The sequence below is a fragment of the Cyclopterus lumpus genome, chromosome 11, assembly GCF_009769545.1.
Source record: "Cyclopterus lumpus isolate fCycLum1 chromosome 11, fCycLum1.pri, whole genome shotgun sequence".
Taxonomy (NCBI): domain Eukaryota; kingdom Metazoa; phylum Chordata; class Actinopteri; order Perciformes; family Cyclopteridae; genus Cyclopterus; species Cyclopterus lumpus.
In genome coordinates, this window is record NC_046976.1 from 9,808,381 (window position 1) to 10,052,173 (window position 243,793).

The 243,793-nt window shown below is 40.8% G+C and overlaps 23 protein-coding genes across 39 annotated transcripts in view; 15 read left to right on the forward strand and 8 right to left on the reverse strand.

Annotated features, from left to right (window-relative positions):
* The window catches only part of hey1 (hes-related family bHLH transcription factor with YRPW motif 1), a 2,780-nt gene extending 1,038 nt beyond the window's left edge, over positions 1-1,742 (forward strand). The window contains exon 5 of the mRNA XM_034545254.1: positions 61-1,742. Within this exon, the coding sequence (XP_034401145.1) occupies positions 61-719 (659 nt within the window). The 3' untranslated portion in view covers positions 720-1,742. The remainder of the gene's footprint in view (positions 1-60) is intronic.
* Positions 1,743-5,951: 4,209 nt separating this feature from the next.
* On the reverse strand, positions 5,952-22,682 carry stmn2b (stathmin 2b). Of its 4 annotated transcripts, XM_034544565.1 has the most exons (6): positions 22,636-22,682; positions 15,457-15,648; positions 9,721-9,816; positions 9,431-9,603; positions 8,660-8,851; positions 5,952-7,713 (listed from the first exon to the last, which is right to left on the reverse strand). In XM_034544565.1, the coding sequence occupies exons 2-6, from the start codon at positions 15,473-15,475 to the stop codon at positions 7,654-7,656; spliced, it is 540 nt and encodes a 179-aa protein (XP_034400456.1). In that variant the 5' UTR covers positions 15,476-15,648; positions 22,636-22,682; the 3' UTR covers positions 5,952-7,653. The 4 variants fall into 4 exon arrangements, with proteins under 4 accessions (XP_034400456.1, XP_034400457.1, XP_034400458.1 ...); XM_034544566.1 differs by lacking the exons at positions 15,457-15,648; positions 22,636-22,682 and adding an exon at positions 10,162-10,266 and having other exon boundaries at positions 5,977-7,713; XM_034544567.1 differs by lacking the exons at positions 15,457-15,648; positions 22,636-22,682 and adding an exon at positions 10,013-10,071 and having other exon boundaries at positions 5,977-7,713.
* Positions 17,333-37,622, forward strand: si:dkeyp-120h9.1 (uncharacterized protein LOC566469 homolog). Of its 4 annotated transcripts, XM_034544560.1 has the most exons (13): positions 17,333-17,511; positions 19,130-19,504; positions 19,895-20,070; positions 21,503-21,645; positions 26,760-26,885; positions 27,873-27,944; positions 28,289-28,433; positions 28,611-28,734; positions 32,087-32,190; positions 32,314-32,410; positions 32,524-32,673; positions 33,654-33,837; positions 35,299-37,622. In XM_034544560.1, the coding sequence occupies exons 2-13, from the start codon at positions 19,376-19,378 to the stop codon at positions 35,391-35,393; spliced, it is 1,545 nt and encodes a 514-aa protein (XP_034400451.1). In that variant the 5' UTR covers positions 17,333-17,511; positions 19,130-19,375; the 3' UTR covers positions 35,394-37,622. The 4 variants fall into 4 exon arrangements, with proteins under 4 accessions (XP_034400451.1, XP_034400453.1, XP_034400452.1 ...); XM_034544562.1 differs by lacking the exon at positions 33,654-33,837; XM_034544561.1 differs by lacking the exon at positions 27,873-27,944 and having other exon boundaries at positions 17,334-17,511.
* Positions 37,623-52,173: 14,551 nt separating this feature from the next.
* On the forward strand, positions 52,174-101,362 carry ripor2 (RHO family interacting cell polarization regulator 2). Of its 5 annotated transcripts, none has more exons than XM_034544824.1 (22): positions 52,174-52,653; positions 78,860-78,980; positions 82,530-82,685; positions 83,016-83,094; positions 84,222-84,245; positions 84,684-84,737; positions 90,786-90,935; positions 91,602-91,665; positions 91,994-92,037; positions 92,246-92,371; positions 92,546-92,694; positions 93,424-93,553; positions 94,926-95,684; positions 96,231-96,415; positions 96,758-96,920; positions 97,040-97,172; positions 97,346-97,507; positions 97,743-97,916; positions 98,436-98,635; positions 98,759-98,869; positions 99,346-99,436; positions 99,707-101,362. In XM_034544824.1, the coding sequence occupies exons 1-22, from the start codon at positions 52,575-52,577 to the stop codon at positions 99,805-99,807; spliced, it is 3,255 nt and encodes a 1,084-aa protein (XP_034400715.1). In that variant the 5' UTR covers positions 52,174-52,574; the 3' UTR covers positions 99,808-101,362. The 5 variants fall into 5 exon arrangements, with proteins under 5 accessions (XP_034400715.1, XP_034400716.1, XP_034400719.1 ...); XM_034544825.1 differs by having other exon boundaries at positions 52,175-52,653; positions 98,759-98,842; XM_034544828.1 differs by lacking the exon at positions 52,174-52,653 and adding an exon at positions 60,244-60,403.
* Positions 101,363-102,911: 1,549 nt separating this feature from the next.
* On the reverse strand, positions 102,912-106,629 carry gmnn (geminin DNA replication inhibitor). Its single transcript, XM_034544635.1, has 7 exons — positions 106,509-106,629; positions 106,072-106,143; positions 105,101-105,193; positions 104,776-104,929; positions 104,596-104,678; positions 104,107-104,217; positions 102,912-103,831 (listed from the first exon to the last, which is right to left on the reverse strand). Exons 2-7 carry the CDS (start codon positions 106,126-106,128, stop codon positions 103,673-103,675), a joined length of 657 nt encoding a protein of 218 aa, XP_034400526.1. The 5' UTR covers positions 106,129-106,143; positions 106,509-106,629; the 3' UTR covers positions 102,912-103,672.
* A 37-nt stretch (positions 106,630-106,666) lies between these two features.
* Positions 106,667-110,741, forward strand: c11h6orf62 (chromosome 11 C6orf62 homolog). 2 transcript variants are annotated; one of them, XM_034544634.1, is made up of 6 exons: positions 106,667-107,477; positions 108,117-108,272; positions 108,466-108,642; positions 108,725-108,850; positions 109,174-109,308; positions 109,412-110,741. In XM_034544634.1, exons 2-6 carry the CDS (start codon positions 108,144-108,146, stop codon positions 109,535-109,537), a joined length of 693 nt encoding a protein of 230 aa, XP_034400525.1. In that variant the 5' UTR covers positions 106,667-107,477; positions 108,117-108,143; the 3' UTR covers positions 109,538-110,741. The 2 variants fall into 2 exon arrangements, with proteins under 2 accessions (XP_034400525.1, XP_034400524.1); XM_034544633.1 differs by having other exon boundaries at positions 106,668-108,272.
* Position 110,742: 1 nt separating this feature from the next.
* On the reverse strand, positions 110,743-112,137 carry acot13 (acyl-CoA thioesterase 13). Its single transcript, XM_034544636.1, has 3 exons — positions 111,947-112,137; positions 111,635-111,819; positions 110,743-111,177 (listed from the first exon to the last, which is right to left on the reverse strand). The coding sequence occupies exons 1-3, from the start codon at positions 112,028-112,030 to the stop codon at positions 111,018-111,020; spliced, it is 429 nt and encodes a 142-aa protein (XP_034400527.1). The 5' UTR covers positions 112,031-112,137; the 3' UTR covers positions 110,743-111,017.
* On the forward strand, positions 112,132-114,912 carry tdp2b (tyrosyl-DNA phosphodiesterase 2b). The gene is made up of 7 exons (XM_034544632.1): positions 112,132-112,617; positions 112,817-112,938; positions 113,035-113,184; positions 113,330-113,421; positions 113,788-113,906; positions 113,991-114,161; positions 114,283-114,912. Exons 1-7 carry the CDS (start codon positions 112,465-112,467, stop codon positions 114,562-114,564), a joined length of 1,089 nt encoding a protein of 362 aa, XP_034400523.1. The 5' UTR covers positions 112,132-112,464; the 3' UTR covers positions 114,565-114,912.
* A 2,719-nt stretch (positions 114,913-117,631) lies between these two features.
* Positions 117,632-129,187, reverse strand: tmem64 (transmembrane protein 64). The gene is made up of 3 exons (XM_034545047.1): positions 127,646-129,187; positions 122,040-122,195; positions 117,632-120,693 (listed from the first exon to the last, which is right to left on the reverse strand). The coding sequence occupies exons 1-3, from the start codon at positions 128,354-128,356 to the stop codon at positions 120,502-120,504; spliced, it is 1,059 nt and encodes a 352-aa protein (XP_034400938.1). The 5' UTR covers positions 128,357-129,187; the 3' UTR covers positions 117,632-120,501.
* A 2,797-nt stretch (positions 129,188-131,984) lies between these two features.
* On the forward strand, positions 131,985-160,800 carry necab1 (N-terminal EF-hand calcium binding protein 1). Its single transcript, XM_034545785.1, has 13 exons — positions 131,985-132,071; positions 134,066-134,090; positions 137,114-137,222; positions 142,413-142,438; positions 142,718-142,815; positions 148,223-148,359; positions 153,037-153,158; positions 154,777-154,853; positions 155,282-155,329; positions 157,501-157,613; positions 158,759-158,836; positions 160,002-160,093; positions 160,772-160,800. The coding sequence occupies exons 1-13, from the start codon at positions 131,985-131,987 to the stop codon at positions 160,798-160,800; spliced, it is 1,041 nt and encodes a 346-aa protein (XP_034401676.1).
* A 2,318-nt stretch (positions 160,801-163,118) lies between these two features.
* pip4p2 (phosphatidylinositol-4,5-bisphosphate 4-phosphatase 2) lies at positions 163,119-174,661 on the reverse strand. 2 transcript variants are annotated; one of them, XM_034545938.1, is made up of 8 exons: positions 174,388-174,655; positions 170,124-170,272; positions 169,700-169,806; positions 169,443-169,566; positions 168,802-168,876; positions 168,106-168,158; positions 166,427-166,517; positions 163,246-164,953 (listed from the first exon to the last, which is right to left on the reverse strand). In XM_034545938.1, the coding sequence occupies exons 1-8, from the start codon at positions 174,491-174,493 to the stop codon at positions 164,810-164,812; spliced, it is 849 nt and encodes a 282-aa protein (XP_034401829.1). In that variant the 5' UTR covers positions 174,494-174,655; the 3' UTR covers positions 163,246-164,809. The 2 variants fall into 2 exon arrangements, with proteins under 2 accessions (XP_034401830.1, XP_034401829.1); XM_034545939.1 differs by lacking the exon at positions 168,802-168,876 and having other exon boundaries at positions 163,119-164,953; positions 174,388-174,661.
* Positions 174,662-176,310: 1,649 nt separating this feature from the next.
* On the forward strand, positions 176,311-178,586 carry si:ch211-57n23.1. The gene is made up of 3 exons (XM_034545865.1): positions 176,311-176,411; positions 177,171-177,729; positions 178,281-178,586. Exons 2-3 carry the CDS (start codon positions 177,182-177,184, stop codon positions 178,420-178,422), a joined length of 690 nt encoding a protein of 229 aa, XP_034401756.1. The 5' UTR covers positions 176,311-176,411; positions 177,171-177,181; the 3' UTR covers positions 178,423-178,586.
* A 246-nt stretch (positions 178,587-178,832) lies between these two features.
* chrac1 (chromatin accessibility complex subunit 1) lies at positions 178,833-181,166 on the reverse strand. Its single transcript, XM_034545866.1, has 3 exons — positions 180,984-181,166; positions 180,721-180,847; positions 178,833-179,939 (listed from the first exon to the last, which is right to left on the reverse strand). The coding sequence occupies exons 1-3, from the start codon at positions 181,134-181,136 to the stop codon at positions 179,848-179,850; spliced, it is 372 nt and encodes a 123-aa protein (XP_034401757.1). The 5' UTR covers positions 181,137-181,166; the 3' UTR covers positions 178,833-179,847.
* gatad1 (GATA zinc finger domain containing 1) lies at positions 181,071-183,726 on the forward strand. 2 transcript variants are annotated; one of them, XM_034545864.1, is made up of 7 exons: positions 181,071-181,184; positions 181,538-181,814; positions 181,938-182,078; positions 182,464-182,586; positions 182,705-182,764; positions 182,971-183,154; positions 183,235-183,726. In XM_034545864.1, the coding sequence occupies exons 3-7, from the start codon at positions 181,953-181,955 to the stop codon at positions 183,423-183,425; spliced, it is 684 nt and encodes a 227-aa protein (XP_034401755.1). In that variant the 5' UTR covers positions 181,071-181,184; positions 181,538-181,814; positions 181,938-181,952; the 3' UTR covers positions 183,426-183,726. The 2 variants fall into 2 exon arrangements, with proteins under 2 accessions (XP_034401755.1, XP_034401754.1); XM_034545863.1 differs by having other exon boundaries at positions 181,538-182,078.
* Positions 183,727-184,301: 575 nt separating this feature from the next.
* LOC117739069 (protein naked cuticle homolog 2-like) lies at positions 184,302-191,145 on the forward strand. Its single transcript, XM_034545347.1, has 9 exons — positions 184,302-184,788; positions 184,885-184,911; positions 185,000-185,079; positions 188,248-188,302; positions 188,668-188,759; positions 189,009-189,104; positions 189,584-189,719; positions 189,849-189,992; positions 190,102-191,145. The coding sequence occupies exons 1-9, from the start codon at positions 184,764-184,766 to the stop codon at positions 190,530-190,532; spliced, it is 1,086 nt and encodes a 361-aa protein (XP_034401238.1). The 5' UTR covers positions 184,302-184,763; the 3' UTR covers positions 190,533-191,145.
* Positions 191,146-191,731: 586 nt separating this feature from the next.
* lrrc14b (leucine rich repeat containing 14B) lies at positions 191,732-194,507 on the forward strand. The gene is made up of 3 exons (XM_034545506.1): positions 191,732-192,104; positions 192,314-192,942; positions 193,421-194,507. The coding sequence occupies exons 1-3, from the start codon at positions 191,829-191,831 to the stop codon at positions 194,097-194,099; spliced, it is 1,584 nt and encodes a 527-aa protein (XP_034401397.1). The 5' UTR covers positions 191,732-191,828; the 3' UTR covers positions 194,100-194,507.
* A 190-nt stretch (positions 194,508-194,697) lies between these two features.
* On the reverse strand, positions 194,698-196,362 carry LOC117738977 (cytochrome b-c1 complex subunit 7). Its single transcript, XM_034545191.1, has 4 exons — positions 196,295-196,362; positions 195,522-195,590; positions 195,211-195,377; positions 194,698-194,902 (listed from the first exon to the last, which is right to left on the reverse strand). Exons 1-4 carry the CDS (start codon positions 196,311-196,313, stop codon positions 194,825-194,827), a joined length of 333 nt encoding a protein of 110 aa, XP_034401082.1. The 5' UTR covers positions 196,314-196,362; the 3' UTR covers positions 194,698-194,824.
* A 1,265-nt stretch (positions 196,363-197,627) lies between these two features.
* Positions 197,628-200,816, reverse strand: mterf3 (mitochondrial transcription termination factor 3). The gene is made up of 8 exons (XM_034545118.1): positions 200,704-200,816; positions 199,675-200,036; positions 199,398-199,550; positions 199,075-199,264; positions 198,720-198,867; positions 198,501-198,572; positions 198,251-198,412; positions 197,628-198,143 (listed from the first exon to the last, which is right to left on the reverse strand). The coding sequence occupies exons 1-8, from the start codon at positions 200,757-200,759 to the stop codon at positions 197,949-197,951; spliced, it is 1,338 nt and encodes a 445-aa protein (XP_034401009.1). The 5' UTR covers positions 200,760-200,816; the 3' UTR covers positions 197,628-197,948.
* A 230-nt stretch (positions 200,817-201,046) lies between these two features.
* On the forward strand, positions 201,047-208,227 carry ptdss1b (phosphatidylserine synthase 1b). The gene is made up of 13 exons (XM_034545895.1): positions 201,047-201,321; positions 201,514-201,605; positions 202,393-202,437; positions 202,556-202,680; positions 202,979-203,137; positions 203,570-203,721; positions 204,024-204,165; positions 204,371-204,483; positions 204,917-204,982; positions 205,910-206,009; positions 206,374-206,433; positions 206,691-206,769; positions 206,860-208,227. Exons 1-13 carry the CDS (start codon positions 201,116-201,118, stop codon positions 206,952-206,954), a joined length of 1,434 nt encoding a protein of 477 aa, XP_034401786.1. The 5' UTR covers positions 201,047-201,115; the 3' UTR covers positions 206,955-208,227.
* Positions 208,228-208,918: 691 nt separating this feature from the next.
* nup153 (nucleoporin 153) lies at positions 208,919-223,729 on the forward strand. 3 transcript variants are annotated; one of them, XM_034544821.1, is made up of 22 exons: positions 208,919-209,047; positions 212,269-212,488; positions 212,594-212,869; positions 213,276-213,412; positions 214,167-214,295; positions 214,478-214,597; positions 214,747-214,791; positions 214,940-214,993; positions 216,008-216,148; positions 216,235-216,287; positions 216,479-216,614; positions 216,956-217,123; positions 217,250-217,348; positions 217,447-217,531; positions 217,629-217,730; positions 217,830-218,459; positions 218,622-218,795; positions 218,983-219,867; positions 220,608-221,036; positions 221,195-221,413; positions 221,543-221,729; positions 222,110-223,729. In XM_034544821.1, the coding sequence occupies exons 1-22, from the start codon at positions 208,919-208,921 to the stop codon at positions 222,195-222,197; spliced, it is 4,506 nt and encodes a 1,501-aa protein (XP_034400712.1). In that variant the 3' UTR covers positions 222,198-223,729. The 3 variants fall into 3 exon arrangements, with proteins under 3 accessions (XP_034400712.1, XP_034400713.1, XP_034400714.1); XM_034544822.1 differs by having other exon boundaries at positions 219,127-219,867; XM_034544823.1 differs by having other exon boundaries at positions 208,942-209,047; positions 212,275-212,488; positions 219,127-219,867.
* Positions 223,730-224,654: 925 nt separating this feature from the next.
* LOC117739161 (tektin-5-like) lies at positions 224,655-227,144 on the forward strand. The gene is made up of 9 exons (XM_034545459.1): positions 224,655-224,659; positions 224,783-224,951; positions 225,119-225,244; positions 225,382-225,587; positions 225,707-225,959; positions 226,239-226,346; positions 226,443-226,586; positions 226,719-226,798; positions 226,952-227,144. Exons 1-9 carry the CDS (start codon positions 224,655-224,657, stop codon positions 227,142-227,144), a joined length of 1,284 nt encoding a protein of 427 aa, XP_034401350.1.
* A 461-nt stretch (positions 227,145-227,605) lies between these two features.
* Positions 227,606-231,191, forward strand: stmnd1 (stathmin domain containing 1). Of its 2 annotated transcripts, none has more exons than XM_034545385.1 (5): positions 227,606-227,875; positions 228,874-229,057; positions 229,146-229,285; positions 229,927-230,058; positions 230,164-231,191. In XM_034545385.1, the coding sequence occupies exons 1-5, from the start codon at positions 227,810-227,812 to the stop codon at positions 230,620-230,622; spliced, it is 981 nt and encodes a 326-aa protein (XP_034401276.1). In that variant the 5' UTR covers positions 227,606-227,809; the 3' UTR covers positions 230,623-231,191. The 2 variants fall into 2 exon arrangements, with proteins under 2 accessions (XP_034401276.1, XP_034401277.1); XM_034545386.1 differs by lacking the exon at positions 227,606-227,875 and adding an exon at positions 227,900-228,072 and having other exon boundaries at positions 230,164-231,145.
* A 1,884-nt stretch (positions 231,192-233,075) lies between these two features.
* rbm24a (RNA binding motif protein 24a) lies at positions 233,076-242,775 on the forward strand. The gene is made up of 4 exons (XM_034546108.1): positions 233,076-233,504; positions 234,525-234,648; positions 234,944-234,998; positions 240,208-242,775. Exons 1-4 carry the CDS (start codon positions 233,337-233,339, stop codon positions 240,557-240,559), a joined length of 699 nt encoding a protein of 232 aa, XP_034401999.1. The 5' UTR covers positions 233,076-233,336; the 3' UTR covers positions 240,560-242,775.
* Positions 242,776-243,793: the final 1,018 nt, after the last annotated feature.

Below are 243,793 nucleotides of genomic sequence, written 5' to 3' on the forward strand. Positions count from 1 at the left end.
AAACTGGTTTTGTAGCAGCTCCGGTGACTTTTTTTAAAAGTCTTCTTCTTCTTCCCTCAGGTTATTTTGACGCCCATGCCCTGGCTATGGACTACCGTGGTTTGGGTTTCAGGGAGTGCCTGGCTGAGACGGCCCGTTATCTGAGCATAATCGAAGGCTTGGACAGCGCGGACCCTCTGCGGATCCGCCTGGTCTCCCACCTCAACAACTATGCCAGTCAAAGAGAGGCTCACTCCGGCCTGAGTCACCTGGCGTGGGGCTCTGCGTTTGGATCCCCTCCTGCGCACCTGACGCATCCCCTCCTGCTCCAGCACCAGCAGGGGGCACCGTTGGCACCTTTAACCCGCAGCATCACCAGCAGCCCCCAAACTCCTCTATCATCTACATCCACCCCTTCCTCCTCCTCCTCTTCTTCATCATCCTCGTTGGTTGCAGAGACTCATGTCCCAAGCAGGCGCAGCGGCAGCGCCACCCCGCACTCAGACCAAGGCCCGATCCGGGTCCCCCCCACCACTGCGGCTCCCACCAGCGTTCTCCACCCGGCCCTGGTCTCCTCATCAGCGTCTAAGCTGTCCCCTCCTCTCCTCTCCTCCCTCTCGGCGTTCCCCTTCCCCTTCAGTGCCTTCCCACTCATCTCCCCCACCATCGGCACCCCTGTCCCCACATCCAGTGTGGGTAAACCCTACAGACCCTGGGGAATGGAGATAGGAGCTTTCTGACTGAGATGAAAACCTCATCTCAATCTACTCAAAGACTCAAGCTGTGCTGGACTTTCAAGGACGATACTTTTTATTTTCCCAGCTAAAAAAAGTAAACCTTTTCTATGATGTTGACATCCCACAGAGGGTACACCTAGATATAGGATTTTTACTTTATTGCTCATGTATTGTGTTTTGTACAGAAGAGAAAAACAGTGAGGAGGGAGACCACGTCTAAAATCCACAAGAGTGATTTATTGTGATTGATCTCTGTTCCTGTCCACCCCTTTAGAAGTTTCACCCACTGTTGTCAGCCTATCAGGAATGACTTTTCCAGATGGTCAACCAGTCGCTGCCCGTCAAGTTCCTGGCTGAAACTGCCCCCTTTGTTTTTCCTCTGCGCTGAAGCACCCAGTGTTGGTGCCCTGGTTACATACAGAGAGAGAGGGGTGTGAAAGGAGGACTTAAAGTGGTGGAGCATCACCCCCCTTTTTACAGCATTTTATGGGGTGGAATAACAGAAACCAGGTGTTTGTTTGACTAAATACTGGGAACATCATTGAGCTACCAGCTTGGTTCATATGGTGCTCTATTGTTTCGGCTCGCTTCCCTAAGTTATGTTTCCTCTCTACAGTAAATTTAACAACGGAGGCTTCCCATATGTTTTACCAGTTTCAACCAGCTGTCCCACACTTCTTTCTGATTTCTCGTGTAACTGATGCTTGGTTGATTTGTTTTTCCACCTTGTTTATGAGTTATTTTCTTGTACCTGTTCAAAGTAGCAGCATTATTGATCTGTAATTATGAAGAGGGAGCTCATTTGTATCTGCCACAGAATTGGCTGTAAAAAGGCAAAACAATTCAGTTTCCTGTTGTCTGCCTGATATGTTGGTGTCTACTGGTAAACCTCACTGTTTGAGTTTGTATATGTTATGGTTGTACAAAGCACAAGAAAGCACTGACAAATCAGATTTCTCCACTTTTCAGAGTTGCCGCGGGTGGTAGTGACAACTTCCCTGTAATAAAAGAGTTCTTTTAAATCACCTGAGGCCTGTTTGTGTTTGTGTGTGCATGTGTGTGTGTGTGTGTGTGTGTGTGTGGCGACGCCCGCTATCAGATGAGGCTGCTTGTTTCTCTCAGCGGCCCTCTGTGTGTGCACAGGAAACCATTAACAAGGAGGGGATATCCTGGACAATAGCAGCCCGGCTGGCCTCATGTGCTGCGTGGGAACTAGAGAAGGAGGAAAGAAGGAGGGAGGGAAGGTTGGAAGAGATTGAAGAAGGAAAAGAAGGAGGGATGGCGCACAGAGCGGGGAAAAGGGTGAAGAAAGAAACGGGGCAGAGGAATCAAAAGGGAGAGAAGAAGAAAGGGATTGAAAAGCCACGAGAAAGGAAGTGTGCACACAGTTTTGTCCCTCTGCCATCATTTCAGCTTGCACCAGCTGCACCTTCTGTTCTCAGCTCCTGCATGCCGTCACCTCTCCTGCTGCACCAAAGGTTGACTCACTCGTGCAAAACACTCCTCGCTCTTTCATCCATTTCTCCAAAATGTACACTCTGTCTTTTTTCTCTTGATCTCTCTCATCATTCTCCATAACCTTTTTATTACTGGGGATGATGCAGAGCCAGGTGGTGATGTAAGCTCCACTGCAGCCCAAACCACAAGGTCAATGAGACGTTTGGTTGAGAAAACCTGTCCTTTGTCTCCCCCAGCTGGTCATGAATGGTATTTCATCAACTGAGACACTGGAACAGGGAGGGGACAGTGGGCACACTACTCACATTCTCTCTTATGTAAAAGTAGCAATAACACAATGTCACTAAATGTTACAAGTAAAAGTACTGCTTAAAACAATCTCAAATAAATGTACTCGAAGTAACACAAGTGCTGATAATGCAGAATGACAATAATATGACCCTGGAAGTGTTACTATGTATTTGTACAGAAAACACATTGCACCCCTTAGGCCCCCCCATGCCGGGCCTCGGAACAGGTGCCATGGTGCTGGAGATCTGCCTTCTGCCGTTACTTAGGTGGTCTTAGTTATTTTTAGTTACTCTCAGACAAATCTCTGCTGTCATATATTATACTGTGTTCAGCCAACTGTTTCAGTGAAGCAGCCTCGTATTGTGATTCCTCAAATAATAACTCAAGTATTTTTTTTCCCTGTTCTTTTACATTCCCTTAAGTGTCAGTTAACAACTCATTTGAATACTTTGATATTCATATTATTGAATGTTTTCCTGTTAATTTAAAATCGTATAAGATATATAAAATGTTCTAAAATATGTATATTATCTGTATTTAAGTGTTGCTTTAATTTCCTTTGATGACACCCCTTAATCTTAACGACAAGTGGAAAAAAAGAGATTATAATCTGCATTGGACAGTTACCAAAGTATGTCGATTTAATCTTCTCCTCTCTTTTATCACTTATTTTTGCGTCTTTTAGAGTGACGTTTACAACAAATAACTGTACAAAATGTGGATCTATCTTTATAATCAAATACAAATACATATTCCCCCTTTTGCTAAGTTATTTCTGCTGTGAGCTAATTTAGCGTAACAATGGAAGAGAGCACTTAGCAATTGTCTAGTCCATCATTTTTAAACCTGCACCAGATGAAGCCCAACCCTTCACTCTGGGATAGCAAACGTCTGCTATACGTTAACACCATAAGTGAAAGGTATTATCATCTGCAGCACCACCTGTTGAAAGGGATCTGAATCTTTAGTGTGAGCATTACATTTCATAACACAAACAGCTTCAGGGAGCAGTATGGCTTCGAGCAAGTCGGCCACGAGTCGGTGGTGGGTACCAGATGATGTCAATAACCCCTCTGTGTTTCCACAGAGCGCCAACATCCAAACTACACCAAAGGCATAGCAAGAGTCTGTGTAAATGTTAACTGTTTCATCAGCAGCGAGCTTACAGGCTTCTGTAAGTGTGATGCCAACTTACCGCTGCACAGAGTGTCATATGGTGAAACTACAGCAAACCCAACCAACCCTTCTCCTGTGTCCGGCGAGCGAGATGCCAAACCGTCTACATACAGCTCCAAAATCAGCATTTGGAAAGGGTGTGTCTTTGAGATCAGGTCTCGGTGTGCAGACCTGTTCAAGAGAAACAACACAATGATGTGGCTCCCCCCTCTGCTAGAGTGGGAAAAAAGAGTTGTAGGATTAAGGGTAGTGCATCGTTTGACAATAACGTTAGGAAAATCTAGCAAGGTTGTATGATATCTCAACCATCGATGTGCTGAAAGGTGAGAAGTTCTTTGAGTCAGTGTCACGTGGTGCCACTACTGTCTTCTCTGCAGCAGCAACAGCACGCAGACACAGAGGGAGGCCGGCTGCTACAGGATCGTAGAAAAATAAGCAACAGGTCTTAGTTTCCCCTCATGCTCCTGAGTCAAAACTGAAGTCATGTAACCGTCTCTTTGGTCAACGTACTGTGTGAATGGTGTGTCCAGTTTCGGTAGTCCCAGTGTCGGAGCTGACAGTAATGCACTCTTCACATCAATGAAAGCCTCGGTCGAGGAGCCAGTCCAGGCCAGTTTGTCATGCGCAGAAAGATGTTTACCATGACTCATGGAAGAGAGAGGTGCCTCTCTTTCTGAATAATTCGGGATCCACTGTCTACAAAATGATGTCATTCCTATCATCTGCTCCTTAGTTTGTGGTTTAGGCACAGCATGACTTGCCTGTATTCGCTTGGGAGAGAGGGTTTTGCCCTCCGCTGTGATCACATGTCCCAAATATGAAGCTTTAGGGAGAGCGAAAACAACTGTATCTAACTTGCATGCTTCTTCTGTAGGGCTGCAAATCATAAATGTCATCAACATATTGTAGCAAGGCAGAACCATTTGGTAAGTGTAAATCAGCCAAATTGTCTCTCAAAGCACTGTGAAATACACAAGGGCTATCTGAATAACCATGGGGACACCGGGTCCATGCGTAGCCTCCTTGTGCACAGGTACAGAAAAAAAAGCATTAGCTAAGTCAACATTAGAAAAATATGTTGTTCCTGGAGGAATGATTGACAGAATGGTGTGTGGATGAGAAACTTTACTGCTTGTAAATCTTGGACAAATTGCCACTCAGTTGGTTACCCCTTATCTCGAATTTTCTTTACCAGAAAGATTGAGTTGCGCACCGGTGAATCATCACAATTGAGTATCACACCAGCCTTTAATAAAGACAGGTGTAATACCATCGATGTCCATCATACACAACTTTTCTATCTCTTTCTCACTCACTCCAAACCATACATCCTCAAACCCTTCATCCAAACATGACGAGCACTTTGTTTGGTCAAGTTTTCAAAGGTAAGCATATTTATTAGATATATTATAGTTATCAGAAATATGGAATTTGATACAATAAAGTGTTGAATAATTTTTTTTCTAAAAACGTGTGATGATTCTTTGTTAATACGTTAGGCTTACATTTAAAGTCATTCCATTATATCTATGCTAAAATCAGCAGTATGATATTGTTCTTACTGAACTTGTTTGACCCAACGGTTGAATTGTCATTTAGTGATAAAGTAAATGAGGCTATTGTTGTTGAGTATTGTTGTCTAGAATGAATACATGAATATAGAACTATAACTAGTAATCCTACTAACTTGGTAAAACGTTTAAATAAAGTGTTAATCACATAATAACAGCACATGGTTTGTATTTTACTTTTATTATGACGCCCCATCTCAACCATTTGTTTGAAGCCTGTATTAATAAAAATGGTGGCGTCTGTTTAAAAAAACATTGCTTGTTCTCATTATTTCCCCAAGGAAATCTAAAATGCAAAGTCGCTAGCTTTTTTCTTAGTGATGAAACGTTTTTTTAAATTTATTTCAAGTTAATTCAAGTTAAAATTCCTAGAGTTTTATTTTCAGACCACTTAGTTCAACATGCCTTGACGTCTTTTGGATTGCAGCCCAGACCAATGATATTAATTGCCTATTGTGTTTGTGCTGTGAAATGTGAAATTGAAACTTGTGAAAAAACTATTTAAACAATGGAATTGGTCCCAGTAGGCCAATTGTTATGGCCATTTTCTATTGTTTTCAGATTTTATAGACATCCACAGACCAAATTAATAATTGATTACTTGTAATATACAATGAAAATCCACATGGCAATTTGTGTCTCTACACAGTGTTCGATTCTGACATATTGTTCAAGCAGTACTACACTGGATACATGACTTATCACTGTATCAGAAAGAAGTCACTCTCAAAGCCAGTTTCATTCACTGAACCCCAAATCTTTATTAACCACTGCTTGCTCACAAAGATATACGTGGAGAGGAGGGATACACACAAATGGACAGAGGAGAGAAAGAGAGAGGCAGGTAGGATGGTCTGTCTGTGATGCACTTGTTGTTACACACTTCAATAATGGCGTTGATGTTACTTCACCGGGTCAATATCACATGGCACAAACCTTCTGTTATCTACCTGCCATTTCTGGAAAACTCACACACACTCACACACATCTATTGGCCTACCGTGCGTGTGTGACCGACATTCCTTTAATACACTCATGTACACCTTAACAAATGGCAATACTTTGTTTGAATCGTCGTTGCAGCTATACCTGTGAAGGCTTCAATATCTTGCTTGTGCCGACCTTTCGGTGGCGTTGACAGTGTCTTTGAGTGAAGTGTGATGATTACAGAAGTGGCTGATGAGATATTGGGAACTACTCTCGCCTCTATGAAATGGAGAGAGCTGGAGTTTATTTGCATTTTCTCCAATTTAAGATACAGAGTAACACTTCTGGTGAAGGTAATAATTTTTTTGCACCCCAGTGTTCTTGAGATGCCCTTTAATCTCAGTTGTGTTGTATAGTACAGTAACTTGTCGTTGGAAGCTTGTTTCTGAGGAATATAAGAGGGACGCGATTGGTCAAGGATGTTATGTGAGCTTTCCGGTGCCAGATGGACAGAATTCAGCACGCTCCTCCTGAGCTCTGTGCTATGATTGGCTAAATGCCTGCCCATGTGGAGAGCGTGTGAGTGAGTGCTTCTAGAGTATGTACCTATGTGGAGAGATGAAGAGGTTGCAGACGGAGGGAAGGGTCGATTAGGATCGGCTTGTTAAATGCTATAGTGTTCTCCTGTGGTACAATCACCATCTACCTCACAGGAGTGGATGTGCAATGACAACTTGCAGTCCCCAGAGAAAGCAAACTGTCCCTGTTCCTTCTGGCAACTCTCCTGCCGTGTCCCTCGCTAATTGGAACATTGGCATATACCGGATGGAGAGTCCCTCCAACCAAACACAGATCCAATTCTGTTTCCAGATCTGCTGGGTCAAATGAGTGAGTGCCCATTCGCGGGGCCGTGGGAACAGAGCCAGCATGCGGGCCTTGTGAGGACGCAACCAGTCGCAGCAAACATCAGCTAGCTTGCAAACTCACAACAAACACCTAGGCCTAAAATGATTCTCAGGCTGAAATGAACAAAACAAAAGCATAAAATTAACAAATAATTACATCCATATTTAAGCAGGAGAGAGAAAACTTATATAGAAAAAATGGCACACTGCAATCAATACTTTTGCTGCTTGTATCGTACTGTATATAACAAAAAAAGAAGTATTTACAAAAACCAATACCCACTGTCATTTGTCAATTCGATTTTTTTTCTTCTCATTTGAAACGGGGCAAAAACATTCTTTTTTGGGAAGAGTGGGTGGGAGACATTAATTTTTCTTTATTGACCCAAATTATTTTAGCTTTTTTTCTTCCACCCCCACCCCCATTTGAACCTCCCACTGTCTCGGGGGGGGCATCTTAGGCTGTGGTAGTTTCATAGTAGAATGGGGGAGTATGGCGAAGGGGTGGAGAAGGTGGGGACATGTGGGATAAGGTGGGGAGAGGGGTGTTCCTCAGGGTCGGGGTGGTGGTTGGGGTTGGGGGTGGGACGTAGAACCTGTTGGGGCTTCTCACGCTGTCACTTCTTCTCTCAACTCCTTGTTCCGGCGCACCTCCTGAGCATGCTTCTCCTAGAAAAAACACAGAGTGAGCATGTCATGTTTTTTTTTTCCCGCCAGGCCTTTCCTGACATTTACTTCCTGCTCACTTCACCATTCCTCTTCTTTGAACTTTGAAGTGAAAACTTACTTTGTTTCTTTTTTTCTACCACTTGTCCCCCACTCTTTTAATTATTTATCTCCCACCTTCAGAACACAGGACTTGTTTTTATCAAACCTAAATATTCTCTGAAAGGTGCCCCATTACAGACATCAAGCAAGTGTACCAGCAGTCCTCCTCAGCCTTTTCTTCCTCTTGTCTCCATCTGCATGTCTTTTAAAAGAATATGTGTATACATTTTCCTCACTCTTTTATTGCATAGTTGTTATTGAGTTTATACATCCAGTAACTGCCTGGAGTAACTATTACGTAGCTAATGTTAGCCCGCTAACTAATCACTCGTTCATAGTGAAGAGTAAAAGAGGTGGCTAATGGAATAAGGCTGACACAAAATACTCTTTAATATTGATGTAATATAGGAAGATTTGAATAACATTTCACTAGAAACATTATATACCTCTTACAAAACATCAGACTAAATAAGTGCATGTACCATTCAATCTAAATGTTATGAATATTACTAAACCTGTTCTGTTAAAGCTTGTGATGCTACAGTGACTTCCTGTTTACATAATTGGCTGCTTTTTATTGTACGGCGCTAAATAGTGTTTTCTAGTCACCAGTTTTTACATTATTTGAGACATTTCTAAAAGTTTTAATTGTGCAACCTAATTTACTGTAAATCACTCATTTGAAATAAGTAAATACTCACTGTTTATATTATTAAAACCCACTGTACAGACAATATGATTCGACAGTTAAATGAATATACAGAAGATAGAAAATCCAAATGGTCAGAATAACTGAGAGACTGTATATGATTTATGACCTTAGCGTATCTACGTCTCTGCTACTCACCCTCTCCTGCAGGCGCTCCATCATGGCAGACAGGTAAGCCTGCCGGTTCTCCTCGTTCTGCTCCATCTTCACCTGGAGCTTCTCCTCGGCCATGCGGCTGAAGTTGCTGTTCTCCTCCATGGCCTTCAGCAGCACATCCCGCTCGTGGTCCCGCTTCTCAGCCAGGGCCCGGAGGACCTGTGCCTCCTGGGACTGGAAGGAATAGAGACGGTTAGCAGAGGGAATGAGTCCAAGAGCAAGGGGTCGATAGAGAGACAGTGATTCACTGAAAAACAGGCATCGATTTTTCTAGAAATGTAAGCATGAGTTAGCGCTGCTGCAACTGATCAGATTTATTAACGCTCACTATAAAGATGTCTGGAGGTGAGAGAATCTCTCTACTTGACACCTTCATCCTCTCTTGGCATTCACCATGATTTCAATAATATACTGTATGTTTAATGCAGAATTGGACATTTAAGACAATGGGAAACTGTGCTATTGATTTCAATGATTAATTTGATGGTGGGCTGCTGGATTGGCCAGCTGCTTGTATTGACATTCAAATCAATGAGATGCATGAATTAGCCAATGTTGGATTCAGTGTTGGAGTTTTCAGTCGTCAATATGACGCATGACTAACCAAAAATCCAGCCTTTGAATTGGATGGTAGTTATTACAGCATCACAATACCAGCAACATTGTGGTAGAACTTCTCCTCTTTTCTGGGTTATTGAAGCAAAGTGATGCGTGGCAGCTGGGTGCAATGAAAATAATTGGAAACATCCTTACTCTCCTCCGATCCTCAGCTGCCTCCAGTTTCTTCTGGATGTCCTCCAGGGAAACGTCCCTCTTTGGGGGGGTGGTGACACAGTGGGCAGCATCAGACACAGGGGAGGTCGGCTTCAGGATGACCTCAAAGGCCTGGCCTGAGGCTCGCTTGTTAATGGGCTTGATGTCCATGTCTGCATACACGTGCATAGATGTGTAAGAAAGACGGAGAGAAACACTCTTTGTTGACTTTTAGTCAAGCATGTGTTATAAAGAAGATACAAAAACATATCTGTCTGATTACCACGTACCTTCAAAGTGACCCATGATGTTTTTGTGGGTCTCCGGGTACAGACAAGAGCAGATGAATGAGAGAACTGAGATCTCCTTCATCTTCTCTTTGTAAGCTGTGGAGGGAACATGAAACATGACTGTGTTTTAACTGACTGTAAACTGAGTGCACACACACACACACACACAGACACACACGTGTGTGTACACACACACACACATACACATACACACACACACGTGTGTATATAGACAAAATATAATTAGCCTACTAACATACAAACAGATGAAACATCATTAACCCACTTCTACCTCCACAGGAGGTCCTTGATGTAAATAATTATTCATCAACTCGTCCAGCAAAGAAAACCTCATCAAAGCATTCCTCGTGGGTTTTGGAGGCATTATGTGGCCTTTGTTTTCACCGAGCTGCGAGGGTAGCAGGATGGATGTGTCCTTACTTGGCCTAATTTCACAAACAGCCGAGATGCTGCCGTCCCCGCAGGATTCCTCTCACATCATTAGCTATGCATTATTATTTATTAACAAAGTCAGACCAACGCCCCATTGACTGCATGTTCTGGGAATAACACCAAAAAACACTGTATTATTTTGTGTTTTGTGTTTTGTTTCTTATCTTCTGTGTCTGTGGCTTGTGGATAAAGGCTAATAGTTGAGGGTTTAGCTTATCAGCTCAACACAGCAGTATGAATGTCCACCCCTGGTCCAGTTATGGTCCAAAAACTTAATAACACTGAAGAAAGGCTGGCATCAAAACACACTGGTTGTATTTGGTAACCTGCTTTTGCTCAATAGAGAGGGACGAAGGGCTCCAAAGGGCAGACGGTGAAAAAACAGAAAACAAAACACACCCAACCTTGTCTAACCTCGATTTTTATTTTATTGGCATCTCCTACTTTGTGATGTGAGCCCAGAGTTCAGCAGCAGTCCCTGATGGGAGAACGGCAAACATATCTGCAACCCGCAGCAGCTTTTGAAATATTCTGCTTTTGCTCATGGCTGCTGTGTTCTGTCAAGGTACAATGTCTCATGGAGGAGATTTGCATACAGACTGTCATAATATAGCATAATCCATCACCAGGAGCACAGGGCCTGCAGGGCCACGTTGATTCATAATTTGCAGAGAGCTACTGTAGCAAAAGTCAAAAAGGAGATTTGCTGTGAAAGAGCTTCTCCATAGTGGGTACGGTGTACAGTATGATTAAAGCAAATCCTCTTCTTCACTCTGTGTCTCACTTTCTGCCACTGCAGGACTGGCAGACGCCACAGTAATGTGATCAACTCTCAGATGTAGCTCTCACTACTCTCTCATGGCCTTGTTAACCCATTCCCTGAGGAGGTAGTGTAGCATGGGGTGGGAGCAGGGAAGGGTTTGAAAAAAGGAGAGGGGTTGAGTAGGAACGGTTTCTGTCAGATAAAAGGAAAAGAGAGTGGGTGAGGAAGATGGAGAAAATGTGTGGCTGCTTCACCGTCATGGTAACACCTTTCTGATATAAACAGAAATCACAGATGGGAGGTTTAAAATCCTGAAACGGGGGCAGCTCCCAGTGGGACTTGCAGACACCATCAACTGCCCTGAGGACAGCCTAATGGAAGCAGCCACTGCAGGTGGAAAGCGCTTTAATTTGTAATTAGCGGACTGTACCATTTCTGCTGACGAAAGGGAGAGGGGGGGGGGCAGTCAACCCCTCTTGACTGCTGAAGACAGGACTCAAGCAGTGCACCGTTCAGTGAAGCAGGTAATTTGAGTTAAGTGCGTATGGCGCAGATCAACAGAGATTCTTGTTCTGGGTGATCTTTTTTCTGTGTTTCAATAATGTTTTCATTTAGATCTAGTTTTTAGTTTTTGGTGATTATTTTTTTTAACGATTGATGGTTAGTTCCGATCACAATTTCCCAGAACTCATCATAATTTAATTGAGTGTCTTGTTTTGTCCGACTAACAATTCAAAACCAAGAACTATTTATTTTACAAATTATATCAAACAGAAAAAAAGCAGCAAACCCACACTGGAACCACCAAATGTTTCCTTAAAAATGACGAGGAATTAATCAATTAGCAAAATAGTCGCAGATTTATTTTCTGTTGATTGATTGTTTGTCAAAGCATTGCAGCTTTATTCTGCTTTGTTTTGTATTCTTTGAGGTAGTTTTTTAATATAACAATCAGTTTCTTGGAAGATAATCACTCACTGTAAATTTAATCATCTCCTGCAAAAAAAAGAAGTAATTTCCCTAATCAAAAATACATGAGCTTCTTCATTGTGCAAAAATCTGAAATGGCCTCTGTATTTCTCCTGAGAGAAAAGATATTTTACTTCTGTAACCGCTGTAGTAATAAACTCAAATGGCAAATGATCCATAAGGAAGTTCCACAGCAGGTAGTGTCCAAACACCAGTTCAAAGGTATCGGCTGAGTTAGACATGCTGGGTGAGGCAAAATCATTTGAGACAGACATGACACCACACAAATGCTCCCACTCCACTCCAGCAGGCTGGTTTCAACCAGCCAGCTCTGCACCCTCTCAGCGAGCTGCTCCTCCTGCACTACATCTCCCAAAGAGTGTAGATCATCAATACACTGTACCTCCTCCCCCGCAAGCCTCCCTCTTCCCCAGCACCTTCTGCATCCCCAAGCCTCCGATTCATCCGTTGCTGATGCTATCCCTCAATCCCAATGTTCTCTTTCTTAGTCTACCCATCCCTGCATCTCCTGGGAGCTTTCATTCTGCGTTATAACACAAACCACCACACCTTTGTTTGTTATCTTTATTTCTCTCCAGCACACTCTTCTTCTCAGCCTTCTTCCTCCTCTAAATACCCAACCCCCACTATAAAAAATTAAACAGGCAAAAAGACTCACTTTGAGGAAAAAGGCACCAAGTGAGAAACACAAGTAAGATACTGTTGACAAGGCTACGAGCAAACTGTGTCTGTGTGTATCACAGCCTTTACTGCCTTCCTGGGTCCTGTAACCCGGCAGCAATATGGGCTTGGCTTCTGCTTTCGATATATATGGGCCCTTTACAGCTGTGCCACCCAGCAACAATATGATCACAAAATGATGAAGAAATTATCACGGCAAAATTGGCTATAAAACGAAACAATACGGCACCCAGATGATCAAGGGCAAGTAATTTGATGTAGGAGGGATGGGCTGATGGGCCGCACCCTGTTGACACCAGATCAGTGCATTGGCCTGCAACTAAGGATAGTTTTCAATTAATCAATAATCTTTTGTTTTATATAATTTCCAATAATTGCAAAAATACACATCTCAGTTTCCTCAAGCCCATGAGAGATGACTTTAAATGTATTGTGTTGTCTGATAAATCAGACCAAAACCCTGAGATGTTCAGTTTATTATCACACAAAACCAAGAAGCTGTAACAAGTCAATTTGTTTGGATTTTTTGCTGAACAAATGACTTAAATGATAGACAGATTACCATGATAGTTGCCGATATAATTTTTGTCAATCGACTAATTAATTAATCAACCAGTTGTTCCACCTCGAGATCAGGGCATTAAAAGTGCAGACCAAAGAGGGAGCTGTGTGTGATGTCAAGAATCAAACACACCTGAGGACAACATCAAATGGGTCAAACTAGGATGCTAAAATCTCTAAACTGTCTCATCCAAGTGATGAACAAATCATGACTGTATGGCGTACCATCAGCTCTGGATTGATGTCACCTCTTCCTCGCAGCCTCGTTTTAAAGAGCAGCAGTCATCTGAACCAGTAATGGGAGTGTGCTGCGCTGATCGATGAGACTCGGCAATAAATCAGCATGAATTATGAGTCCGGGAGTCTTTTGAGCTTTAAATGGACCATTAAGACAATAGTGATGCAGATGATAAGATGGGAAATGTAGCTGGATTTGGATGTGACTAGTTGCTTCAAATTGATGACGCCTGAGAAGCCTCTGTTTCTGCACACAAAGGAATTGATTTATAGGAGAACCAGCTGAATGGCCACACCTAATTGGATATGACAAGTGTGCGTGATAGGGATCAGGAAAAGGGCTGAAGAGGCCTTAATGCACACAGAGGGGGTTCTTAGCACAAGTTTGTTTGTGGGATAGTTGATACATCCTGTTATTTAGAAGCTTCAAGGTGTCTCTATCCTCAGTTCTCAGCTCCAAGGAAGGAAAACACACATTGACATATACACATGCGTATTCATCCTGCCCGATATAGTCCTACAGTTGTCAATGTTTCTTGACCCATGAAGCCTAAAAGGTGCTTTTGCTCGTCCATCTCAGATGTGTTTCTGTCCTGAACTCAATGACCTGCTGGGTGCTGACTGGCATGATGACTGCTTTTTGTCTGCTCCCTGCCCATCCCCTTGTGCCTATCCACGGCTACATTCAAGGAGGAAAGAAAAGAAGGAGGAGGAAGAGGAAGAGGAGGAGGAGGAGGAGGAGGAGGGGGGAATAAATGTTACAGTCAGGGGTTGATTGCCGGTGTCCCTCAACGCAGGCACCATGCAGGACCCCTTACCATTGTCTGTCTGCATGCCCCTCCATCCATCATGCGCTTAGTCAAGCATAAAACAAACAGACTAGCCCCTCGACTGTCCACACGCACGTTGCAATTTTCAGTCTGTATGCACCCCTTAAAGCAAACACATTATCTTTAAAGTCGGATATGGTTATAGGTTTCTTTCTGACGAAGCCTGCAGGTCACATCCAGTGTTTATAGGCCTCCCAAAGGTATATATATATTCAAATAATTGAATTAACACATTAATACAAAATATATAAAGCCTTTATGTGGAAATTCATAGGACGACACCCATGCAAGGCCTACCACCTGCCATACAATGCAATATAATTGTATTACTACTGTCACATTATGGCTACTAACGCCTCAATAATAATACTGTTATCCAACATAATAGGCCACATTCACAGTCTCCCGTCCTAATAGGATTGGGTTCTGATATTCCTGAGACGACATTCATTTTCAGTCGTAAATTCTTTCCCCGACTGCAAAGCAATTCTGGAAAAGGATGCTCTCTCTCGCCCTCTCTCTTTCTCTCTCTCTCTCTCTCTCTCTCTCTCTCTCTCTCTCTCTCTCTCTCTCTCTCTCTCTCTCTCTCTCTCTCTTATTCATGCCTTTAGCGGTCACCCACAAAATTGGTTGAGCAGGCTTTCCAGTACAGCTCCATACTGTAGGGTGGCCCAGTTTCCATAAGGAGATTCGTCACGGTAAAATATTGCACACCCTGGAGAGAGCGGCTTGCTTTGAAGGGACCAGAGATGTTGGGTGGGGTCGCTGGCGCTGCATTATGCTGCACGGCTCCGAGTCAGGTGCGGCAGGCGGGCATCGACAAAATGCTGCTCTGTGAGGACATAAAATCGCCTTCCTTGTGTTGATTTGGATTAATTATCTTTATTCGCTTGCTTTCAAAGTGAATAAAAAAAATATGCGTCACTGATTTGGCAAACTGAATCTCATACTAGCTTATATTGATCGCCACTAATTTGGATTTTGGATCAAGCAATAAGCACAAAAAATACTCTCAAAACAAAGGTTGAAAAACAGAATAATTCAGCTTCAATTTCGCAACTTAATTGTAAAGGAGTGACTTGCAGTGGAGTTTGGCCGCTCCCTCTAATCAGCCAACCCTCAGCATCCTTTTGTGCCATGGGTGTCGCCACCGCATCCTCAAACCTGCGAAGCTGCTGCTATTTCAAAAAAATGAAATAAAAGTCAATGTGCAAAACTCACCGATTGCGGTCTTAGCCATTTCTGTACGGTGGTGGTGGTGCCGGGGCCGGTTGAGCAGAGAACGGTGCGTCGGTTGCTGGATGCGGTATCTCGGGGTGAAGGGACTGCTGGTAAGGCACTGAGTCAGCAGAGACGGGATTGCTGGTGCGCCTGGTGGTCTGTTAAGAGCTGCGTCAGGTCAGCGGGAGATAACTAGAACAGAACCGGAAGTGCGTTGATTAGGCCTTCAGAATAAACTACCTGGCTGCTTCGCATACACACCGAATAGTGTCAAAGGGGGTTAAAGAGAGTCATGTTCCCTTATGAACATGGATTGGTAATACGATCACAGACTTCGCTAATATGATGTTTAAGAGGCAAATAATTTGTCAACTACAAATTCGTCAACTACAAATTCCCTTCTTCTGTCTTCTATGTGATCGTAACCCGAATCTCGTTGGCTTTAGAAAATATTGTAAAATTAAAAATTAAAAAAAACATTTTATGCTGTGAGAAATAGAAATGGGTACCTTTGTTACTATTATTTGACATATTCTAGCCTAGAACAACCACTTAATCCAGTACATACATTACAGATTAAGTGATGTAGTAATTGGTAAACTATTTGCTTTGGCAACTTCCACCAGAGGAAGAAGGAACATGTTTTGGTAAGGCTAGGTAGGTTGAGTTAAGATTTTCTTTTTCTCATCCAGAGAGAGATTTAGCATTGGCAAAGTGAGACATATTTTTAAAAGCTTTATTTTGAAATTAATGACAGGAAGTCTCAACATATCACAATCTAATGGGTTTTACACCGGGTAACGAATGAGCGTGTGTATGCCTCCTCGAGCTATCATGCTCCCCATGACGAGCCTCCCCTTTCTCAAAGGCCTGATGAACCCCATGTCCCCTCGTGGAGCGTTCAGGTCCTCATCGGGGTGGGTGTTTCCCTCTTTGTTTCTGTGTTGATGAGCAGGAAGAGGAGAGTTAAGCTCGATGTTCATGGTGCAATGAATAGTGACAAGAGAACACTAAGATTTAAGATTTGGAAATAACATTTTCATCAAATGTGGATTTGAGGTGTTGTGAGCCTTAATATGGATGCCGTTCTGAGAATCAGGGTGAAGGAGAATAACAGTTTCGTTATATCTCATATTAAATAATACCCATGGTTTAACGCATCCTATAATAATGCCTACTGCAGCCAAAAGGCCAAATCATACCAGTGATATGTAAACGCAGAAAATACTGATGGCCAAATCATAACCTGCCAAATACGTGGGTGGGATCATTAAAGCAACAATCACTAGGTGGCAGCATATCTCAGTTGAGCTTGAGGAATGTGGTTTGAAAGAAACTATTTTACAAGACACCGCCTCCAACATCATGCAATGTATAGTCTGTAAAGCCAAACTCCATTCACACCTAATTCAATTTTTAGAGCAGTTAATTGGCCAGGCCCACTGTTTATTTAAAACAATACGCATATGTAGAGATAATTATATTAATGGTCAATAATTAACCAGAACAGAGTTTTTAGTAGTTTGATGCTGTATGCCGTGTACAGTTTATGAACATAACATTATTTAAGTTGGGGTTGAAAAATAAGGAACAAAAGATAGAAGCTTTCAAAAATATAAATTGCTTGCATGCAATAATCAGATCCGGGCCGTGCAATAAATATTGGCTATAGATAAACAAAAAAAAAAGATTAAAATAAAGTGCTGTTTCACAAACGTCAAATAAGCACACAGGACATAAGGTGTGGCCGCATGTAACGTCACGTGCGTGTATATATATATATATATACACGTGTATACATACCTTTGTACATATACGTATATAAATGTAAGTGGGTGGAGCCAACGGTCCTTTGGTGGTAAATGATGAAGATGATGAGGAGGAGGGGGAGGAGCTAGCCGCAGATGTTGACGCTTTAGGACTTACAAGCTAAAGTTATTCACACAATTCTGGCGCGCGGCACACGAGCTGCTGCTTGCTCCGTTGAAGAAGAAGAAGAAGAAGAAGAGAGAGAGTGAGACAGACAGACACAGACACAGACACAGCGCCACCAAGGTAACGAGTTCCTCCTTTAGTCGCAGTTATCTCCTCTTTCACATCTAGTGAAAGCATGTCGACATGCGAAGCGGCTCCTCTCACACCGACGTTGACCATTGTTCCCGTCGTGTAACATGAGCTCGGGTTACATCACACACACGCACACGCACGCACACACACACGGCTGTCATCCGCTGCCTTGTCCCAGCTGGGTAAGGCTGCACAGCGGGTTCAAGACGTAGACGAGCTAGAGACCAGAGTAACGTGTGCAACCCGGAATAATGGATCCCTTAGTTCCCTGTGCTCGAGCCGGTGGTTACCAGTCGTTATTAACAGCGAGCGAGGTCTAACATGAGCAGATGTTTTGGGAATGTGATTTTATTAATTTAAGCATGTTACGCCACACGTGTTCAGCTGTGTGAACAGAATGTAGTCCGAATCCACGTTTCACGTCCCCATCCTTTGCGCGCTGAACGTGGGAAGTTCAGTTGTAAACTTGTGGTTGACACGTGAGAGGAAGCCGATTCCTTTATTTCGATAGCTTCCCCAATGACGTTTAATAACTGAGCGACAGTTTAACATGTGCTCTCCTGAACAGGTGGTAAAGTCACAGAACATGGAGATTACAATAATTTGTCCCACAGAGATTTTTTTTTATGACTGCAGCAGCCATATTGCAGACCAGATCCTACCGTAATTGAACTCAAGTACTGAGACACATGGGGCTTGTCCCTCACAGACTCCTTATTACTGGATTTTTCTTATTGTCTGGCAAATATTAAGGGGGGGAGAGCATGTGAATATGCAACCAGGTTTTGTTGAATGAAAGTACATTTTTTTTGTCAGATTATTATGCATGCATCATTGAATGACTGAAAGTTGTACAACTTTTTAAAAATGAAATCATCATCATCCATGCTTTACACTGCGACCCAGTTGGATTATGTGAGATAATCCCACAATTAAAATTGTGATTGTTTCAAGCGTGGAACGACATGTGGGATAGCTGAATGTATGTTTTAACGCACACTTGTAAGGTTGTTTCAACCAAAGTTGATTTGCATACATTTGGCGAGTGAAGTCTCAACACAAGGAGCTCCTTGTGTTTCTCTGGGTTATCAGTTTGGCTCCAAAACTTTAAAGTGGGATCTCAAGATTGATTAACACTTTATTGTGAGTAGTTGATTTAGGCCTAAAGCTTGTACAGCTCATCATCACACCTGTATGTAAGATTTTAAAGCTTCCCATGTTGCACTTGTCTAATCTGTGTTTGTATGGAAATGATCTCTTTGGTTGTAAAAAAGGGGCTTCTGTCTTACAGGAGTTTAGTCAGGCTGGTTTGTTGTAGGTTTGTGGTTTCTGTAGTTGTGTGTCTTACTTACTTATTTCTTATTTGCAAAGCACCTCATTAATCTAGAAAGGCATTAACGCAGTCCATTCAGTCACTCATTTATTCATTTACTCATTTGCAGTTACCCCATTGGCCCCTAAGTGTCCATTAGGCAATATAAGGATATATACCAATGACACACTGGGGTCAGGCTCACTTACTCTCCCTCCGTCTCCTCTCAGCAAAACTACACTCCTGAGATGTGGGAAGCATATCTGTGTCACGGTTTCCTTGTTTTTCTTACAGATTATCGCAGTGGAAAATTACCCCTCGGATTCAACAATGGCTCTTTAAAACGCCCATACGTCTCAGCCTTCCAGTGACACCCTCGCCTCCCTTTCTCTCCTCCTTCATTATATTTCCATTCCAATATATAATTGTTGTGTTCTTTCACCTCGTCTCAGTTTCTGTTGCTTCTAGAAACTAGTCTGTCTTACTCACCTCCCTGTCGCCTCATCTGAGTTTCGGCTGAAGGCTGTTTAACTCCTTACGATGGTTGCTGAGGTAAACTCTGCGTCTCAGGACAGCGGTGTGCGGCTGAAGCAGGAGATTTCCCTCCTCCAAGGGGTTTGTCTGATCGTGGGAAATATGATAGGCTCCGGTATCTTCGTCTCACCTAAGGTAAGAGTCTCTGCTTTGTTAGTCCAATTGATTAATTTATTGGCCCTGATTCAAAATTATTTATCTATTTTAAAAATAACAGTTTCTTGCTCTTTGATTGTAAAATGCATACTAGTTTTAACTAAGTGAATTTAGTCATTCATGTTTAGCTTCTTTTTTTAGTCTTTGTGCCAGTTCAACTGACAGATTTCACTGCACTCTTAAAAACTGAAATCAACAGGGAAATGCACTTGTGTTATTTTGAACCCCACCCACCAAACAATTTAGGCAATAAACCAGAAGTGAGACAACTCTGGTAAGGACCGTGTTCCTTAGAAGGTTCTTTCTTGAAAGTGTCCTTTCTTGTGTTGCTTATGCATATGTTCTGTATTCTTATTTGTTGTCCTGCAGGGGGTTCTCATGTACACAGGCTCATTTGGCCTTTCCCTGGTAGTGTGGGCCGTTGGGGGGATATTTTCCGTGTTTGGAGCGTTGTGCTATGCTGAGCTGGGTACTACCATCCGTAAATCGGGAGCCTCCTATGCCTACATCCTGGAGGCCTTTGGAGGTTTCTTGGCTTTTATACGGTATGTATTTATTTGACCCGTTCTCCTTCCTACATTCCTTTAACATATTGTCCTGAAAACTTCATACAATAGAAACTCAGATCTTGTTCAATCCTATGTTCTTTTTTCAACAATACCAAACATGAAGTATAGTGTGGCTAACATGAGTTTGACTATGGCATAATAAGTACAGGGTTCAGCACACTCGTCCTTTCTACTGTATGTCTGGTCCCTTTTTGACAGCTGTTATTGTTAAGTACAGATGTGATTAAATGAACCCTGACATTATTACCTGCAATGTATTTCAACAATATTTTGCATATATATTCTTAACTTATAAAGCAAACATTCACATATACAGGAATTGGTTAGTCTGATGGAGCCAATATAGAAGCAAAACTATTTTCAAATGTAAGATAAGATAATCCTTTATTAGTCCCGCTGTGGGGAAATTTACAGGATTACAGCAGCAAAGTGGTCAAGTGCACACAAGACATAGTGAGATCAAAGAAATATACAATATAAAGAAAAGCTCAGTAGTGAGCGGGAGCTGCTGTAAAAGGCAGCCACTCGTGCGCTGCCGGAGAGTTGTGTAACTCAATCTGTGTGTGCGTAATCAGATTTCTAAAAAATCTCCAAATCTGTGTTCAGATTTGCAAGTGTATTGAGATTTGTAAATGTGTAGACAAATTGGCAAATTCGTACTGTACACAAATCTGTGAATCGGTAGACAAAACTGTAAATGTGTATGTTATTGTAATATTATTGGCTGAAAAGATTTAAGCATTTTGCTCCAAGAGTTGGAAATACAGACAAGTTATACAGCCTACATACTCATCATCACGCACCTATGCCTGTTTTACACTGTAGCTGGCCATAAATTATGGATTTAACCCATTTGTGCATCGGTTATCGTGGCAGCTGGGCGGCTTTTGGGCACTTCACCCACAGGACCCTGCATGCAAAACTAATCTTGTCGGTTAATGATTATTCAGCAGTTAATAAAGGTCGGCTTGTGGTCAGAAAAAAAATCTAAATCGGCATCCCGATCACACCCGGATTCTAAATAAATATTTGCAGATTCTTGTACATATTCACAAATCTGAATATGCTAACATGGGTTCGGATACAGTTCCACAGCTCTCCACAAACATTTAAAAATAGTTTTGCTACAATAATATCCCCATATACTCTCCCCTCTATGGCTGCCATATCCTAACAGCATCTCATCCTTTCAATGTAGTAACATTGCTCAATGTCCTTTGCTATATCAAGATATTTTCTCTCATCAAAGTGTTAATTACTTTATTTGAGACAGTTCACTAACATCCAAGATACATTTTTTTTTTAAATGCACTTAAAATTGGGAAAACCATTTTCCAAATGGTAGAGATATAAAAAAATGTTTGTTAATGCAGTTTAACAAAAGATATGTTGTATGTTAATTCTGTAGACTGTGGACGTCCTTGTTGATAGTTGAGCCAGCTTCTCAGGCAGTGATCGCTCTGACCTTCTCCAACTACCTGGTCCAGCCCTTCTACCCCAGCTGTCCAGCCCCCTATGTTGCCGTCCGCCTCCTCGCTGCTTTCATCATATGTAAGGCTGTCCTTGTACTAAACACACTTGCATGCTCTATTTAACCTCTTGTATATATGTTAGTATTAGTAGTGAAAGAGGGTGGGTGTGTGCGTGTGTTTGACATCTGTGTCGTATAGTATCCATTGTGCAGGGGTCAGCAACCTTTCCTATCCAAAGAGCTATTTTTGCCCTATTTTCCACCAAAAATCCGGAGCTGCAAAAGCTATTTGATATCACATTTTATAAATAAAATATATATTTATTATGTTAAAAGGTCTCCGCGAGGTATGAATTAATTGCCGCAGTCGTGACTCGTAAAGATGTCTACGGAGGAACATACATACATACATACATAAAAAAACAACAACAGTTTGTTGTATTTCTGAAATTATAGAATCAGAATAAAGACAATGCTTGACATTGTATTGCTATTTTACCGGTTCTAACGATATCAAGTTCTTATGAAAAAAAATATTGAGATCAATTAATCAGACAACTATGCACGTCCTGAACCCTCCCCATATTTGTGGCTCATGGGGTAGAGTGCTCGTCCTGTAATCACAAAGTAGCAAGTTCGATACCGGTCAAGATCACATGTCAAAGTGTCCTTTAGCAAGACCCTGAACCCCCAGTTGCTCCCAGGGCGCTTCACAGCAGCCCACTGCTCCTAGAATGCTAGGGATGGTTTAATTGCAATAACTTACTATTTAAATAAAATAACTCTGAAATAAAGGCAAGGCAAGTTTATTTATAGAGCACAATTCGTACATAAGGCAATTCAAAGTGCTTTACACCTAAATACAATTACAAAAAGGCAAATAAAATCATTCTATAAAAACATTAAAATAATAATATATTAAAAGCGAAGAGTGCAGATAAAATACTTTCAGTTGTCAAATATAACTGTTTTCAGCCTGGATTTAAACATTGTCAGAGTCTAGGCCTGTCTCACATCTTCTGGAAGACTGTTCCAGATTTTAGCAGCATAAAAGTGAAACGCAGCCTCACCGTGTTTAGTCCTGACTCTGGGCACCAGCAGGAGACCACTCCCTGAGCTTCTCAGAGCCCGAGATGGTTCATATGGCTCTAACATGTCACACATGTACTTTGGTGCTAGACCATGAAGAGATTTGTACACAAGCAGAGCTGTTTTGAAATCTATTCTCTGAGCAACAGGAAGCCAGTGCAAAGACCTGAGCACTGGACTAATATGGTCGTATTTCCTGGTTCTAGTCAGGACTCGAGCAGCAGCGTTCTGGATGTACTGCAGCTGTCTTACAGCTCGTTTAGAGAGCCCAGTGAGCAGACCGTTACAGTAGTCTAACCTGCTGGAGACAAACGCATGGATTAGTCTCTCCAAGTCTGGTTTATACACTATTCCTTTGATTTTAGCAATGTTTTTTTAGATGGTAAAAAGCTGTTGATGTTATTGATTTAATGTGGCTATTAAAGTTAATTTCTGAGTCCAATATTACCCCTAGATTTCTAACCTGATTTTTAGGTTTTAGAGAGAGAGTCTCAAGGTGACTGATAACACTTTCTCTTTGTTTCTGTGGGCCACAGACAATGATTTCAGTTTTGTCTGAGTTTAGCTGGAGAAAATTGTTTTGCATCCACACACTGATCTGTTCGATGCAGTGACAAAGTAAATCTACAGGCCCATATTCACCTGCCGTCAGTGACACGTAGACCTGAGTGTCATCTGCATAGTTGTGGTAGGACACGTTATAGCTGCGTATTAGCTGGCCTAATGGAAGCATGTACTGATTGAATAATAGGGGTCCTAGGATTGACCCCTCGGGAACCCCACAGGTCAAAGCCATTTGGTCAGAGACACAGTTACCAATTTCAACAAAATACGTCCTGTCCTCGAGATAGGACTTGAACCAGTTTAGTGCAGTACCAGAGATTCCCACCCAGTTTTCTAACCTCTGTAATAAGATCCCATGGTCAACTGTGTCAAAGGCAGCGCTCAGGTCCAGCAGAACTAAGACTGAGACTGCCTGCGTCTGTGTTCAGGCGGATATCATTTGTCATCTTGATCAGAGCTGTCTCAGTGCTGTGATGGGGCCTAACACCTGATTGGAAAGTATCAAAAGCATTGCTAGACAGGAGAAAGTCAGTAAGCTGTTGGTATACAACCTTCTCTAGGACTTTGCCTAAGAATGGCAGATTTGATATGGGCCGGTAGTTGTTCAGTACTGTGGCATCAAGACTGCTCTTCTTTAGAAGAGGTTTAATGACAGCAGTTTTTAAGGCCTTTGGAAATGTTCCAGTCTGGAGTGAGATGTTGACTAGGTGAGCGAGTTGTGGTAACAAACTGCTCAGCACAGACTTTAGAAATCTAGTGGGTAAGTCATCAAGGCAGCACGTCGATGGACTCAGACTGCAGATGATCTCTTCGACTGTTTTGTCAGTGACAGGTATGAAATGTGTCAGCTCTAGGTGTCTAGCTGGCTGCAGAGTTGATATTTGTGTTGTGGAATTTATGGCATTTTTAATGCCTTGCACTTTGTCATATTGCAAAGTTATTACACTTAGATATAGAATTGAGTTCTAAGGGCAGTGAAACAAGGCTGCACGGTGGTGTAGTGGCTAGCACTGTCGCCTCACAGCAAGAGGGCCGCGGGTTCGATTCCCGGTCGGAGCGGTCTTTCTGTGTGGAGTTTGCATGTTCTCCCCGTGGCAGCGTGGGTTCTCTCCGGGCTCTCCGGCTTCCTCCCACAGTCCAAAGACATGCTGCAGGTTAATTGATCTCTAAATTGCCCATAGGTGTGAGAGTGAGAGTGAATGGTTGTATGTCCCTACATGTGCCCTCGATGGACTGGCGGCCTGTCCAGGGTGTCCCCTGCCTTCGCCCTATGTCAGCTGGGATAGGCTCCAGCGCCCCCGCGACCCTAATGAGGATAAGCGGTATTGAAAATGGATGGATGGATGGGCAGTGAAACAGACTTTGGACAGCCATGTGTTCAACTGAAGCAGGCGGCTGAATTTGTTTATCCTGTTGTCGATGTTTGAGAGAGGTCCACTAATGAATGTGGGTATTGCCACGTCATCAAGACTCTCAAATTGTTTATTAAAGTCTTTTATTAAGATTTCAGACTGATCCTTTCTGGTATCCACAGCACCCACGTGCACAATCAGTTGTCTCACCCCTTGATGTTTTGCCAGTTCCTGAGGAAGTATTTTTGTGATGTCAGAGACAGTGGCACTTGGATAGCTGCAAGTAGCTGTTCTGTTTTATGTTTATATTAGATATGGCTCCGTCTCCAAGCACAAGAGTATCTTTGACCTTGACACTCGTCACAGTTATTCTATCCATCTGCTGCTTTGTACTGGCTTCATGGTTCACAGTGGTTTTATAGTTTACTCTCTGTTTGTTATACTCAGTCACATTTGGCTCTGACGGTGGTAAAAATCTGTTCTGCAACTTTATTCCGGGTGATGTTACATATCCTCCATTGATACCAACATTTTGACTTCGCTTCGGCTTAGCACCAAGTCCATTACAAGTGTCTTTACAGAGTCTTGTAAAAGACACAGTATCATTTAGATTTAAGTTGTAAGTGGCAGTGTTTTCACCCTTTCCTTTGGAAGTAAATGTTGACTTCTTACCACTGGATTCCGCTGGGAGCATTTCCTGAAGTCCTTTTTCGGTTTCTAAGGCAAAAATCCCTGTAGCGCACACATTTCTTGTTGATATATCCGACAGCTTTCACAGCGAGACTTTGTTTGTATTACTCCTTCAGGCATGTTGAGAAGATTGAGTAATCTCCTCATAGATTTTCACAAAAAAGAAAGAGAAATAAAAGCAGAAAGCAGAAAAAAATGCAGGAGCAAGCAGAAAAGCGTCTGGACTGTGTCTGGCAATATCAACTTAAAACGTGATATTGCCATGTCCACACAACTACGTTTCCGATTTTAAAACTCATTTCTTTTGCTACGTTTACATTGAGCGTCCTCACTACACCGGAGTTTTAGACTAGAGCACCGAGGACAGAGGAGTTATGAAACTCTTAGTAATGGACTCCTCGCTGCCACACGAGCTGCCACACGAGCTGCCACAGATCCAGCAGCAGTACTGGAGTTTGTGAAAGTAGATTTACTTTGCTCAGTTTGCTGCAGCAGTGGAGAAATCGCTCTTCTTCGCTCATTCTGCAGCTTGATACTTTTCAGCAAATGCTTTGCGTTTGTTCTGGAAGAGTCTTTCAACATTACATGTTTGCTAATTTCTCACCACAGGTCAGCCAGCATCGTCGGCAGTAAAAGCAAATGAATATGTCTACCCATAATTAATCTATATATTAATCGTTTCTTTTTATCCATTGACGGTTAACGAGGCCGGGGCTTTTGCAAATCATGATGAGCCACCTGCACTTGTGCACTCCTGTGTTTACAGTGATAGTTTAATTTGAGATGTTTGTCGCTGTTGCTCCTGTGACTCCTGTTGAGTCAATGTACTGGTACATGTTAGCATGCATGCTGCATTTAATTGATGTCACACCTTTTTTTTTTTTCTTGCCCCTGTAAAGCACTTTGAGTGGCCTTGTGTCTGAATTGTGCTATATAAATAAACTTGCCTTGCCTTGCCTTTTATGTTATGTGAACCTTTCCACAAAGCTGCTACACTTAGTCTTTGTTACCATTGCACTTAGAGGGATATGTGTGTAACTACACTTCATACTTGTGGATTTCCCCTCAACTCTGCCTTAAATCAACCCTGTATTTCTACAGTTGACGTGTTAAGGTGCTTTCATAGCCATACCTTACACTCGGGCTGCAATGCCAACAATGTTCTCGTCTTCTACACGACTCTCTCCGTTGCTGTTGTAGTTGATGGGGAACCAACAAGCGGGTTGGCCAGCTTCAGCTTTTTTATTCAATCTGACGTAGAGGAAACTATGAGAAAAATGATTCCGCTCATATTACCTGCTTTTTTGCAGTTGTTTTAGGGCTGTAGCCGTTTTATGCAACTCGCAGTGCAACACTGTTCTCCCACGTTGCTGCATGCTTCTGTTTGAAATGCTTGAATACATTCATTGTGCTGCTACTTTTAGTTTGCCACAGATCTCAGACAATCCTGTTTCGACCATTTGTTAACTGCTGTTTTCTTCCTCTTTTTCTCTTATCAGGTCTGCTGACTTATGTGAACTGTATGAAAGTGAAATGGGGTGCTATTCTTCAGGTCATCTCCACCGTAGCGAAGGTTCTAGCTCTCATTGTCATCATCATTACTGGCCTGGTTAAGCTTGGACAAGGTAGGATTTCATCAATAAACTCGCTATGACTCCAACGCTACTGTTCTGACTTGGCTAAAATTTGAAGGGATGAAGCACTACTGTGCCATTTAAGATAAAATCCATCTCATTTAATCAGTTAATTGAATGTTGTAAATGGTTAAAATCAGCCAATATCAGTCTCTTGAAAACAGTGAAGTAAATATTGTACCTCTGCGCCAATGTAAATATTAATTGTACAAATGCTAACCAATAGATACAAATGCTAACCAATATATTACATTGGACCAGCTCAAAGAAAACCATCCACATTAAATGTGTTTTGAGTGAATTGATTAATTTTACCGATTTGTAGTTTTCTTTCTGGTTAATTCTGTGGTACAAGAACTATAATTGTCAAGTTCCTATGTGTTTTGTTCAACTCTTGCCCAACTTGAAATGGCTTGGTACATGAACCCCAAAGGACGCACGAGACAACTCTTTCCAACACAGTTCCATATTTATTTTTTCCTTATTTGTTAGTTGTTAACTGGTTGGTCCATTAGGTTGAAAACCTTCAAAACACAAAAAGCAAAAGTTATACAAAAATGTAAATAAACTTTTTTTACAATTTCAATCCAACAAATTAATGCAAACCGTATGCAGCACTGGCGTTTTCAAGAACGTGCATCAAAATGTCAATACAAATTTCAAACAAAACAGCCAAACTCAAATGCAAACATCAGCAAACCGATATGCATGCTGGCTGTGTGATGCATGGTTACCACTGTACAATTCATCAAATCAATCATCACAACAAAAGTATTGTATCAGTATCAGTATCAGTATCAGTATCAGTCTCTCTCTCTCTCTCTCTCTCTCTCTCTCTCTCTCTCTCTCTCTCTCTCTCTCTCTCTCTCTCTCTCTCTCTCTCTCTCTCTCTCTCTCTCTCTCTCTCTCTCTCTCTCTCTCTCTCTCTCTCTCTCTCTCTCTGCCCCTCTGCTGCTGAGAGAGACTTTCCATTTGCAGGTGTAATGAGCAGCCTGCACAGGCCTGCTGGTGGTGCATTATGGGACTTGCAGTCTTTTAGGCAAAGGTCAAGTGAGCTGAGCTGATGAGTAACTGAAATGAAACTTAAAGAATTTGCTTTTTTTTTTTTGTTTAATGTCTTATTTAGGAGTGTTATGTCTTTACTCACACTGACAAAACTCTACACAGATTCCATTAACTTTATTGACATTTTCATTTCATGATTGTTTTTGATTGTGTTTGGCACTTATTGATGATTGGCATCTATGTTTGTGTCTTTCTTTTTACTAAACTGCTTCGAGCACGTATCCACTTATAGTGTATATAAATTGCAGGGTATTATACTAGTTTTTTAAAAATATTACATTGCATTACTTTATTTACTGGGCTAATATAACAACCCTGTGTTGGTGTAGGTTTTGACCAGAACTTTGAGGACTCCTTCAAAGGCTCCAAACTGAACCCTGGGGACATGGCCCTGGCCTTCTATTCAGCTCTCTATTCCTACTCTGGCTGGGACACACTGAACTTCATCACAGAGGAGATCAAAAACCCAGAGAGGTACGAGGTCTGTTATTTCAGAATGGTTTTCCCACAAGGGTGATTGATTTTCATTCCTGATGGCATTGCTTTGACTTAAACTGATATCTTAACCTTAATCTGACTTAAAACTAAGTAATCTGAATTTCACCCAATTGAGATCTTTGAGTTCATGAAATCCACTTTTCTCTTTTTCAGGAATCTGCCCTTGGCCATCGGCATTTCCATGCCCATTGTCACTGTGATCTACATCTTGACCAACATCGCTTACTATGTCGTCATGGATGCAGACGAAGTGCTCACCAGTGACGCTGTCGCTGTGGTGAGTAACTTAGTGCATTCTCCTTGTGCACTAAAGAAGCTGTATATGAGCAGTAACCATCCAACAGTCTGACCGTGTGCATACTAATGGTTACCTATAAACTCTATTAGTAAATCACAGAACATCTGCTCAGCCTTGTAGGGACTGCCAGGTTTGGTCTTTGCTTCCTGTCTTCTGCTGTCATCTCTTTCAGTCTGGCTGGCAGCCACAAGCACTAGTGTCTGGTTCGGTTCTCCATTTTGGTTATCTGTGGCTGTAGAATCGAGATGGCAGGAACCTCATTTAGCTAAAGAGGTTAGCGCCCCACACAGGAACATGGGGACATGATGATGTGATTAGTGATTACAGGGATTTCACTGTGACCTCACAAATCACATTTTTGGCCACAACTCAAGAATTCATGACCATTTCACTAATGTCTAATAGTTTTTAAATGATATAATGATGACATCTTGGACATGACATGAATATAAATTGCAATGTGACTGGTTGGCGAAGGCAAACAAACGCGAGGCGGTTATTCTAGTTTATTGAAGTATTTATTGTTACTGATGGACCTGTCGATCACTTTTTTGGCTCCACACCTCAGCACTGCACTGAAAGTTCATAATATTTAAACTTAAAAACCTGGTTTGCTTCAAACATTTAAATCCCATCTTAATTAAGAATCCTAATTGTAGACCCATATGCACTAAGCTTTAATAAAGCTTCTTTGAGTTTTCAGAGATATTAGTTGGACTGGAGCAAGAGATGTCATGTGTACAGATGAACAGAGTTACAACACATTTAATGAATGTATCAATAATTAGTAGGCATGATCCAGATTTCCACAATCCATGAAACGGAAGGAGAAAGAGAGGAGAGATGTGGAGGGGGCATCAGCAGGGCCATGGCAGGAGGCCAGGTCCAGGCTAGGGGCTGGATGCAGGAAGCAGGGACAAGAAGTAAGCTCAGTGTATCCTAAAAATCCCCCAGCAGCCTATAAGCCTATAGCAGCATATCTAGGGGCTGGACCAGGGCTAACCTGAGCTAGCCATAACTATAAGCACTATTAAAGAGAACAATCTTAAGTCTACTCTTAAATGAGGTGACTGTCTGTCTCCTGGACTGAAAGTGGAAGCTGGTTCCATAAAAGAGGAGCTTGATAACTGAAGGCTCTTGCTCCCATCCTAATTTTTAGGACTCCAGGAACCACAAGTAGCCCCGCATTTAGTGAGCGCAGCTCTCTAGTGGGGCAATATGGTACTACAAGCTCCGTAAGATATGATGGTGCATCACCAATCAAGGCTTTGTAGGTTTTTAAATGTGATTCTTGATTTTTACAGGGAGCCAGTGCAGAGCAGCTAATACAGGAGTAATGTGATCTCTTTTCTTAGTTGTTGTGAGTCCACGAGCTGCAGCATTTTGGATTAACTGGAGGGACTTATGAGACTTATTAGAGCAGCCTGATAATAAGGAGTTGCAGTAATCCAGTCTAGAAGTGTGAACCAGCTTTTCTGCATCTATTTGAGACAAGATGTGCCTGATTTTTTTAAATGTTACATTGATGAAAAAATGCAGATTTGCTTCACGTGGAAGTTAAAGGACAAGTCCCGATCAAATTCCAGCTACTTTGAAGGAATGTGGTACATGGCCTGTTTGCAAAGACACATTAACAATATCCAACAGAGGAGTGCCATTTGCAGTCTTGTCGGGATGGGGTCCAAGAGACAGGTAGACGGTTTAAAAGTAGAAACTGTTGAAGACACTTGGTCAAGGTTGATGGGAGAAAAGCCATCCAAATGTCAGCCTGGCTACAGTGCTAAAGAGAAACCTGGGGTTGTTCTTATTTTCCTCTATTACTGATGAGTAATAGGCTGCTCTGGCATTACAGAGGGCCTTTTATATGTTTTAAGACCATCTCGCCAAACTGAGCGTGATTCTTCCAGATTGGTGGAACGCCATATGCTTTCGTGAAGTTTGCTTTTAGTTTTCGGGTCTGAGGGTTATACCAGGGAGCAAACCTCCTTTGCCTCACCGTCTTCTTCAGAATATGGACCTGGTGGCCGGCACAGTATAACAAATAGGATTGGCTGTAATGTTTTCCAGGTTGGATGTGAAAGACTAAGAACAAGGCTTTCAAATGAGTTGTAGTTCAATTTAGGTTTAGGATTCATCAATAGGCTTGAGTCAAAGATGGCTGCTACTCCACCTCCTCAGCCTCGAGGAATGTGAGTATTAATATGACTTGGAGGAGTTGATTCATTTAAGCTGACATATTCGTCATGACTCGCCAGGTTTCAGTAAGACAAAATAAATCAATGTGATTGTCTGATATTAAATCATTTACTAATACAGCTTTAGATGGCGGAGATCTAATAGTTAGGAGTCCACATTTAATTATCCTGTTTTGTTGCACTGCTGAAATAGTGGTGTTAACCTGTATGAGGTTGTATGACTCCTCTTCTGGTTACTTATTTAATTAATTGAAGTGGCCGTCGGACAGACACTGTCTCTATAGAGTTAAGTGTGGGTAACTGCTCGAATGGAAGTGCAGAGAAGGGTGTATGACTACAACTCTGCTTCTGCTTCCTGATCTGAACTCTGGGTTGTCATGGAATAAGTATGTTTCAGTGTTGAGTTGTGCTTTTCGTAGTTCCATGATTTTCGACTGAATTTGTTGTTTTTTCATGATGATTACTGGAGCACTAATAACGCATATGACAGAATACATTCATCAATATCGGGGAGGAAAGGGAAGCATGGGGATTGAGTGCAGAGGACATTTTGAGACGGTCACCGCCGTCCCGTGACAGATTAACCATCCAGACCAGTCGGACAAAATGCCACCAAACTGCCCCCAGAGGGAGAGCAGAGATGGAATCTTAGTAAAACCAGTTAAGAGCTGAGGCTACTCCATTACCCAGCCTTCAGCTGGCCATCTGATGCCTAGTTGCAGAAAAATAAGATGGATGAAACAGGACTTCAGGAGGTCGATGACTGTCCACATCCTTACAGAGCCCTGGCTCCATCGTGGCTGCAGGACAGAGCACAGGGCTCCAGTGGGACGAGAGGAGATGGACTCTGTTAAGATGTCGGCTATATTATCTGCCCAGAGAATTGTTTTTGTTGCAGCTGCATTCTTTGATGGTAATGTAGGAAATGCACTACAGCAATTCATCACTGTTTTTGTTTTTTGTTGATCATGTTTCTCTTGTGTTGCAAATGGGCTACAACTGCATTTTATTGTGCGTTCCTGTGTTGCATAATGACAATGAATTCTCCTTTTTTAAATATGTAACATCAGAGTAATCAGCTATTTTTTACTTGTATTTAACATTGAGGGCCACTGATCTTGATGTCGTCTCCTCAGACATTTGCAGACGAGGCGCTGGGCTGGGCTCGATGGCTAATCCCTCTGTCTGTGGCCATATCCTGCTACGGAGGCCTCAACTCTTCCATTATCGCTGCCTCCAGGTTAATACATAAGGGCTATTCGACAAAATCCTACTTCTGCCTGTGATCTTTTGAATTTAAAAGTAGCAGCAAAACTAATAGCAAACATGGTGACATGCTTTCAACATTTTGTTTCTCCTGCAGGTTGTTTTTTGTTGGTTCCAGAGAAGGCCACCTACCCAATGTGCTGTGCATGATCCACATTCAGCGTTTCACCCCAATCCCTGCCCTGCTTTTCAATGTAGGTTTCAAAATGTTTGTGGGTTTTCTTATTGAACTGTGCATATTTGGTTGTTTGGATGCCTGTGTCCCTGATGCTTGCTCGTTACCAAACTCAAACCATCTTCTTTCCAGGGTGGCATGTCTCTGATCTACCTGTCTGTGCCGGACGTTTTCCAGTTAATCAACTACTTTAGTTTCAACTACTGGTTGTTCATCGGCTTGTCAATAGCCAGCCAGATCTACCTGCGCATCAAAGCTCCTGATCTGCACCGGCCTGTTAAGGTAAACAATGTGTGCAGCTTGAATGCTGATATACATGTTTCAGGATCATAATGACTCTGACTTCCAGGAACATATCATTTCCCCTCTGTGTGTGGGGCATGACGTGAATGTGGCATATGCAGGAACGGGAAATTAAAGTCAGACAGGTAGCCACAGTAAATGTGACACATCAGCGATCATGCAGTTTTTTTAATCGCATGTCACTGGGTTGTGATTTAAATGAATGCAGTAGTCCTCCGAACAGTCCCTGCTTGCATGCACATCCTGTGTATTCATAATGTTTGCATGAAATCTGTTCAGAAAATGTGGCAGAAGAGGCTCTAGACACCTAGAAAAGTAGAATACTTTTAAAGTCTGTCCCAATGCCTCCACCCTGTTAGAAAGACTTATGCTGGCTAAACAGGGCAACCGTTGGCCCAAAGTGTGACATCATCACGTCTCTTAAAGGCTTCCTGGTAATTTATCCTTCATTGACAGTCCACAACCTTTATTAGATGCTGCGGCTAAACAGAAAACTAAATAAACAGTAAGTAAGAAAATGCAAAAAGCTGTGATCAGTCCTTTAGACGGACAGAAGGATAACGTGCTACTGTATCTATAACCCTTCAAGCCTTTTAGACCTGTATTTACGTTTGTTTACCCATCAACAGTGCCTCTATTGCAGGCCTGACCACCCCCAGCAATGGCTTTGAGTGATGATGACGATGTTAAAAGCCCATGAAGTATTGAATCTAATCGCATAGTTTATTTGGTTATCCTAGTCAACATAGAAGTGACTGCACTGCATACCGGCTGAGCAATCTAAGGACAATTAAAGCCACAATTAAATAATCAGAGGAATGTGGTTATTATGTTTGTTAATGTCATTTTAAAATATTTTTTAACATTTCTTCTCTCCAACCTTTTGCTCCCCCTTTTCCTCTTTTCTGATTCCACTTCTTTTCTAAACCCTTGTGTATATCCTCCTCCTTCCCCTGCAGCTCTCTTTGTTCTTCCCAATTGTCTACTGCTTGTGCAGCATATTCCTGGTTGTGGTTCCCCTCTACAGCGACACCATCAACTCTTTGGTGGGCATTTCTGTGGCGTTGTCTGGTGTACCAGTCTACTACATGTGCATCCACTTGCCAGCTAGCTCTCGACCAATCTTCTTTGGGAAAATGCTCGGTAAGAGGCTTCAGCTGACGCCGATGTGCATGTCGTTGCAGTGGTGATGTCCTTAGCTGCTTTTCAAAAAGCACCATATTTTGCTAGGATTACTCTTTAATTTATATGCATGTTATATAATTAATGACTATTCAACCATTATACAAATATGCATGGGGACCAACATGCCTAAAAAAACATGGCCGCTTAATCCCAAGCAGCAGACTGGAGGGTGAGTTTGTATTTTGAAAGGAGCAATGCCCTTTGCATCATTAATTGACATGCATTTGTACGTAACATTGAGAGAAAAGCCTGACAGATGAGATGTTGAGACTGATATGGATATTTGGGACCGAAAAAAATCAGAGTACCATATAAATGGGCTGATGGTAATTCATTTTAAATTTAACATATTAAGAATGTTGATACAGATCTTTTAGATTGTTCTTATTTTTTCTTCTTGTGACCAGGATGCATAATCACAGTTGAGAATTCCTTCTGTCAGCTCTGGTGGAAACGCTGTAAGAGTTGCTCTCTTTCCAAATGACCTGAAACCTTATTTTGCATTTCCATACTGTAATTTCTTGTTCGGTTGTATCAGCAGACAGATACACGGCACATCTAGAATAGGCCAATATCGGTCCATATTTTGGCTTGGCTATTTGATAACATTCAAAGTCTGGGTACATAAGCTGTAAAAAATGTCCCTGTGCATGAATGTTGCCGTTTGATGTTATTATGGATAACCTCTGAAAGTAGCTTACTAGTCTTACTGTAAGTTGTGTGTAGACCAGCTACCATTGGCACATGTAAAAACTCCTTGTCTTAGTGTTAAGAGCTGAAGAGTGATTGAGATTACTGTTTCAAAGTTCAGTGTACTATTGAGCCCACATACGGTAAACTGTAGTGCAACTATAAAACCTGCAGTTGAAGAATATCCCCTCCTAATACTATTTATTTAATGAAACAATGTTTTAACTAGTAATCCTTTTAAGAGTCTAAAACACTGTATTGTTTGTTTATGATCATAATCTCTCCTAGGACAATCATGCACATGTCAGTCCGACAGTCAACGGCTGATCTCACATGCTGGAGCAGCAGACTGCATAATGTTCTTTGTCGCGTTATGATTGCGTGCTCCAACACCTCTGTGATTGCGGTTTCTCTAAACCTTACTGTACCTTTTTTTGTTATCTGGCATCAACTTTCCATTTAAACACGGAAACAAAGACCTGGAGGCTAAATAAACACTAAGTTGCAGGTACGCTTGTGCTGAGACGCATGCCTACACAGAGGCGGCACAGACATTTACAGAGATTAAAATTAGAGCGCATCAGTACAGAAGTGGTTGGTGCTGATAGATTTAGTGGCGATCTTCACTCCACTGAATGAACCACTCTCATTGTTAACTGTATTTTCAAAGATAATCTCTTCAGTGCAACCCTTGATTCCTTTAAATATTTTTTTTTTCTTCCACTACAGATCAGATCTCTCTGTACACCCAGAAACTGTTCCTGTGTTGTGGGACATCGCCTGATATCGACCTGGACAATTTAGACCCAGAGAAGATCGAATGATGAAGCAACAAAACCCTTGTGTGAAATGCTGTATGGAGGGATGGAAGAGGAAGAATGTACACAGGAGGTTGAGAGCTGCAGACAATTAGGATTTAGATGAGTATAGGATGAAGAAACTGAAGAGGTGAGCTCAACACACCTCTTCCTTTCTTTCTCTCTCATGCACAATATATATATATATATAAATGCTGAGTTTACTCTGCATGATTATACATTATGCTCAGTATAACCCTCCAAACAGCACTCAGATTAACTCGGTGAAACTTGAGCACATTCTCATGCTGTTACACAATGCAGTGTTGGCTGTGTAATTCTCTCCACTCGTGTGTCTCTACAACTGCAGCTCACACGCACACATTAGCTGACAGAAAGCTTTAGGGTGGCACTGCAATAAATGTAAAGTAACAACCTGATCTACAAGGAATTGTCTCTGCAAACATGCTCCAGGTTAATTTTTCACAAACAAATATAGCAGACACATTTTAAACATGTTTATTCCTTACATGTGTTGCATCACATCTCGTGTTAACGGATTGAGTTGCTGTCGCTCATTTGAATGTGTGAAAGATGAGCATGGATGGTTCAAACCTTGTGACCCTGTTTGAAATGGCACTCATGGCCCCTTATCACAGGTTACAAATGATGGCCAATCCAACCATTTTAGATTCCTTAAGATCATAGAAAGACGCTGGGATTCACAAGCAGAAACCAGTGACTATGAAAAGTAAGACAAAGAAACATTTTCCAAGTCTGCTTACACAGGAGACCCCTCATGATGGGTAATAATAATGATGCATCTTGCAGCCCAATGAGGTGCAAGACTTGAAGACCCTCCAACTGCTTATGTGTACATGTTTTGATTGGCCAATTACCTGTCTGGTGTGGATGCAAACCAGTGTCTAGTACATAAATGTGTTAGTTAATTTTTTTGTTTGAGTTTTAAACATCACCCTAATCGTGTGGCAGCCAGACGATGTCCAAAAACGTTGTTCTTGGGATTTTTGACCGACCTGTTTTTACTACCTTGATTATAGAAACGCTTTATACTAATCTACATCTGTACTGGATGACCAAATGGACAGATCTGTAATAATTAGCTTGGTGAGACAAGATTATTTCCAAAAGTACTGTTATTTTTTTGCTAACTTTTTATGTGTTCATTGACTGATATATCTATATATGATGTATCCGTCTGTGCATCCTATTTCTGTTCCTCTATAAACCTTTGAATGCAGGTCTATATTTGAGTCCTAGTGGGAGCTAATATTTACTTCCAGAGACGAACTATGAGATTTTTCCATGTGTCACTCAGGAGGCCATGTACAATTTCCATGTTTTTGTTTATGCCTTTTTTGTCACCTTGTTCTCTCTTCAAACACAAACCGGTGAAAGTAATGCTACAAAAAGCTAAGGGATATGAACAAAATGTACATTCCTATGTTGTGATGGTTTCCGGCTGAAGCAAACATACCTGCCAGACTCTGGTTAATGTTTGTCTTCAGGATGTGGTCTTCTCAAACAAACGGAAGCCCATGTGCACACATTGTAGCCTTCTCTTTTGACCCACTCTTGTCTGAAGAGTTGGTAACACAAATAGTATATTTAATGTAACGCTGCCTTGTGAATATATTCCCAACTTGGGCCATTTAGTCACCGTGCATAGCCAAAGGTCTTACACATGCTGATTGATAGTTGGACCATTTTTCTGCTCAGTGCTGTGAGCACGTAGCAAAGTGTCTCTGCTTTCTAGTGAGAACATTACAGCTCTAGTCAGTTGAACTACAGGTAGAAATAAGTCAAACTTTGATGTTTTGTGCTGTTGTCCTGATGACATTGATGTGCCTTCTGTGAGTGTGATGTGCCAACGGCCCCGTCTATTTTGATGAGCACTTCAGAACACCAGCCAGATATCGGTTTAATGTTGCTGAGTGTGCGTGTGCGAATTTCTCATACAATCAGAAGTCACAGGACTTGAATGTTGCAGTATTTTTTTTTTTTTATGCGTTTTTAATACTGAATCTGTGTGTTCTGGTTTGGTCGGGTTTGTCAAAGTTGTGATCTGTGTATTTGTAAAATTGTGTCTTAAGTGCTCTCTTTGATTGTTTTTATTTATTATGTGTTGACAAACCAAAAAGCAAGACATGCTTTTCAGTGGAGAAAGTCTTGTTTGCCCAGACTGATGCATAAAGGTGCTGTGTTTTATTTGAATAAAGACGAGTTCAAAATGTGTGTCTCCATTACTTTGTCCTCACCCTGAACTGGAAACATGGCAGCTGACGGCCACTAGAGGTCAGGCTCTTCTCACGCATCATGAAAGCCTTATTATTTTCAAGTTTAACAATGAATATCTTGAGGTGTTTGTATGACAATTAATTTAAATATTTTACTTTAGGCCGGTAAAGTGCTTTTTCTCTTTTTAAAACTGGTTTCTGAAAACGGTACATATATTTATGTATAGCAAATCAGCTTTTTAAGTTTGGGAACTTTTGTGATGAGAAACTGACAGACAGAACTCTTTTAATGTTTTCTTATTATTACATCATAACATTAGATTTATCCCTGGAAAAAAAGTCATACAGGAATGCAACAGTAGAATAATGTGGTCCAAAATCTCATGTTCAGATAGTAATGTAGCAGTTCTCCAGTGAGAGATGAGCGGACTACACAATATTTTACAGTGGGAAGAGTCAGTATGATTCCTGAACAGGATCTTGCATTAAATATATTATCAACATTATTAGTGATTATTTATGTATGTATACATACCTACATACATGTGCTTACCTTCTTGTTTGTGAGCACAATAATGCTTATCAAACGTCAGTGTTCTTCAGAGTTTGTAACCAAAGTCCATATTCAAGGTGGCAGAGAATTAAAGGGCAACATAGTTGTCAGATTAGGTGCAGTAGGCTGCCACAGGTAGACTGATCTTCATGATGCTGTGTATTTCTTTGGGTGCACACTCCGAAACTGTCCCTATGTCTTGGTGTCTCTGACTGACCGTCTTTCTTCCAGCCTCCTCAGGTGGCAGGCCGAGCCCCACCTCTCCTCCCCCGAGGGATCGGGGCAGAGGCATCACATTTCAGCAGGATGCGCACTCCTTGCCTCAGATGCTGCCTGTCGATAGGCGCCCGTTCCTGGGGAGAGTTCTGCCTCTGTCCCTCCCCAGGAGAGGAGGGAGTTGGGTTCCACTGACTCATGCATAAAAGATAAAGCAGTGAAGGGGAAATGCAGCCGAGCACCACAACAGCTACAGTAACAGCTCTCACTCAGAGAGTAAAGTATTAGTTTTAAAAGACCCAGGCTGCTTACGGTGGCGCTGGGCACCACTAATGCTCTAGTGGGAGACTGTCCTCTGGATGGCCAGAAGCACCGGGCTGCTGCTCTTTGGTGGATGAGTGGCGATCGCACACTGGCACCAGCACCTTGGCATCATGGAGCTGCCTCGACGTCTGAACTGGATACGAAACCGACCCTGGAGGCCCCATGTCTGCCGCAGGGAGTTCAACCGTAAGTGTCTGTGAATCGCATTATAGGATTGTCGTCCTGATTTGTAGCAGTTTGTCTTTTCTCTGTATTTTGTAAGTTTCTTTCAAAATGTCTGTCCTCTGTTCTCCCTTAATTGTTTCAAGTGAACCTGTGAAGCTCCCAATGAAGTAATCTCTGTCTTGACAAATGAAGTGTTGACAGTGACTCCTACACAGACGTGTGTGTTGCTGCCCTCCTATCCTTTATGAGCTTCATGCTGTGGATGATAGACGCTGTTATCTTTTGTTTCTGATGCTACTCTGTGATTTTAAGCATGTAAATAATATACTGCACAATCCTCCAGGTTTAATGTTTTGAATTAGTAATGTGACTATAGAGTACTCTCTCTTTCCAACAAGCAGGCGCCATATACACCCCCACAGTGGACTAGGTGTCGGATAAGATCGATGTTGAGCGTCATATTGTGTAGAAAATGTCTGTTTCTGAGTGAAATTATACACCAGGCTATTTCATGGCATAAACTCGCTCACTAGCTTCTCCATTAATCATCATTTGAACCCATTCGACCAATGTCATCACACCTGGTTAGCGGCAGGCCGGGATCAGTGAAGGTTTAATTTAAATGGCGTCTGTGTTGGTTGTGATCCGGTTGATTACAGCACACGTGGCCGTGCCAAGTGGGTCGAGTGGGGTAATATTTAGGTCTGGTGTTGCTTCAAAAAAAGGAAACACTTTTGTGTCTTAAGTTTTTTGCCACACTATAAGCTATGGATACATACGCACAGTGAGAACATGTGGAAAGTGCACGCCTGGCGGCTGCAGTCTAAATGTTGCTGAGCTAGAAAGGTGCAGTTTTGTCCTCATCCCACTTCCTGTCAGTGCTGTTTTATGAGAGTGTTTTTCAAAGCAGAGATGAGGACAGTGAGAGAGGACATTGTGTTTCTCTGCAAACAATTTTCTCATCAATAAAATGTCTTTCTTCATGTCTTTGTCTGCATGCATGATTGTGTGTGATGGACTTGGGTTGTTTTGGCCTGGAGGCAGTGTGGAGGGGGAGGAAGGACAGACTTGCAATGCTGATGCTTTTGTAGAACGCACGTCCTGGTTTTTTAGTTATCTTTTTGTCTGCACAGCATTTGATTGATGTTGTTTTAATGGAGGCACTGAAACACACCCCTCAGGTGTGCTCTGATGACCGCCAGCAGACTGACGCCACATTGAAAGAAGGAAGAAGGCAATCATTTACTAATTAATTTTTTTTTTTTGAGTAAGAAGTCTATTAGAAATGTATACAATTTCTGGATGATTTACTCTCTGTTACCTGTAAAATACCTCAAAATAGAATCACCTCTTACCCAGGCTCAGGCTTTTCCAAGCCACTCTTGCTGTTACACCTGTGTGCGGAGGTGCCATTATAGACTTGACACATGCTACCTAACTACCAAACACTAGGCTCCTAAACCTAAAACATCCCACCACGATGTTCTGGGGCACGATTACAAATGTGGGAAGACTTGAAGATGCAGCATAATTTTACATCAGCACAATGTTGTGTGATAATGTCATGGATTATCTTGTAGGTTTTCTGGTAGTAAACATGTTCCCTCCAGCCTTTTTTAATCTGACTGTCGGCAGTTTAAAGCCAACACTTCAAAGAGGAAGCAGCACTGAGGCTGCAGGTTATTGATTATTTCCTCAGAAGTCGTTGAGTGGCTTAGTCCCTTGCTGATTATCTTGTGATGTATTAATAAGAGAGTAGAGGTTGCAATGTTTTACCAGCGGCCACCACAGACTAGAGGCTTTGAGCGTATAATAATTTGATAGCATGTCTGAACAAAGATACAAAGACTTCAGCTTTTAAAGTAACGGCTGCATTAGATATGATGACTACTGTATATCAAAGTTGTATGATCACCATGAACTATTGATTAAAAAGGCTAAAATAATAACTGACTAAAACAGGAAGTTGACAGTTAGGTGTGTTTTTTATCCATATTTAGTTTTTCATGGTGCCGAGGCCTTTCTTGCAGGATCAGACAATTTGATTACCTCTTGTCTGAGATATTAATTAAACCTGAATGAGTCCCTTTTTATTTTCCACAATGGCCATTTATTTGGCCTGGTTAAAAGGGTTTTGTGGCGTGGGGGGCGTGGTTTCAACTACAGGGGCGTGGTATCATGAGTGACAGCTTAACAAAGAAGGCTGACGACCTGCCTCAACTACGTTGCCTTCAAGAAACGTGGGTACTGCGAAAATAACGACTCACTCCTTTATAAACAGCATATTCACGTGATTGGCAGTAGACACATTTATGTTTAGCAAGCTGTTCTAGACCATACTTGGCTTTAATCGCAGTAAAAGAGCAATACACTTTGCCAGGTTGTGGCGTTCAAAAATCCCGCTATAATATCTGACGTTTCGCACTTCCACACACCACCTTGAACACAGCGTGATTCTGCGATAGCGTCTGCTCCACCCGGTCCGCCTGCTGGCAGCATTTAACGTTTTTTGTATAGATACTAGAAACATTAAAATGACGACTGTAAAATAGGGACACGTTACAAAGCATTAACTAGATTTATTGTGTTTTTTGCCAAAGCGGAAATTAAGTATAGTGCTAGGTAGCATTCAATAAATCTAGTTAATTTTAATGTTTCTAGTATCTATACAAAAAAAACGTTACATGTCTTACCTGCCCGCTGTAGCCAGTGTCACTGGCGTCAATTGTGTCTACTGCCAATCACGTGAATATGCTGTATATAAAGGAGTGAGCCATCATTTTCGCAGTACCCACGTTTCTTGAAGGCAACGTAGTTGAGCTAGGTCGTCAGCCTTCTTTGTTAAGCTGTCACTCATGATACCACGCCCCTGTAGTTGAAACCACGCCCCCCACGCCACATCCCGGCCAAAAGTCTGAACCCGGAAAAAAAAGATTGAAAATATAAAATGTGCTACTGAAAAATGAAAAAATATATTTTATTCGAAAAAAAACACATAACTGAATCTAAATTATATTTAAACCAACAAAACTTTTCATACACTTATTTTTATTTCGAATACATTGTTGAATTTTTCAATGTTCAAGACCAAAACTTGAAATTTCAGGTTCAAATCTTTTTTTCAAACGAACAACACTATTGGCATGGATTTAGCTCCATACACACAAGGCTTCCTAACTTTGCTAAACAGAAATGTGTAGCATTTTTAAAGGCATGGATGAAAATTGAAATGATGTCTGGTTACCACTTGCAAAATATATATGAAAACTGTGGTAAAATAAATCGTATTCATAAAGGTCTGAAAGGTCTCTAACAATTAAGAAAACGTCTTCATTGTTGTATTTGTTTTCATCCTGACTGAAATCTGTGTTTCCAGTAGCCACCAGTAGAGGCCCTTCACGGTTTGATAACATAATAACTGAATGCTGAATACCGTCTTCAATATAGTTCAACACACACACACAGACACAAAATACTGCATCTTCCTCTCCTCAGCTTAGAGGGAAGTGAATCAACACAAAAGATTGCAGTTGCTCTCCACTCAACAATGCCGTAGTGTGTGTAATGTGATGAAAAAGGCTCTCTTCCTCCTCTGAAGATTGCAATTTATTCTTCTTGTTTCTGACATCACGCTAAGGGCAAAGTGCCACTCAAAGCATCATCCGACTGATTTTATGAATAATGTTGGGGCTGAAAGAGAAATACTTGTTTTCTTCTATAGCGATATGCACGAAACCTCATGTGCAGTAAAAAAAAAAATGCTGTTAATTATCTTTTTACTTAAACTGGTCCATAATGAAGGTGGTCAAAACTAAACACTTAACCAGATTGTATTATTCTGTCTCTGACCTGCCTGCACATTTTTCTTCTCTTCTCCAGGAGTTGTCCCCCCCCTCTCCCTCACCTCTGCCCTTGATGCATTTGCTTTATTGCTTCCTTTCTCCGCCAGCTTCTCCTCTCACTTATCGGCCTCGTGGCCTGCGACCTCCCTCTCCTCCGCCCCCTTCTCCCCTTCTCATTCTCATTATCCCCCTGCCTCCCTTCTTCTCTTCTCTCTACAAACTGATTTGTAATGGTGCTCACTCTCTGAAAATCTTCCCACTCCATAGCAACGCGCCTCCTCACTCCTGTAGCCTCCGCTGCCACTGATGCAGGAGGTAGAACTACATCCGAGGAGATTACATATTGCCTCGGCTCATTCTCCGGTTGTCAGCTGTAGCTGGGAAAGGATTCTCCCCGTCTCACTCACTTTCTTCCCCTCTTTTTTTTCTCATTTCCTTTGTTTCTGTCACCCCCCCCCCCCTTTTCTCTGTCTTCTTTCTGTTCTGCTTATCTGCATGTTGCTCCGTCCCCCTCTCACTCTGAACATAATTTAATTCAGAAGCTTTCAGGGCACATGTGAGCGTGGAAATGTGTTGGCCCTTTCTCTGTAATTTCACACAATAAAGTCAACAAGCAGCGCTGCTACGTGGGCTGCTTGTGAACACAGAGAGAAAGACTAATGGAAAAAGAGAGGCAAGGGGAGAGTGAGCGGCAGAGAGAAGAGAGAACAAAATAAAACACTGCCTGCACTTCCTAAAAAAGAAGGGTGCATGTTGTTCATGTATATCATGTTTATTTCTGCTGTAGCTTTGATTTGTGTTTGACATGCATGCGTCTAACTTCACTGATCGTGATGATTATCATTTCATACGTTTAAAATGAACTTCTGTTCTAGTTTACTGTTAAAAAAAGCTGTTGTCTGTTTATCCTATCCAAAAATAACTTTCCTGGCAAAACTAGCAATACAACTATAGTTTTGGTTTATTTGCTCAGGTTTTGAGATATGTCTGTTTATTTCTATCTATCCCAGTAAAGGTGCCTGGAATTTTAGTGCAAACAGCAATTGAAAATTATGGATGGCAAAGAAACCAACTACCTGCATGGCTAGATAACAAACTAAAGCTATATGAGAAAATATGTTTGTAATTTGTAAAGCTAGAATAATAGTTTTTGCCTCTTGGGGGCAGCGAAAACTAGCTGACGTTGACATATCACCCTTTTAGTTGATATGGTCAGCAGGTCAACCCATACTTAACACATCCAGCTGACAGAGCAGCATTATAATGTAGAGTAATGTTTGGATGAACTGATCAATCTTGGTCTCATTTTAGCTCTTTTTGTGGTCCTCATGGAAATATCCAGCTTTTGAATGCTCCACTTTGTTCACCAGCTAGTTGCTAACTTGGCTTGTCTGATATTTGGTGTTGGACTGTGTTAATCAGAGCTTTTTCTTTGAAAACAGCTGCCTGCTGAGTTTTTATTTGTGTGCAAATTGGCATGAACATTCTCTTGATATTGGGAGAGTTCAACACCCACACTGCTGTCGCACCACAGATCAAGACACTGCCTCCAAAGTGCTGCACTGTAGCCAAGTCTGACCTATGACATCTCTGTATAATGGTGAGAGCAAATTCAATCGATGTCAATGTAGCTTGTTGTTGTTGTTTTTGTTACAATCCAGTGGTAAAAGTTCAGGTTGACCAGGTCTTATAGCTGTTGTGTTCAATCAGCCTCGTTCACGATGACTCACAAGATCAAATGTTTGGAAGAAAACACCTTGAACAACACAGATACAATGAAAATGCTGAAAAATATGGTGCGATGAATGCAATCAACCAATGAGGTTGTTGTTGTTGTTGTTGTTGTTGTTTCTTGCAGGTGTTTTTTATCATCCCACTGCAGCAGGACGATATGCTTGGACTGCTATAAATAAAAAATACATGAAGTTGATCTGAGCAGCAAGAGTTAGTTCCATATTGCAAGATTTGTATTACGCAAAAAACTGGATCCAATGTCCCCTTTCCTTTCTCGGTATCTCTGGCTCCTCTTCAATGTCCACATTCGTGTTTTAGAATTGATTGTGTTTTTTGCAAGATCATCACACTGCATAGGCGACCAAAAACGCCTCCCACCACCTCATCGCTTCACTCAATTCATAGACACACAAATAAGTTCTTAGTGAATAGCATAAGGCTGACTGATCAAAAGTTTCAGCGTTTTAAGGCCAAGGCTGGAAGATTTGGCATCCTCTGAGTATACGGCACCACCAGCTCATGAGCTAATGGTTCCCATGTCACTGGGTTTGGACCGGCTTGACACTTTCTTCTTTGTGCTTTTCAGTAGAACTCCTGGGTATTCATGGTGGCCAGGATGTGGCTTTATTGAGTGTTCATTCCCTTCAGAAGGATGCCAGACAAACATGAGTGTGTGTGTGTGTGTGTGTCTGTGTGGGGGGGGGGGGGGGTCTGTGTGCAAGACGCTGGCCTTCGTTAAACTCATGCTGGCTTCACTGATGAGAAGAACATTCAAATGCTGATGAACCGGAAAGACGGATTTGACTTAACTCTCCAGTGCTGTGGGAGAGTCTCGGTCTGTTGCTCAACTAAAATCTATTTCTTGGAGACGACAAATTTCTAAATGAAAGCCTGTTTCACAACGAGGGGGGTGGAGTTTAAAAGATGTTGCCGGTCAGGGAGGGTTTAATTAAAAGAAGCCATTGGTTGCATTATGGGAAATGTAAGATCTAAAACCGCTATTTGACAAAAATGTAGATGTATGTAGGTCATGTACTTTGTAGATACATTGTCATACTCTAGGGAGAAGGACAGATGTGTAGTCATGACAGATGTCATCATTCTGGAGTGATTCCAGACATCAGGAAAACACACACACATACACACACACACACACACATAGCATCTTTAGTTGCTTTGTTAGATGCCCTCATGCGTGATGATGAGCTGTCAGTACAGTTTCCAGCCCTGCTCCCACTGCCCCTCTTCCTCTGACCATCGGGGCAGAAAGGCTTCATGTGTAACACTTTCAGCGACCAGTTCTGTCATCCTCCGACTCTGAATACATCTCCACCCACTTCTTAACTGTGACACCCTGTGCGGCTATTGTGGCTCATGCACACTGCTGTACTCTCGGAGAAATACAGCTGCAATAGGTACGTAATGATATTTTACACACCATTGCCCAACCTTCCTTTCACGTCCCCACCCTACTTCTCAGAAGTCGTGTTGTGATATCCTCCCTTCCTGTTCACATGGAAGAATTTGAATATTGAAATCTTTTAAAGCCCCCGCCCCCACCCCACTCCCACCATCTTTTGAGTCCGGATGTTTGATAGTAAGTGTGCACATATAGCTGTTCATCATGCCACACATTTTGCAGCTCAAACATTATCATTGCAGTTCTTATCGCTGGGCAATGTGGCCCATCTAGGGAGCATTGCATTAGTTGCCTGTGTTTTCTAGTTTTGAAAGTTGACTTCCCCTTGTAGCTGGCAGGTGTTGGCTCCAGGGTAGGGAGGAGGACACGGTGATGTGCTGAGTGGCGTGGGAGAGGAAACTGTGGTTTTCAGAGTTCTTGCCTCACCCTGCTGCAACTCTCAGACCATCGGAAAATGTCTCCCTGTCAAAAAAAGACTGCATTATGTAATATGTAATGAACTGTGGGGAGATATTAACTGTCAGAAATATGTCTGGATTTTATGGCTGTAGCAAGAGTGGACCTCCATAAAGTTGCCGTTGCTATGCACAGCACATACAATCTGAAATACCTTACAAGTTATGTTTAAACGATACATCCTCGATATCAAATGGAGGTAGACGGACAGAGCTTCTCATTTGCAGCCGACAAAGATAATGTTTGCTGTGTGAAATGAGTTGGTTGAGAACACTGTTTGCGGATGACTTTTAAGAACATGTTTACAGCTGCCTTGTAAAATTTGCATTGCAGTAAGATCTAGTTAGTATTAAAAGTATAATAAAGAAAAATCTTTATGCCTTGCTTGGCATCTTAGCTTACTTGTTTGGATGAAAAATAACGCGTTTGGCAAACTTAACAATATCACTGATATTTAATCATGGGTAGGGTTGCTACTGTATAAACCTCCCCAAATCTAATAAAAAAAGCTGGTCAGAGTTTAGTGAACAGCTAATTATACCTCCTTAAACCAATACATCATATCAATTCCTGATCAACACATTCAAAAGCACTTTTTGGAGATCCTCCTCCAGGTTGTCTTGAGTACATCCGTGTTAACACTATTGAACGTCAAAGACAAATGGACCGATATAAGGCTGTGTGTGGTCCGCTGGTTCATTTGGTTGAGTGCTTCAGCTGCCTGTTATCTTTTCCCTCCAGGTGAAGCCCGCAGCAGCGGGCCACCACATGGGCACTGACATCTCGGTGGTGCCAGTCTGCACAGCTGGTGTGCAGCGGCTGTATTGCTGCCATTGTCTCATGCCCTCTGTGCACTCTGGGACGGCGACAGAAAGCCAAAGAGTAAATTGGCGAGAGAGAAAAGGATCCGATTGTGGAACAGAGAAAGACAAAATACAATAGCGACAGGGAGAGACGGGGAGAGGGCAGAGAAATATAAATTGGTGACGGCCCAAAAGGAGTTCTCGGCTTCACACTGTGGCAAGGAGGCGTCTGCTGGGATTCTTCTTAAACATAATGTACCGCAGAGTCAGGACATACAACCCGATAAAGATGAAAAGATATCAATATGCTTACAGTAGGTATATCTGCCAGTTGTTCCTGCTTTTATTAATGTCACTTTGGTTGTTTTCTTTTTACCACGCTTCCCACTGCACACTAAACCAAACAACTACAGGCTGCCGGTTTGTCCAGCTGGTGTTCGAGTTTGAACTAGAGCGGTTTTAAATTCAGGACTTGGTCTGCAAGTTCATACATTCTGTCGCTCTTTTTTTTGCACTAATTTTCTGGTTAAAGACCTTTATGTTTCATGCAGCAGTTCTCAGTTGTATTCATCATGGTCATTCTCGGGTCTAAAATGTGGATAATTTAGGTTTTATCAGCTTGCGCTGTGACTTATTGTAGCAACGTAAGATCCACTTTGTGATCTCCAGTTTGTGGTCGTGGCTTCTTCCAGTCGGAAAACAGTTTGCAGAGATCTAGAAACAATGTGTTTGCCTTTTTAAGTGTGTGTCTCTACATGCACGAGTATGTACAAGATGGGCTGCAGTACTGTATATTGTGGTCATCCTCCATCAGACACATGAAGCCACAGAGTGTTACAAGCAAACAATAACTCACACACATGCACCTCAAATGAGTCAGAGTGCCATGGCAAATTGGATTTACCACGCAATGCCCTCATTATTGTAACCAGGGTAACCAGGCGCCCCTTCACAATCATCCCATGTTGTCATCCTTCTTTAAAGGGAGAGAAAGGGAGGCAGAGGCTCAGGGTGAAAGAAGCGATAGGAGAGGACAGAAGATGTCCGAAGAGGTTGTTTTTTCCACCCATCATCTTCTGTGACTCTCACTCACATTAATCTGTGGGAAATATTAAGTAGAGTTGAGCTGCACCGTCCTCCCACTAGGACATCATATTTCTGTTCTCTCTCTTCTTTTTCCATCACCTTAGATTCATACCTGTCATAATTTGGGATATCATGCTGGCTTTATCCAGTAGTTTTCCCATCTGTCTCCTCCTTAAACTTCCCCATCTGCTCCCCTGTCTTTGTATTTGATATCTGTGGGCAGTCTGAGGTGACATGCTGTTACAACACACTTTTACTCAGGTTCCCTGTACTCGTAAATCCAGTTTCCACAGGATTTATGAATTGGCTTTTTGTGTTGCAACAAAATCCTGTTGTGTGACGGGTTTATTTTTCCACTCTTCATTCACGTTTGTAGTTTGATTGTTTCTTTATATTTCATTGTTTCTTCATATTTGTTCTATTCTGCAGTCTGTATAGAAATGTGCTTTACAAATAATAGATTTAATTAATTATTATTATAACATGGCAAGACCAGAAAAATAAAGTCTGTAATCACCTAACTGCTAAATAATATTGTCCATAAATGTAATTTCCCAACATGAGAAATCTAAGTTGCATGTAAACTGCTAGAAATAAAATCTCCCAAATGTTCAGTCAAAAATCCAGGAGATGAACTCAGCGACCTCAATGGAAGCTACGGCCCTGCAGTGCAACAGAAAGCATCAATAACCTGCTGTGAACAGTGATCATTTCCATGCACGAGTCATGTTAGAAACAAACAAGTACGCCCCACTCTTTTCTAAACTACGTGATCTGACAAACTTATATATAATGGCTTCCAGTGGTCAATCAGGGAGGGATTATTAAAAACAGATTCAGAGTTTTTAAACAGTTTCAACCAAACGTTAATTTTTTTAAGAGTCTTCTAGCCACTCTAGAAAAGTTTTTTTGTATGGCACCTTTATCCTTCTGTGCAAATTAGCTAGCACCGTAGAATTAGCCTGGATACTATTGAGTTGCGGCCTCCGTACTAATAACGGATATTTTAGTCTGCATCAGGGCCGGAGGAGAAAGTGTGTAGGAGGCTGAAGCTGGCTATTCAGCCATGGGATACTCATCATCTGGCTCGATTCAGATGCAAGAGCTCTTTTGTTTGACCCATTCAAACAACACCATTGTACCAAGCGGGTCTGATTGTGCTACTCTTTGCAATGCCGGAGTAACAACAGTGTGTGTGTGTGTTGTTTGTTTGTCTGCAGTGTTTTGCTTACATTGTTGAGAAATATTATACAGACGTGTGTGTGTGTGTGGCATTGTGTGTTTGCATCCCAGCAGCATGCGTTTGCATTTCCCGAAGCAGGGGGTTTTCTCTGCTGGTGACAACAATGTACCCAGTCATTGAAATGCGGCGGGGCACATTTAGCCAAAACGTGACCCCGTTTTCTAGCACTGCTGCCTGTAAAGTAGCTCATAGGCAGACGCTTCTGCTGAGAGGGAAAACTAAAAAAGTTGTTGAAATGTCTGTGACTGCTCGGATATGGAACTTCTCATAACTGCGTGCACCCTTCTTTTTCTTTTGTTGTTGCCATGAATAACTGGGTTTAATCTCAGAAAGGTATACTCCACATAAATCATGATACAGTCACCAGCCATCAACATGTGATGATTAAAGCAGTGAACAGATGGGAGTGGGACGGATCTGCACAAGACAGTGGGCTTTGTTGTGCATGTGTCAGGGTACTGTGTGCCAGTGTGTTTTCTGGTTACTTGTCTGCATGACCAGTGATGCTCTACTGCCTGCATCATGTATAAAGCATCAGAGCACTAAATCTAATGTGAACCACCATATTGGTTAGAGCACATTTAAATATGAATTCAGTGTTTGCAAGTTCATGTTTCTTCTGCGTCCTTGTGCTTCCAGGATTGTTTTGTTATGCAATGTATGTCGACACTTTCTGTAATTTCCTGTTGCTGCTGAGAAAGTTGCTCCTTCATTTCTGTAGATTGCCTCAACAGTTTCTACACTCTTTAAGTTGTCCCTTCACTAATTTTAAGATGCATAACACTTTTTTCAGCCACTTCTCATTTTGTGCGTGTCTGTGTGTGTGTGTGTGTGTGTGTGTTGCAATTCACAATTTAATAATTTAATAATGTAAAACTGAAGAAAACCCAGAAATATCACTTTTTTTACTTGACTTAATGGTTGAATTAATTACAAGTTGGCATGATTCCCCTTCTGTTGTACCCAGAGGTTATTGCTTATAGGGTAGTGTTCAGTGTACAAACTAATCTTCCCTTCATAGCCTTTATACCTGAGTCACTATTGTCACTGACCAAATCCGTAGCTTTTAGCAGTGGAGCTTCTCATTTGTGACGGACAGACTGTTGTCAGCTCAGCAGTAACAGTTGGTGTTACTTCCTCATTAAAAGCGTAGAACTGCAGAATAATATGCAAAAATCATGCACACAAACAGGTCTCTTTAACACGCATAACCAAAATCTATTTCTCACATCCTCCTCCTCAATGACCTTTAGAAAAATAAGAAATCCTCTCAGCCTATACATTTCCAAAAATCCCTGTTAATCCAACAAGTTACACACTGCAGCTTTCAGTCACATGTTGTTTATATGTATCCAGACCCCACATCCCAACTCCTGAAAGATGTGACGTATCTGAAGTGTCTGGACTAGCCTCGGTGAAAATGAGTTGGTCTCCAGGTTCGTTCCCTCGAGCTTCGGCCTTAAAGGCAGGCGGTGGCAGGGGAGAGGAAGTCTGAAGGAAAAGTGATAATGAATTGACTTAAGGCCTAGTTTCTATTTTGGTTGGATATTGGTTTGTGAGAATGAGGTGTGAGTCAGAGAAACTGCACAGTGTACACAGATGGAGGCACAGTGTGAGACTGGCTGCTTCATCTTCAAATAAATGAAAGGTCAAAAGGACTGCATGCTACCACTATTTTATGATGGAACATGAAATGCTTGAGAGGCACTGGTAAGGGGCCTCCTGGAGGTGGTGCAAAACTCTTAAAAAGTCGGCTGGAAAGTTTGACTTTAATCACAAGTGGCACTCAGTGTGCTTCGTGTGAACCAGATGTATGTCCTAGTGACTGAGCCACAATGGATGAAGCTGAGGTCATTATACGTCGACTTTTTCTCAGGTAAAGAATGAACTTTCAATCACAATTATTGTAAAATACAATTACTATACATCACTAAATCAATCTTATACTAACAATTTGCACATCGTATCAACAGCTTAGGATACCTGTTACGGAGCCACTCCATTGTGCAGCGGGTGGAATATTTATCATTCCAGCAGCTGGTTGGAGGATCCTTTGATTCTAGAAAACAGCAGCACGTGTGGCGTCAAACTACCTGCAGAGTTGTTAAAAACGTGGCTCATATTATTGTATTGCACAGATACCGACTGTAGTTCTGTGACTCAAATGTCATTATCAATGCCAAAGTCCCAAATGTACAAACTGTGATTATAAAAGAGGTAGAGACGGAGCCTCCTCCCAGCAGAGGGGTGTGTGTGTGTGTGTGTGTGTGTGTGTGTGTGTGTGTGTGTGTGTGTGTGTGTGTGTGTGTGCGTGTGCGTGTGTGTGTGTGTGTGTGCATGTGTGTGTGTTGCATCCTGAGCTGCACCTTGGAGACTTCCGGCGACAGCAGACGTTATCAGCTCTGCTGAGGCCCCCTCTATGTGGGCCAAGTGAAAAAATAGAGAGCAATCAGTGTGGTCCCATGATTCCTAGTGAGCTGTGAAGGAATGACAAGTAGAGTCACATCTCATACGCCGTGTCACGTACAAACGGACACACACTTTCACACCCTTTTCGTGTCTTTGCTGGCTCAAAATACATCATCTAATTATTCCTGGTAATCACCAGCCTCTCCAACTGACTCACTGTAGAGCGTTGTACTGTGCATATGGACACACACATGCACACGCCACTGACCCTCCCACTCCCACACACACACACACATGCGCACACTCACTCATACAAGTGCTCTCCAAACAGCGCACTCTCACTTCAGTTTTGAACAGGATATTATGAAATCAGCACTGTTGCTGAAACTTAGTGAAGGTCGCTTGGAGTCCTCCACCCACACACACACACAGACACACACACACTTCACCTGACACTTAAACACTCTCTCTCACACACACACACACACACACACAATCGAGCAGAGAGCTGAATCTCCGCTCAGTCCCAGTTCTCTGCTGCCTGAGCGAGAAGCCCACTGGTGATCGGACTGTCGCCTGAAGCGAAGAGGCCGAGCCGGCATTGATTCAATTTTACAGCCCAGTCACTCCTTCTGAAGCTCCGATTAGTCAGCCGAGGGAGACGAGGGGGAGAGGACCAGAAGAAGACGAGGAATAGTGATGGCTATGGCCGACATTGCGGAGGATGACCTGGATGAGGTGATGCGCGATGAAGCGGAGGACGTCTTCTTCCAGGACGGTAAGCTTGCAAAGGGTCAGTTGTAAAGTGTGAAAGCAGGCGTGGGCTTACAGGTGGGCTGCGGGGCTGAAACGGCAGCTTGAGGATCACAGTGAGGTCAGACGGGTTGCTTTGTGTCTCGTGGTTGTGATCAGGTTTAAGACGAGGGCAAAAGTGATGGTTAGAGTGTGGCCCAGAGGGACCTCTTCAGCTGTGCAGGTGGGCTGGTTTTCTGCACGGTTAAGTAGGCTCCGATATGCACTGGTGCTAAAAGGTTAGCACCAAAAATGAAAATTGTGTCAGTATGCCAACCAGTAGTTACATAATTGTTATAATTAATCAATGTAATGAATCTTTGACTTATGAGAGCTTCATGCTTTCTGTTTTTGAGTTCTGTGCAGAGTTTGTTTATTGATTTTTCCCACTTTCACCCTTTTTAGAAAGCCGAGAGCAGCCATGCCCTTTGCAGTGTGGGTGTTCTTGTATAACAGGCAGATGTTTTTAAGCAAGCATTATGCACCACAGTGGGGGGGTTTTCATGTCAAAACCAGCTGTAATGATAACCTACATTCAGTTGTATCATGGGAGAGTGATGAGCAGCAGAGTTACTGCTGGATCTGACTGATGCTCGTTCAGAGGGAGAGAAAAAAGGAGAAAATGCTGTCAAGTTGACGACTGCTCAATGTTTATGAAACAATTAGAAAATGATCTCTGACCAGCGCTGTGGCTAAAGCGTATTGCATAATGATGCTTCATATATCAGTACTCGGCACTTATAATGTCACTCTGTGTATCATAAAGTATAATGCTTTTTGCGTTTAAAAGAGAACCCACTGACACACACACATCGGTTGCTAAATGGCCGATTAAACAAATTTTAAGCCAATTTCTCAACACACAAACATGCTCGGTGAAAATGAACTGAGATGTTTAATTGCTCACCAACTGCTTGTACTGTACACATTGACACTAGTATATTTATAGATTTGAAGAGATATTTAAGCTCTATACAAGCTCAAAGTGCTCTGCTGCAGCTCCACTGATGATGAATGGAGAGTGAGCAGGAGGACATTCAGAAGGATATTCCCACGTATTGCATCATTTGGTGTGTAAAGTATGTTAATGCCCCCACTGACCCACTTCTGACTGAAATACACCGATGGTAATGTGACGTTCCCTTTGAACAACACAGCCAGGAGGTACGCAGCCAGCTGACTCTCTGCAGCCAACCATCCAATCACAACGCACAGATTCATGTAGAGGCTGGCCAGCAGGCATCAGCATGTTTATTCAGACACAGCTGAAGGTTGCAGAATATGGATCACTTATATTTTATGTTCTAATTAGCTCTTTGAGTTAGTAATGGAAATGTCACTGTGTGTTTTGTGTTGAATATTCAAGTTTCATTCTCATTGATGCCGAATGCAAATGTGTTACCCACTGGCCTATTTTCCTTGTAAATCATTAGCAGTGGATTTGCAAATCTTTGAGATTTTTTCCCAACAAAAATAGAATTCAGTGTTGAATGAACTTCGCTTGAAGATTGGGATGTGGGATTTTGCACGTCTTGTGTGACTTTGTTCCCAACATAGGGGTCTGAACTGGGAAATACAGGCAGGAAATTCATAAATGTATGAATATTTTTGTCTCCAATTGTTGCATATCTCTGCAGCCAAAGTGTGTTGCTATTAAGGATCTACAGCATGCAACTTAACCGCTCTGCTTGCTAATATTCTCACGATGACGATGCTACATGTTGGTTTAGCTGGTATAATGTTAACCATGTTGACGGTCTTATTTTATTTAGCTTGTTTGCGTGGTCTAAAGTGCAACTGGGGCTGAAAGGAATGTCATTAGTTTTGCAGGTATTTAGTTATACTTCCAAAGTATTGGACAATACGGTGTATCAATGTAACATGATTGCTAAATGAAATGTAAATGTAAAAATTTAAATGAACAGATGTGTTCTTGAGCAGCCTGTAACAGTAATTTAGGAGAACTTGTTGTGTTCACCAATGTTCTTGTACTTTGACATTTTCTTTTGGGTACAAACACAAAGTGTCCAGACCTGTTGTAGGAGTCATGTGCAATGAGTATGCAGTTATCCAAGCATATGTTTCTCAGTAATGGCTTGTATACTTCATTACTTTTAAGCAATTTTGAGTTTGAAAACCCTTCATAAACTACACTTCATAACTATGTCCAGTAACATTAAAAGGGACTCAGAGTTGACAGATTGTTCAAGACATGTTGACTGGAGAGTACCCTCTAATTAGTGGTGCACATTTTGTACCACAGGAGTCTGAGTCCACTAAGGCAGCCAGTAAATAGTAGGTAGGGGGATTTATGTCTGAATTAAAGGGGCTGTTCACCAAGAATACCAAATAAAAGAAAGATTTTCTGTTGAAAAAGCGGCTAACATGCAAAGGTCTCTTGCTGTATGATGAACTCCCAGCTGCCCCGCAAAATCACCTCTGCACCAACTCCTGGCTTGAAGGACTCCATTCAGATCTCACATAAACTACAGGCAGAGCTATTAAGTGGTTTTACATTCACGTTAGCACAAACACAACTCTGCTTTCTTTCCTTCTAATCACACTTTACTACACAAAATGAAAAAAAATATATCAGTTAAAGTATACAGCAGCTTTATTGAGACCAAAATAAACACAATGGCCTCTTTAACTCCTTCTTCCTCCTTATGAGTTATTCAAAGGGCCTGATTTTGTTCTGCTCCTCCACTGATGTGGCTGGCAGCAGAGTGCCAAACAGCGCAAGCAAAGTGCACAAGAATAGTTTGTCTCGAAGGAAAGGAAAGCCGCAGCAGTACGGCTTTAATGGCAGTAAAAATAAAGTTGAGTATCAGATCGATGGTTGGAATGGTGTTTGTTGTCTATGTAGACTTGTGTCAGAAAGCTTGAAAAAGCACCCTGAATTACATTTACGCTCATGAACCACACAGGACATGCCAGACTTGACTTTACATGTAGCTACTTGGCATGTGTATATGTGTGTTAAACTGAACTAAATCCCTGTCATTTAATACTAGTGTGATTTAGTGAAGAGTTTATCCGCTCTGATACAGGAATGTTGTATTGTTCCTGGTTCCTGGTTCTTGTGCAATAGGATGCGTCTCCACTCCTCCGCTGACTAACTACATGGCAAAACCACTAATTGCTAGGCTTAACAGCTTTTGTTTTTGTTTGTTTTAATCTGGTTTTTTAAACCTTTTCTGGCACAATGACATGTCAATCACTCAGACCTCATGAGAGTTTTACATTCAGCCAATGTCTCTCCACAGATTTTGAGAAAAACTAGCTACCATGATGTAGTTTAGATAATAAATTAAATAAATCCTAAGGGGAGGGGTGTAACCTGAAAGGAGTTAAAGTTTTGATGTTGTGTTTTCACCCGTACTCTTTAAGCCTTTGTTCAGATTTTGCCAATGGGCTTCTCTTTAATGGCTCACCTGAACGACACCTGCGATTTAAAGAGGGAACAAATACTGCAGTAAAGGCATGACACAACATGCAGCTCTATTTTAAAGGGGGAATGTCCAAAACACCAAATTTCTCATTTCCTCAAAAGTTTTAAGGAGCTTTTCTTGGAACAAGTGATAGGTCAGCATTCCTCCGGTAATCCAGGAAAAAGAGAAAAAAAATACAAAGAAAAGGTATAGGCTTAAATTGAGCCACACACATTAACCAAAAAATTCCCAAAGACTGGGTCGGGACCCCCAGGTGGGTCACAGGAGATTTGATTTGTGTCGCCAAATGAATTAGCAGAATTTCTTCCGTAGTCTTTTATTCAACATATATATTTCTGCATTAGCATTAAACTTTGAGCCACATGAGCTTGAATGTTCTTGTTGTTCTGATAATTGTGCACATAAAACAAAGTTGTGATTTATCAAACATATATCTCGTCAAACCAGCTGGTTTACCTATTCAAGATGATAAAAGGCAATCTAGAGTTGGCTGTAAAAATGTCCAGGAATGTTTATTTACACACCACGTAGCTCGTATCACGACTCACAGGCCAGGCCAAGTGTGAATTGGGTTGCGATGGTTTGTTATTTTTAAAAAGAGGGTCCGCAATTTTTGAAAATGTCTTTCATGAAAAATGTATGATACTTGTGGAGCTATTTCTAAATTACTACCGGTACCACATGCTGCTTGGTGACCAACCTGTTTTATTTGAACTGCTGATTAAAGCAAGGGAACTGACATTCTCACTTTTAGTTGAGTTAAATTGATATCAAAGTATCATCAACAGTTAGCCCTCACCGACATTCAACTGACTAACTGACTCTATGCATCTTAAGATAAAATGCTTATTCTAAAGAAATAAGATACAATTACATTGATTGTCTATGAAAGCCAAAAGTGTGTACATTACAGGCACATAATCACATCTGTATTCAATTTAATGGAGGCATATTGTAACTGTATCCTACCTTCAAATATGCTCTTTGAGGAGATATCATTATGTTATCATGCTGATGACATGAAATCAATCTCACTTCTACAGTGCAGGCTTTCTACTCTTGCCCAGAGGGTGAAACAGAGGACACCGCCCCCCCCCCCCCCCCCCCCCCCCCCCCACCACCACCACACACACTCACACGAGACATTAGCATGATATACAGGGCGCATGGAGAAGGCTGCAGGTCAAATTTCACAAATCCATTTCTCCCTGTGTCTTGTCTGTACTTGCCCTGTGAGGCAAACCGGGAAACCGTATCCTCCTCTGAGCCCACATGGTGCCCACCGAGGCTCCGGATCACAGCGAGCAGAGATTTTAGATTTAGAAAACAATGAACAAGCTGGTAGTAAAGTTATTGGTTGCATCTTGAAAGTATTTGATAATGCTGTTTATTAACATAAACTGAGAAGATTTTAAACATTTCACAAAAAAATACACACTAAACTTCAAATGAAATGCTATGCCATTAATATTAGGGGAAATGACTAAATCATGCAGTTTACGTTAGTCATCTGAATTTCTACATACAAATTCTAGATCTGTAAACTTATTCCTTATAGCCTCTCTGATGCCTACGGACACAACTGATACTCGCCCAGTCTCAATATTTGGCTTGCAAATATTTGGCATTTCCAAATAATATGCCAACATCAGTTGATGTCTTGTGCCCAGAGGGGCTGGATAACAGCTCCGCAATGTCTTTCAATGCAAGGACCACAGACCACGTTTTTTCACTCCTTGGAATACGGTGACCAATCAAAATTGTCTGAGGTCTGTTAGTTTTGTCACAAAATTAAAAAGGAAATTATGCTATTCTATCATTAAGGTCATTCCATGTGAAATACTTAAAGTGACTTGCTTGACTTTAAAGTGTTTAATTTAGTTTTTTTGTTTCATCTTTACTCTACTTAACACTTCAAGATCAAATTTGGATTTGTTTTGGATTTAGCAGTATACAATATCTTTCTATCGAAGCTTTTCAGAAGCAAACCCTTACATTTCTGAACAGTTTGATAATATGCAGACTATATTAGCTACAATTTAAAATGCCATGCAGCCGTAATGCACTCTCCAGGTAGCAGAGCAGTGGTTCAGTCCTGGAGATTTGCAGTCTGACGAGGAAATAATTAAATCAATATTCATTGCTTTGTGTGAACATTTTGTCATATTTAATGGGTCATAATTTGATTTGGTCTAAGTGCATATCTGGTCTGCAGAAGAAATGGAGGACAGGAGAGGCTGCGTTAGAGCCCAAGGGGTCACTGCTGGAGGTTGGAGAATGATCTAAAACTGACTTGATCTTGTACATACCCTACTTACTATAAAACACGCATGCACACACACATTGACCGGCCCGCTCCTCTGCAGCCTTGCACACACACACACACACACTCATTATCTTCCATCCTCAACATGCACTGACTGTCCACCCACACATAGACTTCCACTGTCTGGCCATAGATGTCGTGTCTGCCCACAGCAATACAACACACTGAAGAACACAACAGTAGTCCGTGCATCAGTAGCCACTCAGTGTTGGTAATAGCTCTGACCTGAGGGGACCTATACTGGAGCTGGAATATTACCACTCCGCATCGCCCTCTTCCTGCTTCTGACAGTTGGCTCCACTGACCTACTTTTGCCAAGACACTCAAATTATTTTTATTTTCTGCAGTTTTCACTGACAGAGGAGAGAAAGAATAATAAGGACGGCTTAAAGAGTGGAAATGTTCTTTGCATTTTGGGACTGAAGGTGAATTTGCATGGTGCAACAATTCAGTAAACCAGATGATGCAAGAGTCGAAATCTTCCTTTCTTTGTCTCCATAAGTGTAACCTTGTCTTTGTCACAGATGTTTACATGTGGCTTAAATCTAAGATGGCATTTTGACTGTACCGCTAACCTTTCCTTTGCAGATCCCATGTGGTTACTATGACAATCTGTGCTATGGGCAACGCTGGGCGTGCAGGGTTTACACTTGGTTTGGAACCTTTTTCACAATGAGGTAATCCTGTTAAAAACATGAAATGTAACAGACCACCCATGTCTCTTAACAGAGGGGTAACCTGGTGAAAGTGGGGAGATCAAGTTCTGTTCCTTATTGGGCAGCTGATCACAAGTGTATTTTTATTTTTTGTAAATTGTGAAATTTCCTAATTGATGGTTAGACTTGTCTCTCTGCCAGTGTACCTTTTGTTTGACATACACCTCACGGTAAGATGCTTATATAAAAAAGGGATAGACACACATGCAGTATAAGGCACAACTTTAGTATTCATTTATTGTTGCGTTGCTGACCACTTCACTCCTTTTATCTCTCTTATGGTCCCCACCAACTCCTGAGAAAAAAATCCTGCTCTTTCTTCAACTGCTGGTTACTAACTTTGTCTGTCGAGTATATTGTTCGGAAAGTAGCACAATGTGTTTATCAAAGCATTATTGCTGAAATCATTTGCCGGCTAAAAACAGAGGCGATCAGAGAAGTTTGCACCCCTGAAAAACAGAAAAAAAGACTTTAAGGAGACTTAAAAGCTGCATGCAGCTAATAATGAACAACCTTATTTACCTTTTTTACCTATAGACATTTGATCCATGTCTCATTTTTTCTAAGGCACTTCAACTTCAAAATATGTAAGTAGTCAGAGAGAAAGACCTGTTCAGAATGAAATAATTATAAATATTGCATCCCATATTGGATGCATTTGCATTTGCACCCAGACATATCGAAGCTGTAGATTTATAATTTCAGAAGCAATGCAGCAGATACACCTGTGTAACCAGAACTGCACACACACAGACAGGATGCTGCATGTTTCTATATCTCTGCAGTAAACAGAACCCAACGCTGAGTTGACAATGTCACAATTTAGATTCAAGTTTGGCATTTACAAATCGGGAAGTCCAACAATGACTCAACCTACACAGAGCTTGTAACCGGAGAGGAGGCCGCATTTTCCTCAGGCATTTTATGCCACGCACTCTCACTCCGTCAGCTGTGCCTGCACATCCCTTTGCCTTGACCGTCCTGCCCTCCAGTCATGTGGCCTCTCTGACTCATCCTGGTTAAGTGGTTTGAATTTGTCAGACAGAGACAAAGGAAATGTTTAGAGAAAAGGACAAGGAACCGCAGTAAGATCAATATAATATTTAAAGGACAAATGCTTAACTGAATAACACAGCAAAGAATTGGTGTTAGAGCTTGGAGTGTTAGATTGGTTGTTTCCATGCGGTGCTACATGCGGCAGTTGTAGCTGGTATGGAAGGAAAGGAACGTCTCTGCTAGGAGGTCAGTGGGGCTTCATTCAGGGATGTGTACAAATTGTAAAGCTAATTTGTGATATTGGGCTATACAAAATAAACTGAATTGAATTGAATTCATACCTTCTGTGTATGAATGGGTTTATTATGAATGGACACACATACTTGGATACATACTGTTTGTACACAATAATCCATAGTTTTTGTTAACTATATAGCGACAGAGCGTTTCGATAAAGCAAAAATATGTATTCTAGATTTTAAAGTATGTTTTAAGTGCAATGTATTGTTTTATCCACAATGTTTTGGAGAAATGTTTCTTTAACAATAATACAGAACATCAAACACAAATTGTTTAGATTCTATGTGACTTTAAAAATACCTTTACTTTACATCATAATTAAAGCTTGACAATTAAATTAGCTGACATTAAAGTTATAATCTTGAGTTAATAAAAATACACTGTTACTTTGTTGCTGACACTATATTTGAGCATTTCTGCTTGCTGAGAAAATTCTTGAAAGGATTAGAGCCGCTTAGCCCAATGCTAAATTACCTGTTGCTGTGCTTTTGATTGGCAACTACTATAAATATCTGGTTATGTATCTGTGTGCATGTGTGAGTGTGTATGGTTTTCTCTTTGTGCATGCAGGGAGCGTGTTTGTGCACGCTGGCAGTAAATATAGCCGCTAGTCAGGGGCTGTTGATGACAGCCTTAATTACAGGCAGAGCTGTTCAGCAGCTGAGAGTCTTGGAGGAAGAGAGAGGGGTGTGTCTGGGTGTGTGTGCAAATGTATGTGTGCGTGTGCGTGTGTTAGCGCCAGCTGAGGGGCTTATGGAAACCATACAGAGTTCCTTTAATGTGTTCTACACAGCATTTCATAGTAAAGTGTGCAGAGGAATGTAGGATGTTGGTGTGGTTTTACATGTTTTTCATTACATTTAAAGTATGAGTCCCCAAAGAACATTTCACTTTGGACCAATCGGAGTTAGAGAGAAACTGGGACAGAAAAGGACTATATGAGGTCAGTTTGGTGGACTGAATTAATTTGGCCGTGAGGTGGGAAAGCTCACTGAAAGCAGAACTGCTGCATACTTCTTTAGCTTTAGGAACTATGAGGAAGTTAATAGATGTATATATTACTTGCAGCCCATCTTGACAGAAGAGATATTGTATCTCAATGAGACATTCTGGTTAAATTAATTAATTAATTCAAGTGTAAATACAACATATTGTGGTTTTACGAGTGGTTGTATGCAGGATTGTTTGACTTGTGACATCCTGTAGTCTTGTCATCCATATAAGGTTGCCAGGCAACCAGAGGAGCCTCAAGGGAATGATTGTGTCCGAGAAATAGATAAAATAAAATAAGTGGGTTTAAAGGCACGATATTGTAAAAACTGAGATTTTCATGCACTATGTAAATACTGTGAAACTATCTAAACGCTCAATCCATGGAGAAATACACACAGACCGTGTTCAGAAACTGAGCCTTTAAACGAGCCACCAGGAATTTTGTAGTTTTTAAGTCACAACTATACAATATATAGACCGCTTCACAGTTTCAAATATATTCTTAAATACATTCTAGATGTTTCCCAGTTTAATGGTTGTAAGGTCTGTGAATCGGCTAACGGGAAGAAAACATGGATCTAAGCTGTTGCCTATCAACGCAGTTCAGTTGAAACACTGAGTTTCAGACAGGGGGGGGGGGTGAGGATCTTCAGACAGACGAAGAGAAAGAGACAGACCATACTTCAATAAGGTATATTCAAACAGAGACTATGAGAACAAATTAGTTTTTTTTTCACATTAAAGCATATAAATACATTCTAGTAGAAACCCAAAATACAGGTAATGAGCATAATTTGTCTCCTTAAGTCAGCTTTTCTTACTGATCCAAACTAACAACCCTTTGAGGAAAGCTTTCTCGTTGCTGTTTTTTTTAAAAGGTTATCAGTATCCTCCTTTTGGCACTTTGTCAACAAATATAAGTTCCCTCAAAATTTAAACCACAAAGCTTTTCTTGCCAAATCTGTACTCACATTAAAAAGATGGAACAGAGGTGAAAGTTCTGTGAACTTTCCCTTTTAAGATTAATCATAACGAGTCATTATGAAATCCCTTCCTTTACTAATACCAAACTGATGGATTAAAAGGGACAAGCCATTTTCTGCTCCCTCTGCTTCCTGGAAGGGCAAGCTGAATTGGATTTGTATGGACTCAGCGGAACAGCATATCCACTTATGGAGGGCAATTATGCCAGCAGGAGCACCTCAAGACAAGTCACTCTACATATAATCAAGTTGCCCCACAGAAATGTGTTTTCTCGCAGCTCTCAAATAACAGCACCTGTGAGTTTCAAGCTTTTTGCACCTCATAAAGATGGAGACGTTTGTGTTTTTCACGGTTCCCTTTCATGTAATTCAATTTGTCCAGGGACAAGCAATCCTTGTAAACCCACTTGAAACGAACAGATTGGGGAGGTAATTTTTTTTTTGAAGCCCCTGTTGTTAAGCTGTGTAATCACAGATAATCATACCTTCATTTTCACAACCTTTCAATACAGTTACGAGGACAAATATAACTTATTTCATGCACTGGTAAAACGCTGCAGAAAGAGGGAGGTCCTACTGTACCTCTGCAAAAGTCTAGTTTAACGTCCAAGTGAACATGAACGGTCTAAGTTTAAACCCACATTGCTGAGATGGGATCAGCACTCTCCCTCCCAAAATGGCCCTTCTGCTAGGTACAAGGGCAAAGAGAAATGTTTCAGACAGTTCATAAGGTGACAGCTGGTTGAATCTGATCAGGCGTGAATTCATCCTGCAGGCTGGACTAGTGTGCAAAGGGAGAGAGAAAAATACTACACAGACTACAATGCACTGTATGTGTGTGCAGAGCAGAGAGATCATGGCCTTCATATTTTCGAATATGGGGATCTGAGTTCCCGGTCATGCAGTTTAAACTCACTTACAGCTGATTTAAAGGTCCTCAACAGCCTGCAATCTGTGTATTCGCTTGTCACACCAATAACAGTGATTGGCACAAGCATTTATTTCCACCAATTATGAAAAATATATATAATTTATGTTCGAAAAAGGTTTACATCAAATACACTGCACACAGCAGACTGGACGCTCGTCAGTCTGAGGATCTTCAGACAGACAAAGAGAAAGAGACAGACCATACTTCAAATTTGATTCAAGCTTGGCCCCGCCCTCCCTGTGACATCCTCCGCTTCTGATTGGCTCGCCGGTATTCAGGCGGAGCGCCGCAAACAAACTGGAATGTGTGTGAGGGGGTTCAGTGTTTGCTCTGAACGGCGGCTGCACCGAGTCTCACCGGGGAACACACGTCGACCATCCATCGCTCATCCGGGCCGCTGGTTCGTTCTTGTGGGACATTTATTTTTCTCTCATCCTCTTCGCGAACTGCAGCAAAACATCTGCGTTGAAAGAAGCGACGCACTTTCTCTTTTTTATTTACGCATGGATGGAGAGGCGCAGGTAGACGGCCAGAGACGCCACTGAGGAGCCACTCGTGAAGTTTTGCAGAGGTGAGTTGAATCATCGCCCGGGGCAACTTCAAGAAGACTAAAAATGGTCAAAACCCCTGGCTCGTGTGCTGCTCACTCAGAAAATAACAGCTTACTCTCAAATGTGAGGAAACGCGTGTTCTCCGGGGCAGTAGGTTAGTGGATCACAGCGATGCGTGCACGGAGTTCACCATACATGCAGCTTATTGGAGGATACACACGCATAAAACACCGATTTTTAAGTCGAGTTTTCTTTACATGAATATCTGGATAGTGCAAAGGATTGGACAGTAGAGTGTGTGTGTGTGTGTGTGTGTGTGTGTGTGTGTGTATCTATCTATCTATCTATCTATCTATCTATCTATCTATCTATCTACTATTACAATCAATCAATCATGATATTACTGACCAAAAACCATGTTTTAGGGTTGACAAAAAAAAATATTTACACAATGATACTTTTGATAAATAATCATCAGTATTGTGGATGAAATGGCGAAGTGTGTAAAGACAAATAATGAAACTGCTAAAACATTCCGGTAAATTGCATCTTTTTACTGTAATACAGCCTTTTGAACCAGGAAAAGACACACGCTGGTCTCATATCCCAATATCAATATAATATCGATATTTGCCCCAGTTGAAAAAGTTTAATGGTATAAGTTTGTCGCATCTAACTGAAGAAATATGCGAATCACAGAGGTTTGGACTATTTCCAGCCTTCTAAATAGGGTGTGTGTTGTTGTTTTTTTCACGTGATCTGTTGGTCACTCCTTTTGACAGATGTTTTTGAGCTTGATTTGTGTTTCCTGGAGAAACGAGAAACCAGTTTAAATTGTGGCGAGAAATGTTATGAAGCGGGTTCATGTATGTATCTGCGTGCATGTGGATGAGTACTTTCCTGATGAGAGGGAGGCACACACTTGTGATGCACATGGAAACATTAGAATTAGGTCAGTCATTTTAAAAATGCCCTTCCAGGTTTGTTGAGGATGGAGGTCAAAGGGTATCAGTCTTTTGTCATGCGTTGCACACTGATACCACCCACAGTGGACCAGCCTGCTGAACCAGAGCAGCAGTACTGATGAAAATCTGTCTGTTTGCAAAGTAAGCAGCCTTGGCTGTTCTGTCAGGAGATATTTCCAGTTGTTAGAAGATTTCCACCTGCCAGATGGTCTGCAAATAGCTCTTTTTTTCTCCTGTGTTTTCTGGGTTGTGAAAACACCCCATGGACAAGTGTGAATTCCTTGATATTTTAAAATCCCCTCCTTTTGTTAAAGTGTGCCAACTGAGCTGATATCTTTTCAGCTGCATGTCCTCTCCTACAATTTGTCAAGCCATCGCAAGTCCACGATTCTCAGCCGTTTCCAATACACTTGGAAATAAAAACAAAACAACAAGAAAATCTTCCACCCAAATAAGCATGCAGCTTGCAGCGAGGATTTTCCCCGGTTGCTCATGCTGTTTCTTAGAAAAGGCTTCTTTTTTTTCAGGGCTAAATGCTCCTTCAGAGCAGCGCCAGGCTGACTTTGATATGGTTAAGTGCAAGTGCTTTGCTTCCCTGCCAGCCTGTTTGGGCCATGGCTAAGCTGTTTGAAAGGGGCTAGAGACGAGGGGGTAGCATGCTTGTGCCAAGCCAGGACGGGCTGCAGCGATGCAAGAGCAGCGTCTGTTCCCAGACTCCGCTCACCTTCCCTCTACTTTACCCCAGCAGGCTTTTCATTCCCCGCATCTGCGCCCTCAGTCTCAGCCTTCTTTCTTCTCCCTCCTTCTTTTCACTCTCTCTCCGTCTTTCACTTTCTCTGTCTCCACTCATGCAGAGACAAACACATACACACATGCACTCATTTCTTCTGCTTTCTCTATAAAGTCTCATTAAAGAAATTATGACTTTGTGGTTTGGAAAAAATTCAGCGGCTTGGTTGTTTAGTTGGTTCTTTGAATGTGAATCAGTAGCCATCGATACATCTGTCAATTACTTCCTTGATTACATTTTGAAAAATTAGATTCCAAGGTGACATCTTCAAATGTAACCCAAAGATCTGTTTTCTAACATACAAGACAAACTGAAGCAAATCATCTTCACATGTTCTACTCAGGAACCTGAGAGTTTGGCATCATTACTTGAAGCATGATCGAGTATCCCAATTGTTTCAGACACATTTTAACTACCCGGTGAATTAACGAGTCATCGAAGTTCCATTTAGTTCAACATCATGTCGCAGATCGATACAGAATTGGCAATTGCTCAGTTTTTACCTCATGGCAACAATATTGACAAGCATCAGCCCACCACTTTGATCCAGACTGAAATATCTCTACAATTATTGAAATGATTGATTTAAAATGTTTTACAGATATTTGTGGTCTTTAGATGATAAATGCTAATGACTCAGGTAATCCTCAGTTTTTTTCCCTTAACGCCATTGCGCCATAGTTACCTCATTGATCGTCTCACACAGCTAATTCAATAGAAGCAGATTATGAAGGCTATATGTAAACGGAAAACCAAAAGAAGGAGAAGAAATATGACCGGGAGGTGCATAATGCTGGCAGCCATGATGAAGACTTTAGTGCTTTTAACGTCTATTGACGAGACGCACACGGAGCACTTGACCTTTTCCTTTCTGCAGGAACACCCACTTGCACTTCTTGGGAATATTGCTTGCGTGCGTGCGTGTGTGTCTGGCTGCAGCATGTGTTGCATGCACATGCATATGTCTTTCCATCTGTGATTATATGTGTGGTTTTGGGGGGAAACGTAGGCCTTACATTCTTACAGGAGGAGTGCCTCCTTTAAGTTTTCACAGCTGATAGTTATTTCATAAGACGTGTAGGCTGCCGAATGTTTGTTAAATATTTCACTGGATGCACCGGGAGTTAAATTGGTAAAAGTCTCCTGCTGAGTTTCCATGATCCAGACATCCAAATTTAACTCAACCCCTAGTCTGCGCCTGAGACGCTGCTTTGGTATAACTGACAAGGTGTTGATTTTGGTCAAGATCTCTGATGAAACTTTTTAATCTTGCCTTTTGGGAAATTGGGTAGCTATAGAAGACAGTTGTTTTGATATGTCTGTTTCTAAAATAATACCAGTTGGTATGCACTGTGACTGAGTGACTTCTCAACGTTTCCCTCCTCTCAAAGTGATTCATCACATGCTGAGATAACTGTGACAAACCTCCATTTAGATTATGGTTTAGTGACACCAGGATCTGATAAAGAGCCTGTCGCAGCTGCTCCGAGTCAGGTTATCAGGTCTCAAGATGGTGGTCTGGCCTTGCTCGCCTGTCCCGACATGTCATACTCTAATCACACCCTCTTCGTGGGGGTGGGAGGTTTTCTATGTGCGTTGGGAATTTCTGGTGTCAAATAGGTGGGCTGTGGTTGTTCCACTGGGGTTAAGTGGTATGTGGAGGGAGGGGCAGAGGCAGGGAGTGGAGGGTTGACTGGGACAGTGGAGACGACTAGCTTGGTGGAATGAGGAGTGGAGGTGGGAGGCGAGGCAGGAACCGAGTAAGAAGACGATGAATCCCTTTGTTTGTACAGACATTCATGGTCCCCGGAGGAAGAATCCTCACGCTAGTGAACCCCCTCAACTGTTCAAGCGCCAAAACCTGCAAAACCTTATATCTGCTTAACATCAACACCCTGAAGCCTAAAGGCTCATGGAGCTGCGAGTGTGGCGTTAGACTCTTATCTTGCTTTTAAAGTGTGAGATAACATGAAAGAAAACCAAAGTAAATGTCCTCACAGGCCGTTCTCTTCCTCTACAACCAGGACTCTCAGCTGTGTCCAGACACATCCTGTGACTGAGAGTGAGGAAAGAGTATGTGTGTCCCACTGGAAGTTAGTATATGAATATTGTATGAAAGTCAGTGTATCCTGCAACACTCACATACGCATAAATGCATGTTTGTGTATTTTTTTTTCTTCTCTGCTGACCGCATTAGTAAGAGGCAGCAATGTATGAAAAATTATAACGGAACAATTACGTGTTGCTAATGGACTAATGAATGAGAGTGGGGGGGGGGGGCATCCATCAATGTGTATGATTGCTGATCCACCCTTGGGTTTTCTATCTTTTAGTACTTTATTTTTTCCAGCACTTTCCCTCCCTTATCCTCCTCTGATTCTCATCTGTCCCTTCCCATCTGTCCACCCCTCCCTTCTTCTCTCCTCCTGGATACAGACGGAGAACTTATGATTTGAACCCATCCTCACCCTCCTCCCCTGTTGTCTCTGAGCAGATCAGCATGGGGGGGGTCGTCCGCCCGTGTGTGTGTTCCCCATTTAATTCTACAATTAATTGCATATCTACAATTGACGTCATATATATATATATATATATATATATATATATATATATATATATATATTTATTTATTTATTTATTTATTTATTTATTAATTGTTTTTACACACTGGCACTGATTGCCATAAGCGTTTTAGGGTCTTAAGCTGATAATCTGTCTGTTTTGGTATTTGGTGCGCTCCCTTTGCAGCGTCCAGCAGCTGGAAGAGATGCTATTGGTTCATGTTTGTGTGTCATGATGGTTTTATGTCCGCTTCTTTGTTTGCCAGCATCAGAACAACATGCAGATACAATGTTGTTGTTCCAGCAGGCCTGACAGTTTTCTTCATAGTTACTTGTAATAGGATGTGATGGATCTCTCGACAACAATCAATGCTGCACTTTTCTTCCCAGCCTCCTGTCTCCTCTGCTTGTTTGGTGGTATCTCTGTTGTCTCTCACTGTTTGTGCAGATTTTGTTTTTGACACTTCCTCCTAACCCACAATACCGAACGCTGACTTTCAGTGCTGTGATAAGCACAGACACTCTTTGAGAGGAGACTTTCTGCACCTCTAGTAGATTTTTCGGAGGCGCTGTTACCCAGCTGCCTCGGAGTGGCTGTGAGACACAGCTGTGTAATGACTTGGGGAGGCGAGTTGTTGCCAGGATGACGTTCTGTCTTTAAACTGCATCCCCTCCTGCAATGTTTGGATACCATCATAACCCAAAAATGTCACGGCTGTAACTGGAAATGTAGTGGATATGGTCAGTTCTGAATCAATGAGTTTGTCAGAAAATGTGTCCGTCTATGAGTTACTAAATTATTTCTTTTTTCAAAGAGCCACTGAACTACTCGTGTAGATTTTTGGGGGGGTTCTTGAACTCACAAGTCAGTTTCCTAAAGACAATCTTCCTGGTTTTGTTACTAAAATTAAATACATTTTGACAAGGAAGTCATGTGCTTGTAAACACTGCCATAGCAGAACATGCATGCACACAACCGTTGTTGCTAGAGTTGCTCTGCTAGCATGCCGTTCCAGCAACAACTTTGCATATTGTCCTTGTATCATGAGTCATACTAAAAGTCAGGGTATCTTGCCTGTGCTACTTTTGATATGGACCCTTTTTTTTTTTATTATACCCTCACAAGATTCCAAACGTTATGGATGATCAATACTAAATCCTTGGACTACCTTTTTATTGCAAAACATGTCCAAGTGGCAGCGTCTCTAATGTGAGTATTTCCTATGTGATCCTTTCTGAATCTGTTGTTTTTTTAATTCATTAAAACAACAACACATTTAGCTCTGGGAACTTGCGATGGGCAAAATAATCAACTTTCTAATCAATGATGAAAATAGTAATTAGTTGCAGGCAGCCCCAGATGTGGTACGTGATCACTACATGTCCCATCAGACTGGAAGATTGAACTTTTAATGTCTTTCCTTAGCTGTGTTGTAAAGGAAAAGGTCAAACTAAAATTGAGTTGTGCTCTTAAAAAACAGCATGTAAACTTGAGAGCTTGTCAGGTCAAAGACTCTGGATTTTCTTCTAGACTTTTACAATTACTGGCGCTTGCACTGAAAACGCTCGTGTAGATATGAGTCTGTTTGGTTTTCAAAGACTTGGATTATGTTGGACATGATTCACCTGAGCCCTCATTATATTGTGGCTAAGCGGTTTGTCTTTTTGTTGTGATGAATATGATCTGAAATGATAAATTACCCTTCAAGCTGCACGTCGCCTGTAAGCACTTATGCTTACTAAGCTGCAACACACTGGAAACACTGTTTGTGAGTGTCTCTTGACCTTTTCTGCAAGTCCTCTCTGCTCTCCTTTCTCATCTTCCCTGCTCGGTCTCGGTAATACGCTGCAGATTAAAGCTGACACGCCATGAAAAACCGAATAAGAGAAGTTGTAACGCATACAGGAGAACTCAGTGGGACCAGCTGTGTGCTACCAGTGTATGTGAACAGCTGTGGCTGAGGTCAGTGAGAAGGCAGGTGATTGAGTTCACATGATGATCGGCTTTTAAAGAGTTGTAGTGGATGACATGCCTGTATTACTGCTCATCTGCATCATCGTCCACAAATGTACAAACTTGCTTGATCTTTCCGTCATTGTCTGAATCCTCCTCCTTTTCCCTGTTCAAGTGGCCATGATAGCAGAGGAAAATGCCCGGCACCCTGCTGCGTCTTTATCCGAGACGGCGTGATGATCTCCACAGCTATTAAAATATTTAAATGTGAAACCACAGTTTAGTGTCTTACTGTCATCTTTCCTTTCTTGCTTCAGTCATATCATTTTCTTTTTGCCCAGCCGCTCTGTAAATTGTTATTGTTGACATTTTGGTAATAGATTAGTCAAGGCTGCAAGAGGAATGAGTGGGACTAAAATCCACTGTGACTTCTGTTTGTACATCACACCTACGGTGTTTAATGTATTGCTGGTGAGGGAGAGAAACAAAAGACATGAAGCATACGGATCATGTATGTAGACCGTAGTTTGTTTGTTTGGCTGCTGCTATAGACTAATTGTACCGTTGTACAATTGCCAGCACTTAGTTTCCTGAATTTTTAAAGATGGCCGGCAATGCAGTTTTTCCACACATGTTGTGTCCTCTATGTAAGTACAGCTGTTTCCTGAAGCCGAGGAGCTCACCTCACAGTCCTGCCACCTTCCCATTATGAACTGTGACAATAGCTGGCAGTTTTCCCATTGTCGGCTTTTCACACAAAGCTGTACAGCACTTTGAGCTTGTATTATCACAGTAGCAGCTATCAGTGAAAAGAATGTTTTCTTTTCCTGCTAAAAATAACAAATGGACCTGAAGTAACCGTCAAAGTCCTGTGATGGTAAGTGCATTCCAGCGCTGCGGCATAGGTGGTCACTTTCAATCAGACTCGCACATAATGGACAAATCAAAGAAGAGCAGGTGGGAAACTGGTTCACAGGGATGCTGCAGACATTTATCAGACCGACTCTTCTACTTTGTTTAATTTTTTCTTATAAGCAGTTGGAAAAACGTTTGTCAGTTGTACTCGCAATGTTTAAGAAAAAATAAAATAGGGTTTCAGGGTCTCATAAGCTCAGCAGCAAACCCTGTTCTACTTGTTCGATCCGCCTCATCTTCAAATCCCTGACCCCAAAAAACAGTGTTCAGAAGCTGCATGCTGTGTTCTGGTGTCACTGTCTGGAATCAGTTACATGGATCTACATGCAACAAACTGGCTTTCAAATATAAACTGATACCTGGACATCAATGCGATTGATAGGCTGTGTTTGATACCGCTGTTTGATATTATTGCTAATTGGTAATACTTCTTGTAAAGCAGCTTTGATACTGAGCGGATCAAGCTGGTGACATAATGGATGTGCATATACATTATCAGAGTTAGTGGTGATAATGTTGTCATGGGAAATCTACATTTGACTTAACGACACTCAAGCCAGCAACAGACACACCATGCGCTTTAGTCTTAAGCTCCTGTCGCTCTGCTGCTTTCTACCATCCTGTCTAATCATGTATTGAAATTAATTTCTGAGTCCATTAATCTGGATTGTACATTTATTGGTTTACAATTCTCACAAGTGAAGTGATTACACGCTGCTCTCCGCTGCTATGTCAGCATCAGTTGCCTTCATGTAGCTCCGGTCCAGACACGACTCAGTTAATCTGGTCATCTGTACATTTAAATACCACCTAATATCCTGGCTTTAATTGTTCTTGTGTGAATATTAAAGAGCAGAAGGTGCCTTTTGAACACTGGGATAATGTCACAGGTGGACAGAAACAAGCGTTGGTAAAAGAAGGATATTTAGACACTAATTACCTACAGATTGAAGTTTCGACTTTCATGGGATGGAGCTGGCACTAGTCTCCTTTTTTACAGACACACACACACACACTGCACACCGTTCGATTCACACAACAGTCTGCAAAGGATCCAGTTCCAAATCCTTCTGGTAATAAATCACATCAGATGACTGAATCGACTATCAGCTGATTCTGGTTTGTTTTATTTCTAATGTTGACATGGTGATAAAGCTTTGGTGGTTGTTTGTTAATTCCCTTGCCATGGGAGGATGTCCGAGATCAGAAGCGTTGGATTATTTGGGTCAGGGTTTATGGCTGCTTGATTAGTTTGGACACAGGGTGATGCATAAATGAACAAAACAAATGTGTAATTTAGAGTAAAATGTTTATTTTCATTCTGGCTAGAAGTGGAATGAGAATAATAATACCACTCTCGATGGATATGACGCCACGACTAGCAGTAGCTTAGAGTACTGGAAACGGGGCTAAAACAAATAAAATATAAAAAAAGGTTAGCATGTTTTTTTAGTCTTTATGCTAAGCTAACTATACAGACATGACAGTGGCATTGAGAGCTTCATTAGTGAATCATTCCAGTTTCTTTAGAAACAGAAATCCAATCTCTCTTTTTTGCTTCTTCACTAAGGAAGTTATGTTTTTGTTTGTTTGTTTCTCAGCAGGATCAAGTGCTCTCGGAGTGCCTTTCTAGTTACACATTATTATTATTATTATTATTATACAAGCTTACATGTGAATTCTCCACCATTGTGGCCATTCAAAATGTTACAAAGAATCATTGTTCACATCTGTAGGGATGACTATTGACCAAGCTATTGATTCTTTCTGTACCTGAGGTGTCATTGCTGCATACCTGCATCACACAGGAGGTGTTGACATTTCTGTACTGCCTATTGATTTTTGTGTGTGTTTTGTCTGTGAGATAAGATTGCTCGAACCAAAAGCTGGTACCTCTTAGTCTTCAGTCAGATTCTAAACATGTTATTCATCATCCAGGTGACTGCAGCCATAACAGGGTGGAAAACCAAAACAATGAGCTGAAATTTGCTTTGAAAAATGTTTTGTGGCGTTCAACTCGGCTGACTATTCTGAACCATCCTTATCAACCTATAAAGGTGTTTCATCGCCACCTCACAAGGTGATCTTGGCATGTTTCTTGCACTGTCATCTAAAACCTTTTTCTTTTCTTGTCCTTGTATCACCTTTTTTGAGGAGACTTGTAGTGAAGATGAATGAACCCTACTTCCTCAGCTGAAACCTTCCTGAGCACTGATTATGAGGCTCTCTTATCCTGGAGTCAGTTTGCCTTTTCAAGTTGATATAAATGGCCAAATCCTGAAGTCAGTTAAGAGACAATATTATGATCTTTCTGCTGTAGAATCACATTTGCATGAGCACCCCTCTGGTTTCCCCTTTCATAAACATAACTGTGCAGTGATTTTGAGTCGGCAGGCAGATTTGTCAATGTCACACACTTTACCTGCACGTAACTTTTGGATTTGGAAAGTGTTCTTTACAAAATGGTCAACAGGTTAATAGAACACGTGATGAAAGTGAGATTAAAACGGTGCCTTTCATCTCAAAATTAATCTTATGCATGCATGGAATTATGTGGACAGTTTGTAATCTGTAAAGAGTTAGGACGTCAGGTTGTCTTGCTGCAAGTCTTAATAAGTCTTAAATCTTAACTTGTTTTTTTCTAAAGGGAATATTTGAAGAAACTTTTGATTTACATGCGCTGGTTTTGTAGATTAATACGTGATAATATAAGTAGATCAAAATGAAGGTACCGTAGTTTCTTTTTGAGACACTTGAGAGGTCGATGACAAGCACATGTGCTCATGCAAAACAAAACACAGCCCCGTCAGGTTTCCTCACTCTTGTTTTAAGTTTTTAAACAGGATTACAGAAAAAGAAAAGATGGAAAGAAACGGTGTACGATGTTTTGGCTCGGGGGTGGAAGCCTGCAGCCAGTTTGAACTAAGTTTGGATCCACACCAGCAGTGAACCGGTTTACACAGACACACTTTCAGGGACGCAGTTGCACTCTGCAGGCTGTGTTGGAACATGTTATTCCATTTCCAGTCATGTAAACAGTCTATCATCACATAGCATTTGTTCTGTTGTCCTCATTGTTTTGTATCTTGTAACCACTCTGCTGCATATTTTTATTGCACTGTCCTGTTAAATACAAAAACACAATTAGAGAGGAATGAAAGGCAGTTTAAGGACGTTTTGGATTATATTTAAAGCAGCATCTGAAAATAAAAATTAAGGATGGTCCTGTAACATGAGTGTCCTACTTCTTGGCAGTTAGCTCTCATAAGCGTTGTTTTACGTAACACACTTCATCCCATATCTTCGGCTGTTGCCATGGTGAGGCTAATTTATGCAGGCATTAAAGTGTGTGTGTGTGTGTCTGACCTCATCAGTATGCTGCTTCAAGGAAAGAGTTCATGTTTCTACCAGGATTAACAATAACATACCCGTTTATGACAGAGTGAGAAGGAGAGGATGGTAGAACGGAAGAAGCGACAGATCTGTTTATTTGACAGATGTTTGAACATGTGTCTGCTTGAGCTGTGTTACATTGTACGCATGTCTATATGCACGGTCACAGAAAGTAAACATGAAGAAGTGCTTAATATAACTGATTAATTACACAGTTAGTAAAACTATGTACAGCAAAGGGAGAATTGCAGATAAACTTTTTTTTAAATTATTTTTTCACTTCTGTTTGGGAAAAGTATTGTTTAGTTAAATTGTGATTTGAACATTCACATGAAAAGACATGACGTGATAAAGACAAAGTATAAAATGACATCCTTCCCAAATGTGAATTTTAGATAATTAGATTTGGAAAACTGCATTTGAGGATCCCCTCAATGGTATTTTAAATTTGTTTAAAATTATTATTCTGTTATTAACTGAATTCTCCCTTAAAATCCACTAAAGACTTCCTTTGTCTGCTGGAGGAATAACTGATCAAGAGGAAACGGCACAATGTCAGCGTAATAAAAAACAGCAGACAACCTTTTAGTGATGGATTCCTCCTGAACTGTAACCATTAAATAAAAACATAAACCATCTGTCTCTCGCTCACACGCACACGCACACACACGTTAATAAAGGGCAATACTGGCATGAGAGAGCAGGACAACTCATGTAATCTTAATTTGCTTTTAGCTCTCCGAGGCCCATGTGCATTAATACATTAGCTCCCCCCTGTGTATCATGTGTCCACTCTCGCCAAGCTGCAGCTCAGCATACTGATCAATCTAATGTTAACATATTCCACAAAGAAACACGCTCTCGCACCTCGTCGAGGGCATTTAAAGCTGTCGGTGTGTGAGCAGCAGAGAAGAAAGACCAGTGAAGTGTGTGTGTGTGTGTGTGTGTGTGTGTGTGTGTGTGTGTGTGTGTGTGTGTGTGTGTGTGTGTGTGTGTGTGTGTGTGTGTGTGTGTGTGTGTGTGTGTGTGTGTGTGTGTGTGTGTGTGTGTGTGTGTGTGTGTGTGTGTGTGTGTGTGTGTGTGTGTGTGTGTGTGTGTGTGTGTGTGTGTGTGTGTGTGTGTGTGTGTGTGTGTGTGTGTGTGTGTGTGTGTGTGTGTGTGTGTGTGTGTGTGTGTGTGTGTGTGTGTGTGTGTGTGTGTGTGTGTGTGTGTGTGTGTGTGTGTGTGTGTGTGTGTGTGTGTGTGTGTGTGTGTGTGTGTGTGTGTGTGTGTGTGTGTGTGTGTGTGTGTGTGTGTGTGTGTGTGTGTGTGTGTGTGTGTGTGTGTGTGTGTGTGTGTGTGTGTTCAACGCAACAGTAACGGCTGAACCTATTCTGAAAGGCGGTGACACTAAGAGGTGCAGAGGAAAGGTTTTTATGATTCAGTGACTGAACTCTACTCTGTGTGCGTAGTGTGTCTTTATACGTGAGGAGTTTGTTTTGAAGGAGCTTGCTGAGGCTGGGAAAGGTTTTGGGAGAGTCCTGGACTTGACTGTGAATGTTTTGCGTACAACTCGTACCAAAATGTTTTCTACAAAATGCATCGTAAAGGTATATTTTGTATAACTTTGAGTGACCGGCAAATATGTTACAACCAGTTGCAAAATATTTCCCAGGATTCAACATGACGTGCATGACATTTTTGCTTTAAATAACACTTATTTTCTAGAAATGTTAAAGCTCAGGTATTGGCTTTGTTATTGAGGGACAGAAGACGATTATCTTTGTATAAAGTCGCATGTATCAGCTGTGGGTGGGTGCGCCCTGACAAATGAATGTAGGACAAACGCAGACTTCCTTTCATGCAGTCTGCGCCTCACGGTCAGCATTAGATTTGAGTGAGCCCACAGTGTAACTCTAAATATGAAGCTTTCCCCACTGTTTTGAATTGTGTGAGTGTTGTTATTTCACATCTATTCTCTGCTGACCGTAAGTATACTCCTATTCACTCGAGTCCTCATCATTGACAGAACTACCTGTACCATTTGGGATTATCAGGGTACTGCCGGGCCTTGAAACTAAATGGCTTACTCCTTCTGGTCTCATTATGTCCAGTTTTTTTGTTTTCAAGTGTCCACATTCTCAAGTCCTTTGTCTAAATCTACGGGAAATCTTTGAAAAACGTCTGACGTGCAGGGCCCAGCTAGTTCTGTGATTACCCAGAGCATTAGGTAACAAAATGTACCGTGCATCATTTCCCTCCCACTGCTCTTCTTTTAGGAGAGTGAGTCACAAAGTCAGAGAGACAAACAACTGTGCTGTTTGAGCATCAGAGAACAAAATGGGCTAAAAATGCTTCAGAGCATTCGGACAAATTGCTGCTCTCCTTTTTGGTCTTTCGCCTGCTACCGCCTGTGTTTAGGCCAAGCATTAATTGATTGAATGATTATTGCCATCAGACAACATTTATCTGGCAAATTTCTATCTACTTGTCCAAATGAACAATTCTGAGCTAAGTTATGACTAAAATCTGACAATTAGTATAAAGAATATCTATTTCTGCAGCCGTAATTGTGATTTATTTCAACCATATCGCATTGCACAAGTTGTGATTATCCTACAACTTGAAATTAATTCAAAAGAATATTACATAATAATCCAGTCTGTAGAAGATATATTTGTGGTTACATCTAACCAATGAAAACAGGCTAGGCTGTTGTAAGCCAAAGCATTGATCCAGCCGTTGGTCCTGATGTTAACGTACTGAGTCACAGCGGTCAGATTAAAGCTTCTATTAATAGCCTCAACAGTATCGGGCTCACCGTTCTATTGTCCCCCAAAACAAGGCTCTAGTCTTTCCTCGGGCCGGGTCTTTGTCTGTGCTCAATGGCTTGTAGCTCTGAGGTGTGCGTGTGTGTGCGTTCATTTGTAAGACAAAATGAGCTCCACACAGGGATTGTCTGTCCTCTGGAGAAAGAGATAGATGGGTCAGTTGATAAAGAAACATGGCATGTACAAACACAAGGCCCCACAAACAGTCACACACAAATTGACAAAAAAAGTCGCTTAAGTTGTTTAACTGGTAACGCTGCGGGACTGCTTATCTTGTTTGTGCGAGGAAGAGAAGCAGGCTCACGGGAGAGGGAGCTGAACACGGAGACTTCACAGGCTGATTCCGCTGCTCGTCAGTGGAGTTTAATTTGATCTGACAAATATGTCTCTCTCCTCCCGGCATTTGTGTATTCACCCTACTTTTCCTTTTTAGCTCGGTTGTGTAGTAATACTGATTAACACTCGATACAGTCATCACTATTTATGTTGGGGTCAGTATGTTGGTAAATTGAAATACAGTTTTTCATTCAGGATTTCCAGCTCTGAATTTGACACTGACAGCTTGCTGTGACTCAATGAATGTAACTGATAGTGGAAACACTGAATTTAATAATGACATTGACAAATAAACAGTATTTACTGTTGATGGGTCATGTCTGGCTGACACCTGACCTGCTTAATAAGGTCAGTATTGTTCACAAAACTGCAGCAGAATGGTGCATCTCTGCTTTGTCTGATATGAAACCGTTATTCATTGAACTGCCCTTTTGAGATTAAATGCCAACCTGCTGCCATCTGCAACATAATCTGGACAAAACCTCACCATGCTATCTAAAACTGTGATTCAATCATCTCTCTGGGCACTTCATCTCTGCTTCATCATTATCTGACAGCTATACATGGACGTTTGTCTATTTTCAGCCTGTTCACACGAACCAAGCTGCATTCCACATCTTAAAAAAAAGATGAAATCTGACATGCAGCTGCTGCTAAATATAGACGCAGTGATAAAAGATGTTTTAACTATATGAGAAGCTGATTAGCTAACTCAGCCATCTGAATTGTTTTTTTCCTGGAAACGCGTACATTTGATTTTCTAGAAGGCAAAGTGGCTTTTTTAAAACAGATCTGTGGTGCAATGCTCAGTGACTTCTACTTGTGCCACATTTAGAGTCCAACCTCTTAGTTCAGGTAGAAAGTATGGATTTAGGAAAGTGACAAGTTTTGTGACACCTGCTTGAGGAAAACGGTAACAGTTGAAATATGTTTGCACCGATGGGCCCAAGTAGCTGAGACATGTTAGTGCAGGCTCTGAATGCTGCTCGGCCACATCGCACATGGTGAGCTTCACCAACAGCACCTACTTTGTCCTGCATTGCATAATGCTCCCTCCACACTGAATAACCTTCTGTTGACTAAGTGTGGGTGTTAATTGAGTTCAGGGCATGCTTTTGTTGTACCCATGATCTTCTACTGACCCTGAATCCATCACTGGGCGTCCAAATATTGTCAATAGATTTGTTTGTAATGGATTTGTGTGTCTTCCTTTTCTCCAGGAGTGTCGTCCCGCGTCCCAGAGATCATGGCGGCCGGCACCCACTCCCCTGGAGGGCCCAATGGTATAATCCGGAGTCAGTCCTTCGCCGGGTTTAGCACGCTACAGGAACGACGTTCTCGGTGAGTCTTTTAAACGGTTGGTATGCTGATGTCACTCATCTCTGAAATGACAATTGAAGTCAGGGTGTCAGATTGATTCATAAAGGGGTATCGCACTGATTTTAGTATAGTATAACGTTTGGGGAGTTGCAAGAGACGGATTACAATCAAAGCAGAAGACTCATCCTCAAAAGATGTTGGATCCAACTTTGAATTAGACCATCCCTGCACACATGTTTCAAATCTCACACCTCCTTTTTACTGACGCTTTCTGTCAACAAGTGTGAACTTTGAAAACCCAAATCTAGATAACCCTGATCAAATCATTACCAGCATTTTCTGACCGTTTAGGGTTAAGGATAGTGAGACAGTCTTTGGTAAATCTTGCTTTTCTTTTTTTTTCTTTTTTACTTAAGTCTTCTGATTTCAGCCAGTAAACTATAGTAATTTCCCTGGCGTTTATTCATTTACATAATATACTATTATCTGTGATTTGAGATGTTGATCTAAGAAACATGAAAAAGGATGATGTTAAAACCAAAATACAGGACTTTAAAAAAATGGCAGCACCTCATTTCTTGGAAATTTTTAGTTTTTAACCAATATTTTGCCTTTATGTAATCAGTTGAATGTCTGCCTACATAACCATGTAGAACGGACAACGAGAATATCCTCAACATTTTTAGAAAGGCCTACAAAACTTTTATTTGCTCCCCACTTTAGTATAAAATGTGTTATCCTTGTAACCAGACAGATTTAAACTTAGACAAAGAAGGAATTGAATAACTCAATCTGGTGCCAATCTAGGTTCAGCGAGCCACAGCAAGTCTTGTGATTTTAAAGGGGTGATCAGCACTCTGTTGCATAACCACACAGCTAACTCCTGAAGATCGTTTCATTCATAGCCAAAAGCTGGTGATGAGAAGTTGGAGCTCGCTAAAGTTCTATTTCACATTTTATCTGTGTTCCTGCCTCTTTGACTCATCTCTGACGGCTCTCACTCAGTTGTCACATGACAAAGCCCGCAGAAAGAATCCCTTACTCTCTTTAGGCTGTCGATGTCTGGTTCTCTTCATTAGTCACTGGTCCTGCTGAAAGAACCTATTTGAAGATGCTGTTCCCCCTCTTTTCTCGGGGAATGGGGTAATTGGTTGGAATGACTCTGGGGTGTGGGCGACTGATAAGTTTACCATTCTGATAATGAGCGAGGTAGAAAGCTGCAAAGATGTGGCTTCTGAGGCCACTGGAGTGTATTCCTTGTTATGTGTGTGTGTGTGTGTGTGTGTGTGTGTGTGTGTGTGTGTGTGTGTGTGTGTGTGTGTGTGTGTGTGTGTGTGTGTGTGTGTGTGTGTGTGTGTGTGTGTGTGTGTGTGTGTGTGTGTGTGTGTGTGTGTGTGTGTGTGTGTGTGTGTGTGTGTGTGTGTGTGTGTGTGTGTGTGTGTGTGTGTGTGTGTGTGTGTGTGTGTGTGTGTGTGTGTGTGTGTGTGTGTGTGTGTGTGTGTGTGTGTGTGTGTGTGTGTGTGTGAAAATTATCAGTCGGTATGGAATTGTGTTGTCGTCTATGTATATGTGGGTTTCCTGCCAAGAGACCCTTCTACAGTGACCCCAAGGCTACGCAGCGCTCTCATTCAGTCGTGCCCTACATTTGTGGAAGCTCAGCTTAACTTGTGTTGCGTTCCCTGGCAAGAGGCAAGACGTGGCACGTTCCAACTTGTCGAGCGCTGGAATTTCATCAGTTTCATTGAGTCCAGGGTAATTGTCATTTGTCAGCCAAATCTTTACAGGTTTTAAAAGCTGAGCTGTGCATGAAAGATGAGTGTGACCTAGAATAGGTTGACGTGAGGTGGTTATTGTGGAGAAGAATGGGCTGTTTTTTTTCTTTATTTAAGCATAAAAGCTAGGCTTATGGTTCTGAAATCATTTATGAAGCTCTCAATCAACAAACAAATTAATTTCAGTGATATATCAAGCAAAAATGCTAAACATTTGCCTTAAATGTGAAGTGGCTGCTTTTCTCTGTTTTGTATGACAACATGTTATATTTATTTAATAATGGTGTGTATTTGGTGTTTATCACCTTTGGCTCTAAGTTGTCTGATGTTTTGTAGTCCAAACTAAATAAAGATACATTAATTATGACAATTAGAGATGTACCGACTGCAATTGTCTAGGGCAATTTCATAAAAGTTTGACCTGTCGATTTCTGATTTTCTTTCTAAGTAATAAAATGAGACAAAAATTATTCAAATCATCCTGAATTCAGTGCAAATAGTTACAAATTATCCTTTTACTTTATTTTTTATACATGGTGGACATTTGCATAACACACACTTTAAATGATGAGAAAATAAATAATGAGAATTCCCTCTCTAATATATATGTGTGTGTGGTTGCAAAAAAATCTGTAAAAACTTTACTCATTCAAGTTTCTCTCCAAAAAATAGAAAAGTAATAAAATGGGATGCACCCATCCACCGTTTTTTACTTCTGATACTAATTCCTGGGCTTTGGGTATCATCCGATACCGAGTAGTGATCCAATACCAGTGTTTTAATTCTTAAGCTGAATGCTTCACTGTGTGGAAGTGACTGGGATCATTCTTTTATGCCTAAGGCAATAATATCAGGCTTGACTTAAACATTGCTTTCTTGATATTGTAAAAAAATATTACATTAATTTGTAGATATAATTAATTAAATTAATGGTATCGGATACCAGATTGACACATTTTCATAATACCAGATTTGGTATCGGACCAATATGCAATGTCGGTATTGGTGCATCTCTAGTTGGTTGCATCCCTTTTGTACACAAACGATACCATTTAAGGGAGCTTGTATATCAACGAATAAACTCTATTTTACTCTATCCACATTTGTTGACTTCCCCCCTTGACTAGGTCACACTGTCTGTGGGGAAGAGGGTGAAGAGCACTGAATGTCACTGATTGCCGGGAGTGTGATTGTGCCTCAGTGTGTTTGTAAGTTCACTCCAGCAGAAGATGAATAGCATCCTCACAGGTCAAACACACAGTGGTGGGGGTGAAAAGCACATGTTTACATGTGTTCCCAGATATATATATATATATATATATATATATATATATATATATATATATATATATATATATATATATATATATATGCGCACACTTGTGATTTAGCACACCGCTGTGATGAAGACGTTCACCTCTGAGGTTATGATGTTTGACAGGTTTTTGATATGATATGTAGGCTGACAGCGTCATTCTTGTGTAACCTCGATGCGAAGAGACTCGGCGAGCCCTTTCCATCAGACACATGAGACGAATTCGTGCTTAAACAAAGCAGGATGCTGTAATAATACCAAAATCTCATCTAACGCTACATTATTATAGGCAACTGCAGGACTGGTTATCTGAAATACTGTGGAAATCCCATGCTAAGTATGTAATATGAGATGTAATGGTCTTTGTTACACCGTAATTCAAAATCTCTGCTCTTTTTACACCATTGCACACAAGATTAAGAAAATTCCTGCACACAGGGGGCCCTCTTTTGCACTCTCTAATGTGTGTGTGTGTGTGTGTAGGTGTAACTCTTTCATGGGGAACTCAGCGGTGCAGAAGAAGCCTCAGTCGAAGCCAAAGAAGCCCCACCCGTCGGGGCACAAGGGAGGCAGCAGCTCCAGAGAGCCGCAGCCCAAAAGAGTGGAGGAAGTTTACAACGCACTCAAACAAGGCCTGGAGTGAGTACACTTATACTGTGTAATCGTACACATCACTCAGTCAAGCAATGAAAATGTCTTCCCTTTCAATACATGAACTAATCAAAGGATCCAGAGTAATCATTTGTTTTTGCTTGTGAGAGAAGAGTCTCGGTACATAATCTGTTTCTTTTAATTTGTACATTTACTGCCTGATTTTTCTGACTCGTTTATTTAAATAACTGCACAATTGTTTATGTACCAATGTGTTTGTATTGCCTTCATTATATAGGTACATTGATTATTAATGCAGAGATTGACAAAGTTCAATGTATTTAAATGTGTTGAGTGTTTTCCTTCATTGTCCCGTAGTGAGTATCTTGAAGTTCATCAAACAGAGCTGGACAAACTCATTTGTCTGATGAAAGACATGAAGAGAAACTCTCGCCTGGTGAGAAGCTACCGTACATTATATTACACACAAGCAACAGTGCAGTCCCGCCTTACCCACATCTTAAAGGACATTTCAGGAAACATGCTTCATCACCTTCTTGTCAAGAGTGTGATCAACAAGACTCTCAAGGCTGTGCTGAGAATATTAAGTTAAAGCCAGGAGCCACTTAGCGTAGCTTAGCATAAAGACTGAAGATGCAGATACTGCTCATCTAAAGGCACGTCTAAAGCTCACCAAATAACAAGTAGTAGCTTGATTGTTTATATAATACAAATATTTAATTGTACAAATAAAAATGAAGTTTTAGAGGTGCTTTTTTACTTTTGAACAGAGCCAAGTTGTTTTCCCCTGTTTGTGGAGATGCTATTCAAATCAATAAGCTAATCGTCTTCTTACTCTAGTTAAATATTCACTTATGCATGAAATTGCATTTTAGTCTCAGTAAAGAACAGATGAGCACATTTCCTAAAATGTCAAACTATTTATTTAAAGGCCAACATACATTGTTCCATCATGTATACTTGCTGTAGCTTTTATCTCACTAAAAAGCAGTGAGAACACACGTTTTGGCAGCTGGGATCACTTCAGATCTCCGCTCTGTTTTTATTTTGATCCCGCATTACGTACAACACTAATCCATCGACTTAAATATCACATATTCACACATGGTGAACACACTTTGATTTGCTACAATGTACACGCACACATATTGTACAGATACAGAATCAAGGCTGCGAGTGGAAAGAGTGTTTAACAGGATCTTTCTTGATGCCAGACAACTATAGTCGGCTTTGCATTTTTTAAGCGGCTTCAGCTCTGCCTTCTGTACTAACTGTGTGTGTGTGTGTGTGTGTGTGTGTGTGTGTGTGTGTGTGTGTGTGTGTGTGTGTGTGTGTGTGTGTGTGTGTGTGTGTGTGTGTGTGTGTGTGTGTGTGTGTGTGTGTGTGTGTGTGTGTGTGTGTGTGTGTGTGTGTGTGTGTGTGTGTGTGTGTGTGTGTGTGTGTGTGTGTGTGTGTGTGTGTGTGTGTGTGTGTGTGTGTGTGTGTGTGTGTGTGTGTGTGTGTGTGTGTGTGTGTGTGTGTGTGTGTGTGTGTGTGTGTGTGTGTGTGTGTGTTTCTCTCCAGGGAGTGCTCTACGATCTTGACAAGGTAAGTTGATGGAGGGGAAGGTCTTTCTGTAACAACTGCTCCAAGTTTGGCGTGTGCTGAGGGGAATCTTTGATGTTGAATAAAAAGAGACGATGGAAGGGGAACAAATTGCTAAAAGCCGAAGAAATGAGGGAGGAAGTGAGTAGTTGAAGGGATCGAGGAATAATGCAGGAAAGATTATGAGAGAAAGTATGTGATGGGACAGGAGAAACCGCTTGAGAGATACATTTAGATATTTTTAGGTAAAAATAACAAATACTATTCAGATAAACACTTTGACAATGTGTGACGAACATTTAATGATCACACATGTCTTTTTTATGCAAAGCTGTATCTCTCATCATGTCATGCGGTGTGGACAAACAAATCATTATGTTTACAGTTTTAAACCAGATGTGGGCACTAGTAAATTATTGGTCTGTGTCTGTCTTTCTGCAGCAAATCAAAACCATCGAAAGGTACATGAGACGCCTGGAGTTTCACATGAGCAAGGTAAGAACTGATGTGAGGGATTGATATTAGCCCATGTTTAAAATATATCCATCACAAGTTGTTTGGGGTTCTCTTCTGTGTCTTTAGTCAGCTTCACTATACTTTACTATACTTTCAGCTATCCATCAAGTGCTGTTTAAGATTTCATATCTCAATACCTGATTCACTTAAGCCTCTCCACATAACACCAACACAGTCACTCATAAAACCCCAATAATGGGACATATTTCTTAGTTTGACAATTTGAAAAATGCGCTTATTTGCTTCCTCTATAGTTCAGAAGTTCACTCTCATATCTGACCGTTATGTATGAAGCTACAGCAGCTGGTTAGCTTATCTAAGCATGACTTGGCTCATTCCCTGGGATTTCAGTCTTAATGCTAAGCTAAGATAAGCAGGTGTGGGCTGTTGCTTCATATGCTGTCAGGCTTCCTCATCTAACTCCCAGGAAGAAACCAAATTAAGAATTTTGTCATTCTGATAAACTAATAATTTCCTCACTTTATGTTGAGTTTTTACTCCATGTTTCACTGACTTTGTCCAGTTGGCTTCAGGAAGGATTTTTGCTGAAAGGTTTGAGTGCTGTTCCTGCTCTTCTCTGGTTCATGTGTTGATGCAATAGGGACGTTTTCAGCTGTTTTGATGGTTGAGGTCTCCGGGTAGGGAAAGTTTTCTTTTCCTGTATCCTCCTTTGTAGTCTCCTCCCTGGTTGCCTATTTGGGACATTATTCCCCTACAATGTTATGAAGCACATCCACATCCCGGTATTGTAGTCCTGTAATAGTCTCCCTCGCTGTGCGTCAAATCTGACGTGACAGCAGGCAATCAGAATACACACTCAAACAACAGAGCAGCTCCGAAAGTAACCATGGCTACCCGAAAACGAAGCCTTTGTAGTCCTGAGAAACCAGGTATTGGGTGACCTTAACATTCATTTTCACATATGTCCTCAGACTATACATACTCACCATCAGATGTCCATAAGCAAGCACATGTCCAGAACTATACGAAAGGAGACAAAGACGGTCCATGGACAGATTTGTTGAAGAGTTGAAGACAACAGTGAATCTGGGTCAGGCCAGTTATAGGCTGCAGTGAGAAGTGATTGTCAGGGTCCTTTAAGAAGAACGAGAGGGAATATAGAATAAGGGTCTGATGAGTCATTTGAAAATAGGTCTTAGAAACTCAGAAAATGTATCTGCCTGAATGCTCCACTTTGGCCTTGATAACAAAGAGGAAACACAAGCATACAATGCTCGTTCTGTCTTGTGAGGTTGTCACAGGATGCAGTTGAAACAAACGCACACTCAAAGCCCTTCTACTTAGCATCCATCATTACTCTGAAGCTCTTCTGTTCTTTCAGGCTTGTGCAAAAATAGATTTGAATGCACTTGTAAATATTTGAGGTGACTGATTTATCTTCAGGCAAATAAAAAGCCAAAGCGTAACAAAAAAAAAGTGAGTTAAATCTAGCTCGCCCTTTCATTCTAAATGTGGACCAGCGCTTCTTTTCCAAAACCTTCTCTTTTCATTGACTCTCTGACTTTGTGCAGGTTATTGGATGGAAATGAAATGGTGTAAATGTAACAAATCGTTGCAAATTCTTTGTCATTATTTAAACAAGTTTCTCCCCTGTCATTACTGAACAACAGGCGGTATGATTTACTGTTATTTAAGTGTGATGCTGGGTGTTGCACCCACACTCCGGTTTCACCCGAGGTAAACTGTATTGGCTCTGGCTGCACTCTCCTCAGGTTTGCACCGTTAGCTGCTGGTCTCCGTCGACACGTTGAGAGGGAACCGCAATGCTCCCAATCCTGAATCTTGCACCTTGAGTAGGGAAGAGGAAATGCATGCTTGATTAATTCAAAACCATAATGCCATTGTGAAGTCAGCTTGATGGCCCCTGCATGCCCCGTAAATGGCTATTTGCCACACACAGCTTAAAAATGTGGACCATAAAAATGTTGTGTGTGTGTGTGTGTGAGACATACACACACATCAGCCCGGTCTTTTGTTCCTACTCGGGCTCCTGGCTGCCTGCAGATGTCCGAGCAGTAATTGGCACACATGGAAGAAGCAGGTGGCCCAATACAACTCCAACGATATCCTGCATGGGATAGGGGTGTGTGTGTTGCATGGTTGCTAGTTTCAGCAGGGCATCATTAAGGAGATGAGTGACAGAGATTGAAGGTGAGAAGAGCAGCTGCCAGGCACCTCCTCTTCCCCCAGGAGAGAAAGGGAGAAAGTGTGTTTATGTGTTAATCATGCCAAATTCAATCCAGAATGAGTGTAAATACTTTGCATGTGATTATTTTTAATATAATGTGTTTTTGCTTTCACCTCTTCCCTTGAATGCTAATCTAGACACACACACACAGTTCCCCAGAGACGGGCTTGTGTGTTTGATGCAGCCCGCCTGTTTTAATCTGCTTATAATCACTAGCCCTCTGGCAGTAAGTGTGTTTGTGCGTGCGTGTGTACACCTCACATCCCACAATCCAGGATAATGGCCTCATTTTAAGAGGATTCTCGCCATATCCTAAAGATGTACTGCTCATATTTAAAATCCCACAGTTTACAGTCAGATATACAGTCAATACAGAGTTAATCCTTTATAACTCTAAACGATGCTTCATACAAACCCACCAAAAAGTATTATTATATAGTGAATTTACAAGCATTAACTCAGAAGTCAAAATGGATACTTCACCCTTCATAAATGTGAACACAATGTTACCCTCACCCTTGGCATAATTGATTCTCCAATAAAGATTTTCCTGTAATCCTTCACTGGGTCTCTGAGCCATTCAGGTTTTTTCATGGCTATAATTAATACGGGGACTCTGTGTCCAATATGACTCAATGTAGAATACATTTGCATTTAATATCCGTTCACATCTGGTAAGAGTTAATTAAGAGGGTTCTGATGAAGTTTTTATGGGATGATTTTTTATTCTTGTTTGTAAAATGATTGCTATTGTTTCAGAACGAATGTGACCAAACAATTCAATTATTTATATTATAAAGGTTATGAGTATAAAGTTGTACATAGATTGTAGATATTTTTTGGGATTTCCTGCCAAATTTCTTAGTCTAAATATCCATCACAAGTCAAAGGAGGGAAAGGTGACTGCTTTGTCCCAAAATACAAAATATTAGATAACAATACATGTAAAAAGAATAGCTGACACCTATTTATTCTATTTGATACTTTAGATCCATCTAAAGCATTTCTTCAATAATACAAAAAGTCAGCATTAAAAGAAGTGTATGCTAAACATGGCATACCTGTACTAGACATGTATTATATGTTGACGTGTGTTCTGGTTATTGCGTGTTTTATCCGTCTGCCTATTTTGAAGTTTCTGTGTTGTCTTTGTTTGTGTTTTGCCTTTAATGTTTTTTTTGGGGGGGGTTTTCTGGGGTGAAATGCGCCCGAGGTGTAGCAATATGCTGAGGGCCGTCCATCGAGTGGAGCTTGGCTGACCTTCACAAGAACATTTCCTTGAAGGCAGCAAGGGGCGATTGTAATTCGGGACAAAAATGAGCTTAATTAGCTTATAATGATATGATTACTGATTGCCAGAGAAAAAATGATTGCTATTCATCAGCCCCAGTTTGTGAAAGCACAATTTTGTGACACATAATTTTACCCGAATGAATAACCTCTTTCTAGATGTCTACTCATTTGTGTGTTTACAATAATGAAGTATTTCTTGATATAATCGGTGCTAAAGTTCTTCACATATGAATCATGTCTCTTTTGACTTCAGCTCAGCTTCATCCACAACTAAAAATAACGTTTGCTTCTCATGTTTTTCCTTGTTTTGTTCCAAACAAACAAGTTTTTAAAGCTGTCGATTGATGGTTCGGAATCAGCTCCGCTCGAATCTGAGAGCTGAGAATAACAGTTGTGGTTGGAGGTTATTTCATTGCTAGCTCAGCTGCTGCAGCCCCGCCGCATGCACCACATACCACAGACAGACGGGGCTGGGTCCCAGTCGTGGGTGGGGGTGCTGAGGGGGCTGGTTGGTTTGAGGTGGAGATGGTGGGATTGGGGTGGGTGCTGTCTGTATGTATTTGTTCCCACATAAGTATGACGTCATCGGGTTAAATGACCCCTCCCAAAGAACACAAGCATCCCACTTTCACTTCCTACCATAACCCCTCATGTGCCCAACAACAACAACAACATGCTCTCTGTACACATGTAAACATGTCCACATACACACAGTCACAGAGTCCGCACAAAGATACACAAACAAACACTCAGAGAAGCTGTGAGGATGGCAGGAGCCGGAATGGCCCATTTTCTACCGCTTCTCCCTAATGAGTGCCATAAAGAGCGCAAGGCATCAATATTTCAGCACTCTAGTCAGGCATGCTGAAATATTTCCCTTTGATGAGACTCACCAGAGGTGTTTTGTTTTGCCCGGTTGCCACTCCGATCATATGTGAAGTCGGGAAGGCAGGAAATCAGACAGACAGGATGCTGACAATCTGGACTGTAAATTGTGGTTTCAGGGAGAAATAAATGAGTGACTCAGCAAATTAAAAAAAGATATTAAATGGATTACCTCGTGATTTCCTGAGGATGAATCCTGCCAATTTTGTTGATCCCCCTGACTTTTCCACTAGCACAAGCATGAGGTTAATATCTAGTTCTGAATGACATATCTCGCTTTCCATTTTTTGGGAGGAAATCCTGAAATATGCTAAAATAAAGAGAAAACCAAATTGAAAATAATAAAGTAAATGCATGAATACTTTTATTTATAGATATTTTTTTTTTTTTTAATTACCTGAATGTGGCCTACAGAGTTCAATTCAGTTCATTTTGTATAGCCCAGAATCACAAATTACAAATTTGCCTCAGGGCTTTACAATCTGTACACATACGACATCAATGTCCCAGGACCTCACATCGGATCAGGAAAAACTCTCCCAAAAAACAGAAAAACTTTCACCGGGAAGAAACCTTCAGGAGAGCAACAGAGGAGGATCCCTCTCCCCGGATGGACAGAAGCAATATATGTCATGTGTACAGAGTTATGAATAGTAGGCATTGGACCATGATTGAGAGAACCACGATCCATGTAAACAGAAGGAGGTTCAGACCACACACGCTCCATCCCCTTTGGTTTTCCAGAAAAGTAAATGTTTCACCATTTTAAACTCAATACAACTATTACTGCTGTAGTTATAACGTCATCTGGTTCTGATGACTTAATTCCAGTTAAAACTCAAACTTTTCAGCTCACAGTAAGGCAGCAGGATGCCGATGGAGTCGTTCCTTCTCCGTGGCTTTGGGTTTGATCAGGCTGGTGCTGCAAACTGAAGTCAGGCAGACGTCTCTAAATGAGCTCTAAACGCCGTCTGTTGTTGTCCCCCCCCCCCCCCCCCCCCCCCCCTTCCCCCTTTTGGGAGTGTCCCACTGGGGTCGCACAATACAGTTACACTGATGCATACCAGCTGTATCTCCTCAGTTGAGGACTCTCTTCTACTCCGTTTATATCTGTCCGTCTGTCTTGTCTCACTTGATGATTTTCCTCTCTAAATTTGTCTCCATTTATCTTCAAGCCTTTCATAGGTTCTACCTTTTGCAGTCTCTTACTCTTTTCCTGAATATGAACATTGTAAAATAGTCTTCTCAGTCACAGTTTGTTCTGTTATTTAACCCATATTTTAATTCTCAATAATGCCTATTTCTGCTGTTGTTGAGGACCCGTTGATAAATGTTTCTGACTACTGCTCAGGCCCTGCTGTGCATCCTTGAATGAATCCCAGTGAGATGTGAACACATCCAGAATAATTTAGATGGCAGTTGTTAGTTGGAAGTTTTTTGGGGAGTTTGCCTCCTGCCCAGGGATGTTTTGATGTTTTACGTATGGAGGGTTTCAAACTTCAAAGTCCTTTTTAATTAGTGCAGAAGTTTCTCTTTTGTGTGTTTGTAAGCTAATGAACGTGAAAGTTTGCATGTGTACGAATGCATGCTTGTCCCAGTGGAACATTTATTAAAGATGGAGGGACTCTTTGTGCTTTCAGGTGGATGAGCTGTATGAGGCCTTCTGCATTCAGAGCCGTCTGAGGGACGGTGCCAGTCGGATGAAGCAGGCCTTCTCCTCCTCTCCCTCCACTAAAGGCACCAAAGAGAGCATCGCAGAGGTCAACCGCCGCTATAAGGAGTACACTGAGGTACTGGCATCGAGCAGCACATTCTACTGGGGAGTTTGCATGGAAATGCTTATTGAAGCTTGGAAAAATCAGCCCAGTGTTGCAGACTCTTTTCCAATGAAAGTAGCTAGAAGCACAAGCTCCTTAAGTCCCTAAAAAGCCACTCCCCCAAACTTAGCATTATGAATGTAAGATTATAGTTATGAATGTTAAATTATCATTATGAATAGAAAAAAACAAACATGGTTATTGGTAGTTTTCACAGCTTGCGTAAGGCTCCTTGGACGATCAATGAATGCACAGGCTGAATTCGTGCAGGTAGGCAGACATTTTGGCCGAAATTAAATTATTGGATGTGCTCATTACAGCAACAGGCACAGATATGCAATACAATATACTTTAATATATATTACAGAATACTGCTTACATTGTCAATACATAAAATTACCTTTTTAAACCCTAAACACGCGCACGCGCGCGCACACACACCCCTACACCCCTACACACCTACACACACACACCTACCTGTCATCCTCTGTCCAGAGGGCTTACACCAGCTCTCCTGACTCCTCTGCAGTATTGTGTCGACTGTCTGTCAAAGTATGTCGATAACTTGATTGCTATTGTTGTTCTTGACTTGCGGAACAATGAGCTGTTTATGTGATTAGTATTATCTGTCTTCTCCAGAACATGAGCACGTTCGAGAGCGAACTGGAGAACTTGCTCGGCGAGTTTCATATCAAAATGAAAGGTGAGAAAAAATGTCAAGTAAACGACTCGCATACTGATCTTGATTTCTGGAATAAGAGACATTAATCCACTGATGTTTACAAGAAGGTTTCTGGTGATTTATATTATATTATATTCACGACACCACCTACATACTGTATTGAGCATCAATATTGACTGTGCGGGAAAAGTCTTGTGCTGTAACATGTTCATTCCGGCCTTGTGTACTGGGATGAAGACACTGAACAGCTACATTGTAACCCACTCTGCTAAAAGTCAACTAAAAGCGAACAGATTTTTCATTATCCGGTCCAAATGTTGTTTTTAAATCAATATCCTCTTTCCGACAGGTTTGGCAGGCTTTGCAAGGCTCTGTCCTGGAGACCAGTATGAGGCAAGACCTTCTTTTTTGTATGCAACACAGGAATGTTAGTTAAGAGTTAGGACACGACAATTAATACTTTAAGTTCAAGTAAAGAACTACGTTTGGTATTTTCCATGATAAAATATATTGTTATTGAAAAACACTGCTATAGATTATATGCTATGAGGCTTACTTCTTTCTGTTTTTACAATGCCGTCCCATCCTTTCCTTCCTTCAGATCTTCATGCGGTACGGTCGCCAGCGCTGGAAGCTGAAGGGAAGAATTGAAGTGAACTCCAGACAGAGTTGGGATGGAGACGAGATGGTCTTCATGCCTCTCATCACTGACCTCATCAACATCAAGGTACGGAGGAAATCCAGATAGGCTAGCTTTAACCTTCAGTTAATCAACACGGTGCAGGGTAAAGAAAACAACTATGTAGAAATCAGGTGTTCAGTCAATGTGTTAGTTTGTTGGTTTCATTTATCGTTTTCTTGACCTGAGTTGTAAATACATGTTGTCTTTGGCCTCAATCAGGTGACGGAGCTGAAGGGACTGGCCTCTCACATGCTGGTGGGCAGCGTGATCTGTGAGACCAAGGAGCTCTTCACTGCCATGCCTCAGGTGGTGGCTGTGGACATCAACGACCTGGGGACCATCAAACTCAACCTGGAGGTCACGTGGTAGTAAGTTGACTCATACGTACAGCAAGCAGTTGCTTATTTATGTTGTTCGTCAGTGTTGTGTAGTTTTTTCCAATAGGTTTGTTGCTTTATAGTCATTAAGGGTAAACTTCAGCAGGACAGTTTCATTCAAGTCAACAAAATAATGTGATGGTCCTTGAATGAATCCCAGTGAGATGTGAACACATCCAGAATAATTTCGATTCTGGATGTGGATATTGTGTGTATAAAAGGGCAGTGCATAATGAGAATACATAATATATATTGAGATAGATAAAGTCTTAGATTACCTGATGATTTTGTTATTATTCCATGGTATTCATTTAATTTAATTTCATGCTCAGTCCACTAAAGTTTCAATGAAATGTCATTTTGTTTTTAGTTCATGAAATGTTTTGCGATAAACATTGAGTTTGTAGTCTTTGAACTAGTTATTACACTATGATCATATCTCATAAATGTGCAACTCATGATAATGACTCTGCTTATGTTAAGTTACCACTGTAAACACCGACAGTAACTGTTATTAGTGTGGTTGCTTTAAATTCAGTCAACATTAGTTGTGCTTCTCTCCCATCTGGTGGAGAAACATGGTCGTTACAAGTCACATGAAGTTAACGAAGCAAAATAATCCTCCTTTGTGATATAACCAAATGAATGAGATCATATATACAGTACATGCAGGAAGTCATAAATAAATCATAAGAGTTGTGTTTTTGACCCACCCCTCAGCCCCTTCGATGTCGAGGACCTGACTTTGTCGTCTGGTAATGTGAGCAAAGCCACAGCACTCCAGAGACGAGTGTCAGTCTACAGCCAGGGCACGCCGGAAACCCCCACTTTCCAGGACACCTCCTTCTTTGTGAGTCCAACACACAAACCTCCTTTATCTTCATTAGTGTGCTGGGAAACAGAAGTGGTTGTAGAGCTGAGAACAGATGAGAAAAAAAACGGGTCAATTGTAGGGAAAGAGATGCCTTTTGTCTTTTACTCCTCCATAGTGCCAGCACACTAACCTGTCTACCCCCTGAGCATATCTTATCGTGGCCCCATGATATATTGCACACATTTTTTCTGTTGATGCATCATGCTTATGTGAGCAATGTCAGTGCTACCCCTAAACTAACCCTCACCCATTTCCTTGCTATCCTCCTCTCCTTTGCATTTCCACATCAAAACCCCTTACCCACACTCTGTCCCACTACATGTTTATCCATCCCTCCTGCATCTCACCCCCCTGCCCTCACTCAAATACCCAACACCTTGTCCTATTTGCCTGCGTGCATTGTGTGAAGAAGTGGCGGCCATATCCCGTGGAGCGCCAGCGCCTCTCCTTCCTGCACATGCTCCGAGACACCCTGCTAGAGAAGTTAAGGCTCAGTCGCTCGTTTGGTGACCTGGCCTCACTACGGCCAAGGCCCAAATCCAGTCTGGAGGTCTATGTGAGTGTGTTGCGGCCCCTCAACCTTTTTGTGCTCCCTACCTCATTGATGGGGATGCACTGTGTTCCTCTGCTAAGTGGACACACTTGGGCTTGTCCAGTCCTCTTCTGTGAGCTGCAGAATGCAATGTGTGGCTTTTTGCATGTTTATTTGCACGTGCTCTTCTGTGGTTTTTCTACTCCGATTTAGCTTACTTTGTCTTGGTTGAAGAGACAAGAATTTAGAAAGAAGAGGAGAGTTAGAGTGGACATCTCTTTTTCCACTCGAGAGCTTTCTCTTGTACTTTTTAATCTTACATGCACTGATTTCAAGCTTTCTCACAGTCTTAAAGCTACAGTTGGTATCTTTTTAATTACAAAAATCTAATTGTCACTATATCCTGACAATAGTGAACGAGACAGATGTTCTGTGAAACTATCAGGTTCCTCTACCTTTTTTTGTTTTTGTGCTCCTGATGACATTTGCAATATTCCACTGTGCCCGAAGAAAAACAATCCTAAGAGTGGAGTCTCTGATGCAGGGGTCAAAACCTCGGCTCAAACTGTCAAACCAGGCAGCGTTGATCAAATACAAATCAAGATTGTGTTAATGCATTGCCTATTTCTCACCTCAAATGTATTGAGAAATATATTTTAGTGTACTGTTCAGCTGTAAGAAAGCTGGTGACTCAGCCACCCATGGTGAAAGCAGTTGAGCCAAAAACAAGCGCCTGGAGCATTCACATGGTCAACTGTAGCTTTAATCTTCCGTCGTTATTGTGACACATATTTACTGCTCTGTCTCTTCTGTCAGTCCACTTTACCAGATGATGTCTTTGAGAACGGGGGCTGCGGAGTGGCCGAGTGTAAGCGACTCTCCTTCACCTTTTCGGACACCTCTGGTTCCACGCCCAGCCCCGCACCGAGCACCCACTCCCCAGGCCAGTCCAACCCTGAGATCACAGTCACCCCTCCAGAAATAGACCCGTCACCTACACAAATCCTCCCAACAAGGGAGGACTCCATCGCTGAGGAGCATTTAGTGGAGGAGGAGGAGGAGGAGGAGGAAGAGGAGTACGACGAAGAAGATGGGGAGACGGGTAGTCGAGGAAGTAGGGGCACCAGTGCCAGCCTCGCCAGTGATGAAGCCGAGGTGGCAGAGGACTCTGAGTGGGAGCGCACAGAGTCCCAGCGAAATTCTAGCTCCAACTGTGGTTCAGCCATCCCGTCCCTCTGCTCTGACGGCCACCTGTCTATGGTGGCTCCTGAAGATGTTTTCTTAGACCACACTGACGAACTGAAACCTGTGGAGCTGGACACAGAGGAAGGGGGCAGCCTGACCAGGCAGCTTGTGAAGAGGCTGACTTCTTTGGACGTTGTGCCGCCAAGTGGGAGCTCCTCGAACGGAGGAGGAAATCTGGGCTGGGCGGGAGAGGGGAGCAGGGCTTTCCTGGAGAGCAGCCTGGAGGAGGCCATCCACAGCCTGCTGATGAGGCTGGAGTCTCTGAATCACCGCTGCCGAGAGCTGCAGGACCTGGAGCAGGAAGTGATGCGTCTGGAGGACCTGCTCAAGGTGACTGAACCCTTCTCTGGCTCCCCTTCTAAGTTTATATTTGTACAATATCTTGTAAGGGAAAGAACATAAGAAGAAAACAAATCTAGTACTTTCAGGAAATGTTACTTCCAACCAAATGTTTTATATTTATTTATTTTTTTTACTTGGATCTTGGACCACAATAGTAACTATATTACACAATCCATAAATCTTAATCTTCCTCATCAATCAAACCAGAAAAAATGCCATGCAAAGAGTGTGGACTAAGTATCAGAACATATAGAGGTGTGTCATTGTGTAACAAACAGACCTTCCACAGTACTTGGGGCTTTTATTTAGAAGAGGCTGTCTTCTGTATTGCATCTGACCCAGATGTCAGTATATAAAAAAAAATATCCACTCTCTAATAACAATATTAATACATTAGAAAGTTTGTTAGAAAGCAAAAATAAATGGATGACTACATGAATTAAAAGTAACAAGTTTAGTCACTTTGAGTACTTTAGTTACTAGGATAGACTGGGTGACCTTTTATTGACCCACTATCTTCTCCCTCCTTCTCAGTGCCGTCTGCCGGGTCACAGGAGCCGGTCATCCAGCCTCAGTCTGACGGTAGAGAGTGCCCTGGAGAGTTTCGACTTCCTCAACACCTCTGACTTTGATGACGAGGATACTGGAGACGATAACATGGTTCTCAGTACCCCCCCACAGAGGTCTCCGCTTTTTGATACCGACGGAGAAAGGATCGGGTGAGTGGGAGACGGACACATGAAGGCACTCTGTGTTTGCTGACATTGACGCCAAGTACATGTTGTTGTTGTTGTTGTTGTTTCATGGCGTTCAACTGCTGTGTAGAAGCGTCTGCACTGAGAATTAAAATAAAAGGCTGTTGTTGCGGTATCACATGTATAAAACCACAATCAGAGATGAAGTAGGATATATATCGTCTTTCAAGTTCTTGGTGCTTGGTTTTAAGTAAATGAATGCTGAGCTATTCATTCATGAAGGCACTGGACAGAAAGCCTGAACTGTCTTGATTGAAAACCATTTCTCATAAGTACAGTAGATCACTGTGGGTATTGCTCTCGCAGTGGCCAGCACCCAGAAGCCAGAGGACACCTGAGCGAAGCCCTGACAGAGGACACCGGGGTGGGCAACAGCGTGGCAGGAAGCCCCCTGCCGCTCACCACCGGAAACGAGAACCTGGACGTTGCTATCGTCATCCACCTGCAGTACTGTGATCACCTCATACAGGTCGGGCTCCCAATGACATCTGGGATCATTTGCCATATGAATGAATGATAAATGAATAGTCAAAGTTGATATTAACAATTTACTGCAACACTCTTTTCCTTTCCTTCCTGTAATGACAGCTGTTGACCAGTGGGTTAGGTGTGTGTCAGCGTCGCAGTATTCTCCTCAAACTGTCTGGACAGATTCAGCTATTAGAAGAGCTCGCGGAGCTCAGTGTGGACAAACTGGGAGCCATTACATCCTCTGCAGATGGTAGGTACTAAGAAGTGAAAACCAGTTTGCTTGGTTTGTGTGTTGCGTGTTTACCATGCAACATTGTAGAGTGATCTTGTACCGATTTTATATTTTATTATTTAAGTATTCGCTGAAGGATTATTACCGTGCAACGGAAAGGTTTTTGACCTTGCGGTGTGTCCTTTTCTCAGTTCTCCCGGGCCTCGCAGAGCGCCCACAGCTGATGACTCTGTGGTCAGAGTGCAGCGGGTCGGCAGGACTTTTCCACACCACACTGGACAGAGTGTTCAAACACATGAGCCAGAGCTACACAGCAGTGCTGCAGGAGAGACGCCCACACAGCGCTGACACAGGTTATGTTTTGGCACTTTATCTTTGTGCAAACATGCCAAAGTTTGCACTTGAGTCACTTATTTGGTTTTAAACTTTTCCCTGAGGGGAAATGAGTTCATTGTAAGTGCTCAGAAGATAACGTGGTTCAAATAAAGCCGCTAAAAGAAGTTATCTGGCAACACAAGAGTTGGTATTTAATAAATCCATATAATGCAAATGTTTCTCTGACTTGAGACGTCTTCCTCTTCTCTCCAGTGATTGGCGTCGTAGTGAGCGAGATGGTGGACAGGAGCTATCTGGTGGAGGCACACAGTCCTACTGCCGCTGAGCTCCACCAGGATGTCCTGACAGTGTTTCAGTTCCACAGCTATATCTTACAACATGAAGTGCTGGACATGGAGACACACCTCCTGCATCTGGCCAGAGAAGGTGAGGCAAAGGGGTGACATTCACAACCATTCTGCCATTGAGTCATTTCAATTCCTCCACTATGATTATTCATAACACCATTTAGTTTATATGTTTATACATTTTTATACAAGAGCAGATCAATTAAACACATTTTTACTTGGACTTTCTCTCCACAAGCCCCCAAAACTGTACATAATAGAAGGTAGATGGATGATTGATTGTAAGTAAGGAATGAAACTATGGACTTTTATTTATATATATATATATATATATATATATATATATATATATATATATATATATATATATATATATATATATATATATATATATATATATAGATTTTAACTTGGTTATTAAATAGGAGTTAAACACTTTTCAAAATTCCTGGATAAAAAATAAAAGACAAACTGCAAAGATATCAATGAGAAGCAAAGGTCATGTCAGAAGTACAGAAAAGCCCCCTATGATTTATGATTTACTTTCTACGTGATACATCATGTTTAAACCTCTGACATGCGTCTGTGTCATCCTTAGAGATGTTTGCTGAGGCTCTATGCAGTCAGGATTATTCTCGGTGTCTAGCGGAGCTGGAGGAGGTCCCTGTGTCATCCTTGTGGCCTAGAAACAGCACCCTGAGGGCCCTGGCCTCCCTGCTCACTGCAGAAGACCCTCAGGTCAACAAGGCAGCAGCCAACTACCTCTCGTCTGCATCACACACCCACTTCAGGATCAGAGTGAGTAGTGATAAAGAGAGCGACTATGTTTGAGAAATGCCAGTGTTCGGAGGCAAACGGCATTTCAAATTGTGTTGACGGATGCCACCAGCCATGTTTGAATGTTTATGTGGGTTTCTACAGGCAGTGGAGTGCTACACCCACGCACTGTCAGAGGCTGGAGTTCAGAGCCAGAGGGCGGCCTGTTCAGCTCTCAGCTGTCTGCAGGTCAGTGGCCTCTTGCATCATCTACAGGTGTGATACTGGGAATATTTGGATCTAGTTTAGGTCTCCATTTGTGTCAATTGGGGCTAACTTTCTTTCTGAGAGATACTATTTCAAAGATTCTTAAGTTCAGAGAAAGCTAATATGAAGCTTCAACAGTCTGAGTTGAGGGGTGTCTTCCAAAAGTACGATCTTCTTTAGGAGCAAAAACGTGCAGTGTGTTTGCTTGCCCCCCTCAGTGGAGGGATACTTCCTGGTGGTTGCATGTAGGAATGATTACAGCAACAAAAATGTCCTTTCAATGTACGTTACATTTGGCATATAGGTATTCTATTCAGATAGTGTTCACGGCATGGTACGAATTTAATCTGTTTTTTTTTTATTTTCAGTGGTATGCTATGCTAATTAAAAAAAGGAAATCATTCCAAATCAGCCCATTGTTTTTTTTTGTCTTCTTTGTACTTTGACAAGTGCCCTCTTCACAAAGTCTTTCTGTCCGTCTGCAGGCAGCAGAGAGCATCAAGGCCGTGGTAGCGCTGTGTGACTCGGCTGATGAAGAGCTTCGCCATGTTGCCATAGAAACCCTGCTCACATTTGGTCAGTAACAAATTTATGGAAAATCAAATGTTGCTCAGCTTGGTCTTTGCCACACTTTCCCAAATCCCTTCATCATTTCGGAAATTGTATTTTCTAAACAGCTGCCACAATATCAGATGTTTGTGCCCAAAGAATTCCCAATAACAATGTTATCTATAAAATGATATAATATTAATCTTTAACTTTTCTCCTCGTATTTTGAGTGTAATTTGCCAAAAGGGAGCAAACGGAGTCTAATCATTTAAGAGGTGACCCTTGTGTTTGTGGCAGGTGAGGAGGGGCGACTGGCGTACGAGCAGCTGGACACGGTGCCCAGGGAAATCCTCCGTCTGGGCACCCGGCGGGGAAACGCCGTCACCACTGCCTTCTGAGCCATCGCCAGCAAAAACATCACAAACGACATCTCGACCCCACCTTCGAGGACAGCACTGCCCCCCACTCAGCTACACCCCACACTGCACACCTCACAGGGCTGTTAATGACTGATCACTTTATTGATCTGCTTTTCTGCACAGACTTATGGACGCCGCCATATTAGATCAATGTTCTTACGGACACTGCCTTCTCATAGGAACTAACTCAGCCACAGACACACAACCTATACCCCTCCTGTACACACACACACACACACTTACACTCCTTGATTCTCCATCACCCCCCCCCCCCTTCCAGACACCCCTACACTTCACCCCTTCCTGTCCCTGCTTTCTGAGCCAGGCAGACACATTGAGTTTAACTGGAGCACAAATTTGACTGGACGCAAAGCCGCTGAAAGCTGCTCCAAAGACTGTGGGAACCAGAATTTGAGCAATGCATCTTCACCTTTCACATAACCTCATTCAACAACACCTATTTAATTTACTCGTTGATAAATCATCTTGATTGTTACAGAGTCAGTTGTGTCACGCAATATGCTAACTATGATCTTTGTATAATCACCGTCTGTCGTTAGAAATGTTTTCGGGTGCTTTTGAAAGATTTGCACTGTTGTAAGGCATGGACATATGGCATAACTTACACAGCCGGTGTAATATATGTGCTTGTATTCAAAATATATTTTTAGGTCGTTTTCTAGTACGTTCCATTTTGAGTTTCAGGGATTCTTGTACAATTTGAAATTGTGCGTTGTGTGGCAGGGAGGACCAATAATAAGTTGTGTCTTTCTCAGAGGAAGTGATGTTGTGGTTTAAAAGCCCGACTCTAACAGCAGTTTTACAGTCTTGAGCAGATTTTGACCTCAGTTATCTATCATTTGGAGGAATAGGAAAACCTGAAGGGTAGATCTGAAACGGGTCAGCACAGAGCCCACGTTTCACTCGCTCAGCAGTTTATATCAGAGTTTTCTCAAACTTGCAGTTGAACAAGTGCAATTTTCTGTACATACATGACCCTTTTGCACCCAGATGACATTGAAAGACAGAAAGTCAGCTTTGGTCATTTGCGCCTTGAGATGGAGGAATGCACTCTTGTTGATATATTTTTTTTCTAACCGTTGTAGAGCAAGTCCAGGGCAATAGATTTGGTTTGGGATCTTGATCCAATACCTTTATTAGAGCGGAGAATACTTTAGGTTAAGTAGGAGCCTCATTTTGGCTAACCGCACATTAATAAAGTATGTGAGATAATGACAGGATTAAAAATGTTGCTTTTCTTATAAGAAGCTGCAGAATGAGGTTTTTCTGTTTTGGGTCCGTTGTATTTCCCTCCATCCTCACTGTAATGTGGGAAAACTGACCCGACATAAGCGGCTATTCCAACTGTTGTCATTGTAACTGTACTACTGAGTCTTGTGCCGGTGCACAACGACAAAACTCACATTTGTTCAGACATCTTATTTATTATTTACTTGTAATTCTAATATTATTTGGAGTTATACTGTAATAGTGCAGATGACATTATGTAAATTAAATGTATATTTATGTTCTATTTTGGATCAGGTCTATTTGAAATATTGTTTAAAAAGACGTCCATGCTATTATAATGCAAATGTTTTCATGCTTAATTTTAATTGGAGTTTATTTTGAAGGAATTATAGTAGATTAATTATTATTTTTGTGGAAGATTACAATATAATTACTCTTCAAATGGATAACTTTTTTTCTAAAAGGTATTGAACATAATGGGACATTATATATTAGACATTTTACGTTATTACTTAGAATATTTACTGTAACCAAAGGCCGAATTAATTTTTCAATTTTATTAAGAGCTAATAATTCCTAATGGAGAATGTATTTTCAAAACAGTTGCATTTTGGCCAGAATAATGAGACTTATATATCAAAGCACACAATAGGACAAACCCATAATATATTAATCTTGTTATTTGGTTCTAACTGCACAGTCCAAAAGCCATATTGATTGAAAACGAGTGGTAATATTTTTTATGAAATATTTTCTTTTGTAATATCTGTAAATGTGTGAAGTTCTTATGAAAAGCTGAAGATAGTTCAGTTTTCTTTTCTAAACATGGTCCGTATTTTAAATAACAGTTACTTGTATTTCTTCCAGGATGTGAATAGCATTACAGTATTTTTGAAAACAAATCTAATTCATCCACTCATTTAGGGTTTGTTGAACTTTTGTTTTACAAACTTGCAGTTTACCAGTGTTAAGTCAAGTTGATTCCTTGGCTGTTCAATTCCTAATCCACACAAAGTACAAGTTGTCAAAATGTGCACATCTTATCTCTTATTCAGAGTAGTTTTAAGAATAATTTGGTGCACTTCATTGAAATTGATCAATAGCTTCTGTACTGATCCTTTAGTTGCATACTACACTTCACCACTGATTGGCAGCATTTCCTCTGCTCATCAAAAGATGCAATAAAGTTTATTTTTGCATAATTAAAACTGTTAAATGTCAGTCACGATTTGTCATTTGTTAGCTTTGAATGTGTTTTACATTTACATGTTCATGGGATAAGTGAAATGCATGTGCAGTCAATTCCAGTGTTGCCTTTTTATGGAAAGTATAGCATGGCATTTATGTATGACAATTGGTCATAAGTCAGTGTAGTGTTGCAAAAAGTTAGAAAAGTGCAGAGTTCAGTTGTCCTGATCAAAACTGAGCATTTTTTAGTAGATACCGAGACCAAGGTTTCAAATATCTGCATAATGAAGATCTTTAAGAGTTTTTTTAAATGAATGTAATCAGATCCTTTGAGTAATACAGACTCTTGCAATGTACAAGATATCTACACGCTGCAGGAAAGAAGAAATCTGATGGATAACACGTGTTGCATGCAGAAACATGTATAACATACTATTGCAGCTGGTAGAGCTGGAGAAATCATGCACAACTAGCAAAGACCAATTCTTTGAACGGGAAGCCAGCTAGGGTTATTTAATTATTGGATCTTTGGTGGCTCAATTGTCGTTCCAATGAAAAGAGCATTGCAGTAATCAATAAGAAAAGCACAAATTACTTTGCCTGGTGGGCACAGCAAGTCAACATGTCAGTCGAATATCAACAAATTCTTTTAAAAAGGAACGTTTTTATTTGACATTAGGCTTCACGTACAAAACTGATGGATATTGCACAATTTTACAGAGCAAATCAAAACACTACAGGGACAATCGCTTGGCCACATCCGGTAGTGCATGTTGCCTTTTTTCCTCCAGAAGAACGTAGCAGTTTCCAGCACATGATCCTTTTCCAAACAGGAAACATTAAGAGAGCTTAGGGGTCCAAACAAGTTTGGGTAGAACATGCAGCCTTTCAGCTCCAGACCAACTAGAAGCAAGTAACTAGTGGAGCTTCAAGGCTTGCTGTTAATTTCTTATACAAAACCCTAAAAAAAATAAATAAAACCCACATTCCCTCAAAACAGTCAGTCACATCATTAATGGCTCTGGTCTAGTAAAGTGTCCCATTAAGCCAGGACAGTGAGCACGGGCACAATACAAGGGCCATAAAACTGAAGAAAATAATTTCACCATCACGCCTCATTTTACTTATCAGTGAGTTTCCTACAGTGACTTGTTAAAATGTCTGCTGTGTGATAGGCCTCTGGCATTTCGAACAAGAACTGAAAGTATAGAAAAAGCCAAACTAAAAATAAAACCAACCTCAATTTGTTAAACTGTTACAAAAATGAAATGAAAGGCATGTCAAAACTATTGCCATTTGAAGTACATGCATTACTTTGAGCCAAATGGCTGCCAATTGTTGGTGCCAATGCAAAAATATTGCCGACCTGTAAAAAAGGTCAAAGTCCCATGACATACAAGAGTTGTCAGTCCTTTTCTCCTGAGGGTCCAGCTTGTTCATGGTCTGAGGTCTCTTCTTCCTCCTCAGTCTGCACTGCACTGCAGTCGCCCTCATCCTCCTCACCCACATTGAGAGCAATCTCCCTCAGTTCCTCCAGATTGTCTGGGCTCTCTCCTGTCAGCCTCTTAAAAGATTGGAAATTATAGATATAAAAGAAATGTAAATACAAGTAGGTTCCTCAGGTGTAGTCTAGTTTACTTAACTGGTTTGTTGAAATGGCCCCATCTGAACATGTGACAAATTAAGCCGTAAAGAATTAAGGCACTCCTTCATTAGAGGCTTTAATTTGAAATCGGTTATTTACCCGTATCTGGCAAGCTTGTGATGAAAATTAAGTTATGAGCACAAAATATTTCACCACAGAAATCAGGATATTACAGACAATAGCATTGTGCCTACCTCAATCATATCAGCCATGTACTGTACATGTTTTGCCAGCTCCTGTAGCTCAGCATTTTCACAACTTAGTTGAGTTATCTGGTCATCTTTGGCTTCAATGTCTTTGTGTAACTGGTTAAAAGAAAAGATAAAATTAGAAACACATTATGCATGAAAAAGGTTAAGAGGAACAATGGCACAAAGGGCAAACTGAACAGCTATTATAAATGAACTTTCAGAATAATGCATTTTACAGACATAAGCGCTGTAACCATGGGCTAAAAGAAAATAAATTCAAGTAGGCCTAACTTCCAGATTTCCAAATTAAAAGCAATTCTACTGGGGCACCAATCCTGTACACTTAGGATAAACAGTTTTAATGAGTGCAGTTAGGTGCAATGTTACTTTAAAAACCCAGTGCCAGCTGGACTGAAGCCAGCTAAGGTTGAGCCAGAGCGTGGGAACAATTCAAGTGACAGCTAAACATTAGCCATCTCAGAGATTACTCACCTTCTCATTCTCCTGTAAAACATTGTACAAGGCCTTCCGACGCTCCTCTGCTATCGCTTTCCAGTAGGTTGAAGGAGGCGTTTCTACAAAAAAAAAAGTGACAGAAATTTAGAGCAAGAGAGAAAATAATGTTGGGTTGATGCCATACATGGTACGTAATGAATCGATAATGATGCCTACCTACAACCATAAGTTCATATGCCTCATTGGTAGTGCCATTTGTCAAACACTGGGTTTCTTCAGTTTGCGTAGACTTCACTTCTACTTTCACCCTCTTTGGACCTCTAGTTTGGTCTGAACTGCAGTGTTTCCTTTTGGGAATGACCTTTGCCACCTAAAGAGAAAATAAATAAAGCTATAACCTTTTAATGTTGAAACTCACTAAAGGCAGCAACAGATCAATTGTTATTTTTAGTGAAACCGTTTACAGCAGTTTTATCTAATGCAAACATGGACAAGATGGACACCCAACTTTAATGACCTCCTGCGACAAGTCACAACATACCTGAGATGACCTTCCCAAGTCTTTGTTGCCAGCTAAGACCTGCAGGGTTTGCCTTGGACATCCTGCTGCCTTTTGAGAGGGTGTGAAAAAGCCCTGAGAGTGAAAGACAAAAACTCAGTGTTAGCTTACAGAGTAGATCACAAACCATGGATATGAGAATGGTTAACAAAAGGAAAAAATCCTAATCACTTACCAGATGCATTTTGAGAAACTCAGTCACACAGGGTAAATTAACATGACCCGTGTACTCATTTTCAAAGCCTCTATTCATTAGGGCTTAGCATCACTTTGCATGCTTTACTTTAGTAACACCATCACCATGGGAGAGAGGGCATAAGTGAAGCGGCTCACAACACCAACAACACTGCCGGCATGTGCAACAGGCCCACAGGTGTCAGAACAGGGTGCAAACCGTAACAGCCGTGGGAAAGTTACTCCTCAAGGTTCATTACAGTGCCACAAACACTCACTCTGTTAATGTTTGGCCACAGCTTAACACTGCTTGCGTTTCATGACAACAGAAAAGGCTGTGAGGGAAAGAATGTCCAACACTAAACCCATAAATATTATAAATTAAAAACAAGAACCATGAAGGAGCTAAGGAAGCCAAATGTTGTAGCTGTACATGCATTTAAGATATCTAGTCTAGGCACACTTTTCCTTTCTGACATCTATTAAACTTTGTATAGCAAAAATAGTAATGACACTATTAAACCGTGAGAAGAGGCAAGAAACAATGACAGATTCCCTTTTTCTAATTCAATTGACGCTAGGGTACATATCGCGGGTCTCTGGGCTACATGTACCATCAAGTACCACTGACGACATCAGCCACACAAACAATGGCACAATATAACTTTAGGTTATATCGTGAGAACATATAAAAGTGACTATTAACGAAATCCGTGAACTTTAAAACGTAAATTAATTAAACAGACCTATTTTAAAAACAGATTAATCCAGTAACTCACCTTCAAATTCTCATTAGACTTTTGCTGGCTGTGTTTTAACTTTCCATTGAAACTCATTTTCTTTCTTGAGAACTGGTGGGGAAACACAGCGTCACTATACACAGAACTTAGCGTAACAAACATGAGGGGAAAAGTGACAAAATATAATAACGTTGGTTTCAACATTAGAAGGTAGCTTAACGTTAGACTGTAAATGCGACATTAAATAGTTGGTGAACGTGTAAATTATAATGCTAGCTACTTAACGTTAGCTTTAGCAATCGATTCTAACGCTGCTCAGAATATCGATAACGTGACTTGTGTCGCCACCTCTGTATGAAAAGTGTGTCTCGTTTAAAAAAAAAAGGTAAAAATGACGGACCTGACGCTAAATCTACGATGATTCAAGAGACAGTTGAATTTAATTAAGTATATATTAATGTCGTTAAACTACTTACCGTTGGTGAACAACACACGCCGCCGTTGCAAATAGCCAAAGACTGCCTATTCTTTCCACTCAGGATCTCGCGCCAGGGGCTTAAATACGCCTACTCAGTCACGTGACAAAGGCGCCCCCTCACGAGGGAGCTTTTTTCGCGCAGTTGTTTTTTTTATCCGCGTGCGGTCACATGTCAAAACACGTCACATCTTTGTAGTCGACGGTGCAGCCATTTTGGGGAGGCTGTAGTCGATCTTGTGTGTGCCATTGCCAGCTGCCTAACACCACACAAAGAAACCAAACGGACAAACGTTGGACGACACGCCGTTAACTATGGGCCCGCCGGGAGAGAGAACACGCCACACGTCGCCTAAAAGAACGGAGGATTTCAACTGGATTGTGGATTTATCTTGACATGGCATGCGGCGGGGCGAGTCGGAGGTTGTGACGACTGAAGAAAAGAAGAGAAAGAAAACAAACGCAGCGAACACCGCGAAACTTCAGACGTGGAAAGGGTTTTTTGTTTAGCGAATGTGTATTGCGTCATTCAGCGTTTGTCGGCTGTTGATTCACTTGCTGTTTTTTGTTGATTAAGTTGTTGACAAGACGCGACTAAAGCAAACCAGACCGAGCTAAAATGCCGAGCACGAGCAGAACCAGTTAGTCCGTCACCGCTGCAGGTCTCTCGACTCTCACAACACTGGCAGTCGCGTTGAACCTGGCGAGAAAATGTAAACTCGTAGAAAGATGACTGTACGCTAGCTAGCCAACCACACGTGGGCCTCGATTAAGCCAATCAGTCAGAAGATAAGATGTAGCTATATCGTCGGTTCACTACTAGTTAGTGTTGGAAGTGAATGCCTAGATTAGCTTGCTAGCTCACCTTAGCTAGTGTGCTAAAAATACGCCCACATCATGACTATCGGCAGTGGCAGCACCGCAGGCCGTGGGCCGAGTCAGTGGCAGTGAAAGTCAAGGAAATGTCAAGGTACTTTCGCAGTAGTCTTCGATGTTACCCGGTGCCAATATCTCCTGGCATCTGTATTTACCTGCCATGTTTGTCTGTATCCCTAATCCGTCTTTAAACACGCACATAACGCTGTATCTACAGAGAAACACACATTAAATGATAGCCATGGATGAGGGACTTTGAAATGACCCAAATAATATAATATTTGTCTGCCTGCTAGTCTCTGTAGTCCTCAATTTCACTAGCACAAATATATGTATAGTCGGTATGGGTTTTTACAGTAGCAGCCATTTCTGTTTTCAGTAAAAAGACAAATTTGAGTTGCACTTTTCTTTAAAACTGTTCATCCCTTGTTGATGGCAGGTTGAAAAACGCTCATTTGGCTTAAAGGTCATGTCTTAAAACATGGATTTCTGAACAAGTAATATGGAGATGTAGTCTTAGCTTGTTGACAAATCCCCTCCTAAACGCTGCCCTTTAACACAAAATTTAAAAATGACTTAGTATTGTTTCTGATTTGTTGAACTTCTCAGTTGATAGTGGGTATTTTATAGATCTAGAGTTTGATGCGTTGTTTCTGCAAAGGGTAGCTACCTCCATCCTTTATCCAACGTATGAATACAAAAGTACAGAGTTTTGCCAAAATATTCTGCACAGAGAAGACCCTACCATCAAAGTCTAACCATGGGGGACCCAACTTCTCGAAGAAATCAAACAAGAAATCGACTACGAGCTCAACTTCGGAAGAAAAGGGAATCTTTGGCTGATCAGTTTGACTTCAAGATTTATATAGCCTTCGTTTTCAAAGAAAAGGTTTGTCAGTAGACTGGAAGAATGCAAACTTTATTGACAATCCAAAATTATACTTTTCTCATACTTTGACACAATATTCTCCATCTCTTTGCTCATTTCACAATTAAACATTGAATTCACACCTGTTCCTTTTTATGTTCCCACAGCAAAACAACTTTAAATACAAGTTTGTTCCTGTGTTCTTTCATTACAGAAAAAGAAGTCTGCACTTTTTGAGGTGGCTGAAGTGGTGCCAGTGATGACCAACAACTATGAAGAAAACATCATACGAGGTGTGCGAGATTCCAGCTACTCTCTCGATAGTTCAATAGAACTCCTGCAAAAAGATGTTGTGCAACTGCACGCCCCCCGATACCAGTCAATGCGAAGGGTAAGTTGGTGCATCGTTTGGGGGGCGGGGGGGGCTTGAAAAAGAAGTCCAATTGTGTTTTACATTGATTTCTGTTTCACAGGATGTGATAGGCTGCACACAGGAGATGGACTTCATCCTTTGGCCACGCAACGATATTGAAAAGATTGTGTGTCTACTGTTCTCCAGATGGAAGGGGGCCGATGATGAACCCTTTAGGCCTGTTCAGGTCAGAATGTGGCATCTCTGCAGATTGCTAGGGCTGTAAATGTTTTGATTAAAATTAGAGCTGCATCCAAATGATTTTCATTACCAACGCAGATTACATTCTAGATTAATTGGTTGACTGTTTAGTTAATAAAATGTTAAACAGTGTTTGAAACCTTTTTTAACAAAATGAAAATAACCTGATTTTCACATTGAGACATTTGAAATAATACGCTACCAAGAAATATTCATACAATAATGAATTTGATTTGTGAATCACCCTGCTTTAGTCAATATGAAACATAATGTACTTCTTGGCTCACAAGACTCTCCTCTGACTAACAGGCCAAGTTCGAATTTCATCATGGAGACTACGAGAAGCAATTCTTGCATGCTTTGGGTCGTAAAGACAAGGCTGGAATGGTCATGAACAACCCAACACAGTCTGTATTTCTCTTCATGGATAGACAGCACTTGCAGGTGAGTCAGTCTACTGAAATGATGTTACTGATTTGACTAACTGAAACCCCAGACATTGTTCTAACACACTTAACTGCAAATGTTCCCTGTCTACCTATTGCAGACTACTAAAACCAAGGCCACAGTGTTCAAGTTGTGCAGCCTCTGCCTATACTTGCCTCAGGACCAGCTGACCTGCTGGGGTGTGGGAGACATCGAGGATCACCTCCGCCCATACATGTCCGATTAAGGCTTCCTGCATCACCCAGCCACACAGGAAAAAACCCTTCCCCTCCTTCCTGCCTCAGCCTTCAGAAGCAAATTGATGTACTCATCTCCATTCATTTCCTTTTTAAAAGATTTGAACTTGTGCTTGGATCTCTCCTGTTTTTGTTACCTACTCGTTCTCCCCTCCCTGACCTGAGCTGATTCAGTTCCCATCCTTATCTTTTTTTCCTCATGCTCCCAATGTTCCTCCTCTTCTCTGCCATTTTTGGATTGGTTCCCCCATTTTTTTCCCTTTTGCTCCCTCTTCATTCCCCCCCTTACTCACTCATACATTTTTGTTCATTTGAACCTGCACGAACATTGATTTTGAGTGGTTGGTTGTTCTCTTGGAGCCGCACTATCAACAGCACCGGTCATTGAAGGAACTCTTTATGTTGCATCAAAACAAGAACAAACAATACACAGGTCTTCACGGCGGTTCTCAGATGGACGTGTTTAATATCCTTGTTGTCATAAGAAAGGATTGTTAAAGCTTGTTTGTAATGTCAATGGGGTTTCTAGAACAACTTTACACAATCGTTTGACCAAGGTTAGGTGTGACTAGGTGTTTAATCGCCTGTATAAGCAAGGAAAACAAGATGAACAATATGTCAAATCATATGGTGTAGGTATTGCTTCTTTAAAACCGCCTTAGTTTTTTTTTTTTTTTTTTTTGCTGGACTTTAAAACATGTTTTGGTGCCATTTGCTTTCGCCTCAGACATGCTAGGCAGGCCGTTGCTAAATTATTAAGTGGCTTGAAAGGCATTGTACACAAAGTTGAGACGTGTTGGTTAGCTGTTGGAGGTCATTGTCACCGTTCAAGCACCATTCATTTAAGCTACTGAAATCAGTGTTTTGTTTTTTTTGGGGATGTGGGGTGGTGAAAAACTGAAATGGTGACATACTTAACGTTTAACTTGCCTAACAAAGTTGCTGAAGCTAACTGATTTTTTGTTAATTTGAACTACTAAAATTAAAATAATTTGCTGCCATGCTCATCAAATTAAAATTGGGCTTGCTTGTCAAAGAATATGAAGTACATAGTACATATAATTTTGCTCCTTGTTGATTCAGTGTGTTCAGTTAAAAGGGTATTAGGCGTGTAACTTCTGGGTTTTTTTCTGTTGATTCTCAAATCAATACTGCTGAGCATATCCCAATACAATGCAAATTCTGAAAGCATAACTCTTGTCTATTTGTTTTATTGCATGTGCATGAAATGGTACCATCGATACAGTTGTTGGGTCAGAAGTGACCATACAGCTATTAGTTTCTCTGGAACTGTTTATATATATATATATATATATATGCGCGCGCAACATTCATTTAGTAACCAGCCAACATGGAACTGACCACTAATATCCTTTGTACAGTCAGTAGATTTGAGAACTATTTATCTGTGTCCCTTGTTTTGACAGTTCACATGATGTGATTTACAGACAGGCACAGAGGGGAGACAGCTTAGCTGCTGCCAAGGTGTTTAGTGTGTCTCCCTTGTGCTATGAGCTTCCCTGTGGCCTTGTTGGTGAGGTCTACAGTGGCAAACGCCAGCGTCCGTCCTTGCTTCAGAACCTGAGCAGTGATGAGTAGATCCTCTCCAATCTTGGCAGCATTCATGTATCTGTAAGACATTGACATTTGTACTTTTATAAAGTTAATCTTCAACCTGGCCTGTTTTTAACACACTGAAGGTCAAGGCCTGAAAACAGGGCTGCATATACCCCTGAGGACATGGAGATCATGCCCTCTATTTATTCTGGGGAATGTAGGGCTTTTTAGGAACAAGAGTTTGTGTTGTAACACACAAACTACGTATCTGCTGTAAGTAGTTTGAGCAAATATGGTGGCTGAAAGATCTAAAACATTTTAGATATTCTTATTGGTTAATTCCAAAATGCCAACCATACCTAAAATGTATTAGAAATCTGTAATATATGGTTCAAATGAGTAATTTGGAGGAAAATAAAATAAAAATGGTCATCGAAATGGTGACTAAGTTTTAACCAGTGTTATCTGGTTACATTTGTCAATTTGAGAGCTCAAATGTCCATTTATATTTACATTGTTCATGGACTCACGTTATATTCATATCCACACTGACTCCTGGTGCTCCCCTCTCAGTATACATGATAGCCATGGTGGATATGACATCGACCAGGGTGGCTGTCAACCCGCCGTGTAGCGTCCCTCCCCGGTTGGTGTGCTCCTCGTCCACCCGCATCTCACACACCACCTTTCCTGGACTGGCAGACAAGACGTCCACCTGAAGGACACACATATTACACTACCATAATACGCTACCTCTTACAGTGCAACAATGCGGAGGATATTAGTCACATAGTTACATATACATATTATTGGTCAATAACTGTTTCTGTATGTATCTTTACCTTGCTCAGGACTTTGTCAAAGCCTGGTTGATCTACCATCGCTCTCATTATTTGCTTTAATGAATTTAAAGACAGCGAAACCATATTTAACGCTAAATAAATAGCCAAATAAACGCGTTCAATGTCAAACCTAACCGCCTCTTGTCAAACTTCTGTTTACCTCACACCGGAAACGGTTGCGTCCGATAAATCGTCCGGGCGAAATTTACAGCTAATCTGCAAGCGTTAGCTAAAGTGCATGGTTGTATTCTCGGTTAAGAAAACAAGCTCCGCATTAATAACAATAAGTGGTGGTATTAATTGATAACGGCCCATTTAATCTACAGGTGTTCGTGTTTAAGTATAATAAATAACGTTTATATGTTGCTTCGCTGGGATTTGTTGAGACGTTAATTTGAACATTTACCCGAAAGTCTTTCACTGGTGCACCTGAGAGAGGAAACGTGGACTAATGTTTGCGTTAGTCTAACGTTACTTCTACTGTGCAATTCTCAAAGTAAAACTAGTGGCTGGAAAACATGGCTTCTAATGTTGTATCAGACTCGGACAAACCATCGGTTTCTAATGTGGAACAAAGCAGAAGTCGCCTCTGCGATGAGTTTGCTGCAATAACAGGAACCGATAGCGCTGCGGCTCAGTGCTACCTGGCTGTAAACGAGTGGGAGATGGAGGTACAGTAGACAACCGAGGCCTCTCAGTTGTGACATTAGGTCACATGGGTCACTGTTGCGCCAAGATACAGAATGCCATGATGATGAGATGGCAGGTTGCTGCAGTTTATTTCATGTAAACATGTTTACAATTCTGTTATGGGTGTCATTACAATCTTAAGGTGGATTTGATGTACATTTTCCATTATTTCTCTACCAGAGAGCTTTAAACTCATTCTTTGAGGCTGATTTGGAGAAAGTATTTGATGAAGATTTTCCAGAGAGTGAGACCAGTCCCAAAGCAAAGAGGCAAAAAGTTGAGGAAAAACCTCCAGAAGGCTGGTAAGTCTACAGTCTTCCTCCTTTGACACTCCCAAGTTCCTTAATGTGTTCAATGATTGACTCCAAATAAATCAATGGTCTGTGCACATTTACCAGTATAGATTTGACTGCTGACAGTCCAGCCTCCACACGCAAACCCTCAGAAGAAGACGACAATAAACTGTCACTAATCTCCTGGAACGTGGATGGACTCGATACAGACAACCTTGGAGAGCGTGCAAGAGGCCTGTGCTCCTACTTAGTCTTGTAAGCTTGTTTATCTACACTGCTACTCCTTGTTGGCATCACTTGAGATTGTATTTAGTCTGTTTATAGCAGAGGTCAGCTGCTAAGCAGCAAACCTGGAAAGATGGCAGATAGCATTTAAAAGGTAAATCTGGTCTTTGTGTAGATACACTCCTGACGTGGTGTTCCTCCAGGAGCTTATTCCACCTTACGTCCAGTACTTGAAGAAACGGGCTGTCAGCTACCTAATCATTGAAGGTATGTTATGCTCAACTGGCCTTTTGACATGTCACAGGAGGAAAAACACAATTAATAATGTCTGAATTCTATTTAGCTACTTCAGTTTCAGGGTCCTGGTATTGTATTTACTGTCACACTGGTTTGGCTTACTGGGACACTTAAATAGAACAGAGCCTGTGCTTTTCCTGATATGACAAGTCAAAATGTCTTCCGTTTAAAAGATCTACGATGTAGGTATTTTCACTTGACTCATGTTGCACTGAACTCTATTTTTATTACATGATGGCTGTCTGGTGGTTCCACAGTATGTTGAAGTAAATACAAAAAGTAATAAACTGAGGCTGAGAACAGAACAGAACTATCCTCTGAACTTTCGCTGACTAGGTGGCGAGGAGGGTTACTTTACCGGGATGATGCTGAAGAAGACACGGGTCAAATTTTTGGAGAGCGAGATAGTACCTTACCCGACAACTCAAATGATGAGGAATCTGCTTGTAGTTCAGGTTCGTTCAAGGATAGTTCAATCCAAATACTCAAGCCATGTTCAGCTCGCCTAAAAAGTTTTGTTTTTTTCTCTTTGAAATCAGGTAACATTCAAAGGCCAGAAGCTGTGTCTGATGACATCCCACTTTGAGAGCTGCAAAGCCCAAGCAGAGGAACGGATGAAACAGCTGCGAGTGGTGATTCAGAGGATGAGAGAGTCACCTGAGGATGTTACTGTCCTGTTTGGAGGGGACACAAACCTGAGGGACACTGAGGTCAGTCATTTGTCTTGGCATCGAAACAGTGGTGTTCATGCTCGCATTTTAGTTTTTTCCCCCCTGCATGTAATCACACAGTGTACCTCCTCTAAAACTATTGCCCCGGGCTCCATCTCAGGTTGCCAAAGTGGGTCTGCCCTGCAGTGTCTGCGATGTGTGGGAACGACTGGGAAAGCAGGAGCACTGCCGCTACACATGGGACACTAAAGCCAACAACAACAAGAATGTTCCTTACGTCAGTCGCTGCCGCTTTGACCGGGTCTACCTCCGCCCGGCTGCCAAGGACGGCGTCCCATGCCTGGCCCCTGACCACTTGGCCCTGGTGGGGCTGGAGAAGCTGGACTGTGGACGCTTCACTAGTGATCACTGGGGAATCTACTGTAGCTTCTCTGCTGCGTAGAAATGCACAATACAACCTGAAACACAGCAGTTTTAGGTTTTGGTTTAGTTTGTTTTGTTTTCACGGTCAATACAAACACTTTTTCTGTAAAAGAAAATGACCTGACCTCATCTGAGGATGGTTACCTGTACATTTTGTAGTGATCAGTTTTATCTTCTAATGTGTCTATTATTGGAGTCTTTGCTTTTTGGAGTTTCTTTTTTAAAACTTGTATTGGTAAATAAAAGTAGGAATTTTGTGTATATGTAATATTGCTATCTGAACACTAGAGAGCACTACAGAGTTCAATTGCAATTGAACAGTACAGAGTTTAGTATTTACATAAAAATAAAGAAGTCTGAATCTGAATAGTGACTCTGTAATTGAAGCTCTAGGTCCATGAACATGACCCAAAAGCAAACTCCTCACAATTTAGACAAACTCAAACATGGACAATGTGGAACAGATTTTAACCCATGGATCCAAAACTCTGAGTGCAGCCTGTATTTGTATCATTAATATTCCTGTGGTTCTTGTGCTATGTCACAAAAGGTGTGTTGTGAAATAGGCATATTAGAATAATATGTTTTACTTGGCTCTATAATGTACAATTCTATATTATGACCTCAGTGATACCCCAGACCCGATGTAACCTCGTCTGCCATCACATTGTCAAGACGTGTCCCTCGCCTCTCTCTGTCGTGCACTCTTCAGATCTCAGAGTGTGTTTTCATGTTTGCTCTGCAAACAGACAGCATAGTTTCTACAGCAGTCACAGAGCTGACCTTAGGAGAGGACACAGATGCGACTTTTCCCTGGAAACAGGCGTCATCATAACGGGCCTCCCTCCCCCGTTTGTTCCCTGCTCAATGGTTCCTAATTAGCAAGGACACACGAGCTACGTCTGTCCAGCTCTGATGAGTTCACCTAAAGCCGAAAACATATACACTTCAAAAGAAAATACTAAATACCAAGGTATGTCTTATGTCCCACTAAGATTCTAAAACCCAATACCGATAATCACATTTGACAAAGAAATATGAGAAAATACTAACATTTGAGAAGCTGGACATGATTTAGCATTTTATTTATCATGAAAAATGACAATAACAATCGTCAAAATGGTTGCAAATATTTTTGTTCGATTGATTGAATAATTGATTCGATCCTAGTTTTAAATTCAGTTAAAGTGGTAGACTTTTTTTGTTGTTGATAGTCCAGAATGTTGTAATGCAATTAACTGATACAATTAGATTACGGATCAGCATGGATGGTCAGCGACAACGGCATAGTAGAAGGACATTGATCTGAGCTTCAATCCCTGTACTGATGAGCAGCAAAGTATTGTCTGATATTAGAGTAAAATGGTTTTCCATGGAACTTTGGAACTGCACTATTTTTCTATATTTGTGTACTGAGCAGTTTCCCGATCAACCTTTCCCTCCGCCAATCCATAAACATCCGCACCACTAGTTTTCCTCTGGAAGGCTGCGTAGACATATTCCAAGATCACATCACTCACATGTTTTTTTGCTACTACAATTTCACTCTGAGATGTGTATGTTCTTTTCAAGCACCAACAGCATCGCAGATGTATTTTTGGAGCTTTCCTCCAAAAGCGTAGCCCTCAGTGAGATCTGGGGCTTTCATTTGACGCCCGTCAAAATGAATGTTCTTGGTTTTGTGTGGACGTATCCGTGCGCTGGCGGAGAGGCTCTAGGATGAGGTTTGTCCTTTGAGGCGGGGTTAGATGATGATGGATCAGACACAGCTCTGACCCGAGCCCGGAAGAGATCGGTGGGCTGTGAAGATCAGCAGACAAATATTTTGTGCAGCTCCTGGTAACAGATGGAGAAATAAAATGCAAGGAGTGTTGTCTGCTGCTGGGGCTGGGCTCTCTTTTTTGTATTGTAGTTTTTGTATTTTAAAAAAAATGCATTTAGGTTGTGAGCAGATGGCTGTGGGCAACTTTCCCATTGTAACTGTGTGTATGTGTGTGTGTGTGTGTGTGTGTGTGTGTGTGTGTGTGTGTGTGTGTGTGTGTGTGTGTGTGTGTGTGTGTGTGTGAGAGAGTGGTTACATGGGCACAGCACTGTTCACAAGCAGGATCTATCTGGACCATGCCTGTCAGACTCTGTCCACACAAACACCCACCTCCCCCTGTACAGATAGTTTGTCACAGGCAGGGCAAGGGCAAGCGTAAGTGGTGCTCTACATCACCGCCACATCCATCACTACTTCACATCAAAATTGCTGTGACAAACTGCCCCAGAAGCCAGCATTATTTCTGACCGTACAGCGCTGCTTCTGCTGCATATTTGAGGACTGGCAGCTATTTGGAGGTTTGCAAGATAAGGGGAATACTTCTGAGCGAGAAACGTTTGTCTTCCTTCATTCTCAAAGGGTTGAGGATGAGGTAATATTACGGGTCTTGTGCGAGGGTTTGGGGTGAGGTTATGATGTGAGGGGGAAAATGATTTCATGGAATGTGTGGCAGGATTTGAAATGTCATCAGCAACATATTTCTTTGAAAACATCTGTTGAGAAGTCAGTTTCCTCACCGATACCAAGTACTTTAGGCTGCTAAAATCCAACAAGCTTGACAATGTTTAGTTAAAGCAAACAAGGACAGGGGTAGAATTCATATTACAAAAGTATCCTGAGCTATAAATCAAACAAAAAGTAGATTAAAATGTTAAAACAATATTTGGGTATTTAGGGAAATACTACTTATGCTTTTTGGTGGCGTTAGATGAGGTTAATCTCGTGTAAATGTTGTTATCTGTAGCTTTATATTTAACATACATATGAAAGTTTTTCCAATCTTCTCATCCAACTATTTAAGAAAAGCAAATAAGTATATATACTGTATATATATATATATATATATATATATATAGCCCAAAATATGTAACTACTCCTTTAAGGTTTGATTTAACTTTTGCAAAGAGTAAACACCTGTACTCAGATAAAAAAATATAGTGTGACTATTAACACGTACATTTTGATAAAAGGCGTGTTTTTAAAATACATGTAAAAAAGAAATAGAGTAAGTAAGTTGGGAAAGAAATACAGAAACAAACAATTTGTAACAAAGTCTGACTTTTATTTTCTCTCATAAATAACACTGAACAAGCGTAGTACAGCGATAACTATCAATGTTTATACACTGTAAAATTCTCTGTATTACAAAATACAGTATATGTGTAATGCACTTGATACAGATGGGAAGTATTGCATTTCATAGCACCAAACGAGACCCTTAACGTGACACTTTAAGTTTATGATCTCATATTTTCCTCCTCCTTAACAGTCCAGTTGTGTGTGCAGTTACATCCCAGATTCAGGTCTTGTGTGGGTATCTATGAAATATACTTCCCTTAGGAATCAGTTGTTGCATAACTATATCTAAGTTAAATAGAGTCCACCTAGGAGGAACCAAAGTCTACTGTAATACATCTTCCCACAATGTCAAGTTTTCAAAATCCCAGTTGACAGACTAAAATATTATGAAGTGTGTCCAAGGTGGTCAATCAAGTTTAACATACTTGATTTTTGTATTAAACCTGTTTAATATCCACTTCTGAGCAGAACAGCTTCATCAAACCACACTTTGTTTGGAGGAAAGAAAAAAATATCCCTGCTGTCAAGCGAAAGTCTCGTGCATTTACAGAAAAACTAATTTCCATGCCTTTGAAAAATGAGAATTAGAGAGTTGTGAGAAGATTTTAAAAACCTTGCAGGCATAAAATGTTCTTGTCTCCCTCTACGTAAACGTTCAATTCAAGTAAGAAACTGGCAAATGTGACTGGGTTGGATTCACAAGATTTTTATATGACAGAGTGAGGTTGATGGCTTAACTTCAACCAGCGACGAGCAGGTTTAGGGACTCTCCAAAGAAGGTGACTCAGATCTGAACAAGCTGTTCCGGTTCCATTTGGTGCGTTTCTTCCTCATAACTGGCAGCTCAGTAATTAATGTCCGTCAGAGGCAGCGGGAGGTAATAGGCAGGTTGAAAACACTGAAACACAAACCTGGGAGTTGTAATACTTTAACCTTACAGGGTAACATGGATCAACTTAAAAACTCAAATGCAGTTTCAAAAGATAAATACATGTTACAGAGAAGATCTTTAATGTCGGGAGTAAACCGCTGTTCCCAACACATCTTACTGGTAGGACTTTGATCATATTTCTTTGCTTTTGACTTTCAAACATTATTGCTGAATTTTGACATGAGGGGGCCATTTCAACCAACATTGAAAATAACTCTACAGCTTTTAAGAGGACTGACAGCATGGAATGTGGAGGGCAAACATTAAATCTGGCTTTGAAAACAGAAAAAGAAAACATTTGTACAAAAATAAAAAAAATTAATGTTTTGCCAGCATTACAAATATAGGGATATAGATCAATATTTCATATAGGAGCCCTTATAATTCCTCATTCAGACTTTGTCTGAGGATCAGCATCACAATAATTCATGTAAAAATATTTTTTTTTTTAATCACATTCATCGCTTAGTGTTGTGTTTGATTGTCGGCTTCTGAGACATCACTTTCAACTTTTGACCAACCAAACCCTTCCAAGTTTCACTTATCTGTAGGAAATATCTGTTTGAAGTAGACTGTGCCAGAGAACCCACAACATGAGAGCTTGTTGTATTATTAAGAGCTTAAAACACAAAAGTTGTTCATAGATCATTTCTAGAATTACCAGCATAATTAATAAAATAGGATAAGTCACATGTAGCCTCAGGTAAGGCCAGTGTCATGGCGTCTGATAAGCTTTATCAAATTATGGCACATACAATATAATAGCCTCTTTATCTCATCTAGCTTACTCATTTTTAATGCATGTACAACTTTAAATAAACACAGACCCAGGTTTGTGTTATTTTTATGTGCATTTCTGATTAGTTTGGTTTCAGCACTGAAATAGGACATTCATGCCATTTTGTCACTGTTTTTGATGTATTGCACAGAATTGTCAAAACTACCGTCTTAAGCAATGTGATAATCCTAATGAATGATCTCACAGCCAAATAACATTTGAAAACAAAACAAAGGAAAAATCACATCAAAATTAGGAATAAACATCTTGGTTTAAGCTCAGTGGCTCTGTAGCAGCGCATGTGGCTGTGCTACCGGGGAGCTGGTGACACTTCAACCTTCCTGGCAGAAACATTCCTGAGTCCCCTGCTGTGAAATCTGTTCTCCTCCCCGGCTGCTCTTCAACTGCAGAAGCGCCAAAATGATCTCCGGGCAGAAGAGGCCAATTCAGCCGGTGTGGTCGTGAGCCAGCAGACATCCCACAGCTCCATGAGAGCTTTCCCACCCTCTCTCCATAGTCCAAAAGTATAACACACACAAAAAATATTACCTGGACTAAAAAGCCAAATCTTTCAAAAATATGAATAAGGCCCTTATTATTTGTACTGTGGCTAAGGTATGGATGAATAAAACAAATCAGATGTAGTATGAAAGAAAAGGTGCATAGGTTGGCATTCTTTTGACACTGAAATGGAAAAACAATTCCTTGGTTCTGTAAAAATCTCCAGATTGCACATTCATAGTGTTAGCAGGCAGTTAATGCCTAGGTATTGTTTTTAATGACTCACTTCCTCACTTAGCCACCTCTAAAAATCATAATTCCATTGACATCTCTTGTAAGAATAGGTTTAGAAGTACCTTAATTAAAAGAAAAGGGGATGTACCGCAAAACCACTTCCATCAGCATCGTTTCTTCAGACGGTGAAGGTCCCACACTTCTAAATCACCGTACCTACCAAAGACGAATGCTTCCCTGGTTCCCACACAAGGGAGGCCAGAATATGTTGTTGGAAACTGATAAACACATTTCAGACACCTTCTGAACTCAGCGGGTTACCTTAAGTTCTTCAGTGTTGCAATTCGGGGACCAAGACATACAAACTACCGCCTGGTGAGTCGGTTGGTGTTCACACCACATTAATGCAGTTTCCACTGCCTGCCGTCGCCCTCTTGCTGCAGTAGTTGAAGCCGCTGTGATTGGTGGAGGAGCCGTTCATGTGTGACGACTTCAGCTCCATCTGGCAGGCAGCGATGGCTGCGTTGAGCTCTACCTGTGCCCGGTGCACAACGTAGAACATTAGGCCGATGCTGATGACGATCTGCAGAGGACAGAGGAGGAAGTCACGATCCACATGGCTGACAGCAGTCATTTCTTCTTTATTCATTTGTGAGGCATTCATTTTGGTTGTAGGGTTGAACTGAACTATTTTCTCGATTGTAAAAAATTCTCTTGCAATAAAAGACATTACACAATAAACATGTGATATACCTGCATACACAATCTTATGCACTTATTGTAAGTCGCTTTGGATAAAAGCGTCAGCTAAATGACATGTAATGTAATGTAATGTAACAATCTATTGCAGTGCATGACAATCACACACTTCCGTCCTAAATAATTACTATAGTTTTCAACAAACAAATGTATCCAAACATTGCCTGTATGACGCTAAAAAGCTTACAGGCATCTGGGAAACATGTTGTTGGGTAGGAATGCATCGATCCAGCATCTTCTCTCCTGAGACTAGTTCCAATTTGTCAAATCAGGGTTTACCAAGAGTGCGACCCAATCTGACACCAGTGCTCTCTTATTCCCAAATATAATATCTGTAGGCTACACGGTCAATCAAAGTCAATCGTTTTCATTAAAAACATAGTTTGACATCTTGGAAAATACACTCAAATGAGGGGACCATTACCACCCTTATATATCTATATGATGAATACAGGTACTTTCCTTAAGCCGGTAACCTTAGCACAAAGACTGGCAACAGCTTCACTGACCAAGATTCTTGATATTTAGTTTGTTTCTGTATTTGTCATTGAATAAATACATGTTTGTATGTATGATGGGTATCCTGGTTGGTAAAACAGTAAGAGATAACTGGGCTCCTGTAGATGGAGTTTCCCACCACCAGTGTTAGACAAGGCTTTTGTGTGATTAAGGCCAGTTGTCAATTTGGAGCAACAGCTTTCCGTTCTGCATGAGACACTGATACCTAGTTAATCTTAAACTGAACCTTGACCTCTGACCCCCGTGAACTTGTAAGACGTGAGTAAGAAACAACCCATGATGCCTTGGCACTTGTGAGGTTTAAATGAAGCTGAACAGGTGTTTGAGATGTGGTGACAGCTTCCACTGACCTTTGGGTGAGCTGAACAGAAGTGTGGGCACATTTTGCATATCTACACAATGCTTAGTATTCCTTTAGACGTTTACATAACTTAATACTTGAGGGAGGAGTAGATGTCAATCCTTGTGCACTAGGATAAGGCTTGAAAAAGGGAGGAAAAAAACACTGCTCAACCTACAAAACAAGTTCACTAAACTTTGAGGGTCAAACCAAGACACTCTACGAAACACTGACTTTTAAAGACCAAATCCAGATTTGTTTCAGGACATTTAGAAATCTTCACATTTAATGGATCATCACCAACAGCTCACCTGCAGGCTGAACACAAAGTAGCCGCTGACGCTCTGCTCAGCGATGACGTCCTCCATGGTGCGTAGCGTGGTGCCCAGGTAGGAGTTGAGAAGCTGAGTGGGCAACAAACCCACAGAGGAGGCCACCAGGTAGTTCGGCAAGGACACGTCTGTGATCTTAAAATTAAGAGACATCTTACAAACTTTAAAACAAAGGATATTAGCACAAAACAAGTACCATTATGCATTTGTATTTAAGACTGGGCTTGAAGTTCAAAACCGTTTCAGAGAATGAAATTATGAATTTGCATGTGGAATCCAAGTTCTTGTTTTTAATATGTTTGTCTATCTTTTAACAATCAAAAATAAAACAAGATAGAAATTATATTTCACACACTATTCAAAGAGCTACAACTAAATGACTACCTCCATGTTTTGTACATTTATATTTGCTAAAAATGTTAGGAGATAAAAGTTCAAACAAAAAGGCCAAACTAGATCAAAGATGGATATCTGAACCAAACACTATTCAATTCAAATTTTCACCAACCTGCTCTTTAACATACAACAATGTTGTACTCCATCCATCTATCTATCTATCTAACATACATATTATAAGAAACAGTGGATAACCATCAGTTCCAGAGCCACTGAATTAATTCACACTTTATCAAAAGGAATAGCCAAATGAATCTTGTCTTTAAATAAATAAAAAATAACAACATTTGGGAAAAAATATTCTATATTGAAAGAACTACAACCATCTAAATATAAACAAGGGTCTGCGCTGCTGTCACCCTTGATGAAGTGATGACATAAGCCCACGTGTGACGATGTGACCTTGGCACTGTGACTACACTGTGGCAGAGAGCGGTGTGTCAGGGTCGGTGGTGTATTGCTGCAAGACACTGCCTGGGCCAAAATTATATTATTCTAGAGCCAGCCAAAAGTGTCTCTTTGCATTGTTAAATCCTCAATTCTCTCCTGTCATCAAACTAGCCTGGATTCCAATTCATAGGACACTGAGGTTATCAAAACCTGGTTAATCAAGCTAACATCATCATATTGTTTATCCCCATTACGTTTAGTTGAGCATTATTTCTCCTTGAAATATAAGCCCTGACGTGTCCACACCCTGTGTCGACACAATCAAAACGCCTTCAGGTGATCTCTGTGATATGACATGTGAGCCTATGAGAGCTGCAGACAACATTCTCGAGCAATGACACAAATGTCCTCTGAAGTCTCTTCCCACCCAGGAAAGGGCGGCCGGTATTTTTATAACCATACAGAGAATTCCAACTGAAACTCCTACTCGTTTTGTACAAGCCGGTGTATCAAGATAATCTGCAGTGTAAAAAACACCCCATCCTGGGTTTGACCTGATTTATTCAGAGCAGCGGCAATGCAGGTCTGAGTTTGAGCTTGTAAACAAAACAGGAAGTAGAGTGTCTTGACTACATAGTCAATTTCAGGATTGCTACAATGATGTCGTCTCCCTTTTTAATTGGATTTGCACTGGGTTTACTCTTTGTAATGAAGGGTGAAGAACTAAACTAAAGTAACTAAAGGCTGCACAAACGTGTTTTCCTGTAGTTGATGAGGAATCACAGAAGGAATTTCCTCATCAGCTCATTATGACAGTAGAGGAACAGGTCAAAAGGGCAAATATGTGGAACGGTATTTTATAAGCCGATCTTCTAAGGAAGCGGAGAATATACCACAATACATATAGGGGCCTGAATATTTCAACGTTGTCCACAAAAGATTAAAACATCTTTGAGCTGCCCCATTGTTTTGCTAACTACCGCAGTCTTGGTGTCGGGTCGTGTTACCCGCTATAATGTAGCACCATCCACTTCAGCAGAAAGAAGCGGGGGGCGGGGTACCGTGAAATGTAGCCTCATCCACAGAAAGTGCCTACCAAGGGCAGAGCGGACAACACATAACTCCACCATGAGCCAGCTCGGGACGAGAAGTACCCACCCATGGTTCGTTTCACCTTTTATTGTAGAGAATAAGATACAATATAAGATACAATTTCAGCTAGCCTTGATAACGAGCAACCGGTTAAGATGAATTACAAGGTGTCCAGTCGAGAGCCTGAGCTGGGTTTGAAACCTACGCAGGCTGGGATGTAAATATGCAGCAGAGGAGGCAAGCAAACAGGGGAATTGAGCTTATTGGCCTGCTTCTGTCAGGACCGGCTAAACTCCCCGCTGAAGGCTTCACTCTGACCTTCACTTTTGCAGCAGGAAAAAAATAAAGTTTCACACTGAGGTTTGTGTGTGAGGAGTCAACAGCTTGATTTTTTTTATTTTCTGCAGTCCTATTTTTGTCCAATTTGTCATTCAACTTGTTCGCAAACATGCTTATTCACACATCCAGTAGTTACAGAGGAGCTACAATACTCTTTTAGTGTTTCTGAACACCTGGCACGTCTCTCTTTTGTTCCTGGCACTGTAGTTGCTAAATGTCCGATACTATTAGAACAGTGAGAGTGAATAAAATGAGGCCAACCCTTTGCCCAGGTGCTTTAGTGCAAAACTGTCTATTAATATGTAAACCTAAAAAGTGCCAACAGGAGCAATCTCAAAAGTCATCACAATGAGTCAAACAGTCAGGCTGCATTTCCAAAGACAAACAGCTGTCATAAGTTGAAACTAACAGACAAGGAATATTACATATTTGAACTGGCACACAACCAAACATGACCCACTTTTCTAGCCGCCATTCTTTTTCATAAGTGTTTGGTGGCTTTCCCCTGTGGACAATAACCCAGAGCAAGCAGAAGCAAACATAGTATTTTACAAGGCTGTCAATTAGCCGGCCTTTTAATTTGACCCTTGCCAACTGATTGCAGAGAACCAATAATGCCAGTGACAGCAGCTGGTCAACACAGTATAAACCGTCTGTCCCTTTGACTGACACCTCAGCGAAGTGGAACAGTAAGTTCACTGTTGTGTTTACTGTTAAAGCCACAGCCGTGAACCTTGCACAAGTGAGACACTGCAACCTTTGCACAGAGCTGTGTCCCAGACATGGAGCCTAAAGTATGAGCAGACGACAAACAGGTTTCAAACAAGACAGAAACCTAGCAAACGGTTGGTTATCTTTTTATCTGACCAACTTAAATGGTTTCTGTTTTACAGGTGAACTGCTGGCTATAGCCTGGGCCAAATACAGAATAATCATTCATGTCAATACACCCACTCACTGTTCAACTCTGTCTTTACTTTACTGCTTTTTCCTACAGTCAGCTGAATCCTGGCACTCTCAATTTAATGTTGTCTAATGACAATTTCCACTTATCTAAAAAGTGTTGGCTTAGTCATAAATATTAAGCAACTTGCTCCAGTGTCATCCGTTTAGAGCTACAACAAATAATAAATTAATAGATTATCTGATCAAAATATATTGACGACAAATTTTGATAATTGGTTAAAGTTTTTGGTTTGATTCAATTGTTTCTCACAAGTGATAGTAAATTGAATATTTGTTGAACCGTTTGTCGACTACAAATAGAAATCTGAATACGTCTCCATGAGCTGTGGGAAATAACTCATTAAGTGGTTAGCAGGAACATCTTTCATTCAGAGGGTCGGCGGTTCAATACCCCGCCCAAGTCGATGTGTCCCTGAGCAAGACACTTAACCCTGAATTGTTCCCTGTAGCGGTGTCTACGGTGTATGATTGTAAGTCGCTTTGGATAAAAGTGTAAATTAAATTAAATGTAATGTAATTAATGTAAAATGTCAATTATGGAGAAAACCATTTTCTAACAGGGTTCTGAAGCTGTTTGATTGTACAAGACCATTTAATCATGATTTGGAACGGCAATACATTGTACAGATGAACACATTGTTCTCTTTACAATAATATATAACATGCTAGCATGAGAGCCCTGGAGCGCGTAAGACATCGAAACTCTTAACAGCAAGTGGATCTCCACCCCTGCAATGACACGGAATCCATTTTCCTTGTAATAATTACGACACTGTGAAATAATTTATTTCTCATTTATGTTGTCAATGCGAACAGTCAGGTCTGATGCGTCAACTCAACTATAGAAATGTAGTTGTAAGTGTATCATTCTGAAAAAAGTTTATATTATTTTGCACCACTATGTATGTAAACAGGGGTAGACAAAGCATTAGAAACAGCTTTTTAAGATGATGAAATCAAATGTAAAACTTCTATCAACTACAGTCTCAAAATCTACCACAAGTATATTTTGCATAAAGTATGTGTTTATTGTCGGGTGGTTATGGGTGTGCATAGAACTGTCAAAAGCCAAAGCCAAATACCCAAGACATGTCGAAGTAAATCAGGTCAATCCAGCAAACGTGCTGGTTCTGCAACTTGCAATAACTCTGCTTGTGAATCTCACTTGCTTCATCTTTTTTTTCATTTTCCAGCTTCCGGCCTGAGCATCAACTCCTTTATGCTTTGAGCCATAAATGCCTTTCAAGCAACCTTATTCGTATTCACTTCTGGATGTTTGTGCTACTGTTGGTTTCTGCCTTTAATATTCTGTTTCTCTTCTAGACAGATATTTTCCCCATAAACACAAATGCAATATTCAAAAGAGCTTAAGTTAAGGGGAATGGAAATGTCATTAATCACTTCCACATAATCTATAAATGCAGCTGCTTTCTGCCATGTTAATAGTTTTAAACCATTAGACTATGTGAAGGTAATTTATCTGAAAATTAGATACAAGTGAGGCACTCCCAGCTCCATGTGAGAGATATTGTATAATCTGGTATGAGACAGTGATTAGTGCTATTTTGTAGCAGTATAGCTCGAAATACTCAAGAGCTCTAAGTCTGAATGGCTACATCAAACCCTCAGTTTGGTACTCTCAAATAACCATTCAATTACAGCTGGAAAAACATTTTTCCTGTTGCATGACCTCAAAACCGGTTTCCTACAATATAGTAACACATCCCTTAAGGCTTTTACCATATGGAGGTATCAATGAGTCGACTGGGACGGGTAATCAGCGAATATAAATTATTCATGCCAAGTAGGAAGGTCAAGGGCCTCAGGTTAAGTGTAGGAGTGCAGTTTAAAGCTAAATGTAGTCTACATTATGTACATCACAAGATCATTATTGAGTTGAGAAAAAACATTGCTCCACATATGAAAGCCCAAACTAGGACTTTAAATGTGATACTGATAGTTTGAACTGATAAAATACTTGATGTCCCGAGGCAACAATAGAATACATTTCATAGAAGCATTTCCTCTATCTAGAAGAGGAATTTCCTTTCTCCTGGGACTGGCCTCAATTTTTCCTCCCTGCTATTAGACTGTGGTCTGCCTTGAATAGTGAAGTAACAGGTCACCTTATCATGTTCAAGGTCTAAAGTTCATCACAACAACATATCACTGGTCTCTTCCCTTGGACTGGTTTCCAGGTACTTGTGTTTTCTCTTTGGGGTAGATTGGCCTAGCAATAAGAGAAGCATTTACATCTAAAATAATAAAGGTCACAGGTGTCTTTCGACTGCAATGATGTGTTGAACAGTTCTCCAGTAAGTTAATGATCTGGCTGGTTCTTTGCGATCTAATGTGCTTCGAAACTGAAAAGAAAAAATTGGTAATAGTGTTTTCATACTCACCGAGAAAACTGCATTTTGGAGCCCAAACGGTATAGGGGTGAGTCTCGCTAAGGCCACAACTTTGAGTCCACTTCCTCCCTCCACCACTCGAATGACAGCACTGAGCTGTTCACTGTTGCCAACCTTGTTCAGCACCCACTCAGTCAATAGACGTTTGCACACCAGGTGTGCCACAAAGGTCCCTATTAAAACTCCCACCATAACTAGTCCCATGCCCAGCACAAAGCCGTAGAGGTAGCCAGCTGCCACATTAAGAACAATATATCCCCATCCGCATGGAAATGATACGATAATTAAACCCACTATAAACAGCAAGGCTCCGACAAGGCTGTCCAAGCTCTCCACCCAAAGCAGAAGGTCCTTGAGGTATTGCCGAACCAGTGCAACCGAGGAGAAGCATACAGCGGTGATAATGCATGCCAGCAGGGCGCTCTTGAAGCAAAAGGTGGTGATACAGCATGGGTGTCTGAACTCTCCACTGTTGGTGAAGGGCATCCCTCCCGTGTCATTGATAACCTCAGGGTCTCCATCTGACTTCCCTATGGCAGCCCCTGTCTCGTCAAAAGCGCTGCATATCAGGATGTCGATCTTGTCACACTCATCTGTGGCACTCTTCTGCAGCCAGCGGTTCAGCTGAATCTGCGCCTTACCCACTGCATGCTTGACAAGCTTGGTGAAAAGCTGCACAGTCGTGGACCCTGACATTGACATGTTGGCCCGAAATTAAGCTCTGGGGACCAGCAGAAAGGCTCAGATGAGCTGTCCGATCTGGAGACAGCTGTGACGTTTAAGGTTTCCAGACAGTCTTTTAAATCCAGTGCAAGTTCATGTCGATCAATGTGTTGAGCTTGTGTCGACGAACTTTAAGAGGGAGGCTTTAGCAGTGGCAACCCATTGCTGTGAAACTCTGACAGCAACCGCGTAGTGAGACGTACAGATGAAACCCGTCACTCTCCTTGTCCATTACACGAATTGTCCAATGTAACAGTGTTTATCTCGGGTACTCTAGCTGGACAACGTACCAGTCCAAACACTTATAAGTGCCAGTTGTGTGGTCTCTGTGTGAACCACTCGCCATATTCAAAGTTGTAACCTCTCAGCTCAGGACAGAGTCGATGGACGACTGGAGCTGTGGGTTCAGGGACAAACGGTCCGATTCTTCTTTAGACGGAGTTGACCAGAGTCGAAGTGGTGCAAGAACATAAACTTTTACGACTGTTCCAGTATTGCCCCACAGATAACGCTCACGCACTAGCATGAATCAATGCACGGCTAACTTACTCCTGTGGTTAGCTCAATGACGTTAGCTCGCAGCGAGAATAAAGTCCACCGTTGCATCTCAGAGACAGACCCGCCGTTCGCCTCCTGCTCGTGCGCTTGTCCCGTAAAACAGAGGGTCAGATGAGACGCAGGAGTCGAAACAACAGTTTATTCTTCCTCTGGTGGCTGGCTGTTGTTGTTTTTCTCGTCGCCTTCCTTCCACACTAGAAACTGCTGCTGTTGACGCTGTTAAAGCTATTCATACACCACTGTTTGTGTCCCAGAATGCCAAGTGATTCGAGCACACGTGACCCGTTTGACTTTATCATCCAATCGGAGCGCTCCGATTATCATCGCGAGATTTTCGCAGGGTTTTACCACAAGTGATGTTTGTTTTGGATCAATTATCAATTATGGTTGGTTTCTGCTGCCAGCAACTGCTACCACGAGAGCAGAACAAACCGTTATCATTTCACGATGTGGTGCGGCAATTATTTAGATGAGATTACTCAAATAAATAAGGCATTCAAACTTTATCAATTAGGAAGCAGTTACTGCTATTGTACTTATTTATAAAAGTAGCAATGCCACAATATACAATTATGCTTAATACACTGATCCGTTAACATGCATTTTAATATAGCTTGTAAAAGTAGATTTATCATGGTGGTGGGTTGTTTACCCTTTAACAAAGCCTTATATTTTATAAATGGATCATATGTTTTGTTCTTAATCTGAAAATGTTGCTTGTGAAATAAAGGTATTAAAAAGTAAAGTAAAGAAATGTAGGCTACATGTTTACTGTTAGGAAGGATATATGTTTTGTATGCTGATAATTAGCAACATTGGAAGTACACACATTCTTTAGGTAAAGGTAATACCACAATTTCCAAATACTCCATTTCAAGTAAGACATCTAAGGATGAACAACATGTACTTAGTCTACTAAAAGTACACATAATATAGAATCACTATAGTATCATATAACTCATGTTATTGGATTATAATTACAAATTAACATGTAGGCAGCATTTTAGTTTTGGAGGTGGATGAGATGGAGCAGAAGGTAACAGTGGTGGCTACTGTTTAGTACATCATAATCTATACGCTGCTCATGTATTGGTCAGCTGATATGTGTGAAATATACAAGTACAGTACAGTATTGCTCACACAATAGAAATGCCAAGTAAAGTAATAGTATCTCAGAATTCTAGGCTTTTTAAGAACATTACTTTGTAATGTAGGCCTATTTAGATACATTCTGACATTCGAGATGTTGTATATGATCATTTATGGAAATCGTATTACACTCTCAACATTGCATTTTTAATTTTTTAATTTTTAAAAACAGGATTTCTAGTATGCAACAGAGTGTGAATTGTTATTATCATACATTTCTGAGAGCATATAGTGATATAGTAGCCTGAGGGGAATTGCCTTGCTTGGCATGCTCAATATAAATTCATAACGAGAGGAGTGAAGCAGACAATATGTGCATTCATGCATTTACCACTGCTTACCGCCTGACTCTCCCAGCTGTGGATACATTATGTTATTTTGTGGAAGTCCTCAAATAACTTTCTGTCATCTTCACTTTCTTCAAAGGTTTTCATTTTGAATTCATATGTACGTGGATAGACACATATTTAATCAAATGCTTCACATTCGCAGATGCTATAGTTAGTTTGACTGCTGTGCTGTAGTAACCTAACACTCCACTAGATGGAACTGTTATGACATTTTACAATCAAACCATGTACCCCGCAGGTTTAGAGTTGGATTATTGCACTATTGTGACATTTAGCACTTAACAATCTGATGCAATTCCTCACCAGGTTTTATTGTTTCACAGGTAAAGCTTTTGTTTGTTTCTATTGTGTTTTTCACTAATTCAATTCAATTCAGTTCAGTTTATTTTATATAGCCCAATATCACAAATTAAGAATTTGCCTCAGAGGGCTTTACAATACACATACGACATCCCTGTCCCAGGACCTCACATCGGATCAGGAAAAACTCACAAGAAATAGAAAAAAAGCTTTCACAGGGAAAAGGGAAGAAACCTTCAAGAGAGCAACACAGGAGGATCCCTGTCCCCGGATGGAAGATAATCAAAGAACAGCATTACAGAGGTACATAAACACATTCAAGGAATATGACAGAATGTATGAATGGACCTCAAGAGTCCATAAAACAGAAGGAGTGTAAAGTGTCCCAATTCACTCTTCCAGAGGTTCGCAAAAATGTATTTGCTGTAAATGTTACAACTTGATCAAATAAGTCAATACGAAGATCAATTAAGTTCAACGAGAAGTGCCATGCAACTAAAATACAACCAGGTGAACATTCAAGAGCAGCACTTACATTTGGAAACCCCTAAAGCTGCAGTTATCTTGTATCTTTCTATGTAAAAAGATGTCGGAATTCGAGCTTAAATGATCTTTGGCCTTTGTGTCTTTTACGTAACAAAAGCTTCTATACTTATATATCAAGCTTCCTTACTATATGATAGTTGTGCTTATCATTTGGCTGTAACCTGACAGTGTACATATAAACTGATAAAAAGCGATTTGTCACTAGACAAATTATATTTTTTCAGTAATTATCCTTTGTACCACAATGTTAAAGTGCAAAACAGAATTTGCATTTGATTGACTCATCATAGTAGGAACTGAGGCAAGAACCGCGCTCTAAAGACTGACAGAGAAAAACAGTATTTGACCGGAAGTACAGGGGTTTAACTTTCAAAATAAAAACCCAAATACTCTGTCGCTCTGTGTAGGAGCAATGCAAACAATAGACTCACAAGTACCCACAGAATAATGTCGATCATATTTGACCGAAAAACGTGTGGCACGAAAGGAGAGCATACATATTGTGTTCATACGCGTTCATTGTTCATTGTATTGTACTTGTGAAATTAAAATCCGGAAGTTATTGGCTTTATTCCGGCTGACTTGACGGCGTGAGAGCTCTGGAGCGCGTGAAGCAGTCACTCTTTCTGACCATTGGCTTTGATCAGATAAGAGGTTCAATCCGACACATTCCTCAGTTCGCAACTGAAGCTACATTTTGAAAGATGGATTGTTCAGAGGAGGTTCAGTCTGTGTCTGAGGAGCCCAGAGCGCAAATGGAGCTGAAAAAAGGAATGTCGATTTTCATAGATGTAAGTATAAAGCATTATATAATTATTAAAACATGTTTATTTCATCTCCACTATTATTGCAAACACGTGTGCACAATGCAGGGTTAGACATATATATAATTAGTTTTTACAAATTATCTAGATAATAATCTATTGCCTTTAGTTATCGGCTAGATTGTTTTCTTGTCGATTTTTGTTGTTATTGCATAAAGAAAAACATGCTTTTTACTTTTTTTAAATCTATGTTTTAGTGATATTAGTATATATGTTACAGGATTTTTGATCACCAAGGTTAATGGATCCTCACATGCATGCAAGGCTGACTTTAATTTGGCTTCATGATGTCAGGATTTCAAAGGCATTATTATGTCAGTGTTCAAAACTAAATACCAAGTTAATTAAATGTTAGAAGTCTTCTTGGTTTGACAAAAGTCATGGGCACACCTAGCTGAATTAGACAAAAAAAATATTGTTTTAAAGTGTTGAAGAATTCCATAATGATTCCCAACTTGTGTAGATCTCCCTCAGATAATGATAATATTAGTATTAAATAGCATATATGAATATCAGTAGAGCTAATGATCTTCCTATGGTGCTTTGCCTCCACTGTATTCCGACACTGCATTCTGCCTCAGTACCACATAATTATATTCCGCCCCATTCCTCCACTCTTCCATTTGTCTTAATCATAAACCTGTTGGCTGCCTTCACTGTTTGACAGAGACAGGGGTTATTAACGGTGGAATGCGCCATATAACATCAAAGGTCTCACTGAACAGGTGCTCCGCAGGGAATGAAACCACTGCTTGTCATCAAGTTGGTTGTCATAGTGTATAGCTTCTGTTGTTTTTAGACTTCTCCTAGCTTCTGTTGTTTCTAGACTTCTCCTATAGCTTATGTTGTTTCTAGACTTCTCCTATAGATTCTGTTGTTTCTAGACATCTCAGCTTCAGCCGGATGTGAGTCATTAAACACACTGAGATGAGAAGAGAAGATATGAGAAGAAATGAGATGAGAGGAGATGAGATGTCACATGACATGAGAAGAGAAGAGAAGAGATGAGAAGAGAAGAGAAGAGATGAGGAGAAGAGATTATAGAAATTTGAGATGGACAAGAGATGTCAAAAACCTAGAACTATATAGAGTTTATAGGTTGGGGATGGCAGAACCGAAGAGGCAACAAAGTCTGTGTAACAGTACCCAGTGAGTCTCAGACTTGCACAGAGGCAGCACACAGCTTGAGGTAGTTCCAAAATGCTTTTATTACCAACAAACACACATACAGGCTCGGTGACGCTCCTCGCTCTTTCCTCTCGCCTCTCAGTCCCTCCTGCTCTTTATTGAGAAAAGACAACCCGATTAACCCCAGCTGAGGCTGATTAACCCTCAGCCCCAGCTGAGGCTGATTAGACATCATTCCGGCACTGTTCCCTGAGCCACACCCCCGCTCCACCCACTCTACAGCTGAGTCTAACCACACCCCACTGCCACAGTCTGATTAGCAGAAAAATTAGAACAGATGATGTAAATCAGAACAAACAACAGACTGCCAAGCTAGAAGAAGGTGGGTGGATATATTACGAGTATTTTTACCCCTTTGTAGCATAGCGTTTAAGAGGCACGAGCGTCCAAACAAAAATAATGACATTTTTGATATGTAGATCTTGCATATTCGTTGTTATGCTATCAGTTGAAATAGACATATGTTCAACATATTCTTCAGCAGTATAAACCTGAGTAGAAGAGAAAATGGGCTGTGCTATTTTGAGGTGGTTTGAGCTTTTTAAGCTGATGTTGTCATTGCCACTCGGCCTTTCATCTCATCTGGACTCTGCGACAGCACTATCAATAATTTAATGAGACGCTGCTCTTGAGAGTGTGATCAATGATTCCCACCCCAAACACACACACACACACACACACACACACACACACACACACACACACACACACACACACACACACACACACACACTGTTTACTTTTGATGATATCCCTATTTTTTCTCTTTACAGATTTTACGGAGGGCTGATAAAAATGGTAAATATTGCACCAAAAGCTCCCTCCAGTCTGTTGTTAGCATCACTTCAACATTTTTTTCACGTGTGTGAAAACCTACTCTCTCAATGAAATTCTGATCATGACTCTCTGCTGATCATGGTCAGTTTCCATGGAAACAGGAAACTGACGATGCCCACTGAGGTTCAATTTCAGAGCATTGATAAAGAAAATGGTAAAATAAATATTGTACCAGTTCAACAATTGTATCATGGCAATTCACGATTAATAGGAGGTGTACAGCTGGAGGTCTGTGGTTAATTCTGCTATGTTTTCATCTCCACCATCTTGTGCGACATTATCATAATGTTGAGTATTAATATACAAAATACATACTTCATTTTGTTGTTTACTAGGTCAGCAGTAGTCTGGATCCAGGACATTTCTATCTATTATTGCACACTGGCACTGCATTTTCAGAATGTAAAAATATATAAAATGTAAACTGTCTTTACATTAATAGTAATACCATTTTGAAATACTTGCAATACATTACAAAGATAACTGAATTTTATGTTCTCAAAGTGTTATCCTGTTTGCCTGTGTACACGTTATTTAAATAACTTGTACAATTTTGATTATAGAACTGAAATTCAAATATAAGTATAGATAGATTTTGTTTCTTTGCTGAAAGAAGGAAATAAGATGCCCCTTTGAATCACTTATATTAATACATTTACATTTAGTTAAATATACTTATTCACTTTGATGAGAAGATCGATATCACTCATGTCTGTACAGTAAAAAAGCATCCGGTAAACTTTGCTTTAAATGGCTTGTTGAAAAAAGTAAACACATTTCAGTTTCACAGGACTACAATATTTCTTGGCCAGGGCCATAAACTTGCTAGAGTCTCTACTGGTTGCCATGCTGTTCCCTACTAAGAATCAGTCATTTATCACCCCATGAAACAGTGAATTATTGATTTTGCACTTTTCACAGAGTGAACAAACAAGATATAATGTGTTAATTAGTGAGTTGTAACGGTGGTGATAGACAGATTGGCTTTGGACTGAGTCAGGCAAGCTGTTTCCCACTGTTTCCAGTGTTAATGCTAAGCTAAGCTAACTGGCTGCTGGCTGTAGCTTCAAATTTAGTGTACAGAGGGTGGAATTAATCTTCTCATCTAACTCCCAACAAGAACATCAAATACAAAATATTTATTATTTTGTATAAAGAATTTTTTGAAATGATTTTTGTTCAGGGAGAAAAAATATGAGCTGGCAATCCTCATAGCTGTGTGTGCAGTGTACTTGTGCTTGTTATTGTCTTGATATTGAGGTGGCAGATGTATTTGTTAAAGGTTGATAACTTTACCGCTAATTTCATCTGAGCATGTAGATTACATGTAAATAACTTGATTTTAAAAACCTATCCAACATTTTCAGATTTGGGATTTTATCTGTTCAATTTTCAGATACATTTTCAATATAACCATAATCGTGATATACAATTAAACACAAGTTTAACACAAAATATGTATTTTAGGACCCACTCAAATGACCAACTGTGGGTCCAGGGGACAATCACTGATGTGCTCATAATTATTACAATAGTTTGCTGAAAAACACTTATCAACAGGATTGCTTTCCCTAGTCCCATTTTTATTCAAATTCAAATAATATCGCTGCCTCAACAAATACATGCTAGCTCTCAGACATCCCTAATGTACCGCTTATTTAAATTGATTGTGTTTTCATTAATGGCACCGAAATTCAAATAAAAGCTTAGATACACACCATAGAAATATTTCTTTATTCAAAGGAGCCAAATGCCTCTATGGATCACTTAATGTTGATGTACAGTCTACCGAAGCAGTTTGTGTTTGGGACATTAAGTACGCTTTGACAAGGGTTATTATATAATAAAAACTGAAACATTTCATTTTCTTTTTTCATTTACATCCAGAAGGAGGGTAACTACCAACAATGTGCATGTGAACATGACAGTATATTTTTGTATTGTAGAATATAACCCTGCTGACACACGGTCAAACCACATAAAGAGAAAAATTTAATAAAAAAATGTTTTTCTCTACATGCAAAAAGTGGCTAATCAGAATGAATGATTCACATGGCATGGTATGCATCATCATTCATTAAATGCACGTCCTTCGCTGTGAATGAGTTGAGGTTGTGTCATGCAGCAAAATATGAAGTCATCCCACATGTTTTTTTTGTGTATTGTGCAAACAGCACCAATTGTATGTCAGGTCTATTTCAGTGAGTCCAGAGCGGCAGGTCAGCAGAGAACATTTCAAGTTCAGCCACCTCATGTCACTCAAACAGACAGGAACTACTCGCAACTATGTGGAGAAAATATGTCGAAAATATGTGGTTGATTGTATTAATTTTGCTGCAGGATATTCAGTTTGGGGCTTCTCAAAACTGTTCATTTTCACTTCATGAATATTTCAAATAGCTTGGGGCTTTTTATTCTCAGCATAATTGCAGAGACTCAAAGCATAACAATGACTAATTGTTTACAATTACCATCAAGTTGGTCTAATGGAACAAATGGTGATGACCCTTCAGTGTTGTTTCCTATGATAATAAAAACAAGGAAGAATGTTGCACTGTGGAGTTAGTTTGTTAAGTTTTATTTTAATCTTTATCTTAGTTTTATGTGCAGTTTTATCTATACACGCTTGATATCGTTTGCAGTTTATAACATGCTGCATCTCATCTGTGTTTTCTCAAGTCACATTCAGTTTCATCAGCTCAGGAGGTGGACCTAAATTAATAATTTAAAGTTAGTTCCTTATGGAATGATGATTAATTCAATCTGCGCTACTGACAACCTTTAAATCCTCTACCCTCCGTATTACATTTTCTTACATTTTTCATGTCCCACAGACACAAACCAGAATGCTCATTTGACCCACAACTAATCTCGGGATTGAGGACTCATTTAGAAAATGGCCACCTCATCTCACAGGATGTTGAGGTTCTGACTGAGCTGTCCTGACACCGTGTTGACAAGCTGCATTTGTGCTCCGTCCCCAGATGATGGAAAGCTGTCCTTTGATGAGTTCAAAGCCTACTTCTCTGACGGAGTCTTGACATCTGAGGAATTAAAGGAGCTCTTCCACACAATTGACACTCATAACACAGAGTAAGTCCATTTATTACTCTATCTTGTTATAGGTAGATGACAATGCTGTTTGTAAATAATGAAACTGTTGTGGCAGCTTTCAGCCGTTTGGTCTCCAAGGTATCTTTGTTTTTACTCATGTTCCATTGAATTAAATCAAACTTTCTTGTGAAAACCCAGAGTACTCACATCCAGGAAGCAGAGAAAATATGAATATATGAGCTGTCCCTTTCCTAAAACTGCTATACATTTAACCCACATCAGTCCAGTTATCATAACTTGAAAAGATTAATAGATTTTAAGAATGTTAACCCTTCAACATGTATTCATTAGTTAATGATTTCATATTATAGCACATAAAAGATGCTCAACATGGGGAGGCTGTGTCCAGAATTGTTCCCTCTTTCATTATTTCCTTTAATAACACCCTTAAAGATTTTAGACAATGTGGATTTATCCTCAATTGCAGCATCCCTCTGTTTTTCTTTGTTTTAAAACTTTAAAGCTGCTCAGGCTAAGATCTGATGGTTAAATTAACTTTCAATATTTAACGTTTGGTTTGAACATTGAGTATTACTGACTAGTGGAAAATGTTAACAGAAACCCTCTTCTCTTATATATCTATATCTATAGATATATATCTATATATATATTAAATATATAGATATATAAATATATGTGACAAGACATGACAGTAAAGATAACTATATTTGTTGTCTTTATGTGAAGTAGTCAAGTAGTTTTAAATTCCCTTTCAATCACACCAATAAAGTTTATTAAATGAAATCACACTCTAAAATATTGACTTCTGCTCTTTGATGATGATTACATTGAGATTAAATTATTCCGTTTACTGGCTTCATTGGAAGTGGATCAACAGCACTAAACTTTCCAGCGTTGATGTCATCGCGGCCTGACTTCTCAGTGAAAGTGATGTCATCGTCATGGTGGATGTGGCATGGTAGGTTTTACACGTCTTTAGCACAGATGTAAGGTGTTTCTACCTCACAGGAACGGTCATTGAAAGCTCCACCTGTGGGTGTGGGTTAAGGATTAGACAAAACAAGAACGTTTAAAAAGCTGTTCATGTGGACAAATAATTATTCTTAAACTAAATAAATGTAAATATACATGTATGTGACCATGTTCCTTCTCAATAGAAATCCCAATCAATGTGTCAATGTATAATAATAATAATATTAATAATAATAATAATTTGGCAAATGCTTCACTCTGTTTTTAACTTCCCGTTTCCAAATGATGTAGGTGAAGTCGATGCCGTCGCTCAGCTGCCATTTGTTTTCCTACGAGATAAAGCTTCATTTATGTATTCTTTAAAATGTGCTTTGTAAATACTGTAAAGCAACAACATTTACATTTAGCCAATGGGGCTAGCTCAAGCCTGTGTGGGTATTAAGACCACCAAACTGCCTCTCGCTGTAAAGTCACTCACCTCCACAGCGTCGTGGCTCCAGGCATATGTGGCCTTGCAACCACAACATTCAAATCATTTCCGCTCTGTTTCTGACCGAGGCCAGAATTCCACCGAGTGAAATGCAGGAAGACTAAAGAGGGAAACATAAACAGAAGGTAGTAAGAAGATAAGATCGAGGGAGGATGTCATTTCATGCTATGAATTATGACGTTAGTAGTTAAATCTTAATATTACCTTTGCATCAACTTTGTGCCCCAACTTGCAACAGCGATCGCCAAAGTGACTCCAAGCAGAGCAGCAGGCCGATGACCACCAAGTGTCATGCCAGAAAGAATACAGTGTAAACATAATCAAATACTTTTACCACGTTATACCTAAATATAACTCTGACTTAATCAGTTCAATTGCCATCTGATAGAAACACTACATTACGCAATTTAAGGTTATTATAGGACAAGTTCATCTTGAAGCCATCTTAAAGTTCATCTTTTTATTTATTATTTCTAATGTACTTGTGTACAAGGAAGCAGACCAATTTGGTGTTACTTCATCACAGCCAGCGTTAAACCCGACTGTAATGCTGCACACCAACGACTTTTACCTGAGATTCTCATGAGATGTTCATTGATTAGTTTTTTTGAGAAAGAGATTAACCGAAAAAAGGTAAAAATAAAAGCAGCAAAGGACGAAAGATCATCTTTACTCCCTAGTAAAGGTCAAGCTAAAAAAGAAAACCCAACATTTCCCATAATTCAACTCAATATTATTGTCATCATCATCAGAGATTTTTTAGGAAATACATCATGTCCCTGAGAGCCTCTGCAAGTAAAGTACAAACCACGATGTAGAAAAATACAGTAAGTGTAAAGAAAGTGCTGAGTGTGGTTTTAATACGATGAAGTGGATGTTCATAAGTGGAGGCTTTGGTTCTCAGGAAAGTCAGTCAGCATCTTCCACACTCTGCTGATGAGTAATAGTAGCAGCATGAGGGTTGTCATTTGTCTCATCGGAGGCAAAGAGTTTTGTTTGACTTCATTAACATTGTTTAATAATTGAATTTACTCAAGGCAGTGTGTCGATCGTGTTACGTCCTTCGTTGGTATAATTAAACAGTGTTTTGCAACCAGATAATGAAACGTTTCGAGCCTCAGCAGCTGAAGGTTTTAAAAGACTGTGTTTCCTGCTGCTGTAATTGCAACTTTATCAGATCATCTCAACGAAGGTAAGACATTTATTTAAAAGTTTGACATTTAAAACAATTATTCGCAACAGTTCCAGGCAATGCTGTAGTTTTAATGCTAAGTATTAATTCTCACATTTACTTTTCCAAGAATTTAAATGTGTGATATCTCTTAATACTGCTGGCCACTAGTGTGGACAGATGTTCTATTATTTCTCTGTTTGTCTGTCCATCATTATAGCCTGATAAATTGAGTCTTGAGTGCATTGTATTAAATTAAAACATGTTTAAAGGAGCCCGTAGTAAGGCTGCATGTGCTCGTATGCTCTGTCTGTTTGCAAACAGACTGGTATGACCAGTGTGTTGTATTTACTTTACTATTTTATATTTTTACACAGATAGCATCAGTTCTATATTTTGCTGTGATATCCCAAATGCAGACGAAGCAGGTGGAATAGTGAAGTTCAGGATGTATGAACTAGATTCATGTATGAATCAGGAGCTAAATGTCAGGCAACAGATTTCATGTTCCAGATGACAGAGGCTTTGAAGTAGTGACATGAGATACATGGAAACTTGTGTCTCATGTAAATGAACTGTAATATGTACTGACGGACTGATGAGGGGGGATGTGTGAGGTGAGTGACGGGGTGGAAAAGTCAAGTGACTGCAAGGCCGATGAGAGGGAAGTGGGAACAGGTGAGGTTGAGCAGAAACATGGAAACACATAAATCTATTTTCAACAAAATTGAAAACTGAAAAATATACTTCTTCTTTTAAATCTGTATTTCTAAAAACTACTTGTCCCGATGAACTGCAACTTTATGTTATAATTGTTTCCAAACTGTGTCCACAGACCTGTATTTCATTGACCCTGTAAGTCAGAAAGATCTTTCATCTGCGCTAACTGACTGTAATGGCCGCCAAATCACATCCTCCATGACGATGATATCACTTCCACCGAAATGTCAGGCCTCAATGCAACAATAGTCTCCAACCAGAAGTCAATATTTCAGTCTGCAGACTATCATTTAACTTTACTGCTGGAGTTGAAAGTGAACTGAAAATTCTGGCATTCAATAAAGACTAAAAATGAAATCTTTTTTTTCACTGTCATTTCTCACATATCTGTACAAATGCAGACTGAACACAGACAAAAGCAAGGCAACATATGTTTAGCTGCTCATCTGTTACTGTATCAAATGTTTAATATTTACCATTCATTTTACATTCAAATGTCTTTCTGAGCAGCTTTGAAGTTATGAAAGTTATTTCACTGAAATGGCAGTTTTCTTTATGTTATAATGAATTAAATATGACACCCATACATTATGTTGCAAACCAACCAAAATCTTTAAAAAACGAGAGTTACTATAGGGGAATGGTAATTGTATACACATTTCCCTGAAATTCACCCTGACATTTATGGTTTCCAAGGAAACCAGGGGATCTCAACACATTTTAAATGAACTGATCCACTAATCAACTCCTTTCACTAATGTAATTATGTATTTTAAAATGTTAACTGTTGTTAGAATTGTCTGCTGTTCTCCTTTGTGTTGTGCCACACTGTGCTACATGTTGTCATGCCCATGACAAATGTTATAATTGCTCATCCTAACTAAGCTTTGTCAACAATGATGAGGATATATATTTAATACATGTCAACAACAGAATTACATTCGCAAACAAATATTATTTGCACCTTCAGACATATGATCGTCATTGCAGCCACCATCACTATCTGCTAAATCAACTTCAATGGTCTCTCTTTAACCAAGACAAACATGTGCCTCATTCTGTGTTCATTTCACAGATGGTAAAGTTGTTTAGAAGTAATTTGGAAGTCTCAAATTGAATCCTGTATTAATTAAAGAATGTGTCATAAGCTCCCAGGGCTGCGTGACAGGCTGGCGAGGCTTCTCAGGTTGATATTGCACACTGATTATTCAATACTTCACATAAAAAAAACAAATATTGTGTGTAGTTTGTGAATCCAGAGAGTTTAATTTGTAACAGGAGGACGAGCATGTGCAAAACTCCACTCTGAATGTTTCTCTTCGTAGTTAATATAAAGAGCTTCACTTGTGCATGGTTCATTAGTAGATAAAGAACCTCAACAGCCAGGATTCAAGTCACATAATTAGACCTTGAGTAACTCGGTTTACTTGTCTCCCTCCTCCTACCGTCCTCTGTGGCTCTTACAGTTTTCTTCTATTTGCTTCAGCACTTTCTCCCCTGTGAACGACAGCTACAGTTTATGTTGAAGATACATGAAACATGTGTAATTCCCCGACCTCCTTCGTTATAATAATAATAATAATAATAATAATAAAATGTCTCTTGATGGGGATACAATGACACAGGTTCTACTTTAAAAGGCTCTTTAATATGCCTGAAGGCTTTCCTGTGAGGGATTCACTGTCTGGCAAAGCCAATCAATTATTCAATTAGTCATGCCATATTTTATTTGTCATCATACACTGATTGACCAAACCGTAGTCTGTCCAGTAAATGGTTTTGCAGAGCTAAAAGATTTTTTCTTTGAGAAATTATTTTCATTGAAATGTCTCTTTTCTCATGTTTTGTTTTGCAGCAATGTGGACACTGATGAACTCTGTGGTAAGTTGATCCTTCACCTACATCAGAACAACTTGTAATATCAGTAAAAGATAAAGCTGGAGTAGCTTTATCTTGCTTACCTCGCAGTCAGCAGCACCATAGACGGTGCATAAGGAAAGAACCATGTAAGATGTTGTCACATGCGCTGTGACCAAACCCTACAGGGTGCTTGTGACTGAGCTGTCACACGGCGCTGCAGAAGAAAAACACCTACAGCCCTGTCCAAGTTGTTTAACTCACAAAATGTTTTCTCTTTTATGTTGTCGTTCTGCTCTGAAGAGTATTTCTCCCAACACCTCTGTGAATATGAGAATGTTCTCGCTGCCTTAGAAGACCTGAATATGTCCATACTGAAGGCGATGGACAAAACCAAGAAGGTAAGATGATAGAAATGAAATGATCATTTGAAATATAAACCTGCTTTTCTCAACAAAACACTCTGGCTACTGCTCTATATCTAATGTTTAATATTTGATATCTGTAATCATACTGTATTAGGGTATCTTCCGGGAATACACTGGATGATATTTTAGACAGATTGCAAACTGCGTCAATTTCTCTGTTACATTGTATTCTATTTCCATTCATCCCCATATGTGTATACATAAGTTTAGCTGCTCACAATATATACAAAGTAAGCGGTGTTAGCATTGTGTAGTATTAGTATGATGTGTGAGTGCAAAAACGGGACATTCGTGGCAAATTGTGTAAAAGACAAATTGTAGGAGAAAAGTATGCTAAATGGATGCGGTTTCTTTTTCTGTTAAGCAAATTAGCTGCTTTAATGTACATCCCTGTGACACACTCATAGAAGGACCCCCACCTCCACACTGACATCTCATGCAGGGCACATAATGATAATAATAAGAGAGGTTTGATTTACTCCCAGCATGTCCTTAACTCCACCACTCAAATCTCTCCCAGCATGCTCCTCTGCTGCCCAACTGGCTTCGTCAGATCTCCCATCAGATTACCATTACAGAGCCAAAAAGAACGCGCAAGGACTTATTCATGCTACTAATTAACCCCAAGAACAAAGCATGTTATGATTCTTTTTGTACTTGTAGCCAACATAGACAAGGAATTAAATGGGTTTGGGCTGCATAACCAAACAATTACTGCTTTTGATCGTGCCTTGGAAAAAGCTGCATGTCCTCTCGATCTTACTGTAAAGCGGTGGCAGAAGCTGCGTGCCTTTTAGATTATCGGTAAAGTGAAGAGGGATAACGAAGGAGAGAAAGGCAAACAGATGGGGATGAAGGTCAAGGATCAGAGATGGCAGAAGTTAAAGTAGGACGGAAGGAAGGAAGGATGAGGAAGAGAGGTAGTACACCTGCAGGGAGAGCTTCTTTTTGTTTCTGCCAGCCTCTCATCGTATGGCACACGCTGTGAGGCTCAAATCGGCCCTCTGGTCTGCACTGAAACAGACCCGTTCAATTAATGGTGGTAGTTCTTGATTAGTGCAGAGAAGTAACACATGATGACATCCAACTTCAACACATAAGAACTGTGGGGACAAAGAGGTTTGGTTCGGTAAATGTTTGGACACTTAATGAATAGAGAAGAAAAAAGAAAACTAGCATACAATAATTCATGATATCAATAAATGCATATAAACAAACTTGGATGTACCAATTTATATCCTTTGAATAGCTTTTTCCACTCAAAGAGAAATGTATTTTTCTTTAATTAAAATAGGTTTCAAAAAGGTCGGACCTGCAGGAGCACATAAGTGAATGTAGTGAAATGACACATACAGACACGCCCGCAATCCCTCTGCAATCTTTAATCTTCCTCAACTTGCACTGACCTGAAGTGTCAAAATTAAATTGCAACCAAACAAATGTTCTGTTCTCCAGGAGAATAGCCGAGAGCAGGAAGTGAAACAGCAGGAGGGAAGGAAGAGAAACAGTAGAGGCAGCGTGGATATGTGTGTTAAGGATTGTTTTGTCATTTGAAAAGAGAATATTCATCTTGCTCTGGACTTTTAAAAGTCTCCAGCTCTCATGAAGTACACTGGAGAAAGTTTTTTTTCCCATCAACACATACACTCACAGATATAATGTATGAAATGGATATTTGAGTTCAAATGAAAACAAATTACTGTGCTCGAATTGGACAGAACAAGGCAATATCTTTGAAATCCAATAAAAGCACTATAACACACTGATGACCCCCTGGAGTTTACTCTCTGGAGCCCTCCCAATGGTTTTCTCATCTACTATGCCATAACTTATATTGACCATAAATGTGTCATATCGAGAGAAAAGGAACGTATGGCAAACTGTATTTATCTACTAGCCAGTATTCTCTCAGGAGGGAGGAGAACAGATGCTGAATTAGTAGGGCTCAGCCGTCTCTGTTATGAACTGTATTTGAGTGGGTGGTCTCTGGCTGTGGATGTGTGTGAGGGGGCCGGCTGCATGTTTTGTGAGGTGTTCCTTTTTTTTTTTTTGCTTTGGAAAATGATTAGTGTGTATTCGTGTGAGCTTACGTATGCGCATGCTAATGTGCTTGAGTGTGTGTGCATGTGCTTTTGTGTCCTCAAACATCCATGCACATGTGCGTGGGAGCTGGAACAAGATTGTGCCTCTGAATCCAAGCCGGGCATTTGTGTGTATCTGTGCTGAGACACGCAGGGTTTCATTCTGCACAGATACTCCTGCCAACGTTATTTAAAGGCTTCCCATACCAAACCTCCAGCAGCCAGAAGAAGTTGCTGGGAACTTCACAGTTTATTTTAGTATTAGGGGTGCAATACTTTATTATAAAGATTAACAGAGATACTGTCTAGTACCGTTGTTCTATGGTTAAATGTACATATGCAATCTGCACCAGAAGTTGTTGGCAATTTCAAAATTAGCAAATTAATGTACTGTAAGTATTTCCTAAATGGGTATTGACACATAACTAAATTAAAGCAGGTTGCATTACACAAACTAGTTCTTATTTAGAGATAAGCTAATTCTAATGGAATATAGTCAACACATCTGACCTGACAATCAAAATGCTGTTTAATGACTTTATCAAGTGGGAATTTTCTAAAAATGTTTCACACAATTGTTTTCACAAGTACACACAATGTACTAACTACACATCATGAAACAGTAAACCGACACTGCACTAGTTCACTGAAAAGGTGACAATATCACAAAGTTGTGTTCTCGACTCCAATCAGCTGTTGCAGGATAAAGTTAAAACTATTATTTCATTTCTTAGAATGAACAAAGGATTTGACACACAAACTTAATATTGAATTCATTAATATCTCTTGTTCTGGCACTTTGAGGTAATCAGTAAGAAAGGTTTTTCAAATTTCAATCAGCTTCATTTTTGACATTATTTGATGATGATTTGCAATCAGGATTTGAAAAATACTGAGGCAAAGTTGTTTTGCAGTGGGTGAGATATGATTGCATGGCAAGGTGGAGGTTATGTAGCCACAGCCCAGACTATAAGGCTCAAGTAGTGGGATTTTTAGCAGCAGTGCATCGCCTCCAACAAAGAATTCATTTGATCTTTTGTACAACTGAAAATGAAAGATCAATTTAAAATGACTACAGATTGGTGAGGTAAACACACACATACGCACGCACACACACACACACACACACACACACACACACACACACACACACACACACACACACACACACACACACACTCAAAGGAACAGATCACAGGAGGTAATCTATGCTCAGATGGTAGACAGGAGACTGACCTTTACCAATTTTGTCATGACTCACTCTCACTGAGTGAATGTGTGTGTGTGTGTGCGTGTGTGCGTTTGTGTGCGCGTGTGTGTGTGTGTCGGCAGAATGTCAGTGGATCAAACAGTACTCATGACTAATAGAAATTCTATTTTTTTTATATCAAACACAGCAGAAACTAGAGAGCTTTTCTATTTGTTGAGTTAAGGTTGTTTATGCTCACATTTTAGGACTAGCTGTTCAATCTTTAATCAGATTTTCTAATAGTATGAATGGGAAAAGATTGAGTCTAATGATCTCCTCTATATTTTGGAAAAGAGTTCAGCTCAACATAATGTAATTAGGATGTGTCTGCAATTTCACCGTCTGATAGACAAATCCAGCTTTTAAAATCTAGCCATCTTCTTTTATGCTTTTGAAAACACAATAATTACCAATCCCTGATATACATTTACTTACAGGGTCATTGGGATATTGGGAGCTGTCGTGCAAACAGTAAACTCTGTTGATCCTCATCAATCACTCTCTTTGATTAGATCCCAAACAGCACTGATCCATCCGGCTCCGGGCCACATGTTGCAAAGGATGCCTCTCCAAAATGACATTCAGTGACATTTTATTTTCTTCCCGAACAAACAAAACAAATATTAAAATGTACCCTTGATTCACAAAATGACAGATTATATTGAAGTGATTAGGATTGAAGTCTGTTACGCATTTTTTATGTTATGTTAAAAAATATTTTTCAACATAAACCATGCAAACATGTTATCTGCCAAAAATGTACAGATACCTGTTGCACCGATCATAAATATAACTAAAAACAATGAGGCCAGGGGTATGGTTATGGTTTTTCACATACAAAACACCATAATGTATTCTTTCAGACCCCTAGTGTTATTGAAACCCATTAAAATGTAGCTATTTAAAAACATATATTTATTTAAACCTTTATTTAACCAGGTGAATCCCATTGAGATTAAAAATCTATTTTTCAAAGGGTGACTTGGCCAAGAGAGGCAAGAAACAGATAGTTACAAACAAAAAACACAGAACATGACAAGTTGAAAGAAATTAAAGGTTAAGAGACAGTGACATAACCGAGTTAATTTAAGAAACATTTATATTTTTGGGAACCTGCCTCCATTTCTTTCATTTTATATTTAAAAGCAGTAAGTGGTCAGTATCAGTTCTTTGAGTTTTAAATTATTCTGCAACATATTCCTGGATGAGGGTGCAGTGTGGAGTGTGATGATTACACTTTTTTAAATTTCTATTTTATACTATTTCTCACAGGGGCACTTCACCAATATCACACATGAAGGGCAGTTCAGTCATCATGGCTGATGCTATCATCAGGTTATCTTGAGTTAGGCCTGAGAATCATTGTTTTTGAAGCTTGATTCATTCTAAGGACTAAAGTCGGGATATAGTTCTGTTCTTTTTCGAGCAAGTCCCCCAACTTTATGAAAGTTCAATAAAAAAATCACCTTTAATGTAAGAGATCGAATGCCTGTTTCCATCTTGTTAAATGCTCGGTGGACGTCTGGGTCTGCAATGACAAATATATTAGACAGAAACATTGTACATAAAAATGGGACAGACACATCTATGATTCATTAATTAATTAATGAGTTGGTGTTTGGAGTACAAATTATTAACAGAAACTCACCTGTTTTACCTGTAAATATAATGTACTCATAAAAAGCTCCTCAACCTTCTTTCATGCATATATATGTTGAGTTCTTATTGTATTCCCTATTTAACTTGAATAGTTCTGTTGTCTTCTTATCATCCATTTAATATTGATCAAATACAAGTTCAGAGACAAGCTTTAGGAGATGCTGAGTGTAAAATCCAGATTGTTCTTCTTCCTCTTTTCTCTCTCGTGCAGATGTTTTATGACAATTTTTTTGATTAGTTAATCTTTTCAGCATCGTTTAATTAGCAGAAGCAGTCTGGACGTTGACTGACTCTTGACTGGCATGTGAAACTTGTTGCGGCTCTGTCATCCTTTCTTTTTATCATGCCTCCCACTCTAAAACTCCTCCGCTTCCTTCCTTGTGATTGACAGGATTATCAGGAGTCCACCCACTTGGAACAGTTTGTGACCCGCTTCTTGCTGAAGGAGACAACCAATCAGCTACATTCACTTCAAAGCTCTCTGGAGTGTGCCATGGAAACCACCGCTGAGCAGACTCGCCAGGAGAAGTAAGAACAAATCTTTCACACACATACAATTAGTCCTTAAAACATGGACAAATTATATTGTCCAATGGCACCTATGATTACAGTTATCACACGTAATGTGACAATTTTGTCCAAACCACGCACACTAATTTACATCCCACATTTTAGATTTAAATGATGCTTTCATCCAATGTGCTGTGCAACAACAAAGGTTCCTACCCTGTACTTGTAAAGACCACCTACTCGTTTTGGCAATCCAGCAGTAATCTATAATCCTATATTTATTTGATCACTCTGTGACTTTCCTATGGGACAAAATAAAAAATGGATTGTTAAGATTTGAGAGAAATATAACACTACCAAATACAAGGAAAGATGGTTTCAATGGCCTGAAACCCAAATTGCATTATCAAATTATATTGGGGATAGCAGTAAATTACTGAAGGTGAAAATAGAAGGACATTTCACAAAAGCTCCTTTTTACAGAGATTCTTCCATATTGCTGTAAAGAAGATGCGCCTTTACACCAACTTTGCATTTTCACACTGAACCAATGCTGCCTCAGTGTGTGAAGAAGCGTGACATGTAACATAGCAGTGTGCGTGTGTGTGTGTGTGTGTGTGCGTGTGTGTGTGTGTGTGTGTGTGTGTGTGTGTGTGTGTGTGAGGCATCGATTTGTTTCTGTTACTACCTCCGACACCGCAACTCTGTCACCCCATTCAGTGTTGATGCCTTTATTATAGAACGGTGAGGCTGAATAATACATTCCAATGAATTCACCCTAGGCTACAATATTGAATATTAAGAATTGGATGAACTGACGTTGTATAATCTTTGTATAAAGGTGACATTCATAGGGACGAACCCACTGTAAATGATCAACAACTATGCAGTGACACTCAACTCTACAGAGCATTTTAGCATCTTTACAACTTTGTTTAACGTCCTACAGCTTCACTGTTTCACTCTCACAGCCTCATTTCCAGTCACACCAGGCAGCTAGCAAACAGACAACATAAGCAACTAACTAGTGAACCATTTAACAGATAAAGTGTCACATGGTTTCCTCAGAAGATGGCGGAGACCAAACCAGAACTACAAGGAAAGTGAATATCAGACATACAGTCATACTGTCACCCCAGAAGTGTGCAAAAAAGAACATTCTACACAAGACATCCATTGTTTGTGGATTAATACACTGAAAGGAGCTGGACTATAGGGTGAAGGCCCCTGCTGACAGACCGACAATAGGAACATGACCTTAATGGGGTTATGATTTAATGATTGGCTTTGTTCTTTCAGATAATAAAGAACCACCTGCTGGCTGTTGATGTTGTTTTGTATTTGTGTGTGTGTGTGTGTGTGTGTGTGTGTGTGTGTGTGTGTGTGTGTGTGTGTGTGTGTGTGTGTGTGTGTGTGTGTGTGTGTGTGTGTGTGTGTGTGTGTGTGTGTGTAAATGCAGCACTCGATCCGTCTGCATCCGAATTCCGAATTCAGGCCTGCTTGGTCCATTAGTGATGATGACTCACCAGTGTAGAACATTAGGTTTCATGTACGTTTATGATGGTATATGCTATTTAAAGGACAGGTGATGACGCACTGTCTTTTTGCGTCCCCTCACCTGTCCGTGTTCACAACAATCGAGCAGTGATTTGCCGCAAACCTTTCCAGTTACATGTGTTTATGCTTGAGTTCAGTTTGAAATGATTAATGCGTCCCTTTTCTGCCCATGTTTAGATTTATTCTCAGAGGCAGACCATGATGTACTTTGAGACTCCCACCGACTCTTCCCCCATTTCCTGTCCTCTCCTCGCCTCCTCTAAATCTCCATCTCATGTCAAAGTGTGTCTGTCCCTCTCAGAGCAGCTTCTTCCTTGCCACACTTCAACAATCCCCCTCTGCATCTGAGTGCTATCACGCTGTTCTTCCAAACGTCTAGAGGACTTGGTTGTTTCTCTGGTGGCTTCAAATTGGTTTCTGTGGTCAGTTTTCTTATGTGTGAAGAGGACAAACTGGAGCTCATGGACTCAAGTGTGAGCTTTGTATTCATAAGTTGTCTCTTTCCTCGTGGTAATTTGTTGTTATTTTCCTAATAGATAACCTTTCCTTTTCTTTGATTCATCATTAATCTGCATAATCATTTCATATTTCAGTAATCATATCCTGGCTTTAAAAAAGAAAAGATAAAACATTGACAAAAAGGTCCTGGACCTTGTTTATGAACCCGACTGCAGCTGGAAAGAAACTGTTCTTGTTGTAACGGTTACAATTACAGGAACCCAGAAGCACAACACAGAGACAGATAGTTCGGTTTACTCAAGTTCAGGCAGGGTCAACACCGGGAGGTCAGTCATAAAGGCAAACTAATCCTAAAGGGGCAGGCAGAGAGTTCGTAGTCGAGAACAGGCAGATATGGGATAGTAATCATGAATAACGCTGGAGAGCTCGCGATGTAACACACAAGACAATCTGGCAGGCGACAGTGCAAGTAGAGGTCTTAAATGGTGAGGAACTGATGTGGGATGTGAACCAGGTGAGGGAAATGAGAGCTGATGCTGTGGGAGGATCTGAAATGACAGGAGAGTTTAGTAAACAGGCAGGTGGGATAAAAACAATCTCACATGTGGTGGAATGTGTGACACTTGTGGCGCGAGGTCTTGGCCCTGATGGAGTTAAGGGACTCAAACAGGTTGTGTCCAGGGTGTGGGCGGTCGGCTACAATCTTACCTGCTCGCTTCAGGGTCCTGGAAGCGAACATTTCATGGAGGGAAGACAGATTGCAGCCAGCCATGGAGGATCAACTCAACGATGGCGGTGTAGAAGTGCACCAAAGCTGCCTCAAGAAGAACATCCTCTGCTTCCTGGTGATGGAGCTGAAGTTTGAGGTCCTGGGTTATGGTGGAGCCCAGGAAGCGGAAGGACTCCCCAGCGTTGATGTGGGAGTCACACAGGCTGATAGGTGCTGGTGGGGCTGCGTTCTTCTGGAAATCCAACAACCATCTCCACTGTCTCTAGAGCATTGAGCATATAGACTGCATCATCTACAGACCTGTCGGCTCTGTAGGAGAACTGCAGGGGGTCCAGAAGTGGGTCGGTGAGGGTTTTAAGGTGGCACAGGACAAGGCGCTCAAAAAAAGACTCCATCACCACAGAGGTCAGAGCGACGGGCCTGCAGTCATTAAGTCCGGTGATCCTTAGTATTTTGGGGACAGGGATGATGGTTGAGACCTTGTAGCAGGCTAGTACGTGGCATGTCTCCAGGGAGGCTTTGAAGATGTGTCTGTGAACACCGGGCACAGCTGATCAGCACAATGCTTCAGAGTGGAGGGAGAGACAGAGTCTGTGCCGTTGCTTTGCGGGGGCTCTGACTCTTGAACCGTTGATGTCTCTCTCCAGAACAGAGAGAGTCGAGAGAGTAATGACTGGGATTTTAGTATATTAGAAAACACAGATCAACCCATATATACTGTATTATAGTTATAATAGTTACTCTGTATAAGATTTACTCTATAGTTAAAGCTAAGAAGCCAAGTTCTGAATAAATACTAGTGGATAAAAGGAAAAGTTGAACATTCACAGAGTTAGATGAGAAGATTCATGCCACTCTGTGCACTAAACATGAATCTACAGCTAGCCGCCCGTTACGGCCACAGATAAATCAAATGTTACCAAAAATATGAATTATTAAACATTGAAAGCTGAAACTGTACAAACATATCAGTGTGAAGTCGGAAGAATGTTGGAGAGCTTTGCTTAGCCAAAAGAATCATCACAAAGCACACTCTAACACACATATATAAACATGAGCATGTGCTTTTGCCTGCACACACACACACACACACACACACACACACACACACACACACACACACACACACCCTGAGGTCTTCTCCAAATATGAGACCGAACAACTTGACAGCACAAACAAAGATCCTCGGTGATGTCACCCTGCGGCTGCGTGTACCTTGTCACTGGCATAAACATAACTGACAGACCAACACGACATACAAATATAACGTAAGCCTGAGCTGAGGCATTCGAGACGTGTGTGCTGCGCTCACCTGGTGCCAGGTGAATAAAGTAAAATATTAAACTAATAGATATCACGATGAAACTTCCAGTTGATCACAGTTGAACCAAGTATTACAAGTTTTCTGAAATGTTATGTTTAAATATGCAAATGAGACGTTATCTAATGCTAACTTTTGGTGAATTTAGGAGGAAACTACACACTCAAAAAGACAAAGTAGTAAAATAAATAGCTAAATGCGTAATTTGGATGTTTTGTTAGTCTAAAATTGCCCAAATTCTTCAAATTGATCCAAAAACGATGTTTTCCCCTGGGATGCTTCCTCCTAAATGAGATTACAAAAATTAAAGAAAATTACAAGTTGTCCCTCTTTTATTCCCCTGTCTTGGCACAAATGAGATCATACAATAAACTATTCAAATTGCACTTCCTGTGTTCAATTGTATGTAGTTACAAAGTCAATGGGACTTTTAAGTGTCAGCCAAGCACACATCCAAGCCAAACATTTTGTGGGACCCATCTGTCATGTGTTGTGTACTAAATACAAAAAAAACTCAGAACAAAAGGGGATTTAATGTCAGTTACAAAGGCTTTTAACTGTAATGCAATCCCAACGATGTTCAAAGAAAATATGCAGAAACATAAATTTCTCCCGGTTCTGACTCCAGACAGGGCCTGCTGAAGCCAGAGGTGTTGTCCATCCAGTGGTCGGGTCGTCGCTCCCATCGCAGGCTTCAGAGGAACAGCAGCCTCTCTCCTAACAACCCTCTCCTCAGTCTCGTCAATTCAGGTGTGTTAATATGTTCTGCTGTCTAAAGCTGCATGAGTTGTATAAATAATCAGGTCTTTCATACTGCAGCGCTCCACTAGATTGATGTTGTCTTGTAGCTGCCAGAGTCAGAGTGTCTCCACAGGAAGCAGGGCCGAGCGCAGAGGGAGGGGAGGGAGGTCGAGTATAGGTGTGAGAGAAACACTGAAGTGAGAGGCGGAGAGAGATTGAAGTGGGCAGTTGTGTTCTCAATTGCTCTTGGGTGTCGATCCAAAGCCACTGAAGGCTCCGGTACACAGGTGAAGGTTTGATGTCGGGAGACGTACGACCGCAATTTCAAATCACCACGTGCCACGAGTTTGACGACACGTTCACACAAGATCATCACTGAAGACAAAAGTCATAATATACATACATATCTACAGTGTAGAGGTAGATAATCTGTCAAGTGCACCACTAGCCTGCAGTGCATGTTTGAGTTGTGATGCGTTTCTCTCATGCAGGGCTGCTCACAGTAGACGTGATATTTCTTCAATAGTGGGCAGTAAGCGAAGCAATGAACCTGAGTGAATACAATAATTACAGTCCTGTACTCCCAATGGTCCCCACTGACAATGTCAGTTAACTACAGGTTTATCGTGGTAGAAAAAAATCATGATTGCAATTTCTATAGAATTACTTCTTTAACAATAATAATGCTTTAACTTTGTTTATCATGCATTATGTCTCTTTTTAAGCAAATGAGACACTCACAATACAAGCGTAGGGACAAACAGGCTGTAACAAGAGGCGCTGGATTAAGTGTAAAATCAAGATGATGAATATAAATATTTTCACGTTCACAGTTACTGTCAACCGGTATATCACGACATCCCTACTCTCAATTCAAATGGCCTATTTTACATTTTACAGGATTTTGACTTGATGAGAGAAATGTTACATAATATGTAATATTTGTTTTGCCGTATATGTTACATGATATTATTGATGTGTATTGTTTTGTATTTTACTGCTGTATTTTTGTTAAGATACATTTCTTATCCTTCTTATTTAACTTTATTGTCATTGCACAGAATACAAGTACTGGGGCAAAGAAAGGCAGTTTTAGGATCTGACCAGAAGTAGTAGAAGAAGCAGTAAAAGTACAATGTGCTAGATAAATAACAGTATTTCTTTTTAAGGTCCCACAATTTGGGATTTGTGGCCTTAAAAATGAACGTGCCTTCCACTGTGGTGGATCATTAAGTTGTATTGTTTTATATTTTTAAAGACTATTGCTTGAAGTCATTACTGTAATATACAAAACACGTTTCGTTAAAAAATCTTAATGAGAAGAAAACGTAGCTTTATATAATAGTTGTATGTAACATACAGACATATCATTTCGATTAAACCTGCATTATGACATCAGCCATGGTTACACGGGTCAAAGCATTTCCATTGATTGTGCGCTGCATTACATGAAAGGACACCTTGAAATGTCTCCTGGGACACCGTCACCTTTTGAGAGGTATTCGGGTCAAATAATCAATGAAGGAAAATGTGTTTAGAATAAAGTCGATGTAGAGCAACACCTTTCAACCCTTCACCTTTGTTGTTCACTCTTTCCGTCTGAGCCCTATCCTGTCTGTGTCTCTAGGTTTTTATGAAGAAGACAGCCAGTGGATGATCCAGGTCAACCGACTGCAGAGGCTCATCGACCGTCTCGAAAAGAAGGTCATTTCCTTTATTTCAACCTTTTCCTCACACTCCGCTCCTTCCTTCCTGCCTCCTTCTGCTTTGCTCTTGTTATTTCTATCTTCATCTGTCCCCTGTCTCCATCCCGGCCATCTGGTCTTTACATCACTCTCTTAGATTAACCACAAATGATGGCACATGGACTCACAACGATATCAACAAATGATCTCAACCCAACGACACCCTCACATGTAGGACACGTATACATACACACATGCAGAGGCATTGAGAGGCATTCAAAAATGCTCCCAGTCTCGTATCATGCACCTTTAAGGGCTCACCAGTCAAGCCAGTGTCCATTTATTACAGGAGATTGTCCAAGATGTGTAAATACATAAGTATTTGCTGTTTAATTAGCTAAATGTGTCACAATCATCATACTACATCATTGTATATTTGTTCTGCAGGAGATCCGGCTGGAGCCCGTGGAAGAGGAGGTCTTGGAGAGCAAATCGGTGCGTTTTCTGACTTAAATCTATACTTTTCTACTGTTTGTGACCACTCTGCGTCTCTCTGTTCTCACATGGGGGAGTTTTACTGAAAGGGAGGCCACACTGAAAATGTCACTAAGCGGTTGTCATAGCAACAGCAGGGCAGCAACTTGACGAAACATATTCCCTTCTTCCTTTGCACTGACTGCGTTTATTGTTAATCTTTGTGTTTAAAGGCTCAGTATTAGACTGCGAGGTAAGGGGACGTGTGAGGAAGAGAGTGTGTAATATATATATATATATATATATATATATATTTCAAGTATAGTAACAGGTAATTTGTTTCGGCTTCTCTTGTGTGTTAACCTTCTGGCAAATGAAATGTCATGTGCTCATGTGCTTACACAGTGCGCAGTTGTTTGTGTGAATGTTGTCATTCCCTGTTTAACTTCTGCTTGAACATGCCAAAGCAAATGGAGGCTGTTACTGTCCAAGCTTCATATCACTCATTTCACGGCTGAAAGACCAACACAAACACTAACATCCATCCATCCATCCATTTTCAATACCGCTTATCCTCATTAGGGTCGCGGGGGCGCTGGAGCCTATCCCAGCTGACATAGGGCGAAGGCAGGGGACACCCTGGACAGGCCGCCAGTCCATCGAGGGCACAAACACTAACATGTATAGGATTAAATCATTTGTTACCAAAATAAGGAACGAAAACAATATCAAGAACCATAACGACTCAAAGTCTGCAGGCTTAGTTTGTTTGACCAAAACATATTTGTGTCTGACGATATTTTCAGTGCGCTGATGGGAGATCTTTTATTCAACATCTGCCTTCAGATTCAATTGTAAAACAAAGAGTTCTTAAATGAGTCCCCTTGTATGAATACACGCGTCCCTGGCGTAATAATAATAATAATAATAATGCATTTAATTTATATAGCGCTTTTCATAATACTCAAAGACACTTCACATAATTAAAACATCCTAAAAGCTCAAAATAAATAAATACGAATAGCTAAAATACAGGTAAAACAAATAAAACAAATAAATAGGGACTTTCTGAGTCGCTCGGACCCTGATAAGAAAACAAAAACAAACAATCACACATTAAAAGCAGTTCTGAACAGGTGGGTTTTGATTTGCGATTTGAATAACTATATTTCATCAGTAAAAATCACTTTTCAGCTGCAACTAACAATCATTTTCTTTCTTAATAAATCTTCCAATTTCTGGATTAATCTCTTAATTGTTTTGTCTATAAAATGAAAGAAATAAAATAGTGACAATGAAGAGCATACAACTTCCAACGTCTTGTTTTTTTCAATCGCTAGCCCCAAAACCAAAGAGATTGAGTTTGATATGTTATTAAAGAGAAAGGTTCATAGGAATCATTTATCGTGCATTTTTAAATCACAATGTTGTATCACAATATGTATACCAGAAGTATCATAGCACAGCAGCACAAATGAAACTATGTATATGAATATTACATGTAACTGTCATGTCTCATCATGCACACGTCTCAGCGATGTGTGAATTAATAAATATGTAATTGTTGCATGTCACTGGGAATAAATGTGCTGGCGAGAGAAGGACGATGTGACTCCGTTGGTGTGTGTGTGTGTGTGTGTGTCCCTTGTGTGTGCGTGCGTGCGTGTCAGTGTGCGTTTTTCCTAAATTAGCCACCGAGAGAAAATCTCGAGGCGTTTTATAAGTCACACATAACTACACACACTCACCACAGGCCGACAGGCAGACCATTCACTTCCTGTTCCCATCAGCCACTCTGCCTCTGTCAACAATGCTTTATCTGCCATGGGGAATGATCAGCAAGATTTATATTGTCATGATTATAGCAGGTTTTACTGGTTATTGTTCCTTGCTTGTTCATGCCTTTGTTCAACAACATTCAGATGCTTTCATGTTATTTTTATTTTTTTCAAAGTGTAACACAAGAGTGTAAATGAGGGAGCAGGTGTACGACGCTGCCAGAAGATTTATGAACGTCCCACAGCTCCGTCGTCCTCTCTCTCTCTCTCTCTCTCTCTCTCTCTCTCTCCCCGCCAGAAGCAATTCTTGACCTTCTGTGTGTGTGTGTGTGTGTGTGTGTGTGTGTGTGTGTGTGTGTGTGTGTGTGTGTGTGTGTGTGTGTGTGTGTGTGTGCATGCGTGTTGTCTTCACAGCACATCCTCATAGTCCAGAGGCAGCTCTCAGTGCTGGAGGAGGAGCTGGAGGAGTTTCGTTTGGCTCTCAGACAGTACATGGATTGTGCCTGCGCCCAGACTGGATGTCTACAGTCAGTTTACATTCTCTTTGTTCACTTTGTATCTTGGATTTACTACACATATTTGTGTTGTTTAGTTGTTAATATCTTTGCAAAAGGTTATATAAAGAATAGTACGGAAATAAAAGACACATCCAAAAGAAAAAGTAAAAACCAGTCCTCACAGAGCAATGAAACGTAACACGTACATTTAGTTGTTATGCTATCTGCACACACTCGACTGTACTCTATTGTAATATAATTGACTTCACTTTACAAGCAAGTTCACAACATTAGTTTTGAAGATGATTCTAATCAAGTAATGACACTTTATGAGAAAGATATTTTTGTTCTGAACATTGACATGTTCATTGAATATATATTCATTCAGTGCATTATATGCCTTCACATGGATATATGAAAAATGGATATTTCATGTTTAAGGAAATTCAAATAGAGATGCTCAGTTGTCAAATGTATGTGAGAATTATTGTTGTCTATAGCATTATGTTCCTTTATTCTATTTCTGGAAACAAAGTTAGAAGGCATGTCCCTTGAATACCAAGATGTCTGTAATCTTTAAGGAAGTGTTTCCCTCACTAATAACACGTACATTTCCTGTATCTGAAGTGTGATTTACAAGATTATGGCATTGTTATCCTTTGTCTCAAATCTGCATTGAATTACATCATCCCCTCTGAAACTGAGTTTTTCAAATGAGTTACATCAAGGATATAGAGTGCAGGCTCTCTTAATGGTTCATTTCTGTCAAATGTTCACTGAGAAATCTTAATGAGATCATAAGCAACATTGAATTAACCGTGAAGCTTTAACATAGAAACATCAGGGAAATGGCTGTGATTTTCTTTTTCTCCATTTCAAACATTAGAAAAAACTCTCACATTAACTGTCACTTTGGTTTCAGACCAAACCCAGCAGCCTAAAAGACAGCATGACATTTACATGCTTTGTCACGGCCATTTCTTTCAATTATAATGAGGTGAAAACCTCTATAATTTGAGGATGAAGACACAGACAATATCATTTGATAGTTTAACGTTGCCGGCCTCCTGTCAGAGAGTGGAAAACAATGCAGACAGAGAGGCTGTGCTGAGGGACTCAATGTAGCACACTAATTAGCGATTGCATGACTTGTGCTCCTCTTTTGCGTTTGGCAGCGTCGCAGTGCAGCGGCTGGCAAATGAATCACGCTTCATTCTCTATGAATTCTGGGAGCATAACAACGTGTGGAAGAAGTAAGTATTTTACCCACAACACATGCCTCATGACTAATGGACCGTGGCTTCATCAAATAAACCCCAAATGATGTTCTTTGCTCGGCTTGAACTCACTGAGAGAAGGTCTGGTTCACACTGCGTATGGTGACAGTTCTCTGGGAGACTTTAATGAAGGAGGAGAGGAATTCATGTTAATGCGACTTCAACTCACACGACTTGTGATGACTTGCATTCATTTCTCAACATGTGACTTTATATTTAGCATCTGAGGACTACATTCAAAATGAACCTCAATGATTACCAACCTGCATGAACTGAGCTGCTAGGACTTTCAAGATGGATTATCATATTCACAGTGGAAAGACACAATCATGTAAATACCTTCCCTTAAAGGGAGGCAAAGTCCGGTGAATTGTGACATGAAATACACATTTGATGTTTGTCAATTTAAAAGATAATTTAGCAAGTCATTAAAGTTGCAGTTTGTCTTAAGTTTGCCGTAGTAACATTTAGTTTTGTGTGAAACACATCCATTGTCTCACACGATGTACATCACCGACGCAAGCTAATTTAGCTACAACCATGCTCAAATGTAATGTTATCTTACCTATTGTGGTTTATCCAGTGACTCTGGACTCTTTTATCAGAAGAACAGGTCTAACCGGTTGTTGGTGTTTGTACACCGTGGCTTGTGCAACTGTTGGATGTGTAGGTGTTCTAATTACATATATGTTCACAGTCGTAGACAAAATATGTAGAATTATCTTATGTATCAAGGCAGCTTGGGTTCGGATTTAACCTGCCCTCAGCTGCATGTCCTCCCCTCTCTTACAGTAAAGTATATAATCCCAAAAATAAGTATATTGACAAACACCATGTGTGTTATTCATGGCGCAATTTTACCAGGATAAAAACTACAGTACATATTTTTAGGGCGGGACTTTGCCTCTATAATCCTCATTTATTGAAGTTATCCCAACATACAAGGAAATGCAGAATGCTGCACAGAAGATCCCCATAATACATTTCAAATGTCAAATATCATAAAATATACAATATAATAGACATTGAAATAGTATGTCGATACAGCTCATTGGAAATGTTTTATATTAAAGGTCAGTAGTAGTCTAAAGTAGGATGCCGAAGGCGTCCATATTTTACTCTTCTGAATCTTCCTGTGCAGTCACCTGCAGACCAACTACAGTAAGACCTTCCAGAGGGGGAACGTGGACTTCCTGGAAACTCCTGAGAGCATAACCACCATGCTGGTTCCTGGTAAGAGCATTCATTAGAGCTCCAGCTGTTCTCCCTCACATCTCACTCAAACCTATCACATCCAATAAGATCAAGATAACGTCCACCTGACTGATCTTACACTTCTAAAGGGTAAACTCTTCAGCCTCAGGTGCCCTCTGGTGAGTTTATCATCAAACACGAAGATGACCCTCAAACCCTCAGAACTTCATTTTAAATTCTTGTCACGATGCCAAAGTTGTCAAAGATACCAAGAAGTCGTGCTGTGAGATCTTTGATTTGAGTATTTCACTTTGTAAATGTGATAAAGAATGTATGATGTTGTTTCAACTTAACTACTGAAGCTTTCAATCACACCTCATGGCTTTCCTCGGCATGAAGCTGATAAGTTATTATGGAAAATAATTGATATATATCCAACTTAATAATTATGATATCAAATTACATAATAAAACGTTCTACGTGACAATCAAGCAACTCCAGAGGAAGGCCATGAGATGTGGTTGAAAGCTATAGGAGACAAGTAAGTTGGATCTTGTATTTGTAATTGTCTTTGTGCTATTTTTCCTGCATTATTACATCAAATTGATGTTGATTCTGTGTCACGAGCATCACCACCGGCCACAAGCAGTGCAAAGGGCAGTGTGCTCAGTCATTTTTTAGGGTCACTTCTTTTCTTACTCTGCGTCTCCTCCACAGCTTCATGGTGGGTCCTCAACAACAACTGAAAGTGTACCAGCACCCTTCACAGATCGTCACTGACAGGTGCCGAGAGCTACCTGTCAACACAACTTGTGAAGTCGTGGTGATTAGTAGTTAAGACTTCCATGTCCCTTCATAGTAATAGGTGGTAGTCTGAAATAGTCCACACGTTTGTGTTTGTTTACACTCCTAGACGACGCTCTGGCGTCCTAAAAGCAATGACCTCATCAGACGGAGACCCATCTGATGATCTGACATCATCACTGTGTTTGAAGTGACATCATCTGCAGCCCGGAGTAGATCATGATAACGGAAGCACGCTGTGTGTGTGTGTGTGTGTGTGTGTTTATATGTGAGAGTGATAGAGAGAGAGAGAGAGAGAGAGAGAGAGAGAGGGAGAGAGGACAGATACTTGTATCAATTGTAGCAGCTCTGGTGAGCTCATTAAAACATCATTCTGTTGTTTCTGTATTCAATGTGTACAATAAGTTAAACATAAATAAAGACAATATATTGTTGTGTATCATGTTTTTACCCTTGATTATGTGTGTGTTTGTCTATTAGTCTGCTCACACCATATCTCAAAAATAACACATCAAGGAACAGTTGTTTAGAGTTTTCTGGTTATCCCAATATGGAAGTATCAGGTATGATTACTTAATTCCTAATCCGACTAGTGTGTTTGCAGAATCAAAATGGTGATTTTACTTATAGTAATATATAAAGAATATAGAGTGTAATGCATTTTAATGTTACAGAAAGTTGACAACATGTAATTGTTGGTCTGCTCCGTTCTGTTTGTATCCTGATAGCTATGGTATGAGACCATATCACGCACACTCTCAGCTTTTAACGCAGCTTACTAAAGTGCTTTAGCAAATGTTTGCCAATGGCACCACCACGTGGACACATAGCAGTACTGCAGCTATGAAAGAATAGGCCACTGAGAATTATTCAGGCTTTTTTAATTGGTGAGGAAATATGAACACCAATAAGTGTCAGCTAAACAGGTTGTATAACAGGTTTATCATTATTGTTATTACTTTAATAGACCAAGTAATCACATCAAATCAGTAAATCTGCAGGACAACAACTAAATGAAAAATGTTTCACCCTGCAGGTGTTATCAATTCCTCTGGCTAATTAGACATTGAGCCTGGTTGAAGTTCAGCAGAGCTATGCTTGGACTTAGCTGATTACCTACAAACACTATCTACCAAATTAGAATGAAGATAGAATATGATGTCCCACCTCATCAACAGCGTATACTCGTTCACACAGTCCAGAGAAGAAGTCCAATTAGGCAACATAAGTGAAGACACCTGTGTGTGGAGTGTGGATGCCTTGAACAGTCATGCCTGGTTACTGTTGTGATTAATAGAAAATTAAGCATCTGTTTTTATTGACTACACAGTCTCAGTCACATCACTAATGGTTAATATTTGGCCTGTGCTGGAGATGAATAAATAATAAATAAATAAACAGTAAGATTCACTGTATTTGAATACACTCGTGAAATACACACGCAACATATGAACATTAGCTATATCCATCTTAATTGATTTCTCTGCCTTTTTATGTAAATAATAGCAGGTGTTTAGATCACAGTTAAAAGAATTTCTTTATAAAATGTGTATTCCAAACTAACTAATTAACACAAAGAAGGATAATAATACTTTAAAAACACGGGGAAATGTACAATCAGGACCCCACAGCACATGTTGAACTTGGTTTATTGATATTTAAATTAAGCTATGATAGGGAACGATACCTTCACATTTTTCAAACATAATTAAAACCTATATTTTTGTCTGCATTTTCTCATGAAAATGTCTATGCTTTTGATGATATGTTACATTTGGATTGTAACCATTTTAGCGTAATGATGATAAAAATCGTAAGAAACTAGGCTAGTGTTTAAGCGTTTTAAACCCAAGCCAAAATGTTTCTCTTGCTGCAGGTATTTTATTATTAAGAGAACATTATGACCCATCGTCAGCAGAAGCACTGTCCGTTGTAATTTAATCTAATGATAAATGCTTCTGGTCACTAGAATGTCATCAGTGCAAATGCTCTAGTTTATAATGTATATGTATATTAGAGCAAACTCATGTACAAATACACATAAGAAACTAAACTGAAACTGCCAATAAGATTTTTGAATATGTTGTATTGGAAGCTTTTTTTGTATTTGGACATAACAGGAGTGGAAGAAGTATTTAGATCCCCCTCTTGAATACATGTATAATACATCTATATTGTATCTACATACAACATAAAAAATACTCCTTATAATATTCAGGTAATATTTGCAAGAATAAGTACTCTTTGGATACCCTTTGTTGAAATACAATTTGTATTATTGAATTATCATCAATGACACATAATTATGTAAACAGCCTTTTAATGTTACTTTTATTGTTGGAAGGTCTATAGTAATGTATCACATTTCATTAAATCATGTTTTTCATGAAAATATTTATCCTGAAAAGTATCTAACAGTCAAATAAATGTAGTAGAGTAAAAAGTACCATATTTCCCTCTGAGATGTAGTGAAGTGGAAGCATAAAGTAACCTAAAATGGAAACCCAGAAGAAAGGTATCTCTACATCCCTTTTGATTGAACCTTGTTTTCAGGTGTGTCTGAAACATCACAGCCAATGAGCATTCTGTACAATACTGTTTTTGCATTTTATTGATAAATTATAATTTTTAAAAAGACCCACGAGTCGTCTTCTGCTTTCACCTCTCACTACAGTTTTCCAAGTACTGAATTTGAACTATGTACAAAGAGTTTGTTTTTTAACATTGTGTTCATCATCACTATCATCATCATCATCATCATCATCGCTAATGTTGTCATCATCATCATCATCATCATCATCACATTCAAAACAAGGTTAGAAGTCTGATCTGCGCCCACGGATCAAGGTAAAGAGACAGGAAGCCGAGTACGCCTATAGTGATGCTAGCTAGCACCGAGGTCACCGGAGGTCACAGAGCGGCGTTTATAAGCTGAGGGAGGAAGTGGAGGGTTTACATTCTAACTCACAGGCTGACGGAGCCAAGACAAGAGCATCATAAGCTTCAGCTACCTCTCTGAAAACTGACAGACTGCACCTCAGTGACAGAGCATAAGCAAGTCAGCATGCAAACATGAGTCCCCATGTTTTGGGGGAGGAGGCAACAGAAGCGCAGTGAAAAACAAAAAAGGGCAAAATAACGCAAACAAAAGGGTTATTGCTGGAGTGCGTTCAAAGCTGCATGGCACCAAAATTGAACACTTTCATTTATTTTATTTTTTTTAAACAAGCTCCTGTTGATCTTTTGATCTTCTTGACTAATACTGGGCAGCAAAGTTGGCACAAATGGGTATTCAAGAATTTGTTTTAAAAACTGATCATTTAGAGTTAAAATCATATAGCAATATTAAGTCAGTGTAAACACAGGCAAGATAAAAGGTTACAATACAGTGTGGGTATTCAGCTTTCTGTAGCTGGAGTTTAACTAGCAGCAAAACAACACATACAATTGCATATAATCGTAGTGCATCGGGCAAACTGTTCTTAGGAGGTTGTCTCATTTTGGTCTGGTCAGTAACAAAAGAAATCAAGTGCTGAACAACAACAACAAAAAGGTCCAGAAAGACCAAATCCAACCAGTTTGCTAAACAATCTAACAATATGTTGTCATTCGTAAAGAAAAATCATAATTCTTTAGGTTGATTCTGGATTTTGGCAAAACCTGGCCAGGATTTAAGTCCTTGTGGACTAGGAGGACTGATTGACATACATTAGGCTTGTTCAGCGAGTCAAAACTCCAAAACCTTCCAGACAAAAACAACAAGATTCAAGATACATCTCCAACATACACCTCTCCAACACACACACACACACACACACACACACACACACACACACACACACACACACACACACAACGCCTCTCCAACACACTCCTGTCCAGACGCGTTGAACATGACCGGTTTGAAATCTGAATGGAAAGAAACTAAAAGTGGGGTTTGTTTTTCCAGCTCTAGGCGAAGCTGTTCTCCGGGTAGCTGACTTTGATCGCGCCCCAGTAGCAGGCTCGTATCAGACAGATGAGACCCAGCAGGTAGGCGAACGCCCAGGACACGTAGGTGGCGTTGTAACGATTGGCAAAGTCCCGAGTCCCAACCTGTTAATACAGAGAAGAAAAAGAGAAGGTGGGTGAAATATCCACACCAAGAATATAACCTTTTATCAGAAAAGTGCCAGAGAAATTGCAACAAGCTCAGTATCCTTTATGTAACATATTATTAAGTGATTATGATTCTAATATCATTATACCAAGTTGTAAAAGTGAAACTGAACAATATGTGGCTGTTTGTAAATAAAAGAAAACATATAGTTTCTGTTTTCTGAACAGTTCAGTGACTTAATGGACCAAAGTGTATTTGATGTAAGAGTATGCACTAAAGCCCCTTCACAAGATGTGTCACTTTATATCTCTCTATTTATGTATTCTTCTTTGTACACTGTAAGGCACATGTGAACATTTCTGAAGGGTTGTGACCATAAAGTAATTTAAAGATTTCCAGATCTCGGCTGTGTGGCTCTCTGGGTGAAAATATCTGCTCGTCGTCTTCCACTTTGGTCCAGACTTCAACATCTCAACATGCCATGAAATATTAAAAAAAGAGCTCTATGCTCCTCAGAAGATGAAATCTACCAACTTTTCTGATCTCCTGACTTGTCATTTAGCACCACCCTGCACTTCCCTTTGGTGGTTTTGAGTGAAATATCCATTCATTCATATTCCTCTCAGGATGAATTGTAATAACTTTGATACCCTGACTTTTATCTGGTGTTGTCATCAGGTCAAATGTCTCAACTGTCCAATACTTTGATTTATGACCAAATACCTGCAAAGAAATACCTAGTCAGCCGATATTAGCGCGGTCACATGCTAAACCAAGATGGTGAACATGATGATCATTGTACCTGCTAAACATTATCACAGAGAGGGGGTCATCCCTACATGTCCAGGGACCTCATTGTAAGAGATTGGATTGGATCATTTCCAGTTCAAATTGCAAAATAACAAAAAGGGAGATGGACGTTTCAAATCCATTTAGCCGCTCTGGAAATATAAATGTTGAAAGTCAGTCCACAAATTTGAGGGCGTAGGTTGTGATGAGTATTACATCGGTTGGCTATAAGCTGTAGAGGAGTGACCTTTACATGTTGACCCAGGGAAACATACATTGGAAATTTGACCAATGGGGAAAAATAAACTTTGCTGAGAACATAAAACCATTTTAAAAAGTCATATTTATGTCATATTAGGAGGATCTTTAACTGGGGAACAAAGGACCCTGGATAGAGAGCATGTTACTATGGTAACATTAGCATCCAGCTTAAGTACAGCCAGACGCTGCCGACGTGGCTGGAGACTCCCGTCTTGTTAAAAGAACTTCTCCAGACACTCTTATGTTATCTCTCCTTTTATGATGTTTTGCCTTTTAAGTGTGTTTTCTTTTCGTCACTTCTATGTTGTTTCTCTCGACTTTGCCACTATCCTGCCTGTTTGATATTTCCTGCTAAATGCCTTAATTGCTTTGCAACTTTTGTTTTGAAAAACAATGAACACAAACATGACAGTACTTACTGTTAAACCCACTCCAATGAAAATGCAGATCATTCCTATAGTTATATAAGCACAGCAACGCCTCCGAGGGAGCGCACTGCCAACAGAGGATCTGCAGAAAGAGATTAAAGAGGGAAGCCAAGGTCAGCGATACATTTCAGATACTTAGGTTTTGTTTGTCTTAAATCCTGGTCCTGTGAGAAAGAAGACTTCAATCTTCTATATCTTTTTATATTTGCGCGTGGTTATGGTTGAACAAATGCATCTGAAACATGTCATGTTGCAGTTAAAATAGATGCTTTATGATACTGACTGATATGACTTCCTCCCATTTTCCCAGTGATCTCCGTTTCACGCAGCCAAAAGATCTCTCTCTTCCTCTTTTACAGTACACGTGAAAGCGCCGGAGGCCGGTCACATGGGCGACACACGTCCCAGCATCCAGACGGCATAACAACACATGCTCAAGTTGACTGCTCCTCAGCACAAGGCTGGCATCCTTTAATTGGTTTCTTTTCTGCTTCACCATTTCTTTACTTTCCTCCCCCTCTCTGCTCTCACATGCCTCTCATGTGACGGGACTCAAGCATTCTTCAGGAACTGTTGGTATGCAGATGGCTTAAGGGGAGCCCGATCACATGATTTCTTACCTTCTCGTATTCCTTCTGCTACTTTTACGTTTCGTCTTTGTTCAACTCAATGTTCGCAATTGTGCCACCTGACCATCTCATTCATTTGACCTGTGACCATATATGGAGCAGAGCTTTATTCAAATTATGTTTTCTTTTTATATTTATGCACTGAACATCACTTGCAAAACAATAATTAATGAGGCAGACAGACTGGATCAACAGTGTATAAGTCTGACAGCCCTATTACAACACTGCACATGCATAATTGGGGGATTTTCTCATGTGAAGTGCTACTGTATCAAAAAGTATCAGTTCCTTATAAGTATCAGGGTAAACGCCTTACTCCGTGGTACTTCATCTGTCACTGTTTTGACTTCTGTTGCAAGGGCAAAGGGAGTTTGTTGGAAATACAGTCGAAGAAAAAATACGATTATTACCATTCCTATTCGCTTTAAAACTGAATTATTGGGTTGATGGACTCCCAGAAGAGTAGAGGCAACAAAGCCCATTGTATATTTCATTACCCTTTCACTCCTGACTTGTAACGGTTGGATTATCATAAAAGACTTCATGTTGAGTTGAGTTTCCGGAGCAGAGCCATTTTTGTTACATGTTTTATTTGTAAAACTTGGTTTGTGGCTTCAACACTCCAGCGATATACATTTTATGACTTGGGAACTTGTATGTGCATGACACAAGTAACTACTACGACTGGAAATAAAGAACGGTAGATGTATCCATACATAGCAAATATTTAATTGCTGCTATATTAATATTAATAATCCAATATATTGCACCTTTAAATGGAAACAATAATGTAGCTTTGACAACAATTAATGCACACTTGATGTTTTGTACACTTAAGAACGTTTCAAGAGTCTGCTAAATGACTTTCAAACCACACAGAAATTAAATGAAAACCAATGGCTGCCCGCAATGGTAAGAAAGAAATCCTCCAAAACCGAAAGTGATAAGCTAAGTGAACTGGATCTACAACTTGAAACCCCACCGGAACAATAACTTTTCCCCCTTTGTGTAATGAGTTAAATGGAGGTTTGATGGACTCACATTTTTTTGCAGTGGGGACACTTGGCTAGCGTGTTAAACCGAAGCTCCATCCACTGTGAAGAAACAAGAGAAGAAGACCTTTAGTTACATTACAGCAGCATCCACACAAGCATGTGAACACATAAATACAACAACATACCATTATCCCACTGTACTTTGAGAACAATCAACACAAATACATCAACACATTTTACATGATCATAACTGATCATGTAAAATCATACTGGGAATCAGTACATGATCAGTTATGACGGTTTGCACGTTGTAAATCTATTTATTATGTCTGTATTGGAGAAAATGTAAAACAGTAGGCTAAATTAGCAACTAAAATTACTCTTATGATATAACAGCAATTGTTTCAAGAAGGGTTTTGGTGTTAAAATCAGTTTTCTGAAAATGTTTATCCATTACAGATCAGAATAATTTAAGGTCCTATTGACACAAGTGTAATACTTGACTTTTGACATCTGGCTTGAGAGAAGGAATGAAAAACGCAATAGAAAATTAGAATAAAAAAAAAAATTAAAACCATCTTGATTTTAACCAGTTTTGTTACACTTTCAAATCCAATACAAATTGCTCTTTAAAGCCAGATGTCTCCAAAGTCATATTATCACCAGTGTAAATAAGGCAGCTGATTGAACTGGAGCAGGTTAGGCTGTTAATATGTCCACCAGTATGACCAGCTTTCTCAACCTCTTGTTGTTCTGGGGGAGAGCCATCGCTGGGGATGCCAGACATTGGCTGGGATGTTCTGGCGTCCTCACTGCCCTACAGCCGGCGCAAGCAACAATTTGCACATGTTAAGAGGATAATACCATTTTGACATGCTAGTCTGTGTCACGCTGACTCGATACCTCAGGTTCTGCCCGGTCTGCCTTCAATGAGACACCTCGCTGATACTGATCTTCAACACACGGTGCAGGAAGACAATCTCATTTAAGATGAGACGTGATCTGCAAACGGCTGTAACCACACTGCTATCAAGTGAAATCGTAAAATAAACCGGGAAAGGAAACATGCAGCAAATACATGCCAGCCACTTGCAAACATCATATTCTATTTTCATTTTAACAAAGAGAAAAGGTCAACAGGAGAGGAAGCTCTTATTAGCTCTTATGTGTGCTTTGGACTAACTTGAATAAGCAATACAACCCAGACAAACCTGCAACTATGTTATAATATTGTAGAAAATCCTCTGTGTATATCACTAAATGTGGTTTGACTATCAATATTGTTAATATACATGTACCAACAGCAGCTCAGCAACACAGTTATACGTGAACAACTGGTTGCAATTGGTTTAGATTTTGATTGTCTTGGTGGATTTTACACACAAGAAAGGTGTTGCCACAGTGACCGCAGACCACCCTCATCCCCTCGGGTTGGATGGGCAGTGCCGGCTGGGCAGGTTGCTCCTCCGGGATAACCATCACTGGGCTCAGGTTGATTATCCGTCTGCTGTCGGAGGAACAAAGAGATAAATACGTTTTGACTACAAGAAAGGTCTTGATTTGCCTTATAAAAGTTGCCTTTTGTTTGACTTAGTAAAAGAAGTAAACATTCAGAGTGAACTTGTCTGCCAGCTACCTACCAGTTTGGTCGAGGACATCCTATCCTTCTGGACGTGTCTTTACAGATGAGCAGGCAGTTACAGGGACACCTCACGTATTTCTTCCCTGTTGGGGGGGTTTTGATGGGCTGGAAGGCAACATATCAAAATCCACATCAACATCTGGTACAGCTCTAAAAGGTGGCCATTGCCAAGATGAAAAATGTATGTCTTATCATGCAAAATTATGCTGCGCAATAACACAGAAATGTGTGATTAGATTGCCGAAGAGATGAACGGTGAATTGATTGTTGAAAAGAAGACGAAAGTGATAACCAGCTCAAATAAAAACAAATAAATGTGAAGACTAAATGCCTTTACTCAACTTGACAGTTGAACTTCTACAACTCAACACCAAACATCATCAATAAAGCCGTCACCAGCCTCCACAATGGCATCCACTTACCGTGGCTTCATTGCAGACTGTGCACTTCACCACGTGCTGATGCAGCTTTCCATCCAGATTTATGAGCGACTGACAAACGCGGCAGTTGATGACAGGCACACCGGCGGCATCGGGGCTCGCGATGGCTGTGTAGGGAGGAGGTAGTTCGGCTTCGAAAAGAGGAGGAGGGCAAAGCACACAACATACTGTTAACTGCATGCATCGATAAAACCTTAGACATTAAAACAGAACGAATCACCAGGATCCTTAAGATTTTAGACATCACATTAGAAATTAAACAAGATCTAAATGTAATGACAAAATGTCATCGGTTGATAAAGGCTACAAGATGCAGCTGAAAGCTGTGGAGGAAATCAAAGTAAGTGGCCTTTAAGTTAAGTTTTTTATTTCTTTTAATAATAAGCATATTAATGGTTGATGAAGCTATTAAAAGGTCTCTGCTAATGAGGTTAATAAGCTCCTAAATATTTGGGGTGAGAAAGGAAGAAAAGCCAGGGTGCCAATTAGTGTTTTATAAACAAGTGTAATTAACAAAACTAAATGACCAGACTTCAAAAAATGTTCTCTTAATGTCTGAAAGAACTACTGTGATCCAACTAAAGTCTGCACCGTGTAATCCCACATTAACCTGTGTTATTAGTCTACATTCCATGTGTTTTTCAGGGTTTTACTCTTGAATGCATTTAATCCATAGATTTGCACCAGTGACTAAGTTTAGAACGACTATTGTAGTAGTCAAGCATATATTACGTCAAACTTAAAGCTCAAGTAAAAAATAAAATTCAACCTTCACGAATTTAGTGATTTGTTGTTGTAATTTACTCTGGAATTTTTTTTATTATAAAGCTAAGTCACATGACATATGTGTGTCTGCAGTTATACTAAATTGTATTTTCTGACGTCTTAAAGAATAGACATTTATTGTATTAACTGAGAAAATTATAAAATCGGTCAATCAATGAAATAGTAATAATTTAATGTGGACATAAACAATACAGTATATCTCCTGCATCTCTTGTGCTATTTTCAATTCTTTGTTAAACCTGATCCAAGTATACCAACCAAACGCATAGGAGGTATCTAATCGGACAAAATACCAATATCCTTCACTCTGAATGAGATAGTGGGACGAGTCAAGAAGTAAACGTGCTTGGCTCTGAGATTCAGAAACACTGACAGTTGACACCACGGGGGCAGATGGGACGCCTCGTCTACGATTGGGCAAACGTGGCTAGAAATACAACCAAAGTATGCCAACGACTGGACACTCCTACTGTAGACGGGCAGCAAGGTGATCCATTTCTACTTAGCCGAGTTAATCCAAAATGTATGACATAAAACCCTCAACAGGCAGCCCCTCTCTCTGATATCCACCACCGGGTCTCAATCTCAGGAGAGGCCCATTTCTACTTGCTTCTCTCTCAGCTGTCTGTTAAGCTGTCCTAATGCATGTCTGAAACTGAATATGGTAGCTATAGGCTTTTAGGGGTAAGACTAGAGGACGCTTGACTTCAACCCCCAGCAGCACCACAGCATGCAGCCACCACCACGTCCTGCCGAGTCAGTGCCATCAGTGGTTACGTGACGTGTGGTTTGTGTTGAAGAACGGCTGAAAAGCCTTTTGGACGCAAGCTGCTCGGGGATGTTTTCCATTTCTTTTATTCTGCTTCCTGTTCCTTATGCGACATGAAATAAAAACTGTTTTTTAAAAAAAAGGTGAAAGGACAAGGTTCTGTATTGTTGTTATCGTCAACAAAACCCCTTTTTGGGAATTAAAAAAGATTTAAAGTATTTTCTGTCTCACTTGGCTCATTAGCTCCTGCTAAAGATGCGACTCATTAAAAACCATCCACAGACTTAAATGGGAGTAAATCGTTTTAGAGCTCCAGTGTAGATTATTTTAAGGCCATATTCTTCATATGGCCTTAAAATAATGTCATAATACTTACAAAAATATGTTTTTGCCTTTTTTTGGCGTGATGTAGCTTTGATTAATTACCATTAAGCAAACATACACATTGGCGATGATCAATCAATCGTTGCCAATTGAGCAAACTCAGAACCTGGTGCGTCTCGTCTCGTCTCGTGGTCAGTTACCGACTGACGGTGACGTGGGGCCGTTGTCTGCCGCTGGAGGGTTTCAAACCACTCTCACCCCTGAAGTTGCTCCATCAGGGGTGAGAGTGACAGGATGTGCTCCTTTTTTGGAGGAAACTCCACCAGAGTGGGGAGCCAGCAGCAATGCTGTTGTCAGCCATGTGTGTCGCTGCCAATCTTATAATTATAGTAAACAAATGTTCCAAAATAAAAACTTAAAATTGTTGACAATAAAAAAGGCATGTTCACATTTTACCAGTCTTTCCTTGTACAATATGACATGGCTCACCTCAGTCATGTCACTCAGTGACTCAGTGGGTTTAAAGAATAAATAAGATGCATACAGCTTTAGATAAACAGACAACACTTAGATGGTTAGCGCAGCCTTTCGTTCATTCTGCCATTCAAGCGCAGAAACATCAAGCAAGTGACAACTAAATCAAGCAGAGCCAGTCTAATCTTTCAGACGCAACCACGGTCATCGGTCACCGCCCCTCACCACCTCCACACTGTGAATACAGCAAGCAGTGAATACTAGATACAGCTGAATAAAACCTGAAGACTCTGATCATCAGGAAAAAGAGTCGTAGTTCTTCAGATTGTAAAGATATTCAGGGAATCAATACAGCAAAAAGTCACTTTTCACATAATAATTTACAGCTCCGCTCATTCAGTTTCCTAGATGGAGCTGATTATTAGTCAAAGTACCATCTCACTTTTGGCTTCTTTGACTCCGATTATTCCATTTTGCAAATTGGCTGATCGAGGATTCAACAAACCCTGAGAAACCAGAATTAACCATAATCCAGACTGCAGAGCGGGAGGGAAGAGAAACTGGGCCATGAAATATTCTCACATTCATTTCGGCTTTTACTAAGTCAGTGCTGAGACATCGAAACAGGCTGTCAGTTCACAGGTTGTTACAGTACAGCATTAAAGTCTTTATGAATAATCCGGTGGGGAAATATGAACTCTGTACGATTAGCGTGTGTCAGAACAACAAAATATTATTTATTTTTTCAACACTCGTGTTGTGCTTGACATTAGCCGTTTGTCCTGGTATTAAGCGGTCAATGAAGCCATTCATTTGCAGCAGAACAAACAGTGTTATGACATGTTAAAGAAAGCCCATAACAAAAAGGCACAATGAGAGGGAACTTTATGGCACCGTGTCTGAAGCTAAATTAGCTTATGTTACTACAAAACATAATCCGTTGATATGAGAGTCTGATCTGGATGTTTTTGTAAAAACACTAAGGATGGAACTTTTGGGGGGTTTTATGTTTAGTAAAGCCTCCAGCCAAAATAAATAGCGTGCGTCTTTGTGTATGTCTCCAACTTCAAAATGAGATTTGATCTTCTGCTACATAAATTCAGAATCGGACTACATTCAGTGCAAAGGCCAGACCTCACAGCAGCTCTCACACCGAGTGGACTGTGGATTTATGAGCAGTAAATGCCTGGGTCATTCAGCCCTGCATGCATCACGGTGCTGTAACCTACATGCAGCTGTTTACTAAGCAAAATGTGGACACTGTGTCAGTTTCCTGGCTGGTGAAGCACATGTCTTGTACTGTATTGAAGATGCTAGAATATATTCAAACTGTCTTTGCAAGATCAAGTGCCAAACATGTATTGTTTACAGTCTATTTTGCATGCAAATGAGCTAACTGACAGCTAATTGTCACACATTATGACATTTTGGCAAGCTTTGGGTTAAATCCCATCCACGAAGGACACATCTGGGCCTATTGTCGATCTGAAGCTGGGACAAAAGGCTGCTTGGCTGCCTTCATCTGCGGTGGGTCATCTCCCCCTCCCTGTCAATCAACAACATTAAAGTCCACCTCCAACGAGGCCTCACAGGGCCACATCACGGCTCGTGGCGGTTTTCTTACGGTGACGAGCCAAAACATGACAGGCCCCATCGAGTCTCGTTGTGAGCATGTCTGCAGTAAAAACAACGCTCGCTGTTATTGTAGGCCCCTCTTCTCTAACTCACTGCTCCAGTTCTCACAGTGCAAGCTCCACCTTTTTCCTCAGCTGCGGATTGATTGCCCTCGCCTCGTCTTGCACCGCTGCCGTTTTATTTACGCACAAACTCGATACGCCCAAGAATGATTCAGCACGCAGGCGGCGGGGGTCTGTCTACATGTCGTGTGTTTACCTCGGGGACTTGAATCCTGCAGGTACGCGGGAGCGACGGGGGTCACGTTCTCCGAGTTGGGACCCGACAGCAGCGGAGATCGCTCGTCCATGCCGTCGGAGGCCATGTCGTTAACCGTGGACCGCTGGACTTGACGGGACTTGACGGGCAGGCACGGCGGGGCAGTCTCCTGACTGCACCGAGTCTTCCCTCAGCACGGAGGAGCAGCCGGCGGCTGTTTGTTGGTGCCGAGTTGCTCTGGTCCAGCAGCCCCGGTGACGGCAGCCTGGAGGAGGGTGGAGCTCCGCGGTGATCCCCTCTCCACGCTCCGCCCCTCACCGACAGGACCCGGGGCATGGGCAACGCTCGTGTGCGTTGAGCTAAATACTGCCCATATAATAGTATTTGGGCAGTGATGGAATTTAGTGCAAAAATGATGTCCTGGATTAAAATGTTGCGTGAAGCCTGAAAACGCATGCATGTGATTATTCAAATGTTAGAGGACTGTGTAAAATGTCCCATTGGGACTCGGAATAGTGTTTTATTGATTGGTGGAGGGATGAATACAGTGATAAATCAATAAAGCAGTGATTTCCATTATGTTCCACTAGGTGTCACTGTAGGGTTACTTCGTTATGTGCAGTCCATCAGTATTTAGACCATAATATTACTATTTAGAGTTAAAGCGAAGCAATGTCCACTTACAACCCCTCATGACATTTTGTATGTGTTTTTTATTGGAGTGAAGATGTGTATTATAGGCTGACCTTTATGATTACATGAGGAAAAGAAAAGACTAAAGTCTAAAACAAATTATTTTGTTTTACAGCCCTTTTGGGGTCCTGAAGCGCACACTACTTTAATTGTTATCCAGACAGTGACATTCATTTTACTTTAAACTTAAGAAACATTTTGTCTGCTGATACACACGTGTGTGTTTTATGTGTTTCAGTTGGTATATCCTGATTTGTTGTGCAGTGTTATTTTGAATCTGAAAGTTGGCACGTTGAACTCCTTTTTTTTCATTTAAAATGCAATACAATAATTGTCACTATATGAGCCAACAACATGGATTTTCTTCATCTGACTGAAACTGATAAACTTCTCCAAATGGTTTGAATGCACGACCTGAAAGTGTGGACAGGATCCATCCAGAGTAATATGCATGTTACCTTTCCACTACAAAACGTGTGTATAATGGTTTATCCTAATCTCAATCCATTCTTGAGAATGGTGGTGTGTGTGTGCGTCATGTTCATTACTCCCCTACATTAAAACACTTTTGATAGTTTGCGCCAGTTTCCCTCCCATTCCTTGTTGCTGATGTCAGGGTGTAAACCTCCCTCAGGCTCCATGCATCCATTCCCTGGCCATTCAAAAGACCCACTAAACAAACACAGATGGTGGGTTTTAATCTTTGAGACAAAAGTCTGGGATCATTTTAAAACTGTAGTGTTGGTTCTTAAAACAGCAGGACACAACGAAGTACCTGAACCGATGACAAACTGTTTCAGTACACATGTACGATTACAGGATGTTTAGCTGTCAAGCCTGGTTCGTTTCGGACATTGTAAAATGGCTCATAAATTCCAGGAGCATCACACCTCCTGCTGCATTCACAGACTCACAGACTTGAAATCGTTACACGAACACAACGCTGCAAATTAACACATTACTAAAAAATAAATACAATCCTGCAGCATTGAAACTTGATTTTCACTTTTATAAAGTAGGTTACATAAAAGTCCTGCAGCTGACTCTTTCTCTTTCCAGCATACCTGTCTGGCTTTTGCGCTAGCAAGGCAGAGACAGATTCCCAGCCAGACTACAAGTGTCCTTGACGTGCTTTGGGGTAAGTTTCCTTAAATTACTCCACAGACCCTGATGGAAACTCCTTGCTCCTGACTCTGCTGTTACACGGCCAGTAAATAGTGATTCACATCGCTTGTAACAGACTGCAGTCAACGACTCATTCTTTCCGACCACTTCAGGCGTTGGAGGAACGTCGTGGCACTCACAGACTGCTTCGTCGCTTTCTTTACAAGGTAAGAAGACAATTGCATACACGAGACATGAGTTAAAATGATGCAAGGTATTTGAGGAAAAGGGTGGTTTTAATGAGATAGAAACGTTGCAGTGATCAGGAGTTTCGGATTAACTGTGAGGCTTCCCTTCCTAACTGTCTACTGCTGGCAAACCATGAAGCTACCACAATCAGAGTAAAGCCTCCGGACATACAGTCATATAAGAAGTCAAACATAACCTAGCTTTCTGCTTCAGCTTTTTGTAGATGTATAAACTGCTGTACCGAAAAAAACGTATGTTTTTGACAGAGAAACATGTGGCAATAGTACAGCTGCAATGAACCTTCTTGTTCTTATTATTAAAAGTAACAGGATGTATACTTTTATTTTTAAGGTAATATGTCTTTGTGCCTATATTGGTATGCCAATCAAAAGCCTCACAGTGATTCTTTACTTTATGAAAAATAAATTGAAGTTTACTGGCCCATCAAAATCTCCATCACTTCACATGCACAATATAGTCCTTCTGGAAACTGCATGGGATTGTGAGTATATATTTTTGTTTATTAGATTTAGGATAGATATCATGGCTCACTTACGCTTCCCAAAATAGTGTGGAATTGCGGGTAGAGGAAAGCTGTGTTACAGGAAAAGACTGCAGGGTAAACAATTTGTCATGGATAAGGTCTGTCATGATGCCAGGAAATGGCCTTTCCAACTATTACGTGCGTGTGCGTGTGTAAATATGAACACAGTTCTGATCTAGCGTTCATGTTTCAGCTCGTTTGGAGATGCTCCGGGAGGCAGTGAGCAGGGCTGTGCTCTGCCTGTCCTTCTCCCTCCTGCTGGGGGTCTGTTTCCCAGCAGAGGGTGCAGGTGCCGCAGGGCCTCTTCCTACTTTACCCCCCGAACGACAGTCTGGGAAACCAGACCTTGAGGATTGGGAGTGGGGTTCTGGATCATCTCTTCTGCACCTGCTCCACAGCTTCCCTGCTGACAGCCCCTTCATAACAGAGACCCCAGGAAAACCAGTCAACTGCACCCAGCGCTTTTGGTTACCACCATCCTCTGCAATCTGCTGGGAAAACATAGCTGGACCCGAGGAGTTTGCCAGGTCTCGTCTGCTTGTCCTCCAGAACAGGGCTTCCCTGCAGGCTGTGTCTACTACCAGCGGGGTGGAGGAGGGCGGGGTCTCCTACAAACTTCAAGCCAGAGAGGAGGTCCAGGGCATCCACTCTGACCACTTGAGTGTGGTAGAAACTATGCAGACCATGGAGAAGGAGTTTGTATCTCTGGAGGAGACAAGGAAAGAAGGGAAGGAGCACGGAATCTTCACACGGTGAGCATGGACTATTTGATGAATTTAATAACATAAGAAATTGTATACAAATTATTGGGGTTGGAGGGGGCTAACTTCCTATAATTCATTACTTTTAAAATAATGTGAAGCCCTGATTTCTTTATTTTATATATATATATATATATATATATATATATATATATATATATATATATATATATATACTTTACAGAGACCAGTCACAAAGCTACTGTAAAGAGACCAATAAATTAAGTTTCTGGTAAATTCTGATCCAAGGCCAGCTGTGGGATTATTCCTAAATCATTGTTAGTGAGGCAGGAACTCTGGATCAGTGTTACTTGTTTGGTCTAAACATAATGCTGCTTGAATGCCAAAGAAGACAGAGTGGAAACAGCATCCAGACAAACAGTGAAGTCATTTCAGAGTCATCTGGCTGAGACAAGGCTCTGCCACTAAAACAGCTACAGACAATTAATGCAACTCGATGCTTTCTCTCTCTTAGATGTGAAACAACAGACTTTTATTTCATTGAATGTGTGAAAAAAAACGTGGTTTGTCATCCCTTTCAGCATGAAGGAGCATCTTGCCAACACAAGAGTCGCCATACATGGAAGAGAGCACATGGCAAACATCCTGGAGAATCATTTTTCTACTTTAGAGAATACTTTGCTTAACATGCAGCTTCGACTGCACAAACTCATCCGGCAGTGACCATAAAATGGACCGGTTGTCCTATATGAATGTATTCATGTGCATTATTGTTTAACAATGTAGCAAATGCATGCATGCTCAGGATTATGTTATTAACACTTGATATGCACTGTATGTCATCAAAGCACCAACATGTAACATGTGTAAACTGGTATCAGCAGAGATAAATAAACCTCACTATCAGGGAGATTTGATGCACATGTAGATAATAAATCACATTTTCTTTTTCCAGTTTGAGACATGTTCCACATGGAGATTTCATGGTCACACTAGCTGCCTCAAGTAAAGCAAAAATACATTTTTGAAGATGCATGGGAACAGAAGAATTCACTTGTTTAACTCATCATTCAACATGAATAAACTGTATCTCTTTGGTTGTGGTGTAAAACACATGCAAAGCAACATGAATATAAGACAGCATGAACTTTTATTTTAATATCAAATCTAAACAAATAATGGATGATGTGGTCAGCTGTTATATACACTTTAAATATTCACCTCTATTGGGCCGATTGTACATTTTCATTTGGAAAGATGCACATCCCATTGTTGTGTAGTTAAGTTGGGGGAAAAGAGGTGTATATATGCGCGTGTGTATATGTATATATATATATATATATATATATATATATATATATATATATATACATATACACATATACATATACACACACACACACACACACACTTTTGATTAGTTAAACTTTTAAGTATTATGATAAACTACTCGTAACTGATGCATAACAATATATTTTAAAACTATCATGTATAACTTAGAATCAGTAACATCGACACTTCAAATCAATGTTTGACAGCATCTGTAAAATAAAGTGTTCACCCAATATTTGAAAGGCAATCATAACTCATAACTGTAATATTATGTCTTGCTCTGTTACATGAAGTTAGCCCACAGAGGGCTGCAAGTTAAGAGAAAACCATTTACCTCTAATTGTTGTGCATGCAAAATAAGGACAACATGTATTACACATTGTTACCAGAACACCTTCAAAAGATCCAATCCAGGCCAATCCTAAAACTTCAAAATATTGAGGCATGATTGCATTATAATTCATCTAAGACAGCTTTGTTTAGAAATGTAGATTTCTGGCATTAAGTATTTAACTCAGACATACAGTACAACTTCTATGTGTTTGAAGGTGGTCTCTTGAGTCTTCACTTGATTTCACATGTTCCCATTTGTGGCTTTACTTTCAGTTCAATGTCCACTAATGTCTTCCATTATCCCGACCGCTGAACTCTCTCAGTGCATTTGAAAGCATTGAGAAAGTTCAGGATGTCTCTTCTGCCAGAGCTCTCGATGAATGACGGGACACGTACATCTGATAACATCTGTTGTACATCTGATAACATCTGTTGTACATTTGATAACATCTGTCTGGACGTGAGATGCAGCCAATGTCCTTTTTAAAAGTCGGGGTCGTCGTCGTTGTCATTTTCTTGCATTTGCTCCAAAGATTGAAGATAATCTCGAGCAAAGATCTTCTTAGGCAGGATATCTATAAACAAATAAAAATAATAGTACACTGCATCAAACTCGTTCTTACTGAGATTTATCCTCTTACTGTAGCTGTAAAATCCCGTCCCTGACTGTTGCAACTTTTTAAGCCATGTGAAGTGCTTTGAAACAGTGTCTGAATGATGACTGGTTGTGGAAATAAGGAATAACCTTTTAGAGTTGGGAAATAAGCCAATAGAAACCATTAAAATGTTGCTGTAGTAAAAGATGAGTAGGGGAGAAATGTACAGGATGGATTAAATCCTCTATCGTTTTATATTGTAATATTGATTTATAGCATTATATACAAATTTCCTGGAAAAATCTACTTCAATATTGTTTAACAGCGTACTGCAAAAAAGAAAAATCCTACTGTTGTCAGATATTTTCAGAAACTGTTCGAGGTGTTGATTCAACTTCATGATCATTATGTAGTTTGTGATGTTGTATTGCATTTCTAATGTTTAGTGAGAGCCATTTATATCAATGAGGGTATAAATGTGCAACACAATACCACAAACTGCTGCATCCATAAACCATAAAGTTGATTGTAACCTTCCTGGGGATCAGATGTATTGCAGGGCCTTTGAATTAGACTGTATTCATTTGAGCCTGTCGTACACAAACACACATAATCGTATCAAGGCCATCGCTCACATGAGCTCTGGGAGGCTCCAGGCTACTCTAATGTTGAATGTTTCAGTGGTTAAGAGTTAGCAGGGCCCAACACTACACGCTGCAGGAAGTCCCTCTCGGTCCACCGGGCTGTCGCCGGGTCTCACCTGTCAGAAAGTGGAAGGTCTCCGTCTCCTCGGCGGCGTTGGCCAGGTCGGTGTAACAGAGAGAGTTGGTTTCTTTTCCGGGGCCGTTGTTGAACGAAGCCACAGCCAGGTGCTGCACGAACAGCTCCTTCAACAACACAACACAAGTCAGCGAAGCAGAACACTCACACGTGCAATGGAGCATGTTTACAGGAAGCTAGCAGCGTGCTAATAACGCACGGCTGTACAGCGCTAATCCCTGCAGCCGGTGAGCGGCGGCTTACTGTTGCCTTGGTAGTCAGAAACAGGGCGTCCTGGTTGATGCACGAGACGTCGGGGGAGCTCTTCATTATCAACCTCACTCTGGATATCGGGAGGGAGATGGCTTTTTTGTTAGTTGACGACTGGTCGTCTTTGTCTGGAGTATTTTGAGACATATTCGTGAAGGACTCGCGCGGCGCCGAGGCAGACAGGCGGAACTTGAAGTATGTTTTGAACTATGACGCGTTTCTTCTTCTTCTTCTTCTTCTTCTTCTTCTTCGCATTAAGGGAGATTGGCGGCCGTTTCACTAGATACTACCACCTGCTGGCGTCGCAAACGAATTTTTGCGTAACATAATTATCCCCCAGAAATGTCCCAATATTACTATTATTGTCATATATGTTTCATACTTTTAGGACAATAACATGTATTATTCTATTGCTGACTGTTTTACTAAACACATACACATGTGTGTACTTTTTTTGTTTTACCCTGAATATTTTAACTGTATTCCGTCATACTAGTTTTGTATTAATCAATTAATAATTACGTTTATTTGGTCTCCAACAATAAAAGCGCAATACACAGGTTGAGTTCTCATCCGGACCGGTGGAGGCGCTTGACTAAGGAAACTACCGAAGAAGAGCCGACGTCAAAGAGGCAAAGAAGAAGAAACAGTGGCGTTCGCAATGGCGGTGATTTGGCTGCGAACATAAACAGTCCAGCTTGCAATTAGATGCTGTCGTAATTATTGCAATTAATCTATTGTCACGCCCGTCGCAGAAAGGACACACCCGTCTCTGTATTCGTGTCGTTTGAAGGAGGCGCGTCAGGGTGGTGTTGGTGACCCACGGTGAGCAGGAACTGAGCGAGCAGCCGTCGGCTCGTTGCTGAGCTCTGTAGTAACGTTCATTTCCTCGTTCACTGATCCGTAACGATGCCGCTGGGTTTGAAACCATGCTGTGCTGTTTGCAAGACGAACTCTTCCTCGATGTGGAAGAAAGGAAACCAGGGAGAGATCCTGTGCAACAACTGCACCGGAAAGAGCTGCAGCGGCGGCGCATCAGGACCCTCCATGTCCTCCATCACTCAGCCCAGCAATTGCGGGGGGAAGCAGGTTGGTTACTGAGTGTAAATGTGCTTTTCACATGTAATGTTCCTCTTGGGTGCAGCCCAGACTCTGTGGTTATTTTAAAGGGAACCGTCACTCTTAGATATATTTCACCTCCCACTATGTGAACTGTTTAGGAAGCTTTACTTGGAAGTACTTCCTCAAGCGAAAACGGCATCATAGGGGAGTTATCTTTAGTAATTATAATAAGTTCCAGAGCGGCCCTTGGTGACTCTACAGGGACTTGAGGATGTTTCCTTATATTTCAGTGTTGATGCTGTGAATTCCACTGAGACCTAGGCAATACTACTGTTTGTATGAATAAATGTCAACACAGCCGGGCACCTTGTGCTGAGTCGAAGCTTAAATACCCGTGTTGTGTTGCTTTTAGTCCAAGCAGGAGATCCACAGGAGGTCTGCACGGCTGAGAAGCACCAAGTACAAAGCTCCTGCGTCTGAGAAGAAGGTGTCAACAAAAGGAAAGGGGAGAAGACACATATTCAAACTTAAAAATGTAAGTTGGAGACGTATGAAAAGCAAATTTAGTTTGTTCTCTTGTTGTGCTGTCCTATTAATGTATGTATTTGACCCCAGTGTGTGTGTGTGTGTGTGTGTGTGATCTCTTTCCTCAGCCAATCAAAGCACCAGAATCTGTTACAACAATCATCACAGCAGAATCTGTATTTTATAAGGTATGGTGTTTATTTTGACCTCTCTTTCCTGCTCAATATATAATTGATCTATCCCATTTCCATCTGAAAGTATTTCCTGATCTGTTTTCAGCATTTCTTCATCTTATTGCATATTCAACTGACCGTTGTATTAAACCTTCATCCAGTGATGACAGAAGGAACCAGACTTTTTTTTCCCTTCTTAATATTTATACTTTTATTCTTAGGGTGTATACTACCAGACAGGAGATGTGATCAAGGTAACCGATGAGGAAGATGGGAAGCCGTACTATGCTCAGATTCGAGGATTCGTGCAGGACCAGTACTGTGAAAAGAGTGCTGCACTGACCTGGTTAATCCCCACACAGGCCAGCCCAAATGACCTGTTTGATCCTGGGACATACATTGTTGGTGAGCAATAGGAGATTCAATTGTTTTCCCATTTTCAAGACATTTTTGTGAAAAGTTAAGAATCATCTGTTTTGTTTTAGGTCCAGAGGAGGATCTGCCTAGAAAGATGGAGTACCTGGAGTTTGTGTGTCACGCCCCCTCTGAGTATTTCAAGTCGCGGAGCTCTCCGTTCCCCACCATCCCCATCCGACCAGAAAAAGGTTACATCTGGACCCACATAGGACCGACACCAGCCCCCACTGTTAAAGAGTCTGTCAGTGGCAGCAGTTAACACAGCTGTGATATGGACTTCAGTCTGTTGCTTTTAAACAGACGCATGTACATTTATGTAATATAATGAAAACCAAAAAATGTTTCGCCACAGCCATGCCTTCACATACCAGTTGTAATTGCGATCGAGTTGTTTACATTTTACTTTTTTCTGTAGTTATAAACAAGAAAGCTCTTCTCCATCATCACTTTGTCTGTGATTGTTTCATAAAATTGTATTTATTCATTGATTGTGTTGCTGTGGTGGCAATAGTCTTTTACCTTGTTTTTTTTCCTTTTTGTGAATTAAACTGTAAATATAACTTTAATTGTGACAAAAGATGCTGTTTTCAAAGTTACGATGATAGAAACTGAAGAACTGTAATTGCTGTGCATTTTTAAAGTGTCCATGCACAAGATTCTGCAGTATACTGTAGATCTGATGTGTCCATTGTTTCAACACCCACTGGATATTCACCTCATTTGCAGGTGAGTTGTATGATGATGATGATGATGATGCTCTCCAGTGGTGTGGTGTGGTCTTGAGAGACTGTAAAATGATGATTGTTATGTAATGTGGTAACAAAAATGGTGGTCCAAGCATTGTTCTCCTTAATACATCATTAAGATAATGCAGATTTGGATCTTATCAAAGTAAGTCATTCACATCCCTACACTACTGTCATGCAATATTCCCATGAGCCAAAAATACTTCGCCATCAGTCCTATGTAGGGATACATGCGGCGAGGTTGCCTGGTCCACGACACTAAACCGGTGTATATTATAGACTTTCATATTTCACTAGTCCCGCCCTACTTGGCTGTGATTGGCTAGTAGTACTTTTACCTCAGTTCTGCTCTTTGTCCGGGAGAAGTTTGCCATCCGGGCTTTCAGTTGAAAGAGTTTATTTGAACCCAAACCTGGATCTTTCCTAAACTTGACCACGTAGGTTCGTTGCCTGGATTATGTTCGTAGTAACTTTTGTTTGGCAGAAGGACACTTCTCCTGTTAATTGTTGTAAACAAACCAGCTGGTTAACTAGCCAGCAGCTAATTGAGTAAAATTAAAAATCTATCCCCAAAAAATAAACATATCGCCGTGAAAAGGACTACATCTCCCACGTGCATGTCCTATTCACTAACGGAGCTTCATTATTACCTATAATCATCCGAACCGACTTTAACCAAAGAAGGAAGTGTACAGGGATGAATCCTCTCGCTCTGCCGCTGTATTCTTGGATCTCTGAGTCACTTCAAAGGAGTCACCTCGCCTGGTGCTCTTCCATAGATGTCACATTTAATTCTGCCCTCATGGATTGTACATTTTGAACTTTTCTTGATCAAATGAACAGGGAGGAATATGGGCAAATTCCAGTCCAAACTTGGTGAGGTGTTTTATGACATGACATAAAATGTTTTTTTGGGAAAAAAAATGTATGATGAAATTCATTATATTCTCTTTTCTCTCATTGTTTGGACAGTTTCGAAACGCAGACAGAGTCCTGAAGGTAAGCCAGACACCACGGAAACTGTACAAGCAACATGACTACTTTTGACGAGTTCTTTAATGTTCACAAATAGTCTTGTGTTCTGCAGGTGGTAGTTTGGTTTCCAATGTGCTGACCTGTCAAAGCGAGCTGGAGCTCATTCGCATCCACAAAACAAAACTGACAGAGGTATAACATGTATGTTTTATGATTATTGCATATATATTATCCATCATCTTATTGGTCTCACACATATACAGACCCAAGTAAAACTCAACCCCGAGGGGATTGCACAACAAGAGATCCCACAATGCTTGTTTTAGGTTTCCTTTGGCTCTGTTGTTGTTGATCTCCAGATAGACTTTACGCTTTAATGGAAGGAGATATATAATCACCTGAAACTGCACATTGTTAATCGCATCCAAACAAGAGAGATGTTATTGATAAGATAGCCAATAATTTAGAGAGATACTGATCATCTTAAAGAGTGCGGAAGTTGTTTTTCTTTTATGAATCAAGCGAAGAAAAGACTGGACCTGACTTTAAATTGATAATATCTACACATACACACAATACGTATTTAAAGGGCAGATTTCTCCTCCAGAACTTCTTCTTAAATGTATGAGAATTTTATATAAACAATTTGTGAAAGTCTATTTCTATTCAGACAAAATAAGCAATAAAAACACTGGTTTATTGCGTTGCCAAAAGCTTCATGTCACTTAAGCCGGTTGTGGGATAAATTGTATTTGCGCACATCAAATCCAAGAGACATAAAAGATCTTTCGAGGTAGTCGTGTATTTATTCTTCCGCCCTTTACTCCTCCTTCTCTATAAAGAGACTTCCAAGTCTATGAAGTGCAACACAGCCACCCTCTCCAAACAGCAAGTTCTTTATATCCAGCTGGAAAAAAAAGTCTCCACATCTGGTACTGCTTTGCTTCTCCAGTCACACAGACTGTGAGAGGGGGAGAGGAAAAAGATGTGGGGAGTGGGTGTTCTGTGGGTGTTTGATTGCGTAAGTGGCATCACATGTAGACTGTTGGCATTAATGAAGCATTCACTATGATACTGTTGAAGAGAAAACGTCCTCTTCATTAAGTTTTATTTCAGGAAAATGGTCACATAGTGTTCTATTAACCATAAACAAAGTGATTATATGAAACCAGATTTCAAAGATTGTAGAAACAGTAAATTATGTAAAGGTAAAAACAGAAAAACTAGCAGCATGCCAGTTTCACTTTTCGTCAGCTTGTTTGATCTTATAGCACAACTGCAAAAGTCAAGAGAGTTTGTGAGTTGTGTTGTTGTTTCGAGGTTTATGAAGTCCTGTATGAAAGGTCTGGAAAGTTCCACATTTTGGAAAAAGATGCTGACTCTGCCAAGTTGTTTAAAAGCTTGTGGTGGAGTTTATGTGCTTGTTAATGCAGAGATCTTCCTGCGATTAGATTTTCCACCCTAATATAGTTTAAATCTCCATGACACCACGACTGTAAACGGCAAAGACGGCATAATTTATTAGATATTTTACGTTGTTTTCTGTCTGCTGTCTTACGTGATCCTTATTTTCGTGTTCTTGATATGAAACTCATAACTTTACATTTTAAGAGATTTTTTCCACAGATAAAAACAGACACCCTGAAAACGATCGCTGAGATAAATGTGATGTTTTTTTTAATGAAATAAAAGATAGTTAGAGAAATGTTTGTGTATTCTAGTTTGTTAAGCTAGCCAGTGCACCAGCTCTCAGTAAAACCCTGAACAGAATATTTACACATTTACCTGTCAAATAGCTGTGACTCAACATCCTTTTCTCAGTGTGTGTGTTTGTGTGTGTGTGTGTGGGGGGGTATATAAAGTAAAAATGATTTATTATTAATTGTGCAGTCTCATATTGTCTGACAACATAACCCATAGGTGTTTACTTAGATTTTTGATTATTTCGTTATTTAGTTTGCACTGGGAATCTACCTTTCAATCCACTTAACAACATTTGTACCTATGTTTTTCTGTCTTGAGTGTGCACACATTACTTTAAGTGTTGAAAAGGTGTTTTATATTTTCTTTGGCTAAAATCCACCCAAGAAACCCAATTTGTTTTGTCACTTGCCTCTTTTATTAGAAAACCACTCCAGAATGTGTAGTTTTCTTATTGGTGTGATAAGATAGTGTTGTTGTCTTCCGATAACTTTTTTTATGGGGTTGTTTCATAATTCATATACTGTTTTATGGACACTTAAAACCAAAGTCACTGCAGCTTGTTGCCATGAATATGAGAGTACTGAAGTGACCAGAGCATCATGTCTCCATGTGTGCGTCCCCACAGAGAAACTTCTTATCCAGGTATCAAGTTATCAGAAAGGCTGTTGCACATTCTTGCTGAGACAAAGGCAGCTAGTGTTTGGTTGACATTTGAAACTCTGTGATATCGGGATGGACGGATGGAAGGCTGATGTCTAATGAGGGTTTAAAACAGAATGCTGATTCCATCGCGTGCACACCTTTCTGCTACCTGCACCATCTCATCCACTTCCCACCCTCTCTCCCCTGAAATACAACCCAGCATCAAAGCTTCCCAGCAGGCAGAGACGAGGGTGTGGCGAGAGATTGGTGTGTTATGTATTTGGGTGTGAGGGCGCACACTCATCTGTATCCGCCGGAGCAACAGTGTGACGGGAGTGATGGACTGTTGTGTTGAGAGATGAGCAGAGTCTTGTTGGAGCTGCCGGGCAGACTGGTTCCTGAGAGAGGAGCGAGTATGTTTGATCAGATGGTTTCTCTTCATCACAGAAATGGATATGAACGTTAGTTTTATAGTTCACTAAGGCATTTAAATAGGGTGATTCATTTAAATAGGGTGATTCTGCATCCCAGTGGTTGGAATTGACTTTCTCTAGTAAATCTGGCTTCATGATTTTACATTTAATTATCATGTGAAACTTCAGGGACATGTCAGTTACATGACTGAAGAAAAGCTCAAGATGTCAACAATTTAAAGAGGACAACCAACTATGAAATGCCCAAACCTCCTTTTCTTTCTCCTTTGCAGTCTCACTGTCTCACCTATAATATTTCTGTATTTTAATTTCTGTAGGGAAATGAAGAAAGATTCACATCACTGCTTCATCGGATCAAATATGTTGAACATGCCATTTTCTTGACAGAAATTGAAGGAGTCAATGACAGTTTTCCTAGAAAGACACAAAACCCACTTGTGTTCAGAATTGCTCACATCTGGAGACCAATCCTCACACTCATGGGACATGAACAGCTCTTAATTGCTTCCTCTTTTGTTTCTACCTCCCTCTTTTACATGTGGGCTCTTTGTTGATTTAAACTCTGTCACTCTTTTAACAGAACCTGTACGTAGAATTGAGAGCAAACAGGTCTGACCATAACTGCAACCTTAAAGGTGAGTAGAGAACTGCTTAAACATGCACCGTATTGACATTTCTCACTTTCTATGTATTCTAATTGGCTTGATTATTATTGTGTATATGTTGTACATTATCAGAGCTTTTATAAACGCTTTTAAAGGTCACCTCTATTCTTTAGCAGGTGAAAAGGAAATAATGAAATGTTTGTGTGGGAAACATTCCACCTTTTGGATTCTGTTAGTTTCCTCTTTGCTGCTAAATGTTTATTAAAAACGGAGCTTAAAACGAGGGTTAACTTAATTGGAAAGGTGCAGTATGTTAACACGATTATAATAGTTGGCCTCAAACTGTGAGTCTACTGGATAACGACGTTTATAGTCCAGCTCTGTGTGTTGTTTAGTGGTTCTGCCACCAAAGAAGACACCTGATCAAGGTAACAGCATCCACTTCCAGGTCAATAAAAAAGCCAAGAAGAGGAACAGCCATGCTAATGTGAGTGTATATTGCTTTATCCCTGCAACAAATCCCTTTTGTACTTTCCAATCAACTCGAAATACCAGATAGGTGAGATTCTAGTTTGTCTGTATATTTATAGTACTGACTCTTTGTAAAGTTACACTTCTGATACTAATCAACAATGTATTGTAATCAAATCGCACAACATAAATTACTGTAAACTTAAATTCTACTAATTTAAAAAAAAATAAAAGCTTGTTTTCCTGACGATATGTGCACATACAGGTCACAGATTGTAACATGGTGCCTGATGAGGACACTCAGCAGGAGTGGGTCTTCACACTGTACAACTTTGACAACAGTGGCAAGGTCACCAAAGAAGTAAGTTCCTTTCATACATATTGTCCAAATTAAGCACCATTTCAGTTTGGCTTGTACACTGTGTGTGTGTGTGTGTGTGTGTGTGTGTGTGTGTGTGTGTGTGTGTGTGTGTGTGTGTGTGTGTGTGTGTGTGTGTGTGTGTGTGTGTGTGTGTGTGTGTGTGTGTGTGTGTGTGTGTGTGTGTGTGTGTGTGTGTGTGTGTGTGTGTGTGTGTGTGTGTGTGTGTGTGTGTGTGTGTGTGTGTGTGTGTGTGTGTGTGTGTGTGTGTGTGTGTGTGTGTGTGTGTGTGTGTGTGTGTGTGTGTGTGTGTGTGTGTGTGTGTGTGTGTGTGTGTGTGTGTGTGTGTGTGTGTGTGTGTGTGTGTGTGTGTGTGTGTGTGTGTGTGTGTGTGTGTGTGTGTGTGTGTGTGTGTGTGTGTGTGTGTGCGTGCGTGCGTGCGTGCGTGCGTGCGTGCGTGCGTGCGTGCGTGTTCTCTCCAGGACATGCCTAGTCTGATACACTCCATATATGAGGTTCTAGAGGCGTCAGTCAAGCGGCCTTACGGTGGCCCCACACCCCTGAAGATAAAGCTTGTTGTAACTCCAGCAGCTGACCCTGAGAACATCTTACAAATAGGTAATAAAACAAATTGTGGTTCTAGTAACTGTACAACATAATTTGAGGGACACATAGATTATCTTATGTGTCTGACCAGTGGTATTTAACTGATGTGATGATAATGTCATTCTCTCTTTTTAAAAACAGCAACAGAGAAGGAGCAGAGTGCATCTCAGGAGGCAGGAAACTCAGTAAGAAGTTTTTATTGCGTGGAAGAAAACATAGAGCGCAGAAACCACTACCTGGATCTAGCTGGCATTGAAAACTATACCTCCAAGTTTGACAATACAGGTAGAGAAACTCCTCTATTGCTGTATAGGTGTGTGCCACCTATAAACACTTAATTCAAGAACTGTCCTCCGGAAAGAAATTAAATAAAAGTTGTTCTCCCCCCCCCCAGAATCGCTCTCTCAGGAGCCCAGTCAGGATGCTCGCTCTGCTCCTAAGCACCACCCTGTGGTGGTCGGAGAGAACTACATCTCCCCGGAGTCTCCCAGAGGCCTCTCTATCCCTCATTGCCTAAAAAGCAAGGCTGTGTCGGCGGGGAAAGACAGGAATGCAGGACAGGGGAAGTCTTGCAGGTTACATGGTCAACACCCTGCTTCGTGGTGCCATCCTTCCCAGCCTCCACCTGCAGCACATAGCGTCCTGCAACGGAGTCACAGCAAGAGGGTTCGCTCCAGGGTACAAAATGCCTCGCACTTTCAATCCACAGCGGCGGGAGATAGGGAAATATTTTCCAACCTTCAGTCCTCTCAATCCCAAAGACATGAGCACCATCACCACCATGACCACCATCATCATCATCACCACCACCACCACCCTTCATAAATAATGCACTTTAAAAACATATGAGACCGGTGAGAAGAGGTGGTGTGTAGACTATGGACCTGAAATGTGATTGTTTTGGAGGTTAAATGCAACTCAGCAGGTCTTTGAATCTCCCATTTACATTATATTCAGTGTGTAGTGGAATCAGGCTGAAGCACTGATATCTAATGCAAACAAACATAAAAGATTGCCTTCACTAAATCCAGTAATGGTCAGTTAAATGTGTATTGAATTCTACCTCTCTAGCTATTTAGATTGACAGGTTCCTCTCAGGTAGATTTACACTTGGCTTTAAAATTATTTAAATGCACGTTTTGTAGCAATACATTTGGTTTGAATATATTAATATCCTAAACTAATATACAGTATGTCTTCCTGCCCCAAACATTTAATGACAATGAATCATTTCTCAGTTCACTGTTCACATTCACACAATGTCCATGCTTTCTTTCCCATGCTTTCTTCTATGCTTTGTAGTGACAACTTTTACTCAATAACGGCAAGACAACCACTATTTGCAATCTCTAAACATACAGGCGTATGTTTAGAGATTTGTGCAGCATAGCAAAATATGTGTCATCAGTCTGAAACAATGTTTTGTCATAAATAAATAAACAGCTATTGGGATTGTTTACAGCACCTCTGTTTATATCAGCATAAATCCATCATGGAAAAGGTAGAGACCCCCATGTCTCCACTGAAAGTAGCCTCAAGAGACCATAATGCATTGCAACCATGTGATGTAATTTGAGAGTAGCAAAAGCCATTCACTAAGGCAGGTTTGGGGGAAAAGTGGATGTACCAAAAAGTAGATAACCATCTTATCATCAGCTGCCTGCTCAAATGCATTTAACATTACGAACTGAGGACGTTTCTCTATCATAGTCAGAGATTTGATGGTTCCTGTATTGCTGTTCTAATTCTGCTCTCACAATGTTGTTTTCTTTGGTCCTTGCAGCTCATGTGAGTAGTGTTGGCCTCACAAAGAGGTGCTGTGAATAGTGACAAGTGTCCCAGTGGCATTCAGATGTTGTTCCTACTTATCTCTCTGGCAAAAGTTGCAAATAGACACAGTGCCTGACGCTGGGCGTGAGACAGCTGTTTCTATTAATAACCGCCTCTCGCTTATCTACCACACGACCCCTGTGCCTTAGCACAGCAAGCCAGGGTCTAGACAAACACACCTAGACGGACGGCAACAGAAGAAGATCAACAAAGCAGCGACCACAGAGCCGTTCAACGGCAGCTCTCAACAACCAGGACACTCAGACCTGTTGGTAAAGAAAACCTGGAAACATGAAGTCCCTGCGGTTCCTTGCTGCCGAGGGCTTCGTTCAGAGTGGGCCAGGTGCTATGGAGAACCTCAACTGTGTGTCTTTTAACCTCTACCCACTTCTCTTCAAGGCCTGCTACCTCCATGAGCAGGCTGACTTGCTGCGTGTTTTGGTCCAGGCATGGCCTCTTCCTGTGCTCGACCTACACCGGCTTCTGGGAGAAACAGCCGACTGTCAGATGGACCTCACCTCCCGCACTTGCCGGCTTTGTTTGGAGTCGATTCTGACTGGCCTAAAGGTACTTCGGTGGTCTTAAGATGACTTGTCATGTTGATGTCATCCTCATGTTTTAGTTGCACGTTTGCTTGTGCCATGTTTTTCAGTTCTGTTTGTGGCCTCATTGGCTTAAAAAAGACCTGCGTTGACTTGTTATTGTCATGCAATCATCATAAATAGTTATAGCTTGACTAGAGAACCACTTCAATAATTTCCCCTTGCTTGTCAAAGGATTATGTGCTGTCTCCTCCGAGTACATACGCCAAGAGCCTGCATGTGGTGGACCTGACTGCCCTGAGGGATGTCGAGCACCAGCCCTGCCCCTGCCAATCCACACTGGGTCGATGGGCAAGAACCTACCTCCTCACCCAAATGTGCTATGAGACCATGGTGGCCATGCAAGCCAACGACGTGTCCCCATCTGCCTTTGAAACATCTATTGATGTGCGTCTGAACGGCTTTGTCACAGGCCGCAACTATGAGCTGGTGGCTCAAACCTTCCTCCTCCTCCGCTACTGTCCACTGAAGCTTCGCTTTGTCAGTTTTCGGGCTGATTCCCTCTCCCTCAAGCAGCTTTTCCATGTTCTCAGCCTCGCAGACAGTGGATCCATTTTAAAGCTGGAGGTAGTCCACAATGTTCCCCTGGAGGCCACACACTTGGAGGTGCTGCTATCCAAAATGGAATTCCCTAAATTACAGTCTTTGACTGTGCCGGCTGGAGCGTTAGATATCAGGAGGTTGGGCTCTGATGATGATGATGTGCTGTCCCTCATTGGTAACCTGCTGGCTAAACTGAGCGACCTGACTGAGCTCCTTGTTGGTTTCTCAACTCTAACTGGACACCTACGCAGACTGCTCAAGTGAGTTAATGAACAAAGGGAGGGATGAAGAGAGACAACAAGGGCTCCTTGTTCCTAGTTATGTGGGTGAGATGCTCTTAGATGCTCTTTGCAACATTGAAAGCTTTATTATAGCTCACAATAATCATGATAACTTAGTCATAGCACATTGCTGCTTTGGGGTTCTTGTTTAACAATGTGAGGAATGTTGTTGTTAAAATTGTTGATATGACAATAGAGTGGCTGCACCTGGCCCAAGCAGCAGGTTAGCCATAAACATGCTGGATGTAGTTAAAATGGAAAATGTACTTCCAAAAAGATAGAACTATGCATTTCTAGCACCAATAACAAATCCTTCATTAGGACCAACACAAACCATAATTTGTATCTGCTTGCTATTCACTACAGAAAAAATGACAATTCTGTTAAAAAAAAGTAGGCAGAATTTCTGGACCTTTCATCCCACAATCATTTCCCCCCCTCTCTTTTCTTTACCCAGTCCCCTCAACACTCCACTGCAGTGCTTGGAGTTGGCCAATTGCAGCCTGAACCGTCTGGACATGACCTACCTGTCGAACAGCCTCCACAGTGAGTTCCTGGTCCGTCTGGACATCAGCGGACATGACATCTTCAGCTCTTTCCCCACCTGTTTCCACAAACTGCTCTGCCGTTGCTCAGCCACATTGGTCAGCTTGGCCCTTGAAGAATGTAACATAGAGGACGAGCACATGGACGCCTTCACTAATTCTCTGACTTGCTGTCAGGGGCTCGAGGAGCTCAAACTCCTGGGGAACCCTCTGACCTCTGCAGCCCTGCGGAGGTTATTCTCAATGCTATCTGTGGGGTTTCCTAAGTTAAAATACATAGAGATGCCAGTTCCCCGACAGTGTTACTCTGAGGATGTCACTTATCCTCTTAACGATTCTGATTTAATGCTGTACAACAAGGAGCTGTTTCTGGAGGTCAGGGGTCAGCTGATGGGGATCCTGGAAGGAGCTGGTAGAGGGAGTGTGGAGGTGTGCTCCCCACTCATGGGGGCCTATGACCCAGAGATTAATGAAACCAGCAAAGAGCTCGGCGTGTCCATGTTAAAATCTTTTACCACCGTCATTGGGGACTTCATTGGTAGGATAACTGAGGTGGACAACAGGAGATCAGAGGCTCAGACAGAAAATTAGTGGGGTGGCCTGTGTAGGGGTTAAGTAAATGCACCGACAGAGAGGGGTCATGAACTCAGATTGTTTTCACAAATCTAGACATTTGTTTAAAGCAGACACGAATCCTAGTGTCCAAAAAGAAAAATAATGAATTCATGCTTTGTTGACAGTTCTTTTCAAGACTGCATTTTTAGGCTAATTAATAAGACTACTAATTATTTTAATGTAGTGCTACTTCAGATATCTGGCAGACTGGGGAAGTATATCAAGTAAGCTAAATTTGTTTGACTGTAACACGGGACGTCCATTCCTGACAAGATATTGTCTCAACGGCGAATCACTTTAATCTCGGTACATCCGACAGTCTGTAAACCAAACAGATAGTAGTTATGGTAGATACATGAGGTTTGCCTCAGATATTTTCTTACATGTTCTTATGACTATTCTGGTTTAAATGTTTTATATAACTGGATTTTGAAATGTAAACAGAAAATATTTGCAACGTGGAACAGATCTGAATTGAGCAAGTATACTTGTAACTGTTTAATTTTGTCTTATCCATAAATAAAATCTTTAAATAGCCCTCTTTACATTAAATCATAAAAAAGTGACACTTCCATATCTTTCAAAATGTACAATTTTTTAATAAGCACTATATTATATAGGTAAGATTTCATCTTAATTACAGCAGGAGACAACCATGCACCGACTGAATACGAGTATCAACAGCTTTGACCAGGAACCAGCTATTTCTTCATCCAGTCCTCTCTTTCATTCCTCTCACGGATCACCTCCTCCAGATAGGGTGTAAGGTAACGATTATCCTAAAAAGGATGAGAAGAACAATACATGGGATTGAAAAATCTATATGCATTTATTAAAGTTACAGTTGGAAATGCCTATGGAAAGGCACCGCTTCTAAACAGTTCAGATTTTTATAATGATAAATCAAAAAGGTCAATATCAGGGTGTCAGTATAATGGACTCTCTGTTCTCGACATTTTTTACATAGTTTCATAATGAAAAATTCATTAAGAACTAACTTTCTTTCCCCATTTGGCTACAGAAATGATTTAAGTAAATGTTTTAAAAGTAAGCAAGCATTGAGAAAAGATAGGAAAATGCTATGTACCTCTTCAAATTTCAACCACTGGTCTTTAGGGAGGATTTGCTGCTTCATGGAGAGATCCAGGGCCCTCTTGACCCTGAACATCCTGTCATTGTACTCGGTTTCTGGGAGCCTCCTCAGGGCCTCTTCTACATCAGAATCCTCAATGATAGTATCATCACGCATTAAACCTACAGAACAAAATATGCAATGCTTAAGATGCAAATAGAGAGGCAAATCAAAGAAACAGCCCTTGACATACTGTTACTTCAAAAACGATTAACACTGTAAGGTTTAATACTCCCGAGTATTTGAAACAATATATTTGAGCTTACCAAGCTTGTTGAAGCCACTAATGCCATAATACCATTTGCGGATCCCAAGCAGCAGCCTGCCTGTCGTTGCTGTGAACAGGACAAGAAACACACAGTCAGGATAAATCACGCAGCACCGACTTGAGAAAAAATATATATATTAATAAGTTTCAATCAGAGTTACGGGGGAAGGAGGGGGGTATGCTTCCAATAGTGACAGTGTTACAACCATGAGTGCATTTCAGGCGCCGCCGTTCCTACCCCACAGATAAAGCTAAATGATTGAACTCTTATGTATCACACTGAACTAACTGATCAAGACTTTTTTGTAACAACCAGTTAGATGGCATGCCTCTCTGCGGACTGACAGGGGAAACAACGGCGCCGTGATGTTAAGAAGCTAACGTCACCGGGTACAGGTCAGATGTTACCGCGGAGAGCCAAACGACGGCTGTTTGGGAACTAGGTTAACTAAGAAACTACCAATCACCAAAAGGGGAAGCAGAACGAGTGTGTAGTTGACAAATACATAGTTTATGGTGACAGCAGAGACGTTAGCGTCAGTGGCTAGTGCTGAGCTAACGGTAGCTAATCAACGTCCTTAGCATAGGTTAGCACGGGAACACTAAAGGACACACAAGTCAAAGGGGAAAAACAGTCGGCCACAATGGATATAATACAATAGCATGCGTGGTAGTATGCCGTGCATCACGCCACACAAGTAAAACGCGACATTTAGCGAGTTAATTTAACGTTACAACTGAAAATGTAAACATTGAGCGATGTTCCAGTACCTGGTGCCCTCGACGCCATTTTTTTACCACTACGAACGACCGCGGTGCCTCCTGGGTAAGGAGGCGCATTCAGGTCAACGGGAAATTTAACAGGAAGTGTTTAGAGTTTCTGATATGTCTATGGCTGGGGTAGAATAGTTAACTAATTACCTCCTAACGTCTATTCCTAGACACTTTTCCTTGACCTCTGTGGAAAACGTGACGGGGTCAAGGAAATATGGGAAGGAGAATTCATAAGGAGTTAGGAAAAGACAACCGCTTTCACTAAGCAACGTAGATAAGACGCGACGGCAGGCGGATGTTACTGACGTCAGTCTGCAGCGGTGAAACTACAATGTTCAGGAGATGGACTACAAAAAAGCATCTGAGATACTTCGTCCGTGTTCTTATACTGTTGTCACATGCAGACTACATTAACAACCCGGTTCAAAGTATTACTTTATTGACAACATAAACAACCTGGTTCAATTACTTTATTAATGAGGTTGGAATATAAATGAAAGAAGAATATCAAAGTGAAACCAAGGGATTGTCAGAGAGAACAAAGCTACTAAACGATCTCATTGTTCAGTTTCAAACATGCTGAGATAAGATCTCCCACTAATAATGTCTCACTCACTCTTTGTTGTTATGGTTTATATGCAGATTATAATCTGATCATAAGAATATGTAGACAATAGTTTATGAAACAGCTTTATCAACTCCAGCCTATGATCTACAACTTATTTGCATGCTTATAAAATGAATGTTGGGATTATAAAATGTCTTAAAAAGCATAATGATTAAAAAAGCTAAATTAAATGACACAGCTATCCTCAGGACACAAAGACTGATTGAATATGAAGGTAGGGTACTTACAGTGAAAGTCCATCAATAAGTGCAATAGTGGCATGAGTACAGATCAGTTAATTGTACCAAACGTTTTCTGAAGTAGATCAGCAATACCAGACTATAAAAACACCCCAATTACAAGCATATGTTCAGTATTCAAAATCTTTTAAAAGTAATAACCAGTTTAATAATTGCATCAAAATTAACCTCAAGTATTTTAAGTAAAATACTTGAGTAAAACCTCTTTAACTGTGTATATTGTACTGATTGATCAGTATTAGTTGCATTCATAAGTAAGCAATCTCCTATAATTACAGGCAGTCGTCAATATATATTACATTACATGTCATTTAGCTGACGCTTTTATCCAAAGCGACTTACAATCATGTTACATTCATACACTGTAGAACAGCTACAGGGAACAATTCAGGGTTAAGTGTCTTGCTCAAGGACACATCGACTAGGGCGGGGATTGAACCACCAACCCCGATTGAAAGACAGACCTGCTAACCACTGACCCACAGTCGCCCCCTATATATAATCAATGATAATTTTTATACTACGCCCACAATTGTTTTACAAGCCCTTTTATCACATGTATGATCTCTTTAAATATAGTTTTGATAAATAGGAGCCATATTTTAGTCAGAAGAGCAGATATGCATTATGAGCATTTATTAAACATCACATTACAAAGCAAACATTGCATTTCCAACTCAGCCGGTATGTTAAAACCTTGAATGTCTGCATGTCTGACATTATGGTATATATTCTATGTGCTTTTTTTTTTTCAAAGTCCTTTATAATGTCCCTTGATGAAGAATCAAAGTGTCTTTTGGAACAAATAGAAATCTTCCAGTGTGGCCAAAGCCAACTCAGTGCAAAAAGTCTCATCAGGCACCGACACCAGGCGGTCCAGGGATATGTAGTTGGGCAGAGTTGGATCATACTGAGCTTTTCCAAGGTACTCGAGGAACAGGTGGCGCTCTCTGACACGCAGGTACTTGGAATTGAGGACCTATGGGAGGATATATCAGAAATGTAAGTTATAATTCTGACAATTATTCCAATTTGCTTTTAAAAAGTAAAAAGAAGAATCAACAATCAAAACAGCTATCCATCTACCTGTGGAAACTTGGCGATCAGATTGTGGGGCACCTTCATGATATTGTGGAGGAAGTCAAATATTTGGGTTAGCTTCCTTTTATTGGCAGTCAGCACTTTTGGGACAGCAATGACTATTTGCTGGATCTCATTTTCCTTAAAGCCAAGCTCTATTTCACACACCTGTGGAACACATTAAAAAAAACACATTAAAAAACAGCAGCTCAAGGTTATGCAATGTTTTTGGATGATGTCTTTTGTCATTCTGTACCTTTAGATTTTCTTTAACAGGCTCCAAACTGCCACACAGTAATCTGGGTAGACGACCTACAATGTTGCGTGTCTGAAGAGAGAAAACTAACTATGATTTGCTATTTCTTTTTCTACTGACGAAGACAACGTTTATTTTTTTGAAGAAATGACATGATACAAACATGGCTGAGCTGCTCAATGAGGAGGTCTCATTGCATCAGTATATAACTTAGCTTACATTAGAAGCACTGAGGTGGAGTTGCTGCTGATAGAAACCCAGTCTGTTGTCCAGCCTCTTCACACTGAAGTTAAGCAGATACGGTGCTCTGGACACCATGGATGCAATAGTCTCAGAACTGAAGTTCTTTGACTTGAGATAATTCACCCTTTACAAACCACAAAAAGACAACATTATTAAGACAGTCTCGCTGTAGGTGCAACTCAAGAGAAGGAATATGACCTGACCCGTCACTACTAAAGTATACGTGATATACGGTTAGATTGTTTTGTGTGACTTCGATTTAATTTAGAATAAAGACATTTGTCAAATAAAGTCATGTAATGTTTCTGTTTCTGAGATCCTTTTATGTCACCTGGACTTTAGGTTTTCCAAACTCTCAGTGAGAATGAAGGGGTTGTGCGAGATTATATAGCCAAAGCGAGAGTCCTCCACCCCGATCTCTTTGAGGAACAGCAGCCTTGGGGCCACGTCTGTGTTGAAGTTGAGCCTAAGTAGCATGGATCCCACGTTGGGCCTCTGTTCAAGCTTCCACAGGTTTACACCTGCAATGAGAGGATGAATGATCACAAATGATCGTTGCATGCATCACAATAAATCTGATCATGCGTCCAAAATACAAGTCAATATGACTTACATTGTTCTCAACAAAATGTTGAAAGTGTGCCGTTTAATTACCTAGCTGTACCAGTTTGCTGAGAGTCTCAGACTGGTCTACATAGTCCCTTAGAGAGGTGGAGGCAGGAGGCAAGGCAGAAGGAACCAATATACTGACAGCCTCTTCATCACTGATCACCTCTAATGCTGAAAACTCAGTAGCTGCATCCAGATCTGGTAAATGAAGAAAATACAGACGGAACACATTCAACTCTCTCTCAAGATAGAAATAACATGTAAAGTGAATTCTAATGTTGAATGAACAGTTTAGGGTCAACGACAGCAAACCAATATGTACCTAGTGACACCTGGCTTTCCAGCACAGCATCTCTGATTGGCAACAGGGGGCTCTTGTACACTACAACATCAGCCCCAGATGTTTCTTCAACACCCTTGTCATCCTTAGCCTCAGTTGCCAGATGTTTGGCAGCTAAGTCACTGTAACAGAACATCTGTTGATTCCGCATTTGTCTTGCCTGATTCGTTATGCGATTCCCCTTAATCACTGAGGATCCATCTAGGATTTTGGTGGGTACCCTTGTAACTATAATGCAATTGCGAACTTGAGTGTAATACTCCCAAGTACTAGCCACTGTCTTGGAGCAAAGACGGCTTCTGCATTGTAGACACAGCTGCGTACAGGATGAAGCCATGGCAATTCTGTAACAAAAAAAAACAAAAAAAGAGTATGTACAATATAGGGATTACTATTATTATCTCTAGACAAAGACAGTCTAACCTGTCTGATACCATCAACTGCATTGTCTTAGTCCCTGTCACCAATACAAACAAGAGGTTGTGGGATCATCATGCTCAATCTGGACCTCCTACACTGAAAGTACTTCATGAAAACAAAATAGTTTAAAACTTTTTTAAATAAAGTTAAATTAGAATAAAAATAAAATATTTTTTTATTGGCCAATTGGGTTGAGGAGGGACAACAAACTATCTAATACGTCTTGTACAAATGCAAAGACGCTTAAATAAATGAAAGCATGGATATTAAAGTACTCTATGTGGATAAAATATTAAACGAGCAGTGAAGGACTGCTCTGACACATTCACATATTTGCAAATTGCCACTTCATGTAACGTTGAGGCCATACTGTTTGTAACTGTGTATTTTCTGTTTGTTTTTTTCTGCTCCATGTGTTATGTAATATTGTAGGTAAGATATAAAACACAAGACTTGAATTGTTGTCCTACAAGAGAGGAGTCAACCGCTAGCATGTAATGCTAGCGAGCTATCAGAATGAACGCCTCTTTAGAGCCTGGGGGGAAACGCTAAGCCCAAAACATTATTTTACTGTGTAAACCTTTTACTCACAATAGTTGTATCCTCAATTCAGCTCTATCTTCCGCCAAGGTGCCGCACAATGTCATCCGTTTCCACGTGTATTTTAACGGAAGGACTTCACGGAAGTGTCACATCGTGGAATGTACCACAAGGACATATTTGTGGGTACCACGTAATGCATTTAATATACACACGAGATCAAATATTTGAAAAAGCTGAATTTTAATGAATAAAAGTATAAACATTAATATTGATATAAGTTATTATATTCATGGTTTGTGCTATATATTTAAGTGAATCATAGAACGTGTATTATTATATTTTAACACCCCCATTATCTATATGGTACAGTCCGTATTCAGGTTTCGGTAAGTGTCTCTCGCCGACAACTTCACGTCAACTTGTCGGTTTGCTGTCACAACATCTAGTTTAGGTCTTCAAAATGAAGGAGAGAGCTCACGACAGCGACACGGACGACGCCGTTTCTCCCCGAACACTTCGGAAGGATGCCGTCAACTATAAGTTACATTTCCGAAATATAAACGAGCAACAAGTGGACGAAATCTGCCTTGATTTCTTCTATAAGCCACACACCATCACCCTCCTGACAGCTACTGTGCTGAGCCTCATGTACTTTGCGTTCACCAGGTAGCTAAAGTTAAACTCAATTGTGTACGCTGAACTTTGTCTTCCAAGTGCTGTTTCGTATACGTTTTAAAAGCTACTAGTACAAAAGCGCCCCTGTTCAAAATCTAGCCAGCCTTACTGAATGTAATATTCCCAATGCTGAATATATGAGGACGTTTCCTGTTGTTAAACATGTGGTATGCGATGTTACAGGGATGACGGGCACTCTGACAACAACCTCCGAGTTGGTATTTTGGTGGTTGTCTCCTTCTTCTTGGTCATCAGTGTCCTGGCCTTTCCTAATGGTAAGAAATGTATCTAAACCTACATTGCTGTGTGTTTAATTAAGCTCAGCCCGTCATATTCTTGTTTCGTCCTCTGTAGTGCTGGAACAATTAGTGGTCTAACATGATAGGCAGCTATTTTGATAACTAGTTAAAAGTCTGTCATTGTTTTCCTTTTTTTATAAAGCACAACTGCCAAATAGTCTCTGCTTCCAGCTAATCAAATGCGATAATGTTTCCCTTTTTTATATTTTGTGGTAGTAAATTCAATATATTTTGGTTTTGGACTTTAGATTGAACGAAGCCTTTAGCGTTATGAAGATGTTCCTATGGGCTTTAGGAAATTGTGAGGGGCATTTTCCACAGTTTTTCTGCTTCCATTAACCAGAAGATTATTCTGAGATAATTATCAGATGATACAAATAATTGATACAAATAATTGTTGGTTACAGCCATACTTAATTTTCTTCATATAAATGTTAGATAAAAAGACGCCACTGCCAGTCTAAAAATGTGTCTGGATTCAGTGTGAATGTGTATTGTTAAAACAATCTCAAGGTTTCCAGAGCTTGTAACCTAATCTTCTATTTAGAGGGCCTGCTGAGATGTCAGTGAGATAGCACAGTTGTCAAATATGGAACTTGAAGTGATAACAGGTGGTCTTAATGAGGGAGCTAATTATTTGCTTGACAACTGAGCAAACCACTTAGTGGATCTTGAGTTAAGACTTATACAACTATACAAATCTATATCAAATGTACCTCTACTTACTAAGAGTCACTTACCATTGTTATGCTTTCTTCATCAGGACCTTTTATCAGGCCACACCCTGCAATATGGCGAATGGTGTTTGGTGAGTGCTCGCCCACATGTGTCACACACACTTTGACATTCACATTAACCTAATTTTTCTCATTTGATCCAGTTTTCAATTTTCTTTATCCTCACTCATTATCTCCTGTTCTCGGCAGGCCTCAGTGTTCTGTACTTTCTGTTTCTCGTCTTACTCATCTTCCTCAACTGGGACCAAGTTAAGATACTGATGTACTGGCTGGACCCAAATCTGCGTTATGCCAAGCGAGAAGCTGATATCATGGTGAGGATGGTTTTGAAACTCTAAACCTTCCAGAGCTCACACCACATCTAATACTTAATGTTGGAAGATGTCACAATGGATGGAAGGGTGGAGACATGGGGAGGGCTTCTCTCTGTCGGTTCTAATATCCAAACGCATGTTCCTGCTTTCTTAAGAAAAAAGGACTGCTTATATATGCATGTTTTTAGAACATAGTAAATTAAAATGAGAACACTTCCAGCTCTTCAATTCTAGTTGTAAAATGTTTTGGTTGCTGTTGTGTTTCTGATAATTCAGTCACAAAACTTTCCCCTTCCAGGAATACGCTGTGAACTGTACAGTGATAACATGGGAGCGGCTGCTGAGCCACTTCGACATCTTTGCATTTGGCCACTTTGCCGGCTGGGCAGTAAAGGCTCTGCTCATTCGCAATTACGGCCTCTGTTGGACCATCAGCATCACCTGGGAGCTCACTGAGGTAACGTGCACATGTTTAAGAAGTGGTTGCCTGTTTTTAGAACTGTTGCATGAATCGCAGCTGTCCAAGGACGTAAACATAAATTCAGTCATACAAAAAAAGTAATTACTTGTAATTTGTAGTGAGCCAGCTCACACAGGCACACAACATTGCTTCAGCTAGGTCTGTGCAGGCATCAATAATTGTTTGTTTTGGAGAAACTCATAACAAAGCAGTGGTATGAGCAGGAGTTTCTGCACATAACAAGTGCTGGTGTCTTGACTGCTGCCAACTGTTGACTGGAGGGATAAGATGACGTTGATTTTGCCTCATACCATTCATCGTAGAATCGACTGCTTCAAAGCAGCTCCTGAGACTTAAGAAATGTGGTCCTTTGATTTGTCTCTTCACATGAATACATTTTCACTCAGTTTTATACTTTCTTTTCCCCAGCTGTTCTTTATGCACCTGCTGCCAAACTTTGCAGAGTGCTGGTGGGATCAGGTGATACTGGACATACTGTTGTGTAATGGAGGAGGCATCTGGCTGGGTATGACCGCCTGCCGGTTTTTGGAGATGAGGACCTACCGCTGGGCCAGCATCAAGTCAGCAAAGCTTATGTTCTTTTCCTTTTTGTCTTTTGAGTTTTGGTTATTGTCCTTTTTAAAAATAAAAAAAAGCCTAAACAATGTGAAAGAATGAGGTATAATTGTTAGGTCGAGGTTAGTTCTTATCTCATTTTCTTTTGATACAACTACAAATTGGGTAGTACTGTCTTTGCTAGAAGATTCCCAAAAGAATAATTTAGTTGATTGTTCTAACAGAAAGTAGATACTGCAAAAATACTCCATACTATGTGTGATTGGGTATATCTCTGTATCCTCAAAAGTGCATGTACTCTGTTCAGGGAAATCCACACCACCACAGGAAAGATAAAGCGAGCCGTGCTCCAGTTCACCCCGGCCAGTTGGACTTATGTGCGCTGGTTTGACCCAAAGTCCTCCATCCAGAGGCTAGCAGGCATCTACCTCTTTATGATCTTATGGCAGGTACTGTATTCGTTGATCTTTTACTTATTTGTTAGATTGTCCTCGCTATTAGAGCTATATCTATTGAGTATCTCTTTTTAATGAATCAATGGATCAAATATTCCAAAAGCTCCTCCTCTATGGCATGCTGCTACTCACACTTGGCACGAAGTATCCATAACAAATCCTTTAATCTTGTGTATCTGGAACCCTTTTATCTTCACAGCTGACAGAGCTGAACACATTCTTCCTCAAGCACATCTTCGTCTTCCAGGCGTCTCACCCACTGAGCTGGTGTCGTATCTTCCTCCTTGGAAGCATCACTGCACCCACTGTACGGTATGTTCAACCTTCAAAACAACAGCATTACACTTATGAGCAACATCCATCCATCCATCCATCCATTATCACCCGCTTATCCGGGGTCGGGTCGGGGTGGCAGCAGGTTCAGCAGGCCGACCCAGGCCTCCCTCTCACCCGCAGCACTTTCCAGCTCATTCTGGGGGATCCCGAGGCGTTCCAAGGCCAGCCGGGAGATATAATCCCTCCAGCGTGTCCTCGGTCTTCCCCGGGGCCTCCTACCAACAATAAACATGATATTACACACTAGATTAAGATACGACCAAAAATAAATACTACCTTTTTTGGCATGACAAATGTCGTTTTTTAGGGGAAATGTGGAGTTTCAGATGCTTTCCGTGACATTTAGTCGGTGTGGAAACCTGAAATACTTGCTTTGTTACTAATTAATTTTTTCTCCAACCTCTTTCAGACAATATTATGCATACCTAACCGACACTCGGTGTAATCGAGTTGGCACACAATGCTGGGTGTTTGGGTAAGTATCTTTTTTATTTAATTATTAATTATATTGTTATAACATTTTGAGTTTTAGTCATTTTCTTATTGTATTGCACGTGCCATAACTAGGGGTCAAATTCCCTTGTATACACCTGTCAGTTAAATTGTTGCTTTTAGCATTGATAGCAGTTGTCAGATAAGCAAACTGACACTGAACTGTGCCCAGGCTGATTGTGTCTCTCTATTTTTATTTAAACATATCGGAACGATAACTTTGGTACACGTGTTCCTGATGTATTCCCGTTTATGGTGCGGATGTCGTATATTCAAATATGAGGACAAAACAAAGTTCCCCCACAACTACAATGTAGCAGTAAATGGATACTTCCCACACGTGGCGACGGCTCAGCCATACTGAGCGCAGTCCACACTGAAACCACTGCTGTGTTGGTCACTATGTTACTCGCAGCAAGTTTTCCAGCTCCTTCAAGCTATTTTAGTGTAGTTGACAAATAAATGGGCGAGCTTTTAACATATTTTAAATTCAGCTTAATAACAGTATACTTTTGGTAGTCAATTGAAATTCGTAACGTAATGTAGGTATTGACCTCTCCTCGGATACAAAGCTGCGAATGCCCTCAGTCTGCACTAGTTTCCATAGCAACGAGACGGGCTCTCTCTGTCTGCATGAATTTACTTAACATTGAGGCTGCTCTCTAAAGGTGTAACCTTTACAATTGAAGTGTCTTTCCCACAGCAGTATGGTGAATGAAGATTGTTATGGGTTTGACGTCTGGGGAACAATAATACTGAGCACGTGCATTTTAAATCATACGACACAAATGTTATGCATCCATAGAGAGGCTCCGCTGCAATGAAATGTTTGTTGCTAAGACAGGAGGTCATAACAAAAAACATGCAAAGCAACCATCCATTCATCAAATGCTCTTATATTTCTCTTTAGGGCCATTTCTTTCCTTGAGGCTCTTGCTTGTGTGAAATTCAGCCAAGACTTGTTTTCCAAGATGCAAATTCTTTCTGTACTCCTGTGGCTGCTTTGTCTGGTAAGGTGTGTGTGTGTGTGTGTGTGTGTGTGTGTGTGTGTGTGTGTGTGTGTGTGTGTGTGTGTGTGTGTGTGTGTGTGTGTGTGTGTGTGTGTGTGTGTGTGTGTGTGTGTGTGTGTGTGTGTGTGTGTGTGTGTGTGTGTGTGTGTGTGTGTGTGTGTGTGTGTGTGTGTGTGTGTGTGTGTGTGTGTGTGTGTGTGTGTGTGTGTGTGTGTTGCTTTTAACATGTATATGTTGCAATACATATGCATCTTTAGGGTGTCTAATTTTCTGCTCATTTAGTGTGTTTTTTCTCATTACCCAGACATTTACTTTTTAAATGGTGTTTAACCTAACTATTTTTGCATTCTCTTCTCCATTGTAGGCACTCATCACACTTCTATGTTTGTATGGGATGATGTGGTATGAGCAAAATAAACTGAAGGTGAGATTTTGCTGTGCTTCTTGATTTGAAGCTTCAGTTATATTATAAGTATTATATTACAAAAAGTTTTCAGAGTAACTTCAAACCAATAGAAAATCTTGTTTTGCTCCCTTATTGTTGTTAAAGTTAAAGCCAGAATAAACCCTTATACAACAGTCAGTAAAAACGAGTTTGTTACATTTCTAGGTTGCTGTTTAGTCACTTTTTAGAACTGCCCATCTTTTGATTCATCATGCTGAGCTTCCTTCGGTTTACAGAGCATTTCTGTACAGAGTGAGGACTGTGATGACAGAGGTGTTGGTGACTCATGTGGTTTGGTCCCAGATGGCCTTGCAGGTCAGTCTCATAACAAGCAGATTGGTGACAACTCTTCTGAAAACTCCATTAAAAATGTTTGACACATGGTTATGTCTCTTTCCCTTATAGATCAGAGGGACTCATTAGGAAGTTTACAACCGACAAAACGGAGGAGAGCTGGTGGGAAGAACAGATTTGTGAATGGCCGCATGGGAAAGGAATAATGACATCAGAGCAACACTGAATCACAACCTCTATGAGAAGGTGAAGGATGCACCCGGCAAGATAAATACAGTGTGCATTAATTTACTGAATATTCGGTGGGAGTCAGAGGCGAAACAAACCGATATACCTGCAGACTGGTGTGTTGATTCTCTTGTACTCTGGCAGCTCTTTAATACTGTATCACAAGGACAAACTTTGTCTTGTAGTCAATGTTACATTTTTAAACGGACATAACCTTGAATTTATTTGTACAAACGCTAGCCTAAGCATCGTCCTACTTCCAACATTATATAACTCTCCTACCTTAAATTACTAAATATTGTTGAAAATATGTGCTAAGTGCACAAAATGTATGCACTTTGCGCGGTGAACATGTTTAGTATGTCCAGTCAGGGGGTGCCAGACCAATCCACACAACGACCCTGAGTACATTTATGCTAAATGCTCTTGATATTTTTTTATTTTTTATTATGGGAAAACTAAAGATCATTGGTATTGTTGTGTATGGCTTTTTATTAGTAATTTAGAATTGGTGATGATTATCTTTTAACTTGTTTTATTTCTGTTTGTTTTTTATAATAATTGCAAAAAGTGACTTTTCTAGAATACAGTAACGCACAGTAACACAGAACTGTATGTGTTTTTTTTTTTCTTCAATCGAAATTGCATCATCAATTCAAATAAGAGGACTAAGTGTAACTGAACTACCAGTGGCATTTACAAGTAACCCTTTTTAGCCAAAGTCAATGTGATATTGGAACGGTTGGGATGTTTTTTTTGTCTTGGTGTTTTTGTGTGTTGGTTTTTAGTGAGCGGTGTATATTAGGTGTACTGACTGAGAATACTGTGACATTCAATGCAATAGTATTGAGGTGACATTCAACAGCAGAGGATAATGACCTTTGAAATTACCCTTTTCAAAAGCAGTTTATATTGGGTTTTGAAATGATCCAAATGAATGAAATGTGACATTAATATATTATGTATAACATTAATATCTTTTCCATGTAAGCTGTTCTTAATATTGTTGAATTATGCATTATTTTTCATATTTAGTGTAGGAATGTTAACAAGTTAGCATCGCCCAATTTCATTTGTATTGGTGTTGTTTGTATGAAACGTACCTCACTTGCTTGCCTAAGTAATTCTGGTCCTTTGACATGTACAAAGCTGTGTGTCAGACTACACTGTATTTAATATAAAATGGTTCTACCTTTCCTCGAAGAAGGTGTCTGACCAAAATCTTACTTATTAAAAAGATTTTGCACAGATGTAGGTGTTGGTATGCTTTTTGTATTATTATTAAATAATATTAAATGTGTTAATTGTAACCTTTAAAGCCACTATTTTGTATTACTTATTTATAATGTTATATGGATGGGTTGAATTTTTTTTGATATAGGCTTACCAAAAAATATATACAAATCCCTTTGTTAGAGGAATGCCAAATTAAAATTGCACGGCATTGTACAGAGATAAAAGTGTAAACCACATGAGATCAAATTCTACAAACTAATACAATGACCTGGACACAATACGTGTACTATACTCACTTTTTTTGGTGATTTATGCACATGATAAAGACAAAAAAAATGTGATCCTACAACTAATAATGATCAATTACTTGTTTGGTCTATAAAACATCAGAAAATACTGAACAATATATAACACAAAGAGTTAACTATTAATTGCATATCAAAATTGTTGATTACGTTTCTCTCAATTGACTAACAATCAATTCAGTAATCGTTTCAGCTCTACTAAAATAACTCAATTATGCTTCCCATCGATAATATAATCAATATATTTAAAAACCATGGCAAAATCACAATTTTCAGTCACATGACACAAAATAACCCCACGCTAGGGCCATGTGGTACAAAGTCCCGTCAAGTCAAGTCGTCCTCTTTGTTTCGTTCAGCTACTACATTTCCCATAGTGCTTTGTAACTGGCTGTGGCTGGATGACAGCTATCCGGCGCCGAAACACCGATAGACACTCAGACGAAAAAGCCATGGCGGCCACGGGTGGAGGGAAAATTAGAAGCAGGAGATATCATATCGCCTCTAAACCTTACGCCAAGAATAAACAGGTACACCGAATGAAAGTGGTCGTGTTAAGAACCAGTGTCGAAGACGTCACAGGGATTGCAGTGCCGTTATGTCTTAGATCTTGTTATTGTTTTGTTGGAGACATTTTATGGCCTGCCGTTAGCGCTCGTGGCCTCCACGCGCTGCTAGCATGTAGAGGCAATGCTAGTAAGTTGGCTTATAGGTTAGCAGAATCAGACCGAATTGACAGGTCAAATCACGGCACAGTGAGTCGTTTACACTAGTTTATCTGTGTTTTTAAGTAAAAGGGCACCCATGCCACGATGGGTTAAGCAACGTTGGCTCTACTAGTCACTTCGTAGCCGTTAGCTACGTTGGCAGAAAGCAAGGAAGTAGAATTATGAGCATTAGCTGCTGTAACTATTGCTAGTTAGCACGCTAGCATTAGCGAGCAACGTATTGTTGTCTTCGGTTTTCGAGGCGTCGCAGTGAGAAGTGACATGATGGTTTGGTTTAACATTACATCTGTCTACATCTCTTGGTAGACACATTCTGGAAGTTACATTTTATGTTGATGTTTCTGGCCTGTCGGAGTCATTTTGGATGTTAGGCTAGCTACCGTTAGTCCAATCTCTGCCAGTTGGATTGCGCAGGAAGCATTGGCTGATTGGGAACCCACATGGTTGCCTGAGTAGACTCGCTTGCCGCCTAGACCTCAGCTAATGTTGCCTCTTAAAACCGCTCCAATCAGTTCATAGTGGACAAGTCGTGTCTTGATGCATGGCTGACACATTAAACTACTTTGTCATTAGCTATCACGTGGACTATTCTATGTACCTTTTAATTAATCGGCTGTTTATATTAATATCAGCATATTGGACTGTTACCTGACTGGAGAGGCAACTAAGCTTACTTTAAAATTATGCCATGGAGTTTGAATATTGATAGGGATACAAGCAGCTCATCATTGTGACCAGCTAAAAGTTATTACATGGATATATTCATTTAACATTTTACGAGGTAAACCAGATTAGGATGAATAGTCATTGTTTATGCTGGACATCAGTTATCCAGTTATTATATACAATTGATCCTTATGGTATAAACAGTGATATAGTTATTGCACCCAATAATGTGTTCAAGCTGATACTTCAAGTTCAAATGTGTCAGTTATTGTCTTTGTCAAGCATTGTTGGGTTTCACATAAATGAAAGATGGTCACACTTTTTGGTCTACCTTCACTGATATAATTTCTGTGAGATAAAAATCATCAGTACTACAAACCACGGTTTTCACAATAACCAACAGTTAAATCACAACTGGAAGTTTAGTGTGGCTGGTGTTTTACATTACATCAATTTAAACTAGGTGGATTAATACATGAATGTTGGGTTTATGGTAGTTTGTTGTAGTTGCACATCTATACACAGCACTCGCAGACTTCTAAGACATGCTTCTGTTTTCGCATATAGTATCATACGGTTTAATTCCATGAAACCATATTCCATTTTATCAACAACCAGCATTTTTTAATCATTATGGTAACTATAAATATATATTTGCTATATAAAGAAGAGTGATTGATTGGAAAAATGCCAACAACAAACAAACTTGAACATTTAATAATTTTACTTTGAATACATTATTATTGGTTGAACACTGTCTCATTCATTCCAAATAGGATACATCATTACATCTTCTAATGCTAATATGTTTGAGTAAATTGCAAATAGTGAAATCCATACAAATGAGAAATCTTGTGTACATTTGTACTTAAAAGGTGTTTTTTTTTTTTTTTTTCAATAGCTTGCTGGATAAAAATCAGAGAGTGTGATAAGACGTCTAGTAACGTTTGTGTCGTCTCTTTCTTGATTAATCTGTGGGATTGCTTGATTTATTTTGTCAATACTTACCTCATCTCATTACATAAATGTAATAATACAACTGGAAGATCTAAAAATGTTTAAGGATGCACGCTCATTACATTCATGTCAACAGCTAGATGCACTGATCTACATAAGTACTGGAATATTCAATCAAAAATAATTATTTGTTTCAGTTAGACATAATGGCTTTCAGGGAGAGCACTGGGCCTCCCTGTTCACAGCAGAAATGCGGAGCCCTTCAACCCTTATAACAATAGCTTATGTAGCACTAAGTAAACTAGCACTGTGGTGGGATATACACTTGCTCTTGACTAGTTTAAGTGGTGTGTTTTTGCATAAAGGTTAAAGTGCAGAGTGGCCCACAGTTGTATTTTGTAGGTGAGCTGGAAACAAGAGGCACATATGGCTCTTATCAAATATTAAAAGCTACCATGGGTTAGACAGGGTCCATATTAAGGGATACACCCGCATTCAAGTCAATGCATTCATATATTTTAGGTTTTGTTTCTGGTTTTGTTGGGCTCTCTTACTGCAACTTCAAAACTGCTCCATCTGTTGGGGAAAATTATTCATGAAACAGATTGTGAGTCATGAAGTATTTAATGCTGGTTTATCCCACTACTGGAGTACATTTTGCTCAAGGCACTAAGTGTCATAGCACTTCCTTAACTTTTGTGAACACGATACACTGCCTGACTGAACTCTTAACTCTACAAACCCACTCAAAAATATGGACATATTCAAGTTAGTCGTTAGGACCTCTAAATGTTGATTGTAGAAGTTACAGGTTATCGATTTTACAGAAAAGAGCTTTCTAGATATTTCATTCAGGGGAATTGTGTAGTTTCTAAATGTGATGTAGGAGACATGAGACATCCTTATTTAACTGGAATTAATCTAGACTTCAGTACAGTGCTGACCAGCGTCACTGGCTCACTGCTTCACAGAAGCATACACAGTGCCTGACCCAGTTTTACCGTGTCATACTTAGCTTGTGTTTTTTTTGCACTGGGGAGGCCTAATGGCTTCTTATTGCAAGTTGGCCTGTGCATCTATTTTAGATCGTAAAATGCAATGTTCATTGCTCTATTTTGTGCATCCATTGTATATTATTTTAAAGGACTTTAAAACAAATTATGTGTAACTGCATTGTCGTAAATTCTTTTTTTAACACTTCAATTAGGCATCCGGGTCATATTTGGCTAAACTGTTTTGTAGACAGCGTTACCGCACACACATTTACTTTTATCCAATACTGATTGTTACGGGAATTTTCAAAAGAGTCTCTGCCTCACTCATTTCATCCCTCTTTTTTTCGACTTTCTCTCTCTCTCTCTCTCTCTCTCTCTCTCTCTCTCTCTCTTGTTTTTTATCAGCAACAGTCAGGCCTCATCAGTCGAGTGACAGACACAGTAAAGAGCATCGTTCCTTCCTGGCTGCAGAAATACTTCAAGAGTGAAGATGCTCCTGAAGAAGGAGGATCTGTACTGGAGACAGACCAGAACTGCCAGCCACCACCTCCTCCTAATGGCAGCGAAGAAGAAGGACCTTCTCCCCTTGGATGCGACTCCCCGGAGCCAAGCACCAGTTACACAGGTCAGTCTCTCGGTCACTCTTCACATCTCTTCAAAAAGATTAGCTAGGGAATTTAATATCCCATACATGAGATGCTCACCTGTGACTTCTTTCTCTCTCGCACAGAGCCCTCAACCAGCAGGGCATCCCTAAACTTTCAGGACTATGTGCTTTCTCGTCCTCCACTGAGTCGTTCGCACCATCACTTTCCTCCGCTGGAGGCCTCCTCCCCAACCCTGGGGGCCTCCAGCAGCCTTTTCTCCCAACCCTCCACCTCCTCTGCCCCTGGACCCTTTTCCACAGGCTTCTCCTTGGTCAAAGAAATCAAGGACAACCTCTCGCAGCATGAAGATGACAACATCTCGACCACTAGCGGCTTCTCCTCACGAGCCTCAGACAAAGGTAAAAGCAGAGTGACCTCTTCTCAAATAATTAGTGTGTTGATGGAAGGTTATCTGAACACTGATATTATTATCTAACAATGTCTGTTTCAAAAAAGCTTTGCTATCTCTGCATCCCTGTTTGAATCCCATTTCTTTGTTTAGTTGTCTCCACCATGCAAAATGCACCACCCTTGCTCGATGCATTATGACGTTGATTAAAATATACAACGACTATAAAAATGTAAAACACTAACTACCTGTGTTTCTATCTTTGCATGCTTCTGGGCCTACTTTTAAGTTTAGTTTTAAGTAATCCTTGGTAAATCTGTATAGACTGGTCTGCTAAGTTATATTTCTGTATTGGTGCTCTCTTAAAATGGAGATATTTTAAAAATCAGTTTTCTTTGCTTCGGTTTCTTTAACAGATGTCCCCACTTCCAAAACGGCATCACTTCCTCAACTTTGGTCCCCAGAGATGGACAGAACACAGTCTGGGCCTCAACCTGCCCAGTCCAGTCTTAGAAAGCCTTCTTTCAACCTTTCTGTATTTGGAACTTCCAATGTGAGTATCTGCGGGTTTGTTCATCAAGATACTGAGTAATGCTTTCTGAAAGAACAGAAGTATGCCACAAAGCTCTGCATGTTGGTGGGTCAGGCTTTGATGTAGTTGCTGTGCCTTTTTGAAGCAGTGACCCACTTGGATATAAAATGTCTGTCTGTAATTTGGTCCATGGACTAAATAAAAGTCCTGTGTACAAGAGACTTCTACACAATTTGACCTGACGAATACTTTTTAGGTGTAGACACAGTTTCAACTCATAATAGTTTCATAATAATGACCCCCCCACACACACACACACACACACACACACACACACACACACACACACAGATACACACAGATTCTAAACGACGCCTCTGCTTTTGTGTGCATTCTGACTTAGATTCATTAAAGTAATGAAGACAAACTAGTGACAATACGAGTCTGAGCTTTTAGCATCAGATGTTCTTAATATATTTATATATCAAACCCTTTGTGGATTGTAATATATCTGCATCTTAGATAATTCAAAAAAATTGGCATGACTTTATTAGCAGAAGGAAAAAGCTTGCTTTTTAAGGGTAAAGAATTTGCATGTATTTGCAGTTTTACTCAATATACTTTTTTTTGTTTAGCTGCATAAACATACTTTCCCTTATTTCATGAATTACAAACACTTGAATGAGTTGATGTTTGAGAATAACATTGACTGGTAATACAATGAAGTAACTTCACTTAATCCTAATGTAATATAATTTAACCATCTCTCTTCCAGTCATCATTAAACAGCACAGTACTAAACTCCAGCCAGCTCGGAGATTCACCCTACTATCCTGGGAAGACCATGTATGGTGGGGCAGCTGCAGTCAGGACCTCCCGTGCTCGTCCTGGAACCCCATATCAGGTGAGCCAAATACTTCATATGGGGAGCTAGCACACTTGGTTTAACACTTTATATTCAGTCTTCATGTGCATTTAGCATTGTGGCTGTTTTAAGTGGAGTAGCCTTTAGTGGGTGAACACTGATGTCATAGGACGTGTAATTGGGGTGTAATTGGAGACTAAATTAGCGCATCTGATCTGTAGGCCCCCCCAGTGAGGAGACAGATCAAGGCCAAGCCTGCTGGTGCTCAACCCTGTGGGGTGACCAGCGCCTTAGCGAGACGCATCCTTCAGTCCTTGGAGCGAATGTCGAGCCCCCTGGCTGTGAGTACACACACACACACACACACACACACACACACACACACACATGATTATCTCGTCTTTTCAAACTTTATTTGATCTCAGAGTCTGTAGTTAGACATTTGATATTTTGCCAATGGGTAATGTTAAGTGACACAATCTTTTCACAGGATGCTCGGAGAATCCCAGCAGCAGCCTCGTCCCCCTTGTCAGCAGTAAGAGCGTTGTAATATATTTACTTATATTGTGAATTGACATATTCTCAGTGACAATATATTGAAATCTTGATGTAAAAAAATCAAAAACGCCTATTGATTTGTCTAACAATGAAATCGTTTTCTGACATGAGTTTCTTTTTTGCAGTCAATGGATGGCACAAATCTAGATGTTTCACATTTCCAAGCAAAAAAGAAACGTGTAAGTACAGTTTTTTAAAATTTAATTATCTACATTGAGCTTTGTTTTTCATATATGATAACTCATATATGTCCCTGTATGACTTTAATCACACTCTATTTATGCACATCAACAACTATACTTCACTTGTGTCTGTGGGTTTTGCCGTTTAGCCTTTTAGCACAGGGCTTAGTGATACGAACAGGGATATCATTGTACAAACCCAGCAGCACTTGTTGTGGTTTGTCCTCCTGTCATTTCCTATCCTGTCAGTTGTTCTCTGCGCCAGTTAACAGGATTTTCCTCGGCTGGGACACAGTTGTTACCCGCACTGTGTGCTGGCGAGAAAAAGAGTGCTTGACTCAAGATGGGTTTAATCTCATGAAAGTGTGCTTAACACACTGCACATAAACACACACAAAGTTTTCTGTTGAATCGTGCCAGCTCTGGATTGGACTTGACCTCAGTAATAACTGTCAGGCATTCCCATCTGTGACAGCTGCTTTGTAAATCCTAACAATGGTGTATTGACGCTCACGGGTCCATAACAAGAAAACCCTACTATGTTACTGAGCCTTTTGTGTTAGATATTTACTTATCTAACACTGATACCTGCAGTTATAATATTGCTTATATATCTGTCCAACTGCTGGTGTTTTTTAAAATTTTTTATTATTATTGTCAACAAATTGCCCAAAGAATAAGAATTGATTCTGCTATTGAGCAGTGTCTGTGTAGGCACAGACCGATAAGATATACAAGAAGCATGGCCTGTGTATGGTGTAGTTATACAATTGTACAATCTCTAGAGATGTTGCTGTTCACATTCTGGGACAAAGTTTCATGTTGGCGTTCAGAGGATAAACTCTGTTATCATATTAAAAGCAGTGTGACGATTGTAATGGTATAGCGAGATCTGTGGCATAAAGACAAAAGCTTTATTCGACTCATTTTGACAAAGAATGCAGCACTGCCACCATTGTTGATTCTGATTCTCATCTTTGGTCTTTATTTACCACCGTTTCTTCAATTCAGATGGATTCCTCCCTCCCACCGGTGCAGAAGCTGGTGGTTCCTGTTGCAGCGTTGGTGTCAGGAAACCGTTCTGTGTCCTTTAGGCCAACTTTAACTCCAGGAGGAGTGAGCAGAACTCTTGACAGGACCCCAAAAGAGACGGTCAGAAACAGTGCTGCATCATATTACACCATTGCATTTGTCCTTTATAACTTGATGCTTTATTTGTTGGTATTTTATTCCCTTAGCCTACAAGACAATCACCACAACTACCTGAAGTAACCCCAGGTCCATCTCGAAGGTAAAACAGGGTTGCTCTAATTGAATAGCCAAGAAAGTTAGACTTAACTAAGAAAACAGGGCGCTATAACCTATTAACCACATGTCTAGTCACTGTCAAACATTTCCTTTTTTTGGATGACTGACTGACTGTATCTTGATTTAGTTTATTTTACTTACTATACCTGTTCCTGTCTATCCCTTTACTACTAGCACAATGATTTCCAGTGGCCCAGCCTATCCTCTGTCCAGCACGCCTGCAGCCAGCAGCGTGAGCTCTGGAGGGGGCAAGATGAAGAGAGAGAGGACCAGTACACGGCCTTCCTCTAAACGCCCTGAAGAGGAAGAGGTAAGGGCTTTGAAACTAAAAACCTCAGTTCTCAATTTCTAAAAATGTTATCTACATTTTAAGTAACATTATTTATAGTTTTCCAGCACTTATAATTTTGATATACAAACAGCCTATGGATAAAAGTAGTGTTGGTACTTTTATACCAGGGCAATATGGGACCTATTTTCAGGCCAAGCTAAGAGAAAGGTCATGAATCCAGATCAGACAATTTGCCTTGATGCATTCAGATTGTTAAAACATGTCATCATCTCATTTCACCAACAGTCTGAAAGATGCACAGTTCAGGAATGACAGACATTGGACACAAAATGATATTCTCTCTCGTCTTCTGATTTTAGGTGGCTCAAGTACTGGACCTACCAACCATTTCACTTCCCATCAGCTCCTCTGCCTTGCCTACCTTCAGCTTCTCCTCCCCTCTTCCCCCTCTCACCACCTCCACCACCAACAGCACGGCTCCCAACCTCACGCATGTGACTCCCGCTAAGGAAACTGTCACAAATAAGGTCTGTCTTAAAATTGTCTCATTCTATTAGTGTTGCTCCAAGTCTAATGGTTATTATTATTATTATTATTATTTATATATATATATATATATATTCACTTTTATTTTGTTTTCTTGTTTTTTCCAGGAACCACCAACGGCCTCGACACCTCCCTCTGTACCTTTTACATTTTCCTCCCCTATTGTCAAAGCGACTGCTTCTAGTCCTCCTTCTTTTTCCCCCTCAGTAAGTAAATGGTTTATCTCTTAATGTTTAGTAGTCTATTAGGTTTACATTTAGGTACAACAGTAACGTTGATAATAATTGTTATTTCCTGTTTCTAGGCTGGATTCACTTTTAGTGCACCTGTAGCAAAGTTAGGACCCTCCATGTCTAATGGGAAGCTTGCCTATCCCATAGTTGCAGCAGGTAAGACATTTTTCTTAAAACTGTCATGATGCAGATTTGTTGCCTTTTCTGAGAAAAACTGGATTTAATCTTTTTTTTGTTTTCTTGTCTTCTACAGTGAAGTTTGCAACAAGCAAAAGCACTGAAGATTTTGAAGGGCCTTTCAAGCCAGCCAAGGCCCTGAAGCAGGGCAGTGTTTTGGATCTTCTTAAGGCACCTGGTAAGAATCAATAACTCACTAAACATTCACAGTATTTGTTTTGCATCATTTGGTTGACATGATTGTTCACCGTTTAAATCCTTTACTTGCTCTGCCCAGGCTTTGCTTCTCCTGTTGCTCAGACTTCCCCAGGCCCAGTCGGCAATCTGCTGCAGACCTCCACACTATCCACAGCCCCTTCCTCCATTACCATCACCACCTCCTCCTCCTCCTCAACAAGATTTGGCGATGTGTTCAAAGCCCCACCAGGCTGGGGCTGTGATGTCTGCTTGGTGCAGAACAAGCCATCAGACACCAAATGCGTTTGCTGTATGGCCCCACAGCCGTCCTCAGCCAAATCTATGGACAGTAAACCTTCAACGGCCACCTCGGTTGGGCGAGAGAGCAGCGGCAAGAACACCACCACTACAACTACTGCAGGTTTTGGCATAATGTTCTCCAACCCGGCAGGAACTTGGGACTGTGACACATGCCTGGTTCTAAACAAACCTGATGCAGTAAAGTGTGTGGCCTGTGAAACAGCCAAACCTGGGACAGGGCTTAAACCCTCACTGACTCTTCCGTCTGCCTTCTCAGCTATATCCCCACCTACAGCCCCTGTTTCTACAGGGTTCATCGGATTTGGAGACAAGTTCAAAAAACCTGCGGATGCATGGGAATGTGATACATGTTTGGTAGAAAACAAGGCTGAGGACACAAAGTGTGTGGCTTGCACCAGCACTAAACCAGGTAATAATAGACCTCAACCATGGTAATGTTGGTATTTGAGATTCAACAAAGTTCCCAATCTTTGTTTTTCATGAGGGTAGAATTTAATTAACTGATTTAAAGGCATCTTTAAGTAAATTGTCCGTTTAGTGAAGCATCTCTTTTTCCTCATCTTCACAACAGGAGCTTCAGCGGGAGCCTCTTCTTCAGCCAGCAATGCTCAGGTGTTTGGGTTGGCGTTCAAGATGCCAGAAGGTGCCTGGGATTGTGATGTCTGTCTTGTACAGAATAAGGCTGCAGATGTCCAGTGTGTTGCCTGTCAGGCAGTCAAACCTGGAGCTAAAGTGGAGCCCAAAGGTAACAACAGTTATCTGAATAATAAAATTACTCACAATTGCATATGTGTCTGTTTGCTTTATATTAGACTGTCAAGATCACCATACAAATAGTCCACATATTAGGTTTTGAAAAACTTGAGACTTGTTTTTAAATCTGTACCTAATCTACACTTTTCACATGTGTGTTGTACTTTATTTCTCTGAAGCTTTTGGTTCATCAGCTGCCGTGACTTCAGGCTCTAATTCTGGAAATTTTAAGTTTGGTACATCAGACAGTACTTCGGGAAATGAATCTGTAGGTTTCAAGTTTGGAGGCTCATTGACAGAATCCTCCTCTTCATCTTCATCAGGTGGATTCAAATTTGGAGTCCCATTTGGAAGCTCCTCATCAGAAACCTCTTCTAAAGACACTACTGCCTCAACGGGGTTCAAATTTGGCAACTCATCTGAGGGCTTTAAATTTGGGACTGCCTCTAGTGATGACAAAAAGTCAGACCAATCTGCTGCAGGTTCTGGGTTTAAGTTTGGAGCAAGCGGTGGGATACTATTTGGAACTGGCTCATCTAGCACAGAAAGTAACTCCTCCAAGGGCGGCTTCACATTTGGACTCTCAAAACCAGAGGAGAAAACACCAGACACTACCACCAACCCATCCTCTCGTAGTTGTACTCCTCCTGCACCCTCTCAGGAGAAAAGTGAGGTTGCTGCATCGTCAAATGACACCACATCCACATCCACCACTAGGTCGGTATTTGGGAGTTTGGCGACCACCACACCACAAGGGGGCTCTACTTTTGGAACCTTACAAACAGACAAAGAGCCAGCTGCGCCCACGTTTACTTTTGGAAAGCCAGAGGAAAAGAAGGAAGCCGCTACCTCCTCGACTCCATCTGCCTTCCTCTTCGGTGCTGCTAGTAAAGAGACAGATGCTGCTGCACCAGCAGCGGCCACCTCAGGAGGCTTTTCCTTTAGCAAGCCCAGTGCTCCAACAGAACAACCTCCACCCGCCTATAATTTTGGCAAGCCAGCAGACAAGAGTGAAACTGCAGAGGCCCCAAAGCCGTCTTTTAGCTTTGGACAAAGTGCTGCAGGTGAGAGAAAGTTTGAACAGTGCTGCTGTAGAAATCAGTTTGTGAATGCTTCACATTCTGTTGGTGTGTAACGCCTTGCCAATTTGTTCTTTTCTGAGTTTTCATTTATTTGAAGGGAAATCCAGTTTTGTAACTGGAGTAGTTTTTGTAGCTTGACCATTTCAGTCACCAAATTGCTGAGATCTGGGTGACACGGCACCATCATTCCCTAAACCATCAGTTAATCCCTGCAGGCTTTTTCTTTCCACTGAGATGCCCTTTAACGCCTCCAACCCCTAACTGCTCTAGTGGAGCTGCTCAACAGCGAACAGATCAGACTGCAATTTTTCTCTCTTTTATTTCAAGGCTTTCTTAAAAAGCATTGTTCTCAGTAAACTTACCAGAATAAAAAGAGTGGGAAACTGGAACATTAAGGTAAACAAACACGCATGAAATGCCTATTTTCTTTTGCAGTGAAACAATTTGTTTCAAGTATATTAGGTTTAACTTGGCCCAGATGTCCAACATTTTGCCAAAACTATAACACCTGTGACGATTGTAAAAGTATTTCAGCAAAATAATGTATGGAGTACTTCAGCGCTTTAGTATTGCACTTTATTTCCTCGGGCCACATAAAGTTCCCCTTTTATACAACTGTGTTCACTGAATGAGTAGTATATTCTGTTCTTAACTGCCTTTCATGCTACTGCACTGTATGATGTATAATGTGAAACATAATCAGCTATTTGTTCCCTTGACAGATTCTTCAACTGCTCCAAAACAAGCATTTTCCTTTATGGTTGGCAATCCTACCAACCTAGTCAACTCCACCACTTCGTCATCCACCACCCCGACGCCCAGTCTGTTCGGCACCACCACCAGCACCAGCAGCAGCGGCAACAGTTCCACTCAAGCTCCTGCTCCTGCTGCAGCTCCTAGCACTTTCATGTTCGGTCAAACTGCTGCAACATCCAATGAAGCTCCACCAGCTAAGGCCTTTGTCTTTGGCCAGAGTCAGGACAGCCAGCCACCTGCCCCGTCAGCTGCCCCTCTGAACTCTACTCCCGTTCCAGCTCAGCCCTTTATCTTTGGTGCTCCTGCCAGTGCTGCTGCTGCTCCTGCCAGTGCTGCTGCTGCTCCTCCAACCTTCGGCTTTGGAGCAGCAGCATCCACTGCTGCCTCAACTACAGGTCTCTATATGTGCTCATGTGGGTTCTTTCTGATAATGGGCATGGTCATGATATCTATTTTGGACAATGAAACATTTCCATTAAATATTATTGAATATTTATGTTATATTTACAGTCTACATGTATTGATATCTTCAATCCTTTCTTTTCACTAACAGCTCCATCTGCAGCTCCCTCACCATTTGCATTCAGCTCGGCCCCCTCTGGTGGATTTGGGGCCAATCAGACTTCTTCATTCGGTTCCTCCTTTGGATCCCCCTTCCCATCCACACCGTCCCAGCCCCCAGCCTTCGGAGCCAAACCCAACGCCACACCTGTCTTTGGACAGCAGACCAACTCCACACCTGTATTTGGGACAGCTGCTAATTCTGCACAAGGTGGGGGACTGTAACAGTAAAATCCATTTTCCTTTCAGGTTGTCCATGGTACCAAAGGCTCCGGCTCCTTGCATTATTGATGTATGATTAAACAAGTTCAAACATGTAAATGTGCCACATTTTTCTCAGCTGGAGGCTTTCAGTTTGGAGGAGCCAGTGCATTCGGAGCCACAAACAACACCTCAGGAGGAGTGTTTACTTTTGGAGCAGGATCAGCAGCTTCTCCTGGCCCCCCTGCAAACCCCTCTATCGCACCCCAGTCAGGACCCCCTGGAGGTGGATTTACTTTTTCACAACCCCCACCATTCAATATTGGGTAAGTTGTGTTTCCTCAGTTTACAATATTTTAACAAGTATTCAAAGTAGCTGTACTTTTAAAATAGGCGTTCAATAAATGATACATTTAGTTTTCTGTATATTTCAAAAGCTCCAGTAACAGTCTGAAATGCATCAAGTCAAATATACATTTGACACAAATGCTATGTGGTCAAGCAGTTTTGATGTAATACTACAGATTGGTATCAATGTTTGTGACTACATCTTTAAGCTGAGATGAGGTGAAACATAACAACATAAACTTTGGCTAATTTTGCTCTTGTCCATGAAAAATGTGTTATTACTGTCTATGTTTTTGAAAACTTCAGTTGTTGCAAAAGGCAATGCTTACAATAATTGTGATGTCCTTTTCTCTTCCAGGTCAGCGAAATCCTTCACCGCCCCTCCTGCTGGACCGCAAGCGATTGCTGGGCGCAAGATCAAGACAGCGGTGCGGCGCAGAAAGTAGAGCCACGTGGACTCGACTATAATGAAGACGTGACTTTGACTTGACTGTATCCCCACTGAAGGCTGAATAAAGTCCTGGAAGGTCTCAGCTAAACGAACACTGAAATGATTAGGCATGTGAAGAAGGGCCGAGGCTCGGGGCCACTTTGTGCTCGGGCTGGACGGGTGTGCGTGTTTTAGCTCTAGGCTGAGCTGATCATTCAGAGATTTTCACCGGAGCCGTTAACATGTGAGACTAATCCCACAGGACTTCACATGAGAAACTGTTGACTGAACAATGAGACTGACTTAGAAAAGAACAATCAAGCAAAGACCCATTCTCAACACCATGAAACAAGACCGTTATATCTATATTTTCAACACTGGCAAATGTCTGCTAGACTTTAGGCATGACTTTTTGTAAGAAAATTACAAAGGCAAAAACTGCAAAATGTAGAGTTGTGAGTGTACACAAAAGCCTATTAATTAGTATGGGTGATCAGGTTATGTGCTGTGATATGCAGAGACGTAGTGAGAGCTGTGCGGCACATCTCCAGTGGCTATCCTTAAAACTATTAAGACTGCTCCTCTTACAGAAATCAAGGTGCCGATGGAGATGTAGCCGTGGTGTCAGTGCTGTGTGCTGTATGTACAGGGATGAGCGTGTAATCTTTGTGGTGAATGCAGCGTGCTTGTTTCCACCTCTTATGTACAGACTTGAGGTGTGTTTGGTTAATTTGTACATGCTAAGGTTGCGTGTTGGTGTGCGTATGAAAACTGAACGTTAAGAGTTTTCACCTGGGCCACTAGCTAGCATCGCCACAGGTGAGCAAGCAAATGAATGTTTAAACTAAAACAAGGAGAGGATGGAAGGAAGGAGGGAGCAGGAGGGGGGAACGTATCCATGCACTGGAGGACTGTCCTGGTCGTAGGCTTTCACCCTAGTTCAACTCCGTTAGGACTTTGTAAAAACATAGTTTCTGAACTCTGTTACATCTTTATTTCTTTGACCTCTCTGGTTCCCTCCACTACTCTGCTTTTGTGCCGTCTTGTCTCTCTCTTGTTTCCTCCTTCATCCTGAGTGCGTATACTCTCCCTTTACCTCTCTCTGCCTCCCTCTTTATCTCTTTCTCTTAATTGGCCTTTGAATATTATTATAAAAGCCTGTAAATAGTGATTTTTTTTGTTTGTTTTTTTATCTGTGAAGTTTAATTTTTTTGTGTGTTAAATCCGCATTCAGCATTTTTGTCTTTAGAATTTATGTAAATTCCTATATTCAAAGTTGCCCGAATCCATTTAAAAGGAGCTTAAATGCAAATTGGAGAGCCTTTGATGACTAAAGGTATATTGGCTTTTCTGATCCACTTTTGTTTGGACCAAAACCAGTATTGTACAAAGTATTAAGTATATATTTTTCTATTGCGTGTTTAAATGGACGAGGGTGACTTTGGATGATAAGGAAGTCAGTTTAATTTTAAAGCCATGATTATTACTGGATGAGTGATACAAATTAAAACCATGGATAATTACCATCAATAAAACTATAAAAACAAATTCATGTTTTCTGTTGTTGATCTTTTCATACAGAACCCACAGTATAAATTAGATCCAATTAAGTATTTATTAACCAAATATCACCTTAATTATTATTTAAGCTGTGAATTATCCATCAGATCAGGCTTTAGTGTATGAAAATGTTTAAATGAATGAAAATTTAACATGATTTTGTTAGTTTGTTTTCTTATTTATTAGGTACACCTTGCGATAAACGTGTGCATCCTAATACAACAGTTAGGCAATGTATCCTGCCAGATTCTACTGTACAGTTATTTTTAAAACTGTTTTGGAGATTTGATCATTCAACTCTGGTATTGTGTTCTATTGAGAGGTTTTCTGATTGCAGTATTTTTATATCAATAATTCCTCTGCCACTGGCAACAGCAGAACATGGTCTGGTTTGGGCTCTGGCTGTTGTGACATTTACTTCTGTCCTGTAAGTTGGAAAAAAGTGTTTTAATATCAGATGGCCTCTTGGGATTTAAATGAATACACTGGTTCCTGTTTGGTCCTTTCTGATGTGTGTGTTTTATTACATGTCATATATCTGTTTTGGGGGGTTTTGTTCTAAAGTATATTGGATAAAAGTGTTTTAGGGGTGATGTATTGATAATTGATGGCAATTAAAATGTTGATCTTTGGCGAAGCTAGGTTGTAGAGTATATAACTATATTAATAGGTTAAATGTTTTCTGAAACAATGTATGTATTTGTATATAAATAACTGTATCCATAGAGAATGCATGATGTTCTATGTTCTTATTTATGCAAATAATAATAATATAATATTCTAGGTTTGGTCTCTTTCTAAAACAGACCTCACTTTTGTTCCTTAACTTGAACTGAGAGCAGGTGTTTCAGCAACCAACCGTGTTAAGTCAAGTTTTGATTCATTTGATTTTATTAATTGAAGAAAAACAACAATGTGGTAAGTCAATTTGTTTTGTTTCTAAATACTGTATTGTTATGTAGACTAAACTTAAAACTTTTAATACATTTGACATGCAAGATATGTTTCATAGCATCGTACGCCTGTTTTTCACACTGTTAGGCAACGCCATGCACTGAAAGAGGACCAGTTGAGGTCAGAGGTCAGATTCTCTCTGCCCGTCTTGTCCAGGAACCAAAGCCTGCTGAGCAGCAGACCACAGCTTCATAGCAACAAATTGCTGAAGCGTGGCAAGGAAATCGTCTGTACTCTGAATGAAGATACTTCTCGGGTAATGAGCTTCAGCTGATCTTCAGCTGTTATGTTTTTATCTTTTATATGATTTGTGAGAGTAATTTATTCTTTGCAAAGTGAGAAGTAGGATACATCCTAATGAAGGCAAACAGTGTTGCAGGATTTTGATTCCAAGTGTGTAATGTCTAATGTTTTTATTTGTAGTTCCCCTCCGCCACTCGATTCACAAAGAAGCATCTTGACTCTCGCCATATGGAAGTCAGCCAGTGGCTAACCCAGATATCTGAGCGCATCGGGCAGGTGGATCTTGAAATCACTGCTGTGGAGCAGGTACACACAGCCATACATGTATTCAGTTATTTTTCTGAATGCAAAAGAGGAAGAAAAAAACACTCGGAGGGATAAAGATTAATCCCTCTTTGTCGTTAAATACAGTTTCCTCTTCAACATTGCTTTCATGCTTTCAGGTGAAAGACACCGCTGAGCACTGCCTCCAGGAGAAGCAGCTGTACAGTCCGCTCATGAGCGGCTGTGTGGCCTTCAGCTCCAGTTTGAGCTCAGCGGTCCAGAGACAGGACCACGTCTTCGCTGAGCTGAAGAAGGAAGAGCAGCTGACCAATGAGATCAGAGAACTGCACCATAAGCAGATCTGCATCCTGCTCTGCAAACTAAGGTCCCACAGACACTTCAGTTATTTCCGAATTATTCCGTACCTTTTTGTTTCTGAATTTTCATTGCTCTTGCACTTACCCCTGAGTTGTGTCCCACCTTATTTCCCAATTGCTCCTCCAGCTCTCTGAAGGAGGTTCGCACTCGGCTGCTGGCAGATTTTCAGGACAAGAGTGAAGCCATCAAGATCATCACCAAATGCAGCATCCAACCCTTCAGCACCTCAAGCTTCGATCTCCCTGCCAGTCAATACAAGCCCAGCTATGTGAGCTATGACCAGTGGCTGTCCCACTGCAAGGACCTGAGGCTAACGGCTGATAACCTGACTAAGGACTCCTCTTCCTTCAGGCGGAACCTGTGTTTTACCCTGGTCAATGTAAGATGATACTGACCATACCTCAAAGCTTTAGACCAAGAGTTTAGGGTAAACTGAATATAGTGCATAGGACATAGTATTTTCTTCATCTGATTTTATAGCAACTATTTAGATTTTAAGTACTTAAGTGGAGGATCATTTTGCTTTTTACGATTTGTTACCCTCATTTATCTTTTTTTTTCCATCATGGACATAGTCATATCAACGTCTCTTTTCATCACTATGCTTGATTGTTTGCAATAACTTTGCCTGTCTGTCTGTGTGTGTGACTCTTAACAGCTAAAAAATGCCCAGGAGCGCCAGCGCCACCGCTCAGGTGATGCCATGAGAAAAAAGATAAACGAGCTGAGCAGGAATCAGGATACAATGATGTGGGAGAGGCAGCGGGTTAGTCAGTCTTTCTCAGTCTGCCATCCACAGACCAACTGTGCTCTACTTGTTATGATGTGCACTCATCTGTCTGTGGCTTTCTCTAATCTCCAGTTAAGGAATGAAATGTCTGATCGGACAAACGATGTACAAAAAGTGGCGTATCATATCGGGAACTGTGAATCCAAGCTGCATCTGGTCACCAAGCGCCTGGACATCCTTAACCAGAGACCCAGACTTGAGCTCTGCCTGGACAAGGTGAGTGTCTCGCCATGCAGTTACAGTTCATACATGATACACAGAAATGCTCAAATGACCCTTTTCAATCCTCAGTTGTTACCTCTGTGGAAATAGGATGGCTTTAACTTGTTTCTGTTTCTCCTCCTTCAGCCCTTCTTCAGCCTCACACTGGAACATCGTGACCTGGCAAACATGGCAGCTGGACTTTGCCCAATACTGAAGCGCTCTCAGTAAGTCTGTCCATTCACTACGGTCACAATTGTACCTCTCCAATGAGACCAATCTGTGTCCGTAGCCACTTCATGTCCTCCTTTTTAATATTGTTACCGTCTTCTTTATAATATTATGAATGCACTGATTTTTATGATGAACCTTATTTGTAGGCAGGACCTGAAGCTCACACACAGGCGCTTGATGATTCTGGAGGACAAAATGGCCAAAAATGCTCATATCCTGGAGGGGGAGGAGAAGTGCCAGAACCTGCATCAGAGTTTCCTCCCCGCGCTTGACACCTCGGTGGCCAACAACACCAAGCTCCGCACGGGCAGCTGCAGTGCTTACTCCTACTTGCTGTAGTGCCTGGGAGAGCGCATCAGTGCTCTACTGCGCCCCTGTGGGCTTTTCCATGTGGTTCTGCAAAATTTAATAAAATATCTCTATGCAAAATTACATTGTCTTGTATGTTCCTCTCCTACCTGGAGGGCTCTATGATTTCAGGTGGGATTGTGGTTTAGGAGCATATTGCTCGATGAGAAGAAAGAAACATTTAGGTCGACACAAGAAAGATACTCATGTTGTTTTTTTTAGGACTTTCTAGATCAGTGATTCCAGTAGTTTTCAATATATTTAGATTTGAATGGTGGGAGGTCTTGGCCTTACTTTCTGAAATCCTGGATACAGACACAGGATGCAGTCTGGAGGTCACCAGGTCAGACAAGCATCTAACGTTAATAACGAGGCAGTAACCTAAGTGTGACACGTTGTCCTGTCCTGACTGACTCTAAAACAGCTTGTTCCTGGGTGTGCCCTCTTGAACTGGGTCTGATTTATTGTAGCAACGGCCCCTTAGCAACGCGCTGGCTCCATGGAGAGAGTGTGTGTGTGTGTGTGTGTGTGTGTGTGTGTGTGTGTGTGAAGGAATGTGAGGCCACACGGGTCAACATACACCGACAAAACGCGTAGAACTGTAACTAAAAACGGACATTTATGTATTTTATGGACATCGTCGCTTTGAGGTGAACATGGGATGCTGCAGCTCCTTGAACACGGCGGTCCGCCCGATGAGACCGGAAGAGAAAGGAGACGAGGTAGGCTCCTTCTCCCTAACCGCCTCTTTCACTTGACGACAGCTAGAGCCGAGGCGAGGTACTGGGGTCAAATGGCTGCACCGTCTTCAGCTGTATCTGAGAAACGTATTTCAGTCCGATACAGACTGCACGTGTGGAAGTGAAGGGAAGAGAGGGGTCACGTGTTTCTGTGTCTTGCTACGGAGCCACTTGTGTTGGTAACTATCAAAATACAGCGTGTGACGATGGTAAAGTGTTGGAAGAAAATGGTGGACGAATCAGGTCCTTTAATGGGCACTTAACCGAAGTGAAAGTAGCAAATCACAGTGTAAAAATACTTCATAAGTTAAACTTATAATAAAGACAAACACGTTACGAGCTAAATGTACTTAAAGTGCTCATTATGCAGACACGATGAAATCGAGTCCCTTTTTGGTTGTACCTTGTAATACCATTTTATATCATTTACATTTTTAGAAAGATCATTTATTAATTATTTAGCAATATACTAAGATATTTGTAATGCATAACATTACATTTTGAGGTATACCTCTTAAACCGTTCATATCATCTATTAACACAGTACCTGAATATATTTGTCTTACCTATCCAATAATGATCTACATACGTATTTGTGTTGCACCTCTGAATTGGCACCTTGATTTAAACGTTTATGGCCATTCAAAATGCCACTTAAGTAATAGTACAGAAACATTACACTCAAAATGTATGCAGCATTTTATTACTGTAGCTGGTCCAGATATTGTAATGACTTCATAAACTGTATCTTATTATAGGATAAGGTCACAGATTACACTAACAGTGCAACTAATAGGTTTCAAACTGAGGTGATGGGATCGGTCGGTGCTATCTGCTGTGTATCATTATTGTTCCTGAGCGACTGTGTTCATGACAATGTGTAAACACACAGATGCCACCATAACAATGTCATATCTGTGATATACACAATGAGGCCAGTGTATAAAAAACTTTCGTGGGCCATTTTTCTGTGCCGTCAGGATGAAGCAGGAAGTAAAGTGGAAGGTCGTGGAGACTCGGCTGTGTCAAAGGGCACCACAGACAGCGGGGTGGTGATGGACAACAGGGACCCCCCTGTGCTACCTGGAGTGGTGCCCAGGAAACTCCCTCCTCTAACATCTGAGTGTGTTAAAGAAAGCACTGCGCACATAATTACACTAGATGGTGAGGAGGCTGAATAACACGCACTGTGTCACGCTGTAGAGAAATTCCAAAGCCAAATCCTAAAGTGTTTTTATTTTGTGTGTCCCAGGAACTCTCCAGCAGGTGAGCACACTGCAGGAGCAACCAACGTCCAGTGAGATCCTGGAGGAGCTGCTGAACCAAGGCATTATACCGGTGGGACAGACCAGAGAGGGAAGCATCAAGGCTGGAGAGTCCTACAGCATCATGGTGAGTGCCTGGTGCACACTGGGCATCCTCATACAGCTGAAGTTAACTTGGCTATCAATACTGTGATATTACACAGAGTTTAGTGTTAGTTTTGTGTATACATATATTTCAAAAGCACCGACAGTCATCTGCCATAAAACTATTGATATCAAGGTATTCTTTCCAGAATATTGTTTCAGTTAATGAGTTGTGTTTAAGTCATTCCTGACCACCCAGTCTTACTATATATCAAGAAATCTAAATACGCTGTTGCCCATGGTCTACTAAGATTAAAATGTATTAATGACACATAGTTGGTTCTCAAAAAATAACAAACTATGAAAGATAATCAATGGTGGGTTAAAGAGGTGGCTAATGGGGGTCCTACAGTCTGATCCGGATCATTAAGCATGGCTCTTTTCCATTTAAATGTCCTAACAGGCCATTCCAGTAAGTCAGCAGCCCCTTGTATGAGCACATCTTGTATCTTTATTTCCTAAAAATATGTTAACGTTTATAAAAAAGCAAATTTGTGCATTTTCAGACAGGAAGTTGATTATTAGAAAAGTATCTTTCACACAGGTAGTTCAGGCTAGTCATTCACCTGTGATATTATGGTTGTTTGTTCTCTGTCTCCCCTGCTCTGCGTTGGCGTGTGCCAGCTGGATGACAGGGAGGGGGTCAGGCGAAAGCCTCCCGTCAGACTGGAGTCCCTGAGGGCCAAGAAGGCGCAGAAGGTCCCCTGCATAGAAGACATTGAGGAGAAGATACGACTTGCTAAGGAGAGACGCAAGGTACAGTGTTTGTGTGTGTCATCACGTACTTGTGCTCTTTCTCTCACAGATTCTCTTATTGTTTTGTCTCCCCCACATTAATTTGCTCCCTCCATTGTCTCCCAGTCGAGGGAAGACAAGCTCAAGATGCGATTGAGGATCAAGTCGGCCCGTGTTCGGGGCCCCGCTCCCACCTCCAGGGCAGAGGAGGACAAAGACACAGCCCTCACTCCCGTGGAGCCGCTACAGTTACCTCCCACCCCGAACCCCTTCGTTCCACTGCCCCACAGCCACATAACACGCGAGAAGGCCGAGGGCGGAGAGTGGGTGAGTGAGGTGGGAGGAGAAAGCAGAGAGGAAATGGGTAAAACAGATAAGGGAGAAGGGAGGAGAGTAAAAGGAGGAGAAAGGGGAGATAACAGAGGGCAAGGTGCAGAGAAGGTTAGTGAGGATGGTGATGGGAAAGGGGAGGAGGAGTTGACCCAGGAGGAGGAGCTTATGGAGGATAATCTCCTCACAGACTCTGAGGAGCTGGAGAGCGATTCTAGCTTAGAAAATGCAGAAGACAAAGAGGAGAAGTTTTAATTCATTACAAAAATGAGCCATGAATCCGCACTAAGAGAGATACAAAAAAAAAGAGGAGCCAAAAAAGAAATCTTTTTGCTCAGACGAAAATGTGTACAGTATATTGTATTAGAAGAAATTAACTTGAATTAAACTAGGCTAATGTGGACGTGAATTGTTTGTGTTTTCATGAAAACGTATAGGGAAGTGTATTGTAGCTCAGTAATAAGCACACAGGAATATGAGGGTTTTCTTTCCAAATTAAAATAATTTTCCTCATTGAAGGCTTCAATAAAAATGACCAAGACTTCTTGCCAACGTATAAAATAAATATAAATTATATTTTAGTTTGACATTTAATTGTAAATGAATACTGTTGAGTCCCTTTTTGCATGTGAAGGTTGTACCTGTTCTGTTGGACATAAGATGGCGCTGTTTCAGTGGGTTAAAGTCGGATCGCAGCTCCCTGAAGTCAGTGCACCTCATCTATAAAATTATGTATCAGTAGGAGGTTTTGGCAACATGTGGAGTAAAGATGTGTAAAGTGAAGTTGTTATTGATCAATAAAGTGTTATGTATTCGATGTTTATGAATGTGTGTGTCTAAAACTTCATGAAAAGCATTAACCTTTTAAAACTACATATATATTTCACAGAGTTGAGCACCCCTTAGTGGGATGAGCTTTGGGTATTCAGCTGTTCCAGTGACCTTTGACCTTTTCTCAACTGACAGGTGTGTGTACTTCAGCGAAATGGACAACAAGCACAACGTTACAGTTTCTGCTCTCCAGCTCAGCAGTCTTGCTTAAAGAAATGGTGGACAGCTAAGATTATTAAGAATGTTTATCGGGATTATTGCTGACACATAATTACTGCACATGTGACACGAAGTATTTCTGAAGATTATTGGAAATGAGGTATCATTAAAGCTTTCAATGGGCCCACAGCCTGTTATTGTAAGATTCTGACTCGTCAGCATGCTGCACATGAACAGAAAATAACAATTGGACGCAACCTGACCGGATCCCCATTGTTGAGCCTGGGAAACTCGATACTGGTCCCCTTTTTTCAGGACTCCACTCGGACTTTAAAGCGCGCGTGGCTGCATGAATAAAACAGTGAAAGAACAGAGACACCGCAGAAAGACTCTATCGGGTTGCGTTTCTTTGTGGCGTGGAGTCCTGCGGTGGCGATTCACCTTCAGATAGATATGGGACAGTTTTACTTTTTTCTTTAAGAATACAGATTTTGGTTGAGTTTTCCATTATCAGCCCACAAATGGAGATCATTCATCTGCCAAACATTTCTCAGCAGATGTCCAGACACGTAGGCTATATTGGTAATTGCTCATCAGTGTCCACCTGTGAGCCTAAGTCACGTGACCTTTTATAGCGGCAATAAAACATTTGACAATAAGCATCTTTTTGTCCCAACAAATAACAACAACATTGACACACTGCGTAAATGTTTCAACCCACCGTGTTACATGGTTACAGGATAGATGTTGGCCAAAGAGCGCCCTCACAGAAGCGGAGCTGCCATGAATGATTAAAAGCCCAGTTCCCTCTCACATTACTGGGGGTGAGTTATCCGATGATCCGCCCAGCAGCGAGCCTGATGAGACCGAGCCTCCCAACCGATTTTAATCATTGATGTTCAGAGACTCTTGATTGAATTGATCTCTGTCTTGATTCTCTCCCAGTACAATAGCTGTGTCTTCTCTGATTTAATTATTAAAATGTGATCAGCATCGTTTAAAGATACAAAGGGTCGATTCATCTGATTTTTGTCTTAAGCAGCCTAAAATATCAATATCTGTTTTACAGATAGCGTCAACATAAGTTATCTTTACACACTTTTAATTGGAAGATGTCAGATATGATTTTTCCAAACCGTTGTAGGTTCATTAGGCCGATTCCGTTATGACCTCATAGTGAGGGAGCCATTAAAAACCAACACGTTTCCCATCACAGTAGGCACGAGGCCTTACGGCTGTCCGCGTGGGCTCAGAAACTTGCCAAAACTCTGTCAACCCCTAACAAGTGGAGTGTCTATCTTGAAGAATGATCCTTCCAGCTGAGCCTCAAAGCTGCACCTGTCTGTCTGCTGCACTGCTGCTGGGATGTGTCTGTCCCCAAGCTGTGTGAGAGACATCATTCATGGAAGAGACAGGGCGGACTTTGAAACATCCAAATACGTCTTATTTCACCAGAGATAAAACAAAAAATCAAAATCATCAGATATGTATTTAGAAGGAAGCGAAAACATATCATCAGTGTAATCAGGTTGTCTTTGGCCCCTGATGGTTAATTTAACGTGAGAGTGGAGGATCTTTTTTTGTGAGGGAGCTCCAGTGTTTCAGGCTGCAGGTTCCCCAGACAGCTGTTTGTGCGCGCTGGTGGGCGGCGCAGAGACCGACTGAAAGTTGGGTGGAGTTTGGAGCAGAGCTTTTAGGAATGGGTCCCAAACCTATTTAGTTAGACAGCAGAGTTACCAAGAAGAGCTGGAAACACCTGATGGTCTCTGTGGGACAATCCGCTCCATATAACTCTCCTCTTAACTGTCGGAAGATAAATCTACCTCGAGGCTTCATTTCTGTCGAGTTTTTGTTGCGTTTTCTCTTCTGAAAAACTTACAGAGCCGGCTGATCTCTCTTCATCCAAAGAATCACTGATTCGAAGACATTGCACTACTCTTTTTTTTAATTGTTCCTATTTATTGTATTTTGCACTAACGATGCACACCACGCAAAAGGACACGACCTATACGAAGATTTTTGTCGGGGGTCTTCCCTACCACACCTCGGATTCAAGTCTCAGGAAATATTTTGAGGTGTTTGGTGAGATTGAAGAAGCGGTGGTCATTACCGACAGACAGACCGGCAAGTCTAGGGGTTATGGATTCGTAAGTATTGCTTAACCACATGCATCGCTATCAGTTTTACACAGAATTGAAAACTAACTTTTACGCATGTAGGAGAAATCCTGCCATGGCGCGTCTCTGTTAAAGTGCGCGGCTGTTGATGTCCGTCACAACATCATAATTAATCTTAATTTAACTGCAGTCATGGGGTGTTTATGTTTTGATAAGAAGTCCCTGCTTAAATTCGTCATTGGCTTCTGTTGCAACCCTGCACCCAGCGACTTGTTGCGCTTTGGTATGCGCCTTCCCTGACACGATTGAAAGTGAGCTGCTCTGAAACTGACAGCTCTGGTGGGCTGAGAACAACCTCACGGTGTCTGTGTGTTTCTGACACTGTTACACTGGTTTCATCATCTAAAAGATGTTTGCGAAAGAAAATGTTGTACACACACTTGTCTTACTTGACAGACTAAACGCATTAGAGTAGAGACATAAAGCAACCGGTCCAATGCTCTACTCTGTTTTTTTGGGGTGTGAATTCATGAATAAAAACGGCTTAATACATGTAACATTTCTCTGTAATTACTAAGATGTTTTTACTTCAATCCTCTCTTTAGTGTTGTAGCATCATATGCATTATTTATCCTCTTTATCTGTATTTGCTCATGGAAAACGCTTTTCGTCCAGGTCAGTGAGGTATACCTCTCAGATGTCGGCTAAGCACTGAGAGGAGAAATAAAGTCTGTAATGGGAGTGATGAGGGAGCCATGTTCAGTCAGTCATCTCTGCCTGGATCCCATTCAACATATCCACATGAGAGTGATGGATATGCGTGTGTGCTGCCAAATACATGCTGCTGTTAATGATGGCTTCATGGGCAGAGATACACTCAGACAGACGACTAACATGCATTCACACCTATTAAAGTATGTCTTCTCTCTTCCTAACACACAGTTTTTCAATGTAACTATGTGCTGTGAAGCCGATCAGCAGGAAATGTAAACAACTTACACACAGATTTCAGTTATCCACATCTTTCTCATGCTTCCCCTCCTCTGGCAGGTGACGATGGCGGACCGCTCGGCTGCAGACCGGGCCTGTAAGGACCCCAACCCAATCATTGACGGCAGGAAGGCCAACGTCAACCTGGCCTACTTGGGGGCCAAGCCTCGGGTGATGCAGCAAGGTGAAGGCAGTCAAATCAGAATCCAACAACAAGCCACATTAATGTGTTTGCTGATTATCACAATGTGCAGTTTGACATGTGTTTGTTCAAGATTGATAAATCACACATCATGTTTCATGAATTAACATAGCGAGTGTATATTTCCTCACTGTGTCTGTTTGGGATCACCTAGGGAGTTGTTTTTATTGGCAAACCAGCAAACAAGAAAATCAAGTTTGACAAGTTTTCAGTTTTTTGTTTTTTATAAATGCTGTCTGTATTCTTTTTTTTTTACATTGTTTCCTTTATTTTGCAGGCTTTACCTTTGGTGTTCCCCAAATTCACCCAGCGTTCATCCAAAGGCCTTATGGGTAAGTACTGAGAAGTCTACATGCATTTTAGAGGAATGTTGGGATGGACACATTGCATTGAATTATTTCAATATTTGTTTAATTTATTCTCAGTTTAATGTGTAATAATTGATACTATCATTAAGATTTTTACCTTTTACCTTTTTTTCTCCCCAATCAATAATGTGGTGGACAATAAGTTGAATGTAGTTTTTTTTATTGATCACTGTCCACCAAACACCAAGCCAGTCAAGCTGCCTTTTCTAGGTTTGCCTGTTTGTAAAAGTGTGTGTGTGTGTGTGTGTGTGTGTGTGTGTGTGTGTGTGTGTGTGTGCGTGCGTGCGTGCGTGCGTGCGTGCGTGCATGCGTGCATGCGTGAGTGCGTGTGTGTGTGTGTGCTCTGAGTGGACAATGATGGAAACTTTCAGCCTGACTCAATGTTATCTATCTTTCTTTGGTCCGACAGGCTCGCTCTCGGTTAAGCTAAGTGTGCTGGTTTGTGACATAATCACAGACCAGAGAAGGGAAATACCTGTAGACTCAAACACACACAAACAAGCTCAACATGGTGATTATAGATGCATGTATGTGGGTGTTGACCTGATTTTTTATGTTATTTGAATAGAACTTAGAGCTTTGTGTGCAGTTATGAAGTGGTGTTGTTAGCTAAATCGTGTGCTTTCTCACTTTAATTACCAAAAAAAAAGAAGCTGGATTGATTTAATCTTTGGGGTGTCTTTTACTTTTTTGTGGATGCGTGTTAACTTTGCCAAGGAAGAGCAAAGTTGTTGTTTTTTGCTTTAGCTTGTGGTTGACCTGTTTTGTTTAACAGGATGTGTTGTTTCATTTGTTTCCTGGCTGTCTTGTGAATTTTCTGTGTGTTTTTTTCTTGTTCTTTTTTACCCTCAATCATCTCCTGACTTCAATTTCTCACACAATTTCCCCAAAATAACAAAACCCATCACTGCTTGTGTATGCTAATAGCATCCTCCTGGTGTTAGTTTCTCACATTAACACAGCGTAGCAGCAACAAATTCCCTATGAAATTGTCTCTCTTTGCCATATTACTGCTGGTCCACTCTGTCAACTCTCTTGTCTTCCTTCCTGTCTCCATACATCTTTGTCTTTGCTCATCTCTACACTACATAGACTTTTCGTGACCAATTTACCACCAGAAAGTGGATGTTGTCTTTATGAAGGAATGACAACAGCTACTATGTCAGCTGTAGTCATAACAATATGTGTAATTATGTGTGTACATGTCTGGTTACATTGGTACATATGAGTATGTGCTCCTATTGTGTTTGTTTGTGTGTGTGTGTGTGTGTCTTTGTCCGCTCACATAGTCCCAAAGTCTCCAGTGTGACACAAACAAATGTTTCTCTCTCTTTCACACTCTCTCTCTCTCTCTCTCTCTCTCTCTCTCTCTCTCTCTCTCTCTCTCTCTCTCTCGTTAAGGAAAACAAGCACATCCATTGTGCCACACAAAGCCCTGAATGCTGACGCTGCAGTCGCATGAAGCTCTGTGTTGTGTGTGTGTGTGTGTGTGTGTGTGTGTGTGTGTGTGTGTGTGTGTGTGTGTGTGTGTGTGTGTGTGTATGTGGGCGGGGGTCTGGTGAGCATGCAGGACTGTCCCTCTCTGTCATGTAAGAGCATTGCAGGGGCCATTTAAACGAGGCAAGAGTGGGTGTATTAGGAGCCACATTAATGTCCAGTCTGATATGAACCAGAACCATCTGGCAGTTTGTCTTTGATAATTAACACGTAGGGAAACCCGCTGCGTATAAAGTTAATAACCGAGTAATAACAACAGTATTGTCACCAATAAAGTTCACCAATCAGAGGACATCTGTAGCCCATGTCAGCATCCAAAGAGCTCCTCTGTTTGTACAATGTAGGATGTTTACGAATGTCATAAGATAAACCAAGTAGGTACATCTCATTAAATAGAGGAATTTTAGAAGATCGTGTTCCTAATCAGGCTCAATACAAATCAGGCAAATGTGAAAGTATATAATGTTTCACCCTTTCACATCCTCAAACTGCTCAGACACTCAAACAACTGCAGAGCAGGTTTCAAACTGAGCATCTTCATGTCAGGACTTTAAATGTAAAACTGTCTTTGTGTCTGATCCAAGTAGCTTTCTTTGTGGATTATGACTAAAGTCTGGACACCAGGACAATCTGTGCCTCAGTCATGATATCAAAAGTCCAATGAGCAACACTGTCAAAGCAGGACAGGTGTGTACTGCCAACCTCTCTCACTTTCAGGACACAAACATACCTCACAAACATTAGATGCCCTCAGCAGACCGTACACACGGAGGCAACAAGCCTTTATTTAGCCTTGAACTTTAATGACCGCTGGGTTGTGAGAGATCTGCATTCCAGTAAAGACACAAACACACATGCGCACACACACACACACTATAGCTAGCATCATGGCTTCACAAAACAGCCATACATTCACTGTATTTTTGATTGCCTTATTTTATGAGTACCTCCAGGTGAAAGAGGTTGATTTCTTTAATCAGGGGCCACGTTGGATGTGGCAGCCAGAGCTTTGCTTCCCATGGCTAAAACCTCTGCTAATGCTATATGTGTGCTAGTCTACCCAACCATCCCATTAATATAGTAGTAGTGGGGAATCTGAGACAGCTAGTACGATCTAAAAAAATGCATTGAGCTTGAAGTTTGATTTAGAGAGCACTGGAAATGGGTTCAAACCAGTGGAAGTCCTTTTTTTAAATGTCAAAACAGTTGTCTGAGCTGCAGCCTCTACATTCAATCATATACGCTAGCAGCTGTTATAAAATGTGCAACTGAAAGTTTTGTGGGAATGTTAGCTTGTTTCTTTAATGCCATTTATGCAGAGTTACAAGGGACAGTTTAAGAAAGTATAATGTGCAGCAGAACTAGAGATATCGTCTTTTTTATTCAATACATTCTTCCCTATCAAAACCGTTGACAACAATTCTTAGACAGTGTTATCAAGCCAGTTAAATTCAGCTTGTCGCATATTATTCCTACCATCTTCACATATATTCTCTTAACTGCAGTCGTAGTTAGTTAAACAAAATATAAAAAGGGAGATGCATCTTTTAGCAAAGTTCTTTGAACCTTATCAAGAATCCTCAAAGTTGAATTAGTCAGGAACAGATAACAGATAACTGTTTGAACACAGGGTATAATGTTATCTTATTGTAGGTAGTTGGGTTATACCGGTGTAAAATAATTGTGTGAGAGTATCCAGTCGTGTGACAGGGTCTGTGTAACCATTAGAGTTGCGGTGTGTACTGGTGTTTGACCAAATAGGCTAATAATAGCTTTTTATTCCATATTATACAATGGGCCTGTAGTGGGTCATTCACATCTAGAATGAAGAGTTTCCTCCAGTCTGCTGGTGGTGAATAATTCAGTCATTTAACTTTGACTTTATACACAGGAAATGTCTCTCCACTGTTTTGTGAGCGAGTTTTAGAGATGACATCCTCTAAAATCATCCTTGAAACCTGCTTTACCCTGCTGAGTTTCATTAGTGTGAGTTTCAAAGGAGAGATTCTGTGTCACATGATGATAAAATGCTGTTTCTGAGGGTTTGGAGTGAGAAACAGAGTAACTCTGGAGAAAAAAACTTAATATTTTCAATGCTGACATGTGGTTTCTGGCCTTCAGAAATTGTTCAAACCTGTGTATGTGTTTAGCATTGACCTTTGGCCTTTACTGACGGGCCACACCAAACCTCTACATACACACTTAGTTTCAGTTTATTCCCTCCCTTTTCTTTTTATGTGTCTTTTCAGTTGAGTGATTGTGCTGTTTCAGTGTTGTAATCAGTCTCGTTGAGGTGGACTATTTTTACATATTTCTTCCTCTCTGACGCCTTGCTGTTGTTTTGTTTTTCCTGTTTTTCTCCTGGCCCACCTTTTTTGGTTGAGATGTGGATTGGATTGGATAATGGAGTGCTCACAATAGGGTTGCCACGATAGATCCTGCCTTTCAACCTTTAACATTTTCTGCACCTCCTTTTTTCCCCAATCCAGACTAGAAAACGTGACCACCTGATGTTCAATTATGCAGACTTGACTCATTATATGATCCTTGATTTTCTCTCAACAGATTTTTGAGCCATTACACTCACATAGTTGTTGTTGTAGCTTTCTGCAACAAATATCAAATTGTTTCCGTCAAGCTTGATGCTTCTCATCCATTTGAATTAAAGTGAGATTGAATGTAATGCTACTTTTATCTGTAATGTGAAGGAGGAGGGGGGTGGGGGGGGGGGGGGGGGGGGGTCACGACTTCAAAGACTGAATATTATTCCACCTACAGTCAAAAGTGGACAGTTCAATTCTGATTAGTATAAATGTCCAAAGCTCCCCTCACACTTGCTGTCCAACTTAGTTTCCAGACCTTATAGAGTCTGGGGGAGGGGGTTTAAGGCTATGTCATGAAGGGCAGAATGTGCTCATTGTTCATAATTGTTTATTTAATCGAAACATCCCTCTGGGTGCGAAGTCTAGTCCCGGCTCCCCCTGCTGCCTCCCCGGCTCTTTGTCCAGACACAGAGGGGGAAATGGCCAGCAGCGTCCCTTTTTGAAAACTGTCCAGCTGTCAAAGTGGCAGTGACATTTTCACAATGCCTCCCTGGGCTCATCTCCTCTGTCCGCACCCCCACCCCCGGCACTGTAAGCCTCCCTCTCCTCCCCACCCATTAGCCCTCCAGCAGGCAGGGGGACGGCACCAGAGCCAAATCCACATGTGATGGACAAAACCAGCTACAGGTTTCAGATCCCAAACTATTTTTATATTTTATTTTCATCTCACTCCCTCTCTGTAGTTCTGCCTCCACAAGCTCAAAACTGACCCAAACAACAAAATATGAAACCTTTTCCCATGTATCCCATAAAGACCACTTCCTCCAAACACAATGGGATCTTTCAGTAGATTCGATGGCCTAAAACACCTTTGGGTGTTCAAAGTTTTCTTCACCTTACAGTCTTTTTTTCACAGAGATTTCTATTTTGGCAACCCTATATTGTTCTAATTCCTACTAGCAGGCATTTCCTTGGTGTTCTTGACTGGTGGATTGGACTGGGGCTCAGTGGTGGGTGGTGGGCGGGCGCTTGGCCGCAGTGTGATGGAGTTGGGTTTGGGTTTTAGGGTGGGTGCTATTACGCACAAACTGGCTGAATCAAACTAACCTGTCGTATGTGTGTTTGTTTCACAGCATACCGGCCCACTATATGTACCCTCAGGCCTTCGTACAGCCTAGTATGGTCATCCCTCATGTGCAACCTACAGCTGCTGCACCCGCCACTGCCTCCTCCCCCTACATCGACTACACCGGAGCTGCCTACGCGCAGTATTCTGCAGCTGCAGCCAGCGCTGCCGCTGCCGCTGCATATGAGCAGTATCCGTACGCTGCATCCCCTGCCGCTGCAGGCTACATGGCTACTGCCGGGTATGGCTACGCAGTCCAGCAGCCTTTAGCCGCAGCTGCCCCAGGCTCAGCTGCCGCAGCAGCCGCAGCCTTTGGTCAGTATCAGTCTCAGCAGCTGCAAGCCGACCGCATGCAATAGCAGCCACTGCAACCACTGGACATGCAGAGCGAGAAGCCACGGCCACGGCCACAGCGACGGAAAAGGAAGAGGGAGTGGCCTTAAGGAAGAAGGAGTGGCCTTAAGGGTTATAGGCAGAGTAGCTTTAAAAAGGTAATGATGATGGTGGTGATGATGGTGGTGGTGGTGATGATGATGGTGAGGTGAGGTGGAAACTTTTTACAGTAACTTTCCAACTTGCCGTGCTTCAACCAAAAAACAAGAAAATGAAAAAAAGTCGCAGAACAAATAATGGAAAGTGATTTACTATTATTGTTGTTCTAACTATTATTATTATTATTATTATTATTATTATTATTATTATCATTACTATTATCATTGTGGTAGAGTACTTATTTCTAGAAAAGTAAAGCAGGAACTAATCCCTGAGGTTGGTATAGGTGTTAAACTAAGCCTTTAAGTCCTATTGCTGTCTTTAACGTTAGTTTAGGAAACTGTTCGCTTTTTTTTCACTTGTGGTTTTCCACAAGTGTTTTCAGTTATTTGATGCCCTCATAACATTTATATTTATTATTGTTATTATTACACATTGGGGGCTCTTCTTGTTCTTTTTGTCTTTTCAAGTGCTTTTTTTCTGATAATCAGGGAAATGGAACCGTTTCCAATGTGTTAGCTATTATAATGTGACCTCTGTCAGGAAGTCGAGAAGTCGTAACTCGTCGTGTCACACATATTTGAAGAACTACCTTTTTATCTTCCTGATGCTGAATGTCCCTTTTTTTACTCTGTGTCTCGACCTCTTGACCTATGCAAAGCAAACAAATCACCAGGAGACAAAAAAGCCGAAGAAAAGCAACAAAAAACTGAAAATGTCATCAACTCTGACTTGATTCTTGGACTAAAGGGGGACTTGGCAAACAAAACAAACGCACTGACAAAAGGAGAGAGGTTGAAAATGGCTCCAGACAATGAGAAACACTAAATCAGTTGCTTTTCCACATGTTTCACTCACACGGACACAGACACATGCATCCAGAGTTGCACACATAGCAGTCAAAGACAAAGGCAGCACAGTGGTGTTTCTCTCTGGCTCTGGGATGGAGAGAAAGAAAAAGAGAAAGAAAGAGGGAGAGAGAGAGCAGCTGCTGGTGGGGGTGGACAGAGCCGCTCCAGCGCCACACAGACGGATCACTCTGGAAAGAACGCATCACTTGTGCTCGTTTGTTGAGCTGTCACATTTTAATCCCCGGCCGGGCCCATTTGGGAACCAACTTCACACCCCTCCACCCAACACAGAGCCCCACAGCAGAGAAGCCCCCCACCCACCCCCAGTCATGCAGCCCTGCAGCTGTCAGCACATCCACCTCTGTGCTGCTGTAGTCTGGTGTCAGGTACACACTCACACTCTCACTGACACACACACACACACACACACTCACACACACACACTATCACCAAAGCCACCCCAACAACTGGTCTGCCTCGTGTCTGTCAAGATCACCATGAGGGGTGGAGGATGGGGGCTTGACTGTTTGACGTTATGTTAGTCTGTGTGACTACTGCTATTTAAGAGAGAAAAAATTGAAAAAATCTACTATTTAAGATATTTATTTTTGAGGGTTGACTATGTTGACGCTCTGAGAGTAGAGACTTAGTTGCGGTACTGTATAAATAATATTATTATGTACTCATCTCAAGGCATATATAAGTTATTGATTAGTTTAGTTATAATATTATTATTATTAACATACTCAACCAAAAATGTCATTATAGGAGTTATTTAAGATACTGTTATGTGCACTGTACTTTTATTTTTTATCTTTTTGATTCTTTAGAACATGACATTAAATATTAGCCTAATGCCTTTTGTAGGGAAGAAACTTTATTTAAATGCAGGCCTATTTGCGTGCAGATTGTACTCTGCCTCTTCTGTGTTTAGATGAGAGGAAAAACAATTATAATTTTCACAAAAAACAAGCGGAAATGCTGCTTTCTCCACTAGAATGTATAGTTGTTGTCAATATTTCAGTAGCTGTGCTTCTTTTGCTTAATATTCATCAGATGGGCTATTTTACACTGTTGGGAATTTTTATACTTGAACTATTTCTTACAAGGGAAATATGAAAAATAAATGACAAAAAAACTTTTTAAGGAAGCTTTTCATTGTCACTGGATGAAGGCATGTAAAGTGTTTCTATTTAAATGCAAAGGTCCTGTTGATATTAAAACTTTTTTTTCAGAATTCCAACTCCATTTACTTAAAATTGGAATAAAATGTTCTATATTTAAAAAGCTTGGTGACATTTCTTTTAAAGTAAACTGAGTTTTCAGGAGCTGCGGACACATGTGATCTTCGGCCATATGTAGCCTCTCATCTTTCTATACATACACTCATCCATATGATTCATATTTATTTTGTGCAAGCTACGTATGGAGGTGTTCAATATTAAATAAACACAAAATAAATTGTGAAATTAATCATATGAATTGGAAGTGAACCAAGGAAAGGAAAATTACAAAAAAAATATTTAAACCAAACTCATTATTATGAAACGTTGTTTCATCATTCTTAGTTTCAAAATTACAGATTTCATTGGATGTCATTTTGATTTCATTACAGACATTTTAATTTCAAAACACCCCAACCCCAAGAGACAGCTTATCCCATAATTTAGCTTATCAATGCTTATGATCAAGGCTGCATGCTATATATTTGATTATTACTCTGCGTCAAAGTGTATCTAAGTTGAGTAAAGCAACCAGAGAAAGGCTGTCTGTCTTTTTGCTCTGCAGAGTTGAGTAAGTTCTTCTCTAGGGAACCTTTTTTTAAATCAAAACTAGCCAGAATTGATGATGAATCGTTAGCTGGCGTCACTAACACTATCTCCTCACTTTGCAGCAATAATCCAAACTCACAACCAAGTCTAGCTAATGTTAGTTATCCAGCAAGGTGGGTTGCATGAGCAGCCTTGTTAAACAAGATAAAAGTAGAGTTTAGTTATTGTCTGAGTGTACTTTACGTATTCATAGCATTTGACTGTAAGATCTACTTTGACAATATTGTTACTCAAGCTAAATGGAGCTAACTGGTTGAATCAGGTAGCATTAGTTGAGCTTGGTATATGAAATGCGACATTATGAAATAAAAAGTGACTTAAAATAAAACTTTATTGAGGCAAAACCCCCATTGTGATAAAAAATGTCACACATGCCAGATGCTGTGCCGCTCCTCCTCATTGTGAAACCATTTTCTTG

What these genes read in the sequence shown, in the direction of transcription:
- LOC117738977 (XM_034545191.1), bottom strand. An exon ending in TAGTGGCTTCAACAAGCTTG is followed by an intron (nt 195,378 to 195,521) that starts GTAAGCTCAAAT and finishes TTTGTTCTGTAG; the next exon opens with GTTTAATGCGTGATGATACT. An exon ending in AGTGGTTGAAATTTGAAGAG is followed by an intron (nt 194,903 to 195,210) that starts GTACATAGCATT and finishes CATCCTTTTTAG; the next exon opens with GATAATCGTTACCTTACACC.
- lrrc14b (XM_034545506.1), top strand. Translation starts at nt 191,829, where the DNA reads ATGAAGTCCCTGCGGTTCCTTGCTGCCGAGGGCTTCGTTCAGAGTGGG. An exon ending in CGATTCTGACTGGCCTAAAG is followed by an intron (nt 192,105 to 192,313) that starts GTACTTCGGTGG and finishes TGCTTGTCAAAG; the next exon opens with GATTATGTGCTGTCTCCTCC. An exon ending in CACCTACGCAGACTGCTCAA is followed by an intron (nt 192,943 to 193,420) that starts GTGAGTTAATGA and finishes TTCTTTACCCAG; the next exon opens with TCCCCTCAACACTCCACTGC.
- rbm24a (XM_034546108.1), top strand. Translation starts at nt 233,337, where the DNA reads ATGCACACCACGCAAAAGGACACGACCTATACGAAGATTTTTGTCGGG. An exon ending in AGTCTAGGGGTTATGGATTC is followed by an intron (nt 233,505 to 234,524) that starts GTAAGTATTGCT and finishes CTCCTCTGGCAG; the next exon opens with GTGACGATGGCGGACCGCTC. An exon ending in TTCATCCAAAGGCCTTATGG is followed by an intron (nt 234,999 to 240,207) that starts GTAAGTACTGAG and finishes TTTGTTTCACAG; the next exon opens with CATACCGGCCCACTATATGT.
- si:dkeyp-120h9.1 (XM_034544560.1), top strand. Translation starts at nt 19,376, where the DNA reads ATGGTTGCTGAGGTAAACTCTGCGTCTCAGGACAGCGGTGTGCGGCTG. An exon ending in ATCTGCACCGGCCTGTTAAG is followed by an intron (nt 32,674 to 33,653) that starts GTAAACAATGTG and finishes CTTCCCCTGCAG; the next exon opens with CTCTCTTTGTTCTTCCCAAT. An exon ending in CTTCTTTGGGAAAATGCTCG is followed by an intron (nt 33,838 to 35,298) that starts GTAAGAGGCTTC and finishes CTTCCACTACAG; the next exon opens with ATCAGATCTCTCTGTACACC.
- nup153 (XM_034544821.1), top strand. Translation starts at nt 208,919, where the DNA reads ATGACAGCTATCCGGCGCCGAAACACCGATAGACACTCAGACGAAAAA. An exon ending in GAATGTCGAGCCCCCTGGCT is followed by an intron (nt 214,598 to 214,746) that starts GTGAGTACACAC and finishes ATCTTTTCACAG; the next exon opens with GATGCTCGGAGAATCCCAGC. An exon ending in ACAGGACCCCAAAAGAGACG is followed by an intron (nt 216,149 to 216,234) that starts GTCAGAAACAGT and finishes TTATTCCCTTAG; the next exon opens with CCTACAAGACAATCACCACA.
- gatad1 (XM_034545863.1), top strand. Translation starts at nt 181,899, where the DNA reads ATGCCGCTGGGTTTGAAACCATGCTGTGCTGTTTGCAAGACGAACTCT. An exon ending in ACATATTCAAACTTAAAAAT is followed by an intron (nt 182,587 to 182,704) that starts GTAAGTTGGAGA and finishes CTCTTTCCTCAG; the next exon opens with CCAATCAAAGCACCAGAATC. An exon ending in CAGAATCTGTATTTTATAAG is followed by an intron (nt 182,765 to 182,970) that starts GTATGGTGTTTA and finishes TTTTATTCTTAG; the next exon opens with GGTGTATACTACCAGACAGG.
- pip4p2 (XM_034545938.1), bottom strand. Translation starts at nt 174,493, where the DNA reads ATGGCCTCCGACGGCATGGACGAGCGATCTCCGCTGCTGTCGGGTCCC. An exon ending in GGATGTCCTCGACCAAACTG is followed by an intron (nt 169,567 to 169,699) that starts GTAGGTAGCTGG and finishes TTCCTCCGACAG; the next exon opens with CAGACGGATAATCAACCTGA. An exon ending in CTCCCCCAGAACAACAAGAG is followed by an intron (nt 168,159 to 168,801) that starts GTTGAGAAAGCT and finishes GTTTCTTCACAG; the next exon opens with TGGATGGAGCTTCGGTTTAA.
- acot13 (XM_034544636.1), bottom strand. Translation starts at nt 112,030, where the DNA reads ATGGTTTCGCTGTCTTTAAATTCATTAAAGCAAATAATGAGAGCGATG. An exon ending in TTGACAAAGTCCTGAGCAAG is followed by an intron (nt 111,820 to 111,946) that starts GTAAAGATACAT and finishes TGTGTCCTTCAG; the next exon opens with GTGGACGTCTTGTCTGCCAG. An exon ending in AGTGTGGATATGAATATAAC is followed by an intron (nt 111,178 to 111,634) that starts GTGAGTCCATGA and finishes AATGTCTTACAG; the next exon opens with ATACATGAATGCTGCCAAGA.
- stmnd1 (XM_034545385.1), top strand. Translation starts at nt 227,810, where the DNA reads ATGGGATGCTGCAGCTCCTTGAACACGGCGGTCCGCCCGATGAGACCG. An exon ending in CGGAAGAGAAAGGAGACGAG is followed by an intron (nt 227,876 to 228,873) that starts GTAGGCTCCTTC and finishes CTGTGCCGTCAG; the next exon opens with GATGAAGCAGGAAGTAAAGT. An exon ending in GAGAGTCCTACAGCATCATG is followed by an intron (nt 229,286 to 229,926) that starts GTGAGTGCCTGG and finishes GGCGTGTGCCAG; the next exon opens with CTGGATGACAGGGAGGGGGT.
- tdp2b (XM_034544632.1), top strand. Translation starts at nt 112,465, where the DNA reads ATGGCTTCTAATGTTGTATCAGACTCGGACAAACCATCGGTTTCTAAT. An exon ending in TAAACGAGTGGGAGATGGAG is followed by an intron (nt 112,618 to 112,816) that starts GTACAGTAGACA and finishes TTTCTCTACCAG; the next exon opens with AGAGCTTTAAACTCATTCTT. An exon ending in CTGTGCTCCTACTTAGTCTT is followed by an intron (nt 113,185 to 113,329) that starts GTAAGCTTGTTT and finishes GTCTTTGTGTAG; the next exon opens with ATACACTCCTGACGTGGTGT.
- stmn2b (XM_034544564.1), bottom strand. Translation starts at nt 9,838, where the DNA reads ATGTTTCATGTTCCCTCCACAGCTTACAAAGAGAAGATGAAGGAGATC. An exon ending in CAGCTGAGGATCGGAGGAGA is followed by an intron (nt 8,852 to 9,430) that starts GTAAGGATGTTT and finishes TATTCCTTCCAG; the next exon opens with TCCCAGGAGGCACAGGTCCT. An exon ending in TGGAGCGCCTGCAGGAGAGG is followed by an intron (nt 7,714 to 8,659) that starts GTGAGTAGCAGA and finishes TGTTTTTTCTAG; the next exon opens with GAGAAGCATGCTCAGGAGGT.
- tmem64 (XM_034545047.1), bottom strand. Translation starts at nt 128,356, where the DNA reads ATGTCAATGTCAGGGTCCACGACTGTGCAGCTTTTCACCAAGCTTGTC. An exon ending in TCCAAAATGCAGTTTTCTCG is followed by an intron (nt 122,196 to 127,645) that starts GTGAGTATGAAA and finishes CTTAATTTTAAG; the next exon opens with ATCACAGACGTGTCCTTGCC. An exon ending in ACTTTGTGTTCAGCCTGCAG is followed by an intron (nt 120,694 to 122,039) that starts GTGAGCTGTTGG and finishes TGTCCTCTGCAG; the next exon opens with ATCGTCATCAGCATCGGCCT.
- gmnn (XM_034544635.1), bottom strand. Translation starts at nt 106,128, where the DNA reads ATGAGTTTCAATGGAAAGTTAAAACACAGCCAGCAAAAGTCTAATGAG. An exon ending in AGTCTAATGAGAATTTGAAG is followed by an intron (nt 105,194 to 106,071) that starts GTGAGTTACTGG and finishes TTTCACTCTCAG; the next exon opens with GGCTTTTTCACACCCTCTCA. An exon ending in TTTTACAGGAGAATGAGAAG is followed by an intron (nt 104,218 to 104,595) that starts GTGAGTAATCTC and finishes TCTTTTAACCAG; the next exon opens with TTACACAAAGACATTGAAGC.
- si:ch211-57n23.1 (XM_034545865.1), top strand. Translation starts at nt 177,182, where the DNA reads ATGCTCCGGGAGGCAGTGAGCAGGGCTGTGCTCTGCCTGTCCTTCTCC. An exon ending in GAGCACGGAATCTTCACACG is followed by an intron (nt 177,730 to 178,280) that starts GTGAGCATGGAC and finishes CATCCCTTTCAG; the next exon opens with CATGAAGGAGCATCTTGCCA.
- ptdss1b (XM_034545895.1), top strand. Translation starts at nt 201,116, where the DNA reads ATGAAGGAGAGAGCTCACGACAGCGACACGGACGACGCCGTTTCTCCC. An exon ending in ATGTACTTTGCGTTCACCAG is followed by an intron (nt 201,322 to 201,513) that starts GTAGCTAAAGTT and finishes GCGATGTTACAG; the next exon opens with GGATGACGGGCACTCTGACA. An exon ending in ACACAATGCTGGGTGTTTGG is followed by an intron (nt 204,983 to 205,909) that starts GTAAGTATCTTT and finishes ATTTCTCTTTAG; the next exon opens with GGCCATTTCTTTCCTTGAGG.
- necab1 (XM_034545785.1), top strand. Translation starts at nt 131,985, where the DNA reads ATGGATTGTTCAGAGGAGGTTCAGTCTGTGTCTGAGGAGCCCAGAGCG. An exon ending in CATAACAACGTGTGGAAGAA is followed by an intron (nt 158,837 to 160,001) that starts GTAAGTATTTTA and finishes CTTCCTGTGCAG; the next exon opens with TCACCTGCAGACCAACTACA. An exon ending in AACCACCATGCTGGTTCCTG is followed by an intron (nt 160,094 to 160,771) that starts GTAAGAGCATTC and finishes TCTCCTCCACAG; the next exon opens with CTTCATGGTGGGTCCTCAAC.
- LOC117739069 (XM_034545347.1), top strand. Translation starts at nt 184,764, where the DNA reads ATGGGCAAATTCCAGTCCAAACTTG. An exon ending in AGAGGAACAGCCATGCTAAT is followed by an intron (nt 188,760 to 189,008) that starts GTGAGTGTATAT and finishes GTGCACATACAG; the next exon opens with GTCACAGATTGTAACATGGT. An exon ending in TGAGAACATCTTACAAATAG is followed by an intron (nt 189,720 to 189,848) that starts GTAATAAAACAA and finishes TTTTAAAAACAG; the next exon opens with CAACAGAGAAGGAGCAGAGT.
- ripor2 (XM_034544824.1), top strand. Translation starts at nt 52,575, where the DNA reads ATGGCTATGGCCGACATTGCGGAGGATGACCTGGATGAGGTGATGCGC. An exon ending in GTCTGGAGGACCTGCTCAAG is followed by an intron (nt 95,685 to 96,230) that starts GTGACTGAACCC and finishes CCTCCTTCTCAG; the next exon opens with TGCCGTCTGCCGGGTCACAG. An exon ending in CATTACATCCTCTGCAGATG is followed by an intron (nt 97,173 to 97,345) that starts GTAGGTACTAAG and finishes TCCTTTTCTCAG; the next exon opens with TTCTCCCGGGCCTCGCAGAG.
- mterf3 (XM_034545118.1), bottom strand. Translation starts at nt 200,759, where the DNA reads ATGACATTGTGCGGCACCTTGGCGGAAGATAGAGCTGAATTGAGGATA. An exon ending in CAGCAAACTGGTACAGCTAG is followed by an intron (nt 199,265 to 199,397) that starts GTAATTAAACGG and finishes CTCTCATTGCAG; the next exon opens with GTGTAAACCTGTGGAAGCTT. An exon ending in TTGGAAAACCTAAAGTCCAG is followed by an intron (nt 198,868 to 199,074) that starts GTGACATAAAAG and finishes TGGTTTGTAAAG; the next exon opens with GGTGAATTATCTCAAGTCAA.
- LOC117739161 (XM_034545459.1), top strand. An exon ending in TGTGTTTTACCCTGGTCAAT is followed by an intron (nt 225,960 to 226,238) that starts GTAAGATGATAC and finishes GACTCTTAACAG; the next exon opens with CTAAAAAATGCCCAGGAGCG. An exon ending in TTGAGCTCTGCCTGGACAAG is followed by an intron (nt 226,587 to 226,718) that starts GTGAGTGTCTCG and finishes CTCCTCCTTCAG; the next exon opens with CCCTTCTTCAGCCTCACACT.
- c11h6orf62 (XM_034544634.1), top strand. Translation starts at nt 108,144, where the DNA reads ATGGGGGACCCAACTTCTCGAAGAAATCAAACAAGAAATCGACTACGA. An exon ending in GATACCAGTCAATGCGAAGG is followed by an intron (nt 108,643 to 108,724) that starts GTAAGTTGGTGC and finishes TCTGTTTCACAG; the next exon opens with GATGTGATAGGCTGCACACA. An exon ending in AACCCTTTAGGCCTGTTCAG is followed by an intron (nt 108,851 to 109,173) that starts GTCAGAATGTGG and finishes TCTGACTAACAG; the next exon opens with GCCAAGTTCGAATTTCATCA.
- chrac1 (XM_034545866.1), bottom strand. Translation starts at nt 181,136, where the DNA reads ATGTCTCAAAATACTCCAGACAAAGACGACCAGTCGTCAACTAACAAA. An exon ending in TTCTGACTACCAAGGCAACA is followed by an intron (nt 180,848 to 180,983) that starts GTAAGCCGCCGC and finishes GTGTTGTTGAAG; the next exon opens with GAGCTGTTCGTGCAGCACCT. An exon ending in GACCTTCCACTTTCTGACAG is followed by an intron (nt 179,940 to 180,720) that starts GTGAGACCCGGC and finishes ATTTGTTTATAG; the next exon opens with ATATCCTGCCTAAGAAGATC.